The sequence below is a fragment of the Amyelois transitella genome, chromosome 19, assembly GCF_032362555.1.
Source record: "Amyelois transitella isolate CPQ chromosome 19, ilAmyTran1.1, whole genome shotgun sequence".
Classification (NCBI taxonomy): Eukaryota; Metazoa; Arthropoda; class Insecta; order Lepidoptera; family Pyralidae; genus Amyelois; species Amyelois transitella.
In genome coordinates this window covers 208,516-496,873 of record NC_083522.1, presented here as the reverse complement: position 1 = coordinate 496,873, position 288,358 = coordinate 208,516, and the positions used below count along the sequence as shown (strand labels likewise).

The following is a 288,358-nucleotide window of genomic DNA, read 5'->3' as shown; positions in this document are numbered from 1 at the left end:
AATGCCTATTTTCTGAATAAAAATATTGATGTTGTATCACGACCGATCATTTTTCCACATCGAAGACTAGATAAAGGTCTTCATGATAAAAATTACATACATTGTACTTTGACCGTAAGAATCATTTCGCTTATCACTATAAAAAAGATAAACAATGATAGTTCATGCGATTATTATATTCTGTTTTATCGTAACTGATAAACCAAATATAATTTCAGCCGAGGACCTTGACACCTTGTACTGACTGCAATGTGTGAGACATCAACAAAACTATTATTTTTAATGACAAAAATATACGTCTTTTTTGTTCAGTCCATGACTTCAGTAATTATTTATGTTTGTGCCGTGCGGTGTCCGGAACTATAGAATATGACCACTCCATATCTTTTCCATCATGAAAGGTTAATAAGCTTGGAAATATCCTGAAGCGGAGTAGACAGAGCCAACAGTTTTGAAAAGACTGAAAGACCACATTTAGCTGTACGGCTTTATAATCGAATTGAGTTATTTTGGGCATCATTGAAGCCCTCAAGGATTTACACGTTTTTTTTTTTGTTTTCACGTTTTCCATTATTTCTTCGCTCCATATAGTTGCAGCGTGATGTTATATAGCCTAAAGCCTTCCGCGATAAATGGTACCTATATTACAATACAAAAAGAATTTCCAATTCGAACCAGTAGTTCAGAAACTACTGGTTCGAATAGAAAAATTGTTTGTTTGAACGCGCTAATTTCAGGAGATTAGCGCGTTCAAACAAACAAACAAACTCTTCAGCTTTATAATATTAGTTTAGATTTACACCTCAAATTATACAACCGTAAAATGACATTGACATGGATGCAAACGGCATAATTGGTATAGATAGATAAGGTTATCAATATCAAAACAATTGCATTCCAGTCAAAACAAATTTAACTTCATTATTACTGGACTTTGTATTCCAAATAAAACATTGTATCACCATTTTTCTGACTTTAGTCCCGATTGCATAAAGCGTCGATCGATAAGATACTCGGTTAGAATCAAATAGAATAGATTTATTTTCATAAATTGGATACAAAGTAGGTAACACTTATTGACGTCACATCACTTAAATCCAATTATAACTACTACCGCGTCCAAAGCGCATGTGTGGAAGAAGCGGCGGAACAAACTACACTGCAGTATTTTCACCGGACGTCAATTTATAATAATAGACCTCTCAAATCTAAATCGTGGACGAATGCACATTGTTTACATTAAAAAACATGAATGTATGTAGAACTAATTATTTCAATACGGTTGAAATCAATAAATCAATACATGCCGTGTTGTTCCCGGCACCAATAGAGAAAAGAATTGAAACACTCTATCTCATTCCCATGGATGTCGTTAAAGACGACTAAGGGATAGGCTTGTAAACTTGGGATTCTTCTCTTAGGCGATGAGATAGCAACTTGTCACTATTTCTATCTCAATTCTATCGTTAAAAGCCAACCAAGCAACAGCTGCACGTGGCCTATCAGTATTTTCAAGATTGTTGGCTCTGTCTACCCCGCAAGGGATGTAGACGTGATTATATGTATGTATGTATCAATACATCGCTATATAACTTTACTTACACTTTCCCTTTATATGACTAGCTTTTCCCCACAGCTTCGCGTATTATTTATTATGAGGTTAAGTTTATTACAAAACTAACAGAAACAATATTTTTGTAGTTCCAAAAAAAATATATAAGGCCTTACCATTCCTTAGTTTCAATAATAAAAGCGAATTCAAAGTAACTTTCACTTTTACTACAAGTTGGGAAATATCAGTTACGTAATGCTTTATTTATAAACATATATTTTTGATGATAAGAACTGAAACATTTGATTGATGGTTTTAGCTTGCGGGGTAGGCAGAGTCAACAGTCATCAAAAGACTGAAAGGCCACGCTCAGCTGCTTGGCTAAATTATAGAATTGAGATTTAAATAGTGACAGGTTGCTAGACCATCGTTTAAAAGAGGAATCTCAAGTATATAAGCCTATCCCTGAGTCGCCTTTTACGACATCCATGGGAAGAGATGAAGTGGTGCTATTCTTTTCCTATTGGTGGAAATAACATTGCAAGGTTTTAGACATCCAATGTTAAATATAAGATAACAAAATTCAAAGTCCACGAGACAAAATTATTTAATAAACATGTTTGTTTGTTATATCTTTATTGCATATAAATTTACACAGTAACAAGAAAATAGTACATAGTTGTAAAAGAAACAAATCACATGCAATGGCGGACTTATCCCATGAAGGGATCTCTTCCAGTCAACCGGCAAACAATAAAGGAGCTAGATAATTCAGTAAAAAGCGGCAAGTCACTGTGTTTTTAGCAACAATATAATATTATATAAGTATATATAAAAAACATGATGTTGGTAAACAAAATATACCTACCTACATATATACCTCTGAAAATCTTGAATCATAACAATAACAATTCCGTGTGGTTTTCGGCACTTAGAATAGATACCACTCCATATCTCCCCATGGATGTCGTAAACGGCGACTAAAAGATATGCTTATAAACTTTGGATTTCTCTTTTAGGTAATGGGTTAGCAACTGAATCTCAATTCTATCAAACCATACAGCTGAAAGCGGCCTTTCAGTCTTTTCAAGACTGTTTTGAAGATTCAGTCTTCCCCGCAAGGGATATAGACGTGACTATACATAAGTATGTATCACAATACTATTGTACATTTTGAATTGTTCAGAAAACGTTCATTAAACCTAAATAGATAATAAATTTATCCTTTTCTTTCTCATAAAGTTTTATAATGATGTTGATTTAAATCTAGGATAAGTTTAAATTGTATAGTTTGAACAATAATTTCGTCATATATATAGCATCATATAACAAACAAACTCACATTCAATTCATGATTATTCTTATATTGATGTTTTATAACAGATCCGGAAACTTACATTCGCAATCTCTCGATTATCACGACCACAGATTCACTAGCAATCGCTTCGGAACGAGACGGCGAACACTTCACTACGTTAACAGAAAGAGATGACACTACATCACGCAATTCACTTTTTGAACGTCACAATTTTTAATCGAGATTTAAAAATCACTGCATACCAAAAACGAACGTTCTTTTTTAAAAAAAAAACAATGAGCTGTTGGCGCGAAGGGAATACGCTGGCTTCGCTCACATGCAATATAATGGAATTATAGACGGTTCTTATCCAATTTTATCAACATTGTATGTGTGTATGGTCCGGCGGCGTCGGCCTGTGTGTCTGTTACGTTAGTATGTTATTATGTTTATATCACGGAATAGTAGCGGAACCGGTCAATGATCAACTAATATTATGAATACGAAAGTGAGATTTTTGTTTGTCGGTTGCCTCTTCATTACTTTCTTTCATTTTTTTATTCACGGGTGGATGGTTAATTATACTTATTAAGATTTTACTAGCTTATACCCGCAGTTTCGTCTGCGTGAATTAAGCCCCATGTATAAAAAGCGATAAATTTAACGACATCTACAAAAAAGCGAGGAAATTAGAACCGCCTATAAAAAGTGAGGAATTTGGCGTCATCTACAAAAGAACACAGGGTTTTAGCTTAAATAGTGAAATGGGTTAATAATGATGGGTTATCATATTACGCAAATAAAAGTTTGAAGTTTGAATTTGGGTTAAAACGGCCTAAAAAGGAATCCAAGGTATATTACCTTTGCCAAACCAGTAAAGTTAAGTCATAAGCCAAGCTCGATTAACTTGTTTAAAAATATTTAGGTATTGAGTCAGACTCGCACTTGACAGTTAAAATGCCTTGAAAACATGGCTAATAGTTTTAATTGTTCATTACTTTGTTCTACTTAGTAAGTATTATAATACCAACACATTATGTCTTCATTATATGTAAATGGCCTTCAGAATCTATACTTATCTATACTAATATTAAACTTAAGAGTTTGTTTGTTTGTTTGAACGCGCTAATCTCAGTAACTACTAGTTTGAATTAAAAAATTATTTTTGTGTTGAATAGACCATTTATCGAGGAAGGCTTTAGGCTATATAACATCACGCTGCAACTTTTAGGAGCGAAGAAATAATGGAAAAAGTGAAAAAAAAATCGGGGAAAATTATTCATCCTTGAGGGCTTCAATGATGCCCAAAATAATTATTCCACGCGGACGAAGTCGCGTCGCTAGTCAGTCATAAGACGATTCCAATGTCTGTACCTACTTATCTCTCAACGCGACTTAGTTCAGTAAGATTAAATTACCTAGATATAAAGATAGATATATCTATTGTTTTGGCGGCTGTAATTAAAATAGTCCTTAAAATCAATAGCGTCTAATAGGTGAGTATTATGCAAAATATAAAAAATGCGAAATAAAAACTCATCAAATTAGGTCTAGCGGTTTAGCCAATGAATAAAGAGATGGACATACTTCTTCTTCTTAAATTAAAGAGCTAACTCTTGTGAGTGGAGTTAAGTGGAGCGTGCTCCATTCATCTCTTTTCTCTGTTAATCATTTATGTATGTATATTTCATGAAAAGTTATGAATAAAACAAAACGCCTGAACAAGAAGTAAATCAAATACAATGATACGCAATATCAATACGCCAAATTATAAGGTTAATTTGACAAGATAAAAATATATTACGTAGCACTAAGAACATTATTTTCCACATAAAACAATACATCGCTGAACTCTAATTATAAAGTAATATTGTTAAAGACTTTCTATTTATTTCTTGATACTGTGTTACTCCTGAAAGTTGTGTTTATCTTTGTACTAAATTTCATCAAAATTGATGTAGTTGTTTTTTAATAAGATCTTAGAAACAAAAATAGAAACTTTAATAAGTAAGAAGTATGACTTCGAAAACTTACATAGCGAAAGGACCGACAAGCAATTGACCTTTTTGAACTTTGAATTCAAGCAATATTCAAATCATAAACATATACATACATATATAGAAGCATTTAACCAAATGAAATTACCGAAACTCACGCCTGTGGGCTGCACGTAATATTCTGGCTAGTGTTGACGAACTATCGATAGTTATAACTCGAATATTTTAAAATATCGATAATACTATCGACCGTGTGGTTCCCGGCACCAGTACAAAAAGGAATAGGACCACTCCATAGATGTCATAAGAGGCGACTTTGCGATAGTCTTACAAACTTGGGATTCTTTTTGCAACGCAACTTACAAAAAGCACTTGCCGTGTGGTTCCTGGCACTAATAAAAAAAGAATAGGACCACTCCGTCTCGTTCCCATGGATGTCGCAAACGGCGACTAAGGGATATGCTTATAAACTTGGAATTCTTCTTTACGGCGATGTGTTAGCAACGTGTCACTATTTGAATCTCAATTCTATCACTAAGCCAAACAGGTTCAGCTGTTCCTATCAGTCTTTTCAAGACTTTTGGATCTGTCTACCCCGCAAGGGATAAAGACGTTATTATATGCATTTATATGAATGTATGTTACAAAAACTTTCCAAGATTTGTGAAGAAGTAACAAACAAACAAAAAATAACCTTACTTTCACGTTTATAGTATTAATTAGTAAGGATTTCTTGTATCTGTATAAATTTATGTGCAATAAATATATATCCTACTTATTTTTCTTACTTAGTTTCCATGCGGACGAAGTCGCGGGCGGCCTCTAGTTAATAATCTATCGATAGACCATTAGCATCACTAATCCTGGCGCCGAAACTATCACCATTCGCGGACTTCCTCGGGCATTTCCATAATTAGGGCCCTCAAGGGCCCAACTTTCCCAAGGGGCCCTCGGATAGTTTGCTCCTTCGGGTTATTACCCTGCTATCTCCAATTCGGGGTCTGGTCGAAATAATAAGCGTTTCAGAAAGTCAATGGCGTGCGAATATTGCAAGTCGACATAACGACGTTAAACAACATTGACATTCTTGTACAAATAACCCGTCGCATTTGGAATTCGTGAAAATGTGTGAATCAAAATTAGTGCCGTGTGGTTCCCGGCATCAATACTAAAAAAAGAAAAGGACCACTCCATCTCTTTCCCATGGATGTCGTAAAAGGCGACTAAGGGATAGGCTTACAAACTTAAGATTCATTTTTTAGGCGATGGGCTAGCAACCTGTCACTATTTGAATCTCAATTCTATCATTAAGCCAAATAGCTGAACGTGGTCATTCAGTCTTTTCAACACTGTTGGCTCTATCTACCCCGCAAGGGATATAGACGTGACCATATGTATGTATGTATGTAATATTTTTTACATAATAAAATATTACAACTACAAGAAGAGATCCAATCAACAGGGGAACAGAAAGAAATAATAAAAGTTTATAAAACACTAGCTTGAGTACGTGGCTTCACGCCCTTGGGAATTACCAGAAAAAAAATTGCCACACATACACACATATAATCACGTCCACATCCCTTGCGGGGTAGACAGAGCCAACAGTCACATTAAAAATTAAGTAAGGGATTATATATGTTCATGAATGATATGGCACGTTTGGTACTGAAAATATTATAAAAAAAAAGGAAATATCAAAGTCCAAAGAGTGCTCTTATCGCAAATGCAATCTTATTAATGCTTAGAAAAAGATAAAAAATAAATATATTCGTGAAACGCAGTTACCGGCGCTCAGTTTGATGAATTCGATATCTAACGATAATTTTTTTCCATAGTATATACTCGTATATAACATAGTACAAATATTATCTCTCTAAGGTTATAGTTGGTTTAATATTATTATTTCAGCATTGCCATTCGAATTGGCAATGCCGCCAGTCTTCTGGGCACACTCCGGCAGGGACTGTACAATTTGTAAATTAAATTTTATTTTGTTATCATCTTTTTTCTTTCTTTTTTATAAGTAGTTTTAGTTTTAATTAGATTAAATAATATAAAAATGTAATTATAACTCAAACCTAAAAATAAACAAGGCTATACGTATTGATAGTCATTATTACTTTTGCATATTCGTACCTTCTTCTTAAATTTAAGAGCTAACTCTTATTGGTGGAGTTAAATGGAGCTTCCTCCATTCATCTCTTTTCTCTATAAATTTTTTTTTGCTTGCTGGTATGTTACAACGTTTACTTTTTGCTTTATTTGATCAAAATATATGTATATCAAAATATTTTATTGTTGGTCCCCCTTTTCCTTCCTCACTTTCCAGTAATGTTTGCCTTCTACTATAGTTCGTGACGTAAAAAAGGTTGAATAGAAAAAAATCACAAACAAAGAAGTGTTATTCAGATTAAGAGAAGAAAGAACCATTTTTAAAGTGATAGAAAATGGGAGAGGGACAATGATATAGGTTATCATACCTTATTGTAGTTAATTATTTTATCATTGTAGTTAAATATTTTGTCGCAGAAACCTTTATTAGAAGTTAACCAAAACTTATTATGGATCTGAGTAAAAAAAAAATAGAATTAGACGTGTGGTTCCCAGCACCAATACAAAAATGAATAGGACCACTCCATCTCTCTCCCATGGAAGTCGTAAAAGGCGACCAAGGCATATAAACTTGGGATTATTTTTTAGGCGATGGCCTAACAACCTATCACTGTTTGAATCTCAATTCTATCATTAAGCCACATAGCTGAACGTAGCCATTCAGTCTTTAAAGACTGTTGGCTCTGTCTGCCCCGCAAGGGATATAAACGTGACCACATGTATACAAAATACAATTAAGAATTGTTTCTGGTGGGTTTATTAGTTACCCCTGTGATCTTATCATTATACAATTATAGATATACAAAACGATAACATCACTTGTAAGAGGCATAAATAAGAGGTAATAAATAACTTCAGATAAGCTAGTGAAACCGATGATAAACTTGTTTTGTATACTAAACGTCTGACCGCAGATTTGGCCGCGCCGTACACGCCTCAGACGACGCATTCGCATTATTTTATACTAAAGGCCGCCCGCGACTTCCTCCGCGTGGAATTCCCGCGGGAACTCCGGAGCCTATATGTTATTCTGGGTCTTCAGCGACCTACTTACCAAATTTCATCGTAATAAGTTAAGTAGTTTTTGCGTGAAAGAGTAACAAACATCCATACTGACATCCTGACATACTCACAAACTTTCGCATTTATAATATTAGAAGGACTAGTTATTACCCGCGAATTCGTCGGACTTAAATAGCTTTATCTCCCTCCTGGCATTAGTCCCGATTGCATCCTCACCTGTCTGGAGAGGAGCCCGGGGGATGCCTTTGACCTCGATCCTAGACTGAGCGAGTCAGGTTTTTAAACGAAGCGACTCCCATCTTACTCTAAGCAACCTTTGCAGGTAAACCTTACCCGTATTGGATCCATGGTAACACATCCAGTTGCCTGAATGTGCATTTCTGCGCATCACGCATATCACGTCTATATCCCTTGCGGGGTAGACAGAGCCGACAGTCTTGAAAACATTGATAGGCCACGTTCAACTATTTGGCGTAACTATAGAATTGCGATTCAAATAGTGTCAGGTTGCTAACCCATCGCTTGAAAGGAGACAAACAGACTTACACAAAATATTTATAATACTAGAATTAGAATATCTACATACATACATATAATCACGTCTATATCCCTTGCGGGGCAGACAGAGCCAACAGTCTTGTAAAAACTGATAGGCCACGCTCAGCTATTTAGCTTTAAGGTTGTGCTGTGCTGTGCTTTAAGGGTGACAGGTTGCTAGCCCATTGCCTAAAAAAGAATCTCAAGTTTGTAAGCCTATCCCTTAGTCGCCTTTTACGACATCAATGGGAGAGCGATGGAGTGGTCCTATTCTTTTTCTATTGGTGCTGGGAACCACACGGCATAAGAATATCTATTTGGTTATTATACCTGAGGAGCGACCATTTCCACGAGTGCGTTGCAGATAAGTCTGCGTTCACATTTAAATTGATATAAGTCTTCAGAAAGACCGTGAATAATTTATTTATCTTTTATCTAAACCCCAAGTGAAGCGAACCTAAGGTTATGATAATATATGTAGATACGTGTGTGTGAAGTTGACGTTGTTGAAGATAGAAAATGCTGCAGTGCAGTTTGTTACCGTTTCTTTTGCACTGACGCCTTGGAAGCGGCAGTAAACTTAGTTTTAAGTAGGTACATAATTCAATTGACATCAACCAATGTTGTGGAACCAAAAGATTTGACAAATATTAAGCGATATGAATTAGTATCCTATAATAATGAATTTTTTTTTTAATTTGAGTTGAATTCGAATATGTACAAGTACTTTAGATTGAAGATAATCTTTATTCTACGATTTTGTAAACTTATCTGTAAAGTCCTGACTCCGTAACATGACACGCGCTACTCTTTTTTTATCGCGCGAAAAACTATCGCTGTTTATCAGAATTTTTGATATTTTTGATGGAGTGGTCCTATTCTAAAGTGCTAGATGCACGGCGAGGAGGATGATGATACATACATACGGTCACGTCTATATCCCTTGCGGGGTATACAGAGCCAACAGTCTTGAAAAGACTGAAAGAATTGACAGGTTGCTAGCCCATCGCCTAAAGAAGAATCCCAAGTTTGTAAGGCTATCCCTTAGTCGCCTTTTACGGCATCCATAGGAAATAGATGGAGTGGTCCAATTCTTCTTCTTTGGTTCCGTTAACCACACGGCACTTTGATGATGATCTTACATATATATTCAGATTTCTAGTAAAACCCTCATTAATACATCCCGCTGAACGTGGGCATTTCACTTCGAGATTGTTGGCTCTGTCTACCCCGTGACATATGAAGACGTGGTATATGTTTCATTTGTAAGTGTGAACTCACGCTCAAATAGACATGTAAATTACTAAAATAAAAAAATAGGTCTAAATGCCGTAAAAATTACTACTGGTAACACCTGACTAGAACATCAAGTTACACCGCTGACATAATACGCTACAATAAATAATTAAGGTGCACTTCGGAACGACGCTTCAGCATGTCTAGACAAGTTACTATTGATATTATAAGCGTTAACATATAATCACGTCGGTACCTTTTACGGGGAAGATAGAGCCAACAGTCTTGGAAATACTGATAGGCCACATTGAGCTATTTGGCTTAATGATAGAATTGAAATTCAAATAGTGACTGGTTGCTAGTCCGTCGCCTAAAAGAAGAATCCCAAGTTTATAAGCCTATCCCTTAGTCGCCTTTTACAACATCCATGGGAACGAGATGGAGTGATCCTATTCTTTTTTCTTGGTGCCCGGAACCACACGGCATAAATTATTTAATTGAAATTTGTAACATTTTATGAAATGTATGCTCTCTGTACGTGTATCATTACAAAGAACTTGATTATGATGATGTATGGCGTCCAGCATATTAAAATAAACATTAAATAAAAAGAATCAAAAACATAATAAGACAGGAACCCATTTCAGAAGTTTAGTAACAAAATATAGTATTTATTTACTATTTCATTTACACAGAAAATATCGAGACTGATAAACACAAGAAACAAAATTACAAAGGTTCTGCTTATTTCAAAAGAAATCTCTTCCAGCAGTCCCGATATAGGAGCCATGATGGAAAGAGTGACAGTCTTAAGAATTGTTACATATATACATACATACATATATACATATGGTCACGTCTATATCCCTTGTGGGGTAGACAGAGCCAACAGTCTTAAAAAGACTGATAGGCCACGCTCAGCTATTTGGCTTAATGACCAAAACCATTATGTGTACCATTGTAATTGTTGTTTACTATTTTTGTAATGATAATAAATAAATAAATAGTATCTCGTAACGCAAGTCTCGAACTTACTTCGAGGCTAACTCAATCAGTGTAATTTGTCCCGTATATACATATCATATATATATATATATCTTTGCAATTTGTATTGTATTGCGTATCCACCGAACTACGCAAAAAAAAACTCGACGCAAATCAATATACATATATTATGTATGTGTGTATGTATGAGTAGTCATACAATGTCGGCGAGATCGGAACTCCGGCGTTCCAACCGGCAGCCAATGAAAACCGGTCTTCATTCTTAACCCACAACAAGTCAGCGACGCGCGTGTTAAACTTTAAAACAACAGTGTTTACTCAACTTGAATATTTATTGCTGATAAAAACATTACTTTGGTTGGTTTGTGCGCCAGATTCGTCTATTTGGATGACTGTGAGGTTAGTAGTTTCTATTTTTGAAATAGATTTGTCTGTGAAATATACGTACTCGTAAGAATCCATTAAATTCTTAATTAATATTCCTTTGCCTGGATTTAATGTCGGTTACATCCTTAACTCTTTGGAGGGGAGCCCGGACTTCGTCTTTTGATCATTTGATTGTTTTTTTTATTTAATAACTAGATAAATATAATATAAATAGGCTTATAAACTAAGGATTCTTCTTTTAGGCGATGGGCTAGCAACCTGTCACTATTTGAATCTCAATTCTATCACTAAGCCAAACAGCTGAACGTGGCCTATCAGTTTTTTCAAGATTGTTGGCTCTGTCTACCCCGAAAGGGATATAGACGTGATATTTATTTACATACAAATAAATAAAAAAAACATAGTTTATTTTTATGTGTTAACGCTTTGTTGGAGTTAAATTAAAACTAATCGTAATAATATTCTGTGGGAGGTTAGCCGATAGAAAAAGTCTATTTTTAAATATCTACGAGATCAAAAGTAAATACGAAGTTGAAACGAGGTATATTTTTACCACTATACATTCTACATGATTACCTTTGTAGTTTTTTTTTAACTCCATCATTAAACTATCCAGCTATTATCATCCAAATATGGCCTTCGAGTATTGGCAGTTGACTCTGTCTACCCAGGAAAAAAAGGTTTGCATACATACAAATAGTCATGTCTATATCCCTTGCGGGGTAGACAGAGTCAACAGCCTCGAAAACACTGAAGGCCACGCTCAACTGTATGGCTCCATGATGGAATTGAGATTCAAATAGTGACAGGTTGCTAGTCCATAGCCTACAAGAGGAATCCCATGTTTATAAGCCTATCCCTTAATCACATCTATGGGAATGATATATATAGAATAGAAATTCTAAAGTGCGGAAAACCACACGGCATTGGTAGGTTATTTTTGTCAGTGATGAAATTGGAATTGAACTCTTAACCCGCGGCTGAGGCATTGTTATTTATGTACCTATTGAACCAAATTACTTCGTACGACCAAATGACCTTGTGGAAGTGAACAATACAAAGTTTTTTTTGAGATAGGTATTAATTTCGTACGTACATTTAATCACGTCTTTATACCATATGGGGTAGACAGAGCCAATAGTTTCGAAAATATTGTAGGGCCACATAAATACACATACATACATATGGTCACGTCTATATCCCTTGCGGGGTAGACAGAGCCAACAATCTAATAAATAAACACTTACTATAAATCACGTCTATTTATTTGTAGCTCTTTAAATCTCTTTCCACACAGATCTTTTCACGGACAGTATGAACATTTTACTAATATTGCAATTTGGTTGTTGCAACATGTTGCAATGCAACCACATTGCTAGGTAAATTAGCAGTTTGCAATGCGATCGTGTTAAGTCGCATGCGAACAGATTGTAAGAGTACATACATACATACATATAATCACGTCTATATCCCTTGCGGGGTAGACAGAGCCAACAGTCTTAAAAAGACTGATAGGCCACGTTTAGCTGTTTGACTTAACCTGTCACTATTTGGATCTCGATTCTATCATTAAGCCGAGCAGCTGAACGTTCAGTCTTTTCGGAACTGTTGGCTCTGTCTACCCCGTAGGGGGATGTAGACGTGACTATATGTATGTAGATTCAAATAGTGAAGGTGGCTAGTACATCGCCTAACATAAGAATCCCAAGTTTATTAGCCTTTCCTTTGATTGGCTTTTACAAACTGCATAATTATTTTTTCTTTGCTTCCAGACCGGAATTGAAGCTTACACTAATGTGTGCCTTTCTCTCTCGCACGATCGCCACCATATCTATGTATATATTTTTTTGACCATGGTCAATTTTTCCACGCAAGCTCGTTGTTTAAGACTCTTGACCTGACCTTTCGCATCGATCGACTCAGAACATTAGAGTTTGATCGATGTATGTACGTTCGTCTCGGCCTTCCTACACCAAAACATAATGCCTATGATTAAAACCTACCAGATTATCGATAACTAGCTGTGCCCGCGACTTCGTCCGCGTGGAATAGTTATTTTGGGCATCATTGAAGCTCAAGGATGAGTAATTTTCCCCGTTTTTTTCACATTTTCCATTATTTCTTCGCTCCTAATAGTTGCAGCGTGATGCTGTATAGCCTAAAACCTTCCTCGATAAATGGTCTATTCAACACAAAAAGAATTTTTCAATTCAGTTCGAACAAACTACTTCAGCTTTATAATATAAGTATAGATTAAATCGACATTCATATTGTATAATCCTAAGACAACATTTATCGATAGAAAATCCATAGACTCAACCTTCTCACCACTAAGGTTTGCCTTTGACCATGGATCCTAGACTTGGTGAGTCAGGTTTTTACACGAAGCGACTTCCATCTGACCTCCGCAACCTTTGCAGGTAAACCTAATCCTTATTGTATCCATGGTTACACATCCAGTTGCCTGAATGTGCAGGTTTCCTCACGATGTTTTCCCTCACCGTAAGAGCATTCAAACTAATGCACATAACTTTGAAATACATACGCTTGTGTTTACAAATTTAATAGGCATACGTTATCTCAACTGATAAAGACTATCTAAATCTGCCTATCTAGACTTAAGCCTTGTCAATTCCAGCTTATATTCGACCAACCATGACTTGTCTAAAATAATTTTTATAGTACCTTGATTATTAATCATCCTTCTAATATTATAAATGCGAAAGTTTGTGAGTATGTCAGTATGGATTTTTGTTACTCTTTCACGCAAAATCTACTGAACCGATTACGATGAAATTTGGTATGTGGCTAGCTGAAGACCCAGAATAACACAAAGGCTACTTTTTATTCCAAAGTACCCGAGGGATCAATAGGGTTTCCATGCGGACGAAGTCGCGGGCAGCCTCTAGTGATAAATAATAAGGAAAACTATGTTATATTGCTGAGTAATGTTATAATTTTGAAATTATTCCTTCGTAAGCAGTTAACCTCTGCACGCCCATTTTGCATATATAAAATCACGTCTTTATTCCTTACGGCGCAGACAGAGCCAACTATCTCCGAGACTGGAAGGCCACGTTTACTTGTATGTCAATCAAGGCTTATAAACTTGGAATTCTTCTTTGAGCCACGTGTTAATATTTGAATCTCTTTACTACCCATACATTATATAACATCGTTATCAGATAAGGGGTCTACCCAAGCAGTTATATTGTATTCTCTACAGCAAGGATTAAGTACATACATACATAAATCACGCCTCTTTCCTGGAGGGGTAGACAGAGACCACATCTCTCAACTTGCCACGATCTCTGCATACTTCCTTCGCTTCATCCACATTCATAACTCTCTTCAAGCAAGCTCGGCGGTTTCGGGTACTTTTGACCTGACCCTTTACCTCTCCTCCTCGCGTCGTATACCTCATTGCTGAGGGTCGTGACTCCCCCGCCGAATCACTTTCTCCTTGATCTCTTCCTTCCACCCGTTGCGATCCTTTGCGTCGTGGAGGGCCTTATGGAGATCGGTGTTTAGTGACGATCGGATTTGATCCGACCATCTTGTAGGGCTGCGACCTCTAGGTCTTTTTCCGTCAACCTTGCCTGTCACCATTAGCTGCTCCATGTTGTGACCGTCTTTCCGTGCAATGTGGCCGAAAAATTCCAGTATCCTGCGGAGACAGGTGGTGGACAGTCTCGTTTTGATTTGGAGTTCACGCAGGATAGATGCATTGGTACGGAAGGCAGTCCAGGGTATCTGTAGCATCTTCCTCCAGCACCACATTTCAAAGGCATCTATGCGGTCTCTATCAGCCTTTTTCAGGACCCATGTCTCGGCGCCGTAGCTAAATATGGAGAAGACCAGAGTGTGGACAAGTTTCTTTTTTGTCTTCCGTGAAATGCTTCGGTCCCTCCATATCTTTTGTAGTTGAGACATGGCATTTTTGCCCATCCCTATTCGTCTCCTTATTTCCGTCTCACAGGATCCCCTGTCACTGATGTTGGCCCCCAGGTAGACAAAGTCATTGACGATGTCTAAGTTGAGAGCATTCGTCAGTTCAAGTCTTCCGGCACGATCTACCACCATTAGTTTGGTTTTGGCGTGGTTGATTTTGAGACCTAATTGCAAACTGATGTGCTCAATACGGGCAAGGAATTCCACCATTTCGCTTTCACTTGCAGCTATTAATGTGGTGTCGTCTGCGTAACGAAGGTTTGTCAGTCTGGTGCCACCAACCGTGACTCCGCCGTCCCAGTCCTCGCAAGCCCGCCTGATGATGTATTCTCCGTAAACGTTGAAGAGAATCGGAGACAGGATGCAGCAACGCCTTTAGCAAAACTAAATGGCTCCGATGTGCAATCCTCGATTTTGACGATGCCTTGGTTATTTAGGTACAGCGAGCGGACAAGCGCCACAAGATGTTGGGGCACTCCCAGTTCTCCCAGTATATTCCAGAGGTCTGACCACACGACACAGTCGAAGGCTTTGCTGTAATCGATGAAGGACAAGATGATAGGTACGTTGAATTCGTAGGCTTTTTCGATCAGCTGGCGTATGTTTAGGATTTGCTCGCGAGTGCCCCTGCCCTTAACAAATCCCGCTTGCTCTTGTGGAATTTGCCAGTCCAGGAAGTGTCTAATTCTGCTGTTGATGATATGGACCCTTTACCAGGACGTCCTTAATTTGATCAAGATACGTTCGTCTAGGTCTTCCCACTCCGACCTCTCACTCTCCTATTCTTTTTGGTCTCAATTACCATAATTGGGTTACCATAAAATTATGCGTATTTGTATGTATTATATATAGATATATACTCTGTATATATTTTATTATGTTCTAACATTAATTTATCTTGCTCTGCGCCAACGCCGATCTCCTGTTTGCTTTCCTTCCACCCAAAGGTTGACTGGAAGAGATTGCTTTAGCGATAAGTCCGCCTTTGTACCATCTATATCTGCTTTGTGTTGTTTTGTATGTTTTCTCTTATGGTGCAATAAAGAGAGTTATCTATCTATCTAATTGTTTTCCAGTGTGCGTCAGTTGCAATTTGACGGCCTCTGTGGCGCAGCGGTAGTACGCTTGTCTGTGACACCGGAGGTCCCGGGTTCGAATCCCGGCCAGGGCATGATGAGAAAAGAACTTTTTCTGATTGGCCTGGGTCTTGGATGTTTATCTATATAAGTATTTGTTATAAAATATTGTATCGTTGAGTTAGTATCTCGTAACACAAGTTTCGAACTTACTTCGAGGCTAACTCAATCAGTCTAATTTGTCCCTTATATATTTACTATATTTACTAGCGTCACCCCCATGGGCTACAAGTGGCTGGTGCTGTGGTCCCTGTGGGCGGCGCGGCTGGTGCGGCAGCCGACGACGCCGGTGCTCGTCGGCTCCGGCTGGCTGCGCGGCTCGGTAGCTAACGATGGCTCCCATGAAGTATACTATGGAATACCCTATGCTACTGTCAGGGAGAGATTTCAGGTATATAGAAATGTATATTGGTTTTTTGTGGTCCCTTGTTATATTAACTTGTGCCGTGTGGTTCTTAGTACTTAATTTGTTTGTTTGTTACTAGCTATTGCCCTCGATTCCCTCATTCAGGGTGTCAGCTTATCCCCTCAGTAGGGAGGGGGATATTGTCGTATACCTCACACATCTTAAAAATCCGAATTAAAATCAGAGTAATAGCTTCCGCGTGATTCGAGTACGACCATACAGACAGACAGACAGACAGAAATTCTAAGAATCACATTTTTGGTTTCTACTGGATATGGAGGAAATATAGTATATTTCGTCCATATCGATCATTCAATTATCTAATTTTCATGGTTGCATTCCAACCAATAACTCTATTAACTACTACATACATACATACATATGGTCACGTCTACATCCCTTGCGGGGTAGACAGAGCCAATAGGCTTGAAAAGACTGAATGGCCACGTTCAGCTATTTGGCTTAATGATAGAATTGACATTCAAATACTTACAGGTTGATAGCCCATCGCCTAAAAAAGAATCCTAAGTTTACAAACCTATCCCTCAGTCGCCTACTACTACCTTTAATTGCAGTTACATTCAGTCTTGTCAAACTGATTTTCATGGATGTATTTCAATCAATAATTCTATTAACTACTAATAGAGGAAATTGGATTATAGTTCGCTAGCAACAGGATCTGAGATACTGCTATCGAGTCACTAGACATAATCATAGACAAGATAATTTTTATTATATTGCTTAATGATGACTAAGGTTTTAAAACTGAGCCCTTTGCAATTAAATATTAACTAGCACACCGCCCCGGCTTTACACTCGTTACAAACATAGTGTATAACAATTGCAGGTAGTGTACCTTTTAAACGAAAGAAAAAATGTATTTTTGCCATACGTACATTTATTAGCAGCTAGGTATTGTGATTTTACGAAACGTATGTGCCGTGTGGTTCCTGGCACTAATAGAAAAAAGAATAGGACCACTCCATCTCTTTTCCATGGATGTCGCAAAGGGCGACTAAGGGATAGGCTTATTAACTTGGATTCTTTTTTTAGGCGATGGGCTAGCAACCTGTCACTATTTGAATCTCAATTCTATCTTAAAGCCAAATAGCTGAACGTGTCCTATCTGTTGGCTATTTCTACCCCGCAAGGGATATAGACGTGATTATATGTATGTATATATGTATAAATATTATTCACATATGTAAGAAATGTATGTTAATGAACTAGACGATGATCATATAAAGATAAACAAAGTACTTTCAATCAAAGTTACATTCAGCGCCTAGTCGTCTTATCAAACTAAATTTAATGGTTTTATTTCAGTTAATAAAATAGATCAAATTGGATTATAGCTCGGTAGCAACAAGGTTTCAGATACAGCGGTCACGTCACTAGACATTATCATAGTCAAGGTTAAGTTTACGATTGATTAATGATGACTAGGATCTGAAACCTGATCCTCTTGTTGCGGAAAATGAATTTAAAACACTAGCGGATAATAAAACTTTTGAACAGTAACATAATTTTCATGATCGGTTCATTATTTCCGAAGATCTATTAGATAACAAATAATCTTTACGAACTTAAATTCTGTGTAATGTAAATGATGACATTAAAAACAAAAAACCATAAAAAAAAATCATCACCAAAAAATATAATCTATTCTACCAAAGCCAGTAACACCATAAAATTTACAGCAAATCTCTGAAAGCGGTAACTAATGTACTAATAATTGGTTGTCCACTTTTCTGACCGCAAACCGCCATTGTCATCACAATTAGCTACCGAGACCTCATTCGGTTGATGTGGTGATTGCATGCTAGAACATGATATAATTCACGTGCTGTCAGATCGGATATAACATTGAAGACATGATTCACCTCATTTTTAGATATAAGTATCTAATTGTTTTATACCATCTTATGTTCTCTTATAATATTCGGCATGGAATTTTTAAGTATTGTTGACGTTAGAATTGCCATGAATTAAAATTTGGTTGTTTTGGGAGAGATACTCTGAATTGTACCGATGTCTAAATAGTTAAACCAATATTTATCGATCGAGTACTCTTAAAAACTAAAATAAAGGAAGGAAAATCGAATAAAAATCTAAATTAACACGAGACACCCAGGTTTGGGTAGACATGAAATTTCTCGTTATTTAACAAAGATATTTTTATTTCCATCTACTCCATACCAATTTTGTTCATTCCAGGGCCCAGGACCAGCTCCGATTTGGGAAGACACTTTCGAAGCGGTCAACGAACACATTCGATGCGCTCAAAGATTTACAAAAGACTCAGTCAAAGGCACGGAGGACTGTCTCACCATAAACGTTTACACTCCTCTACAAAAACCTGATAAACTCTACCCTGTCATGGTATTCATCCATGGCGGTGGATTCAGAGACGGATCTGGTTCACCTTTCATCTACGGAGCAGAATATTTGATTGAACATGAAGTTGTTGTTGTAAGTTTTAACTATAGACTTGAAGTACTTGGTTTCCTATGCTTAGGTATTAAAGAAGCACCAGGAAATGTCGGATTGAAAGACCAGGTTGAAGCTCTTAAATGGGTTAAGAGAAATATCAAAGCCTTTGGCGGAGATCCTGATAATATAACGATTTTCGGAGAGAGTGCTGGCTCGGCGTCTGTTATGTATCATATAGTATCGCCAATGTCTAAAGGCTTATTCCATAGAGCTATTTTACAAAGTGGATCTGCTATTTCTTATTGGAGCTTGCAAATGGATCCTTTGAAAATAGCTAGTCAACTTGCAGAACAAATAGGATACAAAACGGTTGATCCTTATGAATTATACAATATATTTAAAGATCTGCCAGCAGAAAAATTACTTAAGGCTCGTGTACCTAGAACAAAAGGAAACATGTTAATATCTGAAAACATTTTTGTGCCGTGTGTTGAGAAAAAAATTGATGGTATCGAACAGTTCTTGCCTGATACTCCGTACAATTTGGTTGTTAATGGTCAGTATTATAAAGTTCCTGTGATTATAGGTCATAATAACGCTGAAGGGTATATGTTTACTGCAAGAGAGAACGAGACAATGGTTGCAAACATGAATATTTATGACGCCTTGCCAAGAGACTTGATGTTTACAACTGAGGAAGTTAAAGTCGCTACTGTTCAAAGATTCAAAGATTATTATTTAGGTGTTAATGAGCTTACAAAAGAGACGTTACCAAAATTCTCATTCTTCCAAGGTGATGCCAGTGTTAGTTACCCATCAATATTTACGACAGATCTCTTGCTGAAGAGTTCTGGTAAACCAGTGTATTCATACAAGTTTTCGTATGATGGGTGGATGAATGTAGTTAAGTTTTTGTACGGATTCCGCTCGGCGCCAGGAGCGACTCATGCTGATGAGCTGTTTTATATGTTCAAACTGAAACTGCCACTAGTCACTGCCTTTATCGAGAAGAGAATAATCAAGCAGATGACTACGATGTGGACAAACTTTGCAAAATACAGGTAAGTGTAAATATACTCGTAGCAAACTTCTCAGATATAGTTTAAGTTAATAAATGATACCTTTAATTTTAAAGAAATACCAGATTTTTAATTTTAATGCAATTATCTGATGAAACCATGTGTCTTCGATAGACACATATTTACCTACCTACTTCTCGGTGAAACCGCTGGACCTATTTTCATAAAATTTGGAATAAAGGTAGTTGAACGCCCAAGTCAACATAAGCTACATTTTAAAACAAACATAAACACGAACAATATCCAGTTGACAATGACTTTATTTACAAGTTGTCGATCCCAGCACATCGGCTGGCTAAGGTAGGGAAATCATTTCTGATTAATTGTATAAGATTTTATAATAAATTACCAAAAAGTGTTCTTGAAATGAATGATAGAAAATTCAAACAGTATATAAAAGTTGAGCTTTGTAGGAAAGCCTATTACAGCACGGATGATTATATTAATGATAAACATGTGTGGCCCGAGCTGGACATAATGGCCTCTTAAATGCTTGTGTATTTTTGACATGATCTTGACATAATTTGTACAGTATGTACATATTTTATTTTATATTTATTTTATTTGACGAAATATTCGTATTGACATAATCAGTTCTACATTCATACATGTTTTTTAATGTAGACAATGTGCATTCGTCCACGATTTAGATTTAAGAGATCTATATTTGTAAATTGACGTCCTATGAAAATGCTGCAGTGTAGTTTGTTCCGCCGCTTCTTCTACACATGCGCTTTGGAAGCGGTAGTAGTTATAATTAGATTTAAGTTATGTGACGTCAATAAGTGATACCTTGTATCCAATTTTGAAAATAAATCTATTCTATTCTATTCTATTCTATTTTCCAGTGACCCAACCCCAGAAATAACACCACTGCTGCCCATGAAATGGGAGGCTGCAAGGAATAGAGATCCTAAACTCTTCGTCATAGACAAGAAGTTCTCGATAGAACCTCTTTGGTACTCAGAAGTTATGGTATTTTGGAATGAAACCTACACGAAGTACAGAAGAAAAACGTAACGCGAACTTGCCTTTTGTAAATATGGTTACAATGTATCTTGTCCATAGAAAGACTGAATTTATAATTTTCAACACAAATAAAATCATGTTATAAAGTTATATTTTGATTTTTTTGTATCTTATACATACATATAATCACGTCTATATCCCTTGCGGGGTAGACAGAGCCGACAGTCTTGAAAAGATCATTGGACCACGGCTAGCTGTTTGGCATAACGAAGATTGTATATAGGTATGTATGTTAGAGGTAGGTATATGTATAAACTTTTGCGTGATATAATGCATGCAGTCCTCAGGCCGATGTAAGAGATCTATCATCGTAGACGTAGGCGCGTGCGCACGTGCAAAATGCCACGTATTCAGTATGCTTCGAGCATATAATACAAACCTTCATATTTAATCATCATTCTAACAATTGTGCCAGTTGAAACCCCAGAAATAACAGAATGAAATGAAAGGCTGCAATGAAAGATGATCCTAAACTCTACGTCAAGAACAAAAAGTTCTAAATAGAACCTCTTTGGTGCTCCGAAGTTATGCTATTTTGGAATGAAACCCACAGGAAATATAAAAGAAAAGCATAGCGTATAAAACGTTTCTAAAAAAAAACGTACTGATGCACGTTTTTTTTTTTCAAATTTTATGCATACATTTTTGCGGGAGTGATGATTCGGCTTGACCGCCACCAAAGGGAAGATCTTCCACCAGGCTAGGTGTTATGCCTGGGGAACCGCGCGACAGACGACGTTGAGTCGGAGGTTGTATTAAGCTCGAATCCGTGAAATCTTTGTAATCGCGATTTAGACTAATCGCTGCTATTGGCTGAGCACGTCATGTTGTGTGACAGTAGTGATGTCGCCACAATTTAAAAAACAAATATTGGAGGCAATTAAGTGACAGTATCATTATAAATATGTTAAAATTATGTGTGTGTACATATATGTATAACATATAGCATACATATATGTATAACTGTATTTTTATTTTTTAATATCTCTTTATAATATTAGTATATATGGATTATTTACTCGATTCCACTCCATTAAATTTTTATGAGTATTTATTAATCTAAGCACTTCAAACCACTCATTCCACAGATTGCCATTCTAATTCGGTTAAATTTAACTTTTTTATTCACACCTAAAATTAGAGACTTAAATTAAAACATACTTGCGTCTTGATTAAGCGATTAGTACTTTATTCATCAGTAACTTTTGACTTTATTACAGTAATAGTAAGAGAAACCTGTCATTGGCCTTATAATAGCATAAGATTAATATTGTATTAATATTTAATGTATACGCTGTTGGTTTCTTTAATAAAATAAAATAAAATAAAAAAACAATATAAACACCTAATAGTTTGATTGAAATCTAGAGGTTTAAATAAAGTCTTTAATGCGCTTATATTAAAGCGTGCTTTTACTTAACATAACCCTTAATTCCTTCACACAATCACACACAATCTTCATAAATCAAAACGAATTACACAATAAATCACAAAGGATATTATCAAACTAAAACTTGTGTCAAGGCGAGCCCCAAGGTCCAACATTCCAGATTTTTGCAAATAAAATCCACCGACTCAGCACGCCTTTGTATAACCCGAATGAAATGAATTATAAGCGTGTTTCTACGATATCAGTGAAGGCAAGATGTGCATCGGAATTCGTTGGGTTATTACGTTAGCACATCGGTCAAGAATACAGACCTTGCGTTATTTCGAAACGCAGTATGTGAATCAAAGACTCCAGTTGGTAATGTTGCTCTGCGCGCGCTAGTTAGTTTTATTTGTTTAATTTTATTATAGAACGCGCCGATTCGAATTTCAAATTTGACGTTTAAAAATAAACAATGGACTTTTCATTCGCCGATTGAATTAGGAATATCTTCGATTAGTTTTGTTAGAAAAAAGAAAAAGTGATAAACTTTTTAAATGTTTAAAATTTGGAATGTTTTTGTTATTTTTCATAGCATGAATGTGGACATATAACATTTTAAGTAACAAAAGTGTGGGATTGGAATGCCGTTTCTAGTCGAGTGAAGTGAGACTTGTTTACAAATAAACAGTTTTCATTTATTATTATGGTGTTCACATATACATTTAGGTAACTATCCTGTAACGTGATATCCGTTGTGCGTGACAACATATACCTATGCTGGATATACAAAGTGACAGTGGTTATAAAGTTTAAGAAAGACTAATGTATTTAATAATGTGAGTAAATTATTTTATTAAGAACCTTTTCTTTACATTGCTCAAAAAAACTGAAAACCACACAAAAATAACCGCGCTAAGATGAAAATAAATGAACAACTTGTGGAAATAGCTGATTTAGATATTTTTGTATTATTAATATATACATGTCATTGGTGTACCTATAGTTTATTATATACGTTAGCTGTTCTACCAACGCTTTTGTATCAACGTTGTTTGTACAATTAAGTTTAAATAATCAAATAAATAAATAAGATAAACAAGACGCGACAAAAAAGTCATAAAGAAAACGTAGTATTTGACACTAAAATGTAATCATTTAAAAATAAATTATCATAATAGCAAAAAAGTGTGTAACAGCGAAATAACTCGTGACCAACAAAAAAATTGCTTGTCATGAATTATATAGACTAAAATTAAATCAAGACTTGATAAAAATCTAACCTTTGTGTCTGTATGTTGCTAAAATAACATAACAATATTTACTGACGTTTTTCCTATATTTAAGGCATGCATATGTATGCACATAGCTGTGTAGTTTGCAGCAGATTAGAATAAAAGTCCTCAATACCTTCTGAAAATGTCGTAGGAAGCGACTTAAGAAACAAAACGCTTGGCGTGTTAGTGGTAGTCGTGCAACCGACAGTGAAAACTCATTGCAATCATTAATGTCAAAGGTTTTAATATTATTTATTTAAATTTTATTTACTTTTTATTTGTTTAAGTCCTATCTTATTGAACATTTACATACATACATAAAAACACGCCTCTTCCCCGGAAGGGTAGGCAGACATTACACATAGTTCCAACTGCCACGATCCCTTTTTCATTGTAAAGTCACAATTTTAGTTTTTTTTATTTTAGATTTTCTCATTTCAGTCCAGCCCCTGTAGCATGACACACGCGACGTAGTTTTAAAACTGTCGCTGTCTCGTTTCACGTCATAATAAAAAGCGAAAAAGCGATAGTTTTTCGCGCGATAATTACGCCGTCGCGCAATGTAACGAGGGCCGCGTTCTGTTTTTGTTTATGTGCCAATATTATAAAGTAAGGCAGTGGAAAGTTTAAGAAATAGGGGAAGACCGAAGAAGAGATAGATGGACGGCGTAAACTATAGTATGAGTAGACCGAGAGTGACCGGTAAAATGGCAAGTGGCAGATGTAATTGAAAAAAATCGGTTGTCTGTTAAGTCGGTTTACTGACGATAGTTGAACGTGACAACGTCTTCAGAAAATACTGATGGAATGGTAGCATTTTTGAAAAGAAAATTTTAATTCCATTTGTTTAATAGATTTGTATGTATAAGAGAAGGAGAGAACACGAAGGCTGATTGTGCTTCTTTGTCGCTCGTTCCGCGCTCTCGCTTGCACTTCAAGCCTTACACGGAACGCCTCAGAGCGAGGTAACGCCGCATGAGTCATATTTTTTCGTGCGTGCAGCCGGCTCAATCGAATTATAAGACGTTGTCACGTCAAAAACTTTCATACTGTGCCGACACCCTCGTAAAGAGTGAGAAAAGGTAACAACAAAAAAGGTTATTAAGTTGGGAAGTAGATGCGTTCACACCGGAGTCGAACGGACGCGGGAAGTAGTGCAAAAACGCAATGTCCAGGATCTGCATTTTACACAATTCGTACTAAACAATTTGTAGGAACTAGGTAAGGTAACTTCCTTCTGATTCGTCATGCGAAATATTACAATTTGTACTTATACTCACTTCGTCTTGTGAAGAAACCAAATTATAGCATACTAGCTGTGCTCGCGACTTCGTCCGCGTGGAATAGTTATTATGGGCATCATTGAAGCCCTCAAGGATGAAAAATCTTCCCAGTTTTTTTCACATTTTCCATTATTTCTTTGTTCCTTATAGTTGCAGCGTGATGTTACATAGCCTAAGCCTTCCTTGATAAATGGTCTATTCGACGCAAAAATAATTTTTCAATGCAAACCCGTAGCTCCTGAGATTAGCGTGTTCAAACAAATAAACTCTTCAGCTTTATAAATAAATCGGAGAAAAAATACTTGATTATACTGAGAAAAGAGTCACAATTATTATTGTGGTCGCGATGTGACGCATGAGTTTTTAGTCACACAATTTAACCGTTCAACCATTGGCGCTCTTATAGCACAGAGAAAACACGATAAAAAGTTAAAATAATTATTCTCTAACCTCGTTATAGATATGTCTTCGTCGTGTCGTGCATCGCTATCAATTTTCTACACACTTGTAAATTGTCAATTTATATGAAAACTAAAAAGAAAACGTTATGGTCACAATCAACATCTATGCTCTGATACTTACAGCTTTTATAGTCTAATACATACATATAATCACGTCGATATCCCTTGCGGGGTAGACAAAGCCAACAAACTCGAAAAGACCTATTGGCCACGTTCTGCTGTTAAACTCAATGATAGAATTGAGATTCAAATAGTGACAAGTTGCTAGCCCATCGCCTAAAAGAAGAATCCCAAGTTTCTAAACCTACCCCTTTTAAAGATATATTTACGTAATATATATGTATTTTAATGTTTTGAGATATAATAAACATAAATAGGTTGATGTATTGAAATTATTTGTAGTGTAATTGTGTTTGCATACATGTCGTGTTCAAGCACTTGTTGAAAAATAGTTAAATTAACTCTTGATGAATTGAAACTGCACTTTGAACTTAAAAACATGAACTTAAATTACGGATAATATTTGTACTAAAGACATCAAAAATGGTCTTATTTTATAACTTAATACAATTGCAAGAGAACCCAAAAATTTTCTTTTTATTTTTTTTGTAAGTCGCCAGATGCAACCATTGTAACGAAGTAAAATAGATTTATTCAATATTAATTGTAAATTATACTAAACAGTCTAGTTACACCTTTGGTAGCACAATTTAATTAGGTAAAGGCGGACAAATTATAAATGTGTCAATCACCAATGTTTAATGTAATTCGGCTGGAATATTCCACACTACAAAATTAATTACGTAGGCACTGTAAAACAAGAAGATTTAGAGTAGATATACTATATTTTGGGGGGCAATTTCCGAAATCTTATTACATTAAACAATATATATAAACAATGAAATATATATTTGCGTACACACAATATGTATCGAACCCTGTCCGATTTAAAAAGGCCTATGAAAGTGTCGAAAAAAAAATGGCGGATTTAATAATCGACCAATAGAGTTTGAGGAAAATCAGAAATTTTCATTTAATTAACCGAATGGCTATCAGATCAATACTAATAGTTAAACTGACAAACTTGTATGAAGAATTGATGAATGTAGATGAAAAAAAGGCATAATAATGGGTCATCCTAATTTGATATTTTATGTATGTATATATGTATTTATAATGTATTTTATGTATCTTGTAGGTATTTATGCATTTTTTTCGTAATGTATGTATTTTTCAGTATGCATGTGCACTTTATCGCGCCACCAACTTAAAGTTTTTCTGTTCGGTCAGCTGGTTGACTGGTAGAGAATGCCAAACGGCATTAAGTCCGCCTTTTGTACATTTTTGTTTAGTGCAATAAAGTTTTAAATAAATAAATAAATATGACGGGATCATGGCAAGTATACTCCACTCCGTCACGTGACCCTGCCTACCCCTCCGAGAAAGGAGCGTGATAAAAGGAGTGTATTAATAGTTGTTTAACTTATATGTAGGAAACAACAGACCAAGGCGAACAATTATCGCTCATTTTAACAAAGAGAAAGTGATATAATATAGCAGTAAATAAGTTCCCGTTCACCTTGACATAAGTTGACAACTTAAACAAACCATTGACCTGACTGAAAACTGCTTCCTTGTTTGTTTCTATGTTTTCACTCCCGTGATGTTCTGGAACTGAAAAAAAAACATAGTATATGTGACAGCTGCTTGAGACGAAAGGACAGAAATATGAAAATAGTTCGAATTAATGCCGTGTGGTTCCCGGCACCAATACAAAAAAAGAATAGGACCACTCCATCTCCACTCCAAAGGCGACTAAGGGATAGGCTTACAAACTTGGGATTCTTTTTTTAGGCGATGGGCTAGCAACCTGTCACTATTTGAATCTCAATTCTATCATTAAGCTAAAGTAGCTGAACGTGGCCATTCAGTCCTTTCAAAACTGTTGGCTCTGTCTACCTCGCAAGGGATATAGACGTGACCATATGTGTGTATGTATGTATTGATTGATAAAATGAAGGTGGTTTGTTAACTACGGAGCCCTAAAAAGCTGATTGGGAATTTGATTGACCTTTAACCTAACAGATAATATGCCGTCCAAACGTACCTACACCAATGACCCAAATTTTACTTATATCAACATCATTTAATTGTTTACCTAATGATTTGACACAAACTTGAGAGTCAATGACCTCATTTCATGACTTCATCTATATTTTTACTTCGTACATGACGCCTATGAAAAGTAGGGAAATGTCATACATACAATCACGTCTTTATTCTTTACGGGGTAGACAAAGTCAACAGTCTTGAAAAAACTGCAATTTAAAACTTAAATAGTGAGAGGTTGATAGCCTATTACCTAAATAAAGAGTCCCAAATTCATAATCCATTTCCTTGAAGATTGGTAGTGCCACAAACGATTTGTATGTTTGTAGCGAATAAACTCAAAAACTACTGGATTGTTTACACACGCACAGATATAGAATTGACCTTCGGGAGTGACATAGGCTATATTTTTTTTGGAATTTCCCACGTAAGCGAAGCCCCGCGCAAAAGCTAGTATATAATATGGTAGAAATATAAGCAAGAGTATCCTTTGAAATTAATGGGAGACGGAGAAATATTAATGGAAAATTATTAAAATATAATAGAATAGAATTGATTCCTTTACAAAATTGAACACTAAGTATAACTTATTGACGTCACATAACTTTATCTAATTATATCTACTACCGCTTCCAAAGCGCATGTGTAGAAGAAGCAGCGGAACAAACTACACTGCAGCATTTTCACCGGACGTCAATTAACAAATATAGATCTCTTAAATCTAAATAATGGACGAATGCACATTGTCTACTTTAAAAATTGTGAATGAGTATAAAACTAATGATTTCAATACGATTATTTTGTCTCTCTTTAATTCGCCACAAGGAAACAACATAGTATAAATAGTATACAATAACATAATTAATGTTAATTACTATGTTGTGTTTGCGGTCGACTGAGTATAAATTATCTTCAGTCCTTGTTCTGATCGAGACGTGTAAACATATAGAATTGTTATTGTTAAGAATATTTTTTTTCTGATTTATTTTAAAAGGGCATAAGTTACATTTTGTGTGATTTTCCTTAGTTATAATTGTAAGTGCTTAACCCAGATCAGGGCTATCAGCACCTCAGGTACTATCTTAACGATCTTTGTACATTTTTGTTTATAAGAACTTAGCTTTAAAATTACGAATTCAACATTTTTATAAATTATTATGGGACATTTGAAACATCACTTAATATTAGTCATATCTTTTGGTTTCACAGCATTGGTTGACGACAAATAAATTATTTTAACTGAGTTTGCTACAGCTTGCAAAGCAGCATAGAACAAGCGGTAACAACTGAACTGCAGCCTTACTTCTACTACTTTATCATGCTTCTCCATTTTAGAATATTTTTTCTTTGGTACTAATAGCTTTTCTTTACATCTCAATTTTTCTGAAGATCGCTTAGGCATTGTTGGTACATTTACATGTACATTTTTTTTTGGTTAATCCAGGCACAAACATTCTAAATTAAATAAATTCTTGATAACTCAAAGCCTGATTAGGAAAATAATCGAAATATTTAATAGTACTTTTCCTTTATTGGTAATACCTAATTAAAAAATGAAATTAAATATTAAATAAATTTAAATGTAGATTTATAAAATTTGTAACTAATAAGTAATGTGGTTTTATATGTTTTTTTTTAAATTCTTCCTTTGTAAAGCCGTCTAATAGTCATCATACCAAATTACTGAGCTGATGATGAAAACTCCATTCTCTTCTACAGACCATGACAGCCATCCCACCCATCTAAACAGGCCATGAAGTGGGTGGCTTTGTTATCTCTGATCGCAGCCAATGTAGTCCAGCAACCGTCTCCAGTGGTGAGGGTCGGAGGAGGCCTGGTCCGCGGCAGCGTCAGCGAAGATGGCCGCTTCTACCAGTACTTCGGTATACCTTACGGGAAGGTCGACCAACGGAATCGGTTCCAGGTGAGACGTGAAGTGTTTTTGGGTGTGATGCAGGTTGAAATACAGACATTAATATTTTATTCTTAAAGTCTTTAGATGTGATCTAAGTTGACAAACAGTTTTTATGCCTTACGGTGTAAACAGAGTCAACTTAGTTATAAATAAAGAAGGACCTAATAGACATCCCTGGGGAACACCAGTTTCTGCATCTTTTTAAATTTTCCTAAGTATTTTTATAAACTCCATATAAAAAATCGATTTTTTTTCTCATATAGGTATTTCTCTTGAAATTTAAGAGAAAATTACCTTGATATAAATTAAAGATACAATAATTAAGCCTCCTTCGATAAAATCAGCCAAAGACAATTACAATAAATCTTAATTAGTTTTTTCTCTCGTTCATGAAGACGGCAATCATCACGATTATATTCTTTTCTATTCTCTCCATGAAATGATTTAAAACGGCTATCAAACGCAATTTAACATTCACAGACAAATAAATATAATAATGTCCCAACACGCCAAGTTCAAGGTCTCGCATATATTAATCACTCTGACGCAGCAATTATTATGAAGGAACGTACAACGTTTCTGTCATTCAGTTTCACCTGTCACGGCGTCTGTCTTGCAAATATTCTAATCAAAATCACTGACACCTTAACCTTATTCTCAAGTGTATCTATCTAAAATTGAACTACTATTACATGCATACATGAAATCACGTATACATCCTGCCTATCCCTCCGAGAAAGGAGCGTAATTTTATGTACCTATATATGTTTTAAAATGTTAGTTTTAATGTTTGATACTTTGAAATTACCAATGGTTGATATTTCAAACGAATTTATCTAGCCTCCTAACAATACTATAAGTTCAAATAATACAGCTAAGTTTCAGAGTAACTGTATAATAATTTCAATATGACTTGTGAAACTTGACTGAACAAAGTTCATTTAAACAAAGGCTCGGGCAAGTGACCTCCAAAGAGAATTTAGTATTGTTAAAACAACATATATACATATAATTGCGCCTATATCCCTTGCGGGGTAGATAGAGCCAACAGTCTTGAAAAGACTGATAGGCCACGTTCAGCTATATTGCTTTAAGATAGAATTGACATTCAAATAGTGACAGGTTGCAAGACCATCACCTAAAAAAATAATCCCAAGTTTGTAAGCCTATCCCTTAGTCGCCTTTTACGACATCCATAGGAAAGAGATGGAGTGGTCCTATTCTTTTTTGTATTGGTACCGGGAACCACACGGCATTTATATAATACAGCTAAGTTTCAGAGAAACTGTATAATAATTTCGATACGACTTGTGAAACTTGACTAAACAAAGTTCATTTAAATAAAGGCTCGGGAAAGTGACCTCCAAAGAGAGTATTGTTAAAACAAGTACTAATCAAAATATTTCATTGTACAAAATGTACAGTTTACTGAACTCCTTTGCATTGGTTATTGGTAAAACTAATGAACGGATTGGACTGCAATTCGGGACAGACCGTGCTACATTTGCATGAGTTGATGTGCAGTATTATAAAACCTCTCCATAGACATTATTTGTACCTAAAATAACACCTATTTCCTTAAGAAGTAAGCAAAGACTACAATATTTTCACTTGCATTTTATACTCTCTCGGACAACCTACTCTCATTTATCCAAATCATTTTAGCACTCTTTTTTGGCTAAATTAAAGAGATGACATAGGTATTTCTATTTCAAGACAATTATCATGAACGCTTCCTGACACAACATTTACAAAAAGAAACCCCAGGACTATGATGATTTCAAACATTTAGATAAGAAATTTCATAAAATATCGCAAGCATGTTACCTAATCATAACATCGTGCTACCTGACCATATGATACGACGTCATTGCGTGGTCAGCAATGCCAATGTCATTGCGGCCTCTTGACACAAAAGTAACGGCACTGACCCACAAACACTTCATACAAATTACTACACGCGTTATAAGAAAACTCTTTTTTTATATCGTTCAAAATTTCAAGGCCTTTCCGGGTAAATATAGAAAAATGTTACGAGGTAGACCAATTTCTAAAAGCACCACGTTCAGATTATTCAGTAAAAATCATTAGATAATGCTAGTAGCCTATGTACTTTACAAATTGTGAATCACTACATAGTATAAAACAAAGTCGCTATTTTAGTCTTAAATCTTTAAAATTACGCAACGGATTTTGATGCGGTTTTTTGTAATAGGTAGAGTGATTCAAGAGGAAGGTTTTTATGTATAATTTTGAATTTTGCACCCGTGCGAAGCCGGGGCGGGTCGCTAGTGTTACAATAAAGAATAATTAAATAAAATCAATGAATAAACTTAAATTTCGTATTGTAGTTTAAGCAAAGAAGAATAAAAATTCATCCTTTCTTACAGTCGAAAAGATAAAAACAATACCAACGATGCAGCAAAAAGGCTCGGGCAGGCCATCAACAAAATAATCTTTAAATGAAATGTTAGAACTCATTAAATAACAGACCAGTCTGTTAATAATTTTTTAATAATAATATGATGGTTTTTAAGAAATAAAATCTATAAATAATGAATACGCAAAATAAACAGGTACCTATCATGATTAATATTCACGCATTTAAATAATAATTGTATTTATAAGAGCATGACTAGCGTCATCGATTCAAAGTATAGCGCGTGTGGAGTCAAAGTTTAAACGCGTCATATTAAAAATACCTGTTTTCCTTTTGTAAAAACTAATCATTTATTCTGTTGCCTAATATCAATACATACATACATATGTCACGTCTATATCCCTTGCGGGGTAGACAGAGCCAACATTCTTGAAAAGACTGAATGGCCACGTTCAGCTATTTGGCTTAAAATGATAGAATTGAGATTCAAAAAGTGACAGGTTGCTAAAAAAAGAATCCCAAGTTTGTAAGCCTATTCCTTAGTCGTCTTTTACTACATCCATGAGAGAGAGATGGAGTGGTCCTATTCTTTTTTCATTGGTGCCGGGAACCACACGGCACTAATTTAATAACGGTAACGGTAACTTTTAAATAGATCTCAACTCAACGATTACTAACTAACATTGAAATTGTATCTTAATATCAATAAATATATAATTTTTCAATGAACCTTCATTTCAGGCTCCCCTGCCTCCCCCACCATGGGAAGGCATCTTCGAAGCCTCGAACGAGAACACGTGGTGTCCACAGATCTACCACTCGGTCGTGATCGGCGACACCGACTGTCTCAAACTTAACGTCTACACTCCAGTGGACGCAAACCCCGAAAAACTGCTGCCTGTTATGGTATTCATCCATGGTGGATGTTTCTTCGAAGGCAGCGGCTCCAATTTCTACTACGGTGGCGATTTTCTTGTGCAACGCGGAGTTGTTTTTGTCGGCATCAATTACAGACTCAGCGTTGAAGGTTTCCTTTGTCTGGGTATAAAAGAAGCACCGGGCAATGCTGGTTTGAAAGACCAAGTCTTCGCTTTGAAATGGATTAAACAAAATATTAGAGCGTTTGGTGGAAATCCTGATAGCGTCACTTTGTTTGGAGAAAGTGCTGGGGCTGTTTCAACTTCTTTTCTAATTTTGTCTCCAGCCGCGAGAGGGTTGTTCCATAAAGCCATATTGCAAAGTGGATCCTCATTTGCTCCTTGGGGTCTGCAGCATGATCCGCTGGACGTAGCCAGTAAACTAGTCAAACAATTCGGATATAATACCAAAGACCCATACGAAATATACAGTATTCTTGCCAATAAGACTGCCAGTGAAATAATATCAGCCATCAAATATTCTGAAAACAGAAACTGGATTACGGCTGACATGTTATACGTGCCGTGTGTTGAAAAAGATATCCCTGGAACTGAAGCTGTCATAACGAAACATCCAGGTAGAATTATCAAATCTGGAAATTATACTAAAGTGCCAATGATAATCGGATACAATGACAATGAAGGAATCTTTTTCGTCGGCAAAGACTACGGGACCAGTTTGAAAGAATTTAATGTTCTATCGCCGCTCCAAACTGATTTAGTGTTTCCGAATGAAATGGAAAGAAATGCGACGGCTGAAGCGATCATGAGGCATTATTTTTCGTCTGATGCAGATGACCAGATAATGAACATGGTTGATTTGTATTCAGACGTGCACTTCAAGTATCCCTCCGTTGTGGAGTCGCAGTTGTATTCAAAGACGAGCAAGGAGAAGATATATTATTACTTGTTCAAATACAACGGATACATGAACATGCCAAAGTACATATCGATGTTTGTGGGGAAAGGAGGGGCGTCCCATGCTGATGAGCTGTTCTACATATTCCGCCCGAGGGGATTCCCCCTGCCACATCGCTATCTGGAACACAGGATGATCAGGAGAATGGTGACCATGTGGACAAATTTTGCCAAATACAGGTAAATAATTCACGTTCTAAATTTATAAATGATATACATATATATGGTCACGTCTATATCCCCTGTATGGTAGACAGAGCCAGCAGTCTTGAAAAGACTGATCGGCCACGTTCAGCTATTTGGCTTTATGATAGAATTGAGATTCAAATAGAGACAGGTTGCTAGCTCATCGCCTAAAAAAAGAATACCAAGTTTGTAAACCTATCCCTTAGTCGCCTTTTACGAAATCCATGGGAAAGAGTTGGAGTGCTCCTATTATTGTTTGTATTGGTGCCGGGAATCACACAGCACATACAATGAATTGAACCAGATCTCAACTCAACGATCATTAATTAACCAACATTTTAATTTTTGAACTTAACACCTGTTCCAGCGACCCCACCCCCTCAACATCGCAGCTGCTGCCGTTCCGCTGGCAGCCCGGCCGGGAACCGAACCCCACAGCTCTGGTCATAGACCGCCAGCTGTCCACCGCGCCCCTGTGGGAACCGGCGCCCGTGGCGTTCTGGAACGACACGTACAAGAAATATAGGAGAAAACGATACGGATTTAGATATTAATACGTACAGTCACGTCTATATAGCTTGCGGGGTAGACGGAGCCAACTGTCTTGAAAAGACTAAAAGGCCACGTGCCGCTGTTTGACTTAATGATAGAATTGAGATTTAAATAGTGACAGGTTGCTAGGCCATCGCCTAAAAGAAGAATTACAAGTTTATGTGTCAATCTCTTAGTCGGCTTTTACGACATCCATGGAAACGAGATGTAGTGGTCCTATTAATTTTTTATTGGTGCCGAGAACCACACGGCACAATGCCATAATTATACTGGCTTTTACTCCAACCGGGGGGTTGCATTCACACCGCTCTGGAGAGCTATACAGGGTGACTTTTAATTCAACAGCATCAATTTAACTGTTAAGTATACTCATCGAAAGGATATTTAAAAACGTTAAAAGAAAAATATCGGTTCATATTTAAGAAAGTACGAAAAAAAATAAAAGTATCAAAATCCACGATCCTAAGTACGTCATGTGACTCCGGCCGGCGGAAAAGCGACGCGTAAGATTCAGAGGTCAACGACACAATGCATTCAGCTGAGCGATCTCGACAACTCTGTACTTTACTTGATCTTGATACTAGAAAAATAATTTATTTTTCAGACATTTATTTACATGTTTAGTTTTAATTTCTTTTTGTTGTATTGGTCTTTAATAAATCGTGTGAAAACTACGTTTTTGAGGGCGTTAAATGTGAAAATGATGACGCTTAATTTAAATAAAAATAGGCTCAAACGGCTCAGAACCATGGGTATAGTCTATGTTTAAAAGGATGCAGTTGTTTTAAATGTCACCCTGTATGTATATTATTCTTACGGGTTTAACGTTAATACATAATAATTTATTATTATCAGCGTAAATTCAAGTCTACGCACACATGTTCACTTTTCATAAACCTTGCGAGAAAAATGTATTATAATCAGAGATCGGATATTCGGATGCATATTAACCTAAAGTTGGGGTGTTGGGTTAGTATGAAACGTACTTCTGTACCTCAAAAATTCCGGGATTCGGCATTGATACACTTAATGTTCTAATTATGTAAAAGTTGTTCAGTTTGATGGTCGTTCAGTTGATCAGTCTGAATAACCTCAGAAAGTTTTTGAACTGACAAAATAATCACGCGGTATAATTCTGGAATCCCGGTAGGTAGGTAAATTTTTAATAAATATGATCATCCATCACTTATGTTTAATAAAATTTCCGGGATTCAAAATAATTCGTATCCCGAAGGCAAGAACTTTACTTTCTTAGCCAAAATATTAGTTTAGGTAAATATGCATCCGATCTCTAATTATAATGTACCGCGTCTACATTACGAGTGCGTAAGCGCTCCTGCAGGCAGAAGCTGTTACTGTAAACAGATTACAGTTTACATTAAGTGATACGATTCTAGTTAATTAAATTATGTTGTAATAATCTTACGATGTAAATATAAAATAAACAAATTCTAACCAAAAATATTTTAATTTTTCACAAACGTATCTTGAGAATATTAACTCATGTGTGGTTAGTTATTATGTTAGTCTAATTAATTTTATTTACAAAAACAAAAATGGAATCTTCAGGAAGGCAAAGTTGCAGTTACTATTTGAATCCCAATCTTAATCTATATAATATAATTATTAAGGCAAACAGCTGAACGTAGACCACGTTTCATTTCACCTCTGGGGCCAAGCCGCAGGGCACATATTTAATGCCTCAATAATATTAATGCAATTGTATCTTCAATTACTTCGTGGAATAGTTATTTTGGGCATTATTTAAGCCCTCAAGGATAAATAGTTTCCCCGTTTTTTTCACATTTTCCATTATTAATTCGCTCCTAATAGTTGCAGCGTGATGATAAATAGCCTAAAGCCTTCCTCGATAAATGGTCTATACAACAAAAAAGAATTTTTCAATTTGAACTAGTAGTTCATGAGATTACGCGCGTTCAAACAAACAAACTCTTCAGCTTTAAAATATTAGTATAGATAACTGCATGTCCGGATATCACACATTTATAGTAGGTATAGGTAATGATGATTTTTTTTTAAATTGCATTTGCCCAATCTTATTATTCTTCTGGGTCAGATCCATTATACTTTGCAATTAAATTAGGTACGTTTGCAATAATTACATACGTATCAATTCTGTGGTTAAGGAAATTATAGCTAACAAGGTTAGACTTATAAACTTAAGATTCTTTTTATAGGCGATAGGCCAGCAACGTGTTACTATTTGTATCTCAATTCTACCATTACGTCTAACAGCTGAATGTGGCCTGTCAGTCTATATCCCTTGCGGGGTAGACAGAGCCAACAGTCTTTAAAAGACTGATAGGCCACGTTCAATTGTTTGTCTTAATGATAGAATTGAGATTCAAATAGTGACGGGTTGCTAGCCCATCGCCTAAAAGAAGAATCCAAAGTTTATAAGCCTATCCCTTAGTCGCCTTTTACGACATCCATGGGAACGAGATGGAGTGGTCCTATTCTTTTTTTATTGGTGTCAGGAGCCACACAAAAGCATGAAATCTATAAATTAAATAGTTGAGTTTGACCCAAAAAATACAGAATTTACCTGCAAATCTGTGATTTGACCTCAAAGCGAATATTTCTGATAAAGATAGATGATTTGTTTATTTGATTTGCTACTCACACAATTTACAATGTACATAAAATAACAAATTAATAAGGGTGTGAGTTGCAGCAGTATAAAAAGGTCATAACTCAACGAATATATTACTTACTTCTGTAAAATCTCATAAATATCCTGCTTGGTTTAGTAAACCCTTAATAAAATGTATTGAGGAAAAACACAAATACCACAAGCTTTACAAAAAATATAATAATCCTCGAGATTATGACACATTTTCACTTCTACGTGCAAGATCTAAGAATATGGTAGGCCAATGTTACAGGAAATATATTTCTTCAATCGAGAATTCAATGCCTTGTAATATAAAGCCATTTTGGAAATATATAAACAATAGAAAGGGCAACGTCTCAATGCCTCACACCATGCATTTCGGTAATTCATCGTCATCAAATGGTCAAGGCATATGTGAATTGTTCTCGAACTATTTTGGTTCGGTTTTTGTGTCAGATTATCAAAGCGGTGTACCAATTCCTAATGATCACGGTCTAAATAGCGATTGTGCTGGTAGCATCTTGTGTCATGTCGGTGTTTCCGAGGATGACGTGTTGAGGGCAATTGAGAGTCTTAACGATAGTAAGGGTTCAGGACCTGACCAAGTACCCCCATATTTAATTAAGCAATGCAAAAAAGAGCTCTGCAATCCATTACGTATTCTATTTAATAAATCACTTTCATGCGGAATTTTTCCAAAACGATGGAAAACTGCCCATATTATTCCCATCTTTAAAAGCGGTGATAAATCCCGCTGTGAAAATTATAGGCCAATAAGTATTTTGAGCTGTTTTGCTAAGCTTTTTGAGAGTCTGGTCTACAGCCACTTATACAACCACTTCAAACTCTTAATTTCTGTAAACCAACATGGTTTTGTGAAGGGTAGATCTACAGTAACAAATCTTTTGGTGTATAAAAATTATCTTTGTAAGAGTTTCGCCACAGGAGGACAGGTTGACTCTATTTACACAGACTTCTCAAAGGCTTTCGACAAGGTTAATCATTGTTTGCTCAAAAATAAACTCGCTTCCTACGGTGTCCACGGTTGTCTTCTTCGTTGGTTGGTCTCTTATCTCAGTAATAGAAGCCAACTTATAACTCTTAAAGGGTTTACCTCAGCTCCTATAGACGTGCCATCTGGAGTGCCTCAAGGTTCTCATTTGGGTCCGTTGTTGTTTATTGTATTCATTAATGGTCTTATAGAGAAATTATCTTGTGAATGTCTTTTATATGCCGATGATTTGAAAATATTTAAAACCATTAATTCTGTAAATGACTGTCTCCTCTTACAGAAAGACTTGAATACTGTTTCAAACTGGTGTAAGAAAAATTTTATGTGTCTCAACATTTCCAAATGCTTCGTCATAACGTTTACAAATAGGCAGCATAGGATCATTAATGAATATAGCATTAATGGTCAATACCTTAAAAGAACTAACGTTATTAAGGATCTTGGCATTCTGTTCGATGAGAGACTGACTTTCCGTGACCACTACCAGTCTATAACAAAGAAAGCTAACCAACTTCTGGGGTTTATCTTCCGGTCCACTAAGGGTTTTAGGCACCCTCGCTCTCTACTTTATTTATTTTACACTCTGGTCAGAAGCGTCTTGGAATATGGAAGTCCAATATGGTCACCGCATTACGATGTTCATGTGGACGCTATAGAGAGAGTGCAGAGAAAATGCTTGAGACTTTTGTGCTACCGTCTGCAATTGAACCGTCTCGGACTTGATTATGAGGCGCGCCTATTAAAGTTTAACGTGCAAAGGCTTGAAGCGCGCAGAAGTTACTTTGACTTGGTCTTTCTCTATAAAATAATTCACTCTATAGTGGATGCTCCCGATTTGCTCTCCCAGGTTACCTTAAATATTAGGTATAGTGCGCGCAGGTCAGCACAGATAGGAGTTTTTGCTTTACAGGTTTACAGAAATAACACATCCTTTTTTAACCCTATTGTTAGGATGGCTCGTCAGTGTAATGAGATAACAAAAAAATTCGAAGAGTTTGACATTTTTAACTCAAATTTAGCTGCATATTCCAGAATACTTAGGAATATACTTTATCACAAACTGCCACCTTAAGTTAAATCCTCAAATTCCTTCTAATTGAAATTTTTCCAATTGTGTCTGTTTGTTTTGTTTGTTTTTGTTTCTTTTTCTTTTTTTGCTGTGCTAATTGTGGCAAGGCTTGTAAGATTTGATTTAATTGAAATGTAATATAATGTATTTTACCGCATGGAACTCTTTCCCCGTTTGTTTTTTGCATAAGCACATCCTGTGGAATACGACCCAGATCTGTTTCTATTATTTCTTTTTTATCTTATTATATGTACTTAGTTGTATTCTGTTATGTGTATAACAAATAAAATAAAAATAAAATATTGCTATAGAGCAATACGCTGATACTCATATTCCCAAATATTGACATTCATAACTCTCTTCATTAAAGCTCGGCGGTTTCAGATACTCTTGACCTGACCCTTTGCCAGGACGTCCCTTAACAATTAATCTAAGAATAAATAAATATATTATTTGGCAAGAGGATCGCAGTCAAACCTTTGTGTAAGTTTGTCTGCACGTCAACATGACCAAAATAAATATGTTCCTACTTGTGATGTACATTTGTTTCGTGATTATTTGTATAATATTGAAAAACCAAGTACGCTATCATCACTTTATGCTAGATCCTAAATTAAAAGAGATAATGTCATCTAATTCTTGCAACTTAATGAACATGGCAAGATCGGGATAAGTTTTACTTCGGAATAAGTAAATCTTACTAATAATCACATTGTTGGAAAAGCCTCAATTTCATTTCGAGATTGATATGTATAATTTTAATATTAAATATTAAATTTAAGTATTAATATTAAATTTAAGTAAAATCTAATAATAAATTCATAACCTAGCCGGTGGTGGAACCAAAAACCTCGCACGCACATCACCACAAAACCCAAAGTTTTTTAAGTCATTCAAATAAAAAAATAAATATATACCGGACAAATTACACAGATTGAGTTAGCCTTGTGTTACGAGATACTAACTCAACGACCCTTTATTTTATAATAAATACTTATATAGATAAACATCCAAGACCAAGGTCAATCAGAAAAAGTTCTTTTCTCATCATGCCCTGGCCGGGATTCGAACCCGGGACCTCCGGTGTCACAGACAAGCGTACTACCGCTGCGCCACAGAGGCCGTCATTGTTGGCTATTCAAAAACCAATAACACCAATTCTGTTCCTCTGGACCCGGAGACACTATATCATATACATCTGGGTGACACAGCTCCTGGCTGCGACATGGGACATGACCGTGTAGACCATATGAGCACAGCAGGTCCAGGAAGAAGGTGTCTCTGTGGTAAGGACCCCTGGTCACCTTGAGAGCGCGGTCGAAATGCATGATATAGGATTCGTAGCTGGTCGACGGAGGCCATTCAGGAATGAGACTCGTGGGGTGAGGAGTTGGGTTCCTGGAAAGAAAATAGCTTTATAAAAATAGTGTGTTATAATTTATATTTATAAATTTTAATTATCAAATTTTTGTTTTGACGTTTCCTCATAGAAAATAAGACAGGCTCTACGACTCTTCTGTAATAAACTTCCACACCTCGATCATCGAACCAAGTAAAGTACCAAAAAATTAAAATACTGACATGACACATTCATATAATAACGTCTATATCTCTTGCGGAGAAGATAGAGTCAACAGTCTCGCAAAGACTGAAAGGCCGCGTTTAGCTAAACGGCTTAATGATGGAATTGAGATTTAAATAGTGACAGGCTTAGGTTTATTAGCATTTCCTTTAGTCACCTTTTACGATATAACATCGGACAACGATTAGAACTGGACAAGATACACGTCACGAAAATTATACCCCCAACTAGTATTGGGAACGTAAACTGCTTATTAAGAAAATTTCAAAGTATTTCATGCAAGTCATGATCTCATGGTACAGAAGTAAGTATACCATTTTGGCGACAATCAACTGATGAAATAACTACAAGGGGACATTGCCCCGGGCGTTCACATGAGCTAGGTTTTGTAAGTAACATAATAACTGACCATTACATAGCTGTAAATATCAAAGTTATAATCAAACTATCTCACTGCGACCGTGTATCTATCATACTTTTCTGAATTCATACCTATATTGGTTTGAATGCTAACCGATGCTTAGTATTAAAATTATTAAAGTGTTGGTCCACCAGCCTGAACATAAATAAATGTGAATCGCATCTTAACACGTTTACTTATCACTATCCTTCTGGTGCTAGTAACCGTTTACGTCCTCACCTTTGTGATGAGGAACTCCTACGACTCCGATTCTGAATTAGGTAAACCTGGTTCTTACACGAAATGACTCTCGTCTAACTTCAGCAACATTTGCATCCTTAACTATATCGGATCATGTTAACACATCCAGTTGTTTGAACTGATTATGCAGTATTTGCTCTTGTAATTAACTTAACTCAGTCAACCCACACTATAATGGTAGAGAAAGATGAATCGATAGAAGTCTATACGGACAACATCAATTTTATAATGTTGAATAAAGCAGATTTTTTACTTACGAATATTTTATGAAGTTTGCCAGAATGCTCGTGTATCTCTCAATGAACAGCTTGTCTCGCTTCGTCGACGGGATGGGCAGACCAGCCGGCTTGAACAGGTAGAACAAATCATCTCCATGTGCCGCACCCTTCAACACAGACGCGGCCCCTCCAGAAAATATCTTGATGAAGTTCCGATCACCATCATAGGAGAACGCGTATTTATAAACAGGTTCACCGCTATGCTCCGCCAAAAGTTGACTAAAAGCGTCATAAGTAGCATGAACTGCCCATTCTGAGGCATATCTGACAACTCTCCTAACTGCCTTCTCATTTATGGGCTGTCTCCCGAAATAATAGGCGCGCACTTTATCAGCAATCACTTCCCTGTCTTCTTCGGAGCACGCAAATACAGCTGGCAGTTGCTCGGTAAAATTAGTGTTGAGTTCAACGAAAGTGCTTCTATTGCTACTACCATAAAATGTAATGCCTTCCTGATCGGTAGTACCAACTAACACGGGCACTTTATTGAAGTTACCAGATTTGATAATCTCGTAAGGAGTATCACGGAAAAAGGGATCGTTCGTATTGCTGTCGACACACGGAGCGTACTTAAAACTTCTTAAATTCGTGCTTACATCACGCGTCGTCGTCAGGAGTTCACGTATTGGTGACGAAGCAAAGATTTTATAGACGTCCTCTTCCGTTTCTGCTTTGGCTATTTTATTAGCGTCAACCAATGCAGCTCTAAGTGGGTCTACGTTGAAAGTCCAAGGAGCTAGTGCATTGCCGCTCATTAAGATGGCTTTGTGAAATAATCCTGCACTGTGTTCTGAGAGCAAATGCATAGAAGTGGCTGCAGAGCCGGCACTTTGTCCAGCTATAGTGACGTGGTCCGGGTCTCCTCCGAACGCGGCTATATTCTTTCTCACCCATCTTAGCGCTGCTGCTTGATCTTTAAGGCCTAGATTTGCGACTCCATTGAGACATAAAAATCCTAGAACACCCAAGCGGTAATTGACCGTGACTGCTACTATATTCTTAGTGACTAAGAATTCTGGATTGTATAAAGTCTTCGTGCCGGAGAAGAATGATCCTCCGTGGAAGAATACGAACACAGGGAGCTTGTCACCAGGCTTGGAGTTCTGGGGGGTGTAGACGTCCAGCTCGAGGCAATCCTCGTTGGTGAGGATCAGGGCGCCGCGCGCCTGCGCACACGCCGAGATGCTGTTCATTGCGTTAAACATGCCTTCCCATCTTCTTGGTTCTCTTGGCGGCTGAAAATAATTTTAAAACAACATCATTTGAAGTAAACGTTTAAAATTAAAAAGGCTTATATGGTGTATTGATAAGGTGAAAAATCATGACTCTGTTCCAGATAATATACGAGTATGTCATAGTCACACTTTTCAGAAGAAACTTTAATTTCAGAATTGTAACTAAAATCGACTATTTATGTAAATGAAGATAAACAAAAGCTGTGTACAATAGGCTTTTTTTACACTCGTAATAAGACATTACCTAAATAATATGAAGTATATTTTTTTAATAAATAAGTAAGTCTTAATTGGGATAATTTATTCCTTACCTGGAATCTCTCACTAATAGCGTAAGGAATCCCGAAGTACTGGTTTATCCCCGCCCCGCCCCGCACTCCCCTTAATTTCCCTTGCTCTATTTCTACTGTGGGGGAGAAAAATATCGCCCTCACTGAGTTACACAATAGAATTGAACAAAACACTTTAAGGAATACCATTTTCGCTTTATTGAATAGAATTGTTGTTTAAATTATTTTTTGGAAAGTTTTCCAATATCCTTTTGTTCTTAAAATTTAATAATTAACATTTGTCTTAAACCCAAATATTTGTTTAATATTTGGAATAGGTATATAACAACAATTTTTTTTTAAATATATTTTCACATGTCTCTTTCATTTATTATCACTACTTCACTTTTTAAATTTGTCCAATGATCGCATTATGAAACGAAAATAAATATATTACGCAAAACTGTATCACTTTATTTGTCGAAACCTCGAATGAAACAATAGTCGTCAGACTGGCCGATTTGCGCAAATTTTTCACGTGACTGACCAACGTCCGAATGGTTTTCGGTTTTAATATTTTCCAATGATACTCGTATTCTCTTGGTTAATTATCGTTCCCCTACTCTGCTTTAGAGTTCAATAACTCGGAAAAAAAAACCGTAGAATATATAAGTTATATTTGCATTTGTTTGTTTTCGTCCGTCCCTTAGACTTTTTAAGTACGCTTGCGAAAAAACGTTGAATGATAAGGTAATTGGACTATCTTACTATTACAATAAAGGCGCAGAAAACTGCTCAGTACACAATTTTGCTTGCATCTTGAACACTTTCTAACTTAAAACTTTTAGGCCGGCTGGATCAATTTTTTCAAGCAATGGGTATATTTCAATGGGTATATGCATATAATAAACTGTTAAGCATTGACGAAGCATGTTGCGAATAATCAACTATTAAATAAGTGAGGAGGGAAAGGTCGGAGTGGGAAGGCCTAGACGAACGTATCTTGATCAAATTAAGGACGTCCTGGCAAAGGGGAAAAGGGTCAAGAGTACCCGAAACCGCCGAGCTTGCATGAAGAGAGTTATGAATGTGGATGAAGCGAAGGAAGTATGATGAGATCGTGGCAAGTGAAAGGATGTAGTCTCTGCCTACCCCTCCGGGAAAGATGCATGATTTTATGTATGAATGTATGTAATTAATTATAATACACTTTTTAAGAAATTTAATCACTAAATATTACATCACGATATAAAACTTTAATATTTTCGTAATGATTAAAATACTTTAACTTGAATTATAGAAGTTTAAGTATTTTCATCACTACTCACATAAAATCATAAAAAAATTAGGTACTGCTAGTGTGAAAAGTTTAAGTACTTGTAAATTTGATTGACGCCCTCTGTGGCGCAGCGGTAGTACGCTTGTCTACGACACCGGAGGTCCCGAGTTCGAATCCCGGCCAGAGTATGATGAGAAAAGACCTTTTTCTAATTGGCCTGTGTCTTGGATGTGTATCTATATAAGTATTTATTATAAAATATAGTATCGTTGAGTTAGTATCTCGTAACACAAGTCTCGAACTTACTTCGAGGCTAACTCAATCTCTGTAGTTTGTCCCGTATAAGTATGTATGGGGAGGGGTAGCAGATACGTGGATCTTAAAGATATTTATTTTTATGTTATTACCTATAAATCTCTCGTAACGATTTTGAAGGGACAAAACATCAAAAGAAACTTACCAAATACGAAACGACGACGTATACATAACTAGCCCTTTTATGCCTTAAGGGTTTTGTCATAACAATATTATCTATTATACACTTTTGATCTTATTTCGTTACGTATGTATGTGGAAAGAAACGCACGCAATAATGTCATTACAAATTTAAAATTGATAATGGAGATTTATCCTAATCTCCATATGTTTTCCCTTACCTAATTTTAAATAGAAAGAGTAAGGGAATAGCTGTTAGTGATTTTATCATCAACATTAATTCCCTTACTCTTTTTACATCATGCAATTCACGATTTGTTGATTGATAGAAATTCCATTAACCTAAAATATTTGCTATACTTATATTTTTTTTAAGTCATTATATTTTTCTAAATTTAACCTTAAACAGGAAACATGCTTTATGCTTTATTTAATTCTGTGACCTCCTCAGCGTAAACGTAAACAAACCACGAAGAAAAAAGAATTATAAGATATCCTATGGGTCCCATTTTGGGTACCAAGAATTTTAACAAAAAAAATATTAAAGAATGCCTAACTTTTCGGTATAATCAAACATTTCATTTTTATTTACCTAATTTTTGATAATTTATTCAATATAATAAGATCAGTTCTACATTCACTCTTGGTTTTTATAACTTTTTAATGTAGACAATGTGCATTCGTCCACAATTTAGATTTAAGAGATCTATATTTGTAAATTGACGTCCGATGAAAATGCTGCAGTGTACATAGTTTGTTCCGCCGCTTCTTCTACACATGCGCTTTGGAAGCGGTAGTAGTTATAATTCGATTTAAGTGATGTGACGTCAATAAGTGATACCTATCCAATTTTGAAAATAAATCTATTCTATTCTATTCTATACAAAAATATACAAAATATAGTAACCGAACCGTGGAAACCTGGCAGTTTTTATCTATGTTCGGTGAATCACACTAATATTTACAATTGAAATATATTTTTAACGTTAATTTAAACTTCCTTTGCGGGGCAGACAGAGCCAACTGTCTTGAAAAGACTATAAGGCTACGTTCAGCTTTTTGGCTTGATGATAGAATTTAGATTCAAATAGGGACAGGTTAGCAAACTGCCCATCGCCTAAAATAAGAATCCCAAGTTTATAAGCCTATCCCCGAGTCGCCTTTTACGAGATGAAGTGGTCCTATTAATTTTTTATTGGTGCCGGGAACCACACGGAACAATTATAATAAACACACATAAAAAATACATCCGTTCACTCGGCATAGGTTTTTGTGTAAAAACAATAAAAACACTGCCATTTCGCCTGCCACTTGTCGAAAGCTGTGTGGATTTCCAATGACCTCATTATAATTAATTTTGCAACATTTGCAAGGTCAGGGAAAAAATTGATATCTGTGAATTAACAACTCTTTACATGCTGTTTTTTTTATTGTATTTTACTCTGAAATTAATCCTTTATTATATCAAATGAATCCTTTTATTTCATATATCATTATCAAAAAAGATGAAGCATGTTAGTGAAAACCTTTTGTAATCACGTTGTTAATAAATATATGCAGGACAAATTACACAGATTGAGTTAGCCTCGAAGTAAGTTCGAGACTTGTGTTACGAGATACTAACTCAACGATACTACTTATATTATATAAAAGATACTTATATAGATATACATAAGACCCAGGCCAATCAGAAAAAGTTCTTTTCTCATCATGCCCTGGCCGGGATTTGAACCGGGATCTCCGGTGTCACAGACAAGCGTTCTACCGCTGCGCCACAGAGGCCGTCAATGTTATTGAAAAAAATACATATTTTAAACCTAGAAAACATATAATTTAAAATCTTACACAAAAAGTAAGTGAAGCCGTATAAAAATGTGTATAAATAAAGCATTGTTTCGCGAATCAGTTGCGTGCTAAAAAGAAGCAAGGATTGCAGATCAATTAATCTCCTAAATTAATTGCAATTAACTGTTAAAATCAATGCTTGCACCCGCCATTTATACGTTGTTACATTATCTATCAATTAAATAAAATTAAAGTATCTACTTATTACAGTTTTATCGTACAATGTTCGTTTTCAAGAAATCCTACTACCTAATCATACTAATATTATAAATGCGAAAGTTTGCGAGTATCTCAGGATGTCCGTATGGATGTTTTTTACTCTTTCACGCAAAAACTACTGAACCGATTACGATGAAATTTGGTATGTGGGTAGCTGAAGACCCAGAATAACACATAGGCTTTTTATCCCAGAGTTCCCGCGGGATTGATAGGGTTTCCATGCGGACGAAGTTGCGGTCAGCCTCTAGTATATATGTAATGTAGGTACAAGCTAATAGTGTTTCTTTTCGCCTTTTTTATGACCTACTGCGAGGCGAAGACCCCACGGAATCAGGAACATTTCCTTATAAGTGAAATTTCTCCTGGAAATATCCCGAGTAGACCACTATCCCTCCCTATAATATCTAACTAGATTGCTTGTGGATTTAATAATATACCTCTGTGGCGCAGCGGTAGTGCGCTTGTCTGTGACACCGGAGGTCCCGAGTTCGAATCCCGGCCGGGGCATGATGAGAAACGAACTTTATTCGGCCTGGGTCTTGGATGTTTATCGATATAAGTATTTATTATAAAATGTAGTATCGTTGAGTTAGTATCTCGTTACACAAGTTTCGAACTTACAACGAGGCTAACTCAATCTGTGTAATTTGTCCCGTATATATTTATTTATACGCCTATTTATTGTTGCCCCGTGTGCACATTAAAATTTTAATTTAAAATATCCACAAAAACATTAACGCGAGTGAAAAAAAAACTTATTAATATTTAGTGCAAAGCACATATCATGTCTGAAAGCGCAAGAACACAACATTAATTTATTACCGACGTTATCCGGCTCGCGCTAATTCCTGGCAATAAAGTAAAATACCCGGACTAATTATTATGAACTAGGCAAACATGCAAATCGCTCTTAGCTCAAAAGTTGCCCGAGCGATAGTGACCTCACTTTGCATATACCGGTTAATTTCTCATGAATAACAAAAGCTACAATCCTACTAATATTATAAATGCGAAAGTTTGAGTATGTATGTATGGATGTTTGTTACTCTTTCACGCAAAAACTACTGAACAGATTACGATGAAATTTGGCATGTAGGTAGCTGAAGATTCAGAATAACATATAGGCTACTTTTTATCCCGGAGTCACCGCGGGAATGATTCCACGCGGACGAAATCGCGGGCGGCCTCTAGTTTGCTATATACAACGTAATTATGTTTATTTTAACGCTTGTTCCCGATTTTACCGATTAAAGTATGTCTTCAGCATTTCTGGAACAGAATATTTTGTGCTAAGTTTTCTGTCTATTAAGTAAGGAATTGTTGTCTATTAAACTTACTTTTTTTATAAACAAAACGACAAACGTAATGACATTGTCGACGTGGTTTTCCGTTAAGATAGAAACAGTCACAATAGGTTAAGTTTTTGCACCTTTTCACTATTTGTTTGATTCAATATTCTCAGCAATTACCTACCCAAGAAACCTCATCATCTTTCCAGGAATTGTCCGTCCTTGAATTATTTCCCATTCTTAATCACTTTTAGAGTACACTTTTATACATTCACGTCAATATCCCTAGCGGGGCAGACAGAGCCAACAGTATTGAAAAGACTGAAGACCGAAAACCAAGTTGAGCTGTATGGCTTTTATAATGGAATTGTGATACAAATAATGACAGGTTGCTAGCCCATCCCCTACAGGAGGTATACCAAGTTTAAAAGCCTATCCCTTAGTCAATCCTGAATCACGATCCCTTAATTAACGCACTGGCGGCTAACAAAAAAGTAAGATAGATAGATAAAACTCTTTTTTGCACCATAAGAGTAAAACATACAAAACAACACAAAGCAGATATAGATGGTACAAAGGCGGACTTATCGCCAAAGCAATCTCTTCCAATCAACCTTTATAAACCTTTATAAAAAGTATAATTTTATGAAAAAGTACGATTGTCATTTATTACTATTTCACAATGATCGTTTATATAACAATTGCTCCAGTTAAACATTTATATGTTTAAGCTTTTACATTCATCAACAAATCAGCCGAAAGTCGCTCAGTGCACGCTAGCTCTCATACTTTCACTCTTTTCCTTACTCTTTCATCATCTCTTTTTTTCATAGGTGAGGCATACATCTTCTTAAACCTACCTACTAATATTAATACCTACCTTATCTTTTTTCGCGAGACTTAAATACCTTGAGTATCCCTGATTTAAAGGCCTTAATTCTATGTTATACATACATATATAGGGTCACGTCTATATCCCTTGCGTGGTAAGCAGAGCCAACAGTCTTGAAAAGACTGAATGGCCAAGTTCAGCTATTTGGCTTAATGATAGAATTAAAATTCAAATAGTGACAGGTTGCTGGCCCATCGCCTAAAAAGAATCCCAAGTTTGTAAGCCTATCCCTTAGTCGCCTTTTACGACATCCATAAGAAATAGGTGAAATGGTCCTATTCTTTTTTGTATTGGTGCCGGGAACCACACGGCATGTTATTAAGGTATAGAAATCTTAATAACTAGTTATTTTACGATTTCAATCCTTTAAGCCTTGAATACAGGTAATTTTTAATTAATTAAAGTAATTTAATTTGGTAAACCACCAGCTATACTTAATCTTGGTACGAATTATCATTAATGTACTGTAATCATAAATTACGTCTCTATCCTTCACGGGATAATCAGAGCACTTAGTCGTAGATATAAAAGAAATAAATCACTTGCAATGGCGGACTTATCCCATGAAGGGATCTCTTCCAGTCAAACGGTAAACAATAAAGGAACTAGATAATTAAGTAAACAAGCGGCAAGTCGCTGAATAGGAACACTCCATCTCTTTCCCATTGATGTAGTAAAAGGGATAGACTAAGGGATAGACTAAGGGATAGACTGACTAACTTGGGATTCTTTTTTAGGCGATGGGCTAGCAACCTATGACTATTTGAATCTCGATTCTATCATTAAGCCAAACAGCTGAACGTGGCCTATCAGTCTTTAAAAGACTGTTGGCTCTGTCTACCCCACAATAGACATAGACATGACCAAATGCATGTATGTATGTAAAAGAATAAGTTTTTTTGCACTTTGTCTACGAAACCCAAGAAAAAAACGATTTATTTACAATTCGTAGAGAAATACTCTGGCGTACCAGAGGTGCTAACTGATTAAGAAATCTCGTGGGACATTACTTGAGTAAAAGTAGACGAATGCAATCGATTGTTGCTTTATTGGTATGTTTGCAATATGTTTACTTTGACGGCCTTTGTGGCGCAGCGGTAGTACGCTTGTCTGTGACACCGGAGGTCCCGGGGTCGAATCCCGGCAAGGGCATGATGAGAAACGATTTTTTTCTGATTGGCCTGGGTTTTGGATGTTTATCTATATAAGTATTTGTTATAAAATATAGTATCGTTGAGTTAGTATCTTAAAACACAAGTCTCGAACTTACTTCGAGGCTAACTCGATCTGTGTAATTTGTCCCGTATATATTTATTTATTTATTTTTGTAGTTCTCAGACAAAAGTTTTATGAATATTAAGAATATATTAATAAAAAAGAAAATAAATAAAACAGAACAATTTTGATGACATTCTAAGTCATTTATTTTATATCATAATTTTAACTGGTTCTTATTCACATTTAAATAAATATTTTTTATTTATTAGTGGATCAATTTTTTAAGTTAGGTACATACATATATAATCACGTCTATATCCCTAGAATAGACAGAGCCAATAGTCTTGAAAAGTCTGATAGGCCCTTCTCAGCTGTTTGGCTTAATGATAGAATTGAGATTCAAATAGTGACACGTTCTACCCATCGTGTAAAAGAATCCCAAATTTGTAAGCCTTTCCCTTTGTCGCTTTTACGACATCCATGAGATGGAGTGCTCCTATTCAACTTTATATTGGAGCCGGGAACCACACGGCAGAAGTTGTCAAGTTACGTAATGTAAATTAAGCTAATAGCGTACACGGTGTGACTAAGAACACACAAAGATGAGAGATAGAGAGAGAAATAGAGAGAATGTAAAGATAGTGTCAGGTTGATAGACTATTTTTGTATGAAAATTCCCACGAACGCGAAGCCCCGGACAAAAGCTAATAATAAAGAACTTGAACTTGAGAAAGTGTAGCGAGGTCATTGACACCGCTGTACCGGTCCAGTGGCTCCCTCTAACGACTGTTTTCCGGCGTCAGACATCTTACACCGGTCTGGTCAGAACCTATGTTGCTAGTAGGTATGCTGTCTTCAAGGTAATCCGCAACTTTAACCGGCTACTAAAAAGTGGGATGTTGCAAGGATCACACAGGTCAATCGGGAGTCGTTTTGAGTAATAATCTGGCTTGCTCACCGACCAATATTGACCTCAATTTAACCATAGTTACATCTACATACAGTTTTTCTGACAAAGAAAATCATAGTACTTATAGGCGGAAAAAGTTCACTTTGTTGAGGAAGTCATTACATACATACATACATATGGTCACGTCTATGTCCCTTGCAGGGTAGACAGAGCCAACAGTCTTGAAAAGACTGAATGGCCACGTTCAGCTATTTGGTTTAATGTTAGAATTGAGATTCAAATAGAGACAGGTTGCTAGCCCATCGCCTAAAAAAGAATCTTAAGTTTGTAAGCCTATCCCTTAATGCCGTGTGCCGCCTTAGTGCCGTGGTGCCCGGAACCACACGGCAAAGGTCTTTATAAATAAATAAATATATATACGGGACAAATTACACAGATTGTGTTGTCAAAATTTGTTTTTTGTCATACCTACTTAAATTCAAAAAGTTGGTGTCTGACATTTACCTTCTTACAGGGGCTAGATTATCTGAGAAACACAACATACATTTTTTAAACATTCTAAAACTTAAAGTTTTCATGAGTTTACAGAAAAACTTCCTTATAAGTGGAAGAAATATTCCAAGTAGACCTCTATCCCTCCCTATAAAATTTCCGACAAAGAAAATCAGAGTACTTGTAGGCGGAAAAAGTTCACTTTGTTGAGGAAATCACTACAAATCTCTAGATTCAACGATTTGGGCTGTGCTTTGTGAGTCAATCAGTCACCCCCTTTTATATCTACTAGAGTGTGCCCGTGGCGAAAGAATTTCGAGGAATCCAGTCATAGACCTGGAAATTTCAAAGATCCATACTGGTCTGTGCATACATACATAGATACATATGATCACATCTATGTCCCTTGCAGGGTAGACAGAGCCAACAGTCTTGAAAAGACTGAATGGCCACGTTCAGCTATTTGGCTTAATGTTAGAATTGAGATTCAAAAAGTGACAGGTTGCTAGCCTATCGCCAAAAAAAAATCCCAAGTTTGTAAACCTATCCCTTAGTCGTCTTTAACGACATCCATGGGAAAGAGATGGAGTGGTCCTATTCTTTTTTGTATTGGTGCCGGGAACCACACGGCACTGGTTGGTGCTATCCGTTATATATCACTCAGTCAGTGTCGTATTGTATATATTTTGAAGATAAGACAAGATGGCGGTCCCGGGCCCCGAAACACTTCTGTGGAGGGTGCAACCGGGAACACGCAGAGATTAGAGAGAGAAAGATAGTTTTCAGACTTCTCTGCAACGCTTTCCTAGGTTAAAAATCCAAATATAGGAATTTAATATCACAATAATGACTACCTATGTGTTGTCTCGTAATACTACCGTCGGACCTAGCTTGCGCAAGCGCAGATCTAAGACTTTCGCCACTTGAGAGACCTCAATGTTAGGAGTTAGTACCATCCAGTACTATAATGGTCCCGTGATAGATCACACGTCGATAATATACCATAAAACCTTATTTTACCATAAATGTTTTAGTATTTAATATTCGTTGTTGTTTATGGTAACAAACCATGTTTTGTGTGAACCGATGAGTGTTGTTATATTTTTCTTTATATGTAAATGAAGTTACCTATATATTATACCAACTATTGAAGTGTTTAAAAGTTAAATTTATCGGTTAAATCAAAGTTAACGAGTGTTATATTCATTATTGTAACAGTGACTTCTTCAACAATACTAACGTTAATAACGTTATTATTGTACGTTAATAATTGATATTTGATGATGTGTGTAAGCTAAAATAAAAGCTATCAAAATCAGTAATATTAACAAGATGATGGAGAAAAAAAGAGCTTATTATTTATGACAGCATTTAATGTTTAGTTGTAACAAGTTTTTCTTTATTTTGATCAACAACTCTGAGAAATGAGTCAAGTTAATATTAGAAATGGTTTTCAATGAAAAATATAAAATGAAACCTCTGTTAATTATGATGTCTATGTATCTTCTTCACAAAGAGGTATACACGTCTCCCTTTTCTACGCCGGTAATAAAATTAGAACAAGGCAAATTAAGAGGAGTGCGCAGCATTCTGGGAGTCAACCAGTATTTCGGGATACCATACGGATCCAGCGAGAGATTTCAAGTAAGAAACTAATTTTACCGTGTGTTTTTGTGCCGTGTGGTTCCCGACACTTATAGAAAAAGGACCACTCCACTGCATCTTTCCCATGGATGTCGTAAAAGACGACAACGGGATACTTGTGATTCCTCTTTTAGGCGATGGGCTAGCAACCTGTCACTATTTGAATCACAATTCTATCATTAAGCCAAACAGCTGAATGTGGCCTATCAGTCTATTGATGACTGTTGGCTGTGTCTACCCCGCAAGGGATATAGAATTTTATAACACTAGTGATATACCCGACTTCGCACTGATGGTAGAAGATAGCTATAACAGTTAACAATATGTTAGTAAAAGATACAAAATATTCTCCCACCCCGCAAGTGATATAGACGGGAATATATTTTTGTAAAAGATTCAAACAAATTATAGGTACTCATTACTTCATCTACCGGTTTAAAATTTAAAAACGATCTTCCACATAGGTTTATACCTACAGGAAACCAATCAATATTTTTATTAACTATACTTTCTATGAGAAGAGAAAATTTCTCTAAATTCCATCGAACGGAAATAAATTTACGCTCGTATAAAAAGTGGACATTTATTAGATTTTTTTAATTTTAATCCGTCTTCGATTAAAAAAGGATATAATTTCGAATTTCTTTTTTAAATAACTGTCGTACTTTCTATTCCTTATAATTATATGTACCTTACATAAAAATGTAATCCTAACAATTACAGCCACCAAAAGAACCAAGGAAATGGAAAGGCACGTTAAACGCCGTGAACCGCTTCACATCCTGCGCGCAGGCCGTCACCTTCATCACGCACACCAACGAGGATTGCCTGGAACTCGACGTGTACACTCCAGGCTCTGCCCACCCCGGTGACAACATCCCCGTCTTCGTCTTCCTCCACGGAGGGGCCTATTACTACGGGAACAAAGCAATCACCGACCCAGAATTTCTCGTTACTAAAAATATCATCGCTGTCATCATTAACTACAGACTAACTGTCCTGGGATTTTTCTGCGCAAACGGTATCGCTAATCTTGGACTTAAAGATCAGACGGCGGCTTTGAAATGGGTTAAGAAGAACATAGCGGCGTTCGGAGGCGACCCAAATAATGTCAGTTTGGCTGGACAGAGTGCCGGCGCAAGCGCCGCCGCGATGCACATGCTGTCGGAACATAGCAAGGGACTGTTTCATAAACTGATTCTAATGAGCGGCACCTCATTAGTCCCCTGGGCTTTTAACCCGGAGCCTATGAGACCTGCATTTGAAGATGCGAATAAAATAGCAGATGCGCAAGATGAGGAAGACCTTTATAACATTTTTACCACGTATCCTATGAGACAAATTTTAAGAGCAACTCTCGGTGTCTCATATAATTCGAGATACTTCAAATACAGTCCTTGCATCGATAGCAATGCGACTGATCCATTCTTCAGAGATACTCCTTACGAGATAATAAAGTCTGGACATTTTAACAAAGTGCCAGTCCTGTTGGGAGTGGCAGAAGTTGAAGGGATGTTGTTCTACGGCATCAATCGTAGAAGTACATTGACTGAATGGAACTCGAACTTCATAGATCGATTACCGTCTGTTTTTTCGTGGTGTTCGAATGAAGATCGTAAACGGATTGCACGAAAGATCCGCTCTCATTACTTCGGGAAACGAGAAATAGATGAAAATTCAAAGGATGGAATCATGAGGTTTTACTCTGATTGGATGGGACACGCCACGTTTGATGCTTTTGCGGACCTTTTAGTGAAATATTCCAAAGAACCTGTATATAAATATGTGTTTTCTTACGAAGGAGATCGCAATTTCGCCAAGCTGTTTGGGAGAGGTGGTCGTGCAAAAGGTGCGACACATTCAGATGACTTGTTCTACGTGTTCAAGCCGGGGGGACTGTCACTATTGCTGTCCAATGATGACAAACTCTTCATTGATAGATACACCAGTTTGTTGGCTAATTTCATGAAATATGGGTAAGTAGTCTTAATATTATACCCGCGCTCTACCTTACTACTCTAGTTTCGTTTAGAAAATATAAAGGAACTTGCTTTTGGCCACATCTTCACTCATAATAAATCCTAATTTCCTAAGTATTTCCCAACTTCCTAACTTACTTGTTTGCCACATTTCAAAGTAATCCGATATTAAAAATGTCACCTCTTTTAAATTAAATAAATTTGAACCTATAATTATTTGATAGCATTATGTGGAAAGATTTTGTGCTGTGTAGTTCCCGGCACCAATAGAGAATTTAAATGTCGTAAAAGGCTAAAAAAGGCGTAAAACTATTGATTCTTCTTTTAGGCGATAGGCTAACAACCTGTCACTATTTAAATCTCAATTCAATAAAGTCATACAACTGAACGTAGCCTTACAGTCTTGAAGACTGTTGACTCTGTCTACCCCGCAAGGGATATAGGCGTGATTATATGTACGTATGTAAGAATTCTTCAAAGGTCATAATAACTTCTAATGCCCATCTGTCTTCGCAATCAATTACAAAATGGCGCCTGAAGTATTCATACGGTCAACAGGTATAATGATTTGCAAAAATATCTATTTACAGTCGATGTGGCAACTTATATTGCAAAGGTTCTGACATCAAGGGAGTGATGCAACTGGCAACATTTATAGCGCACTCAGCAAATATGAGAGGTTGCGGACTTGTCTGTTTGTTTGTTCTGTCGTAACTCATCACAAAAGATGACACAAATTACCTAAGCAAATAGCATACTTGCTGAACTTGGCCTTTCAGTCTTTTCGAGACTATTGGCTCTGTTTACCCCGTAAGACGTGATTATATAATATGCTTGTATGTTGACATACATACATACATATCATCACGTCTATATCCCTTACCGGGGTAGACAGAGCCAACAGAACATGTATGTTGTCATAGGTATTTACTTCCACTTATTTTTTTATTTTTTTTAGCAACCCCACGCCCAGCCCCACCGCTCTGCTCCCCACCCCCTGGCCAGCGACCACCACCAACGCCTCCTACATCATGCACCTGGACCGCTCGTTGAAGGTGACCAGGGGAGCTTGGCATAAGAACAGGTTCTTCTTGGATCTGCTGTGCACATACGGACAAAAGGGCTACGTCCCTTGCGACAGCAAGGAAATGTGCAATTTGGACAATAAACATAAGTAATAAATTGGACTAGAAGTATAAGTAACTGTGATATTGTAGTAGTGATAAAAACTGTCTTTAATTTGATCAAGATACGTTCGTCTAGGCCTTACTTTTCCCTACACACTCTCCTTGTATATCTGCTTAGTCAACCTGCTTTCATTCATCCTCTTCACATGACCAAACAAGACAAACTTATTTATTTTTAGATTAATTGTTAAGTAAAATTAGGGACGTCCTGGCAAAGGGTCAGGTCAAGAGTACCCGAAACCGCCGAGCTTGCATGAACAGAGTTATGAATGCGGATGAAGCGAAGTATGCAGAGATTGTGGTAAGTGGAAAGATGTAGTCTCTGCATACCCCTAAGGGAAAAAGGCGTGATTTTGTGTGTGTATAAAAATTTTATAATATTGCTTCTTATTATGGTGTTTGTATAATAAATTAAAATATTTAAACAAACACCTTTGTTAAATACATAACTGATAATTAAACATAAAGCTGAAGTTCTATGAAACTGATCTTGGTTTGATTTTGAGAAATTGACGATGGAAATTTATGATAGAAAAGTAATAAAGTAATTAGGGTATGAACTACGACGAACTTAATAATACGATTTTTAAAAAATATCTGACATGACATTCTATTTTGGTTTTTCTTTTTTTCTTAGTGGCCAGTTTCAGTCATAAATATTTTGAATACTCTCGTTTAGATTATTGATGCGAATCAAAAATATTTCAAAATTTGACTTATATTTAAAAGACATTCTTAAGATAAAATGTAATTTACTAAAATAATTATACATAAAACTTAAGCATCTATTTTTATTTTATTTTTTCAAATGAAAACAACACGCCGACAAAGCCGTGTACAACAACTAGAGTAATAGAAATCCTCCAACATGCCCGTAGCATTGCCCGCCACGATTTATAAATATGCAGATCAAATATTAAAAGGAGAGCCGCGAGTTGATCCCAGGGGCAGTTGCCGGGATGTGGGAAGATGGAGTTTACATTCTTAATCTTGACTAACAGTAAAAATAATAAGGGAACTGATACTTTTATGGTAGATGAATAAGGATAATACTTACGTACTTGAAGGTTATGAATAATATAACGCGAAAATACAACGGGTCATCTAACAAATGTACAAAAAAATAAGTAGGTACCTGAAAGTTTGAGGTGTAAAAAATAAAAAATAGTTTACAAGCATTACTTAATTATTTTTTATTTTCTATTATTAACTTTAAAATTAAAATTACTTTATTGCGTAAACACTCCTCGAACTTTTTATTCGATTTACGAGAGGTAATTTAATTTATGAATCTATACCAAAGATTTTTTTTTAATTTAAATCAACATTCGTTCTAGCCGTATAATCAGGGTCGCAAAATTAGGACTTAAATAAAGGTACCTACCGATTCTAATCGGAATAATTTTATAAATCTATGGTCGCATTTACTCGTAAATTCACAAAAAATAAAAGCCACATCCACAGACCCAGAACTCTGGCCTGCGGATGACGTCTCAGATAAATATTCAAATGTTTTCATTCAATTAGTCCAGATTTAAATACCTCATACTTCCGAATGGAGGCGGCAGATCCAAAAACCAGTTCCTGACTCCGAGCGCGCGGCCGGCGGTCCGCATCGTCTCAGAATAAATATTCAATGTTTTCATTCAATTTGTCGTGGCCGCCCGCTGCGCCAAGGGTTGCCAACTTTGAAAAACATTTTTTTCTTTCTTACCGAGAAGAAGGAGGTTTAAGTTTGACGTGGGGCGGCGCTAGTGTTTAACCTCTTCCTTTTGGCGTATTATTTTACTTTTTCTTTGGCGTTCAGGGCACGGAAATACGTTTGACGCGTGGCGTTCAAAAGGTTAAACACTTGACCCTTCTTTGGGGGAAGGGCTTTAAGCCATCTAGCTGACCGTGACCTTTTTTGTTATTTTTTGTGTTTTTAAGGAGCACATCTATAATTACCCCGCAAAAATCCATGTTTTTGAAGAACAACCAGAATGATCCTTGGGTCATGGTTGTTGCGTTAGATGAAAGTCACTTTTCCGAAGTCACTAGTAAATAAATATTACATTCGGGTAGGTAATCTTTGGCAGCCCTGCGTCGCTTCGCTGGCGAAACGCTGATAGTGTGCTGAACTGAAACTGTAAAATATCTTCAGCGGCGCGATCTCGCGTATTGACCTACGAAATAAGGTCGAATTGGATCATTTTATTTATTTATTTAGCATCCACATACTTTTCAGCAGAAGATATGACCACTGTCCAGTGCTGGTTGATTGAACATGAAAAGCGTTTTGAAAATAGAACATCTTTTAGAGGTTTATAAATGAACTAAAGATTTTAAAAAAAATTACGTTCGAATTCGATCATTTTCCTCTACTAGGAAGTCATTTTAAAAAACCACTAGGTATGTGGTAATACCAACTTACGAGTATCTATTTCTTTTCACACTTGTTTCGGTAAATAGCGTGATCCATTCCATTGGTAATGTGAACTTTGTTTCCTTTTGCTACATTTGGTACAAATAAAACGGAGTAAAAAACAATATCTAGTTACAATTCTACATGCCTGCTCCACACGCTGAAAATATTATTCCTATATTTTTATCCCAGATTATTTATTATTTTTTTATCTCCCCGTCCACTAGGGAAAAAAATCAAAGTAATTCGCTTGTTTTGTTTAATTCGCAACGAACCCTCATAAACAACAAAAATCTCTGTACCGCGTACGTACCTACATGTGTAACAAAATTATCTTCGCGAACAAACCCCGATGGAATTGGAGGCGCAAATGGCGCCCGTAAAATAAAAAGTCCAAATTAATTCCACCCCGTGCCATTTTAACGATATCAGAAGCAATTGCGACATAAATTACCAATAATCGGACACCCGGCTCAATCACCCGACGACGTAGAGAGAGAATACGGGATTTTCGTAGAGTGCGCGACAAGCCGGCTTACCTATTCTCCAACGAACAAGGTAACATATTGTCATTCAACGTTCGTGAATAAGTAGTAAGTCTCCAGCTCTTTTTTCTCTCAATTGTAATGCTATCTTATGCCTATCTAGGTTAGTCAGTAAATGTAAAAACATTGTAGTCTTCTGCCCGAGATAACAATATACTTTACTAGAGGCCGCCCGCGACTTCGTCCGCATGGAAACCCTATCAATCCCGCGGGAACTCTGGGATAAAAAGTAGCCTATGTGTTATTCTGGGTCTTCAGCTACCTACATACCAAATTTCATGGTAATCGGTTCAGTAGTTTTTGCGTGAAAGAGTAACAAACATCCATACATCCATACAAACTTTCGCCTTTATAATAGTAGTAGGATTGTCAAATGTAATGGACCCTGTAGTGAAAGTTGAGTATGGAAAAAGAAGCACGAAAGCAGAATAAATGCAGTGGAAATGAGAGCGTTAAGGAGTAAGATGGGTGTGAAATTGAGTGACCGGATAAGGAACAGCGTGATAAGGGAATGTTGTGATGTGAAAGATGTAGTTACAGGAATAGAAAAGGGTATGTTAAAATGGTTTGGTCATGTGGAGAGGATGAATGAAAGCAGGTAGGCTCTGCGTACCCCTCCGGGAAAGAGGCGTGATTTAATGTTTGTATGTATGTAATAGAACCTCCACCTTTCGTGGCTTAAGCTCTTCTACCTTCATAGCATGGACTGCGAGACGCAGTTTTCATCGCACGAATAACTATCGCTGTCCCGTTTCAGTTCATAATAAGAAGCGAAACGGCGATAGTTTTCCGCGCGATTCATCTTCTATCTCTACTATCTACCTCCCATGTCCAGTGATTTGGTCTAGATACATACATACCTTGCGGAGTAGACAGAGCCAACAGTCTTGAAAAGACTGAATGGCCACGTTCAGCTATTTGGCTTAATGATAGAATTGAAATTCAAATAGGGACAGGTTGCTAACCCATCACCTAAAAAAGAATCCTAAGTTTGTAAGCCTATCCCTTAGCCGCCTTTTACGACATCCATGGGAGAGAGATGGACTGGTCCTATTCTTTTTTGTATTCGTGCCGGGAACCACACGACACAGCACGATTTGGTCTATTATGATATTTACATAATACATGTATGTACCCATTTATATGTATGTAATGTAACATGTTTTACAAATAAATAATCTTGAATCTTGAATCTTTGTCCGCTTTCCACGACCCTGCATAGTGCTATAGCTTCATTCACGTTCAGCCTGTTCCACTCACTTCATACAAACCTTTAATTTTAGTATGAACTTGAACAATTAAAATAATGACCCATAGTCGAGCTCTACAGTAACTCACTCTAATCTTACCATACACCGCTGACAAATTTCGATTCCGCTCCAATATTTCTTGGACAATTATCATAATTATTCAAAGATTCGTTATCAGAGGTACCTAGATATTTTGAATCATTTTTTTATGAGGAAAGAAGCAGTGCCCTGCGGCTTGGCCCCAGAGATGATTATAACATTTCAAATACGATTTGAAGATGCAGATGATGTTGGTTTTTTTAACATAATTTTTTTTACAGATATATTTTTTAGGCGATGGGCTAGGAAGCTATCACTATTTGAATCTCATTTCTTTCATTAAGCCAAACAGCTGAACACGGCCTATCAGTATTTTCAAGACTGTTGGCTCTATCTACCTCACAAGGGATATAGACGTGACTAAATTTATGTATGTATGTATATTTTATACATAAATGATCACGCCTCACTCTCGCAGGGGTATGCAGAGACCACATAATTATTTACCTCCAATCTTTTGCTTCATCAACATTCATCAATCCTTTCATGTAAGCTTGGTTTAGGGTACTCTCTGACCTTAACAGGTAGGTAAAATAAAAATAAATATATACAAGTTACACAGACTGAGTTAACCCCGAAGAAATTTCAAGACTTGTGTTACGAAATATTAACTCACATATTTTCGAATTTTATTTTTAGGGTAAACTATTTTTTTAATCAAACACATGAGCGAGTTTAAACACAATATATTATTAAAAAAAGAAAACAATACAATATAAGAACAATATTGTAGAATCATCTTTACAGAGCGCAACCATGGGCGGCGAACTCGCGCGCATTTCATCAAAACTCGAACTTAACTCGAAAGCGACTCGAACACAACTCGATTGCGACAAAAACGCAATTCGCAGCGATTTCGTCGCCCATAACGCTCACAGGCGTTGGCTTTTAGCGAACATTCACACCCGTAATTGCAAACGAACCGACTTACGCACATCAATAATATATTTAGAAAAAAATTTTGATGATCCGGTATTTTTAGCATGCCTAGAAGTTAGTTGATTTCAGGATAATTTGTTTGAATATTATAAAAAAAAACAATTCATTTCAGTTTTAATTATTAAGAAAATAGAGCTACAAGCCAAGGAATACTGTTAACGTTACTTATTTTTTTTATTTTTTTTAATAAAATTGATTTCATCTACATGCAAAAAGTTATACACGAATTCAAAATATGAAAGACTGGACAATAATAATTAAATTTTTATCTTTAAAGATAAATATATGTAATGGTAATGATGTTTATATAAATCGGTTCATATACAACCCCGACATGGTTCGTACGTCGGGGTGTTACCCCTGCTCTTAATACCATAGATCCAATACACGTTAGCATTACATCAGCAGTACAAAAAAACAATAAAGAACATGTTTTAACAAGTTTCAAAAGTTATGTTGTATGGCTTTTGAACTTTATTGCCAACGCATAAGATTCAATATCCGATGGGCCACCGCAGTCGTCAGCTATGTCATAATAGGCATAATCACGGCTAAGTCTAATATTAAAAGGATGCTAAAAAATTCAAGTCAAATTATAAAAGTTATTTTAATGCCAATCCACTGCTAACATATATCGAATCTACGTAACAAACACACAAGCATGCACACTAAGGGACGCAGGTAAAGTCTAAAAGCAGTGGTAACACTTCATAATCTTATTCTGTCTAACTCGATCCGATTCGCGTATCATAAAACTCTATATTAATTTCGGCGACACTTACGTCGATGAGTGATGCATGGCACTACGTCTTGGGATATCGAGTGTGGGTAAAATGTCGGTTTACTGACGATATCTGAACGTGACAACGTCTTAAGAAAACACTGATGGAATAGTAGCATTTTTCAAAAGAAAATTTTACTTCCATTTGTTTAATAGATTTGTATGTATATAGCTATATAGCGAAGGAGGTATACACTGCCAAACGCGAAGACCGATTGTGCCTCTTTGTCGCTCGTTCCGCGCTCTCGCTTGCACTTCAAGCCTTACATGGAACGCCTCAGAGCGAGGTAACGCCGCATGAGTCATGTTTTTTCCTGCTCAATCCAATTATAAGACGTTGTCACGTCAAAAATTATCATTCACAAACACTTGTTTACTATGTTATCGCTATTTTCAGCAACATACCTTTAAAAAAAACATCAAAGTAAATAAATTAATTGTTGAATGAAATTAACACAATAAAATGTCAAATTTGACGTTTCGAGAGTAGTTTCTTTTAATCGGTGTTGGTGACAATTTATTATTGACCTGTGTATTTCTCGTGTACGATTGTTGGAACAAAATAAAAGATTTTTTATTACTTTTAACTATTTTACTAAGTATAGAAAAAAGTATAATCTAAGTCTGAATTCAAGATTCAACAATGTCCGCCGTGGTGGGCTGTAGTATGAAACGACATTTGACAATATTATCTGCGGTGGCTCCAGTGTCAACAAAAAACTGAGACCTATTTTAACACCTGTTAAAAAAGACTAATGTTTTGGATATAATTTGGTAATAAGATCAAATCTGAATCAGTATTATACATTAATTAAAATCATCAAATGCGCTGTCACATTCGCTGTCAATATTTAAAATTATCTTCATTGATTGCGTCTAAATCAAACTTGGATCCACAATAAGTATGTAACTATATATATATTTGAACATCGACGTCAGTGCCCCGACCCACCGTTACAATATTTATATTTCTATACCGTTAATATATAAGAACATACGACATACAATATACACAACGCATCAGTGAGTTCGCAATTTGCACTAAACTAGCAACGTCCAATCGCCGCATCACTATACACACGGATCTCTCGCGGCGTCCGCAAAAAACGTCTTACTTATAAACTTATACAAAACAAATTAATTGATTGGAAAAAAATCGTGGACATCACATTAAAAAAAAAACACTATTAGACCGTTTTGACACTTGAAGTTCTGTCGCTCGCCACGCTCGCTCACATAAGGCAACGTCTGTGCGTTAATTTCGGATCGCGTCACGAGATCCCTATATACAAAAGTCAATCGATCCGTCCGTTAAAGAACACGCAGGTAATAATATAATGCTTCCTTTAAATATTGCGTACAAGTGCGTTATTTTATAAAGCTCGTAAGCATTACATTGGTTATAATACACACGAATTAAGCTTCATAGCTTCAAATTCGCTATATTTATTTGATAGTCCCTTGTTTATTAGGAGTTTTCTGCACATTGTCATCGTTTCGGTCTTTATGTATATCGGTCTTTGGCAGTGAAGTGAATCCAGCCAATGAAGATGTGTTCGTTGTTCAGTTGCAGATTTATTTGTAAAAGGTCTTGTAGAATATTTGATCGAATCGACACGTTTAACAATAGTCCAGATGGTCATATTTTTTACAGTAATACCCCGACTTACGCTACCTCGACTTACGCGAATTCGGAGTTACGCGATTTAATTTTCTCGTCTATTCGTTTTCTGTTTGAACGTCGCGTAGTCAAGGTAAAGCGTCGGCGTTTGTTTCTGACTCCTCCCGCCTGCATTATTATTCGTTCAGTTAACAACAGGCACAGACGTGTAGTGCGGAATCGGCGCGTAGGTACATAAGTTACGATTTTGTGTTTTTTTGTGCGTTGTGCGACGACCTGAGATATTTACTAAGTACTATGGCATCCAAACGAAGTAGAACCGACTCTTTTCACTTGGTAGAAAAATAAATTTAGAAGTGGATAGTGATGATGTTCAAGAGCTGTTGGATTCATACAATGAGGAGCTTACAATTGATGAGCTCATGACAATGCGTGAACAAGAGGAAGAAATTGATAAACATGATTCTTTGGATCCAGTTCAATTAGAAGATCAAATGACAGTTGGAAACTTGACAGAAGCCCTCAGTTCGATTGAAAAAGGGTTAACAATTTTGGAAAACATAGACTCCAATGAAGAGCGCATTTTTGTTACAAAACATAGAATAAAAAAACTACTAGGATGCTACGAGGCGATATTACGGGAGAAGAAAAAATCATTGACTCGTCAGACGACTTTGTTACAATTTATGAAACCTTCTACATCAAAATAACTTCGGATTGTGTTTATACACTCTATTAATATAGTTTGTCATATTATCTAAAATTAGATACTAATTATTTCCTAAATTATTGTTTTATTTAGTCTCCAGTCCCAATTAAATATACTTTGTATGTCTTTATATGCAAAATTGTACCCCGACTTACGCGAATTCGACTTACGCGGATAGCGCTCAGTCCCACCTATCGCGTAAGTCCGAGGTATTACTGTATTTATATTCTAGTAAAATGTGCGTGGTATTTTCAATTCCAATGTTATTAATTTTCAGGTTAAACTTTTGTTTTCACAATTTTCATACTGAAGTAATTATGCTGTTTCGGTTTATGTGATTTTCGGACAATTTCCTTATACTGTTTTCAGTTTTTATCTGATTTCCTTTACCAATATATCCAAATAGAAAGTTATTTTTAATCTTTTCACCATCACATTTTTATTCAATAATTAAAACATGAAATCCATCAAGACCGGTGGTTCATCATATAAAATTCGCATCTTCACATCAGAGTAGTTCTTTCAACTGGACAAACATAACCTCACTACAAAGTTGACCGCATTATATCAGATCAGTTGTTGCGAACGGTTGCACTTTTCGTCCTCATCGTCCGTAATAGATCAGTATATTCCCGGAAGTCCGCACGGTCACTGCGGGCGGCGCGGGCGGCGGGCGCGGCGCGCGGCGCGGGCGCGCGGTCAGCGCGTGAGCAGCGCGCCGAGGTCGGCGAAGGCGCAGGCGCCGAGCCCCGCGCGCGACATGCGCCGCACCAGCTCGCGCGAGTGCGACACGCACGCCTCCACCGGCGAGATCCACTGCTGGTTCAGGGATTCTGGGGGGGACCTCAAACTTTAATCATCCAGAGAGAAAATCACATATGATCACGTCTATATCCCTAGCGGGGTAGACAGAGCCAACAGTCTTGAAAAGACTGGCAGACCACGCTGATAGAATTGAAATTCAAATACTAACAGGTTGCTAGCCCATTGCTTAAAAGAGGAATCCCAAGTTTATAAACCTATCCCTTAGTCGCCTTTTACGACATCCGTGAGAAAGAGATGCAGTGGTCCTATTCTTTTTTACATACATACATACATAAAATCACGCCTCTTTCCCGGAGGGGTAGGCAGGGACTACATCTTTCCACTTGCCACGATCTCTGCAAACTTCCTTCGCTTCAGGACCGACCCTTTGACAGCCTCGGCTGATACTGGAAATTCCAGGCCAATAAGCCGTGTAAGGGCCGTGCTGCGTCGCGTCGCATCCTTTCCGCTTCGTTTCATTCACGCACAACACATCCAAACGTCTTTCATCCATCATCTGGCATACTTCCTCAATCTTATCCTTCATTCCTCCTCTTACATTCATCGTCGCAAAGCGGCTTTCAGCAGACCGCATACCGCTCCCACCGGGAACGAGACGTGATGGGGTGCGGACACCACACCGCCACTTACATACTTGTGATTCTTTTTATAGGCGATGGGCTAGCAACCTGTCAATATTTGGATCTCAATTCCATCATTAAGCCGAGCAGCTGAACGTGGCCATTCAGTCTTTTCGGGACTATTGGCTCTGTCTTCCCCGTAAGGGATATAGACGTGACTATATGTATGTATGTATGTACTAACTCACTATCACGCCACGTTTGACCGCGCCGATGCTACAAAATGACAATTATAACCAAATATAACAGAAACTCACCCAATATGGCGGAGTTGAGGGCTTCGCAGACGGCCTCGCGCCTCACGGGCTCCAGCTGCCAGCCCACGGGGCTGTCCCACGGGTTGCTGTACGCCAGCAGGCTGAACGCGTCCTGGGAACGGCCGATTTTAGATAAAAATTTAATTTATTCATAATAAATTTAATTTTTTTTTTCTTGAAATCAAATATTGACAAATATGAAGTAATTTTTAAATTTTTAATTTTTTTTTTTTTTTGTAACATATTGACATTATATTTTCCTCATTTTATTAAGAATTAATTAATTGACTTGTGTATAATATTATAATAATTTGCATGCTATTATAATTCATGGCTGGCCAGGAGGAAATATGTTTTGTTTTTTTATACCTTTTGTAAACTCTAGTCAAAAGCAAATAAATATTCTATTCCATTCTATTCCATCAATGTCTTAATCACTTAGGGAAACGTAATCAAGCGGTAAAATTAAATATATTAAATATATATATATATATATATATATATATATATATATATATATATATATATATATATATATATATATATATATATATATATATATATATATATATATATATGTATATAGAAGTAAAGCAAAATTGTTTTTTTTTTTTTGGTACAATATACAAAGAACACAAAACATGACAATTTGCAATCATAAATGTAATTAAAATGTATGTTTGTAATTAAAAGTTCGAACTTACTACGAGGCTAACTCGATCTATGTAATTTGTCCTAAAAAAAAAAGGAAAAATAATCTCACCTCTAACATAGACTTGTGGTATAGATCCTGTTGTAGTTTCTGCGACATCGCGTACAACTCCCGTCCGAACGCGAGCATACGCTCTACGGATGCGCGAGCGCCGCAGCCTCCTTCCGCTTCTATATACAAAAGGTATGTTAACATTTCTGTCCGACTATCTGACTGTTTGTAGAGTACATTCTGGTGAAGTAGGGTGAATTGACATCTTATAAATAAAAATAAGGAATAGACATCTGATATTTTTATATAATTTTTTTTTTACTCTAGTTGTGCGCAATTTTGACAATTGTATTTTCTTTAAAATTACATAACCCTTATGATATCATAGTGTAGTCAAATAAACCATTTCTTTTATGACTTATTCATTGTTTTAGAAAGGAATGTAATTTTATTATAATGCGCTCATACGTTTAATCTTATGTAACTTATTCTCTCGTCTATTCAACCTCCTCCACCAGCTCAAAAACAGATTAGTAAACATAATTCCTTGCAAAGAAAATATTCAAAAATGTGATGGAAACACAGTTCGTGTAAGAATTCGGTGCGCCATTAAAGTTATTTTGGACCACGCATGCGCGGTTAATTCCTCATTATAAATGTGTGTATATAGATACATAGAGATTAAATGAAACATTTAAAAATGACTTTACATATATGTAAAAAGTGCATTGAAATCACTTTGTGACAGAACACCTTTAACATTCCGATGGTAAATTCAAATTACAATCGGTCACTATAATATTGGTCCTTCGTTGTGGACAGTTCTGTAATTTTAGTGTAATAAATTCAATGAGGTAGATACATTTTATAGATATAAAATAAGTAGCCGATACATAAGAAGCGATACTTCATGCCGGACCATCCCATATCCCCATGCACCTATCCCTGTCACACACCATGCAAACGACTGGGAAAAAAACGAAACGGTCAAGCATGCTCGCATTAACATTTACATTTGCCGATGTATAAATTTGGCTGTTAAGACTGACGCATGTTATGCTTATAAATATAGCAAAATATAACAGTGGAGAGTAAATGTTTAACGTAACTCTACGCCTAAATCACCTCGATGACAACGCACAGTGCGCTATCCACAACAGTAACTATTTAACTCAAAAGAATTATACTATTTGTAATGAAAGACATGCTTCGCCGTTTACGGAAGTCAAATCAGAGAAAAATATAGCCGTAGTGTATTGTAGAATTTGATCTGGTGTTTTAAAACAAATGATCCAATAAAATAAGAAAGGCCAGTTTGATTTGAGCAACTTTGATTTTTGACAGCTTTAGTCAAATACGAATATTAGAGAACAAATAAAATCGTAATCTTAGCTGTGGAGATTAAATATTGGCCTGATGATGTAATAATTCCATTGAGCACCTTTAACTTGCCTTTACTAAGAGTTACAACTCACAGCCTTCAAAAGTTAATATCCCAGATAGATTTGCGTAGGTTAAGCAGACATATGATGAGCTAAGTACCGCACATCACGTACCATAGAATTTAACAAAAACAAATCTCCAAGTTCCTAAACTCAAAATAAAAAAAAAATTATCTATCAGAACGGTAATGTAGGAGTTAATGTTGATTTAAAAAACGTTGAAAACAATAATAATATAATCTGCAACTTACCTAATGCTGGTACCGATGTATAAACTTCACTTTTAAGCATGACCAGCGTATGAATAAAGGTTTTAATGATTGATGAAGATGTATCTAATGTGATAGAGGTTAAAAGAACATAAAAAATCTTGAGTAGAAATAGAACAATTTTAGAGTTAGAATGAAAACAATTAGTAATTAGGAAATTACTTTATCTTGAAAAGATGAAGGTAGATGATAAAAAAACAAAGAGGAATTATTTTGTTTTGCAACAGATGCTGTGGGATCTACGGAATGTGTGCACAGTGTAATGGCTACACTGAAGAAATGATTTGAAACCAGTAAAAGGTTATTCAGTCTCATTGAAGAGGCTACGCGGTTGTGAATGTGTATGTAAATTCTGTTTAAATTTAAACCAATCCCGGAATAGAAGTTTTTCTTTAATTCGTGACAACTTCGATTTAGTCACGTCTAACAAACGAAATGCAGAACTTTATCGTATTGGAAGACGTTATCGTAATATTAAGCATAGTCGTATTGTCTGATTTTTACTTAAAGATACGAATATTCAGATTAGAAATGATTTATCATCGAATCTGTAGGTAGAAACAAAGATTGCCCCAAAAATGTTAAAAAAATATTAGAACACGAGTAAAACATTTCTGCTAAGGTATTTTAATAGAATCAGACATCCACATCACAACCATAATGTCAAGAAAAACTTCAAAAGAAAGATGTTATGATAATTAATAGGTGATCTCACGATATGAACTATGTTTTATGGAGAAGCTGATGATGGACATCCTTTTCACGATCAGAGACACGCTATTGATGATCATAGACAAGCTATGGATGATCATGTTACAGGCGATGACCAATGGATACACAAGCGAGATCACCCACCTGTATAGTCGGCCAGAAGCGCAGCCACACTGGCGGTGACGCCGGGCATTCCCTTCACGACCACCTCGCAACCTATAACCGCGTCACCTTCATTGCCCGCGCCCGTACCCCGCACCCGTAATGTACTGGTGTATACCACGCAATGTATGCTAAGTACTAATGCCCTGCCGTACTTAAAAGGCCCGTGATTAATTACATGATCTTAGCTTAGAGCTTGAGTTCCGCTCATTATTTTATTTTTTATTTAACTGAAGCCAAACAACACTAAGTAAAATCCACGACAGTACAAATGAAATTTGTAAACAAACTTTGTGCGCATAGGTATTCTTGAATACGATATCTTATTGGACCGAATAAAGTTTACTTTTGTGATATCAAACGGTGGCTTTTAAAAGCGGGCCGCGATTCTTTCTCGTTAATCAACATCAATCAATCAGTTTCATAATATTGGCAATGCTTTTTATTTAAGCTGCAAAGAGCGGTCCATTTACGATTACGAAAAACGAACTGGCCTCTTGAGTACGGAAATGTTGTGATTGGAAAAGCGAACATTGACAGCTATCGCCCGGCTCAGCGATCGTAGAAGCAAACGACACAATATCGTCTATATAAACAAATGTGAAATCTTTAATAAGTAAATATCGTAGAACGACACTCAAATTCTCGATTCAGTTCTTATATCCCAAATTATAATTACTTAACATTAAAAGATATATTACATGTACTCATAGCCCGGTAACTGTGGCTGATAAATGTATCAGGAATTTCATGAAATCCACGTTTCGCATCAAAAGAAGAAAATATCATTTTACGACACGAATTACTCGTATTAATTTTAACAACGACGAATGCGCTGTGTGTTCACAAAAGTGTCAAATGACAGAGTGAGAAGTAAATTGGTAGTATGTTATCACAACAATGAAATCGGCTATTATTAAAATATTTGATTTGATTATCTCAGTGTTGGAATTAGGAATGAGACTATATAATTTAGGTCATTAAATTTATAGTTTTTATTTAGTTTGACGAAATCGCATCCCTTGTTCTTACGATTGCTTTCCATCAATTTGCAGTAAATTACCAAATAAAAAATCGGCATGTACTAGGCGCGGGCTTCCTACCTCTAAAACAAACATAATAATGCGACTGTGCCGATGTGGTGTCTCTAATGCGGTGGACGGGATAACAAGCGATACCGTTACACATGCAGACGATGTTGCCAGATATATTGTTGATCATGCAAAGTCTGGCAACACTGGTGATCAAGCAGACCTATCGAAGCTTAAAAATGTGCTTATACGTTTACCCTGATTGAGACCAATATTTACAATCTTAGTATGCTTATTGCATAATAGAAATATGACATTACAGGTTAGGAGTCATATAAGTATGATGTTGTACAACAAAGCTTCACTGCCTAAGTTTAGTAGCGAATATAATGTCTTGTTTTCCACTAATACATCTTCTTAGTCACCATGTTAGTCACTAACTTTGACAGTCGATAAGTCAATCTGAACGGGGCGGGATGGTAATAAAACATCTTGAAATTTTAATATCAATAGTCTTAACGAAACAGCCCGGAAATATACAAATGTTCAATGCGTGAAACTGAAATTAGTCTATTAAATACGTAAACAGTTAAATAAAATTAAGCAAAAAAAAAGCTCATCTAGTTCCTGAAAATATCTGATCCTCAGAAATACAAAAATTCTAATAAGATTTAAAGCGGTCGTGATTGGTTGGTTTTCAGCCAATCACACAAGTAGATAACTGATATTCGTTATTCAATTTGTGAATTTAGCTGTATTCTAAACTTAATACAGTATTGATATACAGTAAGTTGACTTGAAAACCTTGCACTTTTAAGGGTTTCAATCGAGATATATGTTGCGACTTTAGACATTTGCTCGCCGCCATTTTTATTAACCTTATTATAGGTATTTAAGCTCTTATACCTTATTAATTCAGTTTCATATACTGAACATCAAAATTAATTCAGCTCATTTCGTTTAAGACTTAAATAGAAATCTTTATAATCATGCAAGCTGTCAGCAAATCATAACAAATTGGAAATTATGTGTCTAAACAAAATTAAATCATATTAGTATGGATGATATGGAGTGCAAATTATACATAATCATAAACTAAACATATTACATACATTATTATTACAGTTATGTGTATTAAACTTATTCATATCTTATAATTTATATGATGTAGCCAATATTTTATAATATACTTTACATATTATTTCGTTCTGGGCCATAAATTAAATATAGCCTAGTCATAAAATATAGTAATTATTATTGATAAAAGAGTTGTTTAAAAATGTATCTTAGGTCTTCGAATCTTCAACTACCCCCTCCAATCAAATTAATTAAAACCGGCTCAGCAGTTTAACACCGTAAAACCGTGAGAAACAAATACAATTAGGCATTTATTTATTGAAAATGTTGACTAAATACTCTTAGAAATTACTCTGTCAAAATGTGTGTGCACCTCACAAAATAGATGTATTTCGAGGGTGTAAAATGAATTCGCACCATAGCAAAACATATGATATATGTACATACATATAATATATAATCACGTCTATATCCCTTGCGGGGTAGACAGAGCCAACAGACTTGAATACACTGAAAGGCCACGTTCAGCTGTATAACTTAAAAAAATTATGTACCTTTTTGAAACATCGATAATTCAATTGATATCATAACAATACGCTTTCTCAGAACTCAAAGCAACGAACGTTAGACGGATTATTATTTTTGATAGCTATAATTACTTGATTATCTTTAGCCTACGGATGTTTTCTATTATCCAGATACAACTATCAGTAATGTGAGTATCGACAGTGTAATTATCGATAAGTAAATATCGACACTTCACCATCACTAATCGAGTAATAAATATCCTGTATTTACCTGCGTGCGCGCCGTTGGCCGGCGGGCGCGTGTCCGTCGCCATCTCCACGTCGCAATTTTCCGACCGACGGAGAGAACTAGACTCAGTTACACCTGTAAAGAACGTCAATAAATTAATCTCAACTAATATTACATACATATGGTCACGTCTATATCCCTTCTGGGCTAGACAAAGCCAACAGTCTTGAAAAGACTGAATGGCCATGTTCAGCTATTTGGCTTAATGATTGAATTGAGATTCAAATAGTGACAGGTTGCTAGCCCATCGCCTAAAAAAGAATCCCAAGTTTGTAAGCCTATCTCTAAGTCGCCCTTTACGACATCCATGGGAAAAAGATGGAGTGGTCCTATTCTTTTTTGTATTGGTTCCGGGAACCACACGGCACTAATATTATAAATACGAAAATGTTTATTTATTCGTTTGTCACCTCTTCACAGGTTATCTAATAAATTACTCTTCTTGAAATATACTTTTCATCTCCTTATTGTTAACTCTTGCTTATTGTTAATTTTGTTTTACACTAATACCTGGCTACTTATAGCTTTTTTCTTTTTATTTTGTTCTTTCTTGGTAGCGTGTTTTAATGTTCAACTCATTTGTTAACATATATAGTTTCTTTTTGTGAGGACCCATAATTGGCTTCAGTGTAACCATTCTTATTTACTATTGTGTTGTTGTTTGTTGCTGTTGGTCTTCCTTAGACAATAAAATAAAAAACAATAAAATAAAATAAATATCACGTACATATAATTTAGAGTCTGGATAAATACATTATGGTGCTTTTCACCGCGGTAAAAACAATAGTTCCAGTGGGAAACCTGCATTCTTTTTTAGGTGTCATCAAATTCGTCGCTTATTGTTGTAGGTGGAGCTTAATGTACTGGCAGTCGGATAGTATTTGATGATCAAAATGAAGAGACTTTGATGTTGATTTTAGAATTAAGTTAGTATAAGTTCTACATTTATTCCTGTTTTTTTTAATGTAGACAATGTGCATTCGTCCTCGATTTAGATTTAAGAGATCTATGTATATTCGTAAATTGACGTCCGACAAAAATGATGCAGTGTAGTTTGTTCCGCCGCTTCTTCTACTCACGCGCTTTGGAAGCGGCAGTAGTTATAATTGGATTTGGGTGATGTGACGTCAATAAGTGATACCTTGTATCCAATTTTGAAAATAAACCTATCTATCTAATATACTTAACCGGGCAATTCTTGTATATATATAATCAGGACCTCGGAAACGGCTCCAACGATTTTCATGAAAGTTACAGATTAGGGGCTTTTCGGCTCAAGGAATCGATTTATCAAGGTCCTAGGTTCAAGAAAAGCTCGGTTCCCAAGATATATAAACATTTTAAAAACCGCGTTTTAAGTAACTATATCAGCGCCATCTCTGGTAGACCGAGCAAAACTCGCTCAACCGGGTCCTTCTATTCTATAAAAATAAATGAGTTACCGTTAGAAGCGGCGTGCGGCGACCTCTCGCGGCTGGTGTGCGAGATGACGGTCGCGCACACGCCGTTGCTGGCGGCGGGCGCCGTGCAGTCGCCCTCGGCACACGTGCACGTCGTTGATGACTCGCCGCAACCCTGGAATCAGGCAGATTGGATTTATATATACCTTTGATCAAAGGAATTGTACAATAGGCTTATAAACTTGGGATTCTCCTTTTTATATTGATATATAGAGCCTACTACCTGGGCGTCCGAGCCGTTGACCATCTCCACGAACTGGCGACACTTGAGCAGGAACAGCAGCTCGGCGTCGCGCATGATATAGAGACCCACCTGGGCGTCCGAGCCGTTGACCATCTCCACGAACTGGCGACACTTGAGCAGGAACAGCAGCTCGGCGTCGCGCATGATATAGAGACCCACCTGGGCGTCCGAGCCGTTGACCATCTCCACGAACTGGCGACACTTGAGCAGGAACAGCAGCTCGGCGTCGCGCATGATATAGAGACCCACCTGGGCGTCCGAGCCGTTGACCATCTCCACGAACTGGCGACACTTGAGCAGGAACAGCAGCTCGGCGTCGCGCATGATATAGAGACCCACCTGGGCGTCCGAGCCGTTGACCATCTCCACGAACTGGCGACACTTGAGCAGGAACAGCAGCTCGGCGTCGCGCATGATATAGAGACCCACCTGGGCGTCCGAGCCGTTGACCATCTCCACGAACTGGCGACACTTGAGCAGGAACAGCAGCTCGGCGTCGCGCTCCAGCAGCGCGGGGAACAGCCGCCGCGTGAGCTCGATCGCGTCCCCGATGCGCCCCGACAGCACCAGCTTCGATATTCCTGGGAACACGAATACATTCATGTACTGTTACACTATGTGCCTGGATTTGGGATTCAATTTACATTAATACAATTACCACTTTATATTCACAGTCGGTGTGGTTTCGGAGACTCTAGAATAGAACCAATCCATATCCACTGGATGTCCCAAAAGACGACTAAAGGATAGGCCTCTTGTAGGCGATGGACTAGTAATCAGTCACTATTTGGGTCACAATAACATCATAAAGCCATACAGCTGAACATGGCCTATCAGTCATAAAAAGACTTATAGGCCACGAGTTAGGCTCCGTTCAGCTGTAAGCCAAGTTTATAAGCCTCTACCTTACCTTTTACGACACAACCATGCCACACATGCCACCACAAAGCAGTAAATTGAAAGAAAAAATCTTACTCTGTCTATTCTTGATACTGGTCACGTCCTCTTGTATGGGCTGTGAGGTGGCGCGGGCGAACGCCTGCGCTGTACTGCAGTAGCCGTGGTGCACCAGATATGTGGATACCATTCTGAAAACAATTACACATCATATGTTAAGAGACAGAGGCAAAATTCGTGTGGTTCCCGGCACTGATAGAAAAAAAAATTGGATCACTCATCTCTATTCCATGGATATCGTAAAAAGCAACTAAGGGATGGGCTTATAAACTTGTGACATCCCAAGGCGATATGCTAGCAACCTCTCACTATTTGAATCTTATAATTGGGATTTTTATAAAACCAACAGACTTCAACAGTCTTCAACGTGACCCGCCAAGAAACCAGTGTTCCTACATTTCCACATTCCCACAGGAGCTTACCTGTGCAACACCTGCTGCCACTGGCCCTGGTCATCAGGCAGCGGGAACTCGTCGATGGCGAGACAAGTCCTGACTCTGAGCTTGCGTCACCAATGTCAAGAAACCGTTACAGAGCATGATAATGAGTCATAAGCCGCGTATTTACCAAGTCACCAGCCTCTAAGCTGGAGACAACACCCCTGGCGAGAAAATCTGTAGCGATCTACAGCATCACCCGTCCAAGGTCCCAACCGACCATTCAATTAGGCGAGTTTAATCATAAGAGCTGTGCGCTACTCTTGCTGTAACGTCGTCAACAGTCTAACCTGTCCCGCCTAGAAACTAAATTGTTCTACATTCCTACAGGACCCCCATTCCACCACCACAGGACCACAGATTCCCCTTACCTGTGCAACACCTGCTGCCAATGGCCCTGGTCGTCAGGCAGGGGGAACTCGTCGATGGCGAGACAAGTCCTGACTCAGCTTGCGTCACCGATGTCAAGAAACCGTTACAAAGAATGATAATGAGTCATAGGCCGCGTTACCAAGTCACCAGCCTGAATCTGGGGATGACACCCCTGGCGAGAAAATCTGTAGCTTCCCCCCCACAGGAGCTTACCTGTGCAACACCTGCTGCCACTGGCCCTGGTCATCAGGCAGCGGGAACTCGTCGATGGCAAGACAAGTCCTGACACTGAGCTTGCGTCACCGATGTCAAGAAACCGTTATAGAGGATGGTCACCAGCCTCGCGCGATCCTCACGCTGTAGCGTCTTCAACAGTCCACCACGCCTAGAAACCAAAGTGTTCTACATTCCCACAGGAGCTTACCTGTGCAACACCTGCTGCCACTGGCCCTGGTCATCAGGCAGCGGGAACTAGTCGATGGCGAGACAAGTCCTGACTCTGAGCTTGCGTCACCGATGTCAAGAAACCGTTACAAAGGATGATAATGAGTCATAAGCCGCGTTACCAAGTCACCAGCCTGAATCTGAGGATGACACCCCTGGCGAGAAAATCTGTAGCTTCCCCCCCACAGGAGCTTACCTGTGCAACACCTGCTGCCACTGGCCCTGGTCATCAGGCAGCGGGAACTCGTCGATGGCAAGACAAGTCCTGACACTGAGCTTGCGTCACCGATGTCAAGAAACCGTTACAGAGGATGGCCACCAGCCTCGCGCGATCCTCACGCTGATGCGTCTTCAACAGTCCACCACGCCTAGAAACCAAAGTGTTCTACATTCCCACAGGAGCTTACCTGTGCAACACCTGCTGTCACTGGCCCTGGTCATCAGGCAGCGGGAACTCGTCGATGGCGAGTCAAGTCCTGACTCTGAGCTTGCGTCACCGATGTCAAGAAACCGTTACAAAGGATGATAATGAGTCATAAGCCGCGTTACCAAGTCACCAAGTCATTTACCAAGTCACCAGCCTGAATCTGGGGATGACACCCCTGGCGAGAAAATCTGTAGCTTCCCCCCCACAGGAGCTTACCTGTGCAACACCTGCTGCCACTGGCCCTGGTCATCAGGCAGCGGGAACTCGTCGATGGCAAGACAAGTCCTGACACTGAGCTTGCGTCACCGATGTCAAGAAACCGTTATAGAGGATGGTCACCAGCCTCGCGCGATCCTCACGCTTCGTCTTCAACAGTCTTCCACGCCTAGAAACCAAAGTCTTCTACATTCCCACAGGAGCTTACCTGTGCAACACCTGCTGCCACTGGCCCTGGTCATCAGGCAGCGGGAACTCGTCGATGGCAAGACAAGTCCTGACACTGGGCTTGCGTCACCGATGTCAAGAAACCGTTATAGAGGATGGTCACCAGCCTCGCGCGATCCTCACGCTGAAGCGTCTTCAACAGTCCACCACGCCTAGAAACCAAAGTGTTCTACATTCCCACAGGAGCTTACCTGTGCAACACCTGCTGCCACTGGCCCTGGTCGTCGGGCAGCGGGAACTCGTCGATGGCAAGACAAGTCCTGACACTGGGCTTGCGTCACCGATGTCAAGAAACCGATACAGTGGACGATAATGAGTCATAGGCCGCGTTACCAAGTCACCAGCCTGAATCTGGGGATGACACCCCTGGCGAGAAAATCTGTAGCTTCCCCCCCACAGGAGCTTACCTGTGCAACACCTGCTGCCACTGGCCCTGGTCATCAGGCAGCGGGAACTAGTCGATGGCGAGACAAGTCCTGACTCTGAGCTTGCGTCACCGATGTCAAGAAACCGTTACAGAGGATGGTCACCAGCCTCGCGCGATCCTCACGCTTCGTCTTCAACAGTCTTCCACGCCTAGAAACCAAAGTGTTCTACATTCCCAGAGGAGCTTACCTGTGCAACACCTGCTGCCACTGGCCCTGGTCGTCGGGCAGCGGGAACTCGTCGATGGCGAGGCGGGTCCTGGCCCTGAGCTCGCGCAGCATATCCTCGATGTCGAACACGAACGGCTGCTGGCCGAAGTTCGCGTCCACCACCTCGCCCGGCGTCTGGAGACCCACGGTTGGGTACAGGTTCGGCTGGGGGTGGAGGTCACCAATTGGTATTATTACCGTTTCTCGTACATACAGATTGAATTACATAATGGCGATTCATCTGATCAGTTCGATTTTGATTAGACCAGCTGGACCTCTCAATGACGTTTATCAGTAAAAAAAAATTCTCAACACGAAAATTACATACATACATACATATACTCACGTCTATATCCCTTGCGGGGTAGACATAGCCAATAGTCTTGAAAAACTGAAAGGCCACGTTCAGCTGTTAGGCTTAATGTATTGAGATTCAAATAGTGAAAGGTTGCTAGCCCATCGCTTTAATGAAGAATCCCAAATTTATAAGCCTATCACTTAGCCGCTTTTTTTCGACATGTAATGGAGAGATTTATTTCTTTTTATATTTGCGCCGGAAACCACACGATTAGAAAGAAAAATCAAAAAAAAAAGCTAATCAACATACAGGTAATCCCCTGAAGGCGATGCCCAGATGGTGTCCGTTTTTCGTATAGAAGCATGTGTTGTCCACGAGGTTGACTCCGCAGCCGATGACGTCACCGGTGGTGAAGGTGGGCCCGTACGGCTGCCCGGTGCCGGAGGAGCAGAAGGAGTGGCCGTCGTCGCCGTGGTAGCCGTACGAGTGCTTGTCCCAGCCTGGAATAGGGGCGATATGAAGTTGGCAACAATTTTTTTTATTTTTCAACACCCGTACGTACTTATAATCACGTTTTTATCACTTGCGGGGTAGACAGAGCCAACAGTCTCGGAAGGCTGATAGGCCACGTTCAACTGTTTGGCTTAATGATAGAATTGAGATTCAAATAGTGACGGGTTGCTAGCCCATTGCCTAAAAGAAGAATCGCAAGTTTATAAACCTATCCATTAGGCTATTTTCATTTTTCTATTGATAAATCTGCGATGGAGATATAATCGCATTGCTTCCCTACAGTCTTTCATTAGTTAGAATATTAACTGATGCTCTTACGTTGAGGGAAAACATCGTGAGGAAACCTGCACATTCAGGCAACTGGATGTGTAACTATGTATCCAATACGGGATAAGTTTACCAGCAAAGGTTGCGGAGTTAATCACTTCGTGTAAAAACCAAACTCACCCAAATCCAAGATCCACGGTCAAAGGCATACCCCGGGCTCCTCTCCAGGGTGGTGAGGATGCAACCGGGACTATAGCCAGTAAGAAGACTCTTTCATCACCCTATTTCCGTTCATTGGACGCTACACATTTTTTAGAAACAAAGAATGTAGCGTCGAATCGATCCATCAATCATCGATGAGGTAAAAACTAATTCACAAAAGCTCTTAAACGTTATGAAACAACGCAATTCTAACAGAATTAAGTGTAAAATCACAATCTTAAAAATTTACGATTTAGGTACTATTAGGCATTACCAGTGACAGAATATCTAATTAACTGTTCACTGTAGATAATTAAAATTTAACAAAAATTACAGTGTCACAGAAGTACTTATTTCCAGAAACGTGTTAGTCGATAGAGACCTCTTGACGGTATAAAGTCATTGTCTTTGGTTTACTCGCTATTTATATATATTTAATGTGTCATTCAAATATCATAAACAAACAAGAACTAGGAACGACACTGCATCGTGAAGGCAAAGGTTACCACCCAATTATTTTATCTTTGTTTGGTCAGTGACTGATAGAGAATGCCGTTGGCATTAAATCCTCTTTATGTGCAAAAAATATTGAAATCTGTGTCGTGTGGTTTCCGGCTCTTCAGAATAAAACCTCTCCATATCCTTCCTATGGATGTCGAAAAAGGCAACTATGGGATAGGCTTATAAACTTGGAATTCCTCTTGTAGGCAGCCGATGGATGATTTCAGTTTTTTCCAGACTGTTGACTCTTTCTTCCCCGCATGGGATATAGACGTGACTATATGTATGTTTGTACAAATTTAAATTCATACATATAATAAAATTTGTGTCAGTTACAAATTTTATTTTATGTATGAATTTAAATTTGTACAAAACCTATATATTCACTTGCCGTAAAAATTATATTTCGAATTTATATTTATGACTAATACAATAAAAAAATGTGATCGCGTCTAAAGTCGTGACAGGAATCCGATAGAATAGTATCCGTGAGAGGAGTCCGGGTTATGCCTTTGACCGTGGATCCTGGATTGAGTGAGTTAGGTTTTTACACGAAGCGACAAACTCCGCAACCTTTGCTGGTAAACTTATCCCGCATTGGGTACATGGCTATGGCTAACTCCAAACGTGGACAACCTCAGATAATTATATAAAGCAAAGAAAGACACCCGTCTGAACTCCATATTATTGGGAACAGGGAGACCTTGACCCACCCCTATTTTTATCTGAAAATAAATTTCAATAACTATCTTTGAATCTGTTTCTAAATATATCAAGCTGCGGATAAAAATTTATCAACTTTCATATTACTCTCGATATTATTAATATATTGCGCAACACGTTTTGTGTTCTCATAATATTAACACAGACAAATGGACATACATAATAACGATATATCTGCTTAATGCAGTCTTAATAGGCGCAGTGATATAACAGTAATTCTCAGCTTGATAAGATGGTGTTTATGTATACTTCGAGAGTTTTGATACGATATTTTCTTTGCTAAGGAGGTACCTCAGACTACGCAATTTTGTTTGTAATATAGATAGATAAATAGATAATTCATTTACTTGATTAGCTACACACAATTTACAATGTACGGTCGCGTTCATAATTGCAGTCATAGTTCGCAAAACTTTATAGCTTGCAGTCACCGCTGTCACTCACACATTCACACAAATAACACAATAAACAACAAGCGGTTAAGCGTTGGGTAACGCGCCATCAAGAAGAGGGTAGTGTAAAAAGTCGACCGCGCAGCGGCTGTCGTCCGCTAATCAACACAGCGACACGCCACACAGCGGAGATCCATGGTGGAACAGTACGAAAATAATGGCTTCATACCGACCAGAACATGTGCGGAACAGTTCGACACATCAGTGGTTACTGTTCGTCGAGTTTGCACCGTGAGGGACTATTCCACAGACAGCCAGCAAGAAAGCCGTATTTATCCGAAATAAATAAGCAAAAACATTTAGAATTTGCTTGGCAGTATTTGGATTTTGACTGGAACAAGGCGATATTTACGGAAAAAAAGTTCGTTTACGTCATCGCAACACGGTAGGCTTCATTTATGGCGAAGAAATGCAACTCGGTATGAAGAAAAAAATATTGTGCCAAATATGGAGTCTGGACACATATCTGTAAATATGTGGGGCTGGATGAGTGCTGCTGGACCTGGGGAACAGATGTGGATAGCAGGATGCGCTACAGCTGCTCATTATGTGCAAGTGCTGGAAGAAACCATGTTACCAACTGTGCGGTGTATTTATCCGATTGATGATATGCAATATCATTTGTGCAAGACAACTACCCTGTGTATCGAGTCCATATAGTGCGTGAAAGGTTCTGCCAGTTTATATTAAAACTACTACTTAGATAGTATTTTAAGGACAGCTTCAATATCTTTTCTTTATGAAAACGAATAATTAAGCTGTAACCTTAATAACAGGAGATAGGTAAATTAGTATAATATGCTGTATGTATACCTTTATATAATAATCAATATGTAAACAAAACTATAGGTAAACTGTTTCAATAAAATTTACTAATTTTAATTATTGAATGTTTTATTTTGCTCCCTCTTGTTTAATATTTCTTGCTGATTTCCGTGTTTGAAGACACGGGTATTGTAATTCTTAGATATCAGTTAGTTAGTTAGTCAGTCAGTTACTTAGTTCAAATGGCACCTTGAAACATTAAAAATTATCAGTAACAATATATATTTTTTTTAATAGACAGAAATTCCTTGAATAACTTCGGAATCCGCTAGTAACTAGAACAAGCGAGTGTGAGCAAGCGAGATTATCTAATATATCTTAGATCTCACTTGCACAAACGAAGTAATAAAATTGCTACCCAATAACTTTCAAAGGAACCACTACCTATGTTAGGGTCGTGTGCAGACAAACTTTAAACTTTATTGAAATGACATAAGTCTGGTAGTCGCAGGCTTCCCTCTATAGGCAAATCTTATGCAAATAATGAGAGACGACGATATCTCGATCGACAATTATCGGGCCCAGTTCGGCCATCGTTGATTACCCTCTCTTTCTGTTTTGTTATGTTATATGTCATAGAATAATAAACTGTTTTACTTAGTAATCATTGGTATTAAAGACCGTATTCATTTGAAGGAATATTAACCTTTTTAAATATGCATGTGTGTGTGTATCTAGTGGAACCACAGTGCACGCTATTTTAACCCGTAAGAATTTTAAAACTATGACTGCAGATATGAACGCGATCGTACATAAGAAATACAGATTAATAAAGTAATGTGAGTTGCATCAATACAAAAAGGTCACAACTCAACGAATTTATTGCTAAATCGCATTACGCTGATTTTCAGTTATCACCTTTCCGAATTTGATAGATTACATACATACATACATATGATCACGTCTTTATCCCTTACGGGGTACACAGAGTTAACAGTCTTGAAAAGACTGATAGACCACGTTCAGCTGTTGGGCTTAATGATAGAAATGAGATTCAAATAGTGACAGGTTGCTAGCCCATCGCCTAAAAGAAGAATCCCAAGTTTGTAAGCCTATCCCTTAGTCGCCTTTAACGACATACACGGGAACGAGATGGAGTGGTCCTATTCTTTTTTTTATTGGTGCCGGGAACCACACAGCACATTTGATAGATTTAGAGATTTAATAAGTGTAATATAAATCAGGGCGTAATTAAAGAGATCTACCAGTCTGCTCACCAGGCAGTCTGTTCATGTTGACTCCGTGGGCAGACAGTCCGATGCCCATGTATCCGTCGCGACCCTTGGAGACGATGCGCACCTCGAAGTAGTAAAGACCGCAGGCGGCCGGTATCGGGTGAGTGGCGCGGACGCTCGCCGCGTCCTTGTGTGTTTTACCGTGACCTGAGGGTTAAATGAAGATTTCATTAAAGGTTGCTCTTGTTTGTTTGTGTACACGAAAAAAGGGGAACATTCAGAAGCTTTCTAGTAGATCCGTATGGTTTACATTGTAGTATTTTGTAAAGCCAAAGCAACATAGAGTAGCTTATATCAGAAGTAAATCTCTCTTTCAGGCATATGATTAAAAGTAAAGCTAATTAAAATAAAATTTGCAACAACAGTTTCCATAAATCCAGTCTTTTTAAAGTTCATTCAGTGAATCAATACCTTTCTTGTAATTTTTTGTATAAACACAGATATTTTAAGAGTCGTCCTAATGTTTGCAGATCCATTATCTCATATTTTATGATTTTCAATTGAACATTTTTCGTAATGGGCATGTATGTATTATACCTGAATAACAAGATTAGGTCACCTAGACCTATATGCTCAAACTAAAAACCTAGTTATTATCATTTTTATCATTTTATTCACCACATTTCTGTCCGAAAGAAATAAACTTCGCATCTAATAAACCTACTTCACAAATTCCCAGACTCTTCCTAAACACTAGCGTCATCCCAAAATGACAGCATTAAAAATCAGCCTGCGGACTCATTGCGGACGACATTGCGACGACATTGCAGAGTATGTCTGACATTAGACTCCCGTTACGACATTGAGTCCCCAGGGACCATGGCGACCCATCGACGCCCGCCTACGCACATTTAGTCTCCTATTCCCATATATAGGATACACTGACCTAGTTTTGTAGACCCGTGGGGATTGAGGTCAATAGCATTGGTAGGGAGAAGAAAACGGAGATTAACCCATTTTGTTTGAAGATTTGATAGAAATTATAAGTAATAAGGTAGTTCATACATAAGTTACTAATAAGTTAGTACCTAAGTCTGAAACTTCATCTCAAAAGGCTAATTATAAATTCGATAATGTAAATTCAATATTCATCGAAATAACATACAAACATACAAAAACGCCTGTCTGCCATTGGGGTAGGCAGAGACTATGAATTTTCACTTGGTACGATCCTTACAGACCTCTCCTCCACTCTCATTACTCTCTTCGTGCATATTAGACGATTACGGGTACTCCTAAGTTCCTAACATCTCCCTTTTTTTAAACATTCAAAAATATTAAGACAAGGAAATAAGTTTCTTAATTTACATGTACTCTTAGTACTTACGAACATTTATTTAAATCTCTATCTCGCCTCTTTTTGAAGGGGAAAGAGACGAGGCAGTTTTCTTCATTTAATGACAAACATATTACGCACGTATATTGGACTTTGTAAACCAAAATGTCAAGCAGAAGCCAATCAAGATGATCATTTCGCAACTAATGATAATAAAACAACAGACGAACTTAAAACAAACCCTACTTAGATCAGTTAGTGCCGTGTGGTTCCCGGTGCCAATAGGTAAAGAATAGGACCACTCCATCTCTTTCAAATGGATGTCATAAGAGGCGACTTAGGGATAAGCTTATAGATTTGGAGTTGTTCTTGTAGGCGATGGGCTGGCCTAACCTGGATAACCTGTCACTATTTGGATCTGAATTCTATCGATAAGCCAAACAGAACGTGACCTATCAGTCTTTTCGAGACTGTCGGCTCTGTCTACCCTACAAGGGATATACACGTGACTATATGTATGTATGTGGATCAGTAAATAAAACAGTAACCGACAAAAACCACTGAAGCAAGGTCGTGCGAGAATGTTAACGACCCCTACCATTAAAATGAACATAGATGCAAGCGAAACGCTGATAAATGGCCGTAACAAAACAACACACAACTAGTCATTCACCAAACTGTTATATTAGGATATAAGTCCTATGAACCTTATAATAAGGCACATTATTACGATTGTGATGCCATACGTAAGCGATTGGTGAAAACCATCTTTCTATCGCAAGGCCGAGCTCTTGAAAACTGCGCTGTAACTAAATGCGCAGAAACCGAACCTACATATATAATGATAATGAATCATTGTATTGTGATGATATGAATTTGAATCAATACAATTAAAACATCGCAACAAGAGGTCATCATAATTCCTATAGATGTCGTAGAAGGAGACGAAAAGATATGCGAATTAAAATAGGAATCTACTTGTAGGCGACGGGTAAGCAACCTGTTACTATTTGATTCTCATTTCATCATTAAGCCATACAGCTGAACGTGACCTTTCAGTCAGACTGTTGGCTCTGTCTACCCCGTAAGGGATAAAGACGTGATACGTATGTATGTAAACAACTTTAGCATAATAATATGAATATGGTTGACCTTGTGAATTTCTTCCTTCTCCTTCTCTTCATGATTCGCCACATTAAGGGTTACCGTGGCAACACCGTGACAAGTTAAAATCCGCAAACGAATACAAACTTTAAATACTCCAGACAAAAGACGAATTTCAAATGCAAATCAACAAGCACGAGCATACGCGTCGTGAGAAGCAGAAATCGACACTGCAAAAAGTACTTTACCATCATGAAACTATGGTTCATTTTCAAGTGGATGAGCTTATTACGCGTCGGACTCGAATTTAGCTGCTGCGCACAAACATACAGAGGAGCGCGTACGCACGCGAACCAGCAGGTTAACGACACCGGTGATGTTTACTCACATCATGATGGTATACATGTGTGGGTTGAATGCTATCCTATATTACTGATTGCCGATATAATTATGGACTATCCTTTAAGAAGTAAAAAGATTTTTATTGAACTAAATGGAGATACCTCTAACTATAACTGTTTTCCTCGATAACGAAACAGTCTTTGGAGACACTATTCAGTTTCCACAAAGAAGCCTTGTCATCAACGAAGCCTTGCTTAACACGATTACACTAAATTTGTATGATAATGATGAAGTAGAATTTGAAGTCATCCCTAGATAGTCCACAGAACGCAACAAATATTTCTGTCATTCTATCGAAAATCAGAGAGCGTTCAAAAGTCGAACAAACATAAGCGTAGAATTTGCAATTAAAAACAACCATGAGCCATGACTCGACCGCGTGGTTATCGTCATCACCAAAATAGATAACATTCGTACGACACGGAACCAACACAAGGTATTAGATGAATTATTTGTATAAAAGGAAATACGTAGAAACTTATTCTTCTAAATAAGTCTTACCATCTCTAAATATTTAAGATTCTCCTGAACACCCAATTCTAAAACCTTTGCATCGAGGTATACCATATCTATATGGTTGAAGTGCATTTTCTATTGATCCATGAACAAGATTTGCAAACACAACATTATGGAAGTATCCTTGCTATTTTAAGGCATTATAAATTTGGAATTAAACTACAGCCAATAACGCTACTGAGGGCAATGAGATGAAGAAGATAATGGCGAACTAATTATAACTAGGTTAGGTTAGCCATCAAAAGTGATATTGATATCTGTATAAAATACTGTCTAGGTATCAGACTTGGAGGGGCGACTGATGGACCAGTTCAACGGTCAGAAGCACTTAACCTACGATAACGAGGAAAGAGTTGAGTCATTATCTGAATATAATTACTTGCATTTGTACGAATAGATTTTTGCTTAGACATATTTTATTTGATGACTATGAATCTTTGTAACTGCCAATAAAATATCAGTAGCAAAAATCAGCAGAATCAATGAAACACAACCTGTAACGTTTGGAAAAGCTCTTAAAATCACCACTAACAGTCATTTAACCACTGGAGACTATTTCAGCAATAGTAAACAGCAGTTAATTGAAAAGTCGAAATTGGCCCGGATTCCACTTTTGCGTGATGTAGAATCGAGCATGCGACTATTGGCTGAGGACCAACGTAAACATGTCAAGAATCTGAGGAAATGTCAGGGCCCGAGATACTAGGTTGGATTTGTAAAATAAATTGATATTATTTGTAGATGACACTTCTCGTCCACCCAATGAGTGGCGTCGGGCATAAATGTGGAACTATTTGAGAAGCTTTACCTGATACGACATAAGACAACATATTCGTACAAAAAAGTGACCTTGGCTAACAAGTTGCTAAGTCAACCGTCCCAAAATCATGAAATAATAGATTGTCTCGAAGAGAAAAGGTTGGGCATGAACAAAGTAACATTGCAACAAAAACAAAATGCGCTGTTGTTCTTTGATGTCTGATAAAAAAAGGTGTATTGTTCGCATATGCTCGTCGTTTCTTGTATGAGCGTTTTAGGAAAAATGACAAGACAGCCAGAGTCATAAATATACTGACAATTTAACAGTGATTTTCCTTTCTTTTAAAGAGAAAGAAAATGTCGACTTCAAGCCTGGTTACAGTACCATAGTGTTGGTAAAAAGAACCAAAAGTTCAAGTAATAAATATTTTCGTTATATATTCAACACTATAGTAATCAACTAACAGTGAACTAATAAACCAAAACTTTTAAACGGAACGTTGGTTTTACTTATTTAACTAACCCAAGGCACGCTGGTTATACCATAAAATTAATAAGCTACATTACGTGTGGTAATTCGATCATCCGAATGAAATTAACGTTTGAACACGTCACGCGACGACTATGACGACGATATTTGGTTAAGCACAATTAACTTTCTTTGTTATTTATTTTTAATTCATGATGATGATTGAGTGAATACCTATCTTAAAAGCTGTATTGAACACCATGCAAACAGGTAAATGATTATTTGAATTCTATGAAGATTTTATAAAGAGTTAACAGCGAAGTCTCATAAACAATTTGCTTTATTTTTCTGGCTGCACTTGGAATTATATAATTTGCCATGAAGAAACTCAGCAACTTTACTAGCACCACAAATACTCGTAAAACCATGAGGTAAGTACCATAGCTTATGAGTTTACAGAACCTTATATAATGATAATAAAACGGATGTCCAAGTAAACGAAGTCACGGTCGCGGACAATAGCTGACATTATAACAATGCATGATTCAATATGCACTGTAAATGGACCGAATTAGCAATCGTTAGCGGGTGTTGCCCCTGCACCTGCATCGTATATTGAGATAAATCTACACGAGACCCGCGTGCATCGTACGGAAACATTTGGATGATCAAGTGACTCATTGTCAGGTGTTTGTCCAGCATTTTAAAGTCTTGATAAATGTTGCTTTGCTGGCAAAAGTATCAATTTTTTAACAGTATTTCTTGCAACTTGAATCATCCAAACCAAAACACAAAGAAATATGAACAAAGTTCCAAAAAACTAATATGGTTTATTTCAAATATCTGGTCATTATTATATCGTGAACATTCACCAGTCTCTTGACCTGCCTTTATATCCTCGATAAACTCGATAATCTTGTCTTAATAGCTGACTTTATGAAAAGTGGGCACACAATTCCATTTAACAATTTAAACATAAATTACGTCACAAAAGCGTCTAATATTTCTGAAAATTAAAAGAGCAATATTCTATGCTCGCTATTACAGCGCCGTCGTTGATGCCTTAACTAGGTTTTGTGTAAACAAAACCGCATATTTACCACTAATCGTATTACGTATCCTACGTACAAAGCTTAGACCATAATCTGCAGTACTGAAAGGCTACTTTTGAATGGTTAGAAAATTCTCGGTAAAAAAAAGAAATGTATTCCAAGAACGGTATACTTAGCTGTGTACTGAGTCAGCAGTGTTCTGTTTCACAATAAAACGGATAACTGTTGTTGCAAAATACTTTATCATAATACGTATAAAGTTACACAAAACCTGGAAATAAATGTAAGTATTCAACACGATAAATAATATATTCATGCACATAAGAAACGTGAAAGGACTGCTGTAACAAGAGTTACAATACAAGAATATTAAAAAGGTCTGCGGCAGATGTTATAAAAGAATGTTTGATTTGACATGCGTAGGCAAACATTAATAGTTCTCTGCAGCTTTCGGATATGAAGTGATTTCTAAAATTTCAATGAAAAGATTTAACCAAACCAATGTTCGGAAGATATTGAGAATGAAAACAAACAAATACAGTCGCCCCCATTTTGTTTTCTGCATGCGATGCAAACAAAGCAATATCCTAAATCTAAAGTTATTATGTGAGTTCTTTCCACTGCGCACTACTATAACAAAGTGTTTTGAAAATCCATGTGTTTACAAAGGAGTACATTTGCAAGAATTTATACTTTTAGCTTTTGAAATCTTGGAAGTTATTCAATTCAGAATTTACACGAAACTAGCTTAGATATGATCCTAAACTGATTGAAAGTTCATGAAGGAAAAAATTGTTCAAAGCTATACATATATATTTCGACTAATGTAAAGTTTAAGGCACAATTTTCAATGAACAGCGTCCACGTTGGCAAAGAAGAAAAAAAAGAGTGAAGTGAACAATCGTCATATTGTTATTTTCATTTATTTAAACCCGGCGCATGGACAATAAAAAATATCAACACAATGTGACGAAGACGATAATGTTGCTGATTCATTGCATCAGTCAGCGCCACGTGCCGACTATATTTTTACACGTTATGCCGGCAAAACGAGAAGAGAAATATCAGAAATAGTACTCGATTGCGCTTCACTGTACAGTAAACACATAAATATTGTTATTAAACACTCGGTGCTAACAAACAGAGCGTCTGCCGAGGTGTTTTTAAATCCCAACCACGTTTGTTTTGGAGGAACCAGTTCAAAGCCCGTCCCATTCAAGTTTGCCAATTTGCGTGAGGTTTGTAGTTATTTAAAGACTGCAAAGTTTTTTTTCAAAGCTTTTTTGATCACAACTAATAGTAAACGAAATCTTTCTAGAGCATCTTTTTATTTAAACCCGGGGCAATCACTTATTGATGAGTCAAATTAATTATTTAAAAGGACGAATACAGAGGGAGGGAGGCAAATTTGAATGGTCAGATATTGTTCCATACAGTGTCACATCAAGCTACCCAAATGACGCCTTCATTAGTTACCGTATTATATATAATAGAGTAACAACCACGCGTGGGATAACTATGTATATGTCACTGTACTTAAACTAGCAAGATAGGCGCACATAAATCAAAAGAAAACTCAGACGGATCAAATAAAACGCACGCTCTGTTTATTATCACATACTGGGTTATTCATGAGGGTATAAAATGTGTATTATATGATGACGTACGATACATCCAGAGGCGTAAGTGGAGGTAGGGCAGGTGGGGTCTGCGGCCCGGACCCTGCGTCCCACCTTACAACAAATAGAGAAAACATCCATCCATTAAACAGAACCACAGTCCGGCCCCATACACCACTTACGCATCTGGCTGCTCGGCGACGTGATCTTCGTCCACAAGGAGCAAGCAACCCAGCGCACAGCTCAGGCGACGATGGTAGATATCGTTACCATGGAAATATAACCAATGGAATACCAACTCAAAACAAAAGAACATCAAAATAAAAAAAAAATGTCCTTTCTTTTCATATCAAGCCAATTATGATCAGATTTATTCCGCTTCCCTTGTCTCTTTGTAATTGGAATGTGGGGTACGGATATCAAGTTCATTTTTGAGTTTTTTTCCACGTTGGGTATTTCCTTGGTCGCTACAGTGTCGATCCGAAGGTGCGCTGTGTTGCTAACTGCCGTGAAACTCGACTGGAGCGTGCGACATTGAAAGCTTGGTGGTATGAGCAGCAAGACGGAAGCTGCCGACGTACGCGCATGCACACCCTGACTAAACACGAGCATTAGAGCAAAGTGGTGCCATGGAGCCGAATGTACTAAACTATGTTAAGCTTACAGATACTATTGTTATAATTAACATTACTTTATCAGATTGAAATAATTCAACTAGATTTCAAGACAAATTTGTTAAAAGACAAAATCTCCTCTTCTTTATTTGAATGGCAAGTATAAATACGATCCTGGAAATATGAGTCTCGGCCCCTGTTAATGAATACATTACAATGTTAATGAACAAGTCGATTGCTTATTGTTAAGTAAACGAGTTTTTAAACCAGAACGTCATTTCACTTAATTCATTTATACTATCGTTATTATGACTACCGATTTATTTTTAATAGAACTTCTTATATAGTTCCAATTGAAAATGTACCGATGCAATGATGACAAGCAAAGCGTAAGATAATTGATCAAAGATATATCATAAAATTTTGGAAGATTCATATCTCAGTGATGTTGACATTAGAATTAAAAAATTATCTGATTGGACACCAAAAATTATATTAATGATTTGTGCCTATAGTAGCGAAAAGAAACGTATTTGCGTTTGCGCAGGCGGTATGACCTTGCTTCGAGCTCCATCCGAGCGATTACACGAATCAACTCTTACGTGTTTCGACATAAAACTTTACAGCGGCAAATCAGCTATTAGCAGATTTCGAATTAACATACATTAAAATTTACAGTAAGTAACTCAACCTTATTTTAAAATAGAACGATTTTAATACTTTGTTATAAATTAAATAACATATGAATTAAAAAGCTTAACTCAAAATTTAGAAAACAAATCGTGAAGTAAGTAAATTTATAAGATACTGACAAGTCTAACGTGAATCATCACTGAAAAAAACGGAATAATACCTTTAAAAAACAAACATACAGTACCTACGTATACTTGGTATGCTACTTTTTCCACAAAGATAAAACCATAATTGAATAGGAATAAGAATAAAGGAATTGCTATTTAATGGGATCTGTCATCTACGTGACTCGAACAGAAGTTTTCAGACATGACATGCAACTTCTAGTATAAACAATGCTAACTGCTCGCTACACGAGCGTATCCTTGACTGAGGTCATATATTCTGATACCGACATTGATGCATAATATAACGTATCATTATTATCACCATGCGATTATATTGCAAAACCAGTAAAAAAAAATTAAAAGTGGACATAACCAGAAATACACATCAACGTTTTATTAGTACTTGCTTAATTATTAATGGAAAATTCCCAGATAGTAGCCGGGCGTATTTACGGGGGCAGCGGTGGGATTTACTTGATCAACTTTATCACCTTTAGAGTCATCGAAAGAATTGCGTAGCATTTACGTGATTGAAAACAATCGTTGAATTCACCTGATACGATTGTAATTCAAACGTCAAAGCATTAAAATCAAACAATAGTTTTGCTGTAATAGCTTGCATCACCTGTTATCAGAATGTTTACGTCGATATCGTCAACAACAAGTAATGTTATTTTTGCGTTAAAAAAGAATGAATATGTGAAGGTTAAAAGATGTGTTTGAAGTGTCGGTGTTCGAATCGGTAAGGTGCCCGATTAAATGCGTGATGTGCATAAAAGCACAGGTTCGAATCCCACCTCGGCCATGTACCTATGACTGTTTTCAAAGTTATGTACATTAGTTTGAATAATAGCCCAATCCAAGTTCCATGGTCAAAGCATACCCCGGACTCCTCTCCATAGAGTTATGAGGATGAAACCGGGACTTAAGCCAGTAAGATGTGTTGCGAGATGAAAAAAATCGGGAGGAATAAAGATAATAGATAGGGAGATGGACATAAATTACACTTTTTCTACGTCTATATTTGAGCCTTAATATAATTATTTCAAACTTTATATCAAACGAAATAACATCAACATATATATCATAATATATTGGATATGTATATTATAATAGGCTTGTGCTTATCATATGAAGCTACCAGAAACGAGCGATCGTTTGGCTCCTTAAGGTCCTCTCATGACTTGTTGAAAGTGATAAATGTATGTATAATGGCGAAAGATAAAGCAGTCTGGCGTATTTATTAGCATATAAACTTTGAGCTCAGATTGGAACCCTTTTCATACAAAATATTTCGTATCAAAGGTTATTAAAAATACTCACTCATATGTGCGTCTAACCTAAAGATATAATACATCGTAAATGTGATAAGACGCGAATTTTTTTGTAATGAAAAAATATTCGAGAGCACGTTTGTGAAATACAGACTAAATTAAACATCCATTTTGGTAACACTATCTGGCAAAAAATTAATGATTCATTCAAAAATAATGAAAGTTGTTTCGCATTAATGTTATATTTTTTTTTAAGCAGATAATGGAAATATCGGACCAGATTATACAAATTTTTGAAGTTATAACAGGTCTTATCCAATTCACTATATTAAGAAGATCCAATGTATATTTAGGTAACTAAACCGAATGCTAGAAACGAACGAAAAGGTAGGCCAAAACTGAAGAATCGAAGCAGGATGTTTCAAAGAAACCTTATTCATATCAGCTCAGCATCAGAACAAAACCAGGTAAGAACATGTGGACTATTAAATTCTCAGAAGTGCTTTTCACTGCTATAATCAATAATATTTAGTAGGAAAGTTAAATAATAAGAACATAGCGTGTCGTCGGTCAATAAAAGGGAGAGAGGAAAGTTATTGCGCGAAATGACATCCAGCAAAGGTGGACCCCTTGACGAACGATTACCTCAGATAAACACAAGGGAAGGACCCGAAGTCAAAGGTCTTCTTATATACAAATGTTATCATCAATTCGAAAGTTAAGATATAATCTCATCTAGTCAGACAATTCGTTAAAATTAAAAAACTACCTATACAAAATGTATGTGTGTGTCACAAAAGATTTTAATCAGGATTGATGGCGGAATTCCAAAAGGTTCACTTATAATCACTCAATTATCTTTCAAAAGAAAACATAACATATAACCACGTCTATATCCCTTGCGGGGTAGACAGAGTCAAATATGTTCGAATATATGGACAGAGTGGAAAGATCTCCTGATTCCAAAAACGAAAACATCTACAGTAGGAAGTTGTAATTAAATAAATTTATTATTTAATCAAAATCACACCCACTGTTGACATGTCAGACAAAGCTCGTCCACAATTTCCGCCTCGCTGAATTTAAAATGCAAATACATATACCATTTTTCTCTAAACACGACAAAACAGCTCGAAACAGCCTTACTACGGGCCATTGTTAATTGCAACAGAGCTACACAGCTGTCCAAATTCAACTTTAACACGACCCCGTATAGACTACAATCGCTACTCAACAAAGTTTTGTTCCACAAGGCCGGTAGTGTAAAATTTCACCAAAGCGAAATAGCTCCTATTGAGAATCCGTAAGACATATTTTAGTTTGACGGTTCTCGAGAGGGGTGGGGAGGTGGCGGGGATAGCACGTGGCGGCCCGACGCAGGCGAGCTTGACCTAGTTGCTAGATGCACCATTTCGGTCCCATTTGGAAAGGAAGGGCGGCCCTTCGCCGCCTATACGTGTTCTATGAGCATCGCCCACGATACCACAATCTCTCAAACGAATCTCAAGATGCTTGGGAACATTGCTTTAGTAATTCGAATGTACGAAACCTGTTTTTCTTTAGTCTTTCCATAGTCTGCGGATCCCATGGAAACCAGGCGCGATGTATGTTTTTATGAAAATATCCTTTATTAGGAATTTTATGCTATTTAAAAGAAGTGTCATGGTAATTTTATCCTTATTCTCTGGCGAGGAAGCGATAAAACGAATCTACACTCGAACTCTTACGAGATAAACAGCTCAAGAAAATAATACTTACATACATACATACATATGATCACGTCTATATCCCTTGCGGGGTAGACAGAGCCAACAGTCTTGAAAAGACTGAATGGCCACGTTCAGCTATTAATAATATAATACTTACATAGAAGGAAAATCCATTCTTTCGAAACAATATTCAACGAATAATCGCTAGAATTATTTAAAAATCAATATAGAAAACGTCATTTCTGGATTCACCTTGATATTATGGAAATTCTACAAGCTGAAGGGAGCTTTACAGCTTATGATTTATGCAATGCTATCAAACTCAAGGTTTTTAGGAATCTAGATCATGAATTAAGTATTGAATCATGCGATCAAAACAAAGGAAATGCAACAATGTTCAAACGCGACATTAAAACAGCGGACAATGGCGATAAAAGACATAAGTGAGTGCACGATTACGGATCACTAAGTGCGCACAATAGAAGACCCAAAGACGCAATAATATTTTTTGAGAAAAAGAAAATAATAATATCTAAAAACTGTCTTAAATTTTAGTAGTTCTAAACTAGTAAAAAAGACAAACCAATTCTTTAAAAAAATAAAAACTTAACAATCTCATTTTTTAATTATAGAATCTTTGGAGAAATCAAAGAAATATGTATCTGGGGCATAATAATGTAATCAACAAGCGAAACACGAAAGTTGTAAAAATTGGCAGATTCAGTAGAATTCAATAGAAATTTTTCAAACAAATATAAAACTTGATATTGGAAAACATAAAGATAACATCAATAAAAAATATGGTTTGGGTAGATTGAAACACGTACTGGAGGAGCAACGTATGGGGCGTAACAACTATTTAACAGCAAGAAAAATTGAGGATTAGGAAAGAGGGGCCTCTGCATTCATAACCTGATCTATTCAAAAGAAACGTATTCACTGATATAGCTTTTATACCATTTAATCTTTCTATTGAAGCACTGAATCATTGCATTAAAGACACAAAGAACAATTTTCAAGAGCATACTCGTGACCACATTGTTGAAGCCAGTGAAGATCAGTATAGCGTGGCGTGTGACCTCATTAGAACGCCCTTTAAGCCCCTGGGCTCGGTCGCCCTTCTATGGACGTCAATTTTAATATTAATGGACAGAATTATTTAAATTTTCATAAAACAAACAGAATTTTATTCACGGAAAGAGAGGAAGAAGAAGACTAAGAATAAAATATTTTGATCAAATAAAGCAGAAAGTAAACGTTACAACATTAAATACCAACAAATAAAAAAAATAACAATTGTATGACGCTCCACTTAACTCCACCGACAAAAGTTATCTCTTAAATTTAGCCGACTTTGGACAACAAAATATACGTGATAATATTAACAGAAAAAGATGAAGGGTTTGTCCCAACATCAGGAGGAACGAGGGAGTAAACTTAGGGTGTAGTAAGGGTATTGCATTTATGAAAGCTCACAGTACCCGCAGTTGTGAATCAATGAAAGGTAAGCGAAGGGTTTTAGGCGCCCATTCACCGTGCATAGGGATGAAGCTAAGACGTTGTTAGAATTTTGTTAACTGAGTAGTGTGTCTGTACAGTGTGCTCATTCATTTGATACGCCAAGAGCAATTTCAACTTGACAAAACAATAGATCTATCAATATAGAGAAGCTCTTCAAAATAATATTATTCATAGCCATTCTTTTGATACACCCTAAAAGTGTTAATAAAGTGAATGCATGTACAAAATAAGGCGCAAACAATTTAAATTAAGAGAATGTAAACTAATTAATTTACAAAGAGTAACATACAAATTTAATTATAGTACTCTAAATGGATTAACATCCAGACATCCAGAGAGATAAAGCGAATGCACTGTAAAGTTAGCTGGACGGTTTTCATTATCGATTTGATAATGTTGACGACCCTAGACTCCGCTCGGCCCTCCAGCCCTCCTTGTGCAGCAGTCGACGCCCTCGCCGCGCTCCCAGAGGGACTAACATAGAATGCTATGTACAATTACGTTGACACATCAATTTGCATGGAACATTTTTCATCAAGGTTCTTCATACTTTGCAGCCTTATGAATAAGAAACAATGATGTGTTCCAATAGATATACAGACATAATATCACATGGACTGAGCTAGCATCAAAATAATTTAAAGTGTTGTGTCATAAAACACAACTAAAAAAAAGGTTAATATGAGATCAAATTTCAGCAATGACACGAAATTAGGCAATAAAATTGGATCAGTGTTAATTCCATAATTGTTCTCTCAATCTCTTTCGGACATTCCGTAGCAATTTTTAATCCTCATCATCAATACTCGGGGCATGCGGCAAGTAGGCAAATCGATTCCAGGAAATCGAATAATGGCCTTATCGCGTCTAATGACGTAATACAATTCGATATACAATAAACAACTGTAACACAATACCTACGATATCTATGCAAATACTATGTTGTCGCAATGCATAAGTGTGCTTGATAAATAATGGCTTAAATAATGCTTCCATTTGTTCGTGATGTTTATAATCGTCTGTGTTCAGAATATTTTAGGAAAAATAACATTGGAAATGTTTTTTCGAGAAAAATATTAATGTCCATATGGATTTTTGTACAGAATGTTGACAAGGCAAATAAAAGAGGCATGAGCAATAACTACTCGATATTTCGACGTTATTCTGATAGGCCTTATTATATCCATTACGAATACGACAACAAACCGTTACTCGAAATACAAAATGATGAGTGAAAGGAAAATTTATCTCACGTATTTTCAAATCATTTAAACCATTTTTAAACTGTTTATTAAATACCATTTATGACCATCAACCAGATCAAAAAAGGTTTCAGATGAGCAAAAATGCTAAAAACACTTTATGAATAATTTAGAATCGAGCGACATTGATCCCTAATAAAAATACCTTGAGACGATACTTTAAATAATGAACAATCATGAACACATTTAACGTAAGAGCCTACCATTACGCACTACAACAAGCTTCATTCCGTTTAATGGCCGTACAATGCAGTCGGAACTAACGACGCGGAAAAAGAAATACTGTAGATGTTTGATTCTCGGGACGGTACGGGTTGTACATACATACATACATAAAATCACGGCTTTTCCCCGGATGGGTAGGCAGAGACTACATCTTTCCACTTTCCACGATCTCTGCATACCTATTTCCTTCGCTAAATCTGAACGTGACAGTAGTATTGGCTTTGACAAAAAATAACCCTGATAGGAATAAATATATGCAATATTTGTGGCTTACAGGGCAGGCCTTGTCCAAAACTGGGACAATACAGACTAAAACATACCAACGCAAAATTATGAAAAACGACCATCAATGCACACAGCAGACAGTACGTACGCTACATACAATGATGTAAAGGTTTACGAACCTAGCGGACGATAATAACAGTTCACCGCGCTCCTAACCGGTAGCGACGCCCGCGGCTGAAGGGCTGCAGGGATCATTGGACCAGCAATTTATGTGCTTCAGTCGGCAACTACGAGAAATGGGGATAACAACGTAGCGACGTAGATACGAGTTCACATTTTCTTGTTAGTAATGGGTTTTGATAGAAATTGGATCGAAAGCCCGAAAGGCGAATGTACAGTTGAAAATAAAAGATTGTGTAATTTAAGAATTTGTCGAAAAATACACAGTATAAGCCAGAAAAAACGAGTGGGACGAAAAGATTGATATTGCAAAAAATTGTTTTTTAAGTTGGAATTCAAAAATTTGTATTTTTCCGAAATAATTTTAAACCTTTATTGAAGGGTTTAGACGTTTTTAGTGCAAAATGCAAATAAGCACGTTATATTCAATGCACATTATAATAAGAAAAGTCTCGCCAACGAGCAATATTTGATCTTTATGAACTCTTCAATCAATGATTTCTGCCATAATAAAGCGAACTTCTACGACTTTACATTTCGTCTTTCATGTTATTTCCCCAGCTTGTTAATCTAAACGAGTACATTCGCCTTTTTCAGCTTCCCTAAAGCATTCCTATTCATCAACAGTTTGCGGAGATTCGCAGTTTTGCAGATTCTAAAGACATGAAGTTGGCATTTCGTGTCTTGTTAACTTATGAATAGTAAGAAAATTTTATTTGGAAATAAGATGTACTTAATAAATAAAAGAAGCCTGGCACTTTCCTAAATATTTGTTTTAATCAATGTATTATAATATACTCGTATTGGTAAAGCGACGGAGATAAAAGATTATGACTTAAAAGATCTGTCACATAAGAAGTCTCCCAGTATAATCACATTACATACGCCCAGAAGAACAGAAGTGGATGTTTTCAACACTTTGTCAATACCAATGATAATAAATCTTCTAATAGCTCCGCTGACTAAACCAGTTGTCAGACTTGGCTTAACAGAATTAGTCTGAGCAAATAACACGAGTGGATTGTTCAGATTAATATTCAGGAGCCGACGCCTACTCGAAGGTCGGCCCTCAGAATTACGTCACTATACTGATTTCTGACTATAATTCGTAAGACTGTCGAGTCATTTGAGCTTTCTTGATAATTCAGAAGTTTTAGATATTCCTTCCATAAGCAGATTTGTTTTATGATTCTTCATTTCCAAAACTTCGAAATTTTGCCTGTGGTTCCCGGCACCAATACAAAAAAGAATAGGACCACTCCATTTCTTTCCCATGGATGTCGTAATAGACGACTAAGGGATAGGCTTACATACTTGTGATTCTTTTTTTAGGCGATGGGCTAGCAACCTGTCACTATTTGTATCTCAATTCCATCATTAAGCCGAGCAGCTGAACGTGGCCATTCAGTCTTTTCGGGACTATTGGCTCTGTCTACCCCGTAAGGGATATAGACGTGACTATATGTGTATTTACGGAACGTCTCAGAGGAAAATTATTTTAGATCGCGATCCACAGGTTTATCATTCGGGTCTTGGACGTCTTCCGATTTGTTTGAACCAACTAAAAAACTATGGTAAAACAAATGCAATCAAAAAGCTTAAGCTGACGCTAAAGTAAGAGCTTTTCACAAATCAGACCCTTATAAAAAGCAAATAAATATTCTATTCTATTCAGACAATAAAGAAGCAACTGGATACAAGAAAAGATACACTTATTACAAACCCACAACTAGAGATCACAAGGTAAACTAGTCTATTGTTATGTAAAGATAAGAAAGCAATAAAAGGTATTCGTAGGACGACAAGTCAGCCTAGAGTGGAACAACTTGGTGGACTGGTTGCAAGGGCCGTTACCCCCGGCAGGAGCAACGCACTGAAAAACTACACGAAACAAAAAGCAGCAAGAATCATTCACGTACATAAATCTAAATTTAAAGGTAACCTTTATCGTGTGGGATGAAATGTGATCGCGAAATATTCTTTGTCCAAGTTCGGTGTAAACTAAAACTTTTCAAAGGATGTTCCAGCGGGCTACGAAGTATTGACAGCTTAGAGGAGCTTTTATGTTCTCAGTTGAAACTTAAAAAGAAGAGAGAAAAGGGCAGAAATCTAAACACATCAACATCCAACGAAATTACCTCATCTTTAATGATTTTAAAGTATATACATACCAATATAAATCGAAACAATAAAGTATTTAGCATCATAATATTCCAATTTAGATGACGATACCACACACAATAACATTTGATACATAAGTTACATAACATAATTTTCCACCGAGGTTTACAGAAACGAACAAACTAAATGTGGTTCAATACAAGTGGTGGTTTTGCAGACAGACAGCTGTTTCCACGAAATCCAGACACGTATTGATTTTAGACTACCACTAAGTGCAACTATTACTATGCAAGTAGTCATAAACTAGCTGCCGCCTGTTTTGTTCTCGTCCTAAAATTGGCATAATCTCACTTTCAGTTTCATCATGATCAGCAGATCCAATAACAATAATGGGCACTTCTCTTAACTACCAGCTCTTCTCTTAGTCTGATAAAACTATAAAGATTCACTTTCTACTGATTAGAGTTTATTGGATAGGGATAAATCCTGTTTATAATATAATCAACCCGCACGTAATGTGCCGGCGTCACATAAGTGGTATAATATAACGAAGATGATGACAAGTCTCATTGATTTTAAAATAGGATTACCAAGCCATCTCTTCTGAGGATGCAAGTCAAGACACTGATAATTACTGCTTAAAGATTTATTGGGAATGGTGACGCAGACCTCTAAACGAGGTTTCAAGCCAACCCTAATCCTACGAATGTAATCCGAAATTGCCACCACACCGTCTAAGACACTAAGGGAAATGATGAAATTACCTCCAGGAATGTGTGCAATCTACCAACGACTATCAGGAATATGAACGTCGGTCTTTGCCTCCGATCCAGTCTAGACACGGAATTAGGCAGAGACAAGGGACAGACGCGCTCCTGCCCGGTCAACAACCGGCGCGCCGGGACGGCAGACAGTTATATAGAGACCAAGCTTCATAATGCTTTATTATTTTTTCTAAGCAAAGTTAGAACATATAAACACGTCGAAAGAAGAAGATTGACAGATTAAACCCTACAATACACACACAAAACTGAAATACTAAACAACTAAAACATATATAATCGGATACATCATTGAAGACTCTACGGTTTAGCATTTTTAAGTAATCAAGTGTAATTAATTTAAGTATTGAAATTTATAGATTCCATCTAAATGGAAGTAAAAACAATTTGAAAAGGAAAATTTTACGCGCAGAATCTAATAGAATCAAGAGCAAGTTCGTTGCTTTCCGCTTGTATAACCTTTAGAAATTATATTTGTTGCTGTTCTTTGTCCAGTTTCGGGTGTAGTCTAGACAAGCAGGCAGAGACGTGGAGCAGAACACCCCCAACCCTGGGCGATAACCTTGCGGTGTGCCGGGAATGAATTAAATGCAATAAAGAGTACAAGCGTTTCGCCATACCGAAAAATAAATTCTTTACAATATTTTTCATACGAATTGAAGTTGAAAAACGTGAATTTTCACAAATTTTGAATTTTAATAATATTGCTAGAGAATTATACACAAGTAACACGAAGTTATTCTACGGTGTTTTGCTTGTCGTTATGTAGACTATTTACGGTTTACGACGCATTGTCTCCGTATATAATTTCCTCCGTGGCGCGCCGGATCCGGTCGATACGGGCCGGGAGCTGAAACCGTTGCACCCGGGAATATGGACTCCTTTGTTAGGATTACCCGATTATTTGCAGACCAATTAAAGCATTCGGAAACACCACTTATGCTGGTATGACGAGACATACAAAATCGATAGAGCTATTATGCCCATTAGTAATACTGTAATTTAGAAATAAGATATAAAGGACTTGAAAACAAATGGCATATTGCTTTTAGTATTTATATAGTGTCAACAAAATGTTTTTGTCACACAATGTTAAAATATCATTCTCCCTGCATAAATAATTATTTCATTTTATAGATATATAATTGTTTTTTTTGGAGTATAGTAAAAAAAAATATATATGGCATTAATTTCTACTATAGCATACATATAAATTTGTTTACTTTCTTAGAAGACAGCAATTTCAAAGAGCAGTGAAAGCTTGTACACTCTCTTGCGTACCAGCATTCTCTTGAACGCAACTCTTTTATCAACCCTCAGTTAAAAACATCATGATTTAATGAGAAAAAAATTCAGCTAATGTTAACTTGGGCTAATGAGAGAGTGTCGTCTGTTAGAACCTTTCCTAAGATGGACATTCTTCATAAATATGTTACACACACCCACATGAAGACTGCATCCCTTGCAGGGTGTCAATAGACAAAGAAGCAATGGAATAGACACATTAATCAAGCAGCTTTTACCATAATTAAATATAGCTTATTTTCTCCTACAAAGGATGTGGAGGCCAGTCTGCGGTTTCTTCATGTAAAAACCTGACTTAGGCAATCTAGAATTATGGACAAACGGAGCAACTAGGCTCCTCTGCAGAGAGGTGACAAAGTAACCAGGACAAGCAAAAAGGAAGAGGTATGTTAAGATGAATTTAGGTGACGAGTCAACCTTAAGAAAAAAACCAAACAGATAATTAATTGACGAATCTTTTAGGAATGTGCGGGTGGTCTCTTCGGAAAATTTGGAAATCCATAGGTCACTGGATGGCATAATGATGCAATTGAGACTCAGAAAAAGATGTTTGTAACTCGTTCATGTAAAAACTAGGAGATGAGGCAAGTGCCTACTGAAAATAATGCATTAAATACAATGTGCAAAGTTCATGTTACGTTACGGTACCTACTGCAACTTTCACTTGCCCTGACCTCTTATCTGACCATGCCAAGGTTACTATGGTAATAATCTTCCTACTGGCTTGCATGAAGAGAGTATAGAGTATAAATATGAATGAAGCAAAAGTAGTGTGCAAGGATGTTAGCAAGTGGAAAGATGTGGCCTATGCCTTCCCCACCAGGAAAGATAAGGATATTTTATTATACCTACATAATACATAAAGCATGCCCTTTATGTATTATGTAGGTATAATAAAATATCCTCAATATTTGGCAAATTCCAAAAAAGTGACAATGCTCTGCAATCTCGGTGGCAGCATGTATGGGCTATTTTGGACAAAGAAAATTGGCACATGTATGCACACTAAAATTTAATTCTATTTACATACAGGGTAAATGGTTTACACCTACTTACATATTGTTAATTTTATCAGGAAATAATTGAATATATTTCATGTTTTGCTTTCATAATTTAAAGTATAAAATGTGCCAAAACACATGGAAAGAAGGGAGTGAGGACTAATGTGATTTTAGCCTTTTTTAAGCTGTGTTGTGCGGAAAACCTTTGTTCCTCTTTTTGAGGCACCATAGCATAGGACACAAAGAATGTAACAGTAATTATTAAAAATTAGTTTGACATATAAAATAGTGAAATTAAAAAACTGAGGGTAATTATTTAGCTTTCTATGAAAATGCAGGTGATGTTCTGGTAAAAAAAGATGGACAGATTAATTAAACTTTTTATTAATTGTTACATAGTTAAATTACTTCACTAGATGTACTCTTCATATGGATAAAACATAATTGATAACAAAAGACAAAAATACAAATGACAAAAAAACCACATGGTAATAAATATAACTTTTACTGAGATATATGCAGAAACTGCAAATCATTACCTCTAGAACACATACAATATTTAACTGAAAAATCAATAAAGTTACAGAAAATGCAAGATCAATCATAGATTGGTGTTGTTGTCTGTCTGCCATTTTAAAAAGAAGAGGAGACCTTGTCTGTTTGTTTGTAATATAAAATTTTCTGTAATAACATGTGATCTTATGATAAATAATGATAGAAGAGTTCAATTTAAACTCATTCTCGGAACTTAGCACAGGAGAAACATTAATAATCCAGTGTTGTTACAAAATATACGATCAGCTGATTTCTTTGTTTGACTAATGCGACAGTAATAGCACCATACGACGACAAGTTTTGACACGTCAGATGCATTACTAATTACGTAAACTGTACTAAACTTTCTTCAATATCATAATGATAAATTTAAATCACACGCTAAGAGAGTTTCTAGAATTAACGCAAAAACAAACCTTGAAAGTTCTTACCTTTGTAATGGACTCGAAGATTATTTTGAGACAATCCAATGTAGCTAAATTTGTCCTTAGTACTCCACGATCTTGGCAAAGGCGTTTCTTCTTCGTTAACATTGGGATAAAGCAATTTTAAACGATCTACATTATCACTTTGCACTTGATTTTGGGAATCCATCGTCCCCCGTCCACTACCTGGCGCAGCCATTTCTAATTTCTGAGCAATTTTATGTCAGTGATCAGTGACGTCACTTCCACTAGTGTTTCAAAAATATGCAGAGGTCACCACTGCGCTTGCAATTACATGCCATAGACAATGCTATAGAGTAGACATCGATTAGTATCGAGAATCGGATTCGGAAATTACATGTAGACTATAGAATTAATAAGATAATTTCCACAGTAACCACAATACACTGATAAAAACCAACAAATATTGCAATTAAGGTAAAGAAACCTATATTAATGATAATGATTGCAAATCATGGATCACCAAAATATTTAAGACAAATTTTAAGTACTGTGGCTAGTAAGTTAAAATTAATTAAAAACAATACAAGTGAACTTTTAGAACAACGACAGAAGAATAATGATGAAATACTTGAAGTAAGTTATATGGCTTGTGACTCGTTACTCACTTTAAATTATACACGATTTACTCATTTATACATACATAAATGTTGTTATTGGTCTAGTGGTAAGAAAGCTTTGTGCTTTTTTACCAATGTGCTACTAGACCAATAACAAAATTCTGAAGAAGGAAGTTCTGTAGATTTAAATCTGTGGATTTTCCCAATATTTAAAAATAAAAAGCTTACTAATAAATATATTACAGATATATCAAGAAGCTTTCAAGGCTCTTATAGAAAATACAACAACTTACAAAGATATTCTCAGTGAAATAATGCAATCTTACCACAATGCACTCCATATTAGAGACGAACGAATATCTCAATTCATCGCCCAAGATGTAAGTAATATCAAGAAGATAAAAGTTATTTAGAGTTAGGTTCTTTGCCCAACTAAACTGACAGCAGGCGTTTATGGCAGATAGCAGTGACATCTGACAATAAAGGCAACAGCTGAGTGGTTGACAATTTGGCTTTCAGTTCAGTTTGATTTATTTGGAATATAGACTTATGTCTTTTCGGTTCGGTTTCTTACATTTACGTTTATGTGGTAAAAAAACTCTATCAATATCAATTATTTATATCTTCCTTTGGTTGCCGTATCTAACTTGTTCAATATTACCCAAAACTCAAATGTCGGTAACCGTTTATAAAGTTTTGTAAACAAATTATAGCAAAAGTAATCGGCAGTTATGTCAACTATCGGTGATGTAAAAATCCCTTCTGTTTATGTATTGGATGGCGGGTTTTCTACGCAACTCTCGTGCCATGTGGGGACCACCACCGACGGCGACCCGCTATGGAGCGCTCGTTTCCTGCAAACACATCCAGAGGATGTTGTTAAGACACATTTAGATTTCTTGCGATCTGGTTCTGATATTATTATGACGAACACATACCAAGCTTCTGTCGGAGGATTCGTTAAACATTTAGGCGTCTCGCCTGAAGAAGGTCTGGGTCTCATTCGACGAGCAGTGGAGTTAGCAAAGCGAGCAAGACAGCGGTTTCTCGAAGAGCTTCAGTCGCCTCCAGAGCGAAGGCCTCTTATAGTCGGCTCTGTCGGTCCTTACGGAGCTCATTTACACGACGGCTCGGAGTACGACGGCCATTACGCTGATAACACGTCTCCGGAGACAATGCGTGAGTGGCACATTCCTAGAATTAAGACTTTGTTAGAAGCAGGTGTTGATATGTTAGCATTTGAGACCATACCATGTCAGGTTGAGGCTGAAATGTTAGTGGAATTACTAAAAGAATTCCCTGAAGCTAAGGCTTGGCTGTCATTCAGTTGTAAAGATGACAAGAGCCTTGTACATGGTGAATCCTTTAAAACTGTGGTGAAGAAATGTTATAATTCAAATCCTGAACAGTTGGTAGGTGTTGGTGTCAATTGTTGTTCTCCCGCAATTGTTGCAACATTATTCCAAGGTATTAACAGTGACAGAGAAGATGATCCAATACCGTTTGTGACATACCCTAATTCAGGAGAGAAATTCAATGTGGATTTGGGGTGGGTGGATCGTGACAAGTGTGTAGGTTTAGATACATATGTCCATGAGTGGTTGGACTTGGGGGTGAGGTATGTGGGGGGGTGTTGCAGGACGTACGGAGCTGATATAGCTTGTATAAAGACCAAAGTAAAAAGTTGGATTGAGATGAAGCAAATGAGAATTTCAAAGTCAACTTGATATTTCAACCTTGTATTATAATAATATACCGTAGCTGTCATGACAAATTTCACAAAGATTAAATTTTATAGTCAGTGATGTTTATTGCAAGTTAAAGGTAAAAATAAATAATTAGCAAAATTTTAAAAAGAAATATTTCCTATTTCATCGAAATAGCATTAAAAGTTGTATAGTATTGTAGACAGAATTTTACTTTAAAATATTTTTACTAGTAATTCATGTGGACCGTTGTTTTTGCAGAAAGCATTTGGTATCTCTGTGTGCAAGAACCAACGAGATGATAAAATTAAGACATTAGTCTTAGAAAATGAGGAACTAAAGGAGAAAAACTTGAAGTTGACTTTTGAAGTCTCCAAGTTGAAAAAAGATATGGGCAAGGTATGGCAGAAATGGTGAAAGTGAATAATACACTACACGGGCTGGGAGTCATGCTTTTTTGTTTATATATGTTCTGTCACCAAAGCTGAAAAATTCATTCATGTGGGCATTATCACCTAATACTCACTGATAAGATATTATGTGTGTCTATGGAATATGTACTTAATTTTTTCCTTGGTTACGGATAATGGAAAATCAGTGAGAATTTTCTTTTACAACTCACTATCAAAAGTCTTCATACATCTTGTGTTTATCTGTACTTAGATGTGATAAGGACCTTATTCTTCAAATTCATTATATTGTTAGTAGTGTATAAATACATAGTATTTTTAAAAACAGTATCAGAATATATTTGTAAGTTGTTTGTTATGGTGTTGGCAATATATTGTGTTCAACCATTTGTCTTGTTTTATTATATTCATCCATCGTCTAATATTCACTTGTCATCCAATTACTGAACAAAATATCACCTTAGCATACATACATATGGTCACGTCTATATCCCTTGCGGGGTAGACAGAGCCAACAGTCTTTAAAAAGACTGAATGGCCACGTTCAGCTATTTGGCTTGCTAGCCCATCGCCTAAAAAGAATCCAAAGTTTGTGAGCCTATCCCTTAGTCGCCTTTTACGACATCCATGGGAAAGAGATGGAGTGGTCCTATTCTTTTTTGTTTTGGTGCTGAGAACCACACGGCACTAGCACCGGCACCCTAACATATTTTAAGTAGGTATATTCTAGTTAAAATTCATCTTATGTAAGTACATGTTGATTAACGAGTTAGCTATCTAATACATTAATAGAACAATAATTAGATAACGTTTGAAAGCCAAAGGTTATCATGTTCTTCCATTACCTACTCTATGTTATTTTCCTCAATCTATTATCAATTTATTCAAAACTACATACCACTTATTATCATATATATATAATAATTTATAAGGTGCCAGTCTTTGCTGTTACAAAGGATAGTTACGTGAGATACGTATCTATTTTACATGATTCCTATTGAGAATATGAGAAGCTGCTTTATATTATTAAGTTTTTTTTTATTGTGCTCGTGCGTCGCATACCGTCCTCTAAATCTTCTTCTTCCTCCTATAGCGGTAGTCCCGGTTACATCCTCATCTTTCCGGAGATGAGCCTCGAGTGCGCCTTTTGATCACATTCCTGGATTGGATGAGTCAGGTTTCTACATGAAACGACTTCTATCATATCTGACCTCAAATAACTTTACAGGGGAACCTAAACCATATTGAATCATGGTAACATATCCATTTGCCTGAATGTGCAGGTTTCCTCGCTAAATTTTCTCTCGTCTAAGAGGCAAGACCATCGATCAGACCTCAAACTAATGTAGGTACCTACATAACGTAACTCGTGGAAAAGAGGCCGAGGTAGGATTCGAACTTGTGTTTCTAAGCGCATTAAGTACCTACTTACGCATTTAGTCGGGCATCTTAACCGGTCGACTTCCGATGCTCGACCTCTATTACATACATACATACATACATAAAATCACGCCTCTTTCCCGGAGGGGTAGGCAGAGACTACCTCTTTCCACTTGCCACGATCTCTGCATACTTCTTTCGCTTCGTCCACATTCATAACTCTCTTCATACAAGCTCGGCGGTTTCGGGTACTTTTGACCTGACCCTTTACCAGGACGTCCTTAATTTGATCAAGATACGTTCGTCTAGGTCTTCCCACTCCGACCTTTCCCTCCACACTCTCCTTGTATATCTGCTTAGTCAACCTGCTTTCATTCATCCTCTCCACATGACCGAACCATCTTAACATACCCTTTTCTATTCCTGTAACTACATCTTCTTTCACATCACAACATTCCCTTATCACGCTGTTCCTTATCCTGTCACTCAATTTCACACCCATCATACTCCTTAACGCTCTCATTTCCACTGCATTTATTCTGCTTTCATGCTTCTTTTGCCATACCCAACTTTCACTCCCATACATTAATGTCGGGACCAACACGCCCCTGTGCACAGCCAGTCGAGCCTTTTTGGATAGTTTCTGACTGCTCATAAAGGCATGCAAAGCTCCATTCACCATGTTCCCCGCGTTCACTCTCCTTTCAATATCACTATCATACTTGCCATCTGATGTAAACTTTGATCCTAGATATACAAACTCTTTCACTTGCTCCACTTTTTCTCCTCCAATCAAAATATTACATGCTGTCATTTCTTTCTCCATTTCAAAAACCAGTGTTTTAGTTTTACTTACGTTCACTTTCATTCCTTTCTCTTTTAAAGCTTCATGCATACAGTTTACCATCTCCTGTAACTCCTCCGCTGATGACGCCAGTATAACCTGATCGTCGGCATAGAGCAGACATTTGACGAGTAACTCATTCATCCTTAATCCACTTTTAGACTCTTTCAAATCTGTCAAACAGCTATCCATAAATAGGTTGAACAGCCACGGTGACGCAACACATCCTTGCCTAACGCCTTTCTCAATCTTAAACCACTCAGTGTGCGCTCCGTTTATCCTGACACAAGCACTCGAATCCTCATATAAGGATTTCAGTGCTCGTATTAAGAGACTGCTCACCCCATGCATAGAAAGTGCTGACCACAATTCATTCCTCTCAACTCTGTCATAGGCCTTTTCCAGATCTACGAATGTGCAATAGACTTTTTGACTCTTGGCCAAAAACTTTTCGGCTATGCACCGCAAGGAAAAGACCTGATCAGTACATCCCATTCCCTTTCGAAATCCCGCTTGAGCATCCCATATTTTGTCATCAGTTTCATTCCTGACTCTATTAATCAATACCTTAGCATACAATTTGCCGACGACGCTAAGCAGGCTTATACCACGATAATTTTTGCAGTCCAGCTGTGACCCTTTTCCTTTGTAAAGTGGCACGATAACAGCCTTACACCAATCTTTTGGTACTCGGCCGCTTCTCCAACACAAATTGAAAAGGCAGTACAACTGCTACGCCTTTTCCTGCTTTAAGCATCTCGACCGACACTCTATCACACCCAGCAGCCTTTCCCGCTTTCATACTCTTAAGTGCTTCCACAATTTCGAACATTTCAATTTCGCCTTCCATCTCATTCTCTTTTTCTTCGCTATAGCAGAAATCTTTCTTATTTCCTTCCTTTTTTTCAAATAAACTTTCAAAATAGTCCTTCCATATCTTTAGTACACATTCTTCTCCTTTCACAACGCTACCATCCTGGCATCTGATCCTAGTCAGCTCTCTGGTTATAGTATTTCCTCGGGCTGACCTTACGGATTTCCAGAATACTTTCAGATTTGACTGAAAGTCTTCTGATAGCCTTTTATCAAAATCCTCTTTATACTCTTCTTTCTTTCTAATCACAGCTTTCTTAACCAAATCTTTCATTTTCTTATATTCCTTACGTGCTTCATTCACATCTTCATCTATAACCTCTTGCATTCTTAAGTTAGCTTTTGCTGCTAACAAATCCAGCCATGCTTTCTTCTTTAATCGCACAAGTTCTTGCACATCTTTACTCATCCACGCATTTTTGTGATTTTTTCCTTTCCTTCTTCTACTTACACCACACACTTCAACAGCTACTTTCACAATTCTTTCTTTAAATTCCTTCCATCCATCTTCAATATCGCTCATTTCCTCTAAATCTTCAAATTCATCCTTCAGTCTATTAATATACTTCTTACCTACATCCATATCTTGCAAATTTTCTACTTTTACTCTTTCCAAAGCGCTGGTTTGCTCCCTTACCCTGTGCCGCCAGCGATTGAAGATACCCCTTATCCGGGATATCACCAGTAAATGGTCCGAGTCAATGCCAGCACCGCGATATGCACGGGTATCCAGCACTTTGTTCTTCAATCTTTCATCTACAATCACAAAGTCTATCATACTTTTTAAAATACCTTCCACTCTTGTGTAGGTGTGGATCTCTTTATGTTGAAACATTGAGTTCGACACAAAAAGATCCCACTCTAGACAAATTTCTAATACACTTCTTCCATTATCATTCACCTTTTCGTCACCAAACGCACCAAGCACCTTTTCATATCCATCACGCTTTACACCCACCCATCCATTAAAATCACCTAACATAATAATCTTCTCATTTGGCTTGGTAACTTTCAATACTTCTCTTACACTATTCCAGAACTCCTCGTTTTCGCTTTTTGCTGATGTTGTACCCCTCGAACCCACATCCCAAGGTGCATAAACACCTAGAACGAAGATCCGAGTGATTCCAACTTTCAGCCTAATCCATAGAAGACGAGGGCTGACACACTCATACTCATTCACGCACTCAGCCATTCGTGCAGAAAGAATTAGACCGACCCCTTGACAGCCTCGGCTGGTACTGGCAATTCCAGACCAATACGCCGTGTAAGGGCCGTGCTGCGTCGCGTCGCATCCTTTCCGCTTCGTTTCATTCACGCACAACACATCCAAACGTCTTTCATCCATCATCTGGCATACTTCCTCAATCTTATCCTTCATTCCTCCTCTTACATTCATCGTCGCAAAGCGGCTTTCAGCAGACCGCATACCGCTCCCGCCGGGAACGAGACGTGATGGGGTGCGGACACCATCGCCGCCATCTAGGTGCTCTTTCAAAAAATTTGCATCCATGCGATTCCCACGAGACGCTAGGGAAAAATTTTGTCCGCCCCAGCAGAGCCCCGCATGCCAGGGTAAGGCTAGCCATTACCTGGGGGTCGCCCAACCCCATGGCGGAAGTGGCACGCTCGAGACTAGGCTCGCCCCTAGCCATGCATCCATCGGCGCGGCAGACCTTAGATTGGCAGGGATTTACATTAAAGAGGAATCCCAAGTCCTCCTCTATTGCGTTATTATTATTTTCCTGGCGTGGAGACGAGCCCAGGGTCTGCCCATGACTATCGAGGAGTAGGAAAGTCTGGTTATGACCGCTGATACTTATTTAAGACCGAAGTGACTCCCTTGACCTAGGGGAACCTAAATGATTAGGTACCTAGTTCATGTTTGTTGTCTTGGTGAAAATGATTTTCCATTAAATGGCTCTTACGACTTTCTAGGGAAAGATTTTGCAAAGTGCAAGAAAGCACACCGCAGGTTTGTTAATGCAAAAACACAAATAAAAAATATAAAAAAATGCTAAATTGCGGAGTAGACAGCCAAATATGATTAGAATCATAGGCCACGAAAGGCTTAGTGATGCAAATGAAATTAAGACATGTTACAAGGAAAAATCCTGTAGCGGGAGCGATAAGTTCGGCTCGACCGCCACAAAGGGAAGATCTTCCGCCAGGCTAGGCGTTATGCATGGGGAACCGCGGCTCCGACGATATAGTGTCGGAGGTTGTATATATGTTCCAATCCGTGAAATATTTGCTTGCGTGATTTAGGTGTTTTGCTGTTTTAACTGATAGAGTATTATGCCATTCCCTTAATTAACTTTGACAATTTACGCGGCAAGAGAAGCAGCTCGCACACTATGTTCTTCACTTTGCTACGCTTCCAACATGGTATCTACCTCTATTGCCCATTTAATTTCGGATACCTACATATGCATTCTTATTTTACTTTTATACCATTATTATAATATTATTATACACATGGAGGTGGTAGGTATGTATACCTACTCTAACGGGAGCGACATAACAAAGTTATAATTGCCTTGATGTGTAGCTCAATGACGAGAAATTCTCTGACTACCTGACTTTGATGCGGGAACGTGACGCGCGATACACCCTCTACTTCGAGAACCTTGGGCTCCAGATGAAGCTGAAGGAACTGGATGGAAGTTCGTACCCCGTGGATGAGGCTTATGGGGACCCTGTCGTGTTGAGGATCGCGCTTGATCGATGCAGGTATTAAACTTTTTACCTATAAAGTCTTACCCGATCCATTATCGTAGTCATAAGGCATACTCCGGGATTCTCTCCAGAAAAGTTTATGTATGTAAAGGTAAAAGGTTTTCTTTCTTCTGTGATTTATAGTGTCCGACCGAAGGTCTATTTTTGGCCGAAGCCGAAGCCGAAGCCGATTAATCGGCTATCGCCACAACCTTCGGCCGAAGCCGAAGCCGAAGCCGAAGGTTTATATTCTCTCAGCACTCAGTAATTAATTTTGTTCAATATTGTCTACAAGCTACAATTAATATTAAAATCATTTCAAAACCTCAATATTGAAGGTTTATATATTGACTGTCTCATATAGAAGTTGATGATATATCATAGAGGTGGTTGGTTTAGAGATAAACTAGCTGTTATTCGTCCGCGTAAATTTCGAGTTGAATTTTAATCATACAGTCAGATACAGACAGACAAAAAATGTAAAAAAAAAATTCTCTATCCGTTTCAGTCAAAATATTAAATGTACAGAAAAAATATTTTTACCGTTTTATTATATGTAGTATTTTGATTTTCAGTTTTTTTACATAAAATACTCAAACAATACAAAAAAAAAAAAATATTTTTAATAATAAAAAATATCTTGTAATTGTTGGGATTCGAACTTGGACCGCCAACTTCACAGTCTCACGGGCTAACCACTGGACCATCGAAGCAGTTGCGTTGGTGTCGAAATTAAAGTAGACTACATACATATGGTCACGTCTTTATCCCTTGCGGGGTAGACAGAGCCAACAGACTTGAAAAGTCTGAATGGCCACGTTCAGCTATTTGACTTAATGATAGAATTGAGTTGAGATTCAAAAAGTGATAGGTTGCTCGCCCATCGCCTAAAAAAGAATCCCAAGTTTGAAAGCCCATCCCTTAGTCGCCTTTCACTTATATTTATATGTTATAGGTATAATGCCGTCGTATAATGATAAATGACTTTGAATTTTTAATTTCGTAACTTATTTGCAGGCATACTGATGCCTTGAGTTCATTCAAATGTCGATAACTTTTTTTTTGTGAACCGATTTTGATGAAACAAACTTTAAATGTTATTCTGAGTTAAAACAAAGCAATTGGTGAAAGTTTGAAGTAAATCGGTTTAGTACTTTCGGAGATAATCGTGATCATACATACAGACAGACAGACAAGAAATTAAAAAAATATATTTTTGCTTTCTATTATTCATTCTAAGTGTCCCTCTATCCATTTCAGTCGAAAATACTAAATGTACAGACAAAATATTTTTACTGTTTTATTATATGTATAGATAAAAGTTTGTGATTTACCTACTGGTAAAAATAATGATTTGATTTCTTACAAAAACACTCGTTTAAATACACGTACGGACTTGTTTTGATGCATGCAATCAGCAATGTGATATTTTGACAGTGACTCCCCGCCGCCTCATGACTTTCGTAACAGTTCGTTCAATTTCGACGGTCGCTCGGACCTTCGGTGAAACCTTCGGCTTCGGCCGGATTTTGGGCCGAAGCCGAATGTTTCGCCGAAGGTGGATTTTTTGGCCGAAGGTGGCCGAAGCCGAAGCCGAAGCCGAAGCTTCGGTCGGACACTAGTGATTTATAAAAATCGAGAAGTGTTCGACAGCACGATAGATTATCAAGGAATTTCCCAAACTTCAATTGTTCTTACGAGTATAGTGTAGGTAATATGTACTTTGTCCTGGAAAAGTGGTTCCCATGGGATCCTAGATAAACGTCTATGATAGGCAAGTCGAAGTCGCGGGAAAAAGTTTGGTGCTATATTGCTTTTACAATGTAGAGAACAGCTCTCAACAACGCACAGTGAGCTAAAGAAAATGACAGAAGAGTACGCGGACACAGTCCCCCAGCGCGAGTACGACATCTTGAGCGCCAGAAATGATGACAATCTGAAGCAGCTACAGCGGCTGCAGGCTGAGATTACAGCGCTGCAGGACCAGCTCAAACGAATGTCAAGTAAGTGGGACAACTGTAGCTATATACAGTTCGGCAAACTTAAAACTACAAAGGGTTTAAATATCTAAATCTACATATAGGCTAAATCTAAATTTAAACGCTGGCTACACGTTGGGCGCCATTGTAAAATATTTCTAAAATATTGTTGTACTTAATGTGATTTTTTTAAAAGTAACGTGTGTTAAACTAAGCACGCAGTTACTAGGATTGAAGTGCTCTATCTCTTAAGGATTTACAGCTTTGTCACTCCATTAGGAAGGTAGATACTCTAGTTAAACGCTGTGCTATTTCCACCTGGACTTGCACAGCGTGCTTTTATTTCAACAGTATTTGATAAATTTGTAGCGCTAAAGAAAAACTTGGAAGAGGAACTGATTGAATGCCGTGAGCGATGCAGTGAGTTGGAACGAGCGGGAACTCCGCGGCCGCAGTGGGAGCTCTGTGCTGATTTTATCGGTGGAGGGCGAGACAGGTGACAAATCTGCTTCAATACTGGAAACCGTCTGAAATTGAAATCTTTGGAGGAGTTATGCATTTTTGGTCCAAACGTCATTACAATTATTACTACTTACTGCAGATGGCGACAGTTAGCCAGAGGATTGTCTTCAAGGGATATCCTCAGGGTGCTGCTGAAGGAACTGGGACCTGCGGCGGAGAGTGAGCAACTTGAGCATTTTGATGGGCTCGTACGTAAGCCGTATATAATATTCCTACACTTGCACATGCAAAAGAGGCAGGGACTCAAATCATTCCATTTGCCATGATCGCTGCATACTTATTACATTTAATCCATATTCACCGATCTTTTTTATACAAGCTCTTCGGTTTAGGGTTCTCTTGATGTCTTCTATGTCCTATCCAGCAGCCCTAGGTTGATCTCTTAGTAAAAACACTCTTAGCAGCACGCACGAGTTCTATTGCAGTTCTTAACTCTACGATAACCTTAATATTAAAATTTAAGTAACCTGATATATAAACATGCTTAAATCTGTGTCCAGGGCATGGATCCAATGATCCCGCCGTACCTTCGGTACGAGGGTAAGGTGCGCAACTTGCGTCTTTCCCGGCGTGAAGTCAGCGTCATCATCAACGATATATGGCTCGGGAAGCTGCAGCACCATGAGCTATCCATGCAGGATTACGTCACCAAGTACTTCGAGGACAGGTTGGTGTCTGTCTGTCAGCATATCTGTTCTGGGGAGTCCTTCATGGGAACCTGAGTGAGGACATCTATTGAGGACATCGTACACAGTTGTTACGGCTGAAGGAGGTTCTGTACAAGCATAGCAAGGATAGGGAGGTGTGTTATTGTCTTGTCAACGAGATCTGGCTCGGCAAGCTGCAGCACCATGAGCCCTGCAGTATGCATCCTCTTTATATGTGTAGGGTGGTAACTTGGAAATGAAGACTAAACTTGGGGATGAGGAATAAATCACTTTCCATTAATAACTGCAATTTATTTGTTCACAAGTTCTAATCCTTACGCTTAACCTTACGCGGTAGAGAGAGAGGACTATTTTGGGCTGTCGCCGCGTCGACGCCGCAGCCGATTAAGAAATTGGACACTAAAAACTGACTGACTAATCAAATCGACGTGGGAACGGAACACCACAACTTCAATGACAGATTTGATGGCACTAGATGGTAGATGTAGCAATTATTGGAGCCTACCTATATGTTTGACTTTCGTTCTCCACCAATTCATAAACTTCTTGGGAATTATGAACTCGATAGTTCCTGTGGCGACATCTCTACGCCACTCGTCACAACATCCAATCTTACAACAACTGTCAATCATCGTGAAGAAATTGACGCGCTCAACCAATAGCAGCGAAGAATCTAAGACGCGATTTCAAAGATTTCACGGATTGGAGCTATATATACAACCTCCGACACAACATCGTCGGAGCGGATCGGCTCCGCGGTCGATCGCTCCGGACGTCTCAGTGCGACAGGTGCGAGTTTCGGTGAGTTCTGCGTAGCCCTTCTCGTGTGTGAAGTGGATCGCGTGAGTGCGGAACTCGGCGGGGAGTACTTTTGTTCCTGTCTCTGCGACACTTACCCCCCGGACCCGGGACACGGTGTCTTTTGCCCGGCCCCTCCCGTGCAGCGGAGGTCGCACCGGGCACTGATTACCGGGTGCCCCGTTTCGGATCCCAGGGGTATTTTCGTCGGTATTCCGCGGTAAGTGCCTCACCCTTTTAGTGCCACCGGGAGAGCCTCTGCTTCCAGGGCTGCCTTCCTTGAGGCTTAGGTCTCGGAAGGTGGCCTTGCCAGGAGGTGGGTACTCGTAAAATTATTTCCACTATCCCAACCAAGCCGCATTCTTGCCAGACGTAATCGACCTGACGCTCCTGAGAGGCTTCCCAGCTGCCACCGTAATCACTACAGATGTGCTGGAGGACAACATGGAGTCTGACCACCATCCTGTCCTCGTCACAGTGGATGCAGCCCATACCGTAAGGCCTACCCCTCCCCCCAGATTTCGTATCTGTTGGGACTCGTTCAGCGCGCATGTAGAGCAACATCTTGAATCCAGACCGGTCAGCGACATCGCAGATGTAGAGCAACTCGCCGCCCACGCGTGTGAGGTGTTGCAGGAAGCCTTGCGTCTCGCTACGACAGATAGAGTGAGTACCCGCGTGAGCCGTCCCCTCCCGTCCTACATCAGAGAGATGATAGCCAAAAAGAGAGTCCTGCGTAAACGATGGCAGCAAACCCGATGCCCGTCCCTCAAGACACAGGTCAATTCTCTATCGGAGCGAATCGCTAGGGCCCTGGAAACAGAGTCCAGCGACAGTTGGTTTCGCGTGATAGAGCAGGCCAGTGATGATTGGACGTCCATCCATAGACTCTGTAGGCAACTCGCCGGCAAGTCTCTACCCATCCGCCCCCTCTTGGCCGCCGATGGCACTCCCCGCTATCGCGCCGATGATAGAGCCGAAATTTTCGCAGATAATCTCGAACAGCGTTTTCGACCGAATCCCTCAGCCGACACTGAACACGCTGAAACGGTTCAGAAGCTCCTGGACGAATACTTCGAGCGTCCCATTACCCCGGACGAAGACCCCATAGTCTTTTCCCCCGGCCAAGTCTCGAGAATGATTCTCAAACTGAAGCTACGCAAAGCCCCCGGTATCGACGGCATCCCCAACGAAGCGCTACGTCACTTACCACCGCGAGCGATCGCGGTACTGACGCGGCTATTCAATGGAATCCTACGTACCGGCCATTTTCCTTCCAACTGGAAGATCGGTAAGGTCATCATGCTTCCCAAACCAAACAAGAACATTCTGCTTCCAGGAAGCTACCGCCCCATAACGCTGTTGGCTACCATCTCTAAGTTGTTCGAGAGGTTGCTATTGCAACATCTCACAACTCATCTGACTCCTAGAGACGAGCAGTTCGGCTTTCGAGCCGGCCACTCTACCACGCTCCAGCTCACAAGGGTGCTCCATCACATGACGGCTGCTTTCAACAAAGGGGAGAAAACCGTAGGAGTGTTCCTTGACATGGAAGGAGCGTTTGACCGCGTTTGGCATCCAGGTCTAGTCTACAAGCTCTCCACCTCTACGACTCCTCGTCGAGTCGTCAAGACCGTGGCCAGCTTCCTCTCAGATAGACGATTCCGAGTCGCAGTCGAGGGCGCTACATCAAGCGAACGTAAGGTAGAGGCAGGCGTCCCGCAAGGGAGCTGTCTCTCTCCTATTTGCTACTCTTGGTACACGGATGACATCCCCGTCGAACGAGGCACTCACTTGGCGCTCTACGCGGATGACGCGGCGTATTATGCGTCGTATGTCAACGTGAATTACGCCGTGAGAGCCGTTCAAAGGACTTTAGACGCGATACCAAAGTGGCTATCCCGTTGGAGGCTAGCCGTCAACGTAGCGAAGACGCAGGCGATTTGTGTCACCCGCGCCCGCCCCCGCCCCCCCTGCATCTTCAAGGACAGGTAATCGAGTGGGCCCCCAACGTCAAGTACTTGGGGGTTCATATCGACCGGTATTTGACGATGCAGGTACACGTCAAGCATGTTGTGAACTCTACACGCGCTGCGCGAGCTCTATTGCATCCTGTGCTTAAGTCCGCACTCCCCTTGAACGTGAAACTCGGTGTGTATAAAACCTACATACGCCCCCGCTTAACTTACGCCGCCCCAGCTTGGTACGCGCTCCTTAACAAGACGCGTAAAGACCAACTGCAGTCACAACAGGCGATTTCACTTAGAATAGTTACTGACGCCCCGCGCTATGTGCGAAACACCGTGATTCACAAGGGATTGCGGATGGAGAGCCTGGACGCCTTTATTAGGCATCTAGCTACTAGGCAGTTCCAGCGAACGGGAGAGTCGACTATGCCATACGTGCAGGAGTTGGCACCCCTCCACGCCAGACCGCCCGACGCCAAGCAGTACGCTAGAGACCTCGTAGAGACCCCATCTGACTCAGACAACTAGGTTTGTTTTCTCTACATCGCTGAGAACGCTCGCCGGCCCTACAGCCCGCTGAGTCGACTCGCGAGATGAAAACAAACCTAAGCATCTTTTGTGTAAGTACACGTCTCAAGGACCTGTTCGTTTTAACGGACAGCGCCTGATCTCTCAGCCAGGAGGCGCCCGCCTCGATGCTGATTCCCGACGTCGTGCAAGACATCAGATGACAACCACGGATCGGATCGTCGGAGCCGCGGTTCCCCAGGCGTCACACCAGCCTGGCGGAAGATCTTACCTTTGGTGGCGGTCGAGCCGAATCATCGCTCCCGCTACAGTTCCCAAGACTTCCTATATCATAACGTACATACATATGTCACACCTGTTTCCCAGAGAAGCAGGCAGAAACTACATATTTCCAAAAAAGCATATGTATTTTGCATCACCCACAGTCATCTATCATTCCAAACTGATATTTATGGTATTCTGATCCCTTGGTAAACGTTTTAATGTACAGATATCAACAGCCAAGTGTGCGAGCGGAATGGGCGTACAACTTATGCGCGGGCGCCGAGCAAATGCTTGACGAGCCGCAAGTGAAGCTGTTCTGGGGAGTCCTTCATGGCCACCTGAGTGAGGACATCTACTGGGGACACCGTACACAGTGGTCACGGCTGAAGGAGGTTCTGTACAAGCATAGCAAGGATGGGGAGGTGAGTTATTGTCTTCCACAGATCTGTAGAATTAAATCAATTCTTCTTTTCAAGTAGGTATTTTTATCATATTTGTACCTTGTGGTTTCTAGCACTGTAGAATAGGACGACTCCATCACTTTCCCATGAATGTCGTAAAATCAATCAAGGGAAAGGCTAATAAATCTACCTAATTATAGCGAACCCCGGTTATCAACACGTTGTTTTTTATACTCATACATATAATAATGATTAGTTCTACGGATGACTAAGGGATGGGCTTATAAACTTGGGATTTTTCTTTTAGGCTAGCAACCTGTCACTTTATATTAATCCTAATTCTATCAGTAAGCCAAACATCTGAACGTGGCCTATCACTATTTTCGAGACTGTTGCCTCTGTCTTCCCCGCAAGGGATATAGACGTGATTATATGTATTTATGAGAGCGAAATTGAGTTTGTAGTAAAGGGTTATCAATTCTTTCCACACAGACAATCACAACTGAAGAGTTTGAGAAGCACGCGAAGACGGTGTTTCCTCTGAAGAGCGAGGTGGACATTAAGAACCTGTTGGACGTCGTGAGGAAGCAGCTGAAGTTGAAGATGACTAGCAATGACGTCAACTTGGACAAGTTGTTTCATGAGGTACCTACCTACCTACTTTTATATATAAATATTTTGCTTGAAACCTGTACTTGGAATCGCATCAGGGAATTTTTTGTTTTTGACAAATTACACTTATTGATTTAGCCCCGAAGTAAGTTCTTTCAATTCAATTAAGTAACATCACTTAATAATTGTCATATCTTTTGGTTTCACAACATTGGTTGATGTCAATTAAATTATGTACTGTAAACTAAGTTACTGCCGCTGCCATGGCGTTAGTGCAGACGAAGCGGTAACAAACTGCACTGCAGCATTTTGTTCAATAATCTTAACTTCACAATTATCTAAACTTAGAATAGATATGTGAACGAGGGGATACATTATTATGATTGAATGAAATTTAAATAGCTCTAACATTTATACGAGTTGAATAGTAAAACAAAATTTGGAGTCCATTCTAAAAAATGTTCTTTTTTCAGAATGAGGAAGGTTTCGACCGTGTAGACTTCGCCCGGGAACTGTACCGACAAAGACAGCTCGCACAGGACAAGTACATCCGCGAGGTGGTGGGGGAGCTGGGGGGCAAGCACGCAGCCTCGCATGCTGTCTCCGTGGAGAGCCTCAAGAGGGCGTTCGCGATCGTAGACCCTGCCATCGGTAAGACTTCAATTGACTTCAAAAAAGTTCTGCTAACTTCCAGATTCCATGATCAGGGTATTTGGAGTTGATGTGCCTTTGTCAAAGCCGAACAATATCATGTACAGCCTACAGGAGGGCCCATTTAAAAAAAAAGATGTATCAAAGTATTTAAGCACCCCGCTATACGATCACTACCATAATTCAGAGTAAATATGAACAATTAATTGATGCTACTGATTTCAGACCACATCCGCATGGAACGGTACATACGTTGGTCATTCTCCTGCCCCAGCGGAGCCCTAGACAGCGTATCCCCGCTGCCACTGCGAGCTCTGGCTGCACGCCTCGCGGCCGGAGACATCGAGCGAGCCGGGCCTAGATACCGCACTCACCGCAAGGTTTACAAATAAAATTAAACGCATCACTGTTAAAAAGTATGGATAGCATTGTAAATGGACAAATAATATTTACAATTCACTTCAAATTATTGTATCAATGATACATAGCACAATAAACTTTATTTAAATAAACATGATATTTCACTAATCCTTGGTTGGACAAATAATCGGATCTCCGATAGACCGATTCAAACGCAGAAGTAAACAATCGATTGGACAGCACTATGTTGTAAACAATGTCATTTTGACAGAAAATTACATGTGAATTTGTTATTGTTCTCTATCGAGATTTCTTCTACCTATATTAACTAAACTTAAAAGCATTTATAAATATTCATTATTTATAAATGCTTTTAAGTGTGAATATCTAGATAATATGGCAGATATAATAGACAGTGAAGATTTCGACAAAGATACAGTTGACTCAGAAACTTTAGAACAACTTTTTAGCAAAAAATATGAATTGATCGCTGAAACTACTGTGTCCCTCAAGAAATCCTATATTAATAAGTTAGCAGGCACAAAGTAAGTAAACTAACTACTACATTTTCTATATCTACACTAGGTACAACATTTGCATAAAAACTCTTATTAACATGAACTATTAATTATAACCTAAAAATATTAGTTCGTACATATTTATATAATAATATTACAATTCTTGCAATTGAGATAGTATCTATGAGATATTTTTAAAGTAATACACTAGTTAAGCTAGGCTTTTTTATAGAAAATTGGCATAGACGACTGTATTCATTATTATATTAAAAAGAAAGTGTTGTTTTATGTGCAAACTTCATCTAAAAATCACATTTCATTGCTAAATTCCAGATCATCAAAATTAGCAGTTAGTTTACAAGACAATAGCATAGAAATATATGAGTTCCACAACGGATCCTTATCAAAGACATGTCGACTGAGCGGGCACAAGAAAGCCCTGAAAGAATTAGTGTACAGCCCTAAGGAGGATCACCTGCTGTTCTCAGCTGGAGAAGATGGACTGGTTAAGCTGTGGGACACTCGGCAGAGTGGAAGCTGTGTTCAAGAGTATAACGGTAAGGATCATAGTTATGGTTAGTTAGAGTGAATGGCATGTAACATCTTAGTCTTCATAGTTACTTCTTCATAGTCATCTGGCTCGAGCTTGGCACAGGAACCTCGTAATTAATTGTAGTTTAATTTGAACTTAAATCAAAATTTCAGTACACTCTGTACATAAATCTTTTTAAAATTGGCAATCCATAAAATATATATATATATATATATATATATATATTTCTTTTTTCAATATTAAATCTCATAAATATATAAATCTGAACAATGTATTCTCCCGTCCACATTCTATTCTAAGTATAATTTAATATTGTGAAGTTGACGTTGTTGAAGAAAATGCTGCAGTGCAGTTTTTTACCGCTTCTTCTGCACTGACGCCTTGGAAGCGGCAGTAAACTTAGTTTTTAAGTAATTTATTTGACGTCAACCAAGTTGTTAAACCATACGACAATTATTAAGCGATATAATAGTATCCTATAATAGTGAATAAAAATTTTGAATTTGAATTTACCTACTATCAGGTGAGATGGAAGAAAAATGCCTAATCCAATATGTTGGGTAAGTTAAGACTTACCATCTGAACAGGAACCTGGTTTTAGGCTTGTCCTACTTTTAAAACTTAGTTTAATGTTCAGCCAGCATGCCAACATGGCAGGAGTGAAGCCGTTTTTATCGCGCGAAATACAATCGCTGTTTCGCTTTTTATTGTGACATAAAATGGGATAGTGATAGTGTTTTAATGTTCTCGCGGCTTCCATGTTGTGGGTGCAAGAAGCAAAACCAACTACACCAAAACCAAAATACGCATAGTCATGAGTATCTTTGAACCTTAATCAACAACGGGAGAAGTCAATTAATTAATAAGTATTTCCATAAATTAATTCCAGATGAAGAATCCGGCATCACCCGGCCTTTTGAATGCATGGACGTGTCGTGCAATGGCCGGTTGCTGTGCGCTGGCAGTCAGGTCGTGGAAGATGACGCATACCTCGTCTTCTGGGACACGAGGAACACAAAGCCTCTCGGAGGGTATTGGGAGTCACATACCGACGATATCACTCAGGTATTGATTTTTTCTCAATTTATTGGTCAGGCACTTTCATGATAATCTTCCTGGTGTTAGACCCAGTAACATCCTCACCTCAAATTAAGGACGTCCTGGTAAAGGGTCAGGTCAAAAGTACCCGAAACTGCCAAGCTTGCATGAAGAGATTTATGAATGTGGATGAAGCGAAGGAAATATGCAGAGATCATGGCAAGTGGAAAGAGGTAGTCTCTGCCTACCCCTTCGGGAAAGAGGCGTGATTTTATGTATGTATATAACATCCTCACCCCTCTGAAGAGAAACCTAAGGTACTCCTTCTAACATTGAACATACACTCTTACTGTAAATTTTTGTGTATTGTCTTCTTGGTGTTTCTTAGGTTGCAACCTCTGAAACAACTTAACTGTTAAAATCTTCTGCTTGACCTCTGTGACTAATGCAACTGAGAAGTAATCGGTACATAGTCTCATAGTGTCCCCACTGAGGCCCAGGGTCTGCCTTCTAATTATTCAGTCTGCATCATGTTTAGCATAAAACCACTTGAAAATTAAAATGGACTCTTAACATAGAACAGAATACAATAGATTTATTCTCAAAATTGGATACAAAGTATCACTTATTGACGTCACATAACTTAAATCTAATTATAACTACTACAGCTTCCAAAGCGCATGTGTAGAAGAAGCGGCGGAACAAACTACACTGCAGCATTTTCATCAGACGTCAATATGCAAATATAGATCTCTTAAATCTAAATCATTGACGAATGCACATTGTCTACATTAAAAACATGAATGAATGTAGAACATAATAATAATAATTAGTCATAATTGTGCTATACCCTATGAGGTTCATGTTGTACTTATTATTAAAACCGTGACTATTGTAGTTGTGAGAACTGAAATGTACAAAATTATAATTATGCAATAAATGAATTGAAACAATAAATAAATTGTGTGTGTTTCCCGGCACCAATACAAAAAAGAATAGGACCACTCCATCTCTTTCCCATGGATCTCGTAAAAGGCGACTAAGGGATGGGCTTACAAACTTGGGATTCTTTTTTAGGCGATGGGCTAGCAACCGGTCACTATTTGAATCTTAATTCTGTCATTAAGCCAAATAGCTGAACGTGGCCGTTCAGACTTGTCTAGACTGTTGGCTCTGACTACCCCGCGAGGGATATAGACGTGATCATATCTATGTATGTAACTATAATTTGTCACACAGGTGAAATTCCACAATGACAAAACGGAAGTACTAGCGACAGGCTCCCTAGACGGTCTTCTGAACATCTTCAACATAATGGAGCAGTGTGAAGATGACGCATTATTATACTCTCTTAACGTGGAGAACTCCGTGGAGAGGATATCCTGGCTGGTCGGGGACCAGGTGGGCTGCGTGACCCAGAGCAATGACCTACAGCTGTGGGACTCGGCGACTGGGGATCTGGTCAGGAGTTATGGCAGGGATAAGATTGCTAGGAGTATGAAGGTATAATATGTTTCTTCAATAAATAAATCAATCTAAAATGTGTAATAATGCCGTGCCATGTGGTTCCCGGCACCGATACAAAAAAAGAATAGGACCACTCGCATCCCTTTCCCATGGATGTCGTAAAAGGCGCCTTAGGGATAACCTTACAAACCTTTTTAGGCGATGGGCTAGCAACCTGTCACTATTTGAATCTCAATTCTATCATTAAGCCAAATAGCTGAACGTGGCCATTCAGACTTTTCAAGGCTATTGGCTCTGTCTACCCCGCAAGGGATATAGACGTGACCATATGTATGTATGTATATATTTGTATTTTCCAGAGAAGTAAGGATGACGACTGCTACCTGGTGGATGTCTTCACCTCCACAGACGACACTCCTGTTGTATTGGCCGGCTCGTACGGAGGGGACGGGTAAGAAATATCAATAAAAATTCACACAAATACTAACTCGATGATACTTGATATATTAATTACATTGCCATCAGAAAAACTATGCTGAATAAAATTGCAGTGGGTGCACGGATAAACAGAAATACATACATACATACATATGGTCACGTCTATATCCCTTGCGGGGTAGACAGAGCCAATAGTCTTGAAAAGACTGAATGGCCACGTTCAGCTATTTGGCTTAACGATAGAATTGAGATTCAAATAGTGACAGGCTGCTAGCCCATCGCCTTAAAAAGAATCCCAAGTTTGTAAGCCTATCCCTTAGTCGCCTTTTACAAAATCCATGGGAAAGAGATGGAGTGGCCCTATTCTTTTTTGTATTGGTGCCGGGAACCACACGGCACATAAACAGAAATTCCCAGTGGAATCACCGGCGAGTGAAGCTGGTGTGTGAAAAAAATTCATCAGCCTTTGAGTATTGTCCTCACTTACATATAACATAACATATGTACCTTGTGGGATAGACAGAGCCAACAGTCTTCAAAAGACTGAAATGCCACGTTCAGCTGTTTGGCTTTATAATTGAAATAAGATTCAAGTAGTGACAGGTTGCTAGCCCATCGCCTAAAAGAAGAATCCCAAAAATATAAGTCTATCCCTTAAACGCCTTTTACAACATACGTGGAAAACAGATAGATGGAGTAGTTCTGTTCTTTTTACTGCGCTACCTTACTATTCTCATGAAAATTAAGAACAAAATATCTGTTACCGTATTACTACAACTCATGGATTTCAAGACAGTGAAAACATATTATTTAACCTTGCGTGTTTCTTCTAAGACTATTTTACTTCCCATCAAGCAGATTGTGGTCAATTACGCTAAAATTGTAAGTAAAAACGATATATGTACTTATTCAATACGAACCTGTTCACAGACATGTGCTGAGGTCGCTGAGTATAACAAACAAGAAGTTACAACCTCACTCAAACTTCGCGCAGAACAAACAAGTGGTCCGGTGCTGCTGGTATCAGAAAGATGTGAGTATGACCTGGAAATATATCAGACTTGGATATTTGCAGGATTTCATATCGGTTGCATGAATAAGTTTTAAGAGATAAACTTATAAACTTGGAATTCTTCTTTTAGCTGATGGGCTAGCCACCTATCACTATTTGTGTATCTCAATTCTAGCTGAACGTGGCCTTTCAGTCTTTTCAAGACTGTTAGCTCTGTCCACCCCGCAAGGGATAGACTTGATTATATGTAGGTATAATATGATGATAGATTCTTGATTATAAAAATTTAGTATGCAAACAGTCCAGTTTTCATTCGATCGTGAAATAAAATAATAAATATACTATGTATTCCAGCACGAGCTGATGGTGACCGCGGGCGAGAGCGGCGCGCTGGGCGTGTGGCGCGCGGCGCACGCGCAGCCCGCGCCGCGCCAGCCCGCGGCCGCGCTCGGCAGGCTGCGCGCGCGTCGGCAACGACCTTACTGATATATATTATCTAAACAAGCTTGTTTGTTTTACTTTCTTTAATTTTTTTTTAATTGACTTTTATTTGACATTTTAGTAAAAAGAAATATTTTTTACTACGCTTTTATTATTACTCTTAAAGTTCTAATAAGTAGAGCACCTTTTTAAAGTGCGTAATGCCCAGTATTGGCCATTAATATCTATGTACGTTCTTATAAAATTACTTATGGCACTTATTAACATTTATGAAAAAAAATGAAGGAGGCTATCTCTGGGTTACCTAAATATACTTATTTTACATAAATATAGGTAGCTTTTAAGAAAATAAAACCTACGCGCCAAATATTATCATTTTTGTGCGTCAAAACGAAGAACGTTGAAATAAAAATCCAAAATTCAGTAAATCCTTTATTTGGAAGTACTGTAAAAGCTAGCAAACACTAAAAATATTTTGCTAATTTCAAAATAAGGACACATGTAATCCGGAAAATCGACCTTCATCACGAGAGGTCCAAACACACAATACCATTAATTTTAACATTACTATGAATATCAATAAAACCATTATTTACATAACTACTCTGTTTGACAACTCGCAAAGTGTACTCTAGTCTAATATTTTCAAACAAGAAGCCTCATTTCGAGAAGTAGCACGATATCCTTATAATATCGATGTATAGGTATCGATATTGTCTTTTAAATTATTTCTTCTTAAGACTCCTCATGAATGTAAAACGCTTATTTTGGCCTTCCAATAATAAATGTAACCACATTATCTAAAGCGTTTGCTTTCCTTTCAAGTCCAAAGAAAAGATTGACACCTTATAAAGGGATTATTACATTCCACAACATCCCTTTCGGGGTAGACAGAGTCAATAGAATACTCTAAAGCCACGTGAAACTGTCTTAATGATGGAATTGAGATTCAGTAATGATATCACTACTGATTAGGTAAAAACATACCACGCGTACTTCCGAAATATGGCTTTGTATGTCTTTCAGAGTTGCAAAACAGAATCCATTTTTATAAATAAGTAGATATATTTTATAAAATAATTCAATCTTCAAATGAACACATTTAAGCGATTACATGACAATCTTCATAGATACTACGAATTTAAAAATGTCATAAAAAATTTACAATTAAATCTGCATATTGTAGGTACAGTGCTTCTCTGCTCAATAAGATGTCTTAATAGAAAAATCTAATTAAGTTTAAAAAAAATATAGACTCACTAAAAATATGTGTTATTTTTATTTTATCTAGACTTTTATCCCATTCAAGAAATAGTTATTAACAACTTAGAAAGCAGAATAAAACAATAGCCCAATAATTACCCACTAAAAATTTTAATAAATATATTTGTACTCAATATAATTTAAAATCATAAGAATTGTAGCTAAAATAATAAAAAAAACCATAACACTATAGCATAACCTAATATTAATTGTTTAGTCTTATTCTATGGATTGGAAAGTTAAACATGACAATGACAAATTAATTGCTATGTCATTCATTTAAAAACAATATTGAAACGTTCATATTTAAAAAGAAAAAAAATATTTTGTCCTACATTTTCAATATGATTCAGACAGTATCATTTGTTAATATTCAATAAGAATCATTTCAAATTCGACGTGATGTGCGTGTGTTATGATCAAACATAGTTTTTAACTTACAATTTAAGATACAACATTATCAAGATATCTTAAAGCTCTAAATTCATGTTCAGTTGCAGATGTCTGGTTTACATCCAAAATAGAAAAAATATCGTCGAATAAATGTTCAAATTTTGGACAGGGGCCGCAGTTTTAGGCCTAGACTTACTCATAACATGTATTTATTATATTTTGATAATAATTATGCAAAGACGGTTTTGCAATTTGTTTCTTATTATATAAAGACATTTATTTATATTCACACATAATAATTTAATAGACAGCTGAAAACGCGGTGTTTTTGTTAAAAAAAATCATAAGTACCATCTTCTGGAATATTGCATTATCTTTGGTTGTCGCGAATTCCAATCATAGTGAAATCTGGACAATACCATGTTAAAATGCTGATAAATTACCATATATACCTATCCACATTATTGATGAACGAAATTTTTATTACACAAATCTAATAAACATACTCGAGATGTTATGTACCTACTTATGATTTCGCCAGTCTATAATAATGATGTGACCGTGTAAGCGTTTATAATTTAAGTATAAATTTACATAGCGATAAGTAAATTTTAGTTACAGTGAAATTGGTGTTGTTTTTTTTTTTACAAATGCTTCGTAACATCAAGGCGTATTACGAATAATAGATATTTAAACATCTGAGATTGTAGGTTCCTAGCAAATACAGTTCCCGGAATGTAAGCTTTGACATGCACAATGGACTTTACTGGTGTTAAGATGAGGTATGGCGTTTGCGCAGACCGCCGCCATTTTGGTTCAACTTATATACCGTGTACTGTAAATAGCTATTCCATAAAAAATGTCATTAAAGGTTTCTGTGTTAAATGTCAGAAGATTATCATGATATTTCCAGGTCAATATAACCCGGCCTACCCGTTGAAGCGATTGTTAGATAATTAGACGCCAGGAATGTAGTTCGTAGATCACTTGGACGTCAGAAACATTATGAGTCTGTAAAGAATATTTGGTTCATACATTATTTTGCTAAAAAGAAAATCATCTCCTTTAAATTAAGAAGATTAAAGGAATAATTACTGTGCAGTGTGGTCCCGGCACCAGTAGAAAAAAAAATAGGACCACTCCATCTCTTTCCCATGGATTTTTTTCAAATGCGACTAAGCGATAGGCTTATATATATAGGATATATAAAATATATATCTATACATAGGATATAGGATTTCTCTTTTAGGCGATGTGCTAGAAACCTGTCACTATTCGAATTGCAATTCTATCATCAAGCCAAACAGCTGAACGTGACCCGCAAGGGATATAGACGTGATCACACGTATGTATGTACACATAATACCTAAATAAATTCAAAATTGAAAATGAACTAGTCTAGTAGTCACACCTAATCATAAATTAAAAGGCTAGGCGGAAGGCAACACGTCTGCACTGACGCTTCGGAAGCGGCGGTAAATTTAGTTTAAGTAATTCACTTGACGTCAACCGCAATGTTGTGAAACCTATACAGGGTGACAATTAAAACAACTGCATCCTTTTAAACATAGACTATACACATGCTTCTGAGCCGTTTGAGCCTATTTTATTTAAATTAAACGTCATCATTTTCACATTTAAAAAACCCTCAAAAACTACGTCACACGCTTTATTAAAGACCAATGAACCGATATTTTTCTTTTAACGTTTTTAAATATCCTTTAGATAAGTACACTTAACAGTTGAATTAAAAGTCACCCTGTAGTGATGACAACAACTCGTGTGACCTGAAGTGCACGGCCTTGCTGGCCAGCAGGCGGTCGGCGTGGCGCGCGTCGGCCAGCGGCAGCGGCAGCGCGGGCGCGTCGGCCGCGTCCTCGCGGAACGCGTGCGCCGCCACGCGCGGCCGCACGCGCGCCTCGCCGTACGGGCCGCGCAGCCACACCCACTGCACCGACAGCGGGCACACGCTCTTGCTCTTCATTATTAGCTGATGAACACAATCATACATACATACAATCACGCCTTTTTCATATATTCAGATATTCATCGATGTTGATCAATGTTTAGCTGGAAAATATCGATGTTTTGACATCGATGTTATGACTTCAATATTATCGACACATAAATGTTTTCTTAATATCGATCATCCCTAGTAGGAAGTATAGTCACAAAGTGAGTTATTCCTATAGAAGAGAAAAATAATCAGTTTAAAATTACTATATTGTTGAACATAAAATATGAATATTTTACAATAAAAATTATATCTCTGACATTTTTAACTAACTAACAAACGTACATACATAAAATATCAAAAATTATCTCACAAAGAAACCTGATTTAAATTAAGATTCAACCTAGTCATCTTTAGGATCTCGGAGGGTCCCACAGAAGAATAATGTTCAAGTATTAACCTGCAATTGCAGGACTGAAGTTATCACATATATGTATTCATTGTCCAAACTGGATGAAGGTACATGATCACGTAGATCCTAAGCACCACACGTAATTAATCCTATTCTTGAATCCTCCTCGTGCTTAAATACGATCCTTCCTAGAGAAAGATAGAAGAATACCCCTAAAGAGAATAATGATGACCATATTAGGATAATGACAATTTAACTATTCTCAAAGCTGGATGAGTTACGTAACTGTCTGAACATTCTACTTTTGGATGGTAATCAAGTTACCCACCCACCCACACATGTCATTACCCAGAGACCTCGGAAAGAAGGCACCAAAGAGACAATAACTACCTTAAACGATGATGATAAAACATCTTACCTGATAAGTGATCTCCCGCTGAGCACTCTGCGTGGGGTCCCCCTGGTTGTTGTTGATGAAAGCCTTCACCACCCACTGGTGGCCGAACGCCGTGAACCGCGAGCTCTCGTAGTACAAGCGGTGGACAGACTCGTCTGTGCGATATGGCTTCAATTGCAGGTCTGAAATTTTAAAAGATAGAATACCTTTCATTGCCCATAAAAGGCGTCCTTATCGCATTATGCAAACTCTAAAAGAAAGGTACTTTTGCTAAATTTATTTGAGAACATATTATCTCAAAGTCAAGATTTTTTTTTTATTTGCCACCATTATTTGCCGGCATTTCCAAAATCAGGCGACTCCTTATTGATTTAATTTTACCAAGATTTTTTGCTTTCTATTTATTTTTTTCATTCATGACATCATGATCATCACTACATAGTATAAAACAAAGTCGCTATTTTAGTCTGTTTGTCTGTATGCTTAAATCTTTAAAATTACGCAACGGATTTTGATGCGGTTTTTTGTAACAGGTAGAGTGATTCGAGAGGAAGGTTTTTATGTATAATTTTTTCCGAATTTTGCACCCGTGCGAAGCCGGGGCGGGTCGCTAGTGAGGGATAAGCTTACAAACTTGGGATTCTTTTTTTCTTTAACTGATAAGTATGGACCGTAGTTCATTAAAACCAGATATAGATCTGGTGAAGGTGATCTTCTCGTAAGACAGCATGTCCCACAGCTGCGTGCACGGCGCTGTACTGTGCACCTATTGGACTTAGTCTAGCTACTGATAAGTATGGACCGTAGTCCATTAAAACCAGACATAGGTGCCGGTGAAGGTGATCTTCTCGTAAGACAGCATGTCCCACAGCTGCGTGCACGGCGCTTTACTGTGCACCTATTGGACTTAGTCTAGCTACTGATAAGTATGGACCGTAGTTCGTTAAACCGATTGACGGCCTCTGTGGCGCAGCGGTAGTACGCTTGTCTGTGACACCGGAGGTCCCGGGTTCGAATCCCGGCCAGGGCATGATGAGAAAAGAACTTTTTCTGATTGGCCTGGGTCTTGGATGTTTATCTATATAAGTATTTATTATAAAATATAGTATCGTTGAGTTAGTATCTCGTAACACAAGTCTCGAACTTACTTCGAGGCTAACTCAATCAGTGTAATTTGTCCCAAGAAAAAAAAAATAGGTACCGGTGAAAGTGATCTTCTCGTAAGACAGCATGTCCCACAGCTGCGTGTAGGGCGCGGCGCGGTCGGCGGCGCGGCGCTCGGCGGCGGCCAGCACGGCCAGCACGTCGCCGGCGGAGCGCCGCGGCAGCGCGCACGCCGCCTCGTGCCCCGCCGCCTCGTGCGCGGGCCCGCGCCACTCGCAACCGATGCACGCGTACTTGCAACCCGTCAGCCTATAAAAATAGTCACATTCTTCTTTTTTTCTGTTAAAAAGTAAACTTAAACATCACTAGTAATAGCGATCGTAAGAAAATTGTTCAGCATTTAAGTTTGTTCACAGTAATTCTAGCTAGATACCCTAATACGTATACTTTTACGAGTTAATCTTTTATTACTCCTCCACCACACCATGCCAATGTAATTTTGGCATAATATGTCTGTTTTAGTATTTACTTATAAAGTAAGCAAGAAATGGATCATGTCATTGTACGAATATTTATATGCTACAATTGCTCACGGCTCCACCTAAATAAAATAACTCTTTTGTATGCTTGTTTGTGATCGTTTCGACACAAATCCTAGAGAAAAAGCGAGTTTGGTTCACATCGCACTTGTTAGCTGGCGCACTAAACTACATTAGTATAGTGACGTCACCTGGTGTGGCGGCGCCGCTTGAGGGAGGCTGCGCGTGCGCGGGGGACGAGGGCGGCCGCCAACAACGCGTACACCTGCCACACGATGCGAACCAAACTCGCTACGTAACTACGCTTCGTGTCCACTACCACTTGCGAGAACTTGTATGGCCTGCGGGAGCGAAGCCGGCTTTACAGTTGACGAGCAGAGGAGAGACAAGTAAAACACCAACAACCTCGTAAAACATAAATAGAGGGGGGAGATAGTTCCGAGAAGATTCTAGGCCATATTCGGCTTTATGGGTTATTGGATCCTAACGGTAAGGGTTTTTTACAAACTCATAGAACAAATGTTGCTGTTCATATTGATGTCTGTCTGTCTCAATGAGGTCGTTATTGCTTTACAAGTAACCCTGTAATCGCCATTGCTCTATGATATATCAAAATGTAATTATAGTCACAGAAATAACTAATTCTTTATCATAACACCTTGTATAAATACATTTATTTTGCCAGAACAGTTTTAATATACCTTTATAACTAAAAAAATAAAACTAGACAAAATAAATAAAGCTCACCTCTCCTCACATATCTTCTCCTCATGATGCTGCAACGAATGCCTGGGGAACACTCTGGTGCAAAACTTGCACTCCGACGGGAGCTCCGACACTGTTTTCTCCACAGCCAAGTTCCTGGACGCCGTGGACTTGGAGATCTCCACGCGGCAGTTGGGACAGGTGGCCGTCTCATCGCGGAGTCTCGAGTCGGCGAGCAAGTGGGTGAAGCAAGGGGCACACATTAGGTGCCCGTTGCTGCACTGAAATTTGAACCTTGTGTCAGTGGTACGAAGTGATGTTTAATAGTGATGGGATGGTTGTGAATGATTTGCCCGTAAACTATGCACTTTGGAAAGAAAAAATAATTAGTTTAGTTACAGTAAGCTGCCAAATAAAATTCTACCTGTTTTAAACATTTTGTAATAGTGGGTGAAAAATCAAACTTCAACATTTAATATTAATTTAAAAAAGTTGCATCCACATAAAAAAAATGATTTATAAAAAATGCAATTTGTAAAATGAGAAAATAAATGACAAAAATGAGCACAGTGTCAGAGGTAAAATAAACTAAACTCTATGTTTATGTGCCCCTGACTTTAATATAATGATATGTACTTTTTAATCCCTGACTATTACTCCAGTGCTAGTTAAAGGGCATAGGTAAATGACAATGTGTGCTGTGGTCTATCTCGGCTGCTCATTGCTGTGACTCCTGTGAACAGAACTTAGCACATAAATAATGCTGGAACAGAAACAAACCAACTTTAAAACAAACAAATTATTCTCAATTTACCTATAGATTCTCTTCTATAAAAAAATAATTGAAGAGTAATGAACTATCTGGTTATATTATATGCTTGCTGATTGCTTGTAACTGTGATAGTGCTTCAACAATCATTTTGTATTGCAATAAATTTTATATGCAGGATTTGCTTTTAGTAGCCATAAATTCAAGTCTTTTTTTCCCAAAACATTATGTTATGGAGTCTCGTGTTGGTAAGGGAATGTAAGTTTTGAAAATAAATCTAGATAACATTTATTACATTTACTGTGAGTAAATCAAGATTGATTGAGATCTTTTATTACAAATTGTATCATAAAGTTCAAATATTTTTTTAATAAGTATGTATATGTTTAAGCAATTTCATTTAATTAGAAGTAATGAAATTCTCCAATATTGCAGTAGAAGGATTTGCTTACTGTGTGGGAACAGGATAACCAGGAGTACTCAATAACAAAGAACTATATCTTTAACATTTCTTTATTTAAATGAAATGTTACATGAGTGATACAATGTATTTACTCTAAGACATACACGCTAGGCACTAAACATACAATATCACAGAATGTTTTACTGCACAACCACCAATATTAAACAAATGAAATGACCCGACAATAGTTACAGGTAGAGGTAGTTAGGTTTCATACAATTTGAGATCATTAATATAATATGTATACCAAATTTAGAATAACTAATAAAATTTGTCGACATAACAGTCCTAATTAATACGTGACCAAAAAAGTGATAGTACATTATGGACGCTGAAACGAAAGTTGCGATAACGATAAAGTGCGCGTTGTAGGCGTCATGATCACGACCCACTCACACTTTGTCATTTCGCAAGAGCTCGAGAGCTCAAATGTAGGTATTACGTAATTTACAAAAAATATTTTACAAAACAGCTGATGCGCAGAATGCCATCGACTGTTTTAGAATACCTGATACACGGCCGCCTGAGGCAGGTCCAGGCAAACTGCGCAACACAGGATGCCCCCGAGCCTGTCCTCCAGTTTGTCAGACGAATCTTTGTCAGAGAGCCTCCGTTTTTTGGGCGCTGGTCCCTCATCGTCTTCCTTTACATCGCTAGCGACCAAAACCTCGATTTCGCTAGACGATGGAACAGGCTCACTCTCGGGTGCTTCAGCCATTGCACGAGTACGAAATAATGATTACAAAACACTAAATTTGCACAATTACTGTTCTAATATACAAATAAAAACAATACACAAACTTGGGATAAACAAAGAAAGGAATCAACGAAATATTGACAACGAACCAAACAAGGTTTGTCAACAATTTGTTTTTATATGACTCCACCCTCCCGCGCCCCGCACTACTATCGAATCGAATCGATAACGATGTCAACTTAATGCTAGGTACAGCAAATCGAATCAATGCAGCGGCGGCGCTAAATTCCTAAGCTCCATTCCTACTTTTAAGACGAAATATATGACAGAATTAAAATCATGCTATTTAAGGGTAACTGGTTTAATTTATTATCCTCTTGGCGTGTCCCGCTTACGTTGAGAACGTAAGCGGGACAGTTGTTTGTTTGACAGTTGCGCCTTTGCCTTTGATCACAATCATGGATTGAGGAAGAGGTGGCAAGTGAAGCCCGGGGGGGCCTTTTGACCATGATCAAAGATGTAAGGACATCCTTGGGAAAGAGAAAGTGCTATATGCCTGAAACCACACAGCTTTTTCACTTATTTATTATACCTACATATACATACATAAAGGAAAAAGAAAATGGGAAGAACTTCAACTATGGTCCTTATTAATTTTGGAAAGCCAAATGGTTGAGAGGTGATAAAATAAATGTAGCAGTAAAAAATCATTATTTTATTACATATAATCAAAGTCCATGGTAATATGAGCATTGGAAATCATGCATTTTACCTAATGCACAATTAACAAGTGTTTCATGGACTTGGATGGTATTACTTCCAGACTTACCAACTTTATGACTTATACTAACTTTGTCATTAAAATTTTTACAGCTATATTGTACAATAATCACTATACTTTATACTCATAAATGCGAGAGTATTGCTTGAGATGAACAAATACAAAGCTAATATACATCATAATAACAGTTTTAAGTTTTTCAAAAAGTTTTTATTTACAATAACCATGCCAACAAGTGTTGCACACCTTCATGAAGTCCAATTTTAATTGTCTTATAGTCAAATCTTAGGTTTTTTTGGTAATGAACCAAAAGCAGAAATGATTGTGCCTTTTGTGCCTGTGACGTTGGAAGTAAGGGGCTGCTGCACCAGCCCCGGCTGCTTGATGCTGGGCTTGGCACCCACATTTGGAGCTGCCTGGTCCCATTTTGATTTCCGCTTCTTCTCATCATCACTCTCAGACTTCTTCACAACTCCCGTCACAAAGTCTATCTTTGACATTTTCTCCTTCCTTTCCTTCTCCCGCCTGTCCATTTCAATCTTCTGTACTCTGGCCAACTCATCATAGTAGGACTCCTTCCCCCACTTCAAAGGGTCATATATTTCTGGAGGATAATTAGTGTCTAACTCATTAATGTCACAGAATTGAATTAACTTCTCATATATACTAGGGTTTCTAAAGTTCTTCTTGTCTTGTATGAGCCTATTCATATCCAGTCCTTCATTCAGCATTCGGCTATAAAATTTGGCAATGTTGTCTTGTAGTTCTTTCGGGCACTTGCCGGGCGGCTCGGGCGGGATCGCGACGCCGTCCTGGGAGTCATCGGGGTCCGAGCGCGGCACCGCCTCGTCCGTGTCGGTCTCCATCGAGAGGCGCCGCATGTCATCTTGATTTTCCGCTGTTGGAGACATTGGCTCTTCGTCTGAGACGATCGTGTCGTCTACGTAAGACACAAGTCTTCTCTTAGGCGATACTGGTGCAGATGCTGGTTTGTTGCCTTCTTCCATCTTTTTTGGGCTGGCTGGAGCTGAGAGAGCTTTAGGCTCCTCTTTTTCGGGCGTCTGCTCATCCTCAACGATGTCTTCTTCGCCCTCGGAGTCTGTGTACGTCGCAGTCAATGACGCCAATGCTTGTGAAGTCATAATGATAAATGTTTACAATACACTGGATTGTATAATATATTTTTATTACGGCAGATGAATGTTAATAACAAAATTATTCACTATAAAATTCGTATACGTTTTTAATGTGACAACCTGAAAATACATTGTACTAAAACCTCAGAAGAACAATTTCATTGACTAAAACAGGCGTATCGTATTCGTACGTGGTGTTTGACGGACTATTGACATTGACATTCGTAGTGAAGTATTGCCATGCAGCCGGAATTCTTGGCCATGCCGCAAGGGCACTACTAGCTTAAGGGTCCAGTTTATTTTAATTAACTAGTTAATAATATATAATGTATGATAAAATCGAATTCAGTAAATAAATTTTAAATGATTCATTGATAGATAACAATTCTGAATGCCAACAATCTCAATTTCTCAATATGAAATTAAAAAATATAAATGATAGATTTGACGTTTCGTTTGTAGGTCTACCTACCTACATAGGTCTGATTGCTGATGCTGATTGTGTGTAAAAGTTGGAATTGATATTTTAGGATGTAATGAAGAATTTCAGTCCGCATTGTTTAAAAAGAAGGAAATGTTTCGAATAGCTCGCGATTAGTCAATACGAAAGTTTACGCTATCGGTCGTTAGAAATACTGCAGTGGCAATGGCGACACAGCCCAGTGACTACACGGAGTTTCCGCCCGAAATTATCCTGAAGCCTATGGCTCTGATAGGTCTGTCGGGTCTCGACGCCGTCAACAACGCCGTGCACCGCGAGATATGGGACTCGTTTTCCACTAACCGCCGCGGAGACCGTGCCAGCGTGCGTTTCAAGCTACTCAATAATACCTTCGAATTTCCCGTTGTTAAACCCAAGAGGAACTCTTACGAGTGGTATATTCCAAAAGGTATTCTCAAGAAGAATTGGATTCCAAAGCGAGTGACGCATATTCCCGCCGTCGTCGTCATTTTCTACGACATGGAGTGGAACGACCCACAGTGGAACGAGAAAATAATAGAATGCGCGTCTAAAGTGCAGTCGATCCGCGCAGCTGTGGAGGGACACACTACTAGGGTTGCTGTTGTTGTGATCCAGAATGGGCAGTCTCCGCCGCCCTCTGAGTACATGCTCGGGGCTGAGCGCGCCCAGGCTCTATGTGCCGCCTGCGAGATCCAGTCCAAATCACTGTTTGTTCTTCCTCATAGCGACCATTTGATGGGTTACATAGTACGTTTAGAAAATGCTTTTTATGATATTGCTCAAAATTATTACCATCATGAGACTAAAACAATAAAGCAGCATAGGGATCACCTCAACAAGACTACACATCAGTATTTATTTGTTAGGCACCAGTTCAAGCTAGGCTTCCTCAATGAACTGAAACAAGACCTGAGTACGGCCCACAAGCACTACATGCATGCATACACCAACCTGCTGGAGACCCGCACTGTGGACACCAACATACATGAAGTGAGGACAGTCGCTGGATACATCAACTACAAACTGTGCAAGTTATTATTTGCTCTCAACCTTCCTAGGGATGCTATAGCGCAACTAAAGAATCACATTGAGAAGTATAAAAACAGAATTGGGTCTACTGACTTACTTTTTGAACAATATGCTTGGATTGCAAGACAATACAGTGCCTTTGGAGAAATGTTTGATGAAGCAATTCGAGCTGGCCTGCCTGCCATACAATCCCAACATCCAGGGTTTTATTATCAGCACGCAGCACAGTTTACTGTTAAGAGACGGCAAGCAATGAGATCAGTATGCAGTGAATCACTCCAATATCCCCCTGGGCCAGATCCACTTGAAGGAATGGTGGAGTATTATGGTCAAAGACCATGGAGACCTGGTCGCCTCAGTGCGGATCCTCATGATCCTCAAAAAGAACAAGCAGCCGTATTAGCCCTTCAATACAACGAACGGATTTTTAATCATTCTGCTATGATAATAAGTTTCTTGGGCTGTGCTATATCTCAATTCAAAACATTCCACTCGCCACGAATGCGAAAACAACTTGTTGTTGAGATGGCCAATGAGTATTATTACTCAGCTGACTACGGGAAGGCCCTCACGCTGTTGACACACATGTTATGGGATTACCGTAAAGAGAAATGGTGGTTCTTGGCTTCTCATGTTCTAAACAGAGCATTGCAATGTGCCTATTTATCAGCAAAAATACAAGACTATCTCCAGTTATCAGTAGAATCCCTATCCAAACATATTCAGGTGCCAAACAACGACAAGAACAGGATATTCAAGAATATCATGTCAGTTCTCAATTGCAATATTCCTGAGCCAGAACCGGACCTGCCAGTATCATCACAGAGCAAACCACTGGAAGCTTGGCAGACCGTCATTGATAAAGAACCCTTGTCAGTGACAGTAGACATGTCCAATATTTCCAGTTTCTTAGAAGTCAAACCAAAATTCAAGCAGCAGCGATACCGAATGGACGAGACAGTTGAAGTGGAGCTGTATGTGAGATTAGCATTTGAAACAATCCTAGAATCTGTCAAAATATTTATAACAGTGGCAAGTCCTTCTGAAACTGTAGAAACACCAATCACATTGGATGGGAGTCACTCCATATCATTAGAAGGAGGGAAAGTGAAGAGATTTCTATGTCAATTTAAATCAAACCCCCGTGATAGTGGAGCCGAGATTCACATCAAAAATGTTTCCTTTGTCCTAGGTTCTGAAAAGAGACGAAAAATAATCATGAATTTTAAAATGGAGGATGTGAAAACTACAGATGCCACTATCCACCCAGAACTATTGCATTTCATATTAAGCCCTAAAGCAGATTATGAATTTGATTGTATAGTGCCCTTAACGGTAGCTAGTCTAACATCTAGAGAATGTAGGTTGTCTATAGCAATATTGAACTCGAGTCCAGCCCTGCAGGGGGAGTGGTTCCCCACAACATTTACAATCACTAATGAAGAGCAGTGTGGTGTGTATAACATGAAGATCACCCTGTCGTTGCTTAGTTCCCCTGATAATCCTAACCCTGAAACAGTCACAGAGCTAAGCCTCAAAGAAGGGGAAGTACAGACACAGCCAATTCAGGTGCCCGTAGGAACCATAAGTCAAGGAGTTAGTCACACTGGCATGTTCTACATGAAAACGAACCGAACAGCCACTACTACTGTTCAAATTAAAGTGTCTTACACCATAGACCTCCCCGAGATCTCAAACTTAGAGTGTGTCAAAGACTTCACCACTAAAATCACAGTCATCAAACCTTTTGAAGTTGTCTCTAATTTTGTTGCAATGAATTTCACTCCTATTACAAAGTGTTTTGTAGATGACCCATTTATAGTTATGCCTCAGATTAAAATTTTAAGCCCGTGGGAGCTATTAATAGTCAGTACAGATCTAGAAGTAGTAGATTGCTTTAGTCATAGTGATGACAGCAAGTCATCTTGCATCAGCGACCTAGAAGTGGCAGAAAAGAATATAGCCTCTGATGCCATCTGCATTAAAGCCAAGTATAAACCAAAAGACAATCCGACCAGAGTGGGTCTGTATAATATTACTTGGAAGCGAAAGAGTAACACTGACGGCCACTGCGTCATGAGCAGCACTGCTCTGTCAGGCTTGCCAATAGATGTGTGCCCGATAGCAATAGAAATCAATTATCCACAAATAGTAGAACTTCAGACCTCAGTGCCACTAAAATGTACTTTAATCGGAAAGTCCGTAACCCCAGTGCAACTAAACCTCACTGTGGAAGGCACAGATGCTTATATGTTCTCTGGATATAGGAGACTGTCCGTAACTGTGCCCCCACGAGACAAAGTGGTACTGAACTACAACATTCATCCTTTAGTGGCGGGCAACACCACACCTCCAAGGTTAAAAGCAACAGTCATTGGAGATGACTCTTGCCAGGAAGTAGTCCAAGAAATGTTTGAGAAAATCTTTCCCCAGAATATATTTGTTATGCCTAAGTACAATAAATGAAGCGTATTGAGTGTTATCTTGTTATTTGGAAGTATTGTAAATATCTGTGAACAAAGCTGTAAGTTCTAGTTACCCTGTAATTATTATAAATACTAATAAAGTCAGTTATTTGTTTATAAGTTTTTATTTTGAAAACCATTATAAGAAATTTTAAATAGACATTTTTATCATTCCAGTTAGATTGGAAATTGGTTTGAGTAGGTGTATATGATATGAAAACTGCTAAGGTATTTAAAAATATTTATTGATACCAAATACAAACTAATCTTTACGCAGTTCGAACTTCTCTTCTTGGATACCATTAGCAGTGATGATGAGGATGTAAATACTGTCTCCAGTGTAAATGTCTCTCTCTGCTGCACTGATGAAGACATCCTTTAGCAGGGCAAGAGCCTTCTCCCTCGGCAAGGGAGCTTCGGTAACATTCTGCATGTTCTTCAGACCAATCTGGTTGTCTAGCAAGGGCTGCAGCTGAGCGCCCGCCGAGCCGACGGCCCGGTAATTAGAGCGCTCACAGTGTCCAATAGGATCATAGCTGTAAACACAGCCTTTGCCATCAGCATCTAATCCAGCCAGTACATTTGATACATAATAAGGGAAAAAGCGTTTGTAATACAACATCGTGGAGAGCATCTGCGCTACAGCAGGCGTAGACATGGTCTTATTGTGCTCGTGTGTGTACATCTGCAAGCGCGCTTGCAGCAATCTGGTTAAAGTGAGCGTGTCGCACCAACAGCCAGTAGCGCCCAGCACAGTTCTCTCGGACAGATTGAACAGCTTCTTCTGCTCCCTCGTATAGATGGAAAAACCGGTGCTCAGTCGGGTATCCGCTCCAATAACCGCGTAGTCATCACCGGCAATGGCCACAATACTGCCGCCGTTGTCTGCATACGGTTCGAACCGCATTTGCTTGGCTCCAGGTACGGCATATTCGGGAAAGTTTTCACTTACACTCATCATCTTGCAATAAGTTTTAGATTGTTTGAATTATTAGATATAAATTGTTAACAATGAATTGAATGACATGACATGCACAAATTCTTTTGATAGGTAGATTTCGTTTATTTCTTTCTCGTCTGTTATTTACCCAAAATGACATATTACAATGACATTATTTGTTTTATTTGAATGATGCATGGACGTAAGATCCTGGGATCGTAACAAGTGTCTATTCCTCTGGGAAAAAAGCGTAAGTTTGTGTATTTAGGATAATATTTTTGCGCTATTGGACGGAATCGATTGTTTTCTCTTTAATTGCTCGGTCCAGTGACAGAGTGTGGGTAGGATTATTAAAACTTTCACTAGCAATAGAGCCGTACCGCAGCGTATAATATCGTAGTATGCCAAGATTTGCACAAAAAATATAGCAATCACACTAAAACTGTATATGATTTTGTATGTCGAATCCTTAAAAAATTCACAGTAATCTTTGACTACCTATATCACTTCAAAAGCGCGTTGTCGTTTTGTCAGTCTTTTTTTTTAAGTTTCTCAAAGGTCTGGCGTCTGTCGCAAAGTCGCTTTGGTAGTTTGTTCTGTCTCTGTCATTTGGGATTTTGTTCGGCGCATTTTATATTATATCTGTGGTTCGGCGATTGTGACTTGTTTTGGCTGACGTGTATCTTTAGTTGGATTTATAAAATATCGTCAAAATGACTTCAATTGTTTCTGTGATCCCTAAATTGTACCAGGAATACACCAACAAAACCTCCAAGAAACTCAAGATTATCGACGCTTACCTACTGTATATATTTTTGACCGCTGTAATACAATTTGCGTACTGTTGTCTGGTCGGCACATTTCCTTTCAATTCATTCTTGAGTGGATTTATTTCTACTGTGAGCTGTTTTGTTTTAGCAGGTATTAAAATTCAATTATTTTTAAGTGTAGCTAAAAAGCCGCAAGTAAAACTACATGTTTGTAAGGTTATCAACATTTAGAAGAATTGCCGGTAGGTGCCGCCTTAATTTCATTGCCTACATCCATATCGCGTCTTTGCTCCTAACGGTGCCGACAGAGCCAACAGTCTCGAAAAGATTTATAGCTGGAATGGCTTTAAGGATTGAATTAAGATTTACAAACTGACGATACTAGCCCATCACCTATAAAAGAGAGATCCTGTCTTTAAACATTTCCCTTGTTGATAACTTTTAGAATCTGTACGGAAAGCGAAGCAGCCAGCCAGCATGGAAACTTGCACTAGGTGAATGTGCCTATTCCTATAGTTGCATTATGTGACATCCATGAGATACAAAAAATTCTTGGCATAAAAATATCTTTTTTATTATGCCAGTCACTTTCACATATATTGCCAGCCCCATTCCTTCTTATGGGAGTTCTTTTATAACTATATGTTGTTTTAAGCAATCTCACAACTTATTGTTGTCCAATTAGTAGATTTACCACAAGAAATGTCCAAGAATTATTTTTCATACAATGAAAATGATTGAGCAATAAGCCGTCTATGCCTTAAAAAAGTCACTATTTGGATCACATAAGAAACCTCCCCTAAAATTTTTACTGTTTCCTCTTGGTCATGTGTTATTGCAAATGTGAGGAGAGCAATGATTGTTTGAAGTAGACTACACCGTGGTTAATAACAGTGGGACAAAGGGGACAATAAGTCAAAAATCATGGTAATTTTTTATTTCCAGTGTGCCTGAGATTGCAAGTGAATCCGGAGAACAAGGCTGAATTCCAGGGTCTGAGCCCCGAGCGTGGGTTCGCAGACTTCATCTTCGCACACCTTGTCCTCCATATTGTTGTCATCAACTTCATAGGTTAAGTTAAATAATTTTATGTCCATCAAACTTGCACCATTTGTTATGAATGAAAATATGAATAATATATAATTTATAAGTGAAAATAAAACACAATTTTCCATTTGTAATGTTTTATTTTGACTAGTTTTGAATCAATTTTAAAACAATTTATTTATCAAGTGTAACAGTTAACCTAGCTTATTATTACAGTGAACATATGGTCAACTTATTAAAGAACAATAAAAATAAGTACACTCGCAAATAATGTATTGGCCACGCTTGTAGTAAATAAATGTTCCAGTAAGTAAATATTTGAAATTAGTGTTAACTAGAAATTTTGATTCTTTAGTAGGAAAGTATTATTGATCATAACTTAAGAAAAACATGTTATATTACTTTTTAGCATCAAAAATGACAAATTAGATTTTATAGGCCAAAACATCAAATAAGTGATACATAAATATTTCTAAACAAATAAATTTTACAAAAAATAAAGACTATAATAAATAACGAAACCTTATTTCTAGAATGAAATGACCACATACTGTAGCAACACATATTATTTTTATTTATTTTTTATCTGTATACATGTAACACTTTATATGTATGGTTGAATGAATGATTTTACAACATCAAGTAGACGGGAATTTAACATTATATGATGCTTTTAGAGAAATCAGCCGCTAGGGTCGGCACCCAAAAAGAGATGGCTACAATTTGAGCTAAATAACCAGTTTTCGGCATTCAATGTTATACTTTGTATGTCCAAAAACAGCACCACCTTTTTGGGAACTAACCCTTATACTGGATTCCCATCTACATACATAAAAAACTAATCTATTACAATAAAAAGTTCTATAGTTGAAGTACATAGTGAGCTAAACATTCCTGGATTTATAAAAAAATATCTTACTATTATAATTAATCACGTTTTATTTCCAATTTACATACTCAAAATGAGATTTGAATGTGTTTCAGCGGCAAATTTATTGTTTCTTAAGCCAACGTATAAAATAGAAAAATACACTCTTGACAATTTTGGTAGAAAAATAAGTGGTAGCTGCTTTTTTCAGCCGCTCGGCCGTTCTGTGGGGTCGGCGGGAACAACGAACCATAAAGAAGTGAGCCAATTACACCCACAATCAGGGTTGCCAGTCTAAAACAGCCTAAAAACTTAATTTACTTCATTTTCGTAGTATCAAAATTAATCAATCTAGCAACCCTGCTCACATTTAGAGCTTAAAACTATATCCAAAATTCTAATGAAAATATCACAAAATGTGAATTATTACTACATTATGGCTTTAAAAAATAAACGTCCATAAATAATTTACAAAGTAAGAAGTCCACATATTGTATGGACACGCAGGTGACAATCATAGTTCTTTCATGTTGTTAAAGAAGTAGGATTATAGAGTAATCTACCATTCTTTCAGATAAAGGAGTCAAATCTCTGCAATTAAATAATTGTTTTCCGTGTAAATAACTTTAATTAAAACAGCAAAAGTTATAATTAAAGTTATCTTGTATTTTTCTGCCACACTTTTAGTCGGGGAATTACTTTATAGGGACAAACGTGTAGTTAATGTTCGCGCGGCGTCACTGGATAATTTGCAAATACAAAACAATTTCCACAAGATAATTGAATAATTGATCTATTTATTTATTCAACTCTATTAGATCCATGAACACCTCTACACGGAATTATACTCATTTATAGTCCGCCTAAATAGTACCTCAAATTAAATTCAATGATCTAACAAAATAATCTTCAACAAAATTGTTAGGTACAGTAATTTTATCATTTATTTATGTACCTATCGGAAACGGAATAGTTTATTTGTAAACATGTAATATGTTCACAAAACATTCGTGAGTTTCTAAAAATATGTGTAATAAAATCACAGCACAGTGAGCAAAAATAAATTTTGAATCATTGAATACACTGTAAATTGGATACATCACTATTATATCATCCGTGTGACAGGTTGAGTGATTTACCACCAACTTCATCCAGAATTATGTTAAAAAAAAGTGCACCCCGGGCTCCTCTCCAGAGACGTGAGAATGTTACCGAGATTGACGCTAGGAGAAAGAAGAGTGTGAATGATATTGATATGTAGAGGTCCAATGCATAGAGCGACCAAATTGTACTGAAAGTTTTAATATTAAAAAATTTCATATTTACATGAGTGAGATCATGGAATAATTAATGAAACTTCTAAACTAAGACATTGGATCTCCATGGAGCAGGGCTATGTTACATTATTATATGGCTAAGTATTTGTATAATATAATTTAGCCTCAAAAAATGTAGCCATTTTGTGTCTTAAGCAAGAGACAATTCCTAAGAAAGTTTACCCAGTTTCCGATATTTGTATGTCATAAGACAATGTTATTTATTTGAAATGTCGTCGTCACTGACGGAGTAGTCAGAGCCTGTTATACATTAGATAAGATGACAAGTTTCATTCATATAGCTTATTCTTATAACAGTAAATCAATTTCGTATCCATAAAAATAAATTATTTATATATTAAAATTTACACAGATTCTATTATTCAATAGATAGTTAAATATGTGTAAATTACAATATATATATATATATAAAGTAGGCCACATAGATAAGTACACAACCTTTTGTACCACTAAAGGTTGTATACATTTTCTATGAGACCCACTGTAAATCTTTACAGTTTTATACCAGACACATAGCAAATAAATTAACAATGTTTTTTTAGACATACAACCAAATCGCTCCACGATGTATCGTGTTCACTCGGCCACTCGGCTGCGGGGGCCTCTGTATTAATAACCATTTACAAATTTAAAAATAATCCGACTCGAAATTTCATTGCAACCGAATCTCAATTTTCTTTTTATATAAACGTGATCACTCAGCTGTGGGGCGCGGTCTCGGCGGCCTCCGGCGACGTTGGCGAGGACGCTGGTGATGATGATGATGATGACGACGTGTTGGCGGCGCGGCGCAGGTACCGCTGGCGGGCGGCCGCGAGGAGCGCCGCCTTGCGTCGCTCGAGGGTCTTCTGTCGCTCCAGCACCGACGTGGAGAACCGAGGGTTGGTATTCGTGTCAGTGCTGGAAGTAATAAAAAATATATATACATCACGTTTTTCTAACATACGGGGTGAGTGTTCACCCTGCCCACAGCTGTGTCGAATAAACGTTTTATCTGTCTATCACAGCCAGTGGTTACCGAGAAGGTTCTACATCTAGCTAAGAAATTGAGATTCTACTTTTAAGCGATGAGTTAACAACCTTTCACTATTTGAATCTCAATTCTATGGCCAAACAGCTAAACGTGGCCTATCAGTCTTGTTGCTGACAAGAGTTTTGGCGAGTTGCAAGGCTGTTGAATCTGTCTACCCCGCAAGGGATATAGACGTGATTACATGTATGATTCAGATAGTGATAGGTAGCTAGTGTTAGCCCTAAAAGAATAACTGCAAATTTTTAAGCCTCTCCCTTAATTGACTTTTACAACTGCGCGGGGAATAATATAAACAGAGTGTGAAAAGCTAAAATTATAAAGATCGATAAAATAATGAGTCAAATGAAAAAAATGATGAAATGTACCTTCCATCGATGTGCGCGTGCGCAATGGGATGATCGCTGTGCAGAGTCCTAGGCGGCGATGGTTCTTCAGGCGTTATCTCTGTAATATACAACATGATATTGAGTGTCAATTCCTCATTGACGAGTCGTCCAAATGAGAGTGAACGACTTAAGAGATCATGTTTATTTATTTCTTTATTGAAACAACAAGCATTTTATGTTTTAATATAGACAATGTGCATCCTTGGGATTTGCGAAAACCTTTATTTTGTAGGTAGCGCTAAATTTGTCGCTATTTGCAACAAGGTGGCGTTTAATTCGTCGCTTTTTGTATGTGCGTTTTTTGTTTGAACCTACTACAAATCATGTGCTGTGAGGTTCCCCAGCACCAATATCAAATAAATAGGACCACTCCATCCCATGGATGTCGTAAAACACGACTAAGGGCTAGCCTAATAAACTTGGGATTCTTTTTTTAGACTAACAACTTGTCACTATTTGAATCTCAATTCTATCATTAAGCCAAATAGCTGAACGTGGCCTATCAGTATTTTCAAGACTGTCGCCTCTGTCTACCCCGCTTGGGATACCTATATACGTGATCATATGAATGTATGTACACATCATTACGAGTTATTATGTTACTGTCATTAAGAGGGCCGTGTGGTTCCCGGCACCAATACAAAAAAGAATAGGACCACTCGATCTCTTTCCCATGGATGTCGTAAAAGGCGACTAAGGGATAGGCTTACCAACTTGGGATTCTTTTCTAGGCGATGGGCTAGCAACCTGTCACTACTTGAATCTCAATTCTATCATTAAGCCAAACAGCTGAACGTGGCCATTCAGTCTTTGCAAGACTGTTGGCTCTGTCTACCCCGCAAGGGATAAAGACGTGATCATATGTATGAATGCACACATCATTACGAGATTCCTGCGCCAAGCTCAAGCCAGATGTTACTGTCATTGAGAGCTGTTCTCACCGCGAGTGACGTCACGCGGGGGGGAGGGCGCGGTGGGGGGCAGCAGGCGGCCCTCGAGGATGTTGTCCACCGTGACGTCGGCGGAGCGCGTCAGCTGCAGGTCAGCGGACAGCGCCGACAGCGGGAACTGCGGGAACATCTGCTGCACCTGGGTGGGGGGTAAATCATAGCGATTGTAACGGATTATACTATCACTACATAGTATAAAACAAAGTCGCTATTTTAGTCTGTTTGTCTGTATGCTTAAATCTTTAAAATTACGCAACGGATTTTGATGCGGTTTTTTGTAACAGGTAGAGTGATTCAAGAGGAAGGTTTTTTTGTATATTTTTTTCCGAATTTTGCACCCGTGCGAAGCCGGGGCGGGTCGCTAGTGTTATATGTAGTCTAAAACTCATTGCGGGTCAGCAACGGTCACAAAAGAATCACGATCAGCTGTATGGTTTAATACATACATACATACATATGTATAGCAGTGTAAACAGAGCCAATAGTCTCGGATAAGACTGAAATGCTATGTTCAGCTGTATGGCTTCATTATGCAATTGAGGTTCAAATAGTGACAAGTTACTAGATCAGTAATAGCTGTTAGTGTAATAGTTGTTCTATAGTGTAATAGCTGTTCTATAGTTTAATAGCTGTTCTATAGTTTAATAGCTGTTCTATAATGTAATAGCTGTTCTATAGTTTAATAGCTGTTCTATAGTTTAATAGCTGTTCTATAATGTAATAGCTGTTCTATAGTTTAATAGCTGTTCTATAATGTAATAGCTGTCCTATAGAGTAATAGCTGTCCTATAGTGTAATAGCTTTCCTATAGTGTAATAGCTGTCCTATTGTGTTATAGCTGTCCTATAGTGTAATAGCTGTCCTATAGTGTAATAGCTGTCCTATAGTGTAATAGCTGTCCTATTGTGTTATAGCTGTCCTATAGTGTAAAAGCTGTCCTATAGTGTAATAACTGTCCTATAGTGTAATAGCTGTCCTATAGTGTAATAGCTGTCCTTTTGTGTTATAGCTGTCCTATAGTGTAATAGCTGTCCTATAGTGTAATAGCTGTCCTATTGTGTAATAGTTGTCCTATAGTGTAATAGCTGTCCTATAGTGTAATAGCTGTCCTATAGTGTAATAGCTGTCCTATAGTGTAATAGCTGTCCTATAGTGTTATAGCTGTTCTATAGTGTAATAGCTGTCCTATAGTGTAATAGCTTTCCTATAGTGTAATAGCTGTCCTATTGTGTTATAGCTGTCCTATAGTGTAATAGCTGTCCTATAGTGTAATAGCTTTCCTATAGTGTAATAGCTGTCCTATAGTGTAATAGCTTTCCTATAGTGTAATAGTTGTCCTATTGTGTTATAGCTGTCCTATAGTGTAATAGCTGTCCTATAGTGTAATAGATGTTCAATAGCGTAATAGTTGTTCTATAGTGTAATAGCTGTTCTATACTGCAATAGTTGTTCTACAGCCGATCGGGAGTATAGGTATGGGGCGACGGTAATCACCTGGCGCGCCATGCCGTCCAGCACGTGCGGCGCGGGCGGCGCTCGCTCCACGCGCACGCGCGTCACCTCCACCGAGAAGCTGGGCAGCCACGACACGTAGCGGGACCCTGGCCATTCAATACAAATTATCATCAGAACATATTGACGAAGAAGAAGGCCAGTCTTTTGTAACATTTTTATCCACTGGTACATTTCCGCCATCGGACGAATCGCCGTGGGCAGACATTCCACAGACTTGTGAACCATTCATGATTCAATCTTGCCGTGACCTGGCAGAATTCTCTGTGGAGCGGGAGCCCAGGGCCATTTTTAATCTAAATCGAGGGAGTGAGGGTGTGTCATATTAGTGTCAATGTCATTGTCAAGAGAGATAGACTAACAGTTTGTAACGGCCATACAAGACAATAAATCAGTTGGGCATTGCGTCATCATGCAAGCGAAGCTCGAATGTGTTTTATTTAATATCCTAAACAATCATAAATTCCTTCCTATATGAAACAGAGGGCAAACGAAGGTTTTCCCTTCAGGCTCGCCGAGATAAAACGCGAGTCGCTCCGACTTCCCACACCAAATGAGAAATTAAAGGAGTAGGTACTTAGGTTCTCCTAAAGTAGGCAAGGCTAGGTTCTTTAGGTAGTAAAGGTGATCGTGATTGGGTTAGCTCAATTTGGATCACGATCATCTTTATCTATATGTAGTTGTTAAAGTCATTTAAACTAACACAAATGTTGCGCTAACGCACAATGTCCACCGAGCATAAAAAAATTAACAAATTTACTTTTTGTAAAAATTTTAACTCTAACCTTTAACCCCTTCGATAAAAAAAAGGTTTAATATACTTGATCGAAGTTTAACCACGAAAAAATGTGCTAGTTTTGTGATATTTGCAAGCAAACGACTAAGAAGCCGAGGGCATGACAAGATGCTAATAAATAAATACCCATAATACTCCATGTCAGTATGTTGAGGCGGAACAACACCACACACGCAGACACGCACAGTAGGATTAGTCCTAGTGATAAAGGGACACTATATTTCATGTACCAGGTACATTTTATGGTGAAAATGTGGGTCGAACCCGGAATTGAACCTGCTATTGCATAGCGACATGGGTGTATGACTAGTTTTTTAACGTGTAAGCTTGACAGATAATTGTGATTATATTTATATTTTTCTCAGATTGACAACTAAAGTGTGATTAAATATGGTTGAAGGAGGTCGAATGTTTTGCTGATAAAAGAGGTTTGGAATTTACGCCAGCGGGGAATATGCTTTATCTCATTGCGTTCAAGAAACAAAAAAAAAATAAACTGTAGGTTTTTTGAAACTTTAAGAGTTTTCACTTCAAAAATAAGATCGCGAATCAAATATTGGATATTTCATTCGAAATACGAAGTGGGAGCCTAAAGAATGACTGCATGTAGAATTCAAAGTAAAAATTACCATTAAAGTAGTACGTACGTAGTACAGTTGTACGAAACTAGTGTTTAGTAATCAGAGCCTCTAAAAATTGGCAGCTGACTTTCGGTAAAATCTAGATTAGGCATAATAATAAATTCTAGGTCCTTGAATTGAAAGTATTTTATTGACCCAGCTCGCGTGTCAAACTGCGCGATATAAGACGCGATTACTTACGTCGTAAAAAAGTATATTGATACGGAAGTCATTTACCTATTTTTGATACTAATTACGTACACAATTTTGGTTGAAGTCCTATTTTTTATCGGATAGGTTCTATGTTATAATATAACATAATATACAGATAAGGTGACATGGTGGAATGTGTTTAAAAAAATATAAAAATCCAATTTATTTTTTTACTGTTAGACTTCAATTTGGTCAAACCTAACCATAGCAAACTGATGCGCTTTTCCACGCGGAATTTCCACAATAATCGATGAAATATACAAAAAGAATTTGGCTCTTTGACTTTTTCGAACTATGCAGATAACGTGTTTCTTTGTTCTGATAAAGATAACTCTAAAAGAACATGGCGGAGGTTGATCAGCCGATGGACACTGTACTTTACTGGGAGCGATATTTCCGATCGCAATAAAGGGAACATCTTACACATACATATATTTAAATCACGGCTCTTTCCCGGAGGGGTAGGCAGAGACATCAGAGGCACATCTTTCCACCTTGCCGCTATCCCTGCACACATCTTTCGCTTCATCCACATTCACAACTCTCTTCGTGTTTTCGGGAACTCTTGACCAGACCTTTTGCTAGAACGTCACGAACGGGAATATCTTCCGCTTCGCTAAGTCATGCCTGGGGAACCGCGGCTCCGACGATGTTGTGTCAGAGGTTGTATTTATGCTCAAATCCGGCGAATCTTTGCCTGACAGCGTGGCACGATTCTCTTCGATTGGCTGTTAGTAGCGCGCTTCACTGTGATTGGGTAGTGTCGTGTGACGGTACCTGTATCAAATAGCAGGTGCCCATCGGCGCGACTTGTGTTTACAATTAATCATGAAAACCGAATCTTGGAAAATTATAGCCAAAAGAATGCTTGAGCACATAATTAAAAAAAATATGTCGTGTGACGTCAGAGAGGACTCACCGTCGAAGTGGAACAGCTGGTTGTGCGGCGGCGCGCGCGCCGGGGGGGCGGCGCCGGCCAGCGAGCGGCGGCACGTGGGGCACGACGCGTCCTGCTGCACCCACTGGCACAGGCACGAGCTGGCACACCATATTGATAATGTTTTACATATATTCACGTCTATATCCCTTGCGGGGTAGACAGAGCCAATAGTTTTGAAGAGACTGATAGGCCACGTTCAGCTGTTTGGCTTTATGATAGAACGGAGATTCAAGTAGTGTGGTCGAATGATAAGAACAAAGGCATAGATCAAGCAAGACCTCATTAGCTCGCAACGCACGCTATTAGAACCTACCAGCCTTGTTATGCTAAGTGTACCTACCTAACAAAACTTTCTTGAAAACCGCACCTGAAATCGGTTCAGCGAAACGCGAGATAATCGCGGCAAAACATAAAAATAGTGACAGGTTAGCCCATCGCCTAAATGAATTCCAAGTTTATAAGACTACCCTTTATGCTTTTTAAGACATCCATGAGACAGAGATGGAGTCATCCAATTCTTTTTTATATTTGTGCCGGGAACCACACGGCACTACATTATACGTCAAACTGACTACCATCTTCTATATGAAGGCTTTTAAAAACGCTTGCAAGACACGATATAATAGAAGATAGTTAGAAATTAGAATGGAGTAGTCATTACTTGTGGAAGAGATGCGAGCACGGCAGCTTGCGCGCCTCCTTCATCGGCTCCCAGCAGATGGCGCAGTTGTCCTGGTTCTTCTCCACCTCCTCCTTGCTGGCCATCGGGTAGCTGTTCATAAATCATATTTATTTCTTTTAGTCTGCGAACTTTTTCAATACTATTTTGTAAACAAAAGTGGTACATAAATAGCCAATAGTCTTGAAAATTCTGTTAGGCCACGTTCAGCTATTTGGCATTAAGATAGAAATGAGATTCAAATAGTGACAGGTTGCTAATTTAGATTATTGACATTTTAAACCCCTTACGTTGAACATCAATGGCATTTTGATTGTTTGAAATATTCAAATATATTATGCTGATGACATTTTTTTTAATATGTATTTAGTTCGTTGACATTAAAATAAAGGACCATAGAGAATAATGTAGATGATTCCCTCTTAATATTTTTAAAACGAAGAATTTTAAGAATTGGCGCTACTGAAGTCACGTGCAAAGGCTTATAAAAACTAAAAATAAACTCTATTAATATACATAGCGAAAACTAAAAATAAATAGCGGAATACATATATTTTTTATCCGGAAGTGCGAATTTATTGCTTAATTAACATAACTAGAAATGTACAAGGATCTTCCCACGTGACTCGATACAAACAATCGGAGATGTGTCAACAATCGTGATCGGTTTATAATTGCGGCCGCCATCTTTGTTTGCAAATAATGACAAACAAAATATCCTCACTTATATAACAGGTTCGCTAATTGTTTCATTATTATGTTTACTAATTTAATGTTTAATATCTTTTGTGTTAATTACGCCTAAACTTTCCTAATTAATAATTGTTGTTGATAAATGAGTAAGTAAACATCAGTTCAGGAGTTATTTTTTATTTAATCAGTAGGCATTTTTAGTATCAAAACTGTCCCAATACCTTAACTTTTCGATTTGACCATATATTTCCTGGGTTAAGTAAGACATGTTATCAATGAATTGTATAAACCATTTTTTATATCTGACAATATTGCAAGGAAATAATGTCGCCATTATGGTCTCTATTTCGACAAATTATTGGAAATAATAATGAGATTATGCAACTTTAAGTTATAATAATACTCGTATTACAAAGCAACCCACTCGATTAAATAAGTCCGTGTCAGACCAATACGATGTCGTAAATCCTACATCCCAAGTTCTAGTTATTACATACAATATAAAATCACGCCTTTTTCCCGGAGGGGTAGGCATAGACTACATCTTGCCCTTGCCACGATCTCTGCCAACTTCTTTCGCTTCATCCACATTCATTACTCTTTTCTTCTATATTTATTTATTCATAACTTGATTGAGCCTTAAAGGTAAAATAGGTGGCCTTAATGCTAATAGTATTCTCTACCAGTCAAACTTTAGAAAATAGCAAACCAGATAAATAACCCGGACCTATGACCCACTCACATCCTCACCTCTCTGGAGAGGAGACCAGGGTACAAGTTTGTGTAAACTTCTATTACTGTCTTAACGAAAAGAACTTCTTTGTATAACTAGAGACCGCCCTCGACTTCGTCCGCGTGGAATTAATTCTGCGGGAACTCCGGGATAAAAAGTAGCCTATACTATGTTATATATATAATACATAACATACCGAATTTCATCGTAATCGGTTCAGTAGTTTTTGCATGAAAGAGTAACAAACATCCATACTGACATCGTGACATACTCACAAACTTTCGCATTTATAATATAAGTAGGATAACAGAATATTATGGTATTTCGTGATTGATGGCCGTAATTTATACTAATTAATTCCATCTTTCTAATTAAATTACCGTCGACAGTTTGCGCGTGGAAAACTACAGAACGTGAAGCTATAAATGACACATTATAGCAAAAAAAATTACTCAAATTAAGAAGAAAATGCCTCCGTGATGTTGTGATAAAGCCCTTGTCACTACACCATAAGGTTTACATAAGAAATGTCTTTTTGACACATTTCATGATTCTTTTAAACTCGTGCAACAGAAAGTCCGTGGTTGATTCTTTAAAAATATGAAACCCATAGCTTAAGGAAACCGTAGACCTGAGTGTTTGATAAATTTCAAATCAACACTTCAGTTTTTTTCAGTGCAGTTTTTGAGAAAAAATGTCTAGATTGACAGCCGGCTAAAGTAATACTGGGGTTCCGTTCTTTTCGTTCCTTGTCTCGTACAGAATCCAAAAAAACAGTAAACAATAGAAAAAAAAATACAACAATATGATTTGTCATTTTAAATCTATTTGTTTAATTAAGCAATTAACATTAGGAGATCGTTTGTTTATTTTCCATAATTATTTTTTTATTGCAATTGTAATATTAATTGGCAAATAATTAACAATGTTTACATTAATTTACGGTGTAACTGCGGTGACAGTGACAACAATTGCACAATCATAGATAATGTTGACGCGATGACGTAGAACGGAAAAACAAATAAAACTAATTAAATTATAACGATGAAATTACCGTTTCTTTAAATTAGCGGTTAATGTAATTATTAAATTTTTTTGGTAGATTAAATGTTCGTGAACTTTCTATGTTTTCATGACAGATAAGATTCTTGATCTGTTCTGATTTTTTATCTGTATGGTTATAGACGCAGAGGGTGAAGTTATAACGAGAGCTCTCCCTTTTGACATAGAAGTGTCGGTTGTATTTTCAGATGTGGATTCAAGTTGCTGTTTAAACAACTTTTAATTTTATTCTTACACAGTGTGAGGTACAAAATAAAACTGATGAAATGATGATTGACAATGGTGGCTACAATGGCGGGGCTATTCCAAGAAATCGCTTGCAGTAAAAAGGCTTCACGGCCGTGTAGATGTAAATTAGGCTTTACACTTTAAGCGGAATAAAGTATTCATTTGACCAAAAAAAAATACAAAATGAGATAAAAATCTTAAGTAGCTGTAAATGAAGAAAACATTTCAGAAAGTAATAAAACAAATAATTTCCATTATCACTCATTGACGCAAATATGACAGACTTTGTCATTCGAAGATGGTCGAAAAACGTTTCCTTACAATTCCGACTTCTCCAACTTCTGGATTGTGGAGTTCAGCAGGGAAAGGATTCTCCTGATAAATGGGGATGCTTAAGTCCTGCAGAGGTCTTTTATAGGCTGCTAAAGTTAAGGTATAATAAAGAACGAAGATGTTGTAGCGGGAGTGATGATTCGGCTCGACCGCCACCAAAGAGAAGATCTTCCGCCAAGCTAGGGATTATGGCTAGGGATCCGCGGCTCCAACGTTGTTGTATATATGCTCCAATCCGTAAAACCTTTGCTTGCGCGATTTAAACTTTTCGCTGTTTTTGACTGATAGCGTCGCGTGATTTTTGTTTCTGTGCCTTGTGGCGTAGACATGTCGCCACAATGTTATTGTGTCTTAAAGGCAATTAAGAAAGTGAAAGGTCAGAGTGGGAAGACCTAGACGAACGTATCTTGATCAGATTAAGGACGTCTTGGTAAAGGGTCAGGTCAAAAGTACCCAAAACCGCCGAGCTTGCATGAAGAGAGTTATGAATGTGGATGAAGCGAAGGAAATATGCAGAGATCGTGGCAAGTGGAAAGAGGTAGTCTCTGCCTACCCCTCCGAGAAAGAGGCGTGATTTTATGTATGTATGTATGTAAGAAATTGACAAATCTCTTACTTGCTCCTCATGTGATGCTTGAGCGCCGTGTACAGCCGATGCCTGCGCAGGCGCGCCTGCAGCTCGTGCAGCAGGTGCCGCATCTGCATGAGCAGCACCAGCGACGCCATGGACACCAGCATGTTGCTGTACACCACCATGTGCACCACGTCCAGGAGTTCCACGATCAGGAGCGCCGACTGGAACAAGTATTTGGTTTTTTTTTTCTACAACCGTATGATAAAGTTAATGATCATTTAGATTTAACATTTTTGAATTCTGGTAAAAAAAAAATGAGCCAGCATTAAGACAAACATTTATATAATCATTTATGATTTTTCCATTGACGTTAAACGTGCAATTTACCTTCCACAGCTTTTCCTTCTACTTACGAGGTCAGAGCTAATGTCATTTCTTTTTAAAATTAATATAAGCGTTTGATTACTAAGCGTCTATTTCAATATAAAAATATTAGTTTAATTATGAACTTTATAATTACCACATATTTAAGTTAAACATCTCTTTCACTTGTAAAATGTTCTTCTCTTAACATTAAGGTAATTTAATAGCTGAAAAGTAACAAACCACATGTTATGCCCCAGGGAGGTAACTTAGGTCCACTATAATATTACTTTACGAACTCACTTCAAAGGTCAGATGCGTGTAGTATGCGAGATGTCCGGCTGCGTCTGCCTCGTACATCTGGAGGACGTAGCGAGCCACCACGTGCAGCGCCGATATGAGCACCAGCACACACTGTTAACAAAAATAAATATTATATAAAAAATGTTGCGATTTATTCCTTAATCTGCAACGTTTCGATTAGTTATAAGGACACGTGATTGAAGGTAGTAATTGTAGTCTTCTTCCTCCTGGTTTTTAGTCCCGGTTGCATCCTCACTCACGTCTCTGAAGAGGAGCCCGGGGTATGTCTTTGTCCATGGATCCTGGATTAGGTGAGTATAGTTTTTACACGAAGCGTCTCCCATCTGACTTCCGCTACCTGTGCAGGGGAACCTAAGCCGTATTGGATCGATCATGGTTACACCTCCAATTGCTTCAGGCAATTTGCAGGTTTCCTCACCGTAAGAGCATCAGTTAGTATTCAAACTAATGTATTTAACTTCGTAAATAGCCATTGGTACAGGCCGAGCATTTTAACCGGGCACCTTACCGATTGGACCACCGATGCTCTAATTGTAGTATATTTTTATATTTATACAACAGTAATATAGATATCTATTAATCATAGATAGATTAGTAAGGATCATAGAGCAAAAGGAAATTTATAGTAATACCGACTACAAGTAAAAAATGTGGAAATTTATTTGAGAAATTTCAAAAGCCATTCCTTATATATTTATATAAGTATATTTTCACATAATTTCCCCCAAAATTTGACGACGGCTGACCCACTTTGTCTTTGCAAAACTTATGAATAAATAAATTTTGCGTGATAAACAATAAACGTAATTACGCAGGTGAAAAGTTTCCTGACAGACAGATATTTACATGACAATGAAGTATCTATACATTGTTGACTGTTTACTTCTTTGATAAACGATGAAGCTCCACGCATAATTAATAATTATAAATATTAATTTTCAGCCACAAAGGATTGCAAACTGTTTTGTCGAATAGAAAGTTGTGAATCATAGAAGGTCGTTGCTCGCAAGATGGAAGGAAATAAAAATTAAACGAGACGATTCGAGGTGAAAGCTGACCCCGGCATCCAGCGGGTACATACATACATACAGAAAGTATTTCAATTAACGTATACATCTTTTTATTCATTACGAGTAAAACGGAGAAAGTTGTTTTTGGAGCCGCAATAAAAACTTACAATACCTATTTACACTTATGATTTTTAAGAAAATAAAGTGTCGATACGCTCTCTTTAGAGATAGCCCGGGTCAAACTAAAGATTAAAGTCTGATTCTCTAGTTTAGACAGAAATTTTTCAAAATAAACCAAGTCAGCCATCTATTATTAAAGTAAGCAATTAATTGTATGTTCACTGAAAAAAAGAAGGGAAAAATACTTTATCAATTTTAACAAAAACATACCAACTACCTCATTATAATCGTGATAATATTGTTGACGAAAAAAGTAAATTAAGTTAAGAGTTATTTTTAGAAATACTAGCGTACTGTTTATTTACTGACGTCAGTTTGTCCAGTTCGGTCACGTGCTTGTATTTTTAGACGATTTTCCTTTTAATAAAAAAAAATGACCGATCTCATCTTTATGATGAGTCATAATCACATGTTGTTCGAGTTGGCTTTTTAGCTATGATAATGATAACCTGATTACTTGGGTGATTATTAACATGACCAGTTAAAAGGTGGAATGGTTTTAGGATTTATTGCAGAACAATTCCTTCAAAATTGTTTCAGATGTGGTGCCTTGTTCAGACTATTCAATATCCGTCAAAGATCTTTTTTCGAAAGAGATGTTGATATAGACATGATGTTAATGTATGTTATATGTATGAAATGAATGTAGTTCTGTCACAATTTTTCAACTAATACATAAAAATGGCAAAATGACGTTTGACGTAGCCCCACTAAAAGAACATCTAAATACCTTAGAGTCTGTCATTGCCCTCCTTTATATTTGTAAAATAGCAGAATTGAAACAAACCGCTTCGACTATGTTCGTTGATGAATTAGAATTCCAAACCACAAGCCTACAGCTGTTTTGGGCGGTAACTCAACACGTGTGATTTGTCGAAAGAAAACATCACCAACTACACGGCAGTTGGCGATGTTTTCGTCAGTGATGAGATCCGCAGAGAAGGTTACCTCGGCCGCCATGAACACGAACACGTCGGTGCCGTGCGGGAGCCCCCACAGCGCGGCCACCACCAGCAGCGCCGCGCTCGACGCCTGCACGAACGCTAGGAGGCTGAGCAGGCGCGCGTGCGCCCAGCGGCCCGTGTTCGGCGATGATGACAGCTGCGCAGGCAGAGAACAATGGTTAGCAGCATTGGAGACATCTGTTTGTTACAATTGAGGCAGAGAATTAAATAGAAAGATAGCAGAACCTTTTATTATATTGGTGTATGAGCGCAGGGGGACAGGTTTTTCGGCCCCAAAGTTTATCTGTTTTGTTCTTAATAAGACCATATTAGACGACGTAGGTTAGGAACTGTAGGTTATCTCTAAGAATGAACGTACGGTCGAATTCAGGCAATCCTAAGTGGCTTAGGTTCAAGATTGACTGAACCACCTATAATGCTCATGTACATATATGCTAGGAAAGTTCAGGTTTATCTGTCTTCGATCATCGATTTCTTAGATTCAACTTAACGTTGCCAGAAACCATACAGCATTCATGCGACTTATCTAGTCAGTTGTTGTGTTATTGCTTATAATTTTACTTTAGAAATAATTCTCTATCTAAATATTAAATCGGGTAGCTTAAGTGTGCAAACAAAATGGAAGAGGTATTCTAACTAATACTATCGTATTCCGAGCAAGGCTCCGTCAACATCCATTATCGAGCATTAAGCGATTATACTATTTTCCGATCGATTATTCACAGAACCCATTCGAGAGCAATCGCTGTATCATTTTTATTATCTCGCTCGGTATACCGAGAAATTGACTTTTAAGATGCGACCACATTTCCTTAATGGTAGCTATTATATTAATATTAAAGTAATTTACAATCGGGTGATAGAGATGTGTGGCCGTTTCATAGAACTGATACGACATTAAATAACACTTTACATGGAAACAGGTGGGTGCGATAACGGCCCGTCTGTGACGACACGTGACGGAGATTAGACACGTGTGTTTGCGTGCGCGATGCCGTGGACCGCCATCGATTCACTAGTTTTTATTGGACTGGCAAAATGTGAATCATTATTAGGCACTTTTTTTTCTATATGTATATAATCAGGTTCTGGCTTATGGATTCTGTGAATTGCCATAGTAAGTATGCAAAGTATGAGGATACTTGTATACTTACCATGTCAATTGTATTTTAGTCCTACGACCAAAATAGTTATCCCCATAACTCCTCACGGTGGTCAGGGAATTTCAGATATTTTCATAAAAATAGCAATGTTTTATACAATTGTAACTTTTTAAAAAAATGGTAATTAATAGAATTTGTTAAAATAGTGAATGTGATATCAAAACACAAAAATCTATTCTTAAAAAAACATTTTGACATCGCCGAATTGTTTGCTTCAACGAAACGTAAGTTTTGCATTGATTCTCCGATATTAAACTCAAAATAATGTAGGCATATCTAGCATATGTTATGTAAAAATATGCTTGCATGTTACGTCACGTACTAATTTGCATTAAAAAACAGATGTGTCGAAAGTTAGTCAATAACTAAATCTACAGAATATAGGTGTTATACAACAACACGCTGTGTTTCAGTATAGTAGACCAAATAATATTTGCATAGCAAACATGTGATATCCACTTTTCTGCAAGGTTGTGGATGTCAAACAGGCGTCACTTCGTGTATAAAACCCAGAAGAGAACCACCTTTGGACCATCCAAAGGTGGTTCTCCAGAACAGCGAGGATGTAGCCGAGATTAACGGGAGAAGGTAAATGATATAAACGTACATGTTTTAAGTCGATTAAAATCTGTCTCTAGCAAAACTAACATTCATACATAAATTACGCCTCTTTCCAGAAAGGGCAAGACGAGACCACATCTTTGCACTTGTCACGATCCCTGCATACTTCTCCCGCCTCATCCACATTCATAACTCTCTTCATGCAGGCTCGTCGGTTTCGGGCACTCTTGACCTTTGCCAGAACACACCGATTTGATCGAGATACGTTCGTCTAGGCCTTCTCACTCGAATGCAAAACTAAGTAACGATGATATATCCAAACCTACTCACATAATCGAACCTATCCTTGCACAACTGTGTGTGCAGCTGCAGGAATCCAAGCACGGTGAACCAGCAACACCACAACAGCACCTCATCCATGTACTGGACATTGATGACGCCGAAGACGAAGATGAACTTGTAGAACACGTAGTTCCAGAACTTGTCTTTGACGCGCTGCGCCTCGGAGACTCTCAGGCGGCCGAAGACCAGCCTCTGGACGAGGTAGCCTAGGACCCCGAGGCAGCAGAACGCTATGTTGATCACGGTCTGGAAATAAAAGATATTGATATTAGTTTGGAAGGATAAATTCTACGAGAATATGGATCATAAAGCTTTTTCAGTGAACGATTACACTAAGAATGATTGCCGATGAAAAACTTTAACTTATACTTTGTTGCAATGTCAGATTTCTTAATCTATCGAATTGTTTGCTGTGCCGTGTGGTTCCCGGCACCAATAGAAAAAAGAATAGGACCACTCCATCTCCTTCCCATGGATGTCGTAAAAGGTGACTAAGGGATAAACTTAAAAACTTGGGATTCTGCTTTTAGGCGACGGGCTAGCAACCTGTCACTATATGAATCTCAATTCTATCTTTAGCCAAACAGCTGAACGCGGCCGATCAGTCTCTCAAGAGTGTTGGCTCTGTCTACCCCACAAGGGATATAGACGTGTTTATATGTAGGTATGTATGTATGCAGATTTGTTTTGCGAGTGCACATTGTACGCAGTTACCATACCTATTAATTTTAATATATTATCAGCATAAACAAGGAAAAATATTTTAAAAGACGCAACACAATTCTAGAAACTAAATAATCTTTCCACTAAAACTATTTCAAACAGGTCGGCGAGCATAAAATAAAGGTTATCGAAATCGATGGAAATTTCACTTTACTGACCGGGTCATTGAACTTTCATTACAAATGTTTATTTACCAAGTTGCCTATAATTTTATTTTACTAACAACTTGAATATAGTTTTAGGATCTAACAACAGTTATTATTATAAGTTTCGCATAAATAAATATTTTGTCCAAATGTTCTTTGGCATAATTCACTTTTGGGTTAAGTTAGTTATGCTTCAAATAGTTATGCGTAAAACATTATGCAAAAGAACGTTATGTTTAAAAATCATTATGCTATAATATTTATACCTGGTGGTATACCGTATTATAGCATAATGATTAATGACACCACAGGCTTAATTTTTTTAGGCTAATAGATAGATATCCGAAGTAGAAGTCCTTTAGACTTCACAATTTATTCAGACCTACGCTGAAATCTGCATGACACCAATAACTTGAATGCCTTCTATCTTCAATCCTCTATTCATTCTTGCGGGCTTCTCAATGTGGGCAGCGGTATTAGGGTCATAGAAATATGTAGCTTAGTTATATATAAATCCTTGGGTAACCTCCAAGATAATATGAGTAAATCTTTTGTCTTTTCTACGTACTACTACGAGAAGAAAAGTATAATTATATTGCCAACAAAAAAACAATAGAACCACTCCATCTCTTTCTCATGGATGTCGTAAAAGGCGACTAGGGGATGGGCTTATAACATTGGTACTATTCCTTTATGCGCTGGGCTGGCAACCTGTCACAGTTTGAATCTCAGTTCTATCATTTGGCCAAACAAACAGCTGAACGTGGTCATCAGTCTTTTCGAGACTGTTGGCTCTGTCCGCTCCTCAAGGGATATAGACGTGATTATACCGATGTGACTGGAAAAGCTAACAAGGATACATCCGATATCACCGAAAAATAAATCGAAAATTTAGTCTCCTCCTTCCAAACACTATACTTATTTAAATATGCGAGCAATCAATAATTTATTATAGAAAAAGACATAGGTATTTCAAGTATACAGATAATAAAATGTGGTGTAATTTTTTTGTATCATTGTTTTAGTAGACAATGCTTCTAACAGTATTGAATACTAAATGACTTATGTTAATAAGGTAGATAACAAACACAGAAACATATAGAAATCGACCAGAATAAATACATAATTATACAATCAATATTAGGCATTAGATGATTGTGAAACTCGTGATCATAGGATCAAAGGATATTTAATGTCATATGAAATGTAAAATTAATGGTAATAAAGCATAAAAAAGTTACATAATAAGCATGCTACTCGTATATAGCCGCCAATCAAGGTGAGAAAAATTCAAAGCAAAATTGTAGAATAACCTTGCATTCTGTACCGAAACCTTATTGAGTGGTTCTATTCTAAATAGCTGAAAACCACACTCCGTCTACGTTGAACTTGAAAAGAAAAGTTCCCGTAGAATTAGGCATAAGGAACCTGTCTCTTGGTGCTGTGGTCCCCTACTCTACTCAAGAACTTCTTCTTCTTCTTCTCAGCATATTTTTGTCCACTGCTGAACGTATGCCTCTTCAATGGATTTCCACTTCGATCTTAATGCGGCGATCCTGGTCCAGGTCGGCTCTGCCGTCTTTGTGATATCGTCCGACCATCTGGCAGCTGGTTTACCCACACTTCGTTTTCCTGTACGGGGTCGCCAGAATAGAACCTTTTTACTCCATCTGTCATCTTCTCTGCGGCAGATATGTCCCGCCCATTGCCACTTCAGACGCGCTATTCGCACACTTATACTCAAGAACTATACGTGCCAAATTGCAACTTTCTACGGCCAGTAATTTCGAGGTTCGGCAGTATGTTACGTTGAATATCCATCATTTGCAAGAGTTACACATAAAGTATTACTTCAAGTATTACAAACGAAGATCAGAATATTGAACGTATCTTGATCAAATTAAGGACGTCCTGGTAAAGGGTCAGGTCAAGAGTACCCGAAACTGCCGAGCTTGCATGAAGAGAGTTATGAATGTGGATGAAGCGAAAAACGTATGCAGAGATCGTGGCAAGTGGAAAGATGTAGTCATTCTAAAGAGGCGTGATTTTATGTATGTATGTATCAGAATATCTGCAATGAATAAACGACTTCAAATCTTCAATATCTCTATCGCAGATTGTGTTGAAATGTACATGAGACAAATAATCCGTACCTAAATATTTACCGATCTGGCAGCAGAACCGCGAAACGTGCCAACAGATTCTGCACATGTATTTTTATCCATTGAAAGTTTACTTTAATTCAACAACATTAGTTTTGTAGTATTAATGTTATCGCATCGCCTGGTCCGGGCACATGAATTGATAACACGAATCTTAAACAGCTGTTAAAACAACGACTAAACATATCAGCGTAACTACTTCATACATGATTCCATCGAAGCTAATATCGGCTGTACGAAAGTAGACGTAATATATGTCTCCTCAATACCTATAGAAATTGGAATAACTAAGTTTTATACTGCAACATTGTTCGTATTCATTTCTGTAAAGAAATTGTGTTAAATTTAGCTAGTGAAATTTTTGTATTGACAAAAGTCACTGCGCGTTTCCGTTGCGCGCACTCGCCTTTGTGTATCATTTATTTTGGCACTCGTTTCGTTATCAACTCCAACGTCATGTTTGTAAACACGACGTCCGATATTCCAATACTTATTTACTAGTCTGTTACAGAGTTATGCAATGACTTCAGATATTTTTCAAGTTAAAGATCATCACAGTAGTCGAAATTGGAAAATATTTCTAGTTTCAATCGTTTGTCTTAGCTAATAAGACGACCAGTCATAGTTAATTGTTCAAATTTATATTTTTTTAAATATTTTTATATTTATAGAAAAGTGTCAAAATGTCTGAAGCTGAGTCAACGCATGCTAAAGCAATGGTCAAGTGTAGAATATGGACTATGGCCAGGATATGTCTTGTTATTATTATGATGACTTATCAAGTTATCACACTGATAAAATTAACGAATTATTTCGCATGTTTTATTCCGCGATAACGCTATTATTAAATTGATGTTGTATGAACTTTACATCAACATTATTTCGTATGACATGACGATTTTGGCCTTCAATGGTCATAGACTATAATTTCATAAGTCTGTATTCTGTGAAGTCACGTGTCTTAGCAGCTGTTTTGAGCCAGTAGTTAGACTCCACGTAAAGGTCAACAGGTCTGACGAAGTGGGTCTACACGGACTCTAGATGTTACCAGTACATTCTGCATTTAAGCTATAAATAATTTCTGAACCGAAAAATTCTAGATAAACAAAATGGCGTACACGAAGAGCTAACGTGAAGGGATTAAAAAGAGATAATTATTTTTATAAACTGAAATTAAAATTTTCTCTATTTGAGCTACAATATCTGGTAAGCGAATTAATAGAAAGTAAAACAGGTTTACGGCGTGGAACCGCAAATCCTTGTAAGAGGATTTTTCCACTTTCTATTAAGGTAAAATTACAACACAGCTATAAAATTCATATAAAAATATCAGGTGAATTAGTCTGTAGGTAAACAAGTCTAAAGATATTTTGGGTTCACGTGGGTTCGCGGTCGTGACATTTATAAATTTACAATAGGATACGGAAATAACTAACGTTCCTCACTTAATATGACTTTATTGAACAATTCTAATCTGATCATGAATTATTTAATTCTGATTAAGTTAAACCTGTAGCATCTGTATTGACATAAAAGGAATATAGGAAGGATAAAGAAAATCTACACGGAAAATTAGAGACCAATATTAGAAAAGATTGAAGAGTTGATGCACAAATTTAAAAGGAATTGCAGATAATCACCATCTACTGAAGTAAATGATCGTAATGACAAAAAATCTTCTTTTTCAAAATAAATATATTGAAGTATCGCTATTTTCTTTATCAAAACAAGTATTTTTAAGATATATGAGACAATACAGTGTATCTTGATCGTAAGTCAAATGAACAACGCAGATACAGAATAATTTACGAACTCCGACACATGCGTGTTCTATAAAGTCGTACTCATATTTACATCGTCACGCGACCCAACACGCCTAGTGAAAATATCAGATAAATATGTGACACATTGATTATAGACCAGTTTTTTTATTTTTGTCTGTTTGTTTTCTTTTTCTGACCTACGCAAAACTATAGTATTAGCTTTTTATTTATATCGTTTTTACCGGTTCTGCTGTAATTTGTTCTTGATGTTTCAATAAATTTTTGCGTTATTATTTAATTTTATTCTACAGTATCTTTAAATAGCTTTTCTATTTATATATTATCTAAAACCCCAGGTTTTGTCTCGTTCCATCGTTTTGTACTGCGTCGAATGAAGCATTTAAGTTATAGATATGACATGAGAGTACAAGTAGTCTGAATTAATGACATGACTCACTCTGCGCATATATTTGTCAATTTACAGTACTCTTTTAAAATTAAACGTACTTCAAAATATCACCATTAATAGTACGCTGTTCCTAATATTTCTACAGCGGTTGTACGCGGTTCCATTTAGGAAATCTATCCCTTTCGATTATCCAATTAGGAAAGGAAGTTTGATAGTAAGACGAATTATTTGTGCTAGTAAAAAACATAAAAAACTGAACACCGGTGAAATCGTCGAAGTTAGTAAACAATACGTCAGAATCTTCGGCGACATATTCATTAGCAATTTTGTTTTTATCTGTGTTTGTTTAGCGGTTATGATGTTTCAACTATAGCGGATTTTCATGTCCTCAGCAAGATCTGAGATCAATGACTGTAAGGCATGGTGACCTTCGAAGTTGAAGATATGTTTTGATGAATAGTTAAAACATCTCTTCATGTTGAACTAATCGTTACTGATTTGGTAATGTGTTGGTTATTTTAACAGAAAAAGCTTAGAAAATTTGTATAGCAACGTATTGACTTATACTTTCTTATGATTAAGAGAAAAAAATTAAATTACTTCCAACTGATAAACTAAGAGGACAAAAAAATTATAGACTTATGAATGTGGACGAAGCGAAAAAAGTGATCGGAATCCTGGCAAGTGGAAAGATGTAATCTTTGCTCATCCATCCGGGAAAGATTTAAGTGGTGGTATTATCTATTGAGAAATCAATTAATAGGGTGCAGTGGACGAAAATGCCTACTTTAGGGCCGATAAGTAACACGTCCTAACAATGAGTAGTTACCATAGATAAAAAAAAGTGCCCTATTTTTTCTGCAAAGATAAAGTAACTATGTCAAATTCATATTGGGGATGACTTATACTGACTGATTATGAAACTTTGAAAGACATTTTATCTAAGCAATATCGGACCCGATACTGATACATCGTCCATATATCTTTAATTTGGCGGATAACATTCCTTATAATTATTGATCTAAGCAACGAGATTCTCGAGGTTAAAAACATGACAAACCGCTATTGTTTGAGCGAGTTACGATTGTCATTTTTCTCGAAAATACTAAATTGACGTCCTTCTTATATCATTGTGTGATTCTTGTAGAAAGAAAATTGAAATGTAGGAACAACAATCTAGAATTCCTATCATGATGTTTTTGATAAGTAAACGCACAGTTATACATATCTACATTACTTTTTATAATCGGCCTTTTATGTTACGTAAAGTTTATGAAAACAAATGAAAAAACAAAATTACGTTTACCGTAATAATTTTAAATTGATTTCTACAAAGTTAATAGGATGAAGGTTATTTACTTTGACATGTGATTCTCGGGTAGATACCCGACAACGGAAACGTGCAACTTTTAGAGGACGCCATGAATTTACGTTTGAAATGATCTAGTGCTAGTGAGTGTGATCTGAATCGATCACAAAAAATATTTGGGACTGCATCCGGGTAACACCGCGGCGAGTCGCTAGTTAGCTATCAAGTAAAAACATATGGTCCTGTGCTATCCGGCCTTTTAGAATAGGATCCAATCTTTGTAATGGATGTCGTAAAAGGCGACTAAGGGAAAGACTAATAAACTTGGGATTCTTCTAGACGTAATAAGGCTACCAACCTGACACTTTTTAAATCTCAATTTCAACATTAAGCCATACAGCTAAATGTGGCCTTTCAGACTTTTCATGTTGGCTCTGTCTGCCCCGCAAGGATACAGACGTAATTATACACTGAACAAAAACAAAACAATACTTAGCTATTTGTTTCACAGCGATGGCGGAAATTGTATGGGTTTCGCAACGGATAAGAAACGCAGATATTGTTATTATACCTTATTGTCCATTCTCACAAGCTTAGGATTCAGTTGTTATGTATTACTAGCTGTTGCCCGCGAGTTTGTCCGCTTTAAATCTACCAAGCTACTACACCACAGACCAAGGTTTAGACACAGCTATATTTCTTATCATTTTACTGCATATAAGTCTTCGAAAAATGATTTTGGGTAGTTGTAACATCAGAAAGTAGCCCGTTGGACCCCACAGGTCTTTTGGTAAAATTGTTCACTGTTCCCACTAAAGTATACAAGCGTACATTCAACTGGTTACTCATTAGATAAGCGGGCATCGTAATATTAAGAATATTTCCAGCAATCACCACTGAGTAAACATTTTATAACAAATATCGGACCATATTGTTGCTGATAAGCACGATACAGTCGGTCATACGATAATATCGAGTAGGTATTTAGCTATGTTATATGTTGTGCCGTGCGGTTCCCGGCACCAGTAGAAAAAAGAATAGGGCCACTACATCTATTTACTGTGGATGTCGTAAAAGCCGACTAAGGGATATGCTTATGAATTTGAGATTCTTCTTTTAGGCGATGGGCTAGTAACCTGTCTGTATTTGAATCTCAATTCTATCAGTAAGCCAAACAGCTGAAAGTGGCCTATTGGTCTTTTCGAGACTGTTGGCTCTGTCTTACCCGTAAGGAATATAGACGTAACTATATGTATGTGTACTGAATCTTATTAGTTAGAGGCAAGAACTTTCAAACAATACAAAAGGCGAGCAACAGCAGACGGTATCTTCTCCAATTAAGGTGAAGTACTACCATAACAAGAACTAACTCCTCTAGAATAAGAAGCTACCTAGTTTCGGACTAGCGAAGTCACCCAAACAGAAATGTGTTGATTCCGTCTACATAACCTTACCAAATAAGATGGACGCCTTATGTGAAATTATGTAAAGAATATTACGTGTTGGAGCGGCCGAGATTAATGTAAATTAAACCCAGTGAATTCGGTGAAAGTGGTCGGCGTTCACGGCTCAACTCACCTTCACTTCTATTTATTTAAATAACAAAAAACATACCAGTTATTACTTGAAACTTTGATCTTATTTGGGCTCAAGACCTCAGTACGAAAGGAAGATCAACTTACAGGCTACTCAATCTTTTGATTAAATGCTGAAACGTTTGGTCTGTAAAAAGTATACCTCGTTCATTCATCCATTAGTATCCAATGCTGCATTGATTTAAATTCAAACTAACGTATAAAGATTATTTAATAGCACTTACAGATGGTATTCGAACCTGGGAGCTATCGGTCACTGGCCGGAACTCTGACACTCAACGATAAAAAAAATTGCAACGCCTAGATTAAGAGACTGATTTAGGTAGTATAGTTCAAAGGTTTTTGGTCTCGTTCTTTTCACTCCAGGCTTAAGTCCGGGATGCATCCTCATCACTCTGGAGAGGAGCCCGTGGTATGCCTTTGACCTTTTTTGGTCTCGTTAACTAGCTGAAATAAAATGTGTACTACTATTAAGGCTGTACCTTATGGTCTTAGTGTGTGAAAACTTCACAAGGAACCCTATAGGTACATTCAGAAGGATGTGTAACCAAGATCCAATATGAGTTATTTTATTTGAAAATTTGGTTGGCAATGGGGCAGTTCTCGCTTCTTATTCTATGGTATTCGGGTTCTCCCTTCTAAGAAGTATTATAACCTGTGATAATGATATTAGCTTTATGACAAGGATAATGTTATACCTACTCAAAGCCAGCGAATTGGTGTAAACGTTAGTCAGGAAGCAGACCAAAAAAGTCCACTTTCACCGCAAGCAAACGCCGGGAACAGCTTCAACACGACACGTTACATGGGAGAGGACAGGCAAGTGACAAAGAGCTTGGCTTACACCTTTAAATGTAACTTCTCTCGCCGACTGTACCTTATAAATTTGCGACACATAATTATTATGCATCATGTACACAGTGACAAATAAAAAGAAATGTCGGTGACCGATAGTGACCGCGCTCGTTCTGCCCCTCTAGCGCCACACACACATACACCTTCGCGTTCGCTTGGCCATGAACAACTAGTTAATCGGCACTGACGGCTATATCGAGAATATCTAGACGTTGCTAGATTTCTTTACACGTGGAATGCTATCGAATGTTGATACTTCGATGTGTGAGCGAGTAGAATTCAATTTCAATTTGTTTGGCATATTTTTTTATGATATTGGGGAAAACGAGAGTTGTGTTTTCATCCTGTAGTCGCTTATTACGTCATCTACAGGGAAATGAAATGGTTCAGATTCTAGACACGGCTACTTCCTCCAGTCTTTAGTCCCGGTTGCATCCTCACCACTCTGGAGAGGTGCCTGGGGTATACCTTTGACCATAGATCCTGGATTGGTTGGACTTACTCTCGAACATTGAAAGTATATCATTTAAAGAGAGAAGCTAAGACATATTATTGCCGTTTCGATAGCTGATACTCTGTTTATTCCGTCAGGTATAAAAACGTGTAAAAAGCACAGAGGACGGATTTAGTGTTCTACATCCGTGGACGCCGCCAATTTTCATCAAGGCTACTGAGTACGTGAAATCGAGTTATTTGTGTGTCGGAAACACAATAGTAAATAATCACAGCAGCTCTGTGGTAATAACATGTAACACACAACAACTATGCAACAAAAAATTTAAAAATAATTAGATTAGATTTTATACGCGCTAATTTAGATTCGAGGCCAATATGCAGGAGGTGGAGGAAACGAATTTTCATAGTCTTCTTTTTAAAAAAACTATGAATATTTTATTATTAGCATAAATAATTAATTTGAATAGAGTTTTATTGGCATGGAAATCTGATGACGCAATTTTGAATTTAGATAATAATTAGGGGAAATAATCCACACTAACATAGTAATAAAAACGTATAAGCATTAAACATAAACCCTTGCGGGATAGATAGAGCTGTCTCTGAACATTCTAGAAAAGACTGAAAGACCACGTTCAGTTACATTGCCTAGTAACAGAATTGAGATTTGAATAGTGACAAATTGCTAGTCCATGGCCTACAAGAAGAATCCCAAGTTTAATAGCCTTTCTCTTAGTTGCCTTTTAAGACATCCATGGGAAAGACTTGGAGTGGTCCTATTCTTTGTTTTTATTGGTGTCGGGAACCACACAGCTAAGGTAATAAGGGGAAATAATACACACCAAGATAAGATACTAAACATACTCACTTATGCAAAGACATAATGTAACTAACTAGGTAATTGATTAATGTAGCATACACAACAGTTTAAAGCTAACAGGTAGGCAGTAGGTATAAAATAAGTTAATTGTATGCAATACTGTGAGTGTAAAATAAATCAATCTTTCGTCACATTAGGTATGTGATGCAATAAGGAGCCGGTAATACGGTGACGTGGCCGTATGACGTGGTCATGCGGAGCCCTATTAAATATTAACAACTTTAACCGAGTTTATGACCGGCCGCCTACCCTTCATGCTTTAAAGGTAACTGCTCTGCTGTGCCAAGTGATTAGAATTTTTATAGAACATGTATAGATTGACGGCCTCTGTGGGGCAGCGGTAGTACGATTGTCTGTGTCACCGGAGGTCCCGGGTTCGAATCCCGGCCAAGGCATGATGAGGAGAAAACTTTTTCTAATTGGCCTGGGTCTTGGATGTTTATCAATATAAGTATTTATTATAAAATTGTTGAGTTAGTATCTCATACATAACACAAGTCCCGAACTTACTTCAAGGCTAACTCGATCTGTGTAATATGTGCTTTATATATTTATTTATTTCATTTATAGCTATGTTTCTTGGGTAGAGATAAATTTGTTCTAGAGCCGCGTGGTTCTCGGCACCTATTAGAAAAAGAATAGGACCACACTATCTCTTTCCTTATCTTATATATTATATGTATAGGACAGGCTTATCAACTTGGGATTCCTCTTTAGGTGATGGGCTATCAACCTGTGCACTATTTGAATCTCAATTCTATCATTTAGCCAAACAACTGAATGTGGCATATCACTCTTTTCGAGACCGTTGGCTCTGTCTACCCTGCGAGGGCTTGTAGATGTCATTGTATGTATGTATGTACTATACTATCCCATCCCAATCCCAAATAATATCATAAATGCGAAACTAAGTTAAGAAATAATCTTCTTAAAATATAATGTATATGTATATAATTAAATGTCTAGGAAAGGACAAAAGGTGAATTTTATCCCAGTTTAAATAAGTTTCTGGGGGTTTTGTGAAATACCTGTATCTATTTATAGGTGGCGCTAATTTTGTGCGTGCAAAGCTGCAGGTAAATGCTAATACTTCAAAAATGTAGTTTCATAAGCCCTAACAATAATAATAAATTAAGTTCAAAATTTTATTCATTACTATAGGATACTATATATATCACTTAATAATTGTCAAAACGTATGGTTTAACAACATTGGTTGACGTCAAATAAATTACTTAAAAACTAAGTTTACTGCCGCTTTCAAGGCGTCAATGCAGAAGAAGCGGTAACAAACTGCACTGCAGCATTTTCTTCAACAATGTCAACTTCACAATATTAATTAAACTTAGAATAGAATGTGGACGAGAGAATAAGTCCACTTGGAATTCCACATACAAAATAATTTAATGAAATTACACAAATTTAAGATTTACTTTTTCTTCACTAAACTATTCATGATACCCTTGTTCATGATTGCATTTTTTTACATACATACATACATACATATGGTCACGTCTATATCCCTTGCGGGGTAGACAGAGCCAACAGTCTTGAAAAGACTGAATGGCCACGTTCAGCTATTTGGCTTAATGATAGAACCGAGCATTTTTTTAAGAGGTTTTAATCACTTGGTTTGACCATGCCAGCTTCATAGGAAACTTACAGGGAAAAGCATTGCAGCTCTGCAGAACATTACATTATTGTGATACAAACTAAAAATTGTGTGCTGATTTGGATTTTTCTCATGTTTGGATTTATTATGAGATATTGATATGAAAGAACTTTGAATTATAAAAATTATGTGTAATAATATTTTTTTATTTAATTTTTAGTGAGAACAGACTTTTTGTAATCTATTGTTTGTTACTGTTTTGTAATTTGTTTTATTTCTTATTATATGTAGAGTTTACAAATAAATTTTCATGTGAATAATTTATTGTCTAACTTCTTCTTTCTCTTAATGTTTCTTTATACATATGCAATGTAAGTAATGTATGTTAAAAAAATAATTATATAATTTAAAAGAGAAGTAAAGTTTCAATATTCATATTGGAATCTTGTAGAGATTCTTATTTGAATTTCTATATTAGAACACAACATAATTTAGAGTGTATAACATAAATTATCAAAAAGAAGATAAATAATCTTCAAGTAAGTAGTAATATTTATATTATTAAAAATTATTTTAAAGGAAATTTTTTAATAAAACTAAAAACTTTGTATAAAGGTTCTTCTCCTACATATTTTATGCAGAATGCCCAACACAGGAAAATAGATAGATTGGCATCAGCTTGTGTTTATGTAAGTACTTAACAAAATATATATATTTTTTTTTAATTAAATAAACCTATAAAGTATTTATTTATAATACATACCAACAAATAAAAAAAAAAGTAAACCTGCACATACTATAAGTTTTTATTGTGACTGATTTCTGAAAAGTGAAGCACAATTTGAATTAATTCGCTAAGTTATACGGTAGTCATATATTCAAACCAGTGTAAACAAAATATTCAAAACAATTCCATGTGGCTGGCGCACAACATCAACATTCATCTTACTTACCCACATACACAGTGGCTCCTGCATCATAAACGTCATGACTTCCACGAACTGCTCCGTGATGTTCCTGGTGCTGTTCACAGCCAGCACCGGGCCTGGCGCTACTTCTGCAGCCATATCCTGCGGCTGTGTCGCGTTCACCCGCCAGTTAGGGTCACTCGTCACACTCAACGCATAGTACACAGCACTCGATAACAGCACAACACTTCCCGCGGTGTAAACCTTGAGACTCGGCAAGGGCAACCTGTCTACGAGTGTCACAGGCATCTTGTACGCACTCAATTATATACTAAACCACTTTGCTATTTCAACTATTCACGTTTGAGTCCACTACGCCCCACTAAATGTCCACATAGTTATTTATCGATTATAATTTGTTATGATGACAACTAATCGCAAGATAATAACAATGATGAAGACAGACAAAATAATAATAAATTAATTTTCTGATCTGACTGAGCTGCGCGTATTCAATTAATTTCGATTTTACTTGACAAGCTAGTGTTGTCTACATTTTTTTCACGTATTAATTAATACAATCGATCGATTAATGAAAAAATATTTTCAAATGTATCTCAATTATGCAATGATACAAAGTTTTCTATTTATAAATTGTTTATTTTACATACAAATGAATAATGAAGTAACATTTAAACAACAAATAAGGCAGATTTTTTAAAGACTGACCTGACTACCAATAGCTTAATACACACAATAAACATCACTTACATTAGACAGCTGACGTGTTGTTATCATTATCGATGCTACCAGTTAAGGAATTTTTGCTTAAAGTAAGGGAATATTTGTTTTTCGATATTTTTCAGTCATTAATTCAGTTGATTTTAATGATTGTTGTCCGGCAATTAAGGAAGGGAACGCTGCATCTCTTTCCTATGGTTGTTGTAAAAGGCGACCAAGGGAAAGGTTAATAAACTTAAGATTGTTCTTGTAGCTAAACGTGGCCTTCCAATCATTTCAAGACTGCTCTATCTACCCCGCAGAGGATATAGATATGATTTCAGTGATTTTCAGCAACTTCGATCAAGTCGGTACATCATACATATATTATAGGTAACAAATTCAGTTTTAAAAACAAAATCAAACTTATAAGATTCCGCACTTCATACTTTGTCTTACGGACATATATGTACTACTCAAAAATTGACCTTAAGAATTACAATATAACACACTACATAAGTAGATACCTACTTAACGTAGGCCTTATCGAAATAAATTAAGATCAATAATTTCCTATTTCAGGCACTCATTCAGAGGGATTGTGAGTTTATAAATAGCACGTCTATTAAGCAGTTTTAATAATTATTTACAGTGATAAGATTATATTTTTTACTAGCTTTTGCGCGCGAGTACTCTATGTGGTTTTCTCGCCCTTTTTTCGCAATCAGAAGTGACTAGTCTATGTGGTCAACTCTATCTTTATATTAAATTACTTCAAAATCGGTTCAGTGTTTTGAAAGCGTGAAAGATGTGAAAACATAACAGACAGAGTTATTTTTGCATTAGTAATATTAACAAGTAGGGATACAAGTAGGGACTTATTGACAAGTTGTCATGCATCTATCAAGACATGTAGGTACCTATGTATGTTTGTTACGTGGTAATTTTCGAACCGTTAGTCTAATTTTAATGAAATTTAAAATTTGAGTAGGATTGTCAATAGATTTTTCAAGTTTACAAATTTGAAAAATGGGTCTATTGAAATTTAACAATTTTCAATAATTTAAATTTTTCATAAGGTCTGAGTTTGCGGCAAACGACTAGTTAGGTATTTTGAATTTGCTATTATGTTTACAATTTAGCTGTTATTTTATGTAACTCTCAAGCCATTGATAAAGGCGAACCATTGATAAAAAAAATTTGAATTATTATAGTCATTGCTTCCTTCATACGTAAGTCGGCTTAACTTATGGAAGCATTGGCTAAATTAAATTTAAAAGTACGTACATGTTATTTAGGGGAGTTTTAAACGTATGTGTTGTTAACCCTACTTCATGCAATAACAAATGTCAATGACAGTAAGTCATTTCAATTGTCATTTCTTCTTTGACGTAGGTACTTGTCGCTTATATTTGTGTGTATTTCTTGAATATGCGGCATTTATTTTATTGAATTTCTTGATTCTGTGATTCATTAGTAGTTTTGTGTGCCTCAAAATGTCTGAAAGAGATTATGCGCCGTTGAGCATAGCCTGCGTACGCGGGCTGTGCGATAAAATATATGATAAAAGGAAGTTCGCTGGTGTGGAAATAGAGAAGTAAGTATCAGTTACCAGATAACTTGATTTACCGAAAAATTTATCATTTTCATTGAATAATTAATATTTCAAACCAATCATCCTTCAAATCCCATCTTCCATCCTATCTTCCCTATCTTACGGATGTCGTAAAAGGCGTCGTAAGGGATAGGCTTATAAATTTGGGATTTTTCTTGTACGCGATGGGCTGGCTACTTTGAATCTCAATTCCTTCTTTAAGTTATACAGCCGAATGAGGTACCTCACTCCTTACGTGGTCATGATAAGAATCTGTATTGGTGTGGACATTCTGTCTGGTGGCAAGCTTACCCATTTTTAGCCGTCTGGTTCCTCACACTAAAATATGCATACAACATTTTTTCAGAATGGTAAAAGACTTCAGTGATGCAAACAACACAAGTCAGATCAAACGTTTAATCAGAGTGCTGGGTCAGGACCTGATGGCGTCTACCAACGCTAATGTGAAGAACGGAGCCCTCATGGGGTTATCGTCGGTGGCCGTTGGATTAGGCAAGGTAGGAAACCACTACCTTGTCACTGAAATATATTAGAAATTGGTTATTTTATGATGCTAAGGTAAAACATTGTAAAGAGGGATGGAAGATAATTTAAAAATCCATAGAATAACTACAACCTTTATAAGAACTATTTTTCAATTTTTAAGGTGTGTGTTTAGCTATAAACTTGAGGTCCAGTAAGTGGCTGCCAGAGGATAGAGAGGTCCCGGACTGTGAAGATTTGCACAACAGCAGGCTGTCTCAATTTGCATGAATGTAACATAATGTTCAAATTAGCACAATATGTGAAAATTGGTGTGATGTAGAAATAGTACAAGATTGATTTGGTTTTATAATTTTTTAATTGAATCTAATTAGCTTGTAATCTGCTTTGCAATTAACTGCATGATAAAATGTTGTTTCTTAATAGGGTGAACAGAACAAGTTTTCTTTAAATGGAATATTAATTTGATATTCAAGTCTTTATTCTCTTCTTCCTCCTGGTCTTAGTCCTGGTTACATCCTCACCACTCAGGAGAGGAGCCGTGACCATGGATCCTGGATTGGGTAAGACAGGTTTTTTCATGATGCAACTCCCACCTGACCTATATTGGATTATGATTACATATCCAGTTGCCTGAATGTGTGAATGTTGCCTGTGTAGGTTTCCTCATGATGTTTTCCCTCAGAGCATTGGTATTAAATGAGCATGTATAGTAACTTTTTTTATCTCATACTTTTCAAATCATGTTACAATAAATTGTGGTTAATGGCTCAGTAATCACTGATCATAATAAAATGATTCGAAACATCCAAGATAAAATTAAGGTACATTGCGCATTTAATTACTGTATTATTTTTAAAATTGTAAAATACTGTGCGAAATTTTAAAATCAGTTTTACCAATTCAACTGCTGACAATTCTCAGAGTAGCTTCAAGATATTCAAGTCTTTATTATTAAGCTGTTAGTAGACCTTATTACTTCATGAATATGCTACAATACAAGCTGTCACATTATTACTTAACAAAATGTTGCAGGGTTGTGTGACTTACCTCCCAGAGCTGACGCAGCCAATCATCGCTTGCTTCAGTGAGAGCGAGTCTCGTGTGCGCTACCAAGCAGTGGAGGCGCTGTTCAATGTACTGAAGATTGCGCGGGCGCACTCTCTGCCCCACTTCCCTGTCATATTTGATGCACTGGCTAAGCTCGCTGCGGACCCAGAGGCACAAGTGAAGCAAGGTGCTGAGCTTCTAGATAGGCTTGTTAAGGTAATGATCAAAAAAAATATTATTTTCCCCTACCTGAGTTGACTAGCGACTGCCTCAATCCAGCAGTGTAAGTCAAATAGTAGAAGCAACTTCAGTCTGACTGCTGTGATCTACTCGGTTTTGTTGTTATGACGAATACAACTATTACTTAAAGTTGTTGTGTGTGTTCGACCCCCTGAAGTTCGCGATATTACCGCAGTTACAGTGAAATTGGATTCGTTCCAAAAACGCCTTTCTTAAGTAAATTGTTTGTTTATAGTATACAGTACAGTAAATTGGTAAGACTAAATATACAAAGGCAGACTTATCCCATTTAGGGATCGCTTCCAGTCAACCATTGAATAACTTGAATAGGGCTTGAATAAATTGTTATCTTAACGATTCTATATCTTCAATTGATGGTTTATTCATTCTCATGATTTGATATTTACAACCTTCTAAATAAATAATTAAGTTTTATATATTTCTATTCACAGGATATAGTGACCGAGAGCTCCTCGTTCGACCTAGCGGCGTTCATCCCGATGGTGCGCGAGCGCATCTACACGCGCAACGCGTTCGCGCGGCAGTTCATCATCTCGTGGGTGTCGGTGCTGGACGCCGTGCCCGACATAGACCTCGTCGGCTACCTGCCCGAGCTGCTGGACGGCCTGTTCAAGATGCTGGACGACGCCAACCAGGAGATACGGAGGATGTGAGTGATAGACAGTTCATCATCTCGTGGGTGTCGGTGCTGGACGCCGTGCCCGACATAGACCTCGTCGGCTACCTGCCCGAGCTGCTGGACGGCCTGTTCAAGATGCTGGACGACGCCAACCAGGAGATACGGAGGATGTGAGTGATAGACAGTTCATCATCTCGTGGGTGTCGGTGCTGGACGCCGTGCCCGACATAGACCTCGTCGGCTACCTGCCCGAGCTGCTGGACGGCCTGTTCAAGATGCTGGACGACGCCAACCAGGAGATACGGAGGATGTGAGTGATAGACAGTTCATCATCTCGTGGGTGTCGGTGCTGGACGCCGTGCCCGACATAGACCTCGTCGGCTACCTGCCCGAGCTGCTGGACGGCCTGTTCAAGATGCTGGACGACGCCAACCAGGAGATACGGAGGATGTGAGTGATAGACAGTTCATCATCTCGTGGGTGTCGGTGCTGGACGCCGTGCCCGACATAGACCTCGTCGGCTACCTGCCCGAGCTGCTGGACGGCCTGTTCAAGATGCTGGACGACGCCAACCAGGAGATACGGAGGATGTGAGTGATAGACAGTTCATCATCTCGTGGGTGTCGGTGCTGGACGCCGTGCCCGACATAGACCTCGTCGGCTACCTGCCCGAGCTGCTGGACGGCCTGTTCAAGATGCTGGACGACGCCAACCAGGAGATACGGAGGATGTGAGTGATAGACAGTTCATCATCTCGTGGGTGTCGGTGCTGGACGCCGTGCCCGACATAGACCTCGTCGGCTACCTGCCCGAGCTGCTGGACGGCCTGTTCAAGATGCTGGACGACGCCAACCAGGAGATACGGAGGATGTGAGTGATAGACAGTTCATCATCTCGTGGGTGTCGGTGCTGGACGCCGTGCCCGACATAGACCTCGTCGGCTACCTGCCCGAGCTGCTGGACGGCCTGTTCAAGATGCTGGACGACGCCAACCAGAAGATACGGAGGATGTGAGTGATAGACAGTTCATCATCTTGTTTTTTGTTCTGCATATATATATTTTCAAAAGTACCCGAAACCGCCGAGCTTGCATGAAGAGAGTTATGAATGTGGATGAAGCGAAGGAAGTATGCAGAGATCGTGGCAAGTGGAAAGAGGTAGTCTTTGCCTACCCCTCCGGGAAAGAGGCGTGATTTTATGTATGTATGTATGTATATATTTATCTATTTTATTTTAATGTGTACAGGTGCGATGTGCAACTGAACGAGTTCCTGCGCAGCATCAAGAAGGATCCGTCGCGCGCGGACTTCCAGGCCATGATCAACATCCTCATCACGCATGCGCAGTCGCCGGAGGAGCTGCTACAGGTACATGATAGACAGAAAGATAGATAAAACTCTTTATATATCGATAGAGCTGGTACAAAGGCGGACTTATCGCTAATGCAATCTCTTCCAGTCAAACTTTGGGTGGAAGGAAACCCCACCCAAAGGTTGGTGTTGGCTACATAGAAATGTGTACTAACTTTCATTTTAGTGTTGGCCATCTAAAAACACAACCATAAACAGATATGACTCCAATATGAAGGTGGTAAACATTTTTTATATGGGCCACTAGAGTGCATATTGACGGACTCTGTGGCGCAGCGGTAGTACGCTTGTCTGTGCCACCGGAGGTCCCGGGTTCGAATCCCGGCCAGGGCATGATGAGAAACCAACTTTTTTCTGATTGGCCTGGGTCTTGGATGTTTATCTATAAAAGTATTTATTATAAAATATAGTATCGTTGAGTTAGTATCTCATAACACAAGTCTCGAACTTACTTCGAAGCTAACTGAATTTGTGTAATTTGTCCCGTATATATTTATTTATCTATTTATATGTACCAAGGACTGAACAGCGGTTGGTTATGTATTGCAAAAAGTGAAACAAAAAAAAAAATACTCTATATTTTAATGGAAACTTACTAAGTTTTTTTATCCAAACATGCTGTGAAAATTTCCTTGTGCAATATATATTCAGTGGATACTACGTACCGTGTGGTTCTCGGCACCAATATAAAAAAAATAATAGGACCACTCCATCTCTTTTCCAATATTATTTATATATGGCAAAACAACGTTTGCCGGGACAGCTAGTGGTGATATGAATTCAACTGTAAGCATGTATGTTGATAGCTTATAGATAGTTGCCTTTGTTGAAGAAAATGCTGCAGTGCAGTTTGTTACCGCTTCTTCTGCATTGACGCCTTGGAAGCGGCAGTAAACTTAGTATTAAGTAATTTATTTAACGTCAACCAATGTTGTTAAACCATACGTTTTGACAATTATTAAGCGATATGAAGTATCCTATAGTAATGAATAAAAATTTTGAATTTTGAATTTGAATTTTGAAGCTGACAGCGATCACGTGGATCAAGCAGTTTGTGGAGCTCTCGGGGGCGGGCATGCTGCCGTATGCCTCGGGGATCCTGTGCGCCGTGCTGCCCTGCTTGGCGTACTCCGACGAGTCCAGGAAGAGTATCCTTTCACATGTAGATTTAATCTGTGACATTGTGGGGATTTTGTGATTTATAGAGAAGAAACAAGGTGAAGCAGAGTCTAAATATCTAATTTTAGTCAAAATTGCTAGGTACTAGTCTATTGTTCAATACTGTCTATCTGTGTATCTTTTTCGCACTTACAATCAGAATCAATCTGCCATCCTACTCGTTGAAGTTAAGCTTTGTTTTTTACCGAGAAAATATATTTGTGAATAAATAGTTTGAAACATTATATGTTAAACTTAGCCTTTTTTGGAACCTTATTTTCTTAGGAGTTCCTTCAACGAATGTTTACTTACGATATGAAAATTGTATGCGAAATTTAGCGATATCGGTAATGGTCAAATTATAAGTACATACATCCATTCACCTTCAAGTGACCTTTTTCCTATAACCACACCTTAGCAGACATATCAGGCATTCGCGAGACCGCGGCCACAGTTAACCTCCAGCTCACCAAACTCGTGGCGTCCCCCGGGGACGGGGAGGGGGACGGGCAGGGGGAGGGGGAGCTGCAGCTAGACGCGGTGGTCGACGTGTTGACCAACATGTTGCACCACGCGTCGGTGCATACCAAAGTCGCCGCGTTGGATTGGTTCCTACATCTTTATAATAAGCTGCCTGTGCAGGTTTGTTATTTTTTGATTGCTTATTGATGTTACACACGATATTAAATAATACAAATATAATACTTACCAAAAATTGGTGGCAGCGGTGGGATCCGAAATTTATCCAAAGTTGCTTCCAAAATAATTGAGGTTAAATAATGCTTTCAACATTTCCGTCTAACAGAAATAAGCGCGTTGTCATAAAACGTTTTTGTTTATTTTACGTTGTATTTTTTTCAGATGTACAATCAAACGGACAAAGTGTTTATGAGTCTAGTGGGATGTCTGACGGACGGGTCGGACGAAGTTGTCCGCCGGGCGTTGGCAGTTCTCGCTGAGATCTGCTCGTGTAACACAGGTCAGATTGTTTGCTTGTGTGTGTGTGTGTTTGTTCCTCCTGGCTATAGTCCCGGTGACATCCTCACCATTCTGGAGGAGCCTGGGGAACACTTTTGACCATGGACCCTGGATTGTGTAAGTTCGGTTTTTACACGAAGCAACTCTCATCTGAGCCCCGCAATTTTTGCTTCATGTATTGGATCATGGTTACAAATCCAGTTGCCTGAATGTGCAGATTTCCTTACAGTGTTTTCCCTCACCATATGATAGCCCAAGAGCCCGTGAACGCCAGACATACCTTATTTTGTAAAAGCTGAAAGTTTCTGTAAATATGCCTCTAGTACAGGTAGGAACGATTCCCACCTATGGTACTCAGGCAGTGGTTGCTTTGGCAGGTAGCAGGTAATAAAGGTATACTTTTTTCAACCTGAAATTCGTTAATTTGTAAAGCTCAATTTTTTGATATTTTATCCGTAATAATACACAAACTCGCGTTACTCATTGCCAGACACGTACTATGGTTGCAACCCCTTGCCAGACACCCCTAAACTATAATATTTTGTAACTCTACTTACGTCATTTTGTAAAATCTGAATTTAATACATATTTTTTGGGGAATTATTCAAACAAAGTTTCTGAAGTAGCCAGACAGTTTTGAAGGTTCTATTATCCTGCCAGACGCATTGGAGTGAGCAAAAGATGCAAGAGTGCGGAGTATATGTAGTAACTGGAGCGAGTGGGACAGAGTGTTCGGTTTCTTGCGACGTTTCATTGCGCATCAGCTGTCGTTTATTTTAGGGATGTATCAATCCTCAAAAATTCGATATTTTTCCAAAATGTTTTTTTCACTGTAAGTATAAATCAAATTCATAAAAAACAAGACAAATGTTAGAATTAACGATCTTTTTATCAAATTCCTTTCACAATTATTTTTATTACTATTATCATCAATATATCAGATCAGGTAGAAAACAAAACATTTATTTTCAAATCTTTTTTTATCAAAAACAATAAGATAATTTGACTTAAAGTTCCCAATGATTAATACCTTACCTTTTTAAAAACAACAATCTGTCAAGTCTACCGGGATCCAAGCGGTTCCGCTCATCATTTGCTATGTTTCCTGCAACTGAAAACAGGCGCTCACAAGGAACGGATGATGCCACAATAGTCATATACGTCATGGCTATTGATGGTTTTTTAGCTCTTGCCAGTAATGTATAGGATCATATTTCAGGTCCACGACTGCCTGCGATAAATAATGTTTAAGTTCGTCATTTAAACCCTAAGTTTCCTGTGCAAGTGCATTATACATAGAAAGTTGCTTTTTGACAAGCAACTTGTGGAAATCCCGTATTACTTTATTCAAAGTAATAGATTAATTTCTGTTGTCTGTGGTTGCTAACTATGTTTGGGATGTAAATTAAACAATTTTAAACCATAACGATATGTATGTTAAGCTTAAAATCGAGTTTTAAGTTGTCTCTCTCTATTCTATTCTAAGTATAATTTAATATTGTGAAGTTGACGTTGTTGAAGAAAATGCTGCAGTGCAGTTTGTTACCGCTTCTTCTGCACTGACGCCTTGGAAGCGGCAGTAAACTAAGTTTTTAAGTAATTTATTTGACGTCAACCAAGTTGTTAAACCATACGACAATTATTAAGCGATATAATAGTATCCTATAATAATGAATAAAAATTTTGAATTTTGAATTTCTCGGACGGTCGGCCCACATGTGCGCCACAGCAGATTGCGGTGGTGGCACATATAGGTTAAAGAATATGATTATAATTTATAAACGTAACAAGTTTATTGATGAGAAGTGAGGCTAAGGAGACTACACATACAGCCATCTTGCGAGGTTTTGAGTAATCAACCGGCAGCACTCTTGTAATACGGGCCTTCAATTAATTGTATGGTTTAAACCAAAACAGAAAAATCGTATCTCGATTTTAGAATGTCTGAGATCGATTCACGAGATCGATTCAATGTATACGATCGATTAAAAAGATCGATTTTTTCGCTCCAAATAATCGATTTTTCGATTAATCGATCTTAAATCGCCATCCCTAGTTTATTTTGTATTGTTCAACGGGCGGTTATATACGCATAGTAAACTGTACCACTCGCTCCAGTTACTACATATACTCCGCACTCTTGCATCTTTTGCTCACTCCAATGCGTCTGGCAGGATAATAGAACCTTCAAAAATGTCTGGCTACTTCAGAAATTTTTTTATAATTCAGAAAAGGGCCGTTCGCGCAATTTACGGCTTAGGACCAAGAGACTCGTTAAGACAACTCTTTAAGAAAATAAACATACCTACAGTAGCGTCCCAGTACATTTTTGATCTTATAATGTATGTTAGGAAAAATACCTCTTTTTTTCAAAAAGTTAGTGCCACAACTGATAGAAATTTACGTAATAAACATAAATTAGTCATGCCGTTTCATAGGCTTAGCAAAGTCAGTAAATCATTTATGGGGAACTGTATACGATTTTATAATAGGTTGCCGGAGTCTGTTCTTGATATGCCCAACCGAAAATTCAAAGAGTATGTAAAGAAAGTACTTTGTGGGAAGGCTTATTATAGGACTGATGATTACCTTAATGATAAAAACATCTGGCTCGAGCTTGGCACAGGAACCTCGTAATTAATTGTAGTTTAATTTGAACTTAAATCAAAATTTCAGTACACTCTGTACATAAATCTTTTTAAAATTGGCAATCCATAATATATATATATATATATATATTTTTCTTTTTTCAATATTAAATCTCATAAATATATAAATCTCCCGTGAACAATGTATTCTCCCGTCCACATTCTATTCTAAGTATAATTTAATATTGTGAAGTTGACGTTGTTGATGAAAATGCTGCAGTGCAGTTTGTTACCGCTTCTTCTGCACTGACGCCTTGGAAGCGGCAGTAAACTTAGTTTTTAAGTAATTTATTTGACGTCAACCAAGTTGTTAAACCATACGACAATTATTAAGCGATATAATAATATCCTATAATAATGAATAAAAATTTTGAATTTGAATTTTGAATTTGAATTTAGAGAAACTTTGTTTGAATAATTCCCCAAAAAATATGTATTAAATTCAGATTTTACAAAATGACGTAAGTAGAGTTACAAAATATTATAGTTTAGGGGTGTCTGGCAAGGGGTTGCAACCATAGTACGTGTCTGGCAATGAGTAACGCGAGTTTGTGTATTATTACGGATAAAATATCAAAAAATTGAGCTTTACAAATTAACGAATTTCAGGTTGAAAAAAGTATACCTTTATTACCTGCTACCTGCCAAAGCAACCACTGCCTGAGTATCATAGGTGGGGATCGTTCCTACCTGTACTAGAGGCATATTTACAGAAACTTTCAGCTTTTACAAAATAAGGTATGTCTGGCGTTCACGGGCTCTTGCTCTATGAGTATCGGTTTTATATTATGTAGTGCGATGATATGTATCTATCCAGATGACCTGGAGTCCAGCCCTTATTACCACAAATTCCTGCAAGCACTATTGCGGTTGTTGGCGGCGGATGACAGTTTGCTGGAAGACCGCGGAGCCTTCATCATCAGGTCAGTGAAGTCCCTTGAAATTTGGTCCTTAAAAGTTTGACGATTGGCAAGTGAAAAAAAAATTATAACAAAAATTCATGCCTTTTTTTATATTTTTTTTTATAAAACCTATTAGAAAGAGCTGGATGTGTACGAAAAATTGTTTTTCTCGTAGTCCTGAGGCATAGTGGCAGAGTGTGCAATTGATAACATAAATGAGAGAAAGGAAAAGGATTTAAAAGAAATGATGTCACATTTGTAAACTTAGTAAATTTAAGATGCCTATGTTGTTATCGGCAGACAGTCTAAACATACATATAATCACGCCTTTTTCCCCGATGGCAAAGATTACATATAACCACTTGCCACGATCTTTGCATACTGCTTTCGCTTCGTCCACATTCATTACTTTCGCAATGCAAGCTCGGCGGTTTCGGATCCTCTTGACCTGACCTTTTGCCTGGACGTCCTTAATTTGATCAAGGTATGTTTACATCAACCTGCTTTCATTCATCCTCTTGACATGACCAATCAAACCATCCTAACATACCCTATTCTGTTCCTGTTACTATATCTTTCATATACCACACTCCTTTATTACGCTGTTTCTTATCCAGTCACTCAATTTAACACCGTCTATAATCCTTAACGCTCTCAATACCACCGCATCTATTCTGTTTTCGAGCTTTTTTTGCCACACCCAACTTTCTCTCCCATAAATTAATGTTAAAACCAACACGCCCGTTCATGTACCGTTAGGCAAGCTTTTTTTGGACAGTTTCTGGCACATAAAGGCATGCAACGCTCCATTCCACATGTTCCCCGCGTTCACTCTCCTTTCAATGTCACTATCGCACTTGCCATCTGATATTTACTTTGATCTACGATATACAAACACTTTCACTTGCCCGTACAACCTGATTGTCGGCATAGAGGAGACATCGGCACACAGCTGTGCAGAAAATCTCGTTTATTTCTGTTCTTTTGGCTATTTCGGTTCATCCTCTCTTAAAGCGCATCCATAGACCACATGGAAGTTACATGCCAAATTTTAAATGTCTAGAAGCGGGGGTTAGTTCTGTGCGTTGATATGCCGGTGTCCTTTTATATACATGAACGTAACCTTTGAACCTTTTACAAACTGTTGGTCCTTATTCGTAAGGGATATATACGTGACATTATGTATGTTTGCGTGGTTATACTTTGATGATGTTGTGATGGCGGTGTTGTTGGCGGCAGACAGCTGTGCGTGCTGCTGAACGCGGAGGCGGTGTACAGCGCGCTGGCGGCCATCGTGCCCGCGCACTGCGCGCCGCGGCTCGCGCGCACCGTGGTGGACGTGCTCAGCTGTCTGCTGCTCACCGCGCGCGAGCTGCACGAGCTGCGGCTCAAGCTGCGGAACTTCGACCAGCCTGTATGTATAACTATAGGTTTACACTTAGGACTCGTGAGGCTAGTTCAAGGTGCTTCGGTTTCGGAGTGACCATCTCCAAGTACTCCACTTTCTGAAGAAACTGCTGGATGGTGCGGCTGAAGAAGAAGTTAAACTAAACCCCTCCACACTTAAAAAAGGTAGCAATAGTGGCTGAATAGCGCAAATAGACTAGAAGAAGCTATAAATAAGAAAACTGAAACACTATACATACATACATATAGTCACATCTACTCACTATATTTATACTTTGCGATGTTACCTACTGTCGAAAAACACAAAGATGTTGTTGTTGTCATCCCAGCCGATCCGGCTCGAAGGACCACAGGGATCGAGCCGGATCGAAGGACCATAGGGATCGGCTGGGATCATGTACAATAGGCTATTTGACTGTATTAAAAATATACATTTCTTTTATGTCATCAGTCTTAATATTATTTTTTTGGAGCGATTTGTATTAACGCGAGATAAAAATATTGCATTATTTTAACAAAATCCGTCTCAGAAAATTAGGGTTTTTAATGCAGCTGTCACGTGACTAAAAACGAACGTGATTGGCTCTTTCTATTATGACGTCAATTATCCATAAACAGACTGTGAATCGTACCGTTCCTTAGTGTTCGCTATTATTTTTCAAGATTTTATAAGTGTTTGATCGCTCAGGATTACTCAGATAACATAGGTATTTAATAATGGAAACCAATTCCGCGAAAGCTGACAGTCGAAACCTACCAAAAGTGGATGCAATAATGGTTGGCGTCTTCTTCAAAAACAATCCAGATTTCTATGCTGCCGAACTGAGGAATGTGAAAACATCAATGTAAGTATATCTTAGTAACCACTGATCGTAGATCATGACCTGAAACCACTTCTTGCGAATATTCAAATCCATCGACATAGAAAAAAACAGTTTCGTAGGAGACTTTATTGTTGTATTAGTGCATTGAGGCACTGCACAACATTTATAGGAACAGATTTTAATATTTTTCACACATATGACGTGGCACAAGTTAAATAAAACAAGAGAAAATTAAAACTTTTCGAAACACCAACAAGCTTTGTATGATATTTACACGAAATTTACGTCACTGCATGCCATGGCCGCCATATTGCTAAAAGTCGCGTTTTGGCGGCATATTTGAATATTTAATTTTCTTTTTCGATTTTTTAATAAAATAGCTGTAATAAAGGCAGAAAAGTATTTTTGTAGGGCTCATTATAAACAAATAAATACCCTAAGATAGTTTTTAGAACTTTGTCAAATACCCTATCGGCTGATTGTCAAAAAACACAAAGAGGTTTCAATTGAAATAAATAAAACTTCAATTTGAGACGACCGTGTAATGCATGAGTTTAAAAATATAGGTCAACCGACGTCACTTATCAAAAACACTATATGCATGACAAGAGACAAACCATAGCGCGTAATAATAAAGCACACCGCCATCTATTAGAACAAAAACAAAAATAAAGTTTCATAAGATTGAACATACATACATACATAAAATCACGCCTCTTTCCCGGAGGGGTAGGCAGAGACTACCTCTTTCCACTTGCCACGATCTCTGCATACTTCTTTCGCTTCGTCCACATTCATAACTCTCTTCATACAAGCTCTGCGGTTTCGGGTACTTTTGACCTGACCCTTTACCAGGACGTCCTTAATTTGATCAAGATACGTTCGTCTAGGTCTTCCCACTCCGACCTTTCCCTCCACACTCTCCTTGTATATCTGCTTAGTCAACCTGCTTTCATTCATCCTCTCCACATGACCGAACCATCTTAACATACCCTTTTCTATTCCTGTAACTACATCTTCTTTCACATCACAACATTCCCTTATCACGCTGTTCCTTATCCTGTCACTCAATTTCACACCCATCATACTCCTTAACGCTCTCATTTCCACTGCATTTATTCTGCTTTCATGCTTCTTTTGCCATACCCAACTTTCACTCCCATACATTAATGTCGGGACCAACACGCCCCTGTGCACAGCCAGTCGAGCCTTTTTGGATAGTTTCTGACTGCTCATAAAGGCATGCAAAGCTCCATTCACCATGTTCCCCGCGTTCACTCTCCTTTCAATATCACTATCATACTTGCCATCTGATGTAAACTTTGATCCTAGATATACAAACTCTTTCACTTGCTCCACTTTTTCTCCTCCAATCAAAATATTACATGCTGTCATTTCTTTCTCCATTTCAAAAACCAGTGTTTTAGTTTTACTTACGTTCACTTTCATTCCCTTCTCCTTTAAAGCCTCATGCATACAGTTTACCATCTCCTGTAACTCCTCCGCTGATGACGCCAGTATAACCTGATCGTCGGCATAGAGCAGACATTTGACGAGTAACTCATTCATCCTTAATCCACTTTTAGACTCTTTCAAATCTGTCAAACAGCTATCCATAAATAGGTTGAACAGCCACGGTGACGCAACACATCCTTGCCTAACGCCTTTCTCAATCTTAAACCACTCAGTGTGCGCTCCGTTTATCCTGACACAAGCACTCGAATCCTCATATAAGGATTTCAGTGCTCGTATTAAGAGACTGCTCACCCCATGCATAGAAAGTGCTGACCACAATTCATTCCTCTCAACTCTGTCATAGGCCTTTTCCAGATCTACGAATGTGCAATAGACTTTTTGACTCTTGGCCAAAAACTTTTCGGCTATGCACCGCAAGGAAAAGACCTGATCAGTACATCCCATTCCCTTTCGAAATCCCGCTTGAGCATCCCATATTTTGTCATCATCATCATAAGATTGAACACCTACAAATATGTTTAGGTTTACCTATAACGGAATCTGCCTTCTAACAAGAGAATGTTGATTGCTTCTAACAGGCGACGCACGCGCTGTTCACCCGCCTGTACGAGTGCTGGTGTCACAGCCCCGTGTCGCTGCTGGCCTTGTGTCTGCTCACTCACAACTACACTCACTGCAATACGCTTATATGTACCTTGTATCCTTTTATACATACATATATATAACCTCGTCTATATCCTTCGCGAGGTAGCATCGCCGACAGTCTTGAAAAGACTGATAGGAAGGTTTTATAATAAAAAATAAGTGAAATTGAATTGAATCGTTTGTTAGAGAATTAGTGAAGAGATTCAATGGATAATAGCCCAAAATGAGAAATAAGGGCATTGCAAGAAGTTCGCAATAAATGTTAATTCGTTCTGCTTGTAGTCTCATTGTTCTATATCATCTTAGCTACAATAACAGTTTAAAAAAACGTCTCATTCGAAGAAAAGTCAATTGTTTAAAAAAAAAATGTTTTAATATGGCGCAGAGATGGACCAATGGACCTTCAAGAGAAGGCATTTTAATGTCCAGGTGGACACATTCATTTTTAAAAACAATAGAGTCAAAATAAAATTCTCTCACGCCGGTGCAAATTCAAATTTTAATCAAAACTGTTCATTCACTCCGTATTATAAGTTATTTCCTGAACAATGTGATCAGCGGTGACCTGGAGATCACGGTGGATTTCCTGACAGAAGTGGACAAGCTGGTGCAACTCATAGAATCTCCAATTTTCGCATGTGAGTATCACGGTGAATTATACGATTTATTCATTTAATAATGCAGTTAAATTTGTGTAATGTGCATTCGTCCATGATTTAGATTTAAGAGATCTATATTTTTAAGGGTCAGGTCAAAAGTACCCGAAACCGCCGAGCTTGCATGAAGAGAGTTATGAATGTAGATGAAGCGAAGGAAATATGGAAAGAGGTAGTCTCTGCCTACCCCTCCGGGAAAGAGGCGTGATTTTATGTATGTATGTATGTATACTATTTTTAAATTGACGTCTTGTTAAGATAGTGTAGTTAATTCCGTCGCTTCTTCCACACATGCGCTTTGCAAGCGGTAGTAAATATAATTTTGAATGCAAAGTTTGTCACGATGATGATGATTGACTTTTACAATTTCTATGCGGGAAGAAAAATAGCTGGCTGAAATTTTAGATCATTTATCCTCATATTTCTTTACGACCGTTGGCTCTGTCTTTTTTTGTAAAAGATAAATACGTGACTTATTTGTTTTTTTTTTTATATATATTGGTGCCGTGTGGTTCCCGGCACCAGTAAAAAAAACACCCAATAGGACCACTCCATTTCTTTCCAACGGATGTCGTAAAAGGCGACTAAGGGATAGGCTTGTAAACTTGGGATTCTTGGGAGTAAGCTGAACGTGGCCTATCAATCTTTTCACGACTGGTTGACTATATGAATGTATGTATGTATGCGCGGTATCAGACATGCGGCTGGAGCTGCTGGCGGGCGCGCAGAGCGGGCCGCTGCGCGCGGCGCTGTCGGGGCTGCTGATGCTGCTGCCGCAGAGCGCCGCCTTCCACACGCTGCGCGCGCGCCTGCTGGCCGTGCCCGCCGGCCTGGCCGGCGCCGTGTGGTGAGTACCGGGTGCCGAGAGCGGAACAGACATAATTTTGTATAGAAATTTGCTCTAGCGGCAACTTCTGTCGGCTTTATACTCACATTCCATCAGCTCAGCGGTAACCTCTACTGTAACTTGTCCCATAATACACATATTGAATAAAAAATTTGAATTTGAATTTATACATACTTTTTAAATTACAGTGAATATCATAAGAAGTTAACCGGTAATTTTTTTCCAGCAGTAAACCCCTCCCCGCCCCCGCCAATATAGACTTCGAATCCCTTCTAAATAAGTTTCAAAGCGTTCAAGCCGCACATCGCGAACACAGCTCACTAGCGCGTCGCGGGAAACTACTGGACAACCTACCCTCATAGCTACAAATCAACACGTCATCGTAGCGACATCTATATGCCAACTCGGGAACTGAAAACGCAAGCATCGTGTTAGTGGTTCACTCAGCTGTTGTTAGGTAGATGGCGCTACTGTATTGTGCAAATCGCAGCGTAGTAATATGTACGAACACTGAATTTTACGACGCCCAGGTTTGTAAAATTTAAAAAAACCTTTGATCCACACTCAAATATAGCCAATTTGTTTTATACTATGTAGTGATGCTTATGTTTTGCCTGAAATTAGAGAGATTTAAAGTTAAAAAACCTGAAAAGATTTTTCCCAATGGAATTTTTAGTGTAAGAGGCGTCCAAAGACTGTTTGATGTACTAAATGTACCTACTTATGTTTTGACAGCTACTGTGTCCAATTAAATGTATTATAATGAATCTGAATTTGTTATGTTCATCCTTTATAGTTCAATTGTAATTAAGTTTAAAAAATATATATTTTGTATATAAGAACAAACTACTTGGTAACTGTTGTTTTAATTAAGGAGTATTTGATAAAGTGAAATTAAATCACGATATTATAAAGCAAACGATATTCTAAAAACGCTTATAAATAAGTTACTGGTGAGACTTTTACTGATAGAAGATAATTTTTTTTTGTGAGTAAATCTTGCATATTTTATGGTTGCAAATCTAAGGCTATGTGGTCTTACTTCGCGGCGTTTGTACATTCCAACTTCACACGTTTTTCTTAAATTGTCAATGTAGGTATATATCTGATATACTGAATGTGAAAATTGTAAACTTATTTTTTTAACAACTCTTCTATTAAGCGCATTGTAAGCTACGAATATATAATGTACCAAAGAAATATCTATATATGTATTTACAACTGGAATATATAACCTTCTTTTATCACAGTCGGTACATAAGGAATGTTGTAAGCTTTGTTAAAATTTTTCGTAATACCAAATGAAACTAAATGTAAATAAAATTTCTTTTATTCTATACATCGGAATGTATTATTATGTGCATAAAATTACTTATACAATAACAATTTATTTTATTTACAATCTTTTAAAATAATTTTTTACAAATTTTATATTTTACAACTAATGGATATTGCTAAATTATTCTTTTGAATTAAATTGTCTTGTGCAATTCATTACTCAGACAAACGGGAGATTAGCGACGCAATGAGCCTATTTCCACCATAAATACATACATAAAATCACGCCTTTCCCGGAGGGGTAGGCACCATTAAATCAACAAATATTTCTTAAAGTTAATAACTTCTCAGCTACCTAAGCACTGATCAGTTATTTGCACTACTATAAGTTTGGAAATACTCCTTTTTCGCTATAAAATAGATTTCCACAGGTTAACAGTGCATCCCACTGTTTTATGAAAACAATATATTTTTTTTTAAAGAATTATATCATTTCAGAATCTGGCTTTATGAAGAATCAAATTAACTTACATTGTCATTATTTTTCTAAATAATTTCGATTCAGAGCTCAATGAAACGCTTTACCACATGACTTGAGGATAAGATTATTTACAACTGGTAATTGCCTAAGATTAAGTATTGATCACATTACGCGAGAGCACCTTTATTTTTAAGAAATTTATTTAAAGACAAGGAAAGAATAATGTCTATTCCTTTACCTTCTCACTCGCACAATCATGTCGTTATTATACAGTTCTGCTAACAAAATTTTAAGATTATAACATTTTATCAATGATATTGACTGTGGTAGGATTATTTTTAATTTTTTCCTATATAATACATTCGTATCACGATCTTAAATACTAGAGCATGTAAAATTAATTAAATGCTTAATTTCCGTGCAACTACATAATATTCACGTCTATATCCCTTGCGGGATAGACGGAGCCAACAGTCTTGAAAAGACTGATAGGTCACGATCAGCTTAAATTTATACTTAACTAAATCACACCAATTAATTACATATAATACTAAAGGAATACAATATTGCAGGTCACATTTTGCACGCAGTACAAAAATATGTATAGGAACTCTTTTGTCGAGAATCTGGCTTGGCGTCGCCATTTTGAGATCGCGACTTCATTTTGTTTAGTCGACAGATTACCAAACATCAGTGGGATTTATCACGAACGTCGATAAGTCATATCTTGTATTATCTTTTTTCCTAGATCACCTGATGAGACATGCCTTCTCAAATAATGGTACGTGAATATACATATGATCACGTCTATGTCCCTTGCGGCGGTAGACAGAGGCAACAGTTTGGAAAAAACTGAAAGGCCACGTTCAGCATAATGATGGAATCGTGATTCAAAAAGTGACTGGTTGCTAGCCTACAAGATAAATCCCAAGTTTATTAGCCATTCCCTTAGTGGCCCTTTACGATATCCACGGGTAAGAAAGGGAGTGGTTCTATTCTATTTAAGTGCTGGAAACGACAAATTTTTCTATTAACAATTTAGGAATTTCATGATGGTAAAAATTATTTGCTCATTAATTGTGGACCAAAACTTATTTCAACTTATTATTATTAGCGTCTTTCATATCGATTAGAGTCACCAAGAAAATTCCATATTTCAACTGTCTACATTTGATCACCCAGTTTTATACCAAAACGCAGGTGACTGGCGCTTTATCAGTTTCATCATCTTCGTGAATGACGGTGCGCGCAGCGGACTCTGCTGATGATGACGAGCTGGAACTGCAAGTGGACGGGGTGTCTTCTGAAACTATAAGGAAACATCTTGTGGTTGATGTACAACGCGCATGCACATTAAGAGGCAAGAGGAATGTCAAAGTTTAATTAAATAAATATATACGGGACAAATTACACAGATTGAGTTAGCGGAGTTGGGGAGGCGGGAGGTCACTGACCTGTGTCGCGCTAGGGCAGCTGGTGCGACAGCGCGGAGAGGCGCGCCAGCAGCGCGGAGTTGGGGAGGCGGGAGGTCACTGACCTGTGTCGCGCTAGGGCAGCTGGTGCGACAGCGCGGAGAGGCGCGCCAGCAGCGCGGAGTTCCCGGCCAGCGAGCCGGCGACGTCGTCCGCGGCCGCCAGCAGCGCGCGCAGCCCCGCCTCGCGGCAGCCCAGCGCCTCCGCCGCGCCCGCGCCCGCGCCCGGCTCCGCTCGCGCGCCCGCCGGCTTCGATGACGACAGCTGGAATGGGTTCCAGTCTCTTTCACTCTCATCTTAGCGGAGAACCGCAATAATTGAGAATAAATAACACCGTTGATGTTCCCCCGTGTGAAGGTTATACAATAGATCCGAAAAATTGAAATAAGAAAGCAAAAAGAAAAAAAAAGGGTCACATACACTATACAGGGTGACTTTTAATTCAACTGCATAAATTTAACTGTTAGTGTACTCATCTAAAGGATATATAAAAACGTTAATAGAAAAAGATCAGTTCATATTTCAGAAAGTACGAAAAAAAATAAAAGTATCAAAATCCACGATCCTAAATACGTCATATCACCCCGGCCGGCGGAAAAGCGACGCGTAAGATTCAGAGGTCAACGACACAATTCATTCAGCTGAGCGATCTCGACAACTCTGTACTTTGCTTGATCTTGATACTAGAAAAATAATTTATTTTTCATACATTTATTTACATGTTTATTTTTAATTTCTTTTTGTAGTATTGGTCTTTAATAAAGCGTGTGACCTAGTTTTTGAGGGTTTTTTAAATGTGAAAATGATGACGTTTAATTTAAATAAAAATAGGCTCAAACGGCTCAGAAGCATGGGTATGGTCTATGTTTAAAAGGATGCAGTTGTTTTAAATGTCACAATATATATATACATCTATGGATGACATTGAAGCACAGAACAGAACGTGTATGGTTAAATTCAAAGATAATATTAACAACAAAACTTTAGAGTCTAATATATAAAACTCAACCAATCACGCTTTTATCCCAGAGAGATAGGTACTGACTGGAGGTCTTCATACATTTTATATTCACTTAAGATTTCCCTTTGGAAATTTAGTCGTATTATCCATAATGAATAAAAATTTTAAAGATATATGTATATTAATTGCAATTTAGTTGGGCCCTACCTGCTTGAGTGCGTCGTTGAGTTTGTCCCGCGTGGTGTGCTCGGCGTCCTGCAAACGAGCTGCCAAAGCCAACAGCTTCAGCTCCGTGTGCGACACGTCCTTGTCCAGGATGTGGGTTTGTAGGTACACAGTCTGGGCCACTTTGTACCTGGACAAACAAATTATAAATCATAGATTTCCATGGTATAATTATAGATCCTTAGGAAAACGAAAACAAGAAGGACTCTTGAAGGAAAACTAGGCATGGATGTGTTGCGTCACCGTGGCTGTTCGACCTATTTATAGATAGTTGTTTGACACATTTGAAAGAGTCTGAAAGTGGATTAAGGATGAATGAGTTACTCATCAAATGTCTGTTTTGCCGACGATCAGGTTTTAATGGCGTCATCAGCGGAAGAGTTACAGGAGATGGTAAACTGTATGCATGAAGCGTTGAATGAGAAAGGAATGAAAGTGAACGTAAGTAAAACTAAATCATTGGTTTTTGAAATGGAGAAAGAAATGACAGCATGTAATATTTTGATTGGAGGAGAAAAGTTGAGCAAGTGAAAGAGTTTGTATATCTAGGATCAAAGTTTACATCAGATGGCAAGTGTGATAGTGATATTGAAAGGAGAGTGAACGCGGGGAACATGATGAATGGAGCTTTGCATGCCTTTATAAGCAGTCAGAAACTGTCCAAAAGGCTCGACTGGCTGTGCATAAGGGCGTGTTGGTCCCGACATTAATGTATGGGAGTGAAAGTTGGGTGTGGCAAAAGAAGCACGAAAGCAGAATAAATGCGGTGGCAATGAGAGAGTTAAGGAGTATGATCGGTGTGAAATTAGTGACCGGATAAGGAACACAAGAAAAGTGAAAGTGAAAGAAGATGTAGTTACAGGAATAGAAAAGGGTATGTTAAGATGGTTTGGTCATGTGGAGAGGATGAATGAAAGCAGGTTTACTAAGCAGAGTGTGGAGGCAAAGGTCGGAATGGGAAGACCTAGACGAACGTATCTTGATCAAATTAAGGACCTGGCAAAGAGTCCAGGTCAAGAGTACCCGAAACCGCCGAGCTTGCATGAAGAGAGTTATGAATGTGGATGAAGCGAAGGAAGTATGCAGAGATCGTGGCAAGGGGAAAGATGTAGTCTCTGCCTAGCCCTCCAGGAAAAAGAATGCCCTAAGATGAATAAAACCGGCTGAATAGCGTTCGGGATGCTCACCAGTCGGCGACGGCGTCGGCGCGCGCGCGCGCCAGCGGCAGCGCCTGCAGCAGCAGCGCGCGCGCGCGCCGCCCGCTCTCGGCCGCCGTGATGCGCTCCAGCACGTGGAACTGCTCGTCGTTGTACGTCAGCGAGCGCGTCGCGCGGTCGCGCACCAGGTGCTGCCACGAGTCGCGCAGCCTGCGGCGGAGAGCTCTATATGGCCACGGAAATATTGCGATTTCTGACGCGTCTGCCGGGTTGCATCATTTGTTTCTTTAAAGTAAATCATTACGTGTATCTTTGCGCTGCGGATTGCGAATCTTAAACATTTACATCCGCGGATTCCAAAACACATCAACAACAACCCTCATATGCACATGATTAATATCCAACTCCTATGCTGATCTGGTGGCGAAAGAAAACAACATGGCACTTTCTGAATCGCGATTTTATCATTGAGCTATCAGGCTGAACGTGATTTTTAATTTTTTTTTCCAATACTGATAGTTCTATTTATCACGTAAGGTCGCGGCAGTTATCAGGGACATCCAGTCGGACGCTACCTTTCGACGAGCGTCCTGGCGCGCACGTGCAGCCGCAGCTGGCTCGGGCACGCGGCGTCCCACGAAGCCTTCAGCGCGCCGCTGCCGTGCCGCGTTTGCAGCGCCGCCGCCGCCGCGCGCAGGGACTCCGCCTCGCTCGCCACCAGTCCCGCGGCGGAGCCCCACGACTCGGGAGGAGGGGTTGTGCTGGTCGAACCGGACTGTCGAAAATCATCATAAGAAATTCAGTTTGAAATAATACTTATTTAGCGAATCCCACCACTATCACCATAGAAATGAACATTATCCCACCGCTGTCACCATAATATTATTGTTTTTAATTTTTGCCCAAATTATAATGTATTCTGACATAAGCTATAGGAAGTGACAATGAATCAGTCACCTGGTCGGCCAGCGCTCTGGCGGCGCTAGCGGCGAGGTCTAAGGCTCTAGCTGCGGCATGGGCGCGCGTGGCGAGCGCGTGCAGCGTGTGCGCGCGCTCGGCCAGCGCGCGCAGGCGGGCGGCCAGCAGCGAGCCCCAGGCGCGCACGCAGGCGCCGCACAGCCGCGACGCCTGGCACAGCAGCTCCACGCGGCGGCGCACCACGTGGCCCACGCTGCACGCCGTCTGCACACACGATCACGACCACACTTGGTGTTAATATTTACGTTGTTTGGTTCCCAACACCGATAGATAAAAGAGTAAGACCATTACATCTCTTTTCTATGGATATCGTAAAAGGCGACTACAGGATAAGGGATACTTAGGATTCCTCCTTTAGGCGATAGGTTAGTAACCTGTCACTATTTGAATGTCAATTCTATCATCAACCCAAACAGTAGACATGGCCTTTCAGTCTTTTGATGACTAGGTCTTCATAGGACTTCATAGGTGATTGTTTTAAGACCAATGATAGAATATTTCTATCCAGATACCATAAGAACAAAATTGCTACATTGGTAGCTAGTAATATTAATGTTTGGACGAGTTTACATTGTAAGCAAAATATTAATTATAAGTTGACTACAGAATTGCCAACTCTGTGTGATGGTAACTCTGTTGACTTGACAGTTAATTTAAACTGCACACTCAGACAACGGGAAACCCTCGAGGGTTAAGAATTATCCATCAAAATATACAAGGTCTTCCCGGCAAAGAATTAGAAGTACAACTAGTTTTAGAAGAATTAAATGTGGACATTTTATGTTTGACTGAGCATTGGCTCATGGAGGGGGAGATGATGTTCAGCCTAAACAATTATAATATTGTGAGCTGCTTAAACAGAAAGTCTGCAATTAGAGGTGGGTCTATGATATTTATCAAATGCGGTCTTCGCTGTAAAGAGCAAACAGACATAACCAGACTTTCGGTTGAGCGGTGTGCCGAAGTGACCTGTGCCGAGCTAGATCATCATTATAATTGTTTGTGTGTACAGTCCCCCAAACAGTGAATTTAAACAATTTTTAAAAATAATGGATCAAGTGTTACATGTTACCTCAAAATGTAATAAAAAATTAATTATTTGTGGTGATTTTAACATTGACATTTTAGTTAAATCAACCGTTAGTATACAATTTATTAATTTGTTTAAATCTTATAATTTAGAGTATGTTTTTTTCGAACCAACCCGAATAACATCTACATCTGCCAAGTGTCTGGATAATTTTTTTTGCAATAATCTTTATATACGGAAATCAATTATTCACAAATTGCCCTCGGATCACACCGGTCAATATGTTACCTTTGAGAAAGAGTCCTTAAACAATTTAAATAATGATAAAATTATGTGTAGACCTCTTTCTTCCAAAAACATAAGAAAATTTAAAATAAACATTGCAAATCAATTAAATACTTTAACATATTCTGGAAATAATCCTAATGAACATTATAACAATTTATTTGATATGATTTCTGCTGAATACTCAAAAAGGTTCAAGCAGAAACAAGTCAATATTCGTAATAGATTACAGTTCAGTGAATGGGCTACAGTAGGTATTCACAAGAGTAGGAATAAGTTATATGACTTATATGCCCAGAAACAATACAATTTTGACCCCAGTTTTGTAGAATATGTCTAAAATTATTCAAAATTATTTAAAAAAGTTTGCAGGCAAGCTAAGTCTTTGCACATAAGTAGTAAAATAAACAACGCACCAAATAAAATTAAAGAAACATGGAACATTATTAATAAAGAATCTGGCAAAATCAAAGATAGAGACAGTATTAAACAAATATCATCCGGTAACAAAAGTATTTCTAAAACTCAGGAGATAGTAAATGCTTTTGATAATTTCTTTGCAAAAATCCCTGTGGAGCTAACTTCTGACGTTGACTCTTGTCCATTGCGCGCTGAAACCCTACTTAATAATAACACAACTCCCATCAAATCTGTCTTTAAATTTAAATATGTTAACTCTGATAATATATTAAAGGCGTTCAAACAACTTAATTTGAAAAAGTCTGAAGACCATTGGGGTATGTCTGTTAGTATCATAAGTCAAATCATAGATATTATTGCATCTGATCTAGCTTTTATATTTAATGAATGTATTGATGAGGGTATTTTTCCAAATTTAATGAAATGTAGCAAATTAATACCTCTATTCAAAAAAGGGGAGAAAACAGTCCTTGGCAATTATAGACCTATTTCTATATTGCCAGTTTTGAGCAAGGTGTTTGAGAAGATGATGCTTAATCAAATGCAACAATATTTTAAAATCAATAACATTTTCCATTCCCAACAATATGGGTTCACTGCCGGGAAGTCCACCACTGATGCGGGAGTAGCACTTGTTACTCAAATCTATGACGCGTGGGAGAGTTCACAGGATTCAGTTGGAGTCTTTTGCGATCTCTCTAAAGCATTTGATTGCGTAGATCATCAGACACTTTTGCGTAAACTTCGTCAATATGGGTTTGACCACAAATCAACTAAACTAATGGCATCCTATTTGACTGATAGGCTTCAAACTGTAGATATTAATGGAGTAAAGTCAAGCGGATCAAGCGTCTCAATGGGTGTTCCTCAGGGCTCAATTTTAGGACCATTCCTCTTCTTGGTATATGTCAATGACCTGCCTTTTATGGTGGAAAAACAGGCGGGTATAGTGCTGTTTGCCGATGACACTTCTTTAATATTTAAATTAGATCGCCATAGCGAAAATGTAAGTTCGGTTAATAATATACTGTCGGCCATATCTATCTGGTTCTCAACCAACAATCTTCTTTTAAATGCTAATAAGACCCAATGCATTAAATTTACCCTTCCAAACGTAAGGCAGGCCAATACTGACATAACACTGGAAGGCCAGAAATTAGAATTTGTTGAAAATACAAAGTTTTTAGGAATTATAATTGATGCAAAGCTACAGTGGGGTGCTCATATTTCTAAACTATCCAATAGACTTAGCTCTGCCGCTTATGCTGTTAGGAGGATCCGACAATTGACAGATGTAGCTACAGCTAGGCTTGTTTATTTTAGCTATTTTCATAGCTTGTTATCTTATGGTTTACTTTTATGGGGTAGCGCGGCTGATATACAAACTATTTTTATAATTCAGAAAAGGGCCGTTCGCGCAATTTACGGCTTAGGACCAAGAGACTCGTTAAGACAACTCTTTAAGAAAATAAACATACCTACAGTAGCGTCCCAGTACATTTTTGATCTTATAATGTATGTTAGGAAAAATACCTCTTTTTTTCAAAAAGTTAGTGCCACTACTGATAGAAATTTACGTAATAAACATAAATTAGTCATGCCGTTTCATAGGCTTAGCAAAGTCAGTAAATCATTTATGGGGAACTGTATACGATTTTATAATAGGTTGCCGGAGTCTGTTCTTGATATGCCCAACCGAAAATTCAAAGAGTATGTAAAGAAAGTACTTTGTGGGAAGGCTTATTATAGGACTGATGATTACCTTAATGATAAAAACATCTGGCTCGAGCTTGGCACAGGAACCTCGTAATTAATTGTAGTTTAATTTGAACTTAAATCAAAATTTCAGTACACTCTGTACATAAATCTTTTTAAAATTGGCAATCCATAATATATATATATATATATTTTTCTTTTTTCAATATTAAATCTCATAAATATATAAATCTCCCGTGAACAATGTATTCTCCCGTCCACATTCTATTCTAAGTATAATTTAATATTGTGAAGTTGACGTTGTTGATGAAAATGCTGCAGTGCAGTTTGTTACCGCTTCTTCTGCACTGACGCCTTGGAAGCGGCAGTAAACTTAGTTTTTAAGTAATTTATTTGACGTCAACCAAGTTGTTAAACCATACGACAATTATTAAGCGATATAATAATATCCTATAATAATGAATAAAAATTTTGAATTTGAATTTGAATTTGACTGTTCGTTCTGTCTAGCACTAAGAGATATATAGACGTGATTATATGTTATGTTAATTTTATATCTGTACAAGTAATCCTACCTTAGCCTGAGTGGCGTCGTTCTCCACAGACACGATGTTGGGGAACACCGGGAACTTGGGTATGTCGGGCTCCGGCGGCATGTTGACGTTGTTGTTGTTCTTGTTGAACAACATCAGCGGCTCCTCCGCCGTCGTCTCCGGGTAGTTTTTACCTGACAAAGCATTCAATCAATTATGCATAACTGACTGACGGACAAATAAAAATAAGGAGCGGTGTATGAAGCTTTTTGGCAAGTGTACCTATACTCACTTCTTAAGCCTCTGCTTAGCTCTACCTAGCTGCCGAATTGCGGGGTTCTTTCTGAAGATTACTTTTGGTCGCACACGAGCATTAAGGCATTTAGGTTGATCAGGTATCAAAGCGACTCCCTTTGTTATCGAGGAATCCAATACCAGAATGTGCAATCTGTCTCCCACCACGCTCGCCTGGCCGCAGATGTCCGTCAGCTGTCACTCTCCGCCGTCACTCACCGAGCGTGGTGTCGTCCACGACGGACAGCTGCAGCGTCTCCTTGTGCAGCAGGATCTGCGACTCGCCCCCCACGCTCGCCTGCCCGCAGATGTCCGTCAGCTGTCACTCTCCGCCGTCACTCACCGAGCGTGGTGTCGTCCACGACGGACAGCAGCAGCGTCTCCTTGTGCAGCAGGATCTGCGACTCGCCCCCCACGCTCGCCTGCCCGCAGATGTCCGTCAGCTGTCACTCTCCGCCGTCACTCACCGAGCGTGGTGTCGTCCACGACGGACAGCAGCAGCGTCTCCTTGTGCAGCAGGATCTGCGACTCGCCCCCCACGCTCGCCTGCCCGCAGATGTCCGTCAGCTGTCACTCTCCGCCGTCACTCACCGAGCGTGGTGTCGTCCACGACGGACAGCAGCAGCGTCTCCTTGTGCAGCAGGATCTGCGACTCGCCCCCCACGCTCGCCTGCCCGCAGATGTCCGTCAGCTGTCACTCTCCGCCGTCACTCACCGAGCGTGGTGTCGTCCACGACGGACAGCAGCAGCGTCTCCTTGTGCAGCAGGATCTGCGACTCGCCCCCCACGCTCGCCTGCCCGCAGATGTCCGTCAGCTGTCACTCTCCGCCGTCACTCACCGAGCGTGGTGTCGTCCACGACGGACAGCAGCAGCGTCTCCTTGTGCAGCAGGATCTGCGACTCGCCCCCCACGCTCGCCTGCCCGCAGATGTCCGTCAGCTGTCACTCTCCGCCGTCACTCACCGAGCGTGGTGTCGTCCACGACGGACAGCAGCAGCGTCTCCTTGTGCAGCAGGATCTGCGACTCGCCCCCCACGCTCGCCTGCCCGCAGATGTCCGTCAGCTGTCACTCTCCGCCGTCACTCACCGAGCGTGGTGTCGTCCACGACGGACAGCAGCAGCGTCTCCTTGTGCAGCAGGATCTGCGACTCGCCCCCCACGCTCGCCTGCCCGCAGATGTCCGTCAGCTGTCACTCTCCGCCGTCACTCACCGAGCGTGGTGTCGTCCACGACGGACAGCAGCAGCGTCTCCTTGTGCAGCAGGATCTGCGACTCGCCCCCCACGCTCGCCTGCCCGCAGATGTCCGTCAGCTGTCACTCGCCCCCGTCACTCACCGAGCGTGGTGTCGTCCACGACGGACAGCAGCAGCGTCTCCTTGTGCAGCAGGATCTGCGACTCGCCCCCCACGCTCGCCTGCCCGCAGATGTCCGTCAGCTGTCACTCTCCGCCGTCACTCACCGAGCGTGGTGTCGTCCACGACGGACAGCAGCAGCGTCTCCTTGTGCAGCAGGATCTGCGACTCGCCCCCCACGCTCGCCTGCCCGCAGATGTCCGTCAGCTGTCACTCGCCCCCGTCACTCACCGAGCGTGGTGTCGTCCACGACGGACAGCAGCAGCGTCTCCTTGTGCAGCAGGATCTGCGACTCGCCCCCCACGCTCGCCTGCCCGCAGATGTCCGTCAGCTGTCACTCTCCGCCGTCACTCACCGAGCGTGGTGTCGTCCACGACGGACAGCAGCAGCGTCTCCTTGTGCAGCAGGATCTGCGACTCGCCCCCCACGCTCGCCTGCCCGCAGATGTCCGTCAGCTGTCACTCGCCCCCGTCACTCACCGAGCGTGGTGTCGTCCACGACGGACAGCAGCAGCGTCTCCTTGTGCAGCAGGATCTGCGACTCGCCCCCCACGCTCGCCTGCCCGCAGATGTCCGTCAGCTGTCACTCTCCGCCGTCACTCACCGAGCGTGGTGTCGTCCACGACGGACAGCAGCAGCGTCTCCTTGTGCAGCAGGATCTGCGACTCGCCCCCCACGCTCGCCTGCCCGCAGATGTCCGTCAGCTGTCAATCGCCCCCGTCACTCACCGAGCGTGGTGTCGTCCACGACGGACAGCAGCAGCGTCTCCTTGTGCAGCAGGATCTGCGACTCGCCCCCCACGCTCGCCTGCCCGCAGATGTCCGTCAGCTGTCACTCTCCGCCGTCACTCACCGAGCGTGGTGTCGTCCACGACGGACAGCAGCAGCGTCTCCTTGTGCAGCAGGATCTGCGACTCGCCCCCCACGCTCGCCTGCCCGCAGATGTCCGTCAGCTGTCACTCGCCCCCGTCACTCACCGAGCGTGGTGTCGTCCACGACGGACAGCAGCAGCGTCTCCTTGTGCAGCAGGATCTGCGACTCGCCCCCCACGCTCGCCTGCCCGCAGATGTCCGTCAGCTGTCACTCGCCCCCGTCACTCACCGAGCGTGGTGTCGTCCACGACGGACAGCAGCAGCGTCTCCTTGTGCAGCAGGATCTGCGACTCGCCCCCCACGCTCGCCTGCCCGCAGATGTCCGTCAGCTGTCACTCGCCCCCGTCACTCACCGAGCGTGGTGTCGTCCACGACGGACAGCAGCAGCGTCTCCTTGTGCAGCAGGATCTGCGACTCGCCCCCCACGCTCGCCTGCCCGCAGATGTCCGTCAGCTGTCACTCTCCGCCGTCACTCACCGAGCGTGGTGTCGTCCACGACGGACAGCAGCAGCGTCTCCTTGTGCAGCAGGATCTGCGACTCGCCCCCCACGCTCGCCTGCCCGCAGATGTCCGTCAGCTGTCACTCGCCCCCGTCACTCACCGAGCGTGGTGTCGTCCACGACGGACAGCAGCAGCGTCTCCTTGTGCAGCAGGATCTGCGACTCGCCCCCCACGCTCGCCTGCCCGCAGATGTCCGTCAGCTGTCACTCTCCGCCGTCACTCACCGAGCGTGGTGTCGTCCACGACGGACAGCAGCAGCGTCTCCTTGTGCAGCAGGATCTGCGACTCGCCCCCCACGCTCGCCTGCCCGCAGATGTCCGTCAGCTGTCACTCTCCGCCGTCACTCACCGAGCGTGGTGTCGTCCACGACGGACAGCAGCAGCGTCTCCTTGTGCAGCAGGATCTGCGACTCGCCCCCCACGCTCGCCTGCCCGCAGATGTCCGTCAGCTGTCACTCTCCGCCGTCACTCACCGAGCGTGGTGTCGTCCACGACGGACAGCAGCAGCGTCTCCTTGTGCAGCAGGATCTGCGACTCGCCCACCACGCTCGTCTGCTCGCAGATGTAAGTCTGCAGGTGTTCGAACTTCTCGTCCGGTTTTAGGAACACCTGCCAACAAAATTTGTTCTCTTTATTCTTATCTGTGCTGTGAGGTAGGTACTTATTATTAGTTTCTACGTGTTTATTTACCTATTCTGTAGCTTTCTAACACTCAATACGGACGTAATTATGCGTATAATTTTATTTATTGTGATATTTTGTATTCAGTTTTATGTCGAAATATTTTTGTACCGCAATGTGTTTTAATTGAATAAAAACATATATTTATTTCATTTCTATGTTTCCTTGTATATTATACTAATAATGTTGATGTTAGTCTTCCTAATTTATTCATATTCATCTAGATTTATAAAGATAAGTATTCAAACGAATGAAACTAACCTATGTTTAAAAGGATATACTGACTTGGTTTGGACATGTCGAGATAATGGATGAGAACAGAATTTATAAGACAGAGCTGACTGTAAAGAGGAACAGGGCCGACCACGTCGAAATTTGAAGGATCAAATTTCGAATGTCTTAAAAAGAGAGATGATATGAGTACCCTTGACCGTCGAATATATAAAATCCATAGTATCCGCTTACCCCAATGGGAGACAGGCGTGATGGTATATATGTAATAGCTCTTCTAGCGTTCTTTTCATTACGACATAGGCTTGTACTCGTATCGACTCCACGGAATTGAATATAAGTCACATAATATTGTCTGTTTGTTTGTAAATTGGTTCAATTACAACGCCAATACCCTCCCATTGCTTAAATTTACAATAACCGTAACTCATACCTCCGATTACCGCAACGGTCGACTCACGGCCGATCGGAGTTGGTACAAAAAGAATCGCTTTTTTTTGTTGTTGTCAAATTGTCTTCATTGACTTATTAAACAATTTTCCATGAAAATAACCAGAAGTGTTACATCTCATGATTGCAATGGAACACATAAAGTTAAATCACCTTAAAAATACATATACATACTACGTCTTTATCCCTTGCGAGACAGATTAGGCCAAAAGCCTCGAAAAGAAGAAGGCTTTATTTAGCCTAAAAGACTCGTTGTGGAATTGACATCAACAATATATTTAAAAATATACATTGGTAAAAATCTAATGTTGATTTGAAAGGTACTTGATTTTTACTGAAATTGTGTGAAGCTGAAGAAGAAGTGAAGCTCCTGTTTTTTCCTCCGAGCTTTCTAATTTGCGATTACATAATTTTTAAAATTGTTTAAATATCCATCAACAAATTTACCATTAAGTTGTGACAGGTCTATCTCTTAGAAGTCTTTGGGTAACGGAATAATCGAATTACGAAGACAATGCGTTGTTTTGTGTGAATGTAGGTCGCCGTCATTACTCAGGGCCAATTTGCCCACTTTCCTATTGTATCGTTAATATCTCATTTTTATGGATTTTAGAGTGCTTATGTAATAAGTTATGATGCTGTGGACTTGGTTATGCCTAAGGCAGGTTGGTGCCAGCCAATAAACGTTGAAACTTGGCCAATTAAATGGCAGCATGTAAAGTATCACTTACATGCTGTGTTCAGGCTGGGGTGGACTCGTGAGTTTCGAAGCTAACAGCTGAGAATGCAATCGGAAATGTGCCATAAAAATAGTAAGAGCCAGGATTTAGTAACTTTGTATTATATGTTTTTTTGGCAATTAAATTCATTTGTTTATTCACAACTTATCTAATTATTTATTACAGGCAACACCGACCTATAATTATTATATATTTTCTATATTATCGCCTGTTCTCTCTGTCGGTATGTATGCGTTAATCCCGGAAAGTAACGGACGAATTTGTTTCTTTTTGAAAATTTGGAAAGAGGCTCTCTGAGGAATGTTTATATGTATATATGTATATAATATAAACAACATGAAATAAAGGGCAATAAATATAAAGGGTTCAATACTGCAATCAGTCAAACAGGAAATGTCTAAATCATTGGACCATGGAGGCCACAGTTGGTGCTTAGATGCTGTTATTGCTTTCCACTACCTAGAATAAATCTCCCATAATTATTTCAACACAAAAAAATTTAAATTCATTAAAATAAGATTACCTTTATACTAGTCGCCTTGTTAACGTGGAATATATGAATGGGCGTGGTAGACGTGATGACTTGCACTTCGGAGAAGAATCTGTCAAAGGTCCAGATGCGGTGTGGGTCCACCTCGAGCAGACCGGCCAGCAGCGGGGTCACCAGCTTGCGGAGCCCGAGGCTCAGCTGGCAATGCGAGGGTAGGTCACGAGCCCACTCTATTGGACCATTCTCTGTTGTTTGTGTTCCCTGGGGACAAAATAAATTACTATTTGTTACCTTTATGCCTTTACCTACACTTAGTCCTGGTCTTATTTTGGGTGTTGTATTGTATGGTTCCCGGTAGGAATAGAAAAAAGAATTAAACCACTGCATCTCTTTCCTATGGATGTTGTTAAAGGTGACTAAAGAATAGGCTTTTTAACTTGGGATTCTAGGCTGGCAACTTGTCACTATTTGAATCTAGATTCTAGAATTAAGGCAAACAGCCAAATGTGGCCTATCAGTCTTTTCAAGATTGTTGGCTATATGCATGTATGTGCAGTTTGAGTTGAGTATAACCATAAAACAGCAATGCTTGTTCAGGAAGTCATCAACTAAGGAATGAGAATCAATTTTAAAAATTTCTTTAATATTTCCTTTTTCTAGATTTTTAGCATATCCAATAAATGTATGTGTGTATGTACTAGACTTCAGGAGCAACACATGGAAGGCTCGGCCAAAAGCTAGAAATTGGTTAAATACACAAGTATTACCTATACAAAGGTGAATAATATTCATAGGAAATTTAATTGATATATTTCTCACCGAGATTACTCCAGAAGCCTTCTTTGTAGTGATATAAAACATGGTTTCCTTATTCCTCCTGCCTCCGTACGGTCTGAATGGCAGCTGTCCCGTAGCTACATGGTACAGGGTGACACCGATAGACCACAGATCCACTGTGGCCCCAAAACTCTTGCCAACTGGTTTCCTCAACACTGCTCTCTCATACATGTCAGGGTGCAAGTACTCCTCAGTCCCGTAAAGAGACACAAACTGTTCCTCCTCCTGCAGTTCCCTAGCTGCACCAAAGTCTGTCAACTTGTAAGTTGTTGTACCATCCTCATTTATATACTTCATAATATTCCCCGGCTTTAAATCCCTGTGCACCAGATTGTTATCACGCAAATGCTTCATGCCAGCCGTAAGATGCTCTAAAACTAACAGAAACTCTTGCTCTTGAAGGCCGTAAGTGTTCTCAGGGTCGTCGAGAATATTGAACAAACTTCCGCCCGTACACAGCTCCATAACTATCACTTTCCCGCGACCTTCCTGCTCCTCCTCGATAGCCAACAACTTAACAATATTCTCATGCTTCACTTTCTTCAAAACTTCAAATTCGCGCATCTGGACGTCGTGTGGACGCATATGACTTAGTTGGTTGAAGGTTTTCACAGCTACAGGTTCCCCATTATTTTTATTGACGCCCTGGAATACAGCGCCTGTAGCTCCCTTACCCAGGACGCTGGTGGTGCACCACACATAGTTTTCTGAACCGCGCAAGAAGGACATTTTCGAAAGTAAAAGTTATTCTTCGAGTTAACTGTTAACAACTATACATCGCCCCACCTACGTTTACTTTATATGCTTTGTTAGAGAGACGCGGCCAATAATAACGAGAGCACCAGTTTAATTAAAACAAAGATAGGAACCTTATTAAATCAAAACTTTTCTTTTCAATCAACTCTATGAGGACGATTGAATAGCAACAAAATATTACTTTCTTGCTTTGTCGTCAATTCGGCTATTTTGACTTTAGATTTGACAGACCAGTGACATTGATTAGTTTTTGATATCGACAGCACGTTAAAAAACAAATTAAGTGCTGTCAATGTCACTATCAGTTAACTGGCGGCTGGAGGCTGGCCAAATATTGTTGGTCTTGGTGGATTGTTGGTTATTTTGTTTGTGTGAATCACATACCTATTTTGCTTTTAGATTTGTGTATAGTATTTCTATTTAGTATGTGAATTTGTGCAAGATTTGTGTGTGAATGAATTATAGTTGTTTAGTATAATTTATTTACTCATGTAAAAACACAATCTACGTCTCGTAAAACATGTAAGTTTATTCCTTAATTTCTAAGTTCCTCTACCATATATCATTGACTCTTTTGGTAATAATTGTTCACGACATATGTGGAAATACAACTTCATAAGGAAATTTATATTTTAACGGCTTATTAGTATATATTTCCCAAGGTTTTGCAACAGTAACAGGAAATTGTTTTATTCAGGTCGTCACGTTCAGAAATAAGCAAACGTCGTGATCGTTCCAAGAGTCGCAGTTTAGACCGTTATCGAGACCGCAAGGGTCGGAGCAAAGACAGGAAATCTCGGTCACACTCGCCAGAGAGGTCAAAACACAGATCTATGAGTAGAGAGAAGAAAAAAGATAAACATGAGAAACACAAGAAGAGTAAAAAGAAGAAGAAGAGACACTCTTCTAGTAGTAGTAGTAGCAGTGAGGACAGTGATGAGGAGGAATTGAAGTTGCTGCAGCGACTGGAGGCTGAGCGGCTGAGGCTGAAAGAAGAGAGAAGAAAGGAAAAAGAGGCACAAAAAGCCAATGAAACTCCAGAAGAGAAGAGGTAAGTTTTGTTTAGAGGTTTTTGTTACATCAGTCCATAATTAAATAGTGAAGTGAATATGTTTTTTGATGGCCTGGTAGAAACACTTGTTGGTTTCTTCATTCTGAAGGAAAAGCTCCTGGATTTCATCAACCATCCTATGAAAATGCTGCAGTGTAGTTTGTTCCGCCGCTTCTTCTACACATGCGCTTTGGAAGCGGTAGTAGTTATAATTAGATTTAAGTTATGTGACGTCAATAAGTGATACCTTGTATCCAATTTTGAAAATAAATCTATTCTATTCTATTCTATTCTATTCATCAGATCACAACTGGCCTTAAATGTTTTGTCACAACACAAGTCTCAAAGTTATTGTAAGATTAACTCAATTGGTGTGATTGGTCTCATATAGTTACCAATTTGACTGTTAAATAATTTTATGTAAAAGGATTACTTAAATTGTAAAGATCTACTTAGTGCCAGTCTATTTATATAGCAAATTTAGATAGATAGCAAAAAAATGTAGCAACCTGACAAAGTTAGATAGACACTATAATCAAGCAATGCTTTAAAGTGACTACTCTTATTTTTTTGTGGACATCATACAGATAATTATCATTGATTGCAGGGCTCGCCGTCTTAAAGAGAAACAGGAGAAAGAGCGTCGGAGACGAGAGCGCATGGGCTGGGACAATGAGTACCAGTGCTACACCAACCAGGACAATCCATTCGGGGACTCCGCCCTCACCAACACGTTTGTGTGGACTAAGAAACTGGCTAAAGAAGGTGTGAAGTCAGTGTCGAGGGATGAGTTGGAAGCATTGAATAGACAAAAACAGTTGGAGAACAAAATTGAACTGGAGAAGGTATGTTTTTCTTGTTTCTATATACATACAATCATTTCTTTTTCCCTTATGGAGTAGATAGAGCCAACAATCTCAAAAAGAGTGGAAAGCTATGTTCACCTGTATTCGTATTTCGTATAAAGTAAGGTTTATGATATTGAGATTCAAAAAGTGACATGTTACTAGCAACTTTGTTAAAAATTTAAATATTGTTTTAAAAAAAAGAATTTATAGGTCTATCAGCTTCTACGTAGAATGCTTAATTTTTTTTTGGATAATTTCAAAAATCTTAGAAATAAATACTTATATATATATACATGGGATAAATTACACATATGTTACTAAAAGAAAAAAAAAATAGTTCTTAAATATTGCCAGTTCTTAGACCATTTGTTTGTTTATGATTTTTCCCCAATGCCACAACTGCTTGAAGTAGTAGAATATCGTTATGGTGTGTCAGGTGAAGCAGCGGCGGCTGGAGCGCGAGGCGGAGCGCGCGGCGCGCGAGGCGGAGGCGGCGGCGGCGGCGCGCGCGCGCGAGGCGCAGCAGTTCAGCAGCTGGGCGCGCCAGGAGGACGCCTTCCACCTGCAGCAGGCGCGCCTGCGCTCGCAGATCCGCATCCGCGACGGCCGCGGTGCGTGCCCAGCTGCATAGAATCTGCTACGAGATGGTTACACGAAATGGCTCTAGTCTGAGTCAGTCAGTCGGTTCCCTAAATGTACAGATTTTTGAAAGTTGACAACATTCGTAGTCTAGGAGCTCGGCCGACATTTTAAACTTAAAACTAAGCTTTTCTGTCGAAAAATCCTGTCGCCCAGTATCTTGGATATAAAAAAATGTGGGATGAATGATGTAACTGTCGATAAATTGTTTGTAGATTAAACTACCAATCAAGAACACTTCATCACAACATGTAAATATATTCAACTAAGAAATATTAATTTCTTTGCAGCCAAACCAATAGATCTCCTAGCGTGGTACGTGAGCTCGGAGGAGTGTGTGGACGCGCTGGAGATGCACGAGCCCTACACCTACCTGAATGGGCTGCAGGCACAGGATCTTGAGGATCTGCTGGAAGACATCAAGGTGAGAGACATTTGTTTAGAATTTTCTTTTAAGTAGTCACAACATGATATCATTTCAGAGGTTAGATATGCGTTTTTTGGGAATGAGATTGATGAAAAACAGACTTTATTTTGGCACTAACAGGCATAATAATTTATTACTTCTATCTTTTTCTCTAAAATATATGAAAGAAAAAAGTGAATGACTGACTAATGTCAATGCGCAACAAAACTACTGCATCTACAGTTATTACTTAAATTTTGCGTGTAGTTTCTTTATACAGTATGAGTTTTTCTCTTTTCGGGTTTACGTTAACCCTGGATGTTTCCCTGCCTTATCAGCAGAAGAATACGGTTTGTTTCCTACGGTGATGTTTATTTTTAAATAATTTTAATCTTTACGTATCTTGATCAAATTAAGGACGTCCTGGTAAAGGGTCAGGTCAAAAGTACCCGAAACCGGCGAGCTTGCATGAAGAGAGTTATGAATGTGGATGAAGCGAAGGAAGTATGCAGAGATCGTGGCAAGTGGAAAGAGGTAGTCTCTGCCTACCCCTCCGGGAAAGAGGCGTGATTTTATGTATGTGTATGTTTGTCCGTGTGGGGCAGGTGTACAAGGAGCTGGAGAAGGCGGGCAACCAGCCGTACTGGGAGGACGTGCAGACCATCGTGCTGGACGAGCTGGGCAAGCTGCGGCGCGAGGCGGCGCCGCTGCGCGCGCGCGACGGCGTGCACCGCGCCGTGGCCGCCGACGTCACGCAGGTCAGCGCTTACAGCTGCTGGCTGCTGGGACTCCTTCCCCAGAAGTGGGGGGGATTCCACCCATACTCACCATGCTGGCGGCTTGGTGAATGCAGTGTCTTCAATAGACACTGCGGTCACCAACCCGCCCTCTGGTTCTTCCTTTCGCCTATTAGCAAAATAAATTATATTTCTTTCAGTCTTTAAAAGACAGTAAGTTGTATGACTATGTGTGACGAATGCTAAAAAGAATCCACTGGGTACAACATTTTCTCCCTAATCGTGTTGTTGCAGACAACTGCTCCTTCAGTCAATTGTTTTAAGAATCGGCTAGACAAACTTTAAAATCTCCAAGCGAACAATTAAAGCGAAGCAATTAAAATTCACACGCATCAGCTTAATGAGCTGCTAGTGTGTTTAAAGTATATAATAATAAACTATTATCATATCAAAGCCAAATTGTTTCAGATCTTCAAAGGCAAGACGGGCGAGCAACTAGAAGCATTACAAACACAAATCGAGCAGAAGATCAGCGGCAGGCGAGACGGCGTGGATATCGGCTACTGGGAGAGTTTGCTCAGCCAACTTAAAGGTAAAAGCAAAAACTATTGTGTCCCGAAAGTTACCAGGAAAATTGAAAATGGAAAATTACCAGGAGTGGGAATATTCTCAGACGTACATCACTAGGCTCAGGTGATGTTTGGGGAACCGTGCGACAAACAATGTTGAGTTTGAGTTTAAGGTTGTATTTATGCTTCAATCCTTGAACTGTGATTGGCTAGTGGCATGTTACGTTTGAAATTACGTCACATTGAAAAAAAAAACAGATATTCGTTGTTAGAAGTGGCATCATCTTAGCATTCTCAGCATATGCTAGCTGTAAAAAGGGGATTGTCTTCCTATGGTGTCAGTGTACACTTTACGGACTCTAGCCATACATATTATATCCCTTACGGTTTAACAGAGTCGGAAGTTTATTCATATAATCACGTCTATATTCCTTGTTGGGTGAACACAGAGTTAACAATCTTGATAGACTGACACGTGGCCTGTCAGGTCAACAGTTAGGCTTTATTTTTTTGTGACAGATTGCTAGCCTATCGTCTATAAGAATCCCGCGTTTATATGCGTATCTTTGACATCAACGGGAAAGAGATGGAGTGGTCCTTTTATTTTTTGGATTGGTGCCATGAACCACACGACACTCGAAAGTTTGCTAAGTGAATAATTAGCAATGTGAAGAGCGTTGGTACAGAGTGGGCGTGCCTGTTAGAATAGAATAGATTTATTTTCAAAATTGGATACAAGGTATCACTTATTGAGGTCACATCACTTAAATCTAATCATAACTACTACCGTTTCCAAAGCGCATGTGTAGTAGAAGTGGCGGAACAAACTACACTGACGTCAATATACAAATATAGATCTCTTAAATGTAAATCATGGACGAATGCACATTGTGTACATTAAAAAACATGAATGAATGTAGAACTAGTTATTGACCAGCTAATCTGTAACGTCGCAGCGCACATGTCGCGGGCGCGGCTGCGCGCGCGCCACCAGCACAACCTGCGCCGCAAGCTGCGCCTGCTCAAGCTGCAGCAGGGCGTGGCGCCGCCCGCCCAGCCAGCCCACCAACACGAGTCGGTATCTTCATCTGTATTGGATCATGGTTATACATCCGGTTGCCTGGTTATAGCAGGCTTCCTCACGAAGTTTTCCCTCATCTTAAGAGCATCGTTTATGAATTATTAATTTATTTTATATATACATTGTTACTTATACTATAAGTAAAGCCAATTACAAAATGGATACAGTAAGAGTATACCTAATATTATAAGCAAACGAATTAAAAAACCAAAATTCCTATCAAATGACAAAAATTTCATCTTTTTAATGTGAGTGCGTGTACTATGTTCAAAATACGCACGTCAGAACATAGTAATAAATCAGGTTATTATACAAATTGATATTGCGGTTCGATGTTCGAAGGCCAGGGCTGGCCCCGTCGAACTTTCAAAGACCATAATTTCAAATGCCTTGAAAAAGAGAGATGTTAGGAGTACCTATGTATGAGTGTGGAGGAAGCGGGAGAGGTCTGTAAGGATCGTAGTAAGTGGATCTCTGCGGCGTGATGGTATGTATGTATATTACGTCCTTTAGTCGAACAAAACAGAATGTTCCGTATCACCAGGCCGGAGCCGTCCACATCTCAGCCGGCGGCCGCCGCAGAGGGCTCGGGCTCCGGCGGCTCGGACGAGGAGTCGGCCGCGACGTGCGAGGCGCTGTACGAAGCGGGGCGCTACTCGCCGCCGCTGCTGGCCGCCGCCGGCCTGGAGCCCGGCACGCTGCTGGCCTCGCCCGGGGACGACGAGCGGCGCGTGGCCTTGTTCAGGGCCGCCCTGCACGCCGCCAACGCCAGCAAGCAGCACGCCGACTTCCTGGCCGCTAATGTGAGTGTCCCGACTAACACAATATCTACTATGTTTTTTATTGTAATATTTTCAAAATTTATTGCAAATTGAAAGAAAATTATTCCAAATTTTTGAACTTTACTCAATATTATTAATGTTTTCAACTAAGAATTTGAGTATGTGGTGTTTACATTAAATGGTTTGCACATTAAGAAATTAAATTAATATATGTATTAGATTGTAGATCATGTTTCTTCATTGAAACAATGGTAGACCAAATAAATAAAAAAATATTGTAAATGCGAAAATGAATTTATTTGTTTGTATTTTACCCCTTCACGGGTTATCTACTGAATTAATCTTATTGAAATATCACGTATAATTAAAAGTCTGGACTACATAGTAGTTTTATGTATTTGCTAAAAACCTGTATGCCAAAATCTTTTGTAGGTAAATTCGTTGATTTTTTTTAGGTGGCGTTAAATTTTTTGCTTTCAGTTGGTGGTGCAAATAGAATAACTAGTAATCTCGTCAAACCACGTAGGTTAAGTAGTGGACCTTTTATATAGTGGCCTACATTATTAAAGAAGAATTTTCAGTAAATGTGCTTCGCTGCTGACCTTGCCCGGGGACGATGACGTAGTAAATAAAATAAGTACCTAAAAGGAACTAAATTACTAGTTATTTCGCCAAATAAACTAGATTTGTTATAATTGATCGTCCAGGTCTCCGAAGTAACAACTAAGGATACAAACGGGAGAATTATCGTTGAAATAAATATTCAGTGGTTCATATTAGAAAAGTAAAAAGAGGCGCTTTTATCAATTTTGTCTTAAAAACAGCGTAGGCTTTTTGTCCTGCAGGTGATCTTTAACACATAAGGATTTCCGACGAGTATGTTTTTATTGGTGTCTCTGTGGTGTAGCTCCTGAACTTCAATCAAAGCTCCAAGTCAAACATTAACTAACTGTTCCCGCATTGTCCCCAGCCGTCACCGGAGCCCGCCGCCGCGCCGGCGAGCAGCGCCGCCCTGGAGTCGCTGGCGCGCCGCAGCATCCCCCAGGCCGCGGAGCACGCGCCCTTCGGCGCCGAGCTGGCGCTGCCCGACCAGCCCTGCCTGTGGGCCGACAAGTACCGCCCCAGGAAGCCCAGATACTTCAACAGGTGAGACTCCAGGACAGCTGTAGAGCAGCATCCCCCAGGCCGCGGAGCACGCGCCCTTCGGCGCCGAGCTGGCGCTGCCCGACCAGCCCTGCCTGTGGGCCGACAAGTACCGCCCCAGGAAGCCCAGATACTTCAACAGGTGAGACTCCAGGACAGCTGTAGAGCAGCATCCCCCAGGCCGCGGAGCACGCGCCCTTCGGCGCCGAGCTGGCGCTGCCCGACCAGCCCTGCCTGTGGGCCGACAAGTACCGCCCCAGGAAGCCCAGATACTTCAACAGGTGAGACTCCAGGACAGCTGTAGAGCAGCATCCCCCAGGCCGCGGAGCACGCGCCCTTCGGCGCCGAGCTGGCGCTGCCCGACCAGCCCTGCCTGTGGGCCGACAAGTACCGCCCCAGGAAGCCCAGATACTTCAACAGGTGAGACTCCAGGACAGCTGTAGAGCAGCATCCCCCAGGCCGCGGAGCACGCGCCCTTCGGCGCCGAGCTGGCGCTGCCCGACCAGCCCTGCCTGTGGGCCGACAAGTACCGCCCCAGGAAGCCCAGATACTTCAACAGGTGAGACTCCAGGACAGCTGTAGAGCAGCATCCCCCAGGCCGCGGAGCACGCGCCCTTCGGCGCCGAGCTGGCGCTGCCCGACCAGCCCTGCCTGTGGGCCGACAAGTACCGCCCCAGGAAGCCCAGATACTTCAACAGGTGAGACTCCATGACGGCTGTAGAGCAGCATCCCCCAGGCTTCGGAATAATTAGTTTTTCATTTTTTAATGTAGACAATGTGCATTCGTCCATGATTTAGTTTTAAGAGATCTATATTTGTAAATTGACGTCCGGTGAAAATGCTGCAGTGTAGTTTGTTCCGCCGCTTCTTCTACACATGCGCTTTGGAAGCGGTAGTAGTTATAATTAGATTGAAGTGAAGTGACGTCAATAAGTGATACCTTGTAAATAAATCTATTCTATTCTAATTATGGACAGCTACAGGTGTGAAGTGATATCTACGTCACAAGCCGACAATAACGATGAATATTAATAAGCAAAATTCTACAGAATGAAGCCCAAATGCATCATCTAACTAAACGACCAATTAAATGCATCCAGACGCCAGAACAAATCTAAAATTGACAGAACAAACATGTGAATGTATTAGTAGACACCATTACAAGCATGCCAATTCATTACTTGATTATACGATTAGACTCAGATTTACTTTGAAAATTAAAAATGATTTATATTGACTTGGTACCTCTTATAAGTAGAAGACTCTTATGACTATAAAAGCGTTTAAAATTCGTTTGCAAATGAAATAATTGGATTACGATATTTATTTTTTGTGAAATCGGTTATAGGGGTGTCTGGTGTAACCAATAATAAATAAATATACAAGACAAATTACACATATTGAGTTAGTCTCGAAGTAAGTTCGAGACTTGTGTTACGAGATACTAACTCAACGATACTATATTTTATAATAAATACTTAAATAGATAAACATCCAAGACCAAACAGAAAAAGGTCTTTTCTCATCATGTCCTGGCAAGGATTCGAACCCAGGACCTCCGGTGTCACAGACAAGCGTACTACCGCTGCGCCACAGAGGCTATAAAAATAACAAATGTGACATATTCTATTACATACATACAAACATATGGTCACGTCTATATCCCTTGCGGGGTAGACAGAGCCAACAGTCTTGAAAAGACTGAATGGCCACGTTCAGCTATTTGGCTTAACGATAGAATTGAGATTCAACTAGTGACAGGTATCCCGTAGCCCATCGCCTAAAAAAGAATCCCAAGTTTGTAAGCCTATCCCTCAGTCGCCTTTTACGACATCCATGGGAAAGAGATGGAGTGGTCCTATTCTTTTTTGTATTGGTGCCGAGAGTCACACGGCATATGCTATAACTGTATTTAACATTGCAGGGTGCACACTGGCTTCGAGTGGAACAAATACAACCAGACTCACTATGACATGGACAACCCTCCGCCCAAGATCGTGCAGGGGTACAAGTTCAACATCTTCTATCCCGACTTGATTGACAAGAACGCTACCCCAGAGTTCTCCCTGGTGAGTTATTTCTTTTTCTTTTCTATGCTGTTAATTTCGGTTATACCTTCACATTTCTGATGGGGAGCTCGGTGGGCGTCATTAACCATGATCCTGGTTTGGGTAACATACATATAATCACGTCTTTATCCCTTGCGGGGTAGACAGGGTTAGTCTTGAAAATTATGATAGGCCACGTTCAGCTGTTTGGCTTTCTGATTGAATTGAGATTCATATAAAGGTTATAAATTACTTAATAGGGAGCATGACCTCAGCTAAGCACAGTGGTGCTTGTATATGAGTGCCACTTAAAGGAGAAAGACAAGTTAATCAGGATGATAATAACGTGGTATCTTAACCGGAACTCAAAGTTTGTTTCTCAAAAAACGCTCTTTTTTGTCGTAATAGAAATAATGAGATATGAATTGTTTTTTTAAAAAACGTTAGTCTACTAACCAGTTCTATCTAGTTCATATGGTATTTCCATGTATGGGCACGTCCTGTCAATAGGTCAGGTCAAGTGCACCCGAAACTGACGAGGATTCTAATAATGTCTTATGTTTTTAGAAACCCTGCCCCGAGAACCCTGACTTCGCCGTGCTGCGCTTCCACGCGGGCCCGCCGTACGAGGACATCGCATTCAAGATCGTGAACCGAGAGTGGGAGTACTCGTACAAGCGCGGCTTCCGCTGCCACTTCCACAACAACATCTTCCAGCTGTGGTTCCACTTCAAGCGGTACCGGTACCGACGGTAGACGGTACTTAAGATCGGGGTTCAATAAATGTGTTGATATTATTAGTTTGTTTTCATTTTCTTTGGTGACTTGTCTTATTTCTCCATCGTCAATGTTCCTTACTGGGAAGGAGCCTAGGGTCTGCCTTTTATCAAGGTGTCCAAAAACCTTGGTCCCTAGTTACACGAAACAACCCTTGTGACCTTGGTAGGACTGCCATGGAGGTCAGAAATGAAGATCAGCCTTCAGAAGACAGAAATTGGAAATTTTCAAAACAACAAATTGAAGTGACCTGCGGCAGTCTCCAAGTACAATTGAAGAACCCTCTGGGAAAGAGGCGTGATTTTATGTATGTATGAACAACCCTTTTGAAGACACTGGGCTAGGTATGACCTCTCGGAACCTAACAGCTAGGTATTATTGTAACTAGATACTTAAACTATAAACGTAAGATAAAAAAGTGATTTAAATAAAACAGAGGTTGATATCAATATAATTTAATTTATTTATGTACATAACAACTACACTTAGAGTAGTGATCTACTCTTTCTTGGGTTTGTCTTCTCCAGGATTGACAACCTCTTCGGCTGGATTGCCTCGGAAGTTGGGGAACTGTTCCCATGGCGCACTCAGCTCAAAACGCCTGAATTCCTGGGCCAACTCCAGGGGTTCCACCACTACTCTCTTCTGCTCATCATCATAACGAACCTCAACATAACCACTCAATGGGAAGTCTTTTCTGAATGGGTGGCCTTCAAAACCATAGTCAGTTAAAATTCTCCTCAAATCTGGGTGGTTGGCGAAGAACACTCCATACATGTCCCAAATCTCTCTTTCGTACCAATTAGCAGCTTTAAATACGTCATTCGCGGAGTCTACTGGTGATAGCTCGTCTGTGTAGGTCTTGACTCGGATCCTGGCGTTGTAGCGCAATGAAAGCAGGTTATAGATGATCTCGAATCTGAACGGGCGCGTGGGTACGTCCATGCCAGCGATATCAATGAGATTAACGAATTGCGCGCTGTGGTGGTCCTTCAAGAACGACAACACGGGGATGACACCTTCAGGTGGGATCAGAACCTCGAGTTCGTTGCCCGAGGTTAGCTGCACCTTTTGGACGTATTTGGGTAAACAATCTGCGACGTATTTACCGAAATCGATGAGCTGAGCTTTCTGCATGGGATCTAATTTAGCAAAGGTTGGTCGTGTCTCCACTGATGCTGCTGTTTGATCAGTTTTCGTTGCAAATTGCTGTACTGCTGCGGGCCTCATATTATTCAAAATAAGTCTGCTCATATTGCCCGCCATTCCGGCAGTGCGCTTTAGGAAGAAGGACATTATTTTTATTTAAAAGACTTTATCCTTACGTAAGAAATAAGAAACTTTAATTTTTCGAAAACAAATCAATTCGGGTCGGGTTTGACAGTTGACACTGGTTTGACATGCCACTACTTCATAACATATGTACCGATTGTGACATTGCGATTATTCTATAACTTGCAGATGTCTGTGCTTTTGTTTTGACTAAAATATTAAAATGTCATCTAAGCAAATAAATCGTTCAGCAACTGAGTGAGTGTAAAACACAGAAAAAAATACAATTTAATCTTTGAATTTAATTCACTTTGTTTTAAAGCTTACTTCCGAGTGTTTTTTCATTTCACGTGAGTTTTGACTATTGTTTTGTTTATTGGTGATATTGGATCACTATTAAATTAACGCCAAAAACAACAATTGTAAACAATCCGAGTAGCATGCTTCGACAACATAAATAACTTTTACGTACTTACCTACACATTGTGTACATTTCTTGTTTACTCTTTAAAAAAGTTCTATTTATCTCTCATGATTATCTCCACCCGAAAAAAGTTTTAAATTTTCAGTTTATGCTGATCGAGCGCATCGACCATGGATGCCGACCTGAAAGAGCTCAAGTCGGTGTTCCGGTCGCTGGTGGTGTCCAGCCCGAGTCATGTGGACATGCGGACGCTGCTGCGCGACTACCGGCAGATGATGGGCGCGCCCATCCCGCTCGCCAAGTATGGCTACAAGGAGCCCCTCGCCTTCCTCAAGGAACGGTGCAGTGATTGCTTTATCGTAAGTAATATAAACTTTCTGCTGACAAATGTCACGTTAGCCTGCTATAAGTGTGTGCGTATTAGTCTGATAACATTGAACTGTCTATTATTATAACTTGTTGTTTCGAAACTTTATTTAAAACTGGCTCATCTGCTCACATGATACTGGCAGTAATTCACAAGATTGACTTCCATTACCTAATTTTTCTTGCTCTAATAATTGTGTGAAAAACAAACCAAGCTGTACCAACGAAATAAATAAAAATATGGATATTTTGTCACAGTTTCATGGTGCACCAAACAATCCTACACTCACCCTGATTGTGCCAGAGACACTGAAGCATATTGACAAATTTGTGCAGAAACAGAAATCAAACCCGTCTGTCAAACTGTAAGTTGATTACTCAATTTTATTCTGACTATATTTCTGGGTAGATAAAACCTTATGCTCGAGATAGGCCAACACTCGGACAAGCATTAAGAAACGTTACTCTAGTTTTAGTTCAAAACATTGGTAATTTTTATTAATAGACGGCCTCTGTGGCGCAGCGGTAGTGCGCTTGTCTGTGACACCGGAGGTCCCGGGTTCGAATCCCGGCCAGGGCATGATTAGAAACGAACTTTCTCTGATTGGCCAGGGTCTTGGATGTTAATCTATATAAGTATTTATTATAAAATATAGTATCGTTGAGTTAGTATCTCGTAACACAAGTTTCGAACTTACTTCGAGGCTAACTTAATCTGTGTAATTTGTCCCGTATTTTATTTATTTATTTATTTATTAATAAATATTGTTTTTTTTTTCTAATTACCTGCTACTGTCAGTCATGATAGAAGGCTGAAGGAATAAATAATAAATACTGGCCATGTCAGCCATGCCGAAAATACAGTCGGACTCGCTCACAAATGAACCCTTCGTGCATTCTAAACAAAAAAAAATATGGGAAAATTTCAGCTTTAAACCTATGACAGTTTATGAGATACATTCTGGTGACAGACAGACGAACAGACAATCAGCTGAGACTTAGTAATAGGGTCTCATTTTTACCTTTTAGGTAGGGAACTCTAAAAATGTCAGAATCATAGAAATCAGAATAATATATTTGCGTATTTAATCTAAGTGACACCATTACAACATTGCAGTAAAGGCAAAAGACGGAGCGTCCCAGGGGCGATACCACAGTTGGCAAATACAAATTCAGGGCCTGACCTGATTGTGAAAACATTCCAAGAATGTAATATTAATTCAGTCAAACCTTATAATTCTACCATAGCAATTGATGAAAGGAAGGAAATTAGGACATCGCCAAACTCGAAAGCAGACGTCAATCATAATAAAGACGAATCCCCAGTAGTTCAGAACAATAATCACATAGAATCTTCATGTGAAGTCACATATGAAAGAAACCATTGTCAAAACATAAAAAGTTCACAAAAAATCAACAAAAATAATAGAAACAGTCGCCCCGCACGAATCACTCCAGAGAAAGTTGAAACAAATGATCATAATAATGAAAACTCTGGTGATGCAGTCCGTAACTTCTTAAAGAAGAGGACTCCTCTGTACAACAGCCAGTATTTGGACAGTTCCAGTTCTGTCAACGGTAAGCTGTCATCTGCGGATGATGATTCTGGGAGGCAGACTGCGTCTAGTGAGTATTATTAACTCTGAAGCTTTGAACATAATTGTGACATGATGTGATCTGAATCAATGAAATAAAGTAACTTTGTATTCGTTATTTTGCCACTAAGTGCTTTGCATACTATATTATGTAGCATATAAGATAATTAAAAATCCTTTTATTTACAACAAGCCGTAGCGTATGTGGTTGCACAGTCCAGAATCTAAATTCTCTGTGACGCATTTTTGTAGAAATTGTATTACCTTTACTTTGTAAATCGAATACCAAAATTTAAGTAATTGCTTAAGGTACAGTCACTGATGAACGTATTATCACAAAGTCAATGATACAGTTATTAAATCGTTCAATATGCACGCAATGACTTATAGAAGTTGTCGGTGTCCCAGGCAACAGCATCAAGAAGGGCATGGCCTTAGAAGAACTGAAGAATGAGGTGGTGGAGCTTGTGGAGAGCCATCCCGAGGGAGTGTGGTGCACGCAACTGTTGAGGCTTTACAGGTGGGTTTACAGGCTAAATTTGACCCTATTGTTTAAAATCAAAAACAATTAGGGGTTAAGTTTTTCAGATTTTACGTCGAGATTTCTATGGTACCTATAGAAGAACTGTGAAGTTGAAAAATTGTTACAAATTTATGTTTTAGTAAATTTTCTCATTACTCCGATAATGGCAATATTTTTTGAGTTAGCCTTGTTGCGGTCTGATCATAACGGTTTTTTCATAACATGCCGTGTTCGCTCCGAGAAGGTTGGCAACTCCATGCCATATTATGTATGTCACTAACTTTGTTTGCTGTCCAGCCAGTTAGCGGCCAAAAAAAAAAACAATAATCACCCAATGTAACATAGAGAGCGGCACCAGCGCGAGCTGAACTTCGGGCGGTTCGGGTTCACGAGCATCATCAGCCTGGTTTGCACGCTGGACGGGCGGCTCAGCATCGCGCGGCCCGAGCACACCGGCGACTGGCGGCTGCGGCCGGGCCGCGCGCCCGCGCCGCGCCCCGCCGCCCGCCCCGCCGCGCGCCCGCCGCGGGGCTCCACGCTGGCCTGCCACGTCGACCCCGACGACGCCTTGCCCGGCATTGATTTCGTGAGCATCTTCTACAATAGAATAGATTTATTTTCAAAATTGGATACAAGGTATCACTTAGTGACGTCACATCACTTAAATCTAATTATAACTACTACTGCTTTCAAAGCGCATGTGTAGAAGAAGCGGCGGAACAAACTACACTGCAGCATTTTCATCGGACGTCAACTTCCTTCTGTCGCTAGTGTCGGCAACATTCTCACCTCTCACAGAGTTACCGGAACTGCGCTTTTTATTATAATGTTGGCTGGATTAGGTTAGTCATGTATTCCATCACATTTATGGCACAACGGGACTCCTGTCTGACCTCCGCTACTTTTGTATGGAAACAAATACACACATAGTGTGAAAGATTTTTCAAACTTTATACAGATTTACAGTACAAAACAAAATCATCTTCTGCATTTTTATTGATTATTTATTTTATATATTAGGAAGAGCATCTGCTGAAGTACTTTGATTTTTTTAATGACGATGATGCAGATGACAATATAACGTTGTTATCGTACCAGGACCCGGACGTGTTCCCCGTGGACTGCATGCACTTCATGGAGAGCATCCCGCCGCTGCCGCTGGGCGACGTGGAGGCGGGCGCGCTGCTGGACGTCATGGTGGGCGAGGTGTACTCCCCCTCGCACTTCTGGCTCATCCGGCTCGGGGAGCTGTACCACATCGCGATGGAGGACATCATGGACCAGATGACGTGAGTGTTGCCAAGGCCTGTGAACAACGGCCACATTTTATGACAATTGTTGGAAAATAATATTGTTGTGTAAGTAAGTAAGTAAATGCTTTATTGTTCACTAAAGGAGTAAAACCTAAAAATGGAGTGTAAGTTATCTAATGACGTGATGTTTTAATTTTACGAAAAAAAACTTTAAATCGAATTAAATTTGAGTCGAGAGTACCCGAAACCGCAGAGCTTGCATGAAGAGAGTTGTGAATGTGGATGAAGCGAAGGAAGTATGCAGAGATCGTGGCAAGTGGAAAGTGGTAGTCTCTGCCTACCCCTCCGGGAAAGAGGCGTGATTTTATGTATGTATGTAAATTTGAATGTGGCAATATGTAGTCACTAGTCATAAATTAAACCTAGTATACAATGGGAATTTAGTGCCTCGGTAGTCGAATCGATAAGGTGCTCGGATACAATGCATTCTGGAGGAAGAACACCTACTTTAATATTTCTCAGTGATTTTGCCTGTAAATAAGTATTACAATGAATATCTTATTTCCAGTGAATACTACACGAATGGCGAAGGTCGGGACCGCTTCCTAGCGAGCGGGGCCGTACGGCTGGGTCACTACTGTTCTAGCTACTTCGATCGCGACTGGCATCGCTCGCTCATCGTCAAGATCATTGATAGCGAGACGGTTAAGGTGAGTTTATATTGTACGAGAGCATTATTGGACTGATGGTCTCGGATGTGGTTCTCGGTAAAATTTGGATTTGGAACGTTAATAGAATAGAATTGATTTATTTTCAAAATTAATATTACTGCTTCCAAAGCGTATGTGTATTTACAAATGTCAAATATTTGGATGTCAATTTACAAATATCTTAAATCTAAATCATGGACGAATGCATATTGCCTACATTTAAAAAAATGTGAATATAAAATTATGTCAGTGTCAATGTCAAGCCTCCGTGCTCAATTAATCTATGAATATAACTAAAATATCCTAGCTTAGCAGTTGCTACATCTGTCAAATGCCTAATATGTACGACGAATAGCAGACGCTATGCTGCAGAACTACGCTTTTTAGAAAGTTTCGAAATGTGAGCTTGTCATTTCGAATTCGAATCTAATTTTATTCTTAAGAATGTAGTACTATCCACAAATAATATCTATTACCACTTAACAATATCATCATTTGTTTGCCGCACATTGGGAAGTGTAAACTTAAGGCATCATCTTATTTGAATTTAACATTAAGTTGTAAACTAAAAACCAGTTAGAAATGGGGGCTAAAGTGTGATTTAAATCATCACAGGTTTCACTACGACGGATCATCTTAAAGATTAGTGACGTATCATCTGCAAAACACGATGCCAGTCTGTTTCTCAATCATACAAGGCAGGTCGTTGATATATACCAGAAAGAGAAAAGGTCCCAAAATGGAACCTTGCGGTACCCCCTATTTTTCCGTTAGCTCCTTTCGATTTTATGTTATTTAAATCTACCTTCTGTAATATTTCACTAAAGTATGATTTAATTAGTTCAATGGAATTAGTGTCGAACCTGTAATGAGCGAGTGAGATGATAAATTGATGCCTTTAAGAGGTTAATAAATAAATTAACAATAGGTTAAAATTGTGTAGGTATAATATTAATTGAATCGAGGCATTATCATTTCTGATCTTAGAATTATTAAATGAAGTAGTTTTGGCATTGTTATATTTATTTTAGTGGTTTGTTTCCGATATATATCGGATCTGCAATTTTACGTAGCGATAATCTAATATTAGATTATCGCTACGTAAAATTGCAGAAGCGTTGTGACATTGTCGCTGGTTGTGTATGAGGTTCGACAATGCTCACTGTCGATTTTGTTCGTATACTTGTGATACAAGTGGCAGTAGTCGTCAAACCAGATGGTAGTTATTTTTAAATGCGACATCATCACAACACTATCGTAGTGTAAATAAGGCTCAATTTGTGTCGTCGCGGTGTAGGTGCGTCACGTGGACTACGGCACCGTGGACGTGGTGGCGACGCGCGGCCTCAAGCCGCTGCTGCGGCAGTGGGGGCAGCTCCCGGCGCAGGCCGTGCGCGCGCGCCTGGCGGGCGTGCGGCCCGGCGCGGCCGGCCGGCGCTGGCCGCACGCCGCCGCGCACTGCTTCCTGCGGCTCGTGCGCGACGCGCGCCTCGTGGCCAGCGTGGCCGCGCTGGACAGGGAGGTGAGACACAGCCCGCGCTGCTTGCTGCGCCCGCCTTCAATTATATGTTTAAATCTTCAAACTTTCTTACTTACATTTCCACGTCATACTTACACCGTCCTATCTTTCAGGAGGACATCCTCGAAGTGTTCCTTGTGAACACGTCCACCGAGAAGGACGACTGTATCAGCGCCGCTCTAATCCGCTCCGGCCACGCGGACCCTCGTTCAGACTCCTGCGTCCGAGTGAGTACCCTCCCTCTCCTCACAGACTCGGATTCGGATCCCGAGACGGACGTCCGAGGCCTCCTCACGACCATCTCACAGTTCCATGACGATACCGCCAGCGAAATTTCAGCTTCAGCTTCGGAACTTGTCGGACAACCAGCGAAGAGGCTCCCGACTTGGGAGTGCCCCTCTCCGCAACCGGATGATGATGAATTAGACGGATATTTGGATACAGATTTCAGCAGCCTACTGTTAGGACACGACGGTCCCGGAATTGTACAGCGTTTGAGTATTAATAAAGCGTCGGACGATCGATTTTGTGAACAGAAATATCGGAATTACAATGGTCTTAACAGCCTAGAAGATAGTAAAGAAGTAGAAACGCCTATAGTATCCCCACCGCGTTCGATGCGATTAGCTCGACTTCGCTCACTACATTCTAAGACTAAAGACGAAACTAGTAAAAGCGACGACGCGACAAGCGTAGCGTCCCTCGCTTCCCAAGCGTCGCGTCGACTCGCAAGGCTTAGAGCTTTACACGCAAAAATTACTAAGTCACCAACTAGTTCTATAGTGGCGCCATCTGTAGAAATGTCGTCGATAAAACAGCCGCGGTCTAAGTCGCCGAGTTCCGACGAAAGTGTAACGAGTGTGTCGTCGGTGACTAGTCGTGTGCTGCAGAGGAGATTGGCTCTAGCAAAAATAATTAAACAAAGCGCCGAGAAATAATTTGTTTTACTATGCTCACATTCACGCAATTTTATTGTTTTAATTGCATGTGCTCTCATTGATGCGATTTTTCTACTTTATGTAGGAAATGTAGGTATCGGTTAGGGTGCTTGCTTTGAAACTATACTTTTCATATCATATGTTAGTTCCTAATAATTCACCAAGTACGCAAATATTTTTGTTTTATGTACTTTACGTACATAATGGTAAGATACCTAACTAATAACGGTACTGAATATACAAATATTTTCTTAGCGAATTAACCGCGATATACGCGCGTTTTCTTAGTTAGTGTAATCATGTATTCTTAAAGAATATCGTGTGCATAATTTTGATAAATTAATAAATCTCTAGACAAAATTTTTTGGTTCATAAAAAACTCTGGGGTTTCTTAAATTTTGTAAGTGTTATTCTTTAATTTATTTTCCGACGTGTGACGACTTTTAGTCGCGAATAATTATAATCGCGCTTTCAAAATTTCTTCAGGATTGGAGCATAAATACATCCGTGCAAGTTTCAAAAGAACAACGCATAAAAATAACAAAATTGGAAAGACCAAATAATTTTATTTATTATTCTTTTACAATACAATTGTACGATCCATTAAATGGAAAAATGACCAACAGTTGCTAGATTAAGAAAAAAGTTTAAAATTTATTATGTTTTTTCAAATAATGTTCTTAATATTTTCTTTACTTTTTATTTACATTTGACATCTGTGTTTTTGTCTTCTTTTCTATCTCTAAACAGTTTCGCGTGGCCGGAGTCTTCAATTCATTACCTATTTTTCTGGACTCAATTTGTGATGTTTAGATGAAACGTCACAGGTGTCAGGTCAAGAGTGTTGAGGAATAATTTAGCCGAGAAATTCGACTGCTCTGCACTGAGGAGCAGGCGTCTGGAGGGCATTGGCAAGCAGCTGGTAGGAGGCTGGCCGGACTGGTAGGCAGCTGGAACTGAAATCTGAAACTAACCATATTGCACTATAGTATATGTACTAATAAGTAGCGAATCTAAAAGGAGGATACAAAAAAAGGCGAACTCACGCGCCCAGTCCTTTGCCTTTGGACTACCTTAGCGTTCACCAAGTTAAGTAGCCCTCTATTCTCTAGCGGTTACTTGTTGGATCTCGTGTCTATAGCTAAATCCACACCCTCTTCAAATTTGTAAAACTATTTCTAATAAAGATTGTAGTTATTCCATGCATTTTGAAATTATCTCACATCACTCTTACCTGCGACGTTTTCACAGTGGCGCCCAACGTGGCTTGTCATATACATTTATTTTCAAAAACAATATAAATGGAAGCGAAAATCAGCGGGATTGTTTATTTGTCAATTTCTAATTCTTCACTCAAGATTTTTATTAAAGCAAAAAAGATTTTTGTTTTCAATAAGCAAAGATTTTTTTTTTGTCATAGTTAATAATTTATCCAATCACCCGTTTGATTTGGAAACTTTGGAACGATATAGCCAATTGTGTATTATAAAAGATAATTTAAACTTTTAAGGCTTTTTGGTTGGTCGAAATTTTATTTACTTTTTAATGCGTTGCGTCCTTTGAAATTTGTTCGCTAACATACATACATACATATGATCAGTGATGAGGACCAACTTATATATAAACCCATATCTCGCTTTACCTAGCCTTTCAATCGTATCGAGACTGTTGTCTCTGTCCACGCTGTAAGGGATAAATATGTAATACTTATAGATGTCGCGATAGACGCAAGCGGACGAACTCGCGTCGGTCGACGTTGTAATGTACGGGGCGGTACCGGGCGTCACACACCGGCGCGACGTCCACCGACGCGGCTGACGCGTGCACACGACTCTATGACAAAATACTGTCCTCGCGATCACTATTGTAAAAAATATTGGCTTGTTTCTTTTGGAATTTATTTTTTAAACTTTTACATATGGATGATAGTTTTAAGGGCAGGTTCAGATATAGTTTTGGTTTTGTCGTGTGCACGCAAACGTCAATAATTATTTTAAGTCGCCGTCGCGTGGACTTTTGGTTGCGAATACACTTCCCTGGTCGCTTTTGCAGAAAAAATTAAGGCAGATACTGAATTTCAGACATTTTTCATGACATTGTCAAGCTTCGCAAAAGCTTTTAACTTTAACTTTGTAAGTTTATTCATTCTATCTGTCTTAAGTTAGTTCTGTCGGCGTTTACCTCGGAATGTACTCACGACCGAATCGCGCCGTGTGTTTCAGACGGGCGAGTGCTACCTGTTCCCGAAGTTCGCGGCGCTCGAGAACGGCGCGACGCCGAACTTCGCGGAGATCAGCGAGTACCTCCACAACGGCATCGCGCTGGATTACGTGGACGACTACCGGCGGCACGTGCCCGACTGCCTGCCGCCCGCCGCGCCGCTCGCCGCCCTCCCCTCCCCCCACCCCTCCACCTGCTCCGAGTCCGGCCTCTCCTCACCTGAGCCCCCCTCCCCGCGATCCGCAGCTGTTGATAACTCGATACCCTCGGCTCGTGTGGCAACAATAGCTAACAGGATACCGTTGTTGCCGCCGGCGATTTCTCTCACTATAGACTCCACCTCCGCTGGTATACAAGTAGAACACTGTAACAGCGAACCGGCACTTGGCAGTCCGCGGGATAGATTAATATCGCCAAAACATACAACACCTATACATTCTCCCCAGCCGTCGCCGACGCCGGCGGTCGTTTCCGAGTCCTCGCCTGTGAAGCCCGCGACCTCGTTGCCCACGTCCACGCCTCCTGTTGAGACCTCGTTGCTGGCAACTACGCTCCCCGTTTCTACTGCAGCGGTGCTTACAACTCCGTCACCCAATCCACAGCCCACCCCTACTCCTACACCAGCACAAGTTCCCACAACTGCGGCGAGTGGCGTCACGTTATCAATGAGCGAATGCGAGACCTTCCAATACCTAAGCCGAGTAGACCCAGTCGCGGCGCACTGGTTCATGCTGGGGGCTCTCGGCCGCGCGGCGCCCCAGCTCTCCTCCTCACTTAACATCGCCGCGGAGTTCCGCCCCGCCCCGCCGCAGTTCCGGCCGAACGTGATGGCGCCGGAGTTCCGTCCGCGGGCGTTCCTGCCGCCCCCGACGCTGCCTCCCTTCCCCCCGAGCTACCCCCCGCAGCAGATGCCGATGCCGTGCATGCTGCCGCCGGCGCACTACCCCCAGTTTGCGCCCCCCGCCAACTTCATGCCGCCCCCCGGCTTTGGCCCGCACTAGCGCCGTCACCGTATCGCGTGAAAGTCCGCCTGCGTCTAGAGATGTACAGTAAGCCACCTAAAAAGTGTACCATAATAGTGGTGTAAGTACTTTTCGATGTGGCCCACTGTATGCTGTGATTTCGTCCACTTTGTGTAATTAGATTATAGGTGTTGAGTTTTATAGAATCTCTTTGTAAGTTGTATACGCTGTTTTATTTGACACTTCTTTTTATTTCACATTTTTGTATTAAGTAGGTACTTCTTAAAATTATAAATAATTGATCAAGTTGATTCAAAGTCGTTAGTGCTAAAATAGTTTCGTTCCAGTATGTCTGTTATAATTGACAAAAAATTTTTTTTTTAAGATTTAATGTATATAGATGATTTTGTGATTTGTGATGTACGTCTGGGAATATTGCCACTGCAAGCATAATTGAGACTTAATCTTTCCACTTGCAACGATCCTTGTATACTTTTGCACTTTATAGTTAATTATTATTCTCTGTATGCTACCTCTGTGTAGGGTACTCTTGATCTGGGCTGACTTCTCCGATTTGATTAGTTCGTTTGTCTAGACATTTCCCTTCCACCGTTATCTTACATTGTCATTTTACATTTGCAAAGTACTTTCATTCATCCTCTCTATAGTCAAATCATCTAAGCATTCCATTTTCACTCATTTTTCAATGATCATATTCCTTAATAGCTTATAAACTGGAGTTTTTTCATTTAGGCGATAGGTTAGCAACCTGTCACTATTTGAATCTCAATTCTATCATTAAGTCAAACAGCTCAACGCGGCCTGTCAATTTTTCAAGACTGTTTGCTCAGTCTACCTCGTAAGGGATATAGACGTGACTATGTGTATGATGTGTGTATATTTCTTAACTCTCATCTCCATTGCGTCTTCTCTGCTTTCATGTGTCTTCTGCCACACCTAACAACCTGCCTCTATGCATCGCCTGATGAACCTTTGTAAAGAATTTCAGGCCGCTACTATGCGGTCAGAAGTTCGGGCCCGACATGCTACGCTAAGCTCTATTAACTACCTATGTTCCCCCATTCACACTCCTTTATCACTATCACACCTTCCATCTCCTGTAAACTTTGATCGACAAACTCGGTCACCTGCTCCAGTCTTCTCCTCCGATCAAAATATTACATTTTATCCTTCTTCTATCCTCTTCTTTTTCATTTCTGCCTCCTAACTTTTCACTATCTACTGGAACTTCTCGGCCAATGACGCCAGTATAACCTGATGAACAAAGATAAGACATTCAACCAGTAACTCATTTATACTGAATCCACTTTAAAATTAATTTTAAAATGTCAAACAAACATTCATGAATTAGTTGAACAGCCAAGGTGGCACGACATATCTTCAACTAGCACCTCGCCAAATGTTGTAGTGCGTTGTTGATTTCATAATAAATTGTCAGGCACGTGGGAATATTATCGGTAATTTACTGGAAATTTTGTCGGGAATATTTCCAATGTAATATATTAAATGAATAAGTTCCAGTATCAAGGCGATCATAAACACATGTGAATACAATATATTTGATTTTAATTTGAATATTAATTAATCAATATTCCCAATAAAATCCCATTAACGTTGCCGGCAGCGATTGGAAAGTGAAAGATTTAATCAAGTTAATTAAATTTTTTTTTTCAATTGACTTAAAGTAATTTATAACTTACCTACTTAAATTTGTTGACATTACTTATTTTTGTTTCGACAGATATGTAAAAAAATTCTACTTCTTTTAAACTATATATATTGTCATTGTTTTCATCTTGTTTCTTTTTTTTATATCAATAGTCTGAATTAAATCCAAACCTTAATGCATAGTAATAAAAATATTTAAGGGCCCTATAAACAATTTGTAGGATATCGATACATTTTTTTTTCGCCAAAATGGCATTTTGTACATAAAACTAAATGTTAAGTAACTGATTTCTACATTAAGATCGATATTTGTAATTGATGTGTACATAAATATAGTTCATATCAAACAGTGAATATATAGAACGTACGTTCAGTATTTTGTAACATTTATTAGTCACTAGTTAAGAACGAGGGCGGGTGTTCAGCATTTAATTTACAGTTATTATTATAGTCAAGTGCTCCGTAAATCAGGGTTATGTCCAAATTGCAGTGACTAGAATAGAAATTTTCCCGATTTCTACAAATTCTATTGGAGACCTTAAAAAATTAGTGTTATATTATCTATCAGTTATATATACTCAAATTTGTCCGGGGCTTCGCTACCCGGCAAATTACCGAATTTTCAGAAAATTTAGGAACGGTATTTACTTAGATTTTCGTAAGTCCATATAACAATCTCATTGCCAAATTTTATCTTATATGGTAGACTTTGAGCACCTTTATTCATTAGAAACATTAATACAAATGTTAATAATATAAAATGGATATTTAGTGTATTCATACTTGTGCCTGTAATTTTAAATAATTTGCTGCCTAATGTCATGTATGTATGTACATATGTGTATGCCTTTTAAGTATAGAATGCAAGTCACTGCCGTATTGGAGCCACTTAATGGGCGTCTACCTACCTCGACGTAGTGTAAGATGTAATGGATATACATAGTTTATAAATTTTTAAGATCTTGTATGTATAAGTTACATATTTTTAAGACTAAGTTCAAAAATTTGTATAAGTGTATAATGTCATATAAATGGATCGGTCACGACACGGCACGACTTACATAATAATGTAAGTAAGTGTACCTATATGTCGCAGAGAAATGAGGATATCACAGATTTCTCGAAATCCCTAGGTATACCACGAAATCACGAAAGATGGTGAATATTCCGATTTAATACATCTTCTTACTAAAAAAAATATTAGTGATATGACAAAATACTATTTCAATCTAGTGATATATCATTTCACTCATCTAAATCTAGTGAAATAAAGAATGAAATAGGTTCGTCCTAAGTCCTTTTAAAATTAATTGATTAACCTAACCTAACCTAACCCTTTTTTTACGTGTGGAAAGACCTTCGTTTACCCGGCCGGGTACGGGAAGCCGGACGGGTTATGTGGGGCTTGAACCCACTAAAACCATACGGTGCCAACGCCTACTGCTTCGTTGCCAGGAGCATGAGCTGCCCTCGCTCATATTCGTGACGCGGCGGCCGCTTCAACGGCGGCTTCCTTCCGCTCCCAGTTGTGTCCGTTTGGGTAGAAAGAGGGAGAGAGATACATTGGACGATTTTTACTCGGAGGTATCCGTTTTTCTGACATTTCACTAGATTTAATTTAGTGAAACGACATTTCACTGACTATTTTAGTAAGAAGGCGTCGTAAATAAGAATATTCAACATATGCCGTGATTTCGTGATATCCCTAGGGATTTCGCGAAATTTCTGGTTACTTCATTTTCCTGCGACATATATATATACATAAATAGCATAGCAGGGATAGGCGATTTAACTTGGGGATTCCTCTTGTAGGTGATGGGCTAGCGACCGGTCACTAATTGAATCTCAATTCCATCATTAAGCCAGAGAGCTGTACGTGGCATTTCGGTTCTCGAGACTGTTGGCTCCATGTACCCCGCGAGGAGAGAGAGGAGAGAATCCTGCAAGCGTTTAGAAATAAAAACTTTATAAATCGTAGTTGCATTTTTAACGTAAAATGTAAATAATGTTTGGTTCGAGTCAAGTGGGAAGATGTAGTCCCTGCCTACCCCTCAGAAAAAGAGGCGTGATTTTATGTATTTTAAGTTAGACTAATTGGTTAGAATACCATAAAAGACCAATTGTGATTAGAACTAGAATATGGGATAATACGTGAAACCAATTTATTACATAAGTATATTTTTTCTTTTAATAACCAGATGTTCTATTCTTAATATGTTATAGACGTCAGCAAAAACTCGTAGAGTGTAAGATAGGCTTACTCTGAAAGTTCCTTATAGTCGCATAAAGTAATAATTTTTTGCATTTAAACATGTCGTGACTGTTTCATTATATAATATTAACTGCATTAAAAGTAACAAAATCGTCATATTTGTATTAACTGTATAAGTACCTAAGACAAAATGCAAATGTTTATAATTTAAAAAAAATGTAAGTAGCGTGGGATGTATGCATGGGCGTAGGAGCTATGTGTGCCGAGCCTACCCTAAAATTGATTTTTTACTACTACCTAACAAAATAATATGGCTAAAAAAGGGCTTGCGGCGCTATTCACGAATGTTAGCAAGACATGTCTCTGTCAGCGTTATACGTGAATGGCCTCTTTCCACCCCAGCCCCCGTGGCACGGCACGAACTATCGCTCCAAAAACTACCGCTGTTTAATTTTTTATTATGACGTGAAATGCGACGTACCTACATACATATCCGTGAGTTTGAGGCTCAATCAAGTTTTGAATAAATAGATATATAAATACAATTTCAAAATAACGCTTTGCTACAGGGGCGGGAAACTATCAAGATATGCCCATGCCCGTTTTGATACGACGACTTGATTTGATGTGTTCTGTGATAAAATCAAAACTTCCAAATAAGGATAAGTTCAAAAGTAAGTGCACATTTATGCGGACGATTTTGCACTTTTATTTATACCTAACGCAAAAGTGCTAGGTAGGACCTAGCAAACTAGTTATAAGTTTCATGACTTTTCTTCTTCTTAAACAGGCTGCCTTTAGATTCCCCTGTAAATTAAGTTTTGGGAACTATAACGGTTATGTCTGTTTTTTTTTGTTACATTTGACAAATGAAAATTTAATCAGTACTATAAAATTTCTGTTGGTACATTAAAAAGTACATAAATGTTTAACAAGTCTTTTATTTACGTATTTATTCCATTTGACATTGTCCTTGCTTTTCCTTAGTATGAGTATGTTTATTGTTTACTTTAAAACAACCCTTCGAAACTAGGTAGAGAAGTAGTAGGTGTTGAAAGATTAGCAATGAAACTGCTTAGAAATTGCACGGAAATGGATTAAAAGTCAGATTGGTATCTAATGGACGGATTTTTAAAATGCAATTACAGATAAACTCGTGTTTTAGGAGCTCTAATTGCATTTTCGTATTTTTTTCGTATTATAGGTAAACAATATACTCCAAAGAAGAAAGCCCGTATTTAAATCGATTGCTCCAATATCGATAATCCGAGGACAAGTACAATGAAAATATATCGATGTTTGATTAAAAATATTCTATATTTTTAGTCTGTGACACTTACGAACTTACCATAATATTGGTTACACATTGGGTAACTATGTAAGAAATAAAATATTACACAAACTCAAAACAATAGTTGATAAAACTGTCGTATTCAAGAGGTAGGTACCTGAAATTATTTATTGTAATATTGACATAGGTGTTTTACCGAAGCGATTGCATCAATGTTTGTAATGTATGTGAAACGAACATAAGGTTCTGTGTCGATGAGTTTCAAACTGTAACTTTTAGTATTACTCTGGCTGGCAACACTTGTTTGTAGTTGACAGCAGACATGGCGTGCTAAACTGTAATAATTTTATTGTAAATGAAATTCAAAGCGATTGAAATGAATATGGAATTGTATTGTACGTGTACGTAACTATTGTAATGAACTATATCTAAAACCAAAACATTATTATGTGGTCGAATACACGGAGGCCCAATGTCAATGAGGAAATTCGGAAACTGCAGAGTGCTTCTTGAAGTGTGGTGCAGTGGTGGTTTTGAAGTGGAGGTGATGATGAAAGGAAGTGGGGCGACTCGGGCGCCCGGCGGTAGAGTGCGCGGGTGATATGCAAGCGGCGCCGACGCGCTACGTGTCAGTGAGCGAGCTGTACTCGACCGACGAAGTGGAGCTGCTTTTGGACGAGATCCGCGAGCTGGAGCCGACTAGCTGCCGCGGTGAGGACGTGCAGGTCAGTCATTCATACATACATATCATTTGTAACGTCTATTCATACTATTTTATTTGTAAAAATTGTATATGTATATAAAAATTGTAATACAATAACACACAGATGAAATACTTACTATAACATTTTTACTCTTATCATAGTTATGTTTGTTAAACTATAGTGGTTTACCAAAAATTTACTTTTATTGAAATATCATTTGCAATAATAAGTCTGTTGTTTACTTACTATGCGCTAAGATCAAATGCTATTTGCAGTTGTTATTGATAATTTTCATTATTAAGTCATTAGTGTATCGGGAAAATAACTTCTGTAGTTTCAAAATATTCACAACTAGCAAATCGCCTCTGCTGTCAACCCCCGCAAAGGATATAGACGTAACTATTGTATGTTCAGGACTTTGAGATCGCAGGCAGCGGTTGCTCGGGCGCGGGCGGGCGCTCGCCGGCGGAGCTGACGGAGCGGTCGTGGGACTCGCACGCGCACTACCGCCGCGCGCCGCCCGCCCGCGCCCGCCCACTCGCCCCTCTCTACTGCCGCGCAAGACTGCTCGCCACCCGCAGCGGCGCCGCCACGCTTCTGCTGTTGGTACGTACTCTAGCTGTGAGATCGCGGCTTTGAGATGTATCGCTGCTCTAGATCACTTTTCTGAGTGTAGTCCATTTTTAAATGAACTGTCTCCTAGCTGTCGACAGATCCTGATTGTGTTAATTCACAGCATTTTTAGCTATGCTAGAAGAACAGGCCATGTGAATGATAAGGAGAGTTGTACAATCAAATAATTAATATGTAAAAAAAAGTACAAGCAGAACTTGCAAGTAGATAACGCAGGGTACTAGCCATTACCTAAGCTCATAAGCTCGTTTTGAAGCTTCACGCTTATATTACTTAAAAGATTTAATGCTATATTTATTGCTTAAGCCCTTAAAAAGCATCTGAGACTGTAATTTTACAGCAATTTAAGACACTGTTTAAGAAGATGTTTAACTCTAAACGGCATTTATAAATACAATTTTTCTTAAGTATGACTTAAGTGTGTCTTAAAATTGAAGTAATGTTTTTGAAAAAGGCTGTAAGATGATACAGTGACAATCCCCTTTTAATGTTTTGCGTGTGTTACGACCCTAGCATCAGTTTTAATCTACAGCTTCTTTCCCATTGGAGTTTCCCCATTTCTTTCCACAATTCGTAAGTATCAAAACATGGGTTAATTAAACAAGTCTTTCTTATGAAATTTTCCCTCTTCTACAAACTTAAATAACAGAATAAACATTTGAACTTCTTCCCTATTTCCAGTTGGTGTGCGCGAGCATTTGCGGCTGCGTTTGGAGTGCTGTGGGCATGCGCATAGCACTGCTGCCTCTAGCGTCCCGCGTGCAGCTCCTCCTGCTCGGCGCACTGTCCTCTCTGCTGCTGCACGGCGTGATGCTCAGCATGCACGTCAGCGGGCTGGCGGCCTTGCTGCCCATCCACTGGGACCGGCTGGTCAGTATCACAACTACATAGCTCTGATTGCATGTCAAGGATTTTCAAAGAGAGTCACATAAAATCACATATTAACATGTCAGGGATTTTTAATAAGAGTTAGTTGTTGAGTGACTTAGGTAAAGTTGGTATTATAAGATATTTTTAATTTTTGTTTCATTACTTTGATTGCTGGTTATTGCTATTGAAATGGGGAAACCATATGATAAATATTTAACATTCCGTCAGAGGATAAGATACATGGTTTAAGGTAGCAGGGGTTTTGATAGAAATCCCACCTCTGTAGAGGTAAGGAGGATACTATCGCTAGAAGGAACATGAACGTAAAGTGTCGCCCTGTGCATTCCAGTCCGGCGTGACGAGCCTGTGGAGCGTATTCGCGCTGCTGGTGGGCGGGCTGCTCACGCTGTACTCCGTGGCGTTCTGCAGCGAGTACGCGCGCGCGCCGGCGCCGCTGCGCGCGCTGCTGCTGGCGGGCGCGGCGCTGGGGCTGCTGGGCGCGGCGCTGGCGGCCGCGCTGGCGGCGCTGGCGCTGCCGGCCGCCGCGCGCGCGCCGCCCGCCGCCGCCTACCGCGCCGTGCCGCCCGTGCCCGCCGACCACGTCTTATAGTGACCGGCACGCACGGACTTCTAAGCCGGATCTTGTTACAGTGGAGCGAGCGGGCAATGTGTTGTGCTGTTGTGGGACCTTACAGTCACTTGATTCTAAATGAGAAAACCAGTGATCAGTGAATATGGTGTGGCGCTACGGATGTGAGAATATGCATAGTGGCACTCAAAAATTTTAATAACATAATTTGGAGGCTGCCATTTTTAGGGTCTGTAATGCCTATAATTTTCGGAATGTTCAATTAATGCCATTATAATTTATGAGACCCAATATAGCTCCTGCAAAATGAGTCTGGTGGTGTACTGAGAAGAACAGTTGTAAAAAAGAACCTCTACTGAAGAAAGTAGAGATTTTTGTTCTCTCAAGTGTTCCGATTTGATTGTTCGATAAATGTAATGGATTGATTTGGATTTTGAATATCCAATAGTTAAGTGAGTAAGGTACTTAAATTTGTTTCAAATTATCAGATGAGATCAAACTTGATGATCAAATGATCGCATTCTTATTTACCATATTGCTTTGGTGGGGATTTACATTGATCTTTTGAACTTTTGAGTCCCTTTATCAATTCTCAGAGGCTTCAGTTTCTTTTTATATGTATATTAATTATTGATGAAACAGTTTGTTAAAAAATTTAAGTTAATTCTGCAAAAAATAAATATGTATAAATAGAATCTGATTGAAATAGTTTTAAACCAAATTGGTATTCTATAATTCGGAAATCAAATGTGGTAAAACTATTTTATTGAGACTATCCACTTATAATGGTTTATTTATTTGCAGAATTAACTCTGAATTAAAAATGGGGAATCCGAGTACCCAGCAATGAAACCCCAACATTGTTGTCAGCCAGAACGCACAAATGATCACTGCCAGCCGCCCGTCTAACTGTCCAATGTTGTGGTGTAGTGTTCGCATTTATTTATTTACTATCCATGGTCCGAACCAACGCAGACTTGATATAATGCAGGAATGACAATGTACAAATGCAAATAACCCCAAAAAGTATTAAATCAAAATAAATTTTTATATCTATTCTCAATTTTGTATCTAAATGTAGGATGCAATATCTACAGCCAAACAAGTAACCAATCGCTGGCTGACTTTGGCATTTGGCAACCTATGGCCGTAGTATTATTTGTAATCGTATATACAAAAAATAATTACCAAATTTCAATGTAAAATTATGTAGGTAAAATTCCCACTATATTATATCTTGTGTGCGTTGGTTGCTGACTGAGCATAAGTTACCAAAGTTCTGTTATTTGCAAGTCTGATTTTGATGCTAGTCTTTAGTCGTAAGCATTATTTGTTAGTTATTTAAATTAAACAACATTCCTATGTAGTTTTTGCACAAATCTAGTTTATTCCTTTATTATGAGGTCAATCTCGTATTTTTAATAGATTAATGACATGAATGGTCCATCCCCGGCAATGACATTAGAAGAGCATCATTAATGATATACAATAAATTCTTCATAATTTTCAGTTGCATATTGCTTATAATAGAAATATTGATTTAATATTTTGTGTTAACGACATTAATAAGTCCAGTACTTCAAGTTTCATTAATCTAATCCTATAATAGTTACGCTACTGCACTTTAGTACCTACTTCAGAGACCTGGTATTAACAAACATTATTTCAGATGTACTCCCAAACATCACAGAATGCTCAAATTTAATAACTTTTGTAAAAAGAGAACTGCCTTTGATCGATATACATCTTTTTTATGTGGGTAAATTTTTTAAAACCTTTCAAGCGTAACAAACACTTTTTTGAAATCCGCCTGAAAATCTGTTCAGTGATTCGCGATATAATCGCGTACAAACATACATACAGGTCAAACCAAGAACCACTTTTTTCTAATGTCTTTGCCCCATTCTCTTGATAGTTTGTTTGTCCCGTTTTCCATTCGTCCATCTCATATAAGTTGTATAATCTTATATAATATGTCTGACATTACTTGATTGAATATTGTAAAAGGGTAACTTTGTAATTGTGTAAGCGAAGTATATTGTAATTATATTGTTTTAAAGTAATACTGTTGTATAGGCGGGGCTTAACTTTTGGGTGATGCATCATTTCCTTGTAGATAAAATTTAATTTTATTTGTACACCCTTAATAGTGATAAAAGTGTCTTAAATTGTAAATAACACAACTTTAAACGCGCACATACATTTCTGGAGTTGATGTTTCGTCAAACGCGTGAATTGTGCGCGTTAAACTATGGATGACAGAGGGATTATTGAGTTTTACTCGATTGAACGCATCCGGCACGTAAACCCGAATTTGTATGAAATCGCATCGCGTCACCACACTACTAGTTGACACGCCTAGTTAACGTGCTTGATTGGTTTAAGAAAAGGAGCATTGAAAATATTTGAAAGACAATTAAATATTTAAAACTTACTGTCTATACCTCTAGTCTCATTGTATTGTTTCATCATCTGAGACGATATTTTACAAATTTCTTTTTTTTACTGAGCTACATATTATAACTCTTTATTATATTTTGATGCAAGATTGTATCACTGAAAAGTTTGGTCCCCACGTACGAACCATAAGTGTGCATGTCAGAGTCTAGTCGGGTTCGCGCCTGTTCATAAGCGAAATATACGTAGCTGTAAGGAAGTTTGACATATAAGATTGTTATAGGAAATAATTTTATACTGTCCGGTGTACACGCTCGAGCTTAACAACGTACCATGTTGATTTCTGCACGGCTGCTTTGTTAGCGCTGCGCACTTTTATATTATCTGTGTATGTAAAAGTATAATTCCTTTTATCTACAGTGCTAATAGTATTATTGACAGTTTTTTTTAGAAACATATTTTAGTAACTTACTTGCAATCTGTTTGGTGCAACCCAACAAAGCAACTTGTTTATTATGATATAATTTGGTTGCTGCAATTTGTTGTATGCAAAAGCAGATTGCGAAGATAAAGGCCGTAAACAGAGGATGTAATGTTATTACGGTTTTATGTAAATTTACTCAGAAAAAAGGAATTTTTCTTACAAAATAATTCCCATTAGTAATTTTTTTTTTTAAATCGGTTTCTTATTTAGTCAAATTTAAGTTTAAAAATATAGTATGTATAGCGGTACAAGTAGTATAGGAGTGCGCAGCGCCTTTCGTCACCTTTACATTGTTGATATTTTACTTCCTTTACTGACCTAGGTCCTCATACATATCACAAAGTTATTGGGTTGTCCATTTTTTTGTTTGTACCACCCACCCATTAACGGGGTTGCCAAAAATAAGTACAAAATTCTATTACCTGTTTATACTCGCCTTTTGTCGCTACATGATGCATGATTTAGTTCTGAACTCCTTGCTCGTCTAAGAGAACTGATCTTCGATCCAATAAAAATGAATATCATTAATGGGAAAATCTTATGGTAAGTATTCGTTTTTCTTTTCCTGAAAGCTGTGGAAATTGCCCACCAACAAAAAGACTGCTAATTTGCATTGCATTTGGCAAGACTCAAAATTTTTCCGAACTGGCAACCCTACCCCCTCCCGCCCGTACCTGTCCCCCCGAACCGATCGCTCTGTGTGTCATATTGTAGGTACGGCATGTACTCACAAGGAAATGTACCGAGTTATTCTAAGTCTCGATCAATATGTGCGAGTCATTTTTACTTTTAAATTTTAATGGTAATATATGGTTTTATACAATTATGTCGTTTTATTTGTTCGATTTATTGATGGATGACTACATTTAAATATTTTTTAAAGATCGTAATCTGTTATCTTTTAAGTGGTCGGCGTGATTGAGGGTGCTATCAAGTTATTTTGTAATTGGCATGTATTCGATAAGATATTCTGTAGATGCCGTTCTCCGCGGGCCGGAGCTACAAACGTGTTCCGAACTTCAAAGGAAACTATTTGGGACACAACAAACGAATTGTATTACATTTTATTGGATTTTCTTAAGAACTATTCTTACCCAAAACTTGCTCTAGTTTTGTCAACGGCTTCAATGAAATTAATAACAGGAAGTGGAACATTGTATGTTAAAAATATCGAAAGATACCCGAGCTCAAGTTAAGCATACGAAGATGTGATAGGAAAGTGAAAGTGGATATCCAAAGTGTGACACTCTTGAGATGTGGTGGCTGTTGCCTCAATCCATACGAGGAGCTTCCATATATCCAAATATTATGGACTGTGTAGTGTAAGAAGCAAATTTGTGTATGTATATGAATATGAGGTTATAATAATGGTTAGGGTGCTTTTTTAAACCTTAACATCAAGATATTTGGATTAGTTTTGATCGTAAATACCTATAACTGGCAATTACAATGATAGTGGTAAATGGTAACTCTTTGTCGGAGCCCGAGCGTGCCGAGCAGGCTGCTTTGCGCGAGTATTACGACCAAAATGATTACTTGCTCTCGGCGGAAGGCGTCTTGAAGATGGTTTCAGTGGTGAGTTTACTACTTTTACTCAAATACCCATCAGCAGTATTGATAACTTATCATCAGTCTTATGTGGTACTGCAAACCGAAATTCAGTTGTCCCTTCTGACACTATTGAAGTGAACAGTTGAAATGAAGTGATACTACATCTATACACACATCACGCCTATACCTCTTCTGGGTTAGATAGAGCCAACAGTCTTAAGAAGACTGACAGCGTTCGGCTGTAACTATAGCCCAATGATGGAATTGAGATTCAAATAGTGACAGTTTACTCGCCCATAACCTAAATAGGTAATAGTAATAATCCGGTTTGGAGGAGGATAAATTTCAATATTATCAAGCTTTATTTTCATCCGCTGTTTTTCATAAATTTGATAAAAACTAGATCGGAATCAACTTAATTATTGTAACTATTTAGATTACAACATTTGTTTACATACAATATGATTACCTATATATACCTATATACCTAGTTAATATAAGAATTGAGTTTTTGTAAACGATAAGATGTTCTGCGTCTGTTTTCTTCATTATTAATTTGCAATAATGGATCTGGAAAACGTAGATTATCTGTAATTTAATATCTGCAGTATCTTCTAGCGCGCATTATTTATTTACGCCAATAAAACAACGCTCGTAGTATGTACCTACTTACACCTCTTAAAGTACCTATGTGGCAAAGAATTCTTATATATTAATAGGAAAATATAATCTTGACAGTCTTCATTTGCATGGGCAAGAAACTAAGAAGTCATCATCGAACATAGCTGTCGTGTTCTGCTTTTTGCCTGAAGTTATACGAGCAAAGAAAACAATATCATGTTCTGACCAGCGCAGATCGCGTGCATAGTAGTCTCCGTGTTCTACCTGTCGGCGGAGGCGTCGCAATGCAGCGGCGCGCCGGCGCTGGCGTCCGGCGCGGGCGTCGTGGCGCTGGTGGCGGCCGGCGTCGCCGCGCTGTTATACGCAGGCACCGCGCTGCAGCTGCCGCTATACGCACCGCAGGTTTGGTTGTTTGCGGTTAGTATTTCATACATGTTGCCATAACTTTCGAAATCATTTCGCCAGTGAAATGGTGAACATCCTGACGAAAGTAAACTCAAGAATAACCAAAACCGACGAACTTGCATGAAGTGAATGTGGATGAAGCGAAAGTAGTATGCAGTCGAAATATATAGTATCTGCCTACCCCTCCGGGAACGAGGCGTGATTTTATGAACGTATGTAGTGTCCACAACGAACAAGCAACCCCGCGAGGTAAATGCTCAGTTAGTTTAGTGTGGACGTGCCAAAGCAAAAAGCGCTGCTCGCTTTGCTTGTCTATTGTTGATATTTCTAACACTTTTTTCAAAAAAATGTAAACTTTACGCAAAGTCCTTAAGTCTCATTTACTTAAACCTCTCGGTTATTTTTTAAATTAAGAAGACTAACCTTCATCACATATTTCCTTGTCGAATGATGATGATGCGCCCCGCCTGTTGAGCCCATAGCACCACGAGTTTTGTAAAGGTGACCCAAGGTTTCTCCCCCTTTCAGAGATTAATTAATTTCCTTCCGATTGTTTCCAGGATATAATAATATCCACAGTGCTGGGCGTCCTTCTCCTGGTTATGGCTATTTTGAGCTTGGTTTTCTGCGAAAGCACGAACTTCCTTGGGTTTTTACGCGCAGTAAGTATCTATATTCTTTCGTATTTTACACGACTGTCCAAAAAAGGATCAGTCATCAGTTTGCAAACTAAAGACAAACATTGTGAGGGAACCATTGCTGGCAAATGGGTGTGTATCCATGATCCAAGCTGGCAGTTAGCTTAGAAACTTAGGATTTAGGAGTCGTTTCATATAATTACCCGACTTACCTGCTCCACGATCGTCGTCATAGCTGGACTGTGGGTATCTTCCGGGTCCCGTTACAGCTAGACGCGGCACCAGTTACTGGTTCTTCTGGCCAGGATTACAGCAGACCTATTAGACCTAATTTAGTGAAATTTGCAAAGAAATCGACTAGATAATCAGGAGTAACACTAGCTAAACTGCTGACAAAAGAAGCAAGACACTGTTGAAAGGTTAATATTTCAACATAATAATCACAAAGTGAAATGCTGTGTTCTCAAAACACTTTCCCACATTTTTGTGTCGAATAAAACGTGTATTTCAGCCCCTGGGCATGGTGGCGGCGGGGCTGGCGGTGGGCAGCGCGGGCGTGACGTTCGCGGGGGTGACCCGCCGGTGGGACGCCGCGTCCGCCCGCGAGCCCCGGAGGCCCGCGCCCGTCGAACAGGAGGCCTAATTCAGCAGTTATTTTTCGTTCGGGCAGTATATTATCGTTCCATTTCAATTGGGGAATACCTTGCTTGTATTGGATAAGAACCTCTATAAGTACTTAATTGGTCCAGCTTAAATGTACAGAGTTAGATTTAAGAACTAGTACAATATAGATGCATTTGTAAAATTTGTATAAGAAATTTTTGTTGTTGTACTATCTCTATACATATACCTGATTGTATCTACATTTATAAAAAAAATAAAGTGATTCTTTGACTTGTAGTCGTATACCGTCCAAATTCATAACTTCGTGTCTTTTCAAACCATGACATTGGCAGTATCACCGAAAGTTCGGTGGAAGCCATAATATAGAGAAGAAAAGCGAGTGGGCTAGCAACCTGTCACAATTTGAATACAATTTCCTCATAAAACCATACAGCTGAACGTGGCCTTTCAGTATTTTAAGGCTCTGTCTCTCTGTCTACCCCGCAAGGGATTCTATTCTATTCTAAGTTTGGAAGGATATTTATGTCCAGCAGCAGACCACATGGGTTGTAACACCCTAGGTTTGTAAGACGAAAGTCATTAGACTAAATAAAATCATCATAAACATAGTGTATTAACAATAAAACATGTATATATACATATAATAGAAAACTCCAAAAAGATAACACATATAGCACATAAATTACATAGATATATTTTCACAACCATCTCACTGTCATGGAGTCTTTGGTGAGCAATAATCTCAGTTGTTCATGTAATTCATTTTAACTAATTTAATAAACTTTATAATCTATTAAAACATTATTTTGTACATGTGAATTATACCAACACCATTAATGTTTAAGACCATTTGCAAAACTTATCTACGATTTACTTTTTCTTGAAGTTAATGAGCCGGCTAGCAGCAATACAGTTAAATGTTCTCATTTCAACAGGAAAAAAAATTTGAGATTTGTCGATGTATCTCATAACATTTTTATAAACCAAAGTCTCCCAAATTGTAAGAACTTTTTTGTTAATCAGTCATTGAGCAATGGACAAAGTTGCAGAATTGATGGATACTGTATAAAATAATTGTGCAATAATTAAGTGTCATGAATTGAATGGCCTAAGATGATAAAGTTCAGGTGTTAAAGCTGATCTTGGTTTGATTTTGAAAAATTTACGGTGGGAATTTATGATGGTAAAAGTAAAAATGCACTTGCTTGAATATAACACTGAAATGTAATAACTGATTAAGGTAGTTTGACAATACAATTAAGATTTATTGATGAACTGAACTAATATGAACTACAATGGACTGATATTTCACAATAATATGCTTTTTTAAACAACATCTGACTTAACATGCTATTTTGGTTTTTCCTTTTTTTCTAAGTGGCCATTTTCAGTCATAAATAGTTTGAACATCAGGCTTAACAGAAAAATACTTAAATTCTTTCCAATGTCTCTTAATCATAACTTATATTTTAAAATTTGTAACTTCAAATATCAACACTAGATTTCAATTTAATTTCCAAGATTATAGTAAAAACATGATTTATTAAAATTTAATTATATGCCCAAACTCTTATTCATTATTAACTAAAAAATATTTTTACTCCTAGCTAACAGTTGATGCAAAATATGTCTTTATAGACTCCATAATACTCTCGGGCTCAGGCTTCTGAGCTACCCCGGCTATTTCCAAACCAAGGTTCTCAATCTTGTGTGCAGTGGAATTTCCTATTGCAAAGTGTGGTAGCACCGAGAGGCGGTTGTTGAAGGTCTGCAGTTGCCGGTAGATGTACTCGCAGCCCGATGGACTGAAGAAGACCATGCAAGCAGGGGCAGACTCGTTCAGTTCCATTAAGTCCCTCCGTAAATTCTCATTCTCCTTTGTTTCATACACTGTCAGAGCATCTATAGATAGTTCTGCTGCTGTCAATGTGTTTGGTAAAGTTTCTGAGCGGAGATTACCACAAGGAAACAAAAACTTGTGTGTTTTGGAGTTCTCACTGATGATCAGTTTAGCCAAGTTCACTGCATTGCCAGAACTTGCACCCGACGCCCCTAGACCAAGTAACCGGTTAATTTTCTGGCAGCTAGTGTGCCCCACAGTGTACACTGTCTTTGTGTTCCACAACATGTATTTGGCTGGGTCCCAGCATCTGCCCACTGCTTCGATAGCTCTCGGACTGGTCAGGATCAACCCTTCATACTGTTTATCGTCGAGTTTCTCTCGGAGCTGGTCGCGGTTGATGAAGGAGAACTGCAAAGGCTCCACGAACACTACTTCATAATTATTGTCGCTGAATACTTTCTCGTAATCTTCTGACACGCCTTTGAACAAAACTACCTTCCTCATAACGGCGGGCACACGACACTACAGGAAAAATAATTAAACAAACAGCCGCAGCGAATCCTTGTAGCAAGGTTGACGACTTGACCCTGAAATACAGGATACGTTTCCTTGTTAGTCAAGTTTTAGTTGGTATCTACCTACTTTTAATAATTCTTTTTTTTTTTTTTATTTTTTTTTTAATTCTGAGGTTTTAGCGACGTTACACTCGTATATGATACAGAGGACCAGACACTTTTACTTGTGTTATTTAGATGCATACCTGAGTGTTACTTAAATGTAGTTAAAAGAATAAATTAATTTAAAATTCTATACAACATAACACTAACTTTCAAAACTTGTTTTTGATCCAACCAAATGTCATAGAAAATAACTTGTCACTGTCAACGTCAACTTGGGAATGAATTGACAGCTAACATTTTATTTTGTTTCGTCTTTCGGACTTAGTAGAACAAGGCTTAGATCTTTGGCTTAGATCGAGCATAGATCAAAGATATGTCATCACACATAACTTTTTTTTATTAAAGCTTGCTTGGTCAATTTTTGCCAGGACGACGATATAATCTTCTATGATATTTATTATGGTGTTATCTTGATAATTTTGTTCGTAAATTTTGGGTAAAACAAAACGTTAAACGTCTCGGTTAACGAGTGGTGTTATAAGAGAACGAAAGATGTCGCTAGTCTTCACAAAATTAACTCAAAACAGGCGCAGGGCGTAGATAGACCCGGCATTCTCTCTGCTGTCTAGGGGTCTAGCTAGTTATTAGTACGTAGGTACATAACGTTCATGGGTACTTCACTAACGTCTGTCAATATTTCTAGAGCAAAGAAAAAATTGAATGACAACGACACCCAAATTTCTTCAGCGTCAAATCAATCGAGCAGTATTTATTTACACAATAATAATTTTATTTTATGTTCGCATCTGAATCATATGCGTGGATATGTTACGGTGGGCGATGTGACTCTAGCGTGGAGTGGGTGTTTGCGGTTTCCAAGTCTGATGCCACTTTGCGGGTGTTCTAACGGGCTGGTGGCCACGGCGCTGGTGGCGGTGGCGCTGCTGCCCGTGCAGTACTACGTGCCCGAGCTGTACGCGCGCCGGGACGAGAGCCCCGACCTCGGCGACACCCTCGCGGAGCCGCAGAGAACGTGGTACGAGTCCGCTCTCGCACACTTCCCCCCCTTGGATTTGATATTCGCAGCAGTGTTATTCATGTTGGCTTTCACGACTTACATGTGCGAGTGGATACAGAGAAAATTAATGGAAAGGAGAATAGTAAAGGTGACATTTGATATTGTTTAATTTAACGCTTAGGTTAATATCGACGCCTTAACTTAGATAATGAATAATTTTCGATGGAAACTAAGATTTCCTTTCTTGGCACAGCAGTATTATGATTTTCCTTAAATAAATACCTACTCCCTAAAGGAAACTAAACCACGTTGTAAGTCTGGTATACTTAATATTATAGCTTTGGCTTGTATAGTCTTTTTTCGCTAGATGCGTAGCCAGGATTTAGCCAGGACCTGTCTGCTATGTCATAAACATGAATAGGCTGCCGTGCATACGGGAATCCCTTCCACGGCCTCCGCATTATTTGTAAAGAATGGCTCTTAATCTCCGCATTTTGCTGACTACTTTATAAAATCGAATAGCACTATCATCCAATTAACATATATTCTCATCTTTATAAGCAATGTCCCAATAATTTCCAGTTAAACCAATACTTACGAACAAGCGTTCAGCGACTGCGCGCTTGGGACGTGCGCCAGGAGCAGCTGGAGACCTCCCTGCGCGCCGTCCAGGGTGCTACTGCGGAGTACAACCTACTGCTGTACCTCCTCCTGCGCCAGCACCGCTGCCTCGCCCCCTCCCACCCCGCCCACACCCAGCACGTCCCCCACAACATGCACGCGCAGCCTAACTGCCTCGCCGACAAGGAGTTGGAAGACGAATTCGCTTTTTTAAGAAATCCCGCGCTGGAAGTTCAGTTGCTATGAGTTGTATAGTGTTTCTGATATCATATTTATTATTTAATAAATGTAGTATTGTTTTTTTAAGGTTCACCTGTTTTATTTGAGAGGAAATTAAAACTTGGTCTACTTGATAGTAATGGATGCCATATAAGAAGGGGTTTTTAAGTTTCTTATGTAGACGGTCTCCTGGCTGATTTTTTTATTGGTCTAAGTATTTTCTAGTAGTTTCATTTAGGTCCTACGACATTCACACGAAGAGAAGGCGTATTGCACTCTCTGCATACGTGGAGGATAGGTGTATTAATATCACGGGTATCTTCAGAGCCTACTACTATACAGTGGGAAAGGTTCTTTGCGGCCATGTGTGTATTCAGATGCCAAAAATAGATCGCCGTGATATAGAAACGGAGCGGAAAAGTATGTACATTTATGGAATCCCACATACCGACATATTTACCAAAGTTGTGTACTTCCAAGGGCACACGAGGTACTCGTCGACATAAAAGGGGGAGAAAGTGATACTCTGCTGGAATTTGAGACTGCGTATTTGACAATAATGACACAATCTGTATTCGCAGCCCGAGGGCTCCGCTTTCAATTACCGTTGTCAGTTGATTCGATCCCGCTTCCAAATTGATACAGAAGCAGGCTTTGTAATTATATCCTCAAGTGTACTTGTATATTAATGAGAGCAAATGAAGGGGAAAAGATTATAATAAGAAGATCCTAACCATTTTCTTTGCTTTCCGACCGTAAAACCATCGGCTCTCGATTAGGATTCAGAAAGTCGTGGGTGCACGGCCGTGATAGGATTTTAACCTTTTATACATTTTTCGGTCATACACGCGGGTACTAGCTTGTTAATGAAGAGAAATTTCCCGCGGGATGGCAGACGGGATCCCAAATATTTCGGTTTGCCAAAATATTTCGGCTATGTTTATTTAATTCCAAGAAGACAGGCGAGGAATTACAAGAAATTTTATTGTACAAATCAACAATTTTAATTAATTTTTGTCTAAAGCATTTCGGGTCTTATCGTATCGTTTTTTGTCTGGATTCTGGGGTTTACAAGTCTGTTATCATTTTTTATGCGTAAAGCCTAATTCTGTTTGCTACCTAATTTATATTATTTTACCCGACATTAAATGAAAGTGATCAATATTGCATGTTGATGCTGCTGTTATCGGATAAATTTGTACAAGAAATAAATCGGGGACGTTCTGATCAGGTCAGGTCAAGAGTATCCTGAACCTACGCACCTTACGACGTACGTCGCATGGAAAAACAGGTAAATGATGATGAAGATAAAACAAAACTAAGCAAGAGGAAATATGTATTCAAAATATTATATTTTTTTTACCTATTCTCTACCTACTTCTCGGGTATAGGGATGCCCCTAATCTTAAGTATGTATAATATAACAGAAAATCTGGATAGTAAGTACAAAGAAAATGTAACAACTTCAAAGTAACAGGCCAGTGGAATATAAATGAATGGTAAGAGGGTCGCAGGAGGCTCCATGATTGAGAGCGCCCGACCTCAGGGCTTATCGATATGGGAACTGAAGGGAAAACTGGCAAGCGCGGGTCGGGTCGGGTCGGGACGTGGCGAGGCTAGAACAATGATTGTGTTATCGATGGCGAATGATTAATCAGATGCTTTATTGATTGAAAAAAAGATTGTAGTAATGATAGAGCTTACTGTTACTGAGTTATAGTCAGTGTTTAATGTCAATTGTGTGTTTTAGGTGTCGTTAGCGCTATTTTTTTTATGTTTTTTATAACCATTAAGCAGTACAATGAAAGTATATCCGGGTAATATAAATATTATTGCCGCAGTTGAAATATAGTACCGATGCTGGGCGATTTTCAGAGAACGTAAATAATGGTCAGGTCAAGTGTACCCGAAACCGATGAGCTTGCATGAAGACAGTTATGAATGTGGATGATGCGAAACAAGTATGCAGGGATCGTGGCGTGTGGAGTGAAGATGTAGTTTCTACCTACCCTTCCGGGAGAGAAGCGTGACTTACGTATGTATGCGACATATATCATATCTTTATTCTTTACGGGAAAGACAGACCCAACAGTCTTGAAAAGACTGAATGGCCACGTTCAGCTATTTGGCTTAATGATAGAATTGAGATTCAACTAGTGACAGGTTGTATTGGTGCCGGGAACCACGCGGCTACTACTCCAGCACGACACCACGCGTCACTACTCTATTTTATGTACTATATATACTATTCTAAAGTGAAATAAATAAATTCTAAAATCAATGCAACAATTTATTTCAGTATTTCTTATTTTAAAAATCTAACACAATTTTATCGCATGCCGGTTGCTATATAACGTGAAACAAAACAGGTACATGCAAACAATCAATAAGTCTTCAGGTACCTTCGAGGTGTTTCGAAGCAAACTGATAAACGCTATTTACTTCCACGCAAGTGTTCCCGTTGTTCGGAATGTTTCATTTGGTTGTGGTTTGAAGTGCAGCGCGCGGCGCAGGATCACCATAGACTTCTACAAATTACTTATAGATCAGTCGATAATGGTAGTTACGTGAGTGGAACTATTTATACGCAGGTAGGTATAACTAATAGTCAATCGAGGTGAGGAATATGTACACGTCTATATCTGTTACGGGGTAGACAGACCCCACAATCTCGACAGGACTGGAAGGTCTACATTCGGCTTGTTGATGGAATTGAGATTCAAATAGTGACAGGTGGCTAGCTAAATTAGAAGATTTACAAGTTTATAAGCCTTTAGTTTAATCTAGATCCATGGAAAAGAGATGAATCCTATTCTGAAGTGCTGTGAACCAAACGGCACCGGAGGCGAAGTATGTGTAGCTTAACTGTTATTTCTTACCGTGATTCTTAACTGTGATAGGATTTATTGAAATGACTTGTGGCGTCGTGCCGCTGCGGTATTTCCTGGGTCCTTCTCACAGCTCGGGAGCCCTACATACTCGTGAACGCCATACCTAACGTGGCCATTTTTTTTTGCGTCAGAGCGGGACGCTTACGGAATTTTGTACAAAGGAAATAAAAAAATATGCTATATACTTAATATATACCTAAGTTAATTATAAATAATTATCTATACATATAATAAAACAGTAAAAAATATTTTGTCTGTACATTTAGTATTTTTGACTGACGGTTCTCGTCAGCGTGATTTGAGTGCAATGTTGAAATAAAATAAAATAGATAATAAAAATTTGGTTTGTTTGCAAAAGCGGGACATTTTTGCTCTCGCTGGGAACAGCGGGACAGACAGCCTGAAAGCGGGACAATCCCGCCGAAAGCGGGACGTATGGCCGCTTTAGCCATACCTGACCTTTGGACTACTTCAGCGCCGACCAAGTTAAGTAGCTCGCTAACCTCTGGCGGCTACTCGCTGGATCCCGTGTCTCGTGTACCACTAAAGAAGGATTGATCAACCCGAACCGTGGTATTACTCAGTAAAAAAGAGGTAATGATTAATTCGCTGAAGACATTTGAGAATATTGTAGGAAATTAAAGTAAGTTGTTATAGGCAAATCGACTTTCACTTAACATTATGCTTGTTGCCATAAAGCTGAACCTTTCAGTCTTTTTGAAACTGTTGGCTCTATCTACCCCGTAAACGATAAAAACCTGATTATACATATGTTGTCTCTTTCGCGTCGTGTAAAAACACAGTATAAGTAGTTGGCCGTGTGCAAATGATTTAATCTAGTATGTAGCAAGTCTGTGGCGGGTGTTATTTACCGCTGTATACCGCACAATGGCCGCGTCCGAGAACAATGCCGCGAAACTGAGGAATTCCCGCAAGTTGTACCAACATGGCGGCCGGCTGGATGAGAGCGCGCAATTATACTGAGTTTTCAAAACGCAGCGCCGAATATAATTCGTTGCCGTAGTACGTAGGCGTTTAGTTGGAAATTTTATTTATTTACATACATACATATAATCACATCTGTATCCCTTGCGGGGTTGACAGAGACAACAGTCTTAAAAAGACTGACAGGCCTCGTTCAGCTGTTTGGCTTAACGATATAATTGAGATTGAAATAGTGACAGGTTGCTAGCCTGTCGCCTAAAAGAAGAATCCCAAGTTTAAAAGCTTATCCCTTAGTCGCATTTTACGATATCCATGGGAAAGAATGGAGTGGTCCTATTCTTTTTTCTAATGGTGCCGTGAACCACACGGCAAGTGATTTATTTTAATATTTATATCTACCGGATACGTACATAGGATAGGCTGATGCTGTTCTTCTTTTGCGATAGGCTAGCAAGCTGTCATTATTTGAATCTCAATTTAAGATTGATGAAACTGGACATGGCCTTCGGTCTTTTCAAGACTGTTGGCTGTATCTACCGCGCAAGGGCTATAGACGTGATTATTTATTTATTTACTAATTTATGTGCACAGAAAACATCGAGATTGATAAACACAAGAAAAAAAATTACAAAGGTTCTTCTTATTAACTTACATAAAATATATACCAAGTTGGCTTGGAGAGGTAATATTTTTTTTTTAATTGGGACCGTGATTTAGAGTCACGTATCTCGGGAGGTAAAAAGTTCCACAATCTCACAACATGGACAGATGATTATATGTATGTACATACATACATACATACATAAAATCACGCCTCTTTCCCGGAGGGGTAGGCAGAGACTACCTCTTTCCACTTGCCACGATCTCTGCATACTTCTTTCGCTTCGTCCACATTCATAACTCTCTTCATACAAGCTCGGCGGTTTCGGGTACTTTTGACCTGACCCTTTACCAGGACGTCCTTAATTTGATCAAGATACGTATATGTATGTTATTAGGGTTATTTCACGAAAATTGGTCTTCAAGCGACAAACAAACAAACTTACCTTCCCATTTAAAATAATAGTTAGGACATCAGTATGGAAGTATGAATTCCTACAATCGTCTACTCCGCGAGTGCGCTATGACTGTGAGAGAGACGTATGCTGCGCTCGCGCCGCGCGCTGACATACGACTGCAATTTACCGTGCAGTTTGCGGTGACACGAGATGGATCCCGCGACCTCACATCTTGGTGACAAATTAATGAGTGTTCAGAGGTTTATCTTATTAAGGAACATACATAAAATAAAATCACGCCTCTTTCCCGGAGGGGTTGGCAGAGACTACCTCTTTCCACTTGCCACGATCTCTGCATACTTCCTTCGCTTTATCCACATTAATAACTCTCTTCATGCAAGCTCGGCGGTTTCGGGTGCTCTTGACCTGACCCTTTACCAGGACGTCCTTAATTTGATCAAGATACGTTCGTCTAGGTCTTCCCACTCCGACCTTTCCCTCCACACTCTCCTTGTATATCTGCTCTATCTTATTAAGGAACATTAAGGAATGGAGGTATGTTTAATTATCCATCCATTCGTTTGTGTGGCAGTGTTTCACGTCTTACCACTAAACCAATGTCTTTGAGATTTTGAATACATGTGGGAGAACAGAGAAGACAATTCGGAAAGTCACTTTTTATATAAAAGGAAGGTAGGAAAGGAGTTTCTAGAAAGAAAGCACGTGATAGGAAGGAATCAGAGAAGGCTTAAAAGTATGAAGAATGAGAAGATGCCTTTGATTATTGACTCTGTATTGTTATATAGCCAATGACAACTTTGTTAGCACTACACACTGGATGCAGGCGTCTGGCCTGGGTTAACAAAGAAGAACAAAAATAACAAATAGAGTTATTCCAACTAATATTATAATTGCGAAAGTAAATTTATTTGTTTGTTTGTTGTCTCTTCACACGTTATCTACTAAACCAAGGGGTTTGCGAAAAACCTGTTTCTTTGAAGGTGGCGTTAAAGTGGCGTGGGTGATGCTGCGGGCAAAAATTTATGTCTTACCAGTTTTCTAAAAAAATTTATAAGAAAAAGATAAAAATAGAAAATTTCTCATCTGTACACTATAATTTTAGTCACAGAGGAACAATCTTCTGAAGAGAGCGCGTTGAGAAACCGCTCACAGTTTGCTTAAGAAACACGATCCACAGAACTGGAACTATTTTCTGGAGCTTCCAATTTACGGCCAAGACGATGTACTAGAGATATCTGCATTGCATATTGTTGCACGAGTTATGGAGCTAGCAAACGTATAATATTTGCTGCTATTTTGGCAAATAAACTTTCTAGGGTCCTGGACAAATTGCACACGTGTTGCGAGACATCAATACTTAGTAAAATAATGTATAATATATTATATATATTCTGCTGCAGTGCAGTTACTGTTCTGTCAGAAACGTTTTATATACATTCATACATATCATCACGTCTATATCCCTTGCAGGATAGACAGAGCTAACAGTCTTGAAAAACTGAAAGGCCACGATCAGCTGTTTGGCTTAATGATAGAATTGAGATTCAAATAGTGACAGGTTGCTAGCCCATCGCCTAAAAGAAGAATCCACAGTTTATAAGCAAATTCCTTAGCCGTTTTTTACGACATCCATGGGAAAGAGATGGAGTAGTCCAATTCTTTTTTCTATTTGTGCCGGGAACTACACGGCACACTTTATGTATATTTTTTTATTAATATAAAGTTTGTTGATCATCTGATCTTGGTGTTTTATTTGAAATTTTATTTAAAAATAATATAATATAAAATATTTTTTTTTCTTTTAAGTGTCTTTGTGTTTTATAAATAATAATTTACTGATCATAAAAAAAATGTTTCAGTTCATTAGCGACAGAAATACTCGGAATATGATTAAGAATTGCCGACGCAGTGACCAGTGAAGCGAGATCATAGTTGTCATTGACATTGTTAAGTATTACTGGACAGAATTAGCAATATTTAAATATTTATTAGTGTAGGTTCAGCAGATAATCTGTCACGGATCCTGGATATTTAGGACCACAACATCCCTTTTACACGCTATGCAGGACTCTACAAGTCTTTTACACCTTCTTCATCTTGCTTTTACCTATCTTTATAAGTGGTTAACAATAAAACAGTAAACTTTGCTGTTTAGGAGATAAGTAAGTAATAAACTCTTACTTGAAACCGGCTTATAAGGAGCAAAGTTTTGACATTGTATTAAACACTTCTGTTTTAATTAACACCGCATATTACAAACTCCTGAACAGTGGCTCGCTTGGTAGGCCTTGTTCCATCTCGCTTCGACAGGGCAACATTTTGAGACATGTCCAGTCCAGACACGCAGCTTATATTATGTCGGTAATGGGAGCAGGTAGGGTTGCCAACTCTCACTTGAAAAAGACCGAAGATATTTAAAATCTCTCGTATTTTTTCACAATTTCAGCTACGGCTGTTTTTTTTTGTGTTGCAAAGACCTCCTCTTTCTTGCGCCGCGTTTTTAATTTTTGAGGGCTGTGACATCCCTAGTTATAAATTTTGATACAAACGATAGAAAATAATAAATTAATCAAAGTTATAGTCGAAAGTGTCGTAATCAACTCTACGCAATAGACGAGAGATAACACATGAAACCTCATTCGTCCAAGAAGTCATAACAAAAGATAATATATTTAACGCTTTCCTTATTCTTATTTTGATAACAGTTGGCAACCCTAGGAGCCGGCCAGCCGGGCCCGGACCGCAGGCCAGAATTCCGGACGCGCGGAACTTAATTAAAGACGACGAGGGCGGCGGTGCGCACCGCTGATTGCGAGGACCCTGGGTTTGATTCGTGTTGTATTCCGAAACTAATATTTGTACACGTATAGCTAAATGTATATCCGGCTTAGCCCCGCAGGAGTCTCTAAATAACTTTTTCTTAGCGTCTTCATTGGAAGATTAAGAAAATTTGAGAGTATTTTGCTGTAGGCTATGTATTGATATTATTATCTGACTGTCAGTGTTGCGCTATTTCGAGTTTCGATCGATGAAAGTTGTAACAAAAATTATATCCTTGGTAAATCATAGATAACTTTTTTCCGTAAATATACTGGGCCCATAACCTATCAGTCCCAAAATATTCCGATTTCTACAATTATACAGAAATAAGTCAAAATGTTCAAATCGTATTGAGCGTTACAGATGAATAAAGATGAAGAACCTTTTTCGGATTTAACTCTGGAATAATTACCAGAAGCGGAGCGTCGACAACTCAGAGTGTATTAAAATTCATACAAAGCGGCTTTACCTTGAGCCCTGTCGGAACAAGTACAGTAACGAAACACCGCTGTTTTGAGCCTCACTCTAAACTCACGAGTACCTTTTTAGTTTTAAGAAATTTTCGAATGAAAACTCCAGCTGTATTATACTTTTACTTAGTACATACTCTTAAGTGTGGATCTGTTTCAGAAAAACTTTCTTTAAGAATAATACACGGCGGTACGTAAGCCGTTAAGTGCAAAATTGACCTTTGATTTATTAAAAATACTTTAGACCTTTAGCTCTACATCTATAAAATATAGTGAAAGTGGAGTGTTTCTAAGGCTGAAATTACAAAACTGTTACTATATCAGCATGTCGAGTACATTACAATTAATTCTAACAGAAGTTTTGATTTAATTTAGTTTAGGACATTTTTTATTGGAAATTGAATACATTTGACCTCAATTAGCCTGCTGTCAGTCAAGATATGGTATTTGGTAAAACACAAAAGCTCAAACAATGTCTATTCACTATTGCCTCAAAAATCCCCCAAATTCTTGATATACTTTGCACTTTGGTAACAGACAAAGCTCAAGATAAAATCATAAACCTCTCTACACCAAACATCCACATGTAACGACAAACATTTTTTATTATACTTACAATAACGAGTTCCCGGCTGGTCACCAGGGTTGATGTCCCGCCCCCGATCCCGGATTACGTCGGCGGCTTACTGTAAGCACACCCGGTTCCGGGTTCTAATCCTCTGCCTCCGTTTAACATTATTATTTATGTCCTTTTTACTTTTGTCATGTAAAATTTACAGGATTCGGAAATTGAATTGAGTAATCGCAAGAGTTCTCAAAAAAGGCTGAGGAAAATTGAAAAGTTGTTATTTTCTCGTTCAATATACATACTGTAGTAACTACAGGTGATTTGTGGATTTTTAAAAAGAATGTTTTGGTGTGACTGTAGAGAGGAATTGAATGAAATTTCGTATAAAACAATTATCATTTCCGTAAGTATCTGCTAAAGAAGGATTTTTGAAATTATTTGTCAGGAGTTACGAGGAAATACGTATGAATTTATAAATTGGATTTATTAAATAATTCATCAATTTAAATTTGATGTATCTTTTATTTATTGATATTAAACTTCCGCGTTGTGTTATTTATAATGAAAGCTCGGTGACCACGGATCATTGTAACATGATTTGAAACGTCCGAGATGAAATAAAGGTACTCGTACGTTACGTGCGTGTTTAATACTTGTATATAGTTTAATTTATTCAACTCCACAAATAAAGCATAATTGTAAATTTTAAATATCTGCTTACGTATCTGTATGAAAATCATTAAAATATTTTTGTTACATTATTTCACTTAAATTGTGAAAGAATTCTTAAAACCATTCCGTTTTTCAATATTTTTTCAATTTTTTGCAAAAGAACATTAATAACACATTTTTAATTTACAAACGTACATATTTTTCTTGGACTCGGGGTTTAAAATCTGCCGCCTGGTGATAAATGTAAAGCGCGTGCTACGACGCCGCTGTATGCGCTACGAGTGCTACGAGCGGAATGTGGTGCGCTACGACGAACGTGCTACGGTGGCATTACTTGCTATCGGATTGGAACTGATTTTATTGCGAAATATGCCGTGTTCGATACTGGTGGTAGGGCTGCGAAAAATATTATTAGTGAACACATCTATCTAAATATATAAAAGACGACATTGACTGACTGATTGATTAACACATCAACGCGCAATCTAAATCGCTATCTAATCTATGGGCTGGGTTTTGAAATTTGGCGTGTAGGTCCTTTTTGAGTCTAGATGTGCACTAATAAACTGGAAGATTTTCTGAACTTACCACGACATCGTTGTAAAGTATGTTAGTAAGGTCACTTTCATCGATTGTTCATGCCTATATATAATTTCTTTTGATTACAATTTAAGTAACTATTGGTAGCTTTAGCGGACTGATGTTCAGTAACTTAGATTCTATCATTAATTGAGCAATAGTTTTACTGTAATTCATTGTCATCATAACAAAAATAAAACTATTAATATTTTCCATAGTTTATATTTTACTTCAATATATAGACTTCTATATACTTAATAGTAGCCAACCCTGTGGATATTCCTTGTGCTGTACAAAGAGCAATAAACTGATGTTATTGTCCCGGGATACTCTGGAATAGCCGGGACGTTGTTTTGCACTTCCTGATGGAAAAATATTTTCTGTGCAACTGTTCCAGCAGGTAATACTTTTTCTTTAAAGTCATAGTTTTCCAAATTACGTAGGCTTGGTATACATACTTTTATTGAGTATTTAATAACGCTTGCGTGATAGACAGAGCCAACCCGAAAAGACTGAGTATCAAATATATTGCTTACCCATCGCATTAAAGAAGAATTCCAAATCTAAGACTAGGAATCCGAATAAATATACAGCCTTTCCCTTGACTGACTTTTAGAACATACATAAATATTATCACTCCTATATCCCTCGCGGGGTAGACAGAACCAACAGTCTCGAAAAAACTGATGGGCCACTTTCAGCTGTTTGGCTCAGTGATAGAATTGAGATTTAAATAGAGCCAGGTCGCTATGCCCATCGCCTAAAATAATCCCAAGTTTATAAGCCTATGTCTTAGTCGCATTTTACGACATCCGTGGGAACGAGATGGAGTGGTCCTATTCTTTTTTTTATTTGTGCCGGGAACCACACGGCACTTTTAAAAATTTACTGTTTTGCCTCCTCTATAATTATATTATGAGTTGTTGGCCGTGTCATGGGTCCTGTTAGTTTTCGGGAACTACGCCATAGCGATAAAAATACCCCATATTCTTCTTGTACATCTGACATACAAATACATATTTATTTAATTTGTTGGTTGAAGCGTAGCAACGCTACGTCGTAGCACGTCTACGGCGTAGCAGCGGTGAGCCGGTATGGCACATCATACAGGTAGTATGATGATTCATATATACGTATAGTCTTGAAAAGGCTAAAACGTCACGTTCAACAGTATGACTTAATGATGGAATTAAGATGAAAAGGAATGATGATTCATTGAGTAGAATTTAAATGTTTATAGTCAACAGGTAAATGACCCACACTTGGACCCTCGCTGTGGGTCCCCGCAGACGAAGCTGGGGGCAGGAACAGAGTGCAAACACCACACAACTTTATTACGCAGTAACTTTAGACGCAAAATAATGTAAACACAGATTTATTTCTATATTTTTAAGTGGCTTTGTCTAATATAAATTTTTATTTTGCTGTAGAGATATTTTTCCGCGTGGTTCTCCGCAATTAAAAAGCGAACACTCGACCTTTTAAAGTTTCTAGAATAATCATATCCTTGCAAAATACACAGATATATTACTATAATATAAAAAAAGGGCTTAAAATGCATTTACAATATTAATGAATGAATTCTAAAATGCCGTGTGGTTTCCGGCGCTTAAGAATACTGCTTCTCATGTAGATTGTGAAGGTCAGTCAAGGGAAAGGCCAATAAACTTAGGATTCTTCTTTTTAAGTGATTGGCTAGTAACCTATCACTATTTAAATCTCAATAACATCATTAAGTTCTTCCGTTAAACGTAGTCTTTCAGATGTTTCGACACTGTTGGCTCTGTCTACCCCGTAAGGTATGAAGACGTGATTATATTAAACGAAAACATCTGTCCTCTCGTCATTTACTGACCTGGGAGCAAAAGCTCTCGGCGCCGAGCTTTCAGACCGAGCGAGGCGGTGGAAATTTGAATACGCAGCCATTTATCCCGGAAATGAATGCGAAGAAATTCCTTGTTATTTTTTACAAAATGTGTTTATCTTTGAAAGCGACTGCTTCTGTTGGAATCACCAAACGCCGAGAGTGAAGGAGACCGTTTTTAATATGTCAATCTTGCATTTTTAAAACGCTTTTTTTATTCCACATGCTCAAATCTACATTAAATTAATTCTACGATTTGCCTGACGTTATTGAGTGACTGACTAACTCATAGACTAAGCACAGCCCGAGTTGCTGGACCTTTTTTAGTTTTCAAAGGAGTACCCCTTTAACGGGCCGCCTCCCGGATCTTCCCCCGGGAGAGTGTGGGGCTCCTGGCATCTAGTGTGTCAGCCTACCCACTAAACCCCCTCCGTGCGCCCTTCTGCCATTTTGAGGGCAGGCTTAGAGACATTTTTGTCGCGGGGTGCGGATAATAGCTAGGTAATAGTAATAAATAGCATAATGGTGAACTTCATAAGTTCTTTGCACCATGGTGTATAATTGCCTATTAAAAATGCTTTTTGTTTTTAAGCAACGCACAAGACGTAAAGTTAGTCTAATGATGATGATAATGTGAACGAGTTTCTTTATATCCCGTTTGGAAAGCAAATAATAAATGAACACGAAAATGTTTAAGAGCAAATAAAAATTTCAATGTTTAAATTACACGCAACAAGTAGATACTCGTGGTTTTGAATTGTACCCTCAGCGAAGATGAGAGGAAGGAAAATATTTCATGCAAACAACAAATTTGTGTTTACGAGGCGGTTATGAGGCAAATTTACCCAACGTTTTACTGCCACAGACCCGCTACGCCGTAGCGCGGCGCTACGAGGCTACGAGTTCGTAGCGGATGATATCACTCGGCTGGTTTACGACGCGCTCTATCGGCTACGACGCTGGATCACGAGTTTATCGACGCATAAAATCGTAAAGGCTTTGCCAACCGCACTCTTGATTAATAAGTAAACCAATCTGTAGCGGCGACTTCGGATCTAATAACTAAGAACTTGATTGGAAAACGAATTGTGTAGTGTGGATATCAGCAGTCTTTTATTCAATTAATTATATCTGAAGTCTCCGTAGTGTACGATGCACACTCGTGCATGTGTTGTGTATGTTCTTTTATATCGCATCAAATTTTAACTTAATGTTTCATGATCAAATCAAGTAAAAAAAGGTATCAAAAGAGGTAAACAAAAAATAAAAGCGAACATTTAGTTTAGACGTACACTGGATGAGGTATGAAGAGAGGGGAGGTTGTATAGTGACATGTTATCATAAGCACGGCAGCGCAGGTAATTAACTAAGTGCTTGCAAGTGGGTTTGCGTGTCAACGAGTGTGCAAGCAGGCGGGAAATAGGGCGGGACGCGATTCTAAAGTATAAACTGGAATTGTAAATATTTTCACGACGACAAATTGGATGAATTAGGAAATTCTACAAGCATTAAAGAGGAAACGACTGACTGAAACATCATGGTATGTAGATTCTTTTTTCAGTCAAGTGGTGCCCATAAAAAGGATTTCACGAAATATTTTAATAAAATCTTTTTTTTTATATACGAGATTCAAAACAGAGGTCTGTAAGGATCGTAGCAAGTGGAAAGCCTTCGTCTCTGCCTACCCCAATGGGAGAAAGGCGTGATGGTATGTAATGTATGTATGTTGATTCAAAACAGATATACATTTTAGCCTCACCCAGGTTCATTATGAGCACTTATGTTCGTGTGCTCACACATTCTGAACAAACAACAAATTGAATGAGGAGTTTGCTAACTTCATTCATTTGTTTTGGAAAGTCTTATTTCCGCGAAAGAAGCCGGCGGAAACAAACAAGTCGATTAACTCTGTAATAACGACGAGGAATGAGATTAAAAGTTTCAGCTAAGGGTTCGTTTCAGTTTGGTTGCTTGTATGTTGCTAAAAATATATGACAAAAACATGAACCGTGGAGTGGGAAGTGGCCTAGTACTTTGATACTAGTACTAGAATGTACTTTGATCATATCAGGGAAGTACTGACGAAAAGTCAGGTCTAGAGTCCCTGAAACTACAATGTGGATGAAGCGTAAGAAGCATGCATCGGGATCGTGGCAAGAAGAAAGATTTAGTCTCTGTCTACCCCTCCAGGAGGTTAGTGGCGGTTTTTTATTTCTACTACTTTTTAAGTTTATTCTGACGTCCACCGAGCGCAGCCCGGTCACCCAGGTACTTATAATAACATGTCACATCTTTGTCAGAACCTGTTTTTACAAATAAAAATATATATTGATTGATAAAAATATAAGATATAAGCTTATAAACAAGTGATTCGTATTTTAGACCAAGGGGCTAGCAACTGTCACTATGTGAATCTCAATTCTATCATCAAGCCAAACAGCTGAATATGGCCTATCAGCATATTCAAGACTGTTGGCTCTGTCTACCCCCCATGGGATAAAGAAGTGACTATATATATCTATGTGTGTCGATTTATGTATGTAAAATATAAGAAAACACAACTGAGTTAAAACCTGTTCGTTTAATCGTAAAAAGATTGGTACAACAAACACCAGCATATGATACCAAAGATGTTCTAAATCCTTTATTATACACACAATATTCTTAGAGTTTTACAACGATGCGAAATCTTTCAGTATATTCCACACGAGATTGTTTGGACTTTTCCAAATGTGCCGAAGTGAGATAAAACTTCCCAAGTTGTTATTTAAAGTTGTATTTTCTTCGCGGAAAGAATTAGGAAGATAAAAATATACAGAGCGCGGCGGCGGGCGTCAAAGTTGGCGAATTTATATGCGGTCTCGGGTTTAAATCATCGGAGATGGACGGGAAGCAATGACCTCATTAGAGATTTATTATTTGTTAGTTGCTTTTATTTTTGTCTTTGTTATATAAAATAACTACACATTTATTTAAAACATCTGTCAATTTGAATTCTTCTTTCACAATTGGTTACTAAACAGCACAAGAAAAATCTTCTTTCGTAACTGGTTACGTAAGTTTCGTTACCAAAGTGGACGAAGGGGTTCTTAAACCACGAAGAGTTTGTCTGTCCGCAGTGAAATCTGTTTTCAACCCAACAAGATTTATTTTGTAACACTGAAATAAGCGAAGCAACAAGAACATTAGCAGAATAGATGACTTCCTACGAATTCTCAATAAAAGTATCATAACAACGTGGAAGACATTAAACCGGTTCCTAGCAGGTAATTTAAGAAATGCGTTTTGAATTTTTTATTAAAACTGCCAGTCTGTTGATTATTCAACGTTTATAACTACTTCTTATTCAAAAACCTCCCATACTCCACAGCATACCCAAACCATGGTTCATTAATACATGTATTTTGGTAAACAATAGTTATACAATACAATACAGTACAACAATCAGTGGTCACTAACGAACGAGCCTCGGGCAGAAAGCTGACCTCGGCCGGGTTAACTAACTTGTGGGACGTTAATGTTGGCGACGAGTTTAATGCGATGTGGACGCGGGAAATTGTTTCTGAGACTATTGTCAATTCAATTTATTTCACTTCAATACAACATACATACATATGGTCACGTCTATATCCAACAATCCATATAGAGCCAACAGTCTCGAAAAGACTGAATGGCCACGTTCAGCTATTTGGCTTAATGATAGAATTGAGATTCAAATAGTGACAGGTTGCTAGACCATCGCCCCAAAAAAGAATCCCAAGTTTGTAAGCCTATCCCTTAGTCGCCTTTTACGACATCCTAGGGAAAGAGATGGAGTGGTCCTATTCTTTTTTGTATTGGTGCCGGGAACCACACGGCATAGCACTTCAATACAACCCTGTTATAAGTAATCTAGTGTGCCGTGTGGTTCCCGGCACCAATAGAATAAATAATAGGACCACTCCATCTCTTTCCCAGGGGCGTCGTAAAAGGCGACAAAGGAATAGGCTTATAAACTTGGGATTATTCTTTTAGATTAAAGGATGTATATGTTAACTTAGGATATTTAATAGGAGCACATTCATTTAGTGCAAGATTCCATTATGGTCAGCTAGTGGAATAAAAACATAGTGCCTGCCAGCAGCTTCTCTTCCTAAGCAGATTGTAAAATCGATCAAGGGAAAGGCTTATAAACTTTCGATTTTTCTTGTGGGCGATGGGCTAGCAACTGTCACTATTTGAATTTCAACATTCAGCCATACAGCTGAATGTGTCTGTCTCAAGCCTGTTGGCTCGCTCAAGTTTCGCTTTTTATTGTGACGCGGAAGGGAACAGCGATAGTTTTACATGCGATAGTTTTACGCGCGATAGTTTTACGCGCGATAGTTTTACGCGCGATAGTTTTACGCGCGATAGTTTTACGCGCGATAGTTTTACGCGAGATAGTTTTACGCGCGATAGTTTTACGCGCGATAGAAAAGGCATCGCGTGCGCCTCCCCACGGGGGCAGTAACGCCGTGTGTGAAGTTGCCTCGTGCGCGCGCGCTTGCCGTGGGCGCACTGTGCGAGCGCAGTGAGGAAGGAAATTGTATTATTTTGTCTCTCTTTGTTTGCTCTTTAATAATGACTCGCTTTATACTTTTACTAGCTTTTTTATCCGCAGCTTCGTTCGCGAGCGCGACCGCCACCTACAAAGATACATACACATAATCACGTCTATATCCCTTGCGGGGTAGACAGAGCCAACAGTGAAAGACTGATAGGCCACGTTCAGCTGTTTGGCTTTATGATGGAATTGAGATTCAAATAGTGACAGGTTGCTAGCCCATCGCCTAAAAGAAGAATTCCAAGTTTATAAGCCTATCCCTTAGTCGCCTTTTACGACATCCATGGGAACTTCTCGTGGAGTGGTCCTATTTTTTTTATTGGTGCCGGGAACCACACGGCACAAGCTACCTACTACTACTACAAAGGAATACAGTTTTTGCCCTATGTCCTTCTCTGGTCTCATAATAATATATAAACTAGATTTTAAAATTTTACTTTGGTTCGGCAATTAGAAGAACAAATTTCTTCAATACCGCTTCTGCCAGGACCAGGGAGAAGTTGAAGTCTTACAAAAATATAGTTGTGAGTCTCAAAGCACAATGTCGGATGCTAAAAAACAAATTATCTTCTAAAATCATTCAACAAAATACAAGTGGAGCATATATAAAAAATTGTGCCGACATTCAAATATTGCGTGTTTGGGTGCCGTCGCCAGCCGTGTGGAAACACGACATCAAATAAAACCAACGTTACACAGCGGTTTCATTTCTCAATCAAAGCTGCGAAATATTCCTTCCAAGTGCTGCGTCGAAGCCTGCGTTTGACTTCTCAAAGAACCAATCCATAATATAAATGGGAAAGTGTGTTTGTGACGTTCTGGCAAACGGTCAGGTCAAGAGTACTTGAAGCGAAAGATGTAGTCTCTGCCTACCCCTTCGGTAAAGAGGCGTGATTTATGTATGTGTGTGTCTGTCCGATCTTCATGTTATATGTACCTAAAAAACCTTCTTGAAAACACATTAAATAGTTAAGATTATAAAAAACATACCTAGACCCTTCGTACGTGGCATATGGGTTAATTAGTAGCGAGCGAATCAGCGAGCAAAAGCTTGTATTACAGATAGGAAAGTGTATTTGTTTGTTTGTCACCTTTCACGCTTTATCTATGTACCTGACAAATATTCATTAAAAGCACATACTGAGTTACAAGTATTTAAATAGATATTGGGTAGGTACTTTTTATTTTGGAAAGAAACGATTGTTTCTGTAATTTATAGAACAAAGTGCGCGAGGAGAGCCGCCGGCGAACGTTGTCTCGTAAATCGCTAGACTTAATTTCAAACAAAATAACGACGTGAAAAATGATTCCACTTTTATGTCGAAAAATTAAAAGCTAATTAGGTTACTGCTGTCTCTGAAGTTTCATTAATTGAGCTAGGCCGATAATTAATTATTTGCCTCATATTTACATAATTAATTAGTTTCATAAAGTCATAAAATATCTTGAATATAATCAAGTTAAATTCGATAAAGCAATATTAATTGGAAGTAATAAAAGCGACAACAGATTAAAATCTGAATCAGAATATATATCTTTTGTGTTTACTTGGATAAAATGAGCGTCGTACTGGTCTGGTAGCAAAGATAAAACCGTGTGTGGCATCTGGTTCTCTTCCCAGGCAGTTGTAAAAGTCAATTAAAGGATAGGGAGGATGAATGAAAGTAGGTTAAATAAGCAGATCGGATATACGAGGTGAGCGTAACTGGGAACGTTTGAAGGGGAAGGCCTAGACGAACTTGATCATAAATTCAGTGCATGCAAAGTTATAAGGTACTTTGAAGTATTTGAAGGAAACTAAATTGGCTTGCGGCGACGTAATTAATGTCACTCACCAACAGTGAATCATAGTGAAGAGAGTGACGCGCTCAGCCAATAGCAGCGAAGAATCTAAATCGCGATTACAAGGATTTCACGGATTGGAGCATAAGTACGGTTCCCCAGCTATAACACCCAGCCTGGCGGAAGATCTTCCCTTTGTGACAGTCATGCCGAATCATCGCTCCCGCTACATGCTTATGGTGTACACGTGTGAAATGATAAAGATATATCGCTTCCACCGAGTCCGAGGTAAAAAAGACATGACGAAATCCTGGGTCAACGTCACGAAAGATTATATTATATGTGACTAAATAGTCTCAATAATAAGATTGCCGAAGACCTGACAAAAGAAGAAAAATGAGTGTCGAAACTCTGACCCCTTGAAAAAAGACCACGTAAAAATAAGTGAAAGGGAGAGTAAACCACTAAATGTCCGTCCATCTTTTTAAAGAATTTACATAGCCCGCGACGTGACCGTGTCCGCGACGGCTTCACGGCGCCGTGACGAGGGTAAGGATTTAATGCAACTGTATTGATTTGCGACAGCTGCGAGAAAAAATTGATAAAATGACGCGGAAATAGAGTGGTATTTTAAAATAGTTACCTGCGTGGTATGCGTATGAAACTACATCACTGTAACATTACGTTTAATCTTCGGTTTATCAAAATTTGTGTTGCACAATTTGAATTGTTTTAAGTATGGTCGCCATTACTGTAACCGTCGTCAACGGTTCAACGGTCAACGGTTGACGGACTCACACTTAGACGATAAAATGAGGTCCTGGCACATAATTAGTTCTGACAGGTTTCGATAACAACGTTTCTTATCGTCGTCCAAGTCGTCTCCATAATCAGTTTAGTTTTCCAAAAATGCGTGTCAAGTTTTTTTTATTTTTAAAAAAGAACAAATACTTATATTAATTTTACTACGAACATATATTACTCAGGTAAGTGAAAGCACGGAATTTACCGTGACTAACACATCGTGTAGTGACCAACCGCATTCCGACACGGCCGCGTGGGGTGGGCGAGTTGCGATGACTTGCCGCTGCGGTGTGACGGTGTGACGCTATTCATATTCATTTATTTGCCAACTAAGTGTAAGTGCATTCCACTCTTTAATCTTTGCTTTATTTTTATGTTCTTACGTAGACAGTGGTCATGTTTACTCTGCCTTGAGTTGTAAGGCGCGGACAGAAAGAACTAGATTTAACGTTGCCAAGTTTGTGTAACTGTTTATTAAAGAGAAATTCATAAACATTTTTATATCCTCAAGTTCTATTTACGATGTTTCTTTGGTATAAACATGTAATAACACGCTGTCTATAGACTAAAAAACTATAATACTTACTCAAATACCGGGCGTAAGTAAGTAATTAGTAGGTTTGGGAAATTTTGCGCACCTCTATCGATGCGAGAGTATGTGCTTGTTCATTTGGTATTTAGTTTTAAACTTTTAATAAATGAATGCGAGTGGAATCACGTTCAAAAGCCATTAGTTGGAGGCTGTAGAGCACACGCATCTTTGCCCAGTTTGTCTGGCTCATCCTCGTTCAAACATGCGTTCATTTCTGAACCAAAATTAGTGTAATTTTCTACTTACCACACGCACACAAAGAAGGGAACAGAAATGAAAACTTTTTTAAATCGACTAAATTTATAAATAATCTTAATTTATTTTTGTTAATTAAGAAACATACTTATATAAAAGCCTCTTTTTCTGAAGGGTAGGAAGCACTTTCTTCCAATTGCCATGATCTCTGAATTCTTGTTTCATTCACATTCTAATACAAGCTCGTTTTATTAAGATACTTTGTGCTAAAATACTGAAAGTCAGCTTTTCTCTTTCTCAAAAAGCGTGATAATGGCTGTTCATACATATAAACCTATAATCATGTCTATATCCCTTGTGGGGTAGACAGAACCAACAGTCTTAAAAAGAGTGAAAGGCCACGTTAAGCTTTTTGACCTAATGATACAATTGAGATTCAACTAGTGACAAGTTGCTAGCCTGTCGCCTAAAAGAAGAATCCCAAGGTAATTAGCTTATCCCTTAGACGCCTTTTACGACATCCATGGAAAAGAAATGGAGTGTTCTTTTTTTAATGGTGCCGAGATCCACATAAAATTAAACAAATAATTCATAAGCTGTTAATTCGAGATTTTTCTTTATCTTCGGTCGAGTGCCTGACATGTGCAATATAAACGCAATGCCGCAACTTGAGTATTTTCGTTAGTTTAGAAGATATAGATAGATTTCTCAAAAACCTTTTCCAATGTTTGTACAATCCATAGTTTACAATAATCTCACCACGCCTTCCCGGAGCCGCGCAATTTGCCCGCTAATAAATTAGCATTTTAATTGGACGTTATTCAGCACAAAGCACCAGGGGTGTAATTAAAATTTAATCATTTACAAATACATGTTTATATAGTTATTCGCTTATTTATTTAGCCCTAGGCAACATGGTCGGATGACGTGCGAGATATCAAACTATGATGCTAAAATATTGTTGTATACTAGAACATGTGATAGATATTTTTTAATAGTGTCCAATGCGAGATGCAATTGTCAAATCTTTTTTCCAATCAATTTTTGTTTCTTGGTGGTATCTTCCAAAAATCAATTACGTCTTATTCCTGCATAAATGTTTGTTTGTTTGTTATATCTTTATTGCATAGAAATTTACAGGAAATAAAAATACATTTACCTATACGTATTTTTATTTTAAATGTTTGTATGTACTAAAATACCGTCTTAAAATTGATAATTGCCACACACTCAAGTCTATTAAAATAAACGCTTGTAAATTCAGTTTCTGCAAGCGTTAACGCTTGATACAAATGTCACTTGCCCAGCCTTGGTTTCAGATTCAGAAACAATAGAATATCTGTTCGACTATACAGCAAAATCAATTGCGAATGTGCGATTGGATAGTTTCACAGAACACTATTGTCCCTAGTTCCAGCAGATCCACATCGATGTCCACACAGTCGTCGTGTCAGCGAATGACGTCAGTTAACGTGAAGTGATGTATGGTCCAGCATTCGGAATGGTATAAGACTGTAGAAGTGGCAATCGGAGAGGTCATGGCGAAGGTATTGAAGAAAATGCTGCAGTGCAGCTTCTTTTGTATTGACGCTTTGGAAGCGGCAGTAAACTTGGTTTTGAGTTATTTATTCGACGTCAACCAATGTTGTGCAATCAAAAGATATAACAATTATTAATAATGAAAAAAATAATAATTTGAATTTGGAAGGTCATACATAGAAATGGTTAGTTTTGGTGAATTTGACGAATCAATCAGTCATCATTCCTAAAGTTTTAAATACACTATGGCATTTCTATCGTCTTTTATTATTCCGGTTTCTATGCGTATGGATGTGAGTTGTGAAGCGATTGATATATTGTTATACGATGAAGTGTTGTTAGATTGTTGCATTGGAATATTGGGTAGAGTAAATGGTAGATAACATGACACGATTATCTCTCATGACTCTCTTGAAATGATTCCCGTGACGTTTATCTCCTTAACTTGGGATATTTTTTTTAGACAATGACTAGCATTTTCACTATTTTAATAAAGTCGTCATTCAGCTAAACTTTATTTTTATCTTTTCAAGTCTGCTATCTCTGTCTATCCCGTAAGGGATAAGGACGTTTCGTATGCAGTTAGTACGGTATGCTTGTTTATGATTTATTGTATACATACATATAATCACGTCTACATCCCTTGTGGGGTAGACAGAGCCGTACACAGAGAATACACAGTCTTGAAAAGACTGAAAGGTCACGTTGAGCTATATTGCTTAATGATGAAATTGAGATTAAATAGTGACAGGTTGCATACCCATCGCCTACAAGAAGAATCTCAAGTGAATTTGAATTTTCCTTAGTCGCTTTTTTTAATGATATGGAGTAGTCCTATTCTAAAGTGTCATGCACCAACTTTCTGAGTTTTTCTGTGCGGTCAGCTGGGAGACTGGCAGAGAATGCCAAACGGCACTAAGTCTGCCTTTAGCAAAAAATTTTGTGCAATAAAGTTTTAAATAAATAAATAAATTAACCACAGGGCATTGTATTAAAAGCATCTAAAGCTAGTAGAAGGCAAAGCGACCGCAAATCCTCTCCGATCGGCGGGTAATGTCGGCAAACCGCTCTCCACTCGCTTCTAAGCCAAGATTTGTGGCGGCCTGTTTAACTACAGACAGAATCAGAATATGATGCTACAATTAAACATTCGCAAAATTATATAGATATATATATATATATATATATATAGTCACGTCTTTAACCCCCGTTCAAAACTGTTAGCTATGTCTGGGTAGACTGGGTAGAGTTTTGAAAAGATTGACAGACGCTGTACGGCTTTACGATGGAATTCAGATTTAAATAGTGACAGGTTGCTAGCTCATCGCTTACAAGAGAAATCTCGAGGTAACACGCCTATTCGGAAAAAATATCTACCTAAAGTTATTAAATTTGAAGACTTGAAGTAATTAAGAAGTTTACTTTTACGTAAGTAATAAATAAGTAAGTAATAGAAGTAGTAAGATTTATCTTCAAAATATTTATAATTGGAAGGCCTAGACGAACTAAACTTAATCAGGTCAAAAGTACTTTAAACCGACGAGTTGGGCCGCAGTGGTCAATTATCGTAGGTAGGTATTATTTAAATGGTTATTCAAAATAATAAAAAAATCATAATTGCTTACATAAAGTGGTTTTTCGTTTCGCGTCATTCACTTTACAATTGTTTATTAATATTATTTAACAAATATATTTGTAGATACAATTTTAATGTACAAATATATGAATGCCAATGAAATGCCGTAAACATGCTCATTAAAAATTATCCAGAACGTACGTGATTCCCGGAACAGCTGAAGTTGAGGCGCCTAGCGATCGTGACGAGCTGGTAGTAGTTCTGACACGACTGCAAGCGACACCGCGTGGGGATGCTAGTCAGGGCACGTGACTCAGGGATACCAGGCTAATTTTTTATAGGTAGCGAGGAAAGCTTGGAGTATCGGTCGTCAAATCGATAAGGTTCCCGATATTTGATGCGTATGGACGCTCAGGGTCTAATCTTACAGCAGCCATTTATTAATGACTCTTTTTGAGTTATGTTCACTGGTTTTAGTGCTAACTGATGCTCTTACAGTAAGAGAAAACTTCAATTTCAGGTGGCAGCTTTGTTACCTTAATCCAAACGGTAACGTTCTCCTGCAAAGGTTGTGGAGGTCAGATGGGAGTAGGTTAGAGAGGATTTGCCATATTATTTTATAATTGCGATGCCCAACAGGGTTCATATTGTACCTATGTACTTATAAGTAGTTACTGTATTTAAACTGATGAACTAAGTATATGACATGCAATAAAGAGATTTATAACATAATGGTTAGTTTTGAAAGAATTTAATTTACGCAGAACCGCAGGCGTATATTGTTTCACCTATGATTTACACTCACATTTGGGGACCTTAACTACACTACAGATGCATTGGTTTGTTAAAATTGCTTAAAAATAAAACAGAGTTAATACTTATATTCATTCAGCATGACATAGTTTTTAGTAACTTACAAACAGGAAAATAACGTTGCTAAAAGATATTCGATAGCGCCGCGCCACAGAGTGCCACTCCGCCCGGCTGTCTTCACAATACACCCTGTTTGTAGAAGGGGGTAAAGTGTCACTGTGCCGGCTTTTAGTCAATTTCAATGGCTTCTGTCGCGTGTGTGAAATGAAATAGCAATAAAATACATCGCTGGATTCTTGTGAAAGAATTTTGGACGAAACAACAATGAATGCTAGATGTTTGGTTTCTTTTCTAGCTGCCGTAAGAAGTGGCTAAAGGATAAAAATACAATGTCCAATTATATGTTGACTGAATAATAAGTTACTAGAAATAAATAAATTTAATTTTAAATGCCTTATGCTATATTACTCAATAGTTTAAACGTTAAAATAGTTAAAAGTTAGTTTATAAATTAATGGTTCGTTTTGAAAATTCAACAATTGGATTTCAGCCATATTTTTAGTTAAAAGCCGTATAAACATGTTTCTGTTTTCATAGCCGTCAAAAACATTCTAATCTAATTTCGTTCGCGTGTCATATAAGGATGCAGGTTCGTAAAGAGACGACGGAAAATCGTTTATAACGTCACATTTTTCCAATAAAATCGCGTCGTTAAGCACGCTCAAGTGGATGTTTGGTTTCAAAGTGAGTACGCACTTAAAAGGTAAATTTAACGTGAAACGAGAATGTGAGTCAAGAGTGGGATTTGAGACCGAGAAAATTAATTAAAACAAATTATTCTTTGGTTTGATGTAGATGTTATTCTAATGTCGTAAAAGGCGACTAAGGGCTAGGCTTACAAACTTGGGATTCTTTTTTAGGCGACAGGCTAGCAACCTGTCACTATTTGAATCTCAATTCTATCATTAAGCCATATAGCTGAACGTGGCCTTTCAGTCTTTTCAAGACTGTTGGCTCTGTCTACCCCGTAAGGGATATAGACGTGATGATATGTATGTATGTATGTATGTTATATGCCCTTGTTCAATCCCTCTTAACCTATTGTATACCTGTTTGGGGTGGAGCTGCTGTAACACACCTATTAGAGTTAGAGAGAGCTCAAAGAGCTGTTATTAAGGTTATGTTACGCAAACCCAGAAGATACCCTACAGATACACTGTACAAAGAATCTCAAATGCTTACGGTAAGACAATTATTTATTCTTCAGTCAGTTCTCCGCCATCACAAAACAATTGTACCCTCCCAAATAAATCAACATAGAAGAAGAATACGAACCAATGTGCCTTCATTCAAATCTGCATTCGCCCAACGGCAAGCTTCATTCACTGGTCCCTTCTTATACAGACACCTCAATAATTTAAATAAAATTCTCAATATGAATAGAAAAAGTCTAAAAACGTCATTGAAAAATAACTTGATAGCATTGGACTACCTTGAAACGGAAAACATACTTAAGATTACAAGTTAATTTAGATAGTGCAAATTTCAATTTTTGAATACTCACTGTTTTATTATTATGTATATTATATATTTTTATAGTTCTGTATGGTTTAATTTTTATTTATTTTTATATATTTTTTTTCTTCTCTTTGTCAATTTTGCAAAGACAAATAATAATAACGGTAGTAAATTGAGTTACTACTTCTTAAAAGAAAAATTGAAAATGTTTGTTAAAACTAACAGCTTATAACTTGTACCATACGCCAGAAGTCACTTGCGCTGCGCACTTTGTGTATGCGATGTCTGGTACTTACTGATGAACAAATGTGCTGCTACCCTCCAAGCTTTGTAATAAATGATAATCATAATTACTGTATTAAGATCAGAAATAATGTTACCTAGTTATTAAGACCATTATATGGGGTGGAGGGTTGGCAACCTGAGATACAGGATTTATCCTAGTTCAGGTGTCAACCCACCATATTCATTTTGTAACCTACCTTTTATATTTATTTACCTAACTCTGTTTATGGTGAAATAAAGATATATTATTATTATGTTGGTACATGTAAAATGTGCACGGGCCCATAGGGACCCGGTCATTTGGGAGGCGTTCATGGGGCCGAAGCCAACATGAAGAGGCCCTTTGGTACCTTTTGTTCTAGAGTGAGATGGCTGCAGCTGTGGAGATCTGTCCCTTGATGAACCATTGGGATACACCAACGGACAGCCCTCCCCAACTGCCAAACTATTGCCAGGTAGGGATTTACTTAGTCTGGGTCATGCGGATGGGATGCTAGTGGATTGGATTACTGGGCTATGGAGTGAGATACGGACATCTGCCTCGAAAATCTCTCACGTAATTTTGATTAGGCAGATGGTGACTCGCTGCTCATTGGCTATACAGAAGCCTGTGGGCACCCTAAATAAGCCACCATGCGGCGGCCAGGGCGCAACACGTTAAAAGCAGCTATAGGATGCCGAGAGGTGCGGCCCCGGTTTCACGAGCACGAGGTATGACCCCGTGCTGGTTTCCCCGCTATTACGCCATTACGTGCAATACACTTCCATCCTGGAGCATAGGATCTGCTCTTGCGACTCCACTCTGGCCGGCCGACTAAGGCAAGCCAGAGGCGGGGAAAGTGTCACTGTGTGTATGTGTGTGTATGGCGCATGTCTGTATGTTCCCCAGGAGGTAGGGTCCGTGGTGTCGCCACTCACCAACGGCTTCGCCACAAGCCGCCCCGCGGAGACTGACTGCACTGGGAAGGAAACCCTTCCACAGAGGGCGATGGGGTTATTATTATTATTATTATTATTATTATTCTAATAAGACATTTGGTTTCAAGTGCGCTAGAACCCCGGTGGTCAAATACGTAAGGCGCTCGGTTAAAATGCGTGATGCGCAGTAAGGCACAGGTTCGAATCTCAAATCGGCCATGTACCAATGACTATTTTCGAAGTTATGTATATTAGTTTGAATACCAACCGATGTTTTTAAGGTAAGGGAAATCTGCACATTCAGACATGTTGATGTGTAACCATGATCCAAAATGGGTTAGGTTGTACTTCAATGTTTGCGGAGGTCAGATGAGAGTCGCTTCGTGTTAAAACCTAACTCACCCAATCAAGGATCCATGGTCAAAGCATATCACGGGCTCTTTTCCAAAAAGGTGAGGATGCAACCAGGACCAAGGCCAGGAGGTAGAAGACATCATATCAACAGTGTGCGTCAGACGTCAGATTTTTTTTTCCATCTTATTATTCTATTATTTCACCAGAAAATTGGGATTCTTCTTTTTAACAATATCATCCTATTTGAATCTCAATCTTATCACTAAGCCATACATCTGAACGTGGCATTTCAGTCAGTTCTAGTAATATAAAGGTCAATCGCATTTTCCTTTCAAAGTACCTACCTTTACAGTTATTACATACTCAAATTTATGTAAAGAGTGCTCGCGAGCCCTTCAGTTTTTCATGTCCTTTTTGCGCCGAGAGTTAGGATCTTGAGTGTAATGTGAAAGCCTTTTTAAAGCAATGAACGTGAATCAATCTCACGGAAAATAAAAGACAAGGTGGAACAGTTCGTTTGGTGCGGACTGAAATTTGTTAGTAAAGCGCGTGGAGGCACAGGTTCAAATCCGACCTACAAATTACTTTTTACTATGTTAGATACATTACTTTGAGTGCTAACAAATGCTCTAACGGCGAGGGAAAATATCGTGGGGAAATCTGCACATTCAGGTTGAATGTGTAACCGTGATCCAATATGGGTTCTCCTGCAAAGGTTCTACAGATGGGAGTCCCTTCGTGTAAAAATCCGACTCACCCGATCCAGGATTATGGTGAAAAGCTGCGCGCCCCGGGCTCTTCTGAAGAATGGTGAGGAACTAACCAGAGACTAAAAGTTTGAAGAAAGAAGAACATATATACAAAAAATCACGTCGTAATCTCTTACGGGCAGACAAAGTAAACGCTCTTGGATTGGAAGGCCATGTTTAGCAGTATGGCTTAATGATAAACTTGAGCTTCAATAAGTGACAGGTTGCTAGCCCATCGCCTAAAAAAAGAATCTTTAGTTTCACCCTTTCCCTTGATTGACTTTTAGGATCTACATGTGAAGAGAAGCAGCTGGTAAACACTATATTTTCCTTCGCTTCCGGACCAGTATGGAAGCTTGTAAATCGATCTCGCATTCCCGTTTCTATGATACGAAAAGAGGTACATTTGTAGAGTGTCTCGACATTCGGTATAGCGGGTTACAGTGCAAAGTTTCCCTTTGAAGTGTCCCTCGAGTTGAAGGGACAAAGATTATGTTAAGAAAGGATTTCATCAAAAGTTGCGCTGAGAGTTGTTACCGTAATCAGGCAGTATTGTTCTTTGTCAAAGCTCTCTCTTTTCTGTTACAAGGCAAAGTTTTTACGGTCGGACTTATTATTGAAGAATTTTTCGGTTAAAGCTCTACGCTTTGGATTATTTATGTTGTCAGTTATTTGCCGTGTGGTTTCTGGTACTGTAAAATGGATGACTTGATATCTTTTCCATGGATGTCGTAAAAAGCGATAAAGGGAAAGGAAACTTGGGATTCTTCTTGTAGGCAATGGGCTAGCAACCTGTCACTATTTGAACCTCAATTCCGTCATTAAGCCATATAGCTAAACACAGCCTTTTGAGTGTTGTTAAAATACGTTGGATATAAATGTCATGTATGTATGTATGTCAATCCATCACATCATTTATTTGTAACTAGCTGAGTGATGAAACATGTAATCCCAACTTAATAAAGGCGTAAGTAAATTTCATTTTTTTGATTGTTACCACTTCAAGTGTTATCTACTGAATTCATCTTCTTGAAATATCACGTATATATAAATTAAGAGTCTCGAGAAAGTTCTACCTAAAGCTATAGTTCTCGTGGGATTACGTAAAACCTGTGTTCTTTTGTAAATTATTCCAAATTCACGAGGGCGAAGCTGCGAGTAGAAGGTAGTGTAGGGCAATAAATACTTCTCCATACTTGTAGCTATAAAAAACAAAGGATTGCCTTTAAAATGCAGGTGAATTCATTCCCGCGAGACAAAAGCGAGCAGATTCCAATCACGACGGACATCGGCACATAAAGGCGACTCCACAATGCTCTCCGAAGGCTGGAAATGCAGGTTTTAGAAGCCTTTCCGAACAAACGAGCGCTGGTTAAATAGCATTTTACTATTGTAGGTCAATATGAATGGTGTTTATTTTATTAAATTTGTATTAGATTATGTTAGTACTACCATAGCAAAGTTGTTTGTACTTCATTGATGAATAAAGCAGAGTAATAAAAAACTTAATCTATATATATAAAACTCTTCCGTTACTGAGTGACTGACTGACAGACAACGCACAGTCGAAACTACTGGTCGTAGACAGCTGAAATTTGGAATGTAGGTTCCTTGGGATATGTAGGGGAGCACTAAGAAAGGATTTTTGGAAATTCAACCCCCAAGGGGGGGAAAAGGGGTAAAAACGTTTCTATGAAAAATCTTATTCCTTGGGTTTATAAACTTGAAACTTGGCATGAACACGTACATAGGCAAGTAAATATGTTTGACATTATAAGTTTTTTCAAACTACCCTCCAATCGTGATTTAGGGGGTGCGATTGGGTGACTGATTTATTAACGCACAGCCGAAACCGCTCGGTATAGGAGTCTGAGATTTTGAACAGAGGTTCCTTTAGTAACATAAATGAGCACTAAGAAGGGATTTTTGAAATGTCAACCCCCAAGGGGGGGAAACGGGATAAACTGAGCCGGGGCTGCGGGAAAGTTCTAACGAGATACCGTGGCCCCGGAACGCAAAGGGCAACTTAAGGAACGAGGTGGGTTTTAGTCATACAAAGTCTTTTTTTTTAAGGATGGGAAATCATCAAATGACCTCTCCCGCTCTGGGTGGAACGGAAGGGAGAGTAAATAATAAAAAAACTAAAAATATTGTTGTGTTGAAGAGGCCTTACAGGATTTCCTTAATCCTGTAAGGCCTCTTCGTCCTATAAATCCTGTTTTTTTTTTCTTTTGAGACGATGATTTTGTCTCGCTTTACTTTTTCTATATAGATTTGTATGTATACTAATATTATAAAGAGGAACAATCTATTTTTACTACGCTTTTATATTAGCTTGGGTTGTATGTATGTATGTATGTATGTATGTATGTAACGGAATCTTTGAGCTTAATTTTCACTGATTTCTAAACGTCTGATCAACTTGAAACTTTGCACACGTATCAAGGACCGATGACAATGCAATATTTTGATAAGAGTTTCTCATTATCCTTATTAAAACTGCCAGGATTAATAAATTCATTTTTAGATCCTTCGTATGAGAGTAAGAGAGACAGAGATAGCACCAGTGCCAGTAATCTCCATACAAGAAACCAAGAAGTTCTGACGTATAAGGAGTCCAAAAAGAGATGTAATATATTTCCATATAATGTTACTATTAACCTGAGGCTTTTTTATTTCATCGCATCGCTCCATTTAGAATTACCATTAGAAACAATAGTAGAATTAGTAGAATATTTTAAAACAATAAAAAATATATAAGTAATAAAACAAAAGTAATAAATGAAAATTGAACAACTAAATTTACAATAATACAAGAATAAAGTTACTACCTACAGAACTTTGCGATATTTAATACGTATTTAACATATTAATGCAATTCTTGAATTAACATTAGGTATCTTTTGCCTATTTATAATAGCAACACTGTAATACTCGTTTAAGAAATGAGTGACAGTTTATTTTTTGTCAAATAAGTTTTGCAGTAAGTTTTGAATTCGATTAGAAAACCTGTAAACTTTCTTTCTGTTTTTTTATACCGGTGCCTGTGTATTTACCTATTTGCACTTTGTTTTGTGCTGATAACTTGTCGTTATTTGTAGTTTGGAATCTTCCGTTGAGTCGAGCTTTGTTCTTCCGGATATTCGTGTGATTTTATCATCTGAGATTGGACTATGACTGTGTTCACTGTGTTGTGCAGATATTTTTTAGATAGGACTCCTGTAAAAAGTACCTGATTATTTGAGATAGGAGTCCCAAGTTTGTGTTTGTTTTTGTGAAAGACAGTTTTACAACGAAAGTGCCACGATGTCTTCAGATAAACATTGTTGCGTTCCTGGTTGTAAAGGCAGTGGAGGTATGTTTGAAATATTTTTGTTCCTGTATCAATCTGCCTCTTAATCTTGTGGTTTGATTCCTGGCAAGGCCACAATCGAAAATTATTATGTTTGCTGGATAGTCAAAAATATTATTAACAGTGATTTATCACTATAAAATTCTTTTCAACTGGGTTTAACAATCATCATACATAAATAATCACGTCTATATCCCTTGCGGGGTAGACAGAGCCAACAGCCTTGTAAAGACTGATAGGCCACGTTCAGCTATTTGGCTTTAAGATAGAATTGAGATTCAAATAGTGACAGGTTGCAAACCCATCGCCTAAAAAAGAATCATCATTATGAGAATATTATGAGATTTAATCCAATCAGGCCACATATAATTTTAAGAAAGTTAGTTGTGAAAACCTCCGGCGATGGGCGCATGGTTGCAAAAGTCTTTTCTAGTATGATAGTTATACTAGAAGTGTTAACTTCCAAAAAATAATTGTTTAAAAAAACTAAAAAACTACGCGTTTTATTGCTAATTGAACTAAAAAATAGAAAATAAATAATAGTTTAAAAAAAACTAAAAAACTACGCTTTTATTGCTAATCAAACTAAAAAATAGAAAATAAAAATTAATGACAAAGGAATTATAAAACAGTAGTAGCAAGTCGAACAATCAGTTATAATCAATTACCTCGGATTAAAATTATAACAAAATTAAATTTATAAACAAAACAATTTAAATCAGAGTAAAAAGCGTGGGGTGCATTTTACTTCATTTTCATAACTCTCTTGTCATAAATATATGCTAATAGAATGATTTTAATATTTACTACATCAGGCACCCCACGCTTTTTACTCAGATTTAAATTGTTTTGTTTACAAATTTAATTTTGTTATAATTTTAATCGGAGGTAATTGACTATAACTGATTGTTCGACTTGCTACTACTGTTTTATAATTCCTTTGTCATTAATTTTTATTTTCTATTTTTTAGTTTGATTAGCAATAAAAGCGTAGTTTTTTAGTTTTTTTTAAACTATTATTTATTTTATGTTTGTTTGTTTACACATGTAATCGATAAACTCCGAAACTACTGAATCGATTTCAAACATTCACCATTAGAAAGCTACATCATCCCTGAGTAACACAGGCTATATTTAATTCCAGTTGTAACAAGATTTCAGCCTGTGGAAGAAAAAGCCCTGTCGAGATCATTAAAAAACGCTATATATAACCGAATTACACGTGGGCGAAGCCGCGGGCGGAAAGCTAGTTTACTATAAATTAAAATAAATATATTTATACATACGTTTGAATAATCACGTCTTTATCCCTTGCGGAGTAGACAGAGGTAACAATCTGGAAAGAAGGCCACGTTCACTTTTATGATGGAATTAAGCTTTAAATAGTTGTAGGTTGCAAGCCCATTGCTTAAACGTAGAAAACCCAAGTTTCTTAGCCTTTTTCGATATCATATTTTTTACGTCAACAAGTCTTCTACAAGATATCATTATTTCCGTGAAAGGCATCTCATCTTTATTAAGTAACACGCCAGCGTATAAGGCTGGTGTCACACTGCATCCGTATAAGGCTGGTGTCACACAACACCCGCGCCACATCCGCGGTAATCACGCACGGCGAGTCGTGAGCTCGGCGGGTAATCCGCGCTCGGCGGCTAATGTAATGCATACACAAGATATTACAATAGGAGCATGTTATGAATTATGGTTTTCTATTTAGGAAAACTGAGACTACTGCAAAATCAATGTCCAATTGTAGAATAAAGAGAAATATTTGACTGTAAATAAATTTATATGGGAAAAATAAGCTCGCCTCAATAAATTGGCTTCATAAATTATTTTATTGTTACCTCTACAGCGAATTTCTGATAGAATTTCAAGTTACGAGTTCCGTTAAACAAGGCAGTAGATGTGTTATACTTTGGTATAGTTTTCTCTATCAGAAGCCTTCCTTACACTAATCCTAGATCTATGATATTCTCAGGGAAAGTTATAGTAAGTAAGTTTTATCGGAATAATAGAACACAAAAGATGTACTAACTAATGTCATTTTGCACGCAAGCTGTTAAATAACCGTTATAATTTAAATGTAAGACCAATACAATTCACGGTGTCACTCCCTCATAATAATCAGTGGTGACGTCTCATTCGCCAGTGAAACACTTAATACATACATACATATGGTCACGTCTATATCCCTTGGGGGGTAGACAGAGCCAACAGTCTTGAAAAGACTGAATGGCCACGTTCAGCTATTTGGCTTAACGATAAAATTGAGATTCAACTAGTGACAGGTTGCTAGCCCATCGCCTAAAAAAGAATCCCTAGTTTGTAAGCCTATCCTTAGCCTTTTACGACATCCATGGGAAAGAGATGAAGTGGTCCTATTCTTTTTTGTATTGGTGCCGGGAGCCACACGGCACACTTCTTTAGTCATATTTTACTCCGCTCATTATGTAGTTCTTTATTTTGAATCCCACATCGTGGCCCTATACTCTGAAATCACACGGTCAACTTCGCCGCACTATATTGCAATTGAATTATGCAGTAAGTGCAAAACGCTTGTGCCCGATGCCCATTACCGCGTCAGCGACGGAGGGTAATAAACCGCGGCGTTCCACGCTCGTTACACTGTTGCCAACTGTTTATGATTAAAATGAGCTAAATTGAACCTTAAAATGTACTGGATTGGAAAGATTTTGTAAATAAAGCGCTTAAGATTTTTTATTACATCACTAACGACCCGCCCTAGCATTTATAGATATAACCTTTCTCATGAATCTCTTCTATCTACTAAAAAACTGCATCAAAATCTGTCGTGTAGTTTTAAAGATCTAAGCATACTTAATTACACATAGAGGGATAGACGCAGTAAGCGCAGCTTTTTATACTTTTTAGTGTTTACAGTGACAATGCTGAGGAGAAACAAAAAAGTTATCCATCAAATATTATAATATTTAATGAGTAAGTCATTTTGAGTAAAAATTATATCCTTAACGAATTTTTATTGACTCTCAATTCCACATTTACACTGAAATGAACTTCACAACTATTTAAAATCTTTAAATATCCGACCATTTGAAATAGGCAACGTTGATGGATTAAGTGCCACGAGCGGTGATATAACAAAAACAGTACAAGATTTAGCGCCAAAAGCGCTTAGCCGGCAACACTGACTCGCTGATAAATGTATACGCGGCTGTCACGGTCGCCATTGTGACCGCAAACGATTCCATACGCCATTTCGACTGCACGATGTTAAGTTGCGTGGCTTTATAATTCGACTGAGCTGCAATACTATTGTTTGCCTTAAACCAAATCCAATATTATTAATATTAAATATGTCTGTTTGTTCGTTCACGTTACACGTCAAAATCATAGAACCAAACACGTGCCGTGTGGTTCCTGGCACCAATAAAAAAAAGAATCGGACCACTCCATCTCTTCCATGGATGTCGTTAAACGCCACTAAGGTAAAGGCTTATAAACTGGGGATTCTTCTTTTAGGCAATAGGCTAGCAACCTGTCACTATTTGAATCTCTATCATTAAGCCAAACAGCTGAACGTGGCCTATCAGTCTTTTCAAGACTGTTGGCTCTGTCTACACCGCAAAAGATCAAGGTGTAATTATTATGTATGTATGTAGGTTTTTAGTAATCAATAATTAATTTTTAAAATCTTTGGTATTTTTGTAAAGAAGCGTTTGTTACGAGTATGTTTATGTTTCCACAGCATAGTATATAATATTTGTTTTCTAGTCACGTCGTTCCTTAGTCAACGGTTACAGCCAACCGTTCCACAAACAGACGCACGCGGACCACACTAACTTGCTGTAAAACTAATTAATGACAGACGTTGCGCAGTTGAGGTTAACGGAATGAGAATTATTTCTATAATTTATGTTGGTGCCGTGTGGTTACCGGCAATTTAGAATAGGACCAATGCAATTCTTTCTTATAGTTGTTGTAAAATGCGATTAAGGGATAAACTTGGGATTCTTCTTTTAGGCAATGGGCTGGCAACTTGTCACTATTGAATCTCAATTCTATCAAGCAGCTCAATGTGGCCTTTCAGTCTTTCAAGAATTCTTTTTTTTTATTAAATAAAAATATATACGGGACAAGTTACACAGATTGAGTTAACCTCGAAGTAAGTTCAAGACTTGTGTTACGAGATACTAACTCAACGATACTATATTTTATAATAGATACTTATATAGATAAACATCAAAGACCCAGGCCAATCAGAAAAAGTACTTTTCTCAGGGTATAAGCCCTGGCCGGGATTCGAACCCGGGACCTCCGGTGTCACAGACAAGCGTACTACCGCCGCGCCACAGAGGCCGTCAGAAGTCAGAACATCCGTCGCCGTCTGGCTCTGTCTACCCCACCAGCAGTCTTGAAAGACTGATTGGCCACGTTCAGCTGATAAGCTTAGTGGACCACTGTTATGGGGTATGGGGGGATAAATTGTCTATACTAGTAGTACAGATGGCATCGTTATGTATTTTGCCCCAATATCGCTGCCCTGGCCATAAATTGTGAACCTGTATAAATTATAATTCGCCGCTAAAATTAATCATCCGATCCTAAATAAATACAGCCGGTTACCGCAGCCTATTTTATGGAAAAATCAGATAAAATATTCAGTGTTTTTATTCATTGATATTTTAAATAAAATATTTGTCCATGATTTTGAAAGTAAATATTGTTACATATATACTATAGCGTTATAAAAATATGAATATACGAGATGACAAGATTTAATGACTGATGTGAGAAAAGGTACAAGGGTACAAGTTGCAGTTTGTATTTGTAATAAGTAATCAAAATTGTGTATGTGACGAGAAAGACTGTTGTCTCTGTCTACCCCTCAAGGGATAGAGACTGGACTTATTAAGTATGTAGGTATGCTAAAAAGCTTCTTGTTTCTATTGTCTTCGTTCTTCATAAAATTTATATTTACTTAAAAACATTAATTAAAAAACTACCGAATGGTATCACAAAAATGGTTGTGTGTTAAGAACTCTGTGGGTCGCGGCTACGGCGTAGCGGGTGCTACGAATAATAATAATAATAATAATAATTTATTTATTTCATAAAAACATACATATTTGGACTTACGTCTAATTAGGTACAGTAATAATGTATTTAGGTAATCGTAATCACATAATTATTGGTTGAGTCCATCACACTAGTGTTTAACTAGGCCGAGCCTGTATTATAAACACTAGGTCCCTTCACAAAATAACATTTTAGGAATATTTATTTACATTTAGAAAGAACATTTATTATTTTCTCAAGTTAAGTACAAAATTATAATATATTACGAACATAAAGGTGTCTAACTAATTAAACAATTCAAACTACCTACATAATTACCACGGAGGTACAAAATATCCCAAGATTGGTGTAAACAAGCATGACTCATGCGCCGTGCGACTGTGAGCATTCAATTCATTTTAGTTAGACTACGAAGAATATGGAGTGTGGCAAATAAGTTAACGCTTTTATTTATATAAATTCAGGTTGTTAGTATTTTAGTTTAGTACAAAGTTTATTAACATATTAAGTTTGATTTTGAAAGGTATTTTATTAGTTTTATATTATGTGGTAAAGTATAATATATGTATATATAGTAAGTTATGTAATTAGGATATATATGATATTTAAAAATGTATTTTTAATATTTAAGTATTATCATTATGATTTATATATTAATATAGATTACAACTTTATTATGACAAGATTGATAGAAGATTTTCCGTGTCATCGTAATTTAAGGTTTTAAGCCATCTTTGTAGTTTTTTCTTCATTAGATATTTATTAAGGTTGTGTATTTCAGTTATTCCGTTTACTTTATTGTAAAGTTT

General features: G+C 38.5%; 24 protein-coding genes across 34 annotated transcripts in view; 14 read left to right on the top strand and 10 right to left on the bottom strand.

Moving 5' to 3' along the window:
* LOC106136608 (acetylcholinesterase) overlaps positions 1-3,253 on the bottom strand; it is a 6,366-nt gene extending 3,113 nt beyond the window's left edge. The window contains exon 1 of the mRNA XM_013337212.2: positions 2,950-3,253. The gene's annotated coding sequence lies outside the window, so the exon portion shown is untranslated. The remainder of the gene's footprint in view (positions 1-2,949) is intronic.
* A 7,749-nt stretch (positions 3,254-11,002) lies between these two features.
* On the top strand, positions 11,003-21,273 carry LOC106136601 (esterase FE4). Its single transcript, XM_013337203.2, has 4 exons — positions 11,003-11,161; positions 16,447-16,627; positions 18,860-20,136; positions 21,003-21,273. The coding sequence occupies exons 1-4, from the start codon at positions 11,151-11,153 to the stop codon at positions 21,172-21,174; spliced, it is 1,641 nt and encodes a 546-aa protein (XP_013192657.1). The 5' UTR covers positions 11,003-11,150; the 3' UTR covers positions 21,175-21,273.
* A 1,347-nt stretch (positions 21,274-22,620) lies between these two features.
* LOC106136602 (cholinesterase 2) lies at positions 22,621-36,000 on the top strand. Of its 3 annotated transcripts, none has more exons than XM_060949683.1 (4): positions 22,621-23,391; positions 29,402-29,606; positions 32,719-33,992; positions 34,366-36,000. In XM_060949683.1, exons 2-4 carry the CDS (start codon positions 29,436-29,438, stop codon positions 34,550-34,552), a joined length of 1,632 nt encoding a protein of 543 aa, XP_060805666.1. In that variant the 5' UTR covers positions 22,621-23,391; positions 29,402-29,435; the 3' UTR covers positions 34,553-36,000. The 3 variants fall into 3 exon arrangements, with proteins under 3 accessions (XP_060805666.1, XP_013192658.1, XP_060805667.1); XM_013337204.2 differs by lacking the exon at positions 22,621-23,391 and adding an exon at positions 26,843-28,756; XM_060949684.1 differs by lacking the exon at positions 22,621-23,391 and adding an exon at positions 28,783-29,032.
* Positions 36,001-40,390: 4,390 nt separating this feature from the next.
* On the bottom strand, positions 40,391-43,501 carry LOC106136580 (esterase E4-like). Its single transcript, XM_060949727.1, has 3 exons — positions 43,334-43,501; positions 41,767-43,022; positions 40,391-40,664 (listed from the first exon to the last, which is right to left on the bottom strand). The coding sequence occupies exons 1-3, from the start codon at positions 43,499-43,501 to the stop codon at positions 40,391-40,393; spliced, it is 1,698 nt and encodes a 565-aa protein (XP_060805710.1).
* Positions 43,502-53,361: 9,860 nt separating this feature from the next.
* Positions 53,362-56,671, top strand: LOC106136581 (esterase FE4-like). The gene is made up of 3 exons (XM_013337176.1): positions 53,362-53,514; positions 54,238-55,490; positions 56,452-56,671. The coding sequence occupies exons 1-3, from the start codon at positions 53,362-53,364 to the stop codon at positions 56,669-56,671; spliced, it is 1,626 nt and encodes a 541-aa protein (XP_013192630.1).
* A 4,977-nt stretch (positions 56,672-61,648) lies between these two features.
* LOC106136590 (ran-binding protein 10) lies at positions 61,649-104,825 on the bottom strand. Of its 5 annotated transcripts, none has more exons than XM_060949505.1 (13): positions 104,579-104,825; positions 90,622-90,687; positions 83,347-83,523; positions 78,969-79,159; positions 78,342-78,526; positions 75,621-75,733; positions 75,075-75,226; positions 74,384-74,516; positions 72,924-73,016; positions 70,000-70,071; positions 67,494-67,612; positions 66,731-66,842; positions 61,649-65,861 (listed from the first exon to the last, which is right to left on the bottom strand). In XM_060949505.1, exons 1-13 carry the CDS (start codon positions 104,769-104,771, stop codon positions 65,728-65,730), a joined length of 1,740 nt encoding a protein of 579 aa, XP_060805488.1. In that variant the 5' UTR covers positions 104,772-104,825; the 3' UTR covers positions 61,649-65,727. The 5 variants fall into 5 exon arrangements, with proteins under 5 accessions (XP_060805488.1, XP_060805489.1, XP_060805491.1 ...); XM_060949506.1 differs by having other exon boundaries at positions 83,359-83,523; positions 104,579-104,824; XM_060949508.1 differs by lacking the exon at positions 70,000-70,071 and having other exon boundaries at positions 104,579-104,824.
* A 179-nt stretch (positions 104,826-105,004) lies between these two features.
* On the top strand, positions 105,005-122,006 carry LOC106136600 (translin-associated factor X-interacting protein 1-like). Its single transcript, XM_060949504.1, has 12 exons — positions 105,005-105,169; positions 105,399-105,533; positions 107,121-107,258; positions 112,918-113,099; positions 114,912-115,087; positions 115,433-115,559; positions 115,665-115,773; positions 116,086-116,252; positions 120,037-120,232; positions 120,704-120,856; positions 121,297-121,474; positions 121,700-122,006. Exons 1-12 carry the CDS (start codon positions 105,029-105,031, stop codon positions 121,864-121,866), a joined length of 1,869 nt encoding a protein of 622 aa, XP_060805487.1. The 5' UTR covers positions 105,005-105,028; the 3' UTR covers positions 121,867-122,006.
* On the top strand, positions 105,692-107,127 carry LOC132902850 (uncharacterized). The gene has a single exon (XM_060949510.1). The coding sequence runs from the start codon at positions 105,885-105,887 to the stop codon at positions 106,878-106,880; it is 996 nt and encodes a 331-aa protein (XP_060805493.1). The 5' UTR covers positions 105,692-105,884; the 3' UTR covers positions 106,881-107,127.
* Positions 122,007-122,138: 132 nt separating the features above from the next.
* On the top strand, positions 122,139-127,775 carry LOC106136598 (WD repeat-containing protein 89). Its single transcript, XM_013337201.2, has 7 exons — positions 122,139-122,379; positions 122,686-122,909; positions 123,795-123,970; positions 125,183-125,446; positions 125,770-125,861; positions 126,779-126,881; positions 127,215-127,775. The coding sequence occupies exons 1-7, from the start codon at positions 122,231-122,233 to the stop codon at positions 127,344-127,346; spliced, it is 1,140 nt and encodes a 379-aa protein (XP_013192655.2). The 5' UTR covers positions 122,139-122,230; the 3' UTR covers positions 127,347-127,775.
* A 1,861-nt stretch (positions 127,776-129,636) lies between these two features.
* Positions 129,637-136,189, bottom strand: LOC106136597 (zinc finger TRAF-type-containing protein 1 homolog). Of its 4 annotated transcripts, none has more exons than XM_013337197.2 (7): positions 135,809-136,189; positions 134,111-134,349; positions 133,555-133,704; positions 132,922-133,133; positions 131,742-131,902; positions 130,716-130,947; positions 129,637-129,968 (listed from the first exon to the last, which is right to left on the bottom strand). In XM_013337197.2, exons 1-7 carry the CDS (start codon positions 136,016-136,018, stop codon positions 129,961-129,963), a joined length of 1,212 nt encoding a protein of 403 aa, XP_013192651.1. In that variant the 5' UTR covers positions 136,019-136,189; the 3' UTR covers positions 129,637-129,960. The 4 variants fall into 4 exon arrangements, with proteins under 4 accessions (XP_013192651.1, XP_013192652.1, XP_013192653.1 ...); XM_013337198.2 differs by having other exon boundaries at positions 130,745-130,947; positions 135,809-136,188; XM_013337199.2 differs by lacking the exon at positions 133,555-133,704 and having other exon boundaries at positions 135,809-136,186.
* A 508-nt stretch (positions 136,190-136,697) lies between these two features.
* On the bottom strand, positions 136,698-138,113 carry LOC106136588 (SAP30-binding protein). The gene has a single exon (XM_013337183.2). It carries the CDS (start codon positions 137,918-137,920, stop codon positions 137,057-137,059), a length of 864 nt encoding a protein of 287 aa, XP_013192637.1. The 5' UTR covers positions 137,921-138,113; the 3' UTR covers positions 136,698-137,056.
* A 253-nt stretch (positions 138,114-138,366) lies between these two features.
* On the top strand, positions 138,367-141,991 carry LOC106136607 (trafficking protein particle complex subunit 11). The gene has a single exon (XM_013337211.2). The coding sequence runs from the start codon at positions 138,561-138,563 to the stop codon at positions 141,870-141,872; it is 3,312 nt and encodes a 1,103-aa protein (XP_013192665.1). The 5' UTR covers positions 138,367-138,560; the 3' UTR covers positions 141,873-141,991.
* A 109-nt stretch (positions 141,992-142,100) lies between these two features.
* On the bottom strand, positions 142,101-142,962 carry LOC106136589 (proteasome subunit beta type-1). Its single transcript, XM_013337184.2, has one exon. It carries the CDS (start codon positions 142,830-142,832, stop codon positions 142,134-142,136), a length of 699 nt encoding a protein of 232 aa, XP_013192638.1. The 5' UTR covers positions 142,833-142,962; the 3' UTR covers positions 142,101-142,133.
* A 469-nt stretch (positions 142,963-143,431) lies between these two features.
* Positions 143,432-144,757, top strand: LOC106136604 (dolichyl-diphosphooligosaccharide--protein glycosyltransferase subunit DAD1). The gene is made up of 2 exons (XM_013337208.2): positions 143,432-143,732; positions 144,527-144,757. Exons 1-2 carry the CDS (start codon positions 143,525-143,527, stop codon positions 144,655-144,657), a joined length of 339 nt encoding a protein of 112 aa, XP_013192662.1. The 5' UTR covers positions 143,432-143,524; the 3' UTR covers positions 144,658-144,757.
* A 2,642-nt stretch (positions 144,758-147,399) lies between these two features.
* Positions 147,400-175,857, bottom strand: LOC106136603 (E3 ubiquitin-protein ligase AMFR). Its single transcript, XM_013337207.2, has 11 exons — positions 175,356-175,857; positions 162,482-162,739; positions 160,411-160,563; positions 158,252-158,362; positions 157,628-157,806; positions 153,945-154,055; positions 153,263-153,381; positions 150,697-150,803; positions 149,194-149,341; positions 148,232-148,310; positions 147,400-147,733 (listed from the first exon to the last, which is right to left on the bottom strand). Exons 1-11 carry the CDS (start codon positions 175,617-175,619, stop codon positions 147,532-147,534), a joined length of 1,731 nt encoding a protein of 576 aa, XP_013192661.1. The 5' UTR covers positions 175,620-175,857; the 3' UTR covers positions 147,400-147,531.
* A 1,553-nt stretch (positions 175,858-177,410) lies between these two features.
* On the top strand, positions 177,411-194,321 carry LOC106136594 (protein VAC14 homolog). Its single transcript, XM_013337194.2, has 14 exons — positions 177,411-177,627; positions 177,992-178,142; positions 179,164-179,394; positions 179,871-180,088; positions 181,305-181,425; positions 182,453-182,576; positions 183,017-183,228; positions 183,448-183,565; positions 187,030-187,135; positions 188,354-188,528; positions 191,400-191,518; positions 192,025-192,104; positions 192,819-192,969; positions 193,196-194,321. The coding sequence occupies exons 1-14, from the start codon at positions 177,527-177,529 to the stop codon at positions 193,329-193,331; spliced, it is 2,043 nt and encodes a 680-aa protein (XP_013192648.2). The 5' UTR covers positions 177,411-177,526; the 3' UTR covers positions 193,332-194,321.
* On the bottom strand, positions 194,321-210,901 carry LOC106136596 (inhibitor of nuclear factor kappa-B kinase subunit epsilon). The gene is made up of 10 exons (XM_060949418.1): positions 209,933-210,901; positions 209,147-209,374; positions 206,995-207,130; positions 203,548-203,699; positions 199,501-199,725; positions 199,119-199,318; positions 198,574-198,753; positions 197,369-197,516; positions 196,266-196,464; positions 194,321-196,037 (listed from the first exon to the last, which is right to left on the bottom strand). Exons 1-9 carry the CDS (start codon positions 210,677-210,679, stop codon positions 196,276-196,278), a joined length of 2,205 nt encoding a protein of 734 aa, XP_060805401.1. The 5' UTR covers positions 210,680-210,901; the 3' UTR covers positions 194,321-196,037; positions 196,266-196,275.
* Positions 210,902-211,026: 125 nt separating this feature from the next.
* LOC106136591 (splicing factor Cactin) lies at positions 211,027-220,807 on the top strand. Its single transcript, XM_060949698.1, has 12 exons — positions 211,027-211,228; positions 211,404-211,757; positions 212,365-212,602; positions 213,042-213,216; positions 213,535-213,668; positions 214,256-214,408; positions 214,856-214,979; positions 215,913-216,030; positions 216,582-216,840; positions 217,790-217,965; positions 219,887-220,031; positions 220,578-220,807. Coding segments are annotated over exons 1-12 (2,067 nt in total). The 5' UTR covers positions 211,027-211,226; the 3' UTR covers positions 220,767-220,807.
* A 419-nt stretch (positions 220,808-221,226) lies between these two features.
* Positions 221,227-222,206, bottom strand: LOC106136593 (NADH dehydrogenase [ubiquinone] iron-sulfur protein 3, mitochondrial). Its single transcript, XM_013337190.2, has one exon. It carries the CDS (start codon positions 222,081-222,083, stop codon positions 221,286-221,288), a length of 798 nt encoding a protein of 265 aa, XP_013192644.1. The 5' UTR covers positions 222,084-222,206; the 3' UTR covers positions 221,227-221,285.
* Positions 222,207-222,244: 38 nt separating this feature from the next.
* On the top strand, positions 222,245-237,391 carry LOC106136582 (uncharacterized). Its single transcript, XM_060949472.1, has 11 exons — positions 222,245-222,409; positions 222,629-222,842; positions 223,108-223,214; positions 223,967-224,475; positions 224,853-224,964; positions 225,313-225,553; positions 226,066-226,256; positions 226,789-226,930; positions 228,228-228,452; positions 228,563-228,676; positions 231,610-237,391. Exons 2-11 carry the CDS (start codon positions 222,654-222,656, stop codon positions 232,606-232,608), a joined length of 2,829 nt encoding a protein of 942 aa, XP_060805455.1. The 5' UTR covers positions 222,245-222,409; positions 222,629-222,653; the 3' UTR covers positions 232,609-237,391.
* Positions 237,392-237,913: 522 nt separating this feature from the next.
* Positions 237,914-244,265, top strand: LOC106136585 (uncharacterized). Its single transcript, XM_060949487.1, has 4 exons — positions 237,914-238,486; positions 238,880-239,071; positions 239,780-239,968; positions 240,318-244,265. The coding sequence occupies exons 1-4, from the start codon at positions 238,364-238,366 to the stop codon at positions 240,576-240,578; spliced, it is 765 nt and encodes a 254-aa protein (XP_060805470.1). The 5' UTR covers positions 237,914-238,363; the 3' UTR covers positions 240,579-244,265.
* Positions 244,266-244,877: 612 nt separating this feature from the next.
* On the top strand, positions 244,878-247,549 carry LOC132902848 (uncharacterized). Of its 2 annotated transcripts, none has more exons than XM_060949489.1 (4): positions 244,878-245,013; positions 245,845-246,012; positions 246,576-246,677; positions 247,165-247,549. In XM_060949489.1, exons 1-4 carry the CDS (start codon positions 244,888-244,890, stop codon positions 247,294-247,296), a joined length of 528 nt encoding a protein of 175 aa, XP_060805472.1. In that variant the 5' UTR covers positions 244,878-244,887; the 3' UTR covers positions 247,297-247,549. The 2 variants fall into 2 exon arrangements, with proteins under 2 accessions (XP_060805472.1, XP_060805471.1); XM_060949488.1 differs by having other exon boundaries at positions 245,845-246,027.
* A 1,143-nt stretch (positions 247,550-248,692) lies between these two features.
* On the bottom strand, positions 248,693-249,998 carry LOC106136606 (uroporphyrinogen-III synthase). The gene is made up of 2 exons (XM_013337210.2): positions 249,881-249,998; positions 248,693-249,707 (listed from the first exon to the last, which is right to left on the bottom strand). Exon 2 carries the CDS (start codon positions 249,622-249,624, stop codon positions 248,881-248,883), a length of 744 nt encoding a protein of 247 aa, XP_013192664.1. The 5' UTR covers positions 249,625-249,707; positions 249,881-249,998; the 3' UTR covers positions 248,693-248,880.
* Positions 249,997-252,553, top strand: LOC106136605 (uncharacterized). Its single transcript, XM_013337209.2, has 2 exons — positions 249,997-250,906; positions 251,341-252,553. The coding sequence occupies exons 1-2, from the start codon at positions 250,409-250,411 to the stop codon at positions 251,623-251,625; spliced, it is 783 nt and encodes a 260-aa protein (XP_013192663.2). The 5' UTR covers positions 249,997-250,408; the 3' UTR covers positions 251,626-252,553.
* The last annotated feature ends 35,805 nt before the right edge of the window (positions 252,554-288,358 follow it).

What these genes read in the sequence shown, in the direction of transcription:
- LOC106136607 (XM_013337211.2), top strand. Translation starts at nt 138,561, where the DNA reads ATGGCGACACAGCCCAGTGACTACACGGAGTTTCCGCCCGAAATTATC.
- LOC106136596 (XM_060949418.1), bottom strand. Translation starts at nt 210,679, where the DNA reads ATGTCCTTCTTGCGCGGTTCAGAAAACTATGTGTGGTGCACCACCAGC. An exon ending in ACAAGGCGACTAGTATAAAG is followed by an intron (nt 207,131 to 209,146) that starts GTAATCTTATTT and finishes TTTTGTTGGCAG; the next exon opens with GTGTTCCTAAAACCGGACGA. An exon ending in GCCGACGCCGTCGCCGACTG is followed by an intron (nt 197,517 to 198,573) that starts GTGAGCATCCCG and finishes TTGTTTGTCCAG; the next exon opens with GTACAAAGTGGCCCAGACTG.
- LOC106136601 (XM_013337203.2), top strand. An exon ending in CTGTCAGGGAGAGATTTCAG is followed by an intron (nt 16,628 to 18,859) that starts GTATATAGAAAT and finishes TGTTCATTCCAG; the next exon opens with GGCCCAGGACCAGCTCCGAT. An exon ending in ACAAACTTTGCAAAATACAG is followed by an intron (nt 20,137 to 21,002) that starts GTAAGTGTAAAT and finishes TCTATTTTCCAG; the next exon opens with TGACCCAACCCCAGAAATAA.
- LOC106136604 (XM_013337208.2), top strand. Translation starts at nt 143,525, where the DNA reads ATGACTTCAATTGTTTCTGTGATCCCTAAATTGTACCAGGAATACACC. An exon ending in GAGCTGTTTTGTTTTAGCAG is followed by an intron (nt 143,733 to 144,526) that starts GTATTAAAATTC and finishes TTTTATTTCCAG; the next exon opens with TGTGCCTGAGATTGCAAGTG.
- LOC106136588 (XM_013337183.2), bottom strand. Translation starts at nt 137,920, where the DNA reads ATGACTTCACAAGCATTGGCGTCATTGACTGCGACGTACACAGACTCC.
- LOC132902850 (XM_060949510.1), top strand. Translation starts at nt 105,885, where the DNA reads ATGTCAACTATCGGTGATGTAAAAATCCCTTCTGTTTATGTATTGGAT.
- LOC132902848 (XM_060949488.1), top strand. Translation starts at nt 244,888, where the DNA reads ATGATAGTGGTAAATGGTAACTCTTTGTCGGAGCCCGAGCGTGCCGAG. An exon ending in TCTTGAAGATGGTTTCAGTG is followed by an intron (nt 245,014 to 245,844) that starts GTGAGTTTACTA and finishes TGACCAGCGCAG; the next exon opens with ATCGCGTGCATAGTAGTCTC. An exon ending in CGCAGGTTTGGTTGTTTGCG is followed by an intron (nt 246,028 to 246,575) that starts GTTAGTATTTCA and finishes GATTGTTTCCAG; the next exon opens with GATATAATAATATCCACAGT.
- LOC106136581 (XM_013337176.1), top strand. Translation starts at nt 53,362, where the DNA reads ATGTCTATGTATCTTCTTCACAAAGAGGTATACACGTCTCCCTTTTCT. An exon ending in GATCCAGCGAGAGATTTCAA is followed by an intron (nt 53,515 to 54,237) that starts GTAAGAAACTAA and finishes TAACAATTACAG; the next exon opens with CCACCAAAAGAACCAAGGAA. An exon ending in GCTAATTTCATGAAATATGG is followed by an intron (nt 55,491 to 56,451) that starts GTAAGTAGTCTT and finishes TATTTTTTTTAG; the next exon opens with CAACCCCACGCCCAGCCCCA.
- LOC106136580 (XM_060949727.1), bottom strand. Translation starts at nt 43,501, where the DNA reads ATGGTATTCCTTAAAGTGTTTTGTTCAATTCTATTGTGTAACTCAGTG. An exon ending in CTATTAGTGAGAGATTCCAG is followed by an intron (nt 43,023 to 43,333) that starts GTAAGGAATAAA and finishes AATTATTTTCAG; the next exon opens with CCGCCAAGAGAACCAAGAAG. An exon ending in GCAAACTTCATAAAATATTC is followed by an intron (nt 40,665 to 41,766) that starts GTAAGTAAAAAA and finishes TTTTCTTTCCAG; the next exon opens with GAACCCAACTCCTCACCCCA.
- LOC106136591 (XM_060949698.1), top strand. An exon ending in ACAAAATTGAACTGGAGAAG is followed by an intron (nt 212,603 to 213,041) that starts GTATGTTTTTCT and finishes ATGGTGTGTCAG; the next exon opens with GTGAAGCAGCGGCGGCTGGA. An exon ending in AAGCCCAGATACTTCAACAG is followed by an intron (nt 217,966 to 219,886) that starts GTGAGACTCCAG and finishes TTAACATTGCAG; the next exon opens with GGTGCACACTGGCTTCGAGT.
- LOC106136597 (XM_013337197.2), bottom strand. Translation starts at nt 136,018, where the DNA reads ATGGCTGAAGCACCCGAGAGTGAGCCTGTTCCATCGTCTAGCGAAATC. An exon ending in CGAGAAGATCACTTTCACCG is followed by an intron (nt 131,903 to 132,921) that starts GTACCTATTTTT and finishes TTAAAATTTCAG; the next exon opens with ACCTGCAATTGAAGCCATAT. An exon ending in AGCGGGAGATCACTTATCAG is followed by an intron (nt 130,948 to 131,741) that starts GTAAGATGTTTT and finishes TGTGTTCATCAG; the next exon opens with CTAATAATGAAGAGCAAGAG.
- LOC106136603 (XM_013337207.2), bottom strand. Translation starts at nt 175,619, where the DNA reads ATGCCTGTGACACTCGTAGACAGGTTGCCCTTGCCGAGTCTCAAGGTT. An exon ending in ACACGCATCTGACCTTTGAA is followed by an intron (nt 157,807 to 158,251) that starts GTGAGTTCGTAA and finishes TACTTGTTCCAG; the next exon opens with TCGGCGCTCCTGATCGTGGA. An exon ending in CCCGCGTGACGTCACTCGCG is followed by an intron (nt 148,311 to 149,193) that starts GTGAGAACAGCT and finishes TGTATATTACAG; the next exon opens with AGATAACGCCTGAAGAACCA.
- LOC106136602 (XM_060949683.1), top strand. Translation starts at nt 29,436, where the DNA reads ATGAAGTGGGTGGCTTTGTTATCTCTGATCGCAGCCAATGTAGTCCAG. An exon ending in ACCAACGGAATCGGTTCCAG is followed by an intron (nt 29,607 to 32,718) that starts GTGAGACGTGAA and finishes CCTTCATTTCAG; the next exon opens with GCTCCCCTGCCTCCCCCACC. An exon ending in ACAAATTTTGCCAAATACAG is followed by an intron (nt 33,993 to 34,365) that starts GTAAATAATTCA and finishes CACCTGTTCCAG; the next exon opens with CGACCCCACCCCCTCAACAT.
- LOC106136606 (XM_013337210.2), bottom strand. Translation starts at nt 249,624, where the DNA reads ATGAGGAAGGTAGTTTTGTTCAAAGGCGTGTCAGAAGATTACGAGAAA.
- LOC106136605 (XM_013337209.2), top strand. Translation starts at nt 250,409, where the DNA reads ATGGGTACTTCACTAACGTCTGTCAATATTTCTAGAGCAAAGAAAAAA. An exon ending in TGGAAAGGAGAATAGTAAAG is followed by an intron (nt 250,907 to 251,340) that starts GTGACATTTGAT and finishes AATAATTTCCAG; the next exon opens with TTAAACCAATACTTACGAAC.
- LOC106136589 (XM_013337184.2), bottom strand. Translation starts at nt 142,832, where the DNA reads ATGATGAGTGTAAGTGAAAACTTTCCCGAATATGCCGTACCTGGAGCC.
- LOC106136582 (XM_060949472.1), top strand. Translation starts at nt 222,654, where the DNA reads ATGGATGCCGACCTGAAAGAGCTCAAGTCGGTGTTCCGGTCGCTGGTG. An exon ending in GGTGCAGTGATTGCTTTATC is followed by an intron (nt 222,843 to 223,107) that starts GTAAGTAATATA and finishes ATTTTGTCACAG; the next exon opens with TTTCATGGTGCACCAAACAA. An exon ending in GTTCAGACTCCTGCGTCCGA is followed by an intron (nt 228,677 to 231,609) that starts GTGAGTACCCTC and finishes CGTGTGTTTCAG; the next exon opens with ACGGGCGAGTGCTACCTGTT.
- LOC106136590 (XM_060949505.1), bottom strand. Translation starts at nt 104,771, where the DNA reads ATGGCTGCGCCAGGTAGTGGACGGGGGACGATGGATTCCCAAAATCAA. An exon ending in TCTTCGAGTCCATTACAAAG is followed by an intron (nt 90,688 to 104,578) that starts GTAAGAACTTTC and finishes ATTTGTTGTAAG; the next exon opens with GTGGGACGCAGGGTCCGGGC. An exon ending in CCTCAACTCCGCCATATTGG is followed by an intron (nt 65,862 to 66,730) that starts GTGAGTTTCTGT and finishes GGTCCCCCCCAG; the next exon opens with AATCCCTGAACCAGCAGTGG.
- LOC106136585 (XM_060949487.1), top strand. Translation starts at nt 238,364, where the DNA reads ATGCAAGCGGCGCCGACGCGCTACGTGTCAGTGAGCGAGCTGTACTCG. An exon ending in GCCGCGGTGAGGACGTGCAG is followed by an intron (nt 238,487 to 238,879) that starts GTCAGTCATTCA and finishes TTGTATGTTCAG; the next exon opens with GACTTTGAGATCGCAGGCAG. An exon ending in CCATCCACTGGGACCGGCTG is followed by an intron (nt 239,969 to 240,317) that starts GTCAGTATCACA and finishes TGTGCATTCCAG; the next exon opens with TCCGGCGTGACGAGCCTGTG.
- LOC106136598 (XM_013337201.2), top strand. Translation starts at nt 122,231, where the DNA reads ATGGCAGATATAATAGACAGTGAAGATTTCGACAAAGATACAGTTGAC. An exon ending in AGATTGCTAGGAGTATGAAG is followed by an intron (nt 125,447 to 125,769) that starts GTATAATATGTT and finishes TGTATTTTCCAG; the next exon opens with AGAAGTAAGGATGACGACTG. An exon ending in GCTGCTGGTATCAGAAAGAT is followed by an intron (nt 126,882 to 127,214) that starts GTGAGTATGACC and finishes TATGTATTCCAG; the next exon opens with CACGAGCTGATGGTGACCGC.
- LOC106136593 (XM_013337190.2), bottom strand. Translation starts at nt 222,083, where the DNA reads ATGTCCTTCTTCCTAAAGCGCACTGCCGGAATGGCGGGCAATATGAGC.
- LOC106136600 (XM_060949504.1), top strand. Translation starts at nt 105,029, where the DNA reads ATGATAATGATTGCAAATCATGGATCACCAAAATATTTAAGACAAATT. An exon ending in ATCGCGCTTGATCGATGCAG is followed by an intron (nt 113,100 to 114,911) that starts GTATTAAACTTT and finishes TTTACAATGTAG; the next exon opens with AGAACAGCTCTCAACAACGC. An exon ending in TGGACAAGTTGTTTCATGAG is followed by an intron (nt 120,857 to 121,296) that starts GTACCTACCTAC and finishes TTCTTTTTTCAG; the next exon opens with AATGAGGAAGGTTTCGACCG.
- LOC106136594 (XM_013337194.2), top strand. Translation starts at nt 177,527, where the DNA reads ATGTCTGAAAGAGATTATGCGCCGTTGAGCATAGCCTGCGTACGCGGG. An exon ending in CGCGGAGCCTTCATCATCAG is followed by an intron (nt 187,136 to 188,353) that starts GTCAGTGAAGTC and finishes TGTTGGCGGCAG; the next exon opens with ACAGCTGTGCGTGCTGCTGA. An exon ending in GGCCTGGCCGGCGCCGTGTG is followed by an intron (nt 192,970 to 193,195) that starts GTGAGTACCGGG and finishes ATTTTTTTCCAG; the next exon opens with CAGTAAACCCCTCCCCGCCC.